This window comes from Pleuronectes platessa, chromosome 3 (genome assembly GCF_947347685.1).
Source record: "Pleuronectes platessa chromosome 3, fPlePla1.1, whole genome shotgun sequence".
NCBI lineage: Eukaryota > Metazoa > Chordata > Actinopteri > Pleuronectiformes > Pleuronectidae > Pleuronectes > Pleuronectes platessa.
In genome coordinates this window covers 22,281,625-22,568,040 of record NC_070628.1, presented here as the reverse complement: position 1 = coordinate 22,568,040, position 286,416 = coordinate 22,281,625, and the positions used below count along the sequence as shown (strand labels likewise).

At 43.3% G+C, this 286,416-nt stretch overlaps 16 protein-coding genes across 21 annotated transcripts; 9 read left to right on the top strand and 7 right to left on the bottom strand.

Annotated features, from left to right (window-relative positions):
* Positions 1–73,682: 73,682 nt before the first annotated feature.
* Positions 73,683–109,491, bottom strand: LOC128437059 (B-cell lymphoma/leukemia 11A). Its single transcript, XM_053419062.1, has 3 exons — positions 109,110–109,491; positions 105,990–106,382; positions 73,683–79,174 (listed from the first exon to the last, which is right to left on the bottom strand). Exons 1-3 carry the CDS (start codon positions 109,162–109,164, stop codon positions 77,199–77,201), a joined length of 2,424 nt encoding a protein of 807 aa, XP_053275037.1. The 5' UTR covers positions 109,165–109,491; the 3' UTR covers positions 73,683–77,198.
* Positions 109,492–112,030: 2,539 nt separating this feature from the next.
* cep170ab (centrosomal protein 170Ab) lies at positions 112,031–129,972 on the top strand. The gene is made up of 20 exons (XM_053418205.1): positions 112,031–112,134; positions 112,377–112,473; positions 114,116–114,258; positions 114,393–114,482; positions 115,615–115,693; positions 115,903–115,961; positions 116,398–116,560; positions 117,563–118,129; positions 118,271–118,626; positions 118,714–118,845; positions 119,052–119,184; positions 120,155–121,594; positions 121,868–122,111; positions 125,270–125,378; positions 125,569–125,718; positions 126,696–126,784; positions 127,188–127,281; positions 129,266–129,317; positions 129,413–129,595; positions 129,953–129,972. The coding sequence occupies exons 3-20, from the start codon at positions 114,154–114,156 to the stop codon at positions 129,970–129,972; spliced, it is 4,065 nt and encodes a 1,354-aa protein (XP_053274180.1). The 5' UTR covers positions 112,031–112,134; positions 112,377–112,473; positions 114,116–114,153.
* A 5,214-nt stretch (positions 129,973–135,186) lies between these two features.
* On the top strand, positions 135,187–149,589 carry pld5 (phospholipase D family, member 5). Its single transcript, XM_053419158.1, has 10 exons — positions 135,187–135,339; positions 141,852–141,988; positions 142,850–143,033; positions 143,265–143,373; positions 143,819–143,946; positions 145,977–146,174; positions 146,939–147,090; positions 147,661–147,826; positions 148,111–148,201; positions 149,135–149,589. Exons 1-10 carry the CDS (start codon positions 135,187–135,189, stop codon positions 149,392–149,394), a joined length of 1,578 nt encoding a protein of 525 aa, XP_053275133.1. The 3' UTR covers positions 149,395–149,589.
* A 3,483-nt stretch (positions 149,590–153,072) lies between these two features.
* On the top strand, positions 153,073–172,530 carry LOC128436921 (girdin). Its single transcript, XM_053418844.1, has 30 exons — positions 153,073–153,268; positions 153,350–153,441; positions 155,617–155,722; positions 157,686–157,755; positions 158,276–158,334; positions 158,489–158,572; positions 158,745–158,885; positions 159,006–159,187; positions 160,586–160,667; positions 161,681–161,839; positions 161,963–162,109; positions 162,267–162,411; positions 163,232–163,906; positions 164,003–164,208; positions 164,311–164,505; positions 164,937–165,064; positions 165,164–165,305; positions 165,382–165,555; positions 166,137–166,298; positions 166,466–166,743; positions 166,831–166,974; positions 167,442–167,628; positions 167,744–167,889; positions 168,118–168,210; positions 168,845–169,056; positions 169,789–169,863; positions 170,696–170,730; positions 170,764–170,923; positions 171,096–171,161; positions 171,455–172,530. Exons 1-30 carry the CDS (start codon positions 153,206–153,208, stop codon positions 172,528–172,530), a joined length of 5,484 nt encoding a protein of 1,827 aa, XP_053274819.1. The 5' UTR covers positions 153,073–153,205.
* Positions 172,531–173,912: 1,382 nt separating this feature from the next.
* Positions 173,913–176,053, top strand: mettl26 (methyltransferase like 26). The gene is made up of 6 exons (XM_053418638.1): positions 173,913–174,195; positions 174,404–174,566; positions 175,324–175,383; positions 175,502–175,569; positions 175,676–175,754; positions 175,865–176,053. Exons 1-6 carry the CDS (start codon positions 174,002–174,004, stop codon positions 175,919–175,921), a joined length of 621 nt encoding a protein of 206 aa, XP_053274613.1. The 5' UTR covers positions 173,913–174,001; the 3' UTR covers positions 175,922–176,053.
* On the bottom strand, positions 175,803–179,391 carry wfikkn1 (WAP, follistatin/kazal, immunoglobulin, kunitz and netrin domain containing 1). Its single transcript, XM_053418637.1, has 2 exons — positions 178,355–179,391; positions 175,803–178,243 (listed from the first exon to the last, which is right to left on the bottom strand). Exons 1-2 carry the CDS (start codon positions 178,646–178,648, stop codon positions 176,726–176,728), a joined length of 1,812 nt encoding a protein of 603 aa, XP_053274612.1. The 5' UTR covers positions 178,649–179,391; the 3' UTR covers positions 175,803–176,725.
* A 546-nt stretch (positions 179,392–179,937) lies between these two features.
* On the bottom strand, positions 179,938–183,835 carry LOC128436506 (ras-related protein Rab-40C). Its single transcript, XM_053418232.1, has 6 exons — positions 183,135–183,835; positions 182,985–183,045; positions 182,836–182,896; positions 182,676–182,753; positions 182,227–182,449; positions 179,938–181,930 (listed from the first exon to the last, which is right to left on the bottom strand). The coding sequence occupies exons 1-6, from the start codon at positions 183,286–183,288 to the stop codon at positions 181,635–181,637; spliced, it is 873 nt and encodes a 290-aa protein (XP_053274207.1). The 5' UTR covers positions 183,289–183,835; the 3' UTR covers positions 179,938–181,634.
* Positions 183,836–185,095: 1,260 nt separating this feature from the next.
* On the top strand, positions 185,096–187,832 carry zp3c (zona pellucida glycoprotein 3c). The gene is made up of 8 exons (XM_053419508.1): positions 185,096–185,706; positions 185,784–185,890; positions 186,024–186,127; positions 186,622–186,805; positions 186,894–187,020; positions 187,091–187,179; positions 187,336–187,409; positions 187,612–187,832. The coding sequence occupies exons 1-8, from the start codon at positions 185,170–185,172 to the stop codon at positions 187,779–187,781; spliced, it is 1,392 nt and encodes a 463-aa protein (XP_053275483.1). The 5' UTR covers positions 185,096–185,169; the 3' UTR covers positions 187,782–187,832.
* Positions 186,403–190,309, bottom strand: LOC128437380 (inositol 1,4,5-trisphosphate receptor-interacting protein). Its single transcript, XM_053419507.1, has 2 exons — positions 190,153–190,309; positions 186,403–189,852 (listed from the first exon to the last, which is right to left on the bottom strand). The coding sequence occupies exon 2, from the start codon at positions 189,845–189,847 to the stop codon at positions 187,910–187,912; it is 1,938 nt and encodes a 645-aa protein (XP_053275482.1). The 5' UTR covers positions 189,848–189,852; positions 190,153–190,309; the 3' UTR covers positions 186,403–187,909.
* Positions 190,310–190,425: 116 nt separating this feature from the next.
* LOC128437382 (calcium homeostasis modulator protein 1) lies at positions 190,426–194,639 on the top strand. 3 transcript variants are annotated; one of them, XM_053419509.1, is made up of 4 exons: positions 190,426–190,844; positions 190,919–191,102; positions 192,176–192,763; positions 193,752–194,639. In XM_053419509.1, the coding sequence occupies exons 3-4, from the start codon at positions 192,218–192,220 to the stop codon at positions 194,262–194,264; spliced, it is 1,059 nt and encodes a 352-aa protein (XP_053275484.1). In that variant the 5' UTR covers positions 190,426–190,844; positions 190,919–191,102; positions 192,176–192,217; the 3' UTR covers positions 194,265–194,639. The 3 variants fall into 3 exon arrangements, with proteins under 3 accessions (XP_053275484.1, XP_053275486.1, XP_053275485.1); XM_053419511.1 differs by lacking the exon at positions 190,919–191,102; XM_053419510.1 differs by lacking the exon at positions 190,426–190,844 and having other exon boundaries at positions 190,880–191,102.
* A 1,807-nt stretch (positions 194,640–196,446) lies between these two features.
* Positions 196,447–205,169, top strand: zgc:175214 (uncharacterized protein LOC557610 homolog). 3 transcript variants are annotated; one of them, XM_053419506.1, is made up of 8 exons: positions 196,447–196,629; positions 196,725–197,156; positions 197,284–197,709; positions 199,169–199,322; positions 201,412–201,454; positions 201,933–201,974; positions 202,694–202,776; positions 204,313–205,169. In XM_053419506.1, exons 3-8 carry the CDS (start codon positions 197,685–197,687, stop codon positions 204,431–204,433), a joined length of 468 nt encoding a protein of 155 aa, XP_053275481.1. In that variant the 5' UTR covers positions 196,447–196,629; positions 196,725–197,156; positions 197,284–197,684; the 3' UTR covers positions 204,434–205,169. The 3 variants fall into 3 exon arrangements, with proteins under 3 accessions (XP_053275481.1, XP_053275480.1, XP_053275479.1); XM_053419505.1 differs by having other exon boundaries at positions 196,456–196,629; positions 196,731–197,156; positions 197,341–197,709; XM_053419504.1 differs by having other exon boundaries at positions 196,456–196,629; positions 197,341–197,709.
* On the bottom strand, positions 205,168–223,899 carry pdcd11 (programmed cell death 11). The gene is made up of 36 exons (XM_053419503.1): positions 223,776–223,899; positions 223,325–223,443; positions 222,966–223,115; positions 222,666–222,830; positions 222,398–222,559; positions 222,199–222,313; positions 221,901–222,076; positions 221,618–221,725; positions 221,205–221,417; positions 220,986–221,110; positions 220,840–220,900; positions 220,046–220,192; positions 219,662–219,913; positions 219,151–219,276; positions 218,823–219,014; positions 218,532–218,702; positions 218,215–218,428; positions 215,962–216,111; positions 215,573–215,685; positions 214,135–214,634; positions 213,921–213,983; positions 213,359–213,455; positions 213,160–213,249; positions 212,919–213,021; positions 212,630–212,804; positions 211,753–211,809; positions 211,516–211,638; positions 208,533–208,655; positions 208,039–208,204; positions 207,630–207,770; positions 207,405–207,551; positions 206,832–207,082; positions 206,434–206,602; positions 206,193–206,346; positions 205,802–205,967; positions 205,168–205,699 (listed from the first exon to the last, which is right to left on the bottom strand). Exons 2-36 carry the CDS (start codon positions 223,424–223,426, stop codon positions 205,528–205,530), a joined length of 5,439 nt encoding a protein of 1,812 aa, XP_053275478.1. The 5' UTR covers positions 223,427–223,443; positions 223,776–223,899; the 3' UTR covers positions 205,168–205,527.
* Positions 223,900–223,968: 69 nt separating this feature from the next.
* On the top strand, positions 223,969–225,228 carry atp5md (ATP synthase membrane subunit k). Its single transcript, XM_053418417.1, has 4 exons — positions 223,969–224,107; positions 224,723–224,824; positions 224,919–225,014; positions 225,101–225,228. The coding sequence occupies exons 2-3, from the start codon at positions 224,741–224,743 to the stop codon at positions 225,003–225,005; spliced, it is 171 nt and encodes a 56-aa protein (XP_053274392.1). The 5' UTR covers positions 223,969–224,107; positions 224,723–224,740; the 3' UTR covers positions 225,006–225,014; positions 225,101–225,228.
* On the bottom strand, positions 225,222–230,010 carry taf5 (TAF5 RNA polymerase II, TATA box binding protein (TBP)-associated factor). The gene is made up of 11 exons (XM_053418415.1): positions 229,599–230,010; positions 228,747–228,978; positions 228,335–228,650; positions 228,073–228,236; positions 227,486–227,621; positions 227,256–227,376; positions 227,022–227,151; positions 226,741–226,905; positions 226,447–226,624; positions 225,973–226,150; positions 225,222–225,823 (listed from the first exon to the last, which is right to left on the bottom strand). The coding sequence occupies exons 1-11, from the start codon at positions 230,008–230,010 to the stop codon at positions 225,609–225,611; spliced, it is 2,247 nt and encodes a 748-aa protein (XP_053274390.1). The 3' UTR covers positions 225,222–225,608.
* A 20,506-nt stretch (positions 230,011–250,516) lies between these two features.
* Positions 250,517–254,958, bottom strand: inab (internexin neuronal intermediate filament protein, alpha b). The gene is made up of 3 exons (XM_053419385.1): positions 253,897–254,958; positions 253,256–253,380; positions 250,517–253,059 (listed from the first exon to the last, which is right to left on the bottom strand). Exons 1-3 carry the CDS (start codon positions 254,941–254,943, stop codon positions 252,783–252,785), a joined length of 1,449 nt encoding a protein of 482 aa, XP_053275360.1. The 5' UTR covers positions 254,944–254,958; the 3' UTR covers positions 250,517–252,782.
* A 4,115-nt stretch (positions 254,959–259,073) lies between these two features.
* Positions 259,074–283,131, top strand: nt5c2b (5'-nucleotidase, cytosolic IIb). Of its 2 annotated transcripts, XM_053419382.1 has the most exons (18): positions 259,074–259,244; positions 261,177–261,296; positions 266,385–266,458; positions 271,036–271,153; positions 271,490–271,585; positions 271,678–271,769; positions 272,512–272,569; positions 273,184–273,277; positions 273,960–274,013; positions 274,147–274,230; positions 274,377–274,418; positions 274,547–274,654; positions 275,924–275,990; positions 276,070–276,240; positions 276,619–276,670; positions 277,064–277,124; positions 277,427–277,603; positions 279,265–283,131. In XM_053419382.1, exons 2-18 carry the CDS (start codon positions 261,196–261,198, stop codon positions 279,523–279,525), a joined length of 1,710 nt encoding a protein of 569 aa, XP_053275357.1. In that variant the 5' UTR covers positions 259,074–259,244; positions 261,177–261,195; the 3' UTR covers positions 279,526–283,131. The 2 variants fall into 2 exon arrangements, with proteins under 2 accessions (XP_053275357.1, XP_053275358.1); XM_053419383.1 differs by lacking the exons at positions 259,074–259,244; positions 261,177–261,296; positions 266,385–266,458; ... (1 more) ...; positions 271,490–271,585; positions 271,678–271,769 and having other exon boundaries at positions 273,022–273,277.
* The last annotated feature ends 3,285 nt before the right edge of the window (positions 283,132–286,416 follow it).

Sequence of the window (286,416 nt, the reverse complement as noted above, 5' to 3'; positions counted from 1 at the left end):
CAGAAGAATCCTAAATTGTATTCAACGTTTCATTTTGGTCGTCTTTTATTTGCATCACATCCACTTTACCCAGGACTTTGTCTCTGTTGTAGCGTCCGGGACAAACAACACATGACTTAGGAAAACACAAAGCCAGTCAGCTGTTCCTTCCTTGGATCACGTAATGATCAGGATTGGTCATTGCCGTTTGCTGTGTAACATGAATCAAATTTAAATATATTACCTAATCCCTTATCGTGATTAATGTCGACTCAGGTATATTTTCATCTGCAATGGTGATGAACACATGATCCCACACTGCTTCATGATTTCATCAAACTGGGTCTTTTGTTATTATTTTTGATTGAGAGACTCCTACACTGTTTTATCATCTTGATCCCTAACTTAATGAGATTTGCTTATTCATGAATCCTCCGAAGGACATGATGAATTATCTCTGGTGTAAATAATGCGTAAATATAATGGATTTTCGTATGCTCTATCATCAGTGTTTGGTGCTAACAAATTACCACTACAACTACTTTCAAATGGCATAAACATGGTATTAATGATGTAATAATAATGCCATGTTCGTATTCTTGAAATATGCAGTCCAAGGAATGAGTTACCATTTCAATACTTTATCACATGAGAGGTTTTAATAAGGACGAAAAGATATTGTATAGTTAATAGGTTAATTTTGCAGTTAATATTTGTCTTTTCACACATGTTCATTAGACTAAAAACGACGTCAACAAAAAATAAAAGGTTAAGTGAACCAGAAGTTTAGAATACAAATCAAATGCAATGTGAAACGCTTTACAGGAGACAGACCGAACATAGGAAGTAAAAAATGAATAGAAATTACTTTAATATATTCAGATATGGAGACTAATGCATGACCAAACAATCAATAATAGTAACAGATAGATATTATACATAATTAACACTGAAAGTGTACTAAAAGAAGATAGGACAAGATAAATAATAATTGTAAAAAATAATATCCACAGTGTTTGGACCTACCTCACTGTCACAGTCATGTCTAGCGTGGCTGTGTTCCACTGACATTGCTTGTGCGGTGAGTCTGGAGAGTCAAATGTTGTTCTCGTAAGGCCCTCAAAACTGAAATATTACATAACAATTACTTTTATTAAAAAATATTATCTTCCCTGTCTAAACTTGATTGAGTTTATGTTCCAATTTCAGTTCTCAATACAGTGCCTGGGAGGTTTTCTTAGTTCTTGAACAGAACCCTCTCCACTTTCACTTGGCGCTCTGTACCCACCCACCACAGAGAGTCCAGACATCAGATCCACTGACACCTCAGTCACCCAGTGTAGAAACCAGCATCCTGTGTCCTCCTCCCTGCACCCCCCCCCCCCCCCCCAGTCCTCCTCTCTCTCTCTCTCTCCCTGAGTATGTTGAGAGGTGTCAACAGTAGAGGCGTGGGTGTGGGAGGCTCTACCATGGTTCACGGCTATCGCATGTGCCTCTGCGGCTATGCAGTGTGGGTACCATCTGTCCACATGTCACACGGAGCGCTACTCTCTCACTTTTTCACTATCTCTCTCTCTCTTTCTCTTTCTGCATATCTTTTGCCTCTCTCCTTTCGCTCTCCCGTCCCTTAATCCTTCATCTGGGTTCCTGTCCTCTCTTCAGTCTCATCTCCGTGTACACGGTCGCTGCACCGCTGCAGTGTGAGGTTATCAGTTCATTAAAGAGAGACAGAGAGGTGTGGGTATCTCTGAAAACACCTGCCAGGGTTTTTTTCTTTTTTTTGTCTTGTATAACTTCAAATGATTTGTGATGAACGGGGACCCTAACCAGGACACTGCCGTCAGCACAAACCTGTAACTACATCTCTTCTCTTTATTGTGTTTTCCCTGTTTGAACTGGATAAATGGGAAGTGCAGGCAGAGCATGAGAAAGGCTGGAGTGAGGAGACACAGCAGCACCTCTCACAGACCAGTGAGTGGCAGTGTGCCACAGTTAGAGCCGACCCTCCTCCACTATTGTGTGGCACATGTGCGTGTGTGGTGAAGGGGGGAGTGAGTAAAAAGCTGCAGCTTCTATCTTTTTTAATGTACTGGTGTGTGGGTGTGTTTCACGCATGTGTGTATTCTGCTTTTATGTGAATGTGTGTGTGTATTTGCACCAAGTCCTCAGATAGACAGGCAGACAGAGTGTGGGCAGTAGCCAACTAACCATAATATTGTCATTAAGGAATTCAGCAGATTAATAGCCTTAAATACCTGGAAACGTCTTAAGATCTAGTGTCTTTAGCTTGTAATTTCCTCTGTGGGTCCTAAGCACTAAACCCGCTGTGTTGTTCTTGGCGATTCTCGGTCGGACCGGAGAACATCGCACAGACACTGATACCTTCCACTGGGATCCATTCTCCTCTGCATTTGATGGAAACCAAAAAAGGGCCTTTGGCCGGGCAGGTCCCATTATGTCTCAATGACAGAGCCCGGGGGTGAAAAATGCTCTGCTCTTTCCTCACCTCACCTTTGGGTCCCAACAAAAAGAAAAAAGAAGAAATGACATATGCCCTGATAAACGGAGGAGGGAGTGGCTTTGGAGCCAAATTGAGGTCAACTTGTTTGTTGCCGGTCTGCATTTTGTTTCAGCTCAAAAGACTTTTTCTTAGTTGTGAATGATCAGAGCTGTTTTCTGACTTCACTCACTCACTACCTTTGTGAGTGGGCAGTCATCACACCCTTCTATTTTTCATCACTTGGACGAGTACGAGTGTTAAGCGAGCATCACACTGGGCACGGGCGCTAATGATTCGCAAGTTCAGAGCCCCTTTTGCTCCCTGTCACATTCCCACCTCATGACCTCATGACTGGATGTATGCATTAAACAGATGTGGCCGGCTACGAGGGGCCTGAAACAGGATAGGACAGCCTATAGCCTCTAGGCTGGTCCTCTCTGGCCTTGAAGCCCGGGGCCTCTGGGTCCAGAGGACAGGATACACAGGAGATATGTATGTGTGTGTGTGTGTGTGTGTGTGTGTGTGTGTGTGTGTGTGTGTGTGTGTGCGTGTGTGTGTGTGTGTGTGTGAAAGTAAAACCCCTTTCCCACATGCGAGCCATAAATGTCGAGGCAGTTTTCCATGTCGGTGTCATGTGACAACAGCGAGTTAAGATGCTGCAGCTTGTTCAGAGAAAGAGAAGCAATGTTTTCAGACAAGAGGTCATCATTTTGTCAAGTGTAACAGTAACTCACTGCAAATAAGTGACAGGACATCCAGGACATTTATTACAAAAACCTGCTGTACTCCTGACACCCCGCACACTACCACACCTGAACATTTCACAAACCTACACCAACGAATTTGTGCATATAAGAATAATGTGTTGAGTTCAAGTCCAGGTTGCCGCTAACTCCATTAATGCATGAAAATCAGCTCAACTTTTAAAAGGCTAATACATATTATATGAGATCATCTGCTCTACTTGTTATATGTTGGGCCGTAATTCAGTGGCAGTGGAGCTGAAGTTGCCACTTCACTGTGCGCTGCTCGGGAACATTTTATTCAAAAGGGGTTTCAAATTACAAAGACAGTCTGGATCTTTGTCATCTGAAAAGCAACAGGAACATAAGTCAGATTCAAGATTTACGCTTTCATCTGCATCACCACGAATACTTTTGAAAAATGTCTCGTTTCTATCCTGAGTGTTTTGCAGACTCAATGCAGATTAATTCCACATTTGAGACCTTCTTACCTGCACAATGAAAGGCAGCTCCTTCGATAGGTTCCGTCTGTGAAAGTGCAAAAACAGTGAGGAGCTATAGATAAGGTGTGATCTAAGAAATGGGGCTGCTCCCCCGGAGAGACGGCCAATGTGGAGAATCACGCACTCACAAGAACTTAGTAGTAACTGAGTACATTTACTCAGGGACTGTACTTTAATGTAATTTTGATGTGATTGTACTTTGCTTTTTCCACTCCACTACCTGTCAGAGGGATATGCTGTCGTTTTTACTTCACTACATTTATAAGCCAGCTTTAAGGCACCTACCTGGTTTGGCCGAGACCTTCTGACTTTTCAGTTTTTTCTGAACATATGAAAGGAACCGGTTAGACCAGGCTTCAGACCAACGAACCAAAATGTTATTCTTTAGGTCTCGATCTAGATCAAACTGATCTATGATTCATTGGGACTTCCTGAGCAATTCCAGGAAGTTTAGAAACATTAAACAATAGAAAAAGAAAAAGAAGCGGAAGTAGGATTGCTTGCAGTCTTCGCCTCTGATGAAGGAACAACGAGGATGTTTGAAAAACATGGATGGTGACACTGGTAAAGAAATTACAATGGAGACAAAAATAACTGGTTTGTTAGTTTTCTCCCTTTACAGTTCACACAGAAAGATGCTACCCGCTAAATTGAAAACAAGCCAAAGTGAGACGCACACCAATTAAACCAATCAATGTCGAGTATAGTCAGACGCAGCCCACGTAGATGATGATGACAGGACGTATGTATATCATACAAAATCCTTAGTATGCTCCCTAAATTACATAGTAAATTAAAAAACTAACGCGATTCAATATATACAATGCCCTTGAATACTAGTTTCTTTAAGACACGTAATTTACATGATAACATATAAAGATTTTAAAATACATCACATTGTTAACGATTAGACGCCTTAAACCTTTTTGTCTTCTTACAACCTACAAAATGCAATGTGTCTATTCAGGGTTATTGGAAGTTTGTCTTAGCTGTACACAGGGAACTGCACTTATTTATATTTCTTTTATTTATCATCTAAAAGGTGTCTTCAGTTGTACCTGACAGATGAGACAGATCCGGATCATGGAGCAGATCCAGCAATTGTTTTTACTTTCTTTGACATTGTGAGATTTCCACATAGTCTTAGACACACTCAAGATCCATGAATTACTCTTGGGAATAATTCATGGATCTTGAGTGTAGACTGATATTTATGAAAGTGTGAAATTTGGTGCATTTCGAGGTTAAATTAAGTGGACTGTTGGGGGCCTTGGCGGGGCTTCCTGCGCTCTACTGAGTGGCCTTCGGTAAATGTTCAAATCATATATTATCTCACATATTTCTCAGAGTTTTAAATGAAAAAGTCAGAAAGTTTTTGAGTTTTCTGTTTATCAGAACTTTTTTCTTCTTTCCGCTCATCAATCATCCCACGATCAGATTCATCTGGTTTCCCTGTTTATTAACCTGAATATAAACCTGTAATTCAAACCAGTTCCACTTCCAGCAGCAACAGCAGTAACATGCTGTTTACCCATCATATAACAATATATCAGTCGGAGGGCTCAAACCAGTACTTTTACTTTAAAGATTTGACTGCATTCTACGGCTAATAGGCTACTTACTTCTGTAAGTAATAGTATTATATTGTCAGGTGGGACATTTGGTAATTTAAATTTTTTACTTAAGTAAAGGATCATAATTTGTCTTCCACCACTGCCCATTTGCAGCCGTACTCCCCTGTGTGTCTTTTAATAGACACATCGCTCCACAGAGTCAAATAAAATAAAAACACAATCAGCATAAAAGATGGATAACGTCGCACAATGAGTGCATGTTGAGCAGCCGCACACTGTGCCCTGCTGCAGCAAGTTTTGTTGCCCGTGCTAGCAAGGGGAGCTGCCATTAGTGAGACTGTCAGCGACCCAGGCGGTGCACTCTAACTAGCCCACAGCCTCAGACCCATCTATTCTCAATATGCCACATTTTTATTCATTTTTCCCCCAAAACCTGACATTGCAATCTGATGATGAACCAGCCCCATTATTTTCTCTACGCCAGCAGGAAGAGATAGATCCCCCGAACGTTGTGCCTTCATAGAACCAACATTATCCCTCTATGTCAGAGGTGGGTAATATCGTGGCAGTCTGGGAGTCCAGAGGTGCATACAGAATGATGTCATTAATCCTCCAGGGCAGTCTCTATCTCTCTCTCTCTCTCTCTCTCTCTTTCTCTCTCTTCAACTGGCAATGCCGAAAACACAGCCCCATTTGCATGCTGCATATGTTGCCAGGTGGCTCTGTGGGCTGCTGGTACAAATTAGATTTCCTGACAACAAGGTGTGAGAGCGGGGGGAATGGTGGGATCTGGCGGTTTAGTTATTTTTCATCTTCCTCCTGTCTCTATTTTTTTTCCAATTTCATTCAACAAACAATCCGGTTGTTATGCATGTCTTTCATTGTCGTGCAGTGCATTCATATATTGCAGATTATGTCCTTTCCAGAAACTGCTTATTTCTGAAAACAGCTAAAAGACATGTTTTTTGTTTTGGTACCAAAAGAGATAATTTGCAGAGATGAGGTCTTGGCAGGTGGATGGGTGTGCAAGATATTAGACATCAAAACAGGAAACAGAAACTTGGATCCCTTCTCCTTTAGAGTCAACAGTGTTTTCCTCTTAGGTATTAGAATCTTGTGAATTACTTAAAGCCCCGACTGGGACGAAACACACAGTTTCACTAAAAGATGAGCTATTGATCAAGAGTGCGATCTAAAACAAGGCCACAAACACATGTAAACACAATCGGCCGTGTTTATGACTTCAGGAAATTGCATTGAATTGCACTGCTTTCTGGTAGACGTTCTCTGACTTAACCATAGTTAAATCTTCCCTAACTCTAACTCTTACCCTGACCTACACCTAACCTAAAAAAATGTCTTCACTGTGAAAGTCAATGATTTACATTACCGGGGACTGGATTTTGGCCCCAATATGGAAGACAAATCCCCTTTAATGAGACAGATTTACGTGCCCGCAACATGACTAATAACTGGCCCACACACACACACACAGAAAGAGAGAGAGAACCAAAGCCTTCCCTTTGACCCTGCATGGTTAAGGACGAGTGTGGAAAAGAAAACCTCTGAATGGGAGCCTAAACTTTTCCGAATGAACTAGAAAGCTGAGAGCCCTGTGCTTGTCTGGACTCTTTCGACCCTAAGGGGTAATGACATTGTCTCTGTCGGTGTCCATCCGTGAAACCGTCCTGGATGCTTCGAAATGGCTTTACCCACATTGTTTAACGGCACCTTCTAAACACAAGACCGGAATCCATGTCTGAGCGAAGGATAACATTAGCATCCCTTATATTTCTTCATGTGGCCAAGGCCTTAATCTCTCTGGAGACAATGAGAAGCGGCATCAAAGCGCCGACTGTGTTCATTTGAGTGTGTCAGCACTCATGCATGTGGTCATTCAGAGGCTCCAGTCTCTTTTCCCCCCAAATTCAACAGTCCACTATCATTGATCCGTCCCTTCAATTAGTGGCCAGGTTTGTCCCCAATCAATTCCTATCTCGCCCTCCCTCCTCTGTTCCTCTATCTGTCCATCTCTCTTTGCATTCCCCTTTCTTCATTTTTCACATTACCCCCTTGTGTCCCCCGTCCCCCCCTCCACGCTCGTACCTCACACCCTAAGGTCTTGGGGGTCACTCCCTCCAAGGTGATTCGTAAACAGCAGCTTGCGGAGAAATCAATACTTTATCAACAAGCCACAAGGGGTTTTTGCACTTATCCTATATGATCTTTGTGCTAAAGGCCTCCGAGCATCCATCTCCTCATCGGGCCCACTCCCTAAGCTCTGTTGCTAAGACAATCAGAAGAAAGGAGAGAGGGATGAAGGGAGGAGGAGGAGGGGGCTGGAAGGAGGGAACGGAGCGAGGCGAAGGGAGAGGGGATTGCGCGGGGTCTCGAGGCTCGCTGTTAGAGGAGGGATTTGCTGCTCCGCTGCTTTTAGCTTGATCTGCATCTGATTAAGGAGAGAGGGCAGAGTGTTGTCCTTCACCCCTGTGCTCCCCTGTCCCACCATTATGTACCCTGGCACTGAGATCCATCATCCACCTACCACCGGCCTGGTTGCCACAGCCAGGGGACTTATTAGACCGGCCCTGCTCTGTTCAACAAAGCCGCACTCTGCATACCATGAAGGGGAAAGGCCTCTGCAGTAGCGTGCTGTATATTTCCCATGAATCCCAATGAAGTGACAAGGACACATACATATAGATAAACACATTTGTCTATATGCTAGGACAGCTGTGTTTGCTAAATGCACTGGGTTATAAATCGTCATGTACTTCTCGGGGCATTGTCTTTGCAAAATCGTTTGCGTCTAAGTGGCCCTTGAGGGACAGGAAAAGTACTAAGAAGTGAATGACCATTACTTTGTGCTGATGACATGCTCCAAAGGTTTCTCTCTACTTATATATCTCTAATTGATTCTAACAGTACTTTTTTTTCTGTACTTTCCCTCCTAAATCTCATATTCAATGATTTATCTCAGAGGTATTGCACAGAGTTCTATCTCTCTAATTGAGCCAAATCATATGAAAGGTCACAATAGCCATTTTCAGACATGAATGCCAGCAAACGTCTGGAAAATTGGGGTTCAAGTATTTTCCAGAGTTTACCTTTCACATATATGAAAAAACAGCAGGATATTATGGAAGTGAGACCAACCAGGGGAACAGAAAACTGTCAGGAACATTCAGGCTATGGATGGCGTCCAGGTAGAGCATGGATTGGGAAGGACATGATGTTTAAAATCTGGGGCAGATATCAGACTCCATTTTTTCACCCTGAGATAGATGTATTCTTTCGGGTTTTTTCAGTTTTGCGTCCAACTCACATGCCGAGACATTTCCGACATTTTCCTGCTGCATTCTCAGCCCCTCTAGAAAATTTCAGGAAAATGTCCAAAGTTGAGTCGATATCTGAAAGCAGCTTATGAAGAACGGCTTTGATTTAAAAAAGACACGTTTACACTAATTCAAACATTTATGTCAAACCATGGAGATCCAGTGAGCTGGGGTTGTCACATATATCCATCCATCATTGGTCAGAGAGTGTCTTCACCTCTCAGCAGAGTCTTTTGATTTTCACCTATGGAGCTACTCTGTGTTCTGAGAGAAACAGTACACAGGTCACATGTCCTTGTATGGTAATCCTGCTCTTTTATTGGTGGTGACCTTTTTACAAAGACTTTGACAGAGCAAAAGTCGTCTTTGAGGGGTTGCATAGCTGACGCTCTTCTTATATACTTGTTCAATAAAGTCTGAGTGGGTCCTCAGACTTTATTGAAAATGCTATTCTATTTTACATGATAGCCTTGAGGTCTGTGACACTTCAAACAATATGGAATTAAAGCCAATGCCAAAATGATACGAGGATTAAAAATCAAATTAGTTTAGAGGAGAGGTCGTCCAAGAGTAAATGTATAAAACATTGCAAGATACAAAAAGTGGAATGATAATTTAATAAGGTTAGGTCTGGTTATGTTGGTCAATTAGTCTTAAGGGTTTAATTATCAATTCACACTTTCCAAAAGCATTGTGTCTCCCGAAAAAATCTCCTTTCTCAAATGTTTTGAGACAAGTACGAATACGTTCTTCACATGCATCAAAACGATGTTAAGTCAGACATTAATTCGGCCGTAAATCACCGAGCTGTGGACGATCGTCTCGAAGCTGTCTCGCTCCCCATGGGTCTCGTCCAATAAGCCTGCATCAAACCCGACAGACTGAGAGTGAAAAGTGGAGATGCTCGGCATGTGCAAACATCAATCCTAAATTTCCAGCCTCAATACCATCATGACCTTGGTTTGGAATGACATCTATTTGCTGGCTGGCTGCACACATCTCTTTGCAAATTGTATGGGCCAGGCTAATTTGTTTTTATGCACGTTTAGTCAAGAATGTGATGCCACGTTAGCTTTTGGGAGCGCCGCCAGTGTGGTGCGAGGTTCAGAGTGACAGACAGAAAAAGGGTGATTGAGGATGATTGCTCTGCCGGTTGTGTTGATATATGAAAAGAAAGACCCAGTGAACGCATCCTGGAATGGGTTCATGGCAGATTGGAGTCCTTCTGGGACCACCTAAAGCTGAATATCATCATCCGGGGCTTGGAAATAAACAATGACCTTTAAAACCCAAATCCGAGAGTGAGAGCAGGTACTGGAAAGTAGCTTACCAACCCCTGAAAGTAGTGTATACTTCATCGTGTCATAAAAAGCTGTGTTAATCATTTCTAAGCGTGAATCATTCAGAGTAAAAGGAAATTTATTGTCAGAAAAAATGTAGAAAAAAAAAAAAAAAAGCCTTGTCAAGTGTCTGCAGAGCGCTCTCTTGACCCGCCAGCGAAACCATCCGTGTGCCCCCACCAAACTGAAATGTAAACACGGTTCATGCAGGAAAATATTTGCCTTCTTCAGAGCTGGATTGACCTCTCAGCTTTACACAGTCAGCCTCAAGCTGCTGTTTTATTATCTCCTCAGCATAAAATTCAGTCTCAGGTTGTGCCGCCCTCTTGCATCATTACTACCGCTGTCAGTTTTTCAAAGTGAGGCCTATAGTGTATGTGATAATCAACACAATGCCTTTTCATTCACAGGGAAACCTAATGAGCCCACACACATGACCTACAGTAAACTGATAAGGTACAGTACACTGTGAGCGCACACACACGATGTTCTTTATCATATGCAGGTACACACAGTGCACCCCCCCCCCCCCCCTCTCCCCTCTCCCTACATGTCCTCCTATGACCGGGGCCCCTTATCTGGCTGACAAGAAGCCATCTTCATATTACATGACAGAAATAGTCCCCATGGCTCTCACATGTAGGGTGCTGGGACACATACATACAAGTGAAGACTGTCCATAACCCGAGATGTGTTCTTTTCCAAATGTCCTGCACGTACACATTGGGCTACGCAGACAGTTCAGGGTGAAGAGGGTCACAGGCAGATATGGACCTTTGCACACACACACACCTAAACATGAATGCACATGCATACTGTACCGACACACACTCCTGCACTGTACTCTGAGGACTGTGCCAGCGTGTCTGCAAATGTTCCATACCACGGACATAGTTCACATACTGTCAGTGTCTTAATGTTACATATGACCGGAATATGTTCACTGCTCAACATGCTTCTCTCTGAAGTTACAGAGCACGCAGAAAAAGACGGAGCAGAGGGGAACATGTTTATTCCTCACTGTCTTTACGTATTTAGATAAAAACGTCATGTTATGGAAAATAAAAGGTAAGTTCAGTCAAAAAACACAAAGTCATATTATATAATTTATCCAAAGTGCCATGCAGCCGCTTTGGGTCATATTCCAATGCAGTGGTACTGAGATATCAGCCTTTGAAACATGGGCCTCCAGCCAATACAATGGCGGTCAAAGGAGTTTTGTTTGTTCTGCGGAAGGCTATTGGAAGTTTCATATAAAAAAAACTGTAAAGTCTCTTTCCATAAACAATGTCCTGCTTACTCAGGTCAGTGCAGCTGTGACAGAGGAAGCACACACTTAGGAGAGTGTGAAATAAATGTGCAAGTAATTCAAGAAGTACAAAAAATACTTTGATCAAGTAATGTTGTGTAGAATGGTCCAGTCGCATCACAGCATGTTAAACTGAAATAATGCAACTGGTAAAGATTTGCCTGAGTTTTCATCTTTAGCTCTCCCCAAAAACGTCAATATTTGCCGACGTGCACAAGTTTTTTTTCTTCACTTTCTCTTTTCCTCTTCTTCATTTCCTCTGACATTGTCCTCTTTGGTTTCTTCTATGGCTCTGTCATGATGTCCACACTGAGAATGGTGAGCTGAGGAGTATAAAGTTACAGGAAATGGAAATCCCCAAGTAAAGGGCATCAAAAATTTGGTAAAGTGCTTGAGAAAATATTAAAGCTTTATTATTTATTCTATTACTAATTGAAATTCCTATTTCTGACATAATTATCATTAGTCAGAAAAATATATCGTAAACAGCAGCCTGCGGAGTTTGTTTCACATTTTGACTCTGTATGATATTAGCACAAACGCCATGCTTACATCTGAGCTCGGTTGAGTTATATTTATGCTCCCCCAAGTGGATGGAGGTGAAAAGTATTAATTCACATTCAGCTTTTACCAATCCAATCATATTCCTGAATGATTAAATAAAATCTCTTTCAAAATGACCCAATCCACATATTAAATTTGACCTAAAATGTCACATTAGAGGAACTACAAGAACAACTTCTCTTCAATCAGCTAAGCATTACTCAAACTGGACTTCCTGAGTTAAATTTCACTGTTTCACCATATACGTAGCTTGTGTTAGTCTGAGTGCTTGCAAACATCGTACTCATTCCTTCTGTACGTGACTGCATCAAACCCCAGTATCATGTGTTTTATCTGCTGCATGTGGAAGTCACTGACACGTTCTCCAACACAATGTGAAAGCGTTGGATTCTTGTTTAGCACCGGTTGAGCATCGTTAAGTCTACGTGAATGAATCCCAACTTGTACCCTTTTGTCCTTGTGTGTGAGAATTCAGCATGATCTCAGGTTTGCAGATAATAGATGTCCTTGCATGCATGGGAGGCACGATAGCCACTCACTGGCCGCCCAAGGCTACTCCTCGGCCACATCAAGTGAGAACGTTCAGCCAACATTTGATTGAAACCGGAATGAAGAGATACATGAGCATGTGATTTGGCTTCGGAAATGTGGTGCAGCTTCGATGCAATCTCCCAGACGGTGAGCGCTATCAGAAATATCAGATGTGCTTGTATGGCCGGAGGTTATTCCATAGGATTACAAAGCTGCATTATCGCTCGGCAGCTTGAATGTGAAAATAGACCGTGCAGGGTTTAAGTGTGTGTCAGTCAGGCTCTGTCTCGTCATCCACCACCGGCTTTCAAAGACATCATTTACTATTCCAGACACCTTATGCAAAGGACACATGAATATTCTGATGAATTCAGATCCATAGGTGGCATGATTCACAAGTTGAAGAGATGATACACGTGTGAGCCAAAGGAAGAATACACATTTTCCCTGGTGAACTGCAGGTGACCTAACTTCTTGAGCTGTAGATTTGATTTACACGCGCCAACAAATAAAAAGCTGTTTCCCCACGGAACATTAGGAACATGAACACCGACAGAGTTACCTGCATTTGAGCACTCTGCTCATATGGAGAAGATTAAACGAGTCTTTATGTTTATCCAAGGACACGGTCTGCTTCTATACCTCACCTGTGGCCCCTGCAGGGGTCATGGGTCACTTCTGCATCCTAAATCTAAATCAACAGATGAATAATCACCTCTTTTCTAATTGCTCTTTCTCTCACGCACCATCCGGTCATATTCACCTTTTTTCTGTCCATTATTCTTGCTTTCTGTCTCTCCGTCCCTATAATTTCACCTTCCATCTTGACAACTTTCAGCCTGCTACTGATTCATGCTCACCTCCTCCCCCGCCCCACAGCCTCTCCGTCCCTCCATCCGTCACTCGGGTGTCCCGAGGCGAGCAGGCAGGAGCCGGTCTGACTGTACAAGAGGTCTTGGAGGGGTGACCACTCCCTGCTGTCTGCTCGGCTCGTGTTTGTTTCGTGACATGACTCTCCATTTAAAAAAGGTAAATTGGTTGTTTGTGCAGTGGGAGGTAATTTATTGTTTATGCAGAAAGGTGACATCAGTGAGCATAAGGAATTTGGTCTGAACATACAGAAATATCACTTATCTTCTCTATTGGGTCATCACTATCTGGTCAGATTATGCAGTAAAAATATTCAACACTTGTATTATGGTTTTTTATCTAAATATAAAAGGTTTGTTGTTTGAAGAGTCCTACAGACATTGTCCACATTTGAAACTAAGCAGCTTAGTGACTGATGTACAGTAGCATTGCAAGCTTACTTATAAATATGTATAACAGGAGCCTGGCTGTAAATGAATGTCTGTGTACATAGAGCCACTGTAAAGCCTCCTTTGTGTCGCAGCCTTTAAAGTGATAATGCACCATCTGAGTGTTGTTTTGTCTTGGTGGTGTTACATTGTTCAGTCGGCTTTTGCACTTCATGTTCATCTTTGTAGACACTAGTGGGGAATCTTGTACCTTTGAATCTAAGGTTTTTAAATAACCACAACAAAAAGTGTGTAGATAAACAACAAACATATGGTTTGCATATTCTCACACAAGGAGAAAGTTAGCATTGGTTGCTTTGCCATTAACCTGCTCCAGCCGCAAAACGGAGATGAGTCTCCAACCACAACACTACAGGTATTTTCACGTGTCTCAAATCTACTGGCTTATGTTAACCTACACAGGATGACAGAGGCAATACTGTCCATTAAGAAGTTTTATATTTCCCTCTTGTTTAAAAAATACAAATAAAACAAAAAAAGCGTTGAAGAAACTGCCTGGCATGGTGGCTGCTGCAGATGAACAGGCTCTTTGAACGTAAGTAACATTATCTTTCTTCATTTTCTTTTTAAGCTTCGCTTGTCATACCTCACCTCAGGGGAAACATTGTATACAGACAAATCCCCATTTGCATTTGCAGATCTTCCCATTGGAGTTACAATTTAGCCTTTTCAGCCACTAAACTACACCAAGTCATTTGTAGTTACAAGTTTGGAGATGTTTTTCTGTCGTGGTCAATTCACCGTTCACTCTCTTTTAGCTCTGTTCTTGGTCTCCACCAACTCCAGATGTTAATATCCGACATTTTAGCTGCATTCACAAGCTAGTTGCTAACCGTGTTTGACTCCGGGCTATTCAATAATATGGAACACCTAGTAGACCTAACGTTAAACAGAATATTGAGCTTATAACACATGTGTCTGTCTACAGGTTAGTAGTCAGCTGGTAGTGTACAGTGGGATTTTGAGGTTTTATAGAGAGCAGTGAGCGTGACCTATAACAGTGCAGCTGCAGAGCTGAATCTTTGGGCTTTAAATCTCCCAAAAGAGACCTGCAGGTCCAAATAATAAATCTATCAGTCTCCGCTACATTGTCAGATAGTCAATAAAATGTTTTGCTGTTTTGCAGATTTGCTCTATGTGAACATTTTGCCATCATAATGATTCCTCTGTCTTTGATAGAAAATGTGTTTATTGCAGCATCTTGTCACTTTGAACTTGTTGTTGATTTTATGTCAAGCCACACAAAATTGTGTTTTCTTTGCGCATTAAAGTAGCTGCATTCTTCTTAGTAGCTGCAGAGTTTTCGCTGTTCTGTCACAACTGGTTGCAGCACAAGAGGTGCAGAGCCCAACACAAGCTCAAAGGCAGGCAGGTACTTTTACAAAGAAACAAACAAGCTGGACACACACAGCAGGATTCTCCAAACGAGAAACACATGGCAAAATAAGAATAAAACGTGGAAACAAAAGCAGGTGACCTAACATCAACCTTGTGAAAGCGACAGGTATAAATAGTGGCCTGGGTGATGAAGGAACTGGGTTTGGTGTGTGAGTGGGCGGGACGAACAGGTGATGGAGGATAGAAAACAGGTGATAGGACGGAAACAGGGACAGAAAGTCTAGGGACATCTAGTGGGCAGAAGGAGAATTGCAGGTCTGAGATGAGAAGGGATAAAAGTGGCCAGGGAGAACTGAGAAGAGACAGGGCGGAGGGACACAGAGGAAATGTTAAACATTTTTGCATGTGATGTTTTCAGAAATACATAAACTGCACAACAACAGCACACAAACCTGTTGTATGGTGAATAGAATGGATATCAGTCGGGACATTTAAAATCCCTACTTCTATTTTTATTTAAAGAAGTGGAAAGTGTTGACATGGTTGAATGGTCTTTAATATTTTACTGTCATGCTGCAGCTGCATGGGCCAAGCAATTTCTGTGGTGGTCATTATTCTGAGCAGATTGGGACAGTTGCAGAATTGAGTGATTTTAACTCTAATGTTTTTATCCTGTGTCGTGCTTCAGCTGAATCTGCTTGATGTCTCTCTTGAATTGTCTGTATTGTACGTCTTGTGCGTAAATTTCAGCACGCAAGCTAACAAGTGTTCGCGTAAATGAATTGTGTGTTTACATTTGAGATGGGTGGTGACACAGAAAGAAGGGGCAATATTTCATTGCTTCTCTGTGTGCGCTGTTTCATGCATATGTTGGCTGTCCGTCTTCTCATTTGCATTTTAGCCACTGCTGGACACAGCCATGCATAGACTTACATAGCTCTATTCTCCATCACCCCTGATCATAGATTCTCTCTCTCTCTCTCTCTCTCTCTCTCTCTCTCTCTCTCTCTCTCTCTCTCTCTCTCTCTCTCTCTCTCTCTCTCTCTCTCTCTCTCTCTCCCAAAGACACATGCACACACACACATATCTAGGTCAAGGCAGCCAGGGGTAATGGGAAAAGCCTGAGGCGTATCTGCCAGGCAAATGATCTTATGAAATGATTAAAGAGTGGTTTCTCTCACTGAAGGCGTGGATAAAGCAGGACTAGTGGTGCATACGCAGCTTGATGTTTACGTGTCCGTGTGCATGTGTTTGTGTGTGTGTGAGCGAGCAGGGCTAATCCAGGCTCAACAGCATCTACACAGAGGTTGCTTGGGAAGCGGAGGCAAAGGGGCAGTTATGGCCTTGGTGCAGCGGCTGGAGAGAGGACCTTTCAATTGAAAAACATGTAGGATAAAACCCACATGCCTGTTCTGTCCTGGAGCGGTACTGTACCTTACACTACCTTCATCACCTAAACACCAGAACATCACACAGATGAGTCTCTGTGTATCACTTCCACCATGTTGCCACACAACCACGAATCACACTGGACTGTGGAAGGTGGTTTTCATGTAGTGACAGCGTATTACATGTTTAATACAAATTTTGATGCACATAATATGGGTCATCCTCAGCCCGGGGGAGACAGCCTCTCTTCTGCATGTGTTTGAACTCCTTGTGAAAAAGGGAAAGCTTGTGAACCAGGCTTTGAATTTAAATTCCACCGACCTTCATTGGATTAGGCGGAGGGAAAAAGAAGAGGAACACAAATCCTGAGTAATTAAAACAAATACTAACTGGATCATGATGAACAGTCGAGGTTAAATATAAATTACACTTTTCATCTACTTGTAAGTTTACGCAATAAATCCTTGATAGCAGTTATCATTTAATTTCATTTGTGGTTGATTTGGCGACACCTGTGGTTATATGTAGAACTGCTACTAATTTACTTATTCGAAAAAGTCTCTGTGAAACACATAGAATTCAAGACACTAGAGAATTGCTCATCTTATCATCTTCACACTTCACACAAATGTACATTCATGTGTACTTTTTAAGAGTGATTCATTTAATTTGAATAAAATAGGAATAAACAGGTTTTGGACTACGAGAGCAGCACATTCACAACAACGGCAACAACAACCCGATTCTCCACAGATTTCTGCTGACTGAGTTGAGCTTCACTGAAGTTTGAATAAACAGGTGAACAGCTCTTTGTGCCGCAGTGGTGGTGCAGCTTCAGGATTCTATGGACTGAGTCCAGCAGCCGGTCATTAATTACTGCAGGTCACTTTTACAGTTTCAGAAAGAAAGCTGCAACCAGCATCACCACAGCCAAGCAGGCAGGTTAAGACTGGCCACTGAAATTTCATGTTTTTCAAACTTACAATTATTGAGCAGCCTCTGTTACAAGTTTTCAAATGGAGACATGCAACTCGTGCAGTTCCTCTTCAAAATGCTTAGTATCAGCAGCATTGGTCTTTAGTCATTAAGTCATTATATGACATGTGCTGCATGATTGTGTTCAGTGACTGCTTGCCTTGTCTTACAAATTTCATTTAGCGCATCCATGCATCGGTTCCATGTGTAGGTCATTTGGAATTCAGTCAGGGAAGGAGTTATTCTGCCACTGATAACGCAAAAAATTACTAAACTGATTAATTGGTTACAAATAATAGCATAGTAAACATCAGATAGAAATGGGCTTAATATGATTTATATATATATATCTTTGCATTGACATATTTTTATTAAAGTCAGTACAAGCACAGTTTGTATTTTAGTGGAGACAATGATTAAAGGTATTTTGGACTTTTGGCAAAATGACAAACAGTAACTTTTTTATGTGCTAAAGAAATCAGCTCTATTGCAAAGTGCTGACAGGCATACAAACAAGCAGAGTAAGTGTTAATGACTGTTAGCATAGTGTGTGAATAGCAAGGTGTTGATTAGTGCTGTTGCAAGCTGCTGTAGCCAAGACAAGCCTGGCCCACCAGGGTGAGTTATAGCTTCCACCCTGAGCCAACAATAACTAACTCCTGTCTGCAGCGACCGCTCTCACAGTCACTGGTGCTCTCCTCCTGACAGAGGCGATGCTGTCTCATTGCAGTGCTAAAGTTTGCCCTCTGGCCACACGGGGAAGGAGGGGGGAGGATAAGTGAGACCTTTTTGGACAGAGCTGAAGTGACCCACATGTTTTTCTCTGGTCATCTTTCCACGTCTCCTCTTGTCCTCTCTCATTTTGTTCTATTTCCCTAGAGGCCATCTCTCCTTCTCTCTCTCCTTCTCTGCCTCGGCACTAATGCCAACACCCTGCACCATTAGTGTGGCCACAGTCACAGCGGACAGATGTTTGGTGCCACTTTTGGAAAGATGGCACGCGGGACAGGAAGTCCGCACATGCAAATTTATATCCTACTGTATCACACTGTGACAGCTGCAACCACGCTGGGTGCGAGTGTTTCTCTCTTATATGCAAAGCATTCCGAGTAAATTCTTCACACAGACACACACACACTCACACACATACATTTCCGGTGCCCACATCAGAAGAGCGAGACTGTGTAGTTGTTCCCGGTGTCACAGGATCAACCTCACCACAGATGACAAACAGATATAATCAGCTCTCCAGAGACTCATCCTGCTGCTGCCACACTCATTACAGCTGGACTAATACATACATCAAACAATCAGGAGCCACTGGCCCCCACAATGCACCGACACACACACATTCATATCCACATATCAACTGCTACATATTTAACACACATGCATGCCACACAGATTTATACACATAATTGCATGCACTGTCAACGGTCATTGTTGTCACATCAACACATATCTCATATCAAAGGAACTGTCCCTTTGACCCTGCTGGGCACAAAGACCAGAATAATCACATAATCTCCAAACCAAGGAGCGATATACATATCTAATTGACTGGCTGGACCGTCCTGTCATTCCATCACTGAGGATTTGCATGTGTGTGATGTGTTTAATACTTTCTCATGGCTGATCCACCGCAGTATAATATCACAGCATGTGAATGAGGCGCAGACAGACCTGGAGCTGATTTATAGTCCTACCCTGGCTGGAGGCACCGTCTGGGCTGTTTGAAGTGATGGGAGTGTGTCTGTGTGTGTGAATGGATGCACATAGATCCAGATATAGGTGTTTATGCATGTGTCTGTGTGGGCGGGTTAATGTGTGTGTGTGTGTGTGTGTGTGTGTGTGTGTGTGTGTGTGTGTTGGGGGGCTCATCCGTCTGATGCATGTTGTCTAGACAACATTTGTGCCCTGCGTCCGAAAGGGGTGACTGTCTCATGCAAATGAGGCCACGCTAGCTGTGACATGTCGTCCAGCATGTGGGTCATGTGATGAGAGAAACCAAAGCGGTGACGGTTGATAGCCTGCTTTTTCTTTTGTAATTTATTAGCATGGCCATTGTTCCCCATCACCTCTAAAGGCAGAGAAGACACGGGGAGGCCAAAAGAAAACAATGTGTGATTTGTCACAAAGTTTATGACCAACCTTCAAAATGTTTCTAAATGACAAGATGGGAATAAGGATGAATCATGTGAAGATCTATGGTTTCTTAACGGAGGTTTCTTCAAAATAAATTTAAAAAAAAACTGTTTCACTTCCCTCCTGCAGCAGCATGTATAAAGTTTTGGTTTCATACTATGCCTGAGTTTGACCTGAAATATGTAACACCACCAATACATGGAAGGTTAGTGGAATTACCTCCACCAAGAGGCATCTGTAATTTTCTGTGTTTGTTTTGTTTGTTAGAAGGAATATCCAAAATCAACTGGACAAGTGATCATGGAACTTGATGAAAGGATTCTGTCTGAGTCCCAGAAGAACCCATTACATTCTGTTCAGGATCTGGATCAAGGGACAAATCCAAGAATACATTTTTTGCGACTTGGTTGAATTCTCAGACATTATTCCTAAATCTTGATAAAAAATATCAGACAAGTTTAGAGGATAGACATTTATGATTTTGTCCATTTTTTCCCCAATTCAAATTCAAATCTGTGTATAGTGAAATTAAATATGAATTTGTAAAGGGTTACAAAGTTTTGTTTTCGGTTTTTATAAAACTTTCAGTTTCACTGTAGTGTACGGTGGCCCTGAGAGCTCAACGAACAGCAACTTAAGAAAACACATGCAAGTTGACAAAACACAAGCAAAGTAAGAAAACATCTTCATCAATTTCACAACACAATACAACACATTACAGAAACGCGCAGCAAATAGACAAACGCCCTGCAAATAGACAAACGTGCTGCAAATAGACAAACGCGCTGCAAATAGAGAAACGCGCAGCAAATAGAGAAACGCGCAGCAAGTAGAGGAGAAAACACAACGGAAGTGTTTCCAGAGGACAGCTAAAAGTGATGGACACTGCTGCCACAAAAACGTCCAATACACCATACAAATTCGGTTCCACACAGGGTTCGGCCACCCGCGGCTCTGGAGCCGAACGCGGCTCTTCAGCCCCTCTGCAGTGGCTTTACAGTTCAGTGTTGTGCATATGTTTCGCCAACGCTGAATTTAACGAATCAGTTTTCATATTATTAACGTGAACGTAACAATGAACGTGAGTGAACGTCACGTTAATTTTAAAATCATCATCGTATCAGGCCATCATGAAATACCAGGAGCGGGCGAGTGTGTGTGTGTGTGTGTGTGTGTGTGTGTGTGTGTGTGTGTGTGTTTGTGTGTTTGTGTAGCGAGCGCTCCGGTCCCGGGCATAGACTGTATATAGGTCCCGGGTCCCGGGGCTCCGACCCCTCCCACTCGCTCTTTTGATAGTAAAGGTTTCCTAACCCTGCACACTATGGACAATATATTGCCTCACAAACAGGGGTTTGCTTGTTAGCGTTGTTTATTCAGTTTAACAGGAGAAGACGGCATGTCTCTAGATCGGACCATCTTTCGTGATCAGATGGGTCTCTCCGAGTGAGTGGGCGGGGTCGGAGTGCCGGGACACACGCACACACACACACACACACACTCGCCCGCTCCTGGTTTTTCATGATGGCCTGATACGGTGATCGCGGGTGGCCAAACCCTGTGTGGAACCGAATTTGTATGGTGTATTGGACGTTTTTGTTGCAGCAGTGTCCATCACTTTAAGCTGTCCTCTGGAAACACTTCCGTTGTGTTTTCTCCTCTACTTGCTGCGCGTTTGTCTATTTGCAGCGCGTTTGTCTATTTGCAGGGCGTTTGTCTATTTGCAGGGCGTTTGTCTATTTGCTGCGCGTTTCTGTAATGTGTTGTGTTGTGTTGTGAAATTGATGAAGATGTTTTCTTACTTTGCTTGTGTTTTGTCAACTTGCATGTGTTTTCTTAAGTTGCAGTTCGTTGAGCTCTCAGGGCCACCGTAGTAGTGGCCTTAAACTGAAAAACCTTTGTCTTGTACATCTCTTCAAAAAAACTGTCCCAATAAAATCTGATAACTGAGTATCTGGCTGATCATCTGGAGAAACTAGAACAATGATTATAGAAAGAAACGTGACTGTGTGATGAATATGAATGTGTTGAATGTCCTTTTAAAATGCTGTCAGTGCCTCAAGAAAATGTTACTAATCATTAGACAGTCATCGCCAGACACATCATCCTGGTTACATGAAAATCTGTTAGCGGTTTAAATGAGGAAGAGTAATATGCAGTTTAGATGTTGTCCGCCTGTCGTTGGAGTCGCCTGAACAGCCTGAAAAATGACAAGCTGAAGTTGCGGACTGTCTCAAAAGGGCAGGCAACACGGGCCTCTCTCTATTGCATGCATAATCACATGTTTAATGGGATTACGCAGTATGAGCGATTGAGACTGGCCCTTCTTATTTTTTACGCTCTACGTTCATCTGGGTCTCCTCACATTACTTTATATATGTAACAGTTTTGCTAATTTGACCTACTTCCACTATTTACATAATGGTTGATAACTATTAACAGCTTCTGCTGTTCCTGTTTTGTGTGAATCTGAATACAAATACAATGTACAAATACAATTTCTATTGTAACATAAAAAAAATGAAGATATATTTACATCCATCTTACATACATGAATAAATTTGAGTTAAATGAGATTTTTTTTTATATATCTGATCTTTAACAAGGACAAGGTTTGTGTGTGTGTGTGTGGTCCAGGTATTACTAATGTTGTGGGGACCGGCATCTGTTGTTACATTATGGGGACTTATCTTCCTTCGGTGAATATGTGGTTTAAAGTTAGGTTAAGTTTAAGGTTGAGGTTAGGATAAAAGTTTCTTTGTTTAAGTTCAAAGTGAGTCTCCAGGAAACCAATGAAGTCAGTGTCCTCTGAAGTCATGTAGACACTTTGTGTGTGTGTGTGTGTGTGTGTGTGTGTGTGTGTGTGTGTGTGTGTGTGTGTGTGTGTGTGTGTGCGGGGGTTGATATTTAATGATCACCCAACCTGTTGTGTCAATGATGAGGCATGAGCAGCATTTCTCATAGATAGTCAGGTAGTCCATTTGTCACTGTGGGAGAAAAACATCCCACCACGTCCTCCGTGCCCTTTTCCACCAAATGTGGCTGCCATTTTCTCGTAGCTCCCAGTCAAAACGTTCCCTTTAATTATAGAAAGCCAGAAAGGGCTGCGGCGGTGAAGGAAAACACAGTGAGGATCGGGATATGGGGGTGTTTCTGGGACAGCAGGGAGCAGTATAGACTTGACACCCCAAGGCATGAATCGGGTAAATGGATTTCAAAACAGATGACCTGCATGCTGATCTCATGATCTGTGCCTCCCAGTCCTCCTTAAACGCAAGCTTTTTACTTCCCATCTCTCCCTCATCATTCGGCCAGTTTTTTTCTTTTTCGCTGATAGAAATCACACCCCCTCCCTTCCTCACATGACACAGCCCAGGGTATTATCTTAGGATATGTCCAGAGGTCCATGCTGACCTTTACCCTCGGTCTCTGGGATAGAAGGGGGCCCCGTTCTCTGCCTGAGCATAAAGATTGGCGGGGCCAGCGGCAGTATTGTTGGAAGGGGGCTGCTGACTGACAGGTCATTTTTCACCCATTGTTTTTTTTTTCAAACAGCAATTTTATCTCTCAAAGTAACGCCTTGGTAACCATGAAAAGTGTAGCTTCAATGTGCTTGTTATTGTTAAGTGATGATCAGAGGCCATTCAGAGCATAAAAGTAGTCAAGGTTTTCACCGGGGTGATTTTCAATAAGGTTCGTTCTGTTTAACAGGGGCATTATTTTCTAATTTATTACTGTCTAGTGATAGCTAGCCATTAACACAGGAGACAAAGTAAGACTGAAGACAATAAACACGGTTATGAAATACTTTTAGACATCTCAGTAATACAGAAAATGCACTAAAGCAGCCGCAGCAGAGGACAGCATATTTTTTTCACGTGTTTGTTTACTCGAGGTGCTTGTGTGTTTACAAGCGCTAACACGCCGCCGCGCGCTCGTCTCAGTGGCTGTGGCTCTCTCCTTCTTCTCCTGGTATCTGGCGCTGTATCAAAGCAGGGGAACGAGACGCGCTCCAAGTTTTAAATTGAATTTCATGCTGGATTAGTGGCACTCCTCTGAAATGCATGTGAGCCTCCCCTAATGACGCGCTCATCTTCGCACTCCAGAGACACCCGTGTGTGTGTGTGTGTGTGTGTGTGTGTGTGTTTGTGTGTTTCTCCATCAATTAGTACAAGCAGAGTAGTGGCACATAGCAGATATGTTTGCTTTATCAGTGGAAGTAATTGCTTTGTTAGGCTCTGCTGGCCGACTTCATCAGACTCTGTACATATTATGACGGCAGATGGTTGTTAATACAAACCCCCTGTTATATTCAACAAACGTATTTTCTGTGGAATATATTAAATGTTTGCTTTTAACCTGCACTGACTCAAAGTTTCTTAAACTTGGATGTTGATCAGTCTACGTCTCGACATTGAAACAAATCAAGTGCGCACTTGACAACAAACATACGTTCGGTCGTCGTGTTTTCTTGCTGCTCTCCCTTCCTCCCCCTCCATACTTGGCCCAGGTCTGACGGGGTCCAAGCAGCCTTGGGTCTTTCTGTCCTTTGCCATGTGTCCTCTTTAGCACTGACCCATGCTGGAGGAGCAGGGACTGGGGGCCCTTGGGCTGCGGTGGTCGAGGAGGGGAAGGAGTCTATTTGTGTGTGTGAGGAGGAGGAGGAGCAGGAGGGGAGGTGGTGGTGGGGTGGCCTCCGCTAGAGGCAATGGGTGAGCAGAGGGCAACAGCGTGGGGGTTGAATGTGAGCCATGCAAGCCTCTCCTTCCCTTCCATCCACCAATCCACCCCTCCCTCGTGATCGCTGCCTGAATGACATGGATGAATAACAGAGATGTGCAGCGGTACAGGCTGCCCTGCCGCTGACCCTGCCGACTCTGGCCAGGCCAGGGAAGATGTGTGTGTTTGAGAGTGTGTGTGTGTGTGTGCATATAGGTGTGTGAGAACATGTTTGATTGTGCATGCTCAAGTGTAGAGAGTTTAATTTTTTTTTATTAGTGTTTACTCAAAGTGTGCGTATACACTGGCCAATGTCCATGTGTGCAGGTCTTTGTGTGTGTTCGTTCTGAATATCCATATTTGTATGGTCGTGCATTAGTGTGTGTGTGTGTACGTTTGTGTGTGTGTGTGTAAGTATGTGCGTATGTGTGGCCAGCAGGGGAAAATAAACAATGTGCTCTCCTTGTCAAAGGCAAGGCCCCAGGGCTGTTGAATATCTCGGACACGGCTCACACAGGGGATGAAATCAAGCAAAGGAAGAGGGAGAAAAAAGTGGCTTCAGTCCATATGGCCCATGGCTGAAGCATGTCACTGTTCTATGCACATGTATGATAGCGTGTGTGTGTGTGTGTGTGTGTGTGTGTGTGTGTGTGTGTGTGACAGAAGCAGGCATTCACTGGGCTTTTGATAATATCAGTGTATTGATAATGATCTGCATGTGTTAACCCAGCTATAAGACATGAACTCATCCTATGAATGTGTCTGTGTGTTGACGGTTGGTCCAAGCAGTGCTGGGCCAGGATTTGTTCCCCAGCACAGAGGGAATGGTTAGAAAGAAAGAAAGAAAGAAAGAAAGAAAGAAAGAAAGAAAGAAAGAAAGAAAGAAAGAAAGAAAGAAAGAAAGAAAGAAAGAAAGAAAAGGCAAATATTGCTTTTTGCCAGATAAACCAAATCTCTGAAACTAACAGATACGAGTGAAAGACGGAGAGAGCTCGACACACTAGTCCTTAGATCACTAGATCATTAGATCACTAATCATTAGATCACGTTTGAAGAAAGAGGAAATGTTTGATTGAATTATGTAAAAGTTGCAACATCACACAATGACCAGCAAATCTAAACACTTTGAATATATGGCTCATTTAAAAAAGGGTATATACTGTTGGGTGGTTCAATCTGTACCTGTGTACTTCAGTAGAGTGTTGTATACATTTATGATATACAACTTGAGACAAAAAATGCGTGGGGTGTGATAGAAACCAGTAATAGCTCATATGAAAAAAAATGATGTACAAATTATATAACATGTCCAATACAGGATATAAATGTTGGTATATAAGAGAACATTTTACTGATATTAGTATAATAGAACAAATGTACTCATTTGAAATATGTTGATGTCAATAATAGTCAACAACTGTATCTCAAAGTACAAGTGCAATAATTAAGTCAATCAATAAGTGTCATTAGTTAAGCAGCCTAATGTGGAAATATTCAAGAACATCCCAATCAAGTTTGATCTGATGTAGCCTGCAGCACCTATAGATGAAGACAAAGCAGAGTAGAGCTGACTGTACACGATAGAGCAGAGCAGGATGATGATGGAGGATATGAATGATTTCTTGAAGTGGTCTTCAATACAGCCTAAAGGTACTAATTTTACTTTTTATTTTTATGGTAAAGTACTATTACAAATATGTTTTCTTATCAAAATTACGGTTTCAATAAGTCATCACAAAGATATCACTATCTACATAATTTGATACAATATTCATATGCCTTATTATGAGATTTTTCATATTTTGTTTAATTGTATTCTATAGTATGCCGTCTGATGTGCTACTGTACTGCACTGTAAACCTTACTGTGTGGCCCGGTGATTAATGGCACAATAAAGATGGACATTTCCGACAACGGCGCTGACACGTGCGGCAGTAACGGCGCTATGCAAATTCACAGCAATCAATCTTGGCACAGAAGTGGTTAAGTTTCCGAGGGAGGTGGAACAAAAAGCCAGCCATATTGGCGGTGCCGTGTGCCAAGTGGTAGCCATGGCCCCGGCCCAGCCCTCCTATTACGAGGCTGGCAATAAGTTGCCCTGCCCGCTGGGGAAAACAGGGAGCTGACACCAGGAACATATGCAGCAACACCTGATTGCTGCGCCATGCGCCACAGACCTGGCTGCCAGAGAGCAAAAACACACCACATGTAGATTCAACACACACACACACACACACACACACACACACACACACACACACACACGACAATGCTGCAGGAGAAAGATGCTCATAAAATCGAGTGGATTAGAGGCAGATATTACAATTTATAAAAAAAAACGTTCTTCATCTATAACTGAACACGTAGCCTATGGATGTTTTTACTAAGCATTACTCATGCTACTCCAGTGTTTCACCCACTGGAGAACACGCATGCACAAACACACACACACACACACACTGACTTACAGAGCAAACCCACTGGGGATTAATTTCCTTATTCAGAGAGTGTGTATATACAAGGCTTGGCTGGTGTGCCAGTCGCCCGCGGTGCACCACACGCTGCCATGCTGTGCCAGCAAACAGCACTGATGCCCTCCATTTGCAGTGTCACATATATCAAATGCATGCTGCTATCACTTAGCCCTCAGTCGTCTGAACCCTGCCCGCCTCGCTGTGTATCTGTGTGTGTTTGTGAAAAGTATCTGGTTTTCAGCCGCTGCTCTGTCCGCAGATGAATTTGACTGACGACAGTCCGGCATAATGCCGTGATTGATTGTGTGAAAATCATAGTGAATGAAAGTGTTTTTGGGATTATCTGTGACCAGGCGCTCACCCCGCTCTGCCTCGACACAAACTGACATTTTGGGGGATTTTGATCTCCTGTCGTTTTATAGAAGTTCAGACCAATTTTCAAACCTGTGACCTTCTCGACAATTTCAGACACAAACAAAAACAGAGACATGCAAAAGCAAAAAAAATAAAATAAATGAACGTACTCATTTCAAATTAAGTACTGATTTCCTTCTTCTGCGGCCCTGTTTACCAGTGCACCATTATGGAGCCATGGAGAGGTGGAGGGAGGAAAGCTTGAGAGACGAGGAGGTGGAGGAGGGCGAGGGAGTTATAAGAGACTGGGCCTGCATTGTCTGCTTCCTCTCAAAAGGTTTCACCGTTGTTCATGGTCACGTTCTGAACTGGATGCAACCTTACAGGTGTCCCTGCTCTCTAAATGTGTTCCGCAGACCCCTGCACCAGCCCCCTTCAAGCCGCCCATCTGTGACCCCTGACCCGGCAGACCCCAGGAAGTATGGGTAATGGTGGGCTTGTCAATAAAGTCCAGGGTCACTAATAGACTAGCTTTGTTATGCGATGTCAGCTACCAAAAAGGAAAAGACGTGGGGAGAAGAAAAAAAAAACTCCCTCTAGCCCTGCACCATCCGTATAGCGTATCTGGGTCTATTCAAATTTAAAAAATGGGTGCTTGTGATTGAAAGCCCACGACCCACCACCTTTCTCTCCCCCTCTCCTGCCCGCCCCCCTCTCCTCATCTTCCTCCATCTCCTTCCCCGTCTCTTCTTGTTTTTACTCCAAAGAGGTGCTTGTGCGCTGGGCTAAAAGGTCTTAATATGTCTGCATTCATGGAGCCAGACCATAGAGGACTGTTTTTAACCCTGTTTATGGCCTTGCATCCATTTGACCAGGAGTCCTTCACCCAGCATCCCTCCCCACTCTCCCTATCTCGCTCCATTTTTCAACCTCCTTCACTCTCTCTCGCCTTCCTTTCTCTCTTCCACCCACATCCCAATCCTTTTGTGATAGGATATGAATGCACTTTCCTAGTTGATAATTACACTCTCCTTCTCTGCCCTCCTCTCTCTTTCTGACAGTGGGATCCACAGGCAGTCCTTATTCAGCCAGTAATTTGCCTGTCTCCTCATTCATTGAGAAGGTACAAATTATCCCTCACACGGGCACTGGCTATTCTCCCTCTCAGCCGGCGCGACGAGGACTGCACTAAGGAGAAAATAGCCAAGAATATGCACTTAGTTTCTGCTTTAAGTGTAATCGAAAAAAGGTGGAGATTTGTGTTTCATTGAGGAAGCGCAGATTTCTAGTTAACATGGCAGACGATATGGAGTAAGAAAGTAATGAGAATTTTAAGCAAGAATAAGTAAATCAGGAGCAATGAGCACACCTAATCGTGTGGCATTATTATAGCACAAATTAAATTATGATGATACAGGCATCTCAAACAGCTTGAGTCCCGTGTTTTGACTGAGTATCTAGTACAATATGTTTGGCCTGAGCACGATAATTACAGTCGGCCATGTTGGGATGATTCACGGAGATGATTGCTGGCAGCGCAGTGTCCAGGCTCGGGCACATTTGGACATTTGCTCCTCATCGCCTTCTCATCAACACCCATAGCTGAGGTCTCACCGCTGACCCGACTCAGTTTAAGCCTCATCCAAAATAGTCCGAGTGGCAAGCAGATAGTTAGCAAATGAAAGGATTCCTTAACAAATTACTCACAGGACTCTGGCTCCTTGCGAGCTTATGTGTCTCCAGCCATTGATGTCGCCTTCACGAGTGTATAGTTTTGTCAGGATTTATGGCTGGATATGAATTGCGTACAGTGTAACACCCTCCCAAGTTGGAGTGTTTTGAGTCCTTAGACGGGGTGGGTTAATTTCGGCATATCTGTGTGAATTTAATTACAAGCGCTTCGCTCGGTTAAGAAGTATGACAGCACCACGGGCCACTTTGGTCATTTATTTATGGGCTGCGTTGGCAGAACAGTGGAACCTCATTGGCTGAGAGGAGAGTTCAAGCAGCCGGCGGCGATTACAGGGCAAACGTGACCACCGGACAGACAACAACTGGTCCGGGGAAGTCAACAGGAAATGCTTTTTTAAAGACCATAATCACGTTTTGTCAAGTAATTACAGAACGAAGAAGAAACTATACGAAAACACATGGTGATAATGGGACAACGCATTGATCATAAACATACAGCGCAGCGCCTGATGGTCATGCAGAGACAATGGAGCACAGACACATCCATTGTTCCTTGACTCAATGAACTATGTAGCTCGTTAGGTGGAGCTTCCCAAGATTAAAGAGATGGATATGAGCGGAGGAGTCAAGGCCCGGGGTTAAGACTGGGGGCGAAAATCGACACACTGCCACAGCAGAGATGATCCAGCTCCCGAGCCCCTGACCCCACAGCGGGCTGCAGCCTTTGATTCCTCTCCTCCTTTTTTTTCATCCCCACATCAAGAACACACATCGTTTCATCTCTTTGCATATTATCAGACTCCACCCCGTTCGCCTCATCTTTAATAAGGAAGATCTGTCTTTTCTGCCTCTTCCCTTCCTTTTCTTGTTCCCTTACAACTGTTGTCGCCTTTCTCCCTGTGAGGGGGCTATAATTGATGGATTTCAATGAAGGGTGTAGGTGTTGTATGTATATCTGCCAAAAGCGCTGTGGCATTGATATTCTCCCCCAGGCAAAGGAGGAGAGAGGGAGCGAGACAGAGTGGGAGAGAGAGGTGACCCTGCTGGCTGAGTGGCAGTGGCCGTCATGCATAGCATCTCTAAAATGGAGGGATGGGGGGGGGGGGGGGGGGGATGTAGGGAGGGTGAATGTCACTTTCAAGTGTCTCCTCGGCACTCTCCCTTAATGAGAGATGGGTTCTGCTCCACAGACAGTCAAGGGGACCAAGGAAGGGCCCTCCCCGCCTCCTCCTCATTCCTCCCCTCCACCTCTCAGATCTCCAATCCTCAGAGGAGCTGACAGCTCGAAGAGCCGCGAGCCTGCATCTCCTCCACCTGCACAACCTCATTTCCTCATCATAACTGCAACAACAAAGGTAGGAGGATATCTGTTTACCGCTACTGTCCCCGTCTTCACAACCTGCGCGTCCTCCGCACATCACTCTTAATCAAGATGACCCCTGCTTACATTTTCCCTGTACGGGCTCGTTTCTTTTGCTTCCTATCTCACTCTTGTCCTAAGTGAGGGACGCACTGTAATGCTATTTAGCTAGCCCGGCTAGTGATTCATCCATTCCAGTTGAAGGGAAAGGTGAGAGGAGAGATCTCCCAGGACTCCTTGCAGCCCCCATCTGTCAGACGCACCCGGCCCACTGATTTACATTTACCGCAAGGATTTATGGGATGCCCGCCACAAAACGAGTCGAAGCAGCAAGAATCATGGGGCGAGAGACAGAGCGGGGAAATTATTCAAAGCAGTGATTATTTTGGGACGGCCATTACGCATGCACACCTGATCAGGGGGTGTCACCCGTGACTCCCCCCATCCACCATGATGGAGAGGGGCCTCATCCGGGCTGCGCTCTTATTTTACCTGGCTTGCATAAAGGAGAATTCTCTTAGGCACCAGGAGAGCCTACTATGGCTAAATTAGGCCCCCGGACAGGCAGAGGAGAAGGGAGAGAAGAGCAGATGAGGCAGTTAGGTATGCACAGGGGATTGAGATGAGGGATACTGGTCAAATTCACGATCAATCTTAAGACCAACATATTGTGGCTATATATTCACAGATGCATATTCGCCACTTTCTCTCTTCTTCCTGTTTGAGGTTACTTTAACATACTAGGCCAGATTCAGACTAGCTTCTAAACATATAACATGTCTAAGTAGAAACTAAGTGCAGCAATTGACTATACATGTGTGAATTTCTACATGTTCAGTGGATGACATTTGCTGGTCCACCTGCTCTCTGTAATTCAAAAGCTCAAAAAAATGGCACAATGACAACCCTCCTATCAATGTGGCTCTTAGAGCTGCGCTCACTCGCCACCCTCAGCGAGGATCATCACTTACACTCATCACTTACAGCACTTTGCAGGAAAAGGTTAGCATAGCCAAGTTTGAGCACAGGCTCCACGTGCTGCAGCGCTACAACCGAGGTCAGCTCGGCTGCAACTCTCGGCCCTCCTCCCCTCGCCTCCTCTCCACTCCCCGACTCCTCGACAAGTTCATTACCAGAGGCCCCCAGGAACGACCTGATTTCCATCTTGATGTTTTTGCTCAATTGCCCTACATGGAGGAATGGGGCCAGTTGATTATCCTCTACCACCTCTATGCTCTTTTTATTTAACGCCCAAAACAGCAGATCATTTAAAAAAATCCAGGCCAACTAATCACAAGATTTTTTTTTTTTTCTTCTTCTTTCATTTGCTGCCTTATGTTTCCATTCTATCACATGTTGTTTCACACACTGATGCAACATGCTGGACATGTTTCATGGCGCTGTTCTCCACAAGTGTCTGAGCCGTGTCGGAGAGCGGCTGAGAAGAAATAGTGATTAGTCGTTAGCAATTAGCCAACCTCGAGATGAGAGGGGCAAGGATACGATGCTAGCTGCAGTGATGAGGTCGAACATATCTGACATCCAGCGTATGTCTTTACCTCAGAGTGACAGAGAGATGACTTCAAATCTGCACTGAATGATTAGCAGCGCTGGGCTAAACTGTAAGTGCCAAGTAAGCATACGTGCCAAGTTAGAGAGCGGTTGTTATTGAGTCTTCCACAGGCATCCTCCTCCATCTTTCATGTTTCAGAGTCGGCAGCACGGTCACATCAAATTCTCTGAGCTTGATGGAAGACTACAATTAAAGATGTTTTTATTATATTCACATTTCCCTAACCCATGTATACCTATCCAAGTTATTTATTGTCAATGTTTTCCTTAAAATAAACTGAATTTAATTTGTTACTCTTGATGTATGTGGCTCACAAGTAAATTTGATTAGGGTTTTAGTTTAAGTTCTTAACTGCCGTATTTTTTTTCAGAGGTCTGTTAATCAATTAAAACAATCTTCTGACCCAAGTTCCCAACTTTTCAAAATAAATGCTCTGTAATTAAACTCGACATTAACTTTTGCAACAGCAAAACAAACAATGTCAATCTGTGTCAGTCCGTCATGGTGAAAAAATAATCACAATATCAAAATCAGACAGATGTTAGTGGAATAAATTAATTTAGTCAAATTATTATCATTGAGTGTGGATTTGCAGTCTTTAAATGCGTCTCCTTATAGTTGACTTCATTGAGGAGGAGTTCACTATTCTGAGGAATCTAACTTGCGTTCTTCCACTCACAATATTCACCAGTTGCTCTTCTGTTGTGTTTCCAAACAGCCTCTCAAGTCGTGTGCTGTGCCCAGAATTCAGGGACCTGTAGTTTGGGATGAATAAATGGGAACATCATTTTTTTAACCATGACCAAACCTGTACTCTAACCTTGATCAAATTATTTTAATACCGTTAACATAAAATCCAAGGTTTCTTTTTATGACAATAACCTTTACCAAAATTGCCTCAGGCGTTCTCTGCCAAAACATAACGCCTTGCTATATCCACAGCATGTGGAGAAAGGACCACAGCCTTTTTGGGTTAGAGGGAAATAGTCTTTTCTGCTCGGAGTCTCTGTGTCAGAGGGACGGGGGTGTTTTATTGTGCCTCTCTGGCCAAGGCTGTGATCCCCTTACCTATGAGACACATTTACAGGCATTACAGAGCTGGACAAAGTTCAACACAGAGGAGCGCAATATTTCTGTTTTACTACACACTCTTTCCCTACTCATCAACTGCCTGACTGCCATATAAGGGTCTTTATAGAGATGAAAAGCAGACTGAGAGTCACTATTTGAGTCCGATTCAAAGCGTCTTACTCGTTCTATGATAGTCTTTTTCCTGGCAGTGAATGATCGGCTCGGTAAAAACGGCCCGCTCTTTGTGCCAGCTGATCCAGAGATGATGAGTCGTTTCAGCGGGTCCAAGGGAAAGTTGATTTGCCCCCAAAACACAGAATCCTTATTTTGTCTGTTTGAAAGTGGAACACGGTTATGAGAATTGACTGTATGGTCCAATCGTGCCGCGCTAAGTCCCACAGAGAAAGAGGTGTGAGCAAAGCCTACTGGAGGGCTTAAAGAGGCAAGAGGGAGAAAAGCAGCTTGGACATGAGAAGCGCAGGACTAGGTGGGCAGATTAGTATCAAGAGGATTCCTCAGAGGGATGAAGCGACGATGGAAAAGTCTGCTCTGAATTATATCCTCAAAAGTTGCTGCTGATTTAGACTGAAAACCATCACGCTGACGGATTAAAGCAACATTAGCCCCGCGTGGAGATGTTAGAATCGTTAAGGACACTTTGCTGGCACCATCCAACGAACCAACAATAACGAACGTAATGGCTATTAATCTTAATTAGCATATTCCCCAGCATCCAGAGCCCTCACACCATTGTCTTTGTCGGGCATTCACACTAACCGGCTGATGTGGTGATGGTGGAGATGTGGCATAACATATGTGGGAAATATTTTGAGGCCTTTGTGGCCTGAGAGAAGAAGCACCTAATCTGTGGCTGTAGCTCTGCCTCAGATAGCAGGTCTGAAAGGCTGTTAAGCGAAATAGGACAAAGGGAGTCTTAATTTCCAATACGGCTTTGTCGGTTGTCAACCCAATTAACATATCAGGAGGGATCAGTCTGTGACAACTGTCAGAGCACAACCTCAAGACAAAACCGCCATTGTGCCTAAAGGAAACCTACATGCCCTGGTGAGATGGAAGGGTGGGGAATAGGTAAGGCCGAACAAGGGATGAGGGGCCAGAGAGTAAAAAGTGAGTATAAGCATATGCGTGCATGTGTCTATCGATTATCATCCTATTTCAGGATTATGTCTGCAGTCATCTAAACATGAATGTGTTCCTGTCTGGGACCATGCACTAAATTTATGTCCACAGAGTTGTATCATTTATCTCCGCAGCAGTATGTGCTCACACAGCAGCGACCGGCTGCGCTGATGGTATTTGCCACAGAATTGAGGCTAAGCGCTGGTGACAAAGAGAGATGCCTGCAGGACTCCTCAAACGACCATCCTCACACGACATGAAGCGGACAAGACCTGCAGCGGCTCCGAGACGGGATGCCACTCCAAGCATATGCTCGGGACAAAGCACGAGGGAGAGACGACGGGAGCGGAGACACAGACGACGAGGCGGAGGGGTTAATGCATGGAGATGATAAGAGAGAGACAAACAGACGGGCCTGCAGACAGACAAACGGAGGAGTGCGGTTGAGAGAAATGAGAAACAGAGAAGGGGAGAGAGGGGAGCGGAGCTTGAAAGGGACAGAGAAGCTGCGCTTGAAAGGAAGGAGGGGACGAAGGGGAGAGTAGGGGTGGGGGGTGAAGGGATGGGATGGGGGGATGAGGGGAGAAGTTTGAAGTAAAACAGTTGGGACGTGTGTGACATTAGGACATCGGGGCCCAGGCGGGAGTTGTGTCATTGGTCTATATGACTTGTGCGGAGCCCGGGTGAAGTAACGCAATGCAACAGTGGTGGAATGGTCACTGTATGTCACTGCCCTTTCCATCAGATGCCCTGTAACGACATGTCAAAACATTTAGAGGGGCGGTGCGCTGAAATGCCGCTGATGACTCAATGTCCCTGGGCTGCCAGAAATCACTGCTCCGGTCAAGTATTTACTTAACAATTTAAATCATATTAAATTTATCTTGAAAAAGTGTCAAATCCAGGCTCGGTGTCCATCTTAGAAGTCTTGTCTCTGCAGGGCCCCTGTGCTGAAGCTCTGTGTGTTCGGTTGCTGTGGGCTGATGAGACTGAACAGATTCCTTCGGCCACGTAAACAGAGCCCCTCAGAAGAGAAAATGCCAGGGTACCCCAGACCCCCCCAACCAAGAAAATCGGACTTGACAAGAAACAGACACAGGTTCAAGCCTTGGCCTCCAGGCCTCGCAGCATTCTTCACCATCTTTCAAAACACAACGTCAGGGCGGGAATGTTACCTTTTTTTTCAGTATTGCTCCCCAAAATAGTCACACAAATAAAATAAAAAAGGTCATCTGGAATTAAAATAGTCCCAATCACAGAGGAGAAAACGGTCTGGGTGTTTGTTTATTCAGCTGTATCGCAGACCAATTACTTTCATATGCAAATATTCTGCATTAGCAGGTCGGTTTTGTTGGAAACATATTACCACGCAGGTCACAACCACTAACACTATTTTATTGGTTTATTATTGTTTGCCCACAATGGTAAATGCAGTCTATTATAAGTGTAATTTTGAGGAGACCTGTCTGGTTATGCCAAAACCACATGATAACACTAGAAACTACAAAATCCACCTGATTGCACTTTAGTGCTGCTACCGAGGCACTTCACAGGTTTTTAAACATGAAGTTCATTCTCTCATTGTGGGGGAAACGACCCTGTGAATAGGGATCGTTTAGTTTCTAATTCGGCGCTTCTCTGAAAACGAACAAATAAATAACCCAAGTGATGCTGTCAAAGTTAAAAACTGAAGATATTATGCACTATGACAATGCACTATGGGAAATGAAGGATCCAGCCTTGTAATAGATGGACTGGTACTGCAGACTTAAAGTCAGGATCTTTCACCCGCTCCGTCTTCAGTTTTCGGTGTTGAATATAATTGCCGTCATACTCCCTTCCTTTCCTATAACCTTAAACTGAACACGTCTAAGTGTTTAACCATGATTTAGTTGCTATTCACACATATTAAATGAATTTCAAATGAGAAATAATGTGTTTTTTATGCAAACAGTAGAGGCATGAGAGGAAATGAGGGAGAGAGGGATAAGAAAGGTCCTCGGCTGGATTCAAAGCAGGATACTCAGTGAATAATTAAAATATGCATGTTCTATATGATATGTTGATTTGTCAGATATTGTTATCAGTTCATCTAAGCATGTTGCATACACATGGATACACTTATCAAAGAGGGACAGAGGAGATGTTCCTCTCAAAAGCCACCTCTTCATTTATATGAAACTATTGCGGGAAAACCCAATCAAATGAACCTTTGCTGTATTTTTACAGTTAAATACCAAAGAATAGACTATAGAAACCACCATCTCAAGAGGACAGGACAAATACTTCTAAACAAAAAAAAAAACACTTTACTATACACACTGACATTTTGAATTAAAATGTATCTTATCATCAAAAGAGCCATGTTACCGAGCAGCCACGGACCCGTAAAGATTGTCAAATAGTCTGTTATTTTTAGGAAAACAGAGCACAGGAAAAAGAGAAGAGAAGTAGGTAACAACAAGGAGGTTGTGACACTTGAGAGCGAAAAATGTTTCACGACGAAAGTGGAAATAAAACCTGGATCCCCCCCCCTGATCCGGATCCAGAGTAACATTTTTATAGGTTCCTCTTTTGGTCATTTTCCACTCAAATTACATGGAAATATTTTGAGTAGATTTTGTGTAATCCTGCTAAATAACAATAAAGGGGTAGACTCCGTGGAGGAGTTTTTAACCTGTTAAATACTGCATTTCAAGATCTAGACTATGTTGCAATTGTAAAGAAAAAAATGATAATTAATAATGTTTATTATTATTATTATTATTATTATTATTATTATTATTATTATTATTATTAAATGACTTTAAAAACAGCAACTATGAAACTTTTGCGCATTATCAAAACCTGAGCATCCTTCATTTTGTTTACGAACCAGTGTCAGGTAAACTCTACTCCACTTATGAATTCCAAACGGGCCTTTTGGTCACACAGTGAGAATTAATCATTCAGGGTGAAATATGAGGTAAGAATTGAAACTGAGAGAAGTGAGGGAATCACAGATAAACAGATTAATAACTTGAGAAAGCACTCACTACGGGGCTGCGCGAGGATTACGTCTTTGTTCTTCAAATACCGGCCCATCAATAACTAACAGACCCAGACATCTTTATTCGCAGACTGCTCAAACGCTGCTCAAAAGGAGGAAGGAGAACAGAGCCCCCTATTCTGTCCACTCTGCATGTTTCAAGGCCCAGTGATATTCCTGTCTCCCCTCCTTAATCTGGCCTGCATTCAACTTGGCCTTCTTTATGTGAAGCATTAGTGTGTGTATGTGTGTGTTTTTATGAACATATGCTGCATCGGGTGAGCAAAGATCACGACACCTAATGGATTAGAGTAATCACAATTGTAATGTGTTTTAAAAGGCACACATGAAAAGAAATATACTTGTGTCAACTGGATATATGCTCTCTATACTCTTTTTATCAGGAATAGGAAGAGCATCATTTAAAAACAACAAGCCGGGGTGAAAGGAGCATTTGAAAATTGCAGATAAAGGATGGGAATAACGATAGAGAAGTGCACTAAACATGTGTTGGCCTCCATAATCCAGGGGCTTCACTCCCACATCCTGGATTCTTACGGCTAATCCAACAGTACACAAACATCAATGTTAGGTACATGTCTAATTATTACAAATATGATGGAATGGGAAAAATTTAAAAAACAGTTTTTCTCTTAAAACGTGTGTCCTCATTCTTCCCTCCCCGATGGTGGGCTCCCACAGTCCTTGTGCCTTTGTGTCTGTCTCCTCTTTATGAATAGAGGCTTAACCATGGCCTGAAGCAATGCGTCTCCTGCTCCCTCATTGATAGCCAATGCATTATTCATTTATTTTCATCATATCATCAGATGTGCATAAGCTTCACCCAGTTATTTTTGGGGGAGCGGCTTACTTTTTTTTTTTTTTTGTGCACATTCTCACTATTCAATCATAGCCTCTCAACTTTATCAAGACCCCAGCTGAGATGAAAGCTCGTCTTTATTATTGATTATCAGAGGGATTAGCTCTCGGGGAAAGTTAAGGTTTGCCCCCCGATGCTGCCAGTCAATGGGAGAGAGCCGGCCCTTTTTGTCACGAGAGTGTCGCTGCACGCTACCCTCTCATGTGTGGGTTAGACGCTTTATATGTGTGCAATGATAGACGGCATCAACAGACTAATTCCACAATCAATCGTCTGTATGTCTGTCTGTCTGTCTTTCTGTCTGTGGAACGTGTGTCTCACGAACCGTTCATCTTCTCGACTTCACACTTGGCATGCGTGTTGTACATTTCCAGTGCCGAATGTGATGCGGTCTGGACAGGGGATGTGTTCAATATAAATACACTTTGAATAAACAGGCCAACAGCACCTAGTTCAATTTATCTTCTTCTACATTCCTGGATAGATTATTCACCGATGGCAGAGAGCTGGGGGGGGGGGGGGGGGGGGGGGGCAGGCACGGGTCAAAACTGGCTCGCTAGCAACAAGACCTGTCCCGTCACGTCATTTTGACAATTTGAGTTTTTATTTGGAAAAGTTGTCAACTTGAGTCCAATGATTATGTCAATAGATAACCAGACCTCTGAAATACCTGACAAACCATGTATGTAATAATAACTGCACTTAATCAAATAAATCAAACCTTTATTAATAACAACAGAAATTAATCAGTTTCATGTTGTGAAAACAAAATCTATAAATTCTTCCCTGCAGATAAACCAGGTAGGATGAACTTCACTCTGCACCTTTTACTTGCAAAGCTCTGCAAACAATGTCCAGCACACAAACACCTGAAAGTGTCAGTATGTTGTACAGCTGTTTGAGGAGGACTCACTAATAACAAGGAATAAATCTAAATTAGCTCTGGAACATTAACACAGAACAAGAGAACAGCCAATTCCAAACAGACAGGTTTTTTTGAATGGCCACGGCAGCATTTATGTTTAAATCATGCATTCTTAATATATTTTGCCTTTATTTCATTCTAACTTTATTCACCTAAGGTAAAATGTAGTTTTTTTTTTCATTTTCAGCAGACAAAACATGAGCCAGACAATCGGTAAGATGAGGAACAAAGAGTTTGAAACTCTATATCCTGTGTCCACAGTCCTGTGTGTAAGTCAGCGCCCTGGACCAATTACCCACAGCTCTTTCCCCTACCTTTCTTTACTCAGAATGAAAGACAAACAAAAACCCCAAAGCACCTGGCTTGCTTGGTGCTTCTTTATGAAAGCGCTACTTCTCTCGACCCTCTCCTCATCCAGTGCCCACAAGTCTCCAGCCTTGACCATACATTATCTTTCAGTCTCAATGCTCCTCTTCCTCCTCTCCTTTTTTTCCTCCTCTCTCCTTTTCTCTACCTCTCCAAGAATAAAGCACTCCTAATGACCGTGGGCTCTCAAGGGCCTGCTGGTGCCCGGGCACTCAAAAGTGCGGTGCAGTGGAAAGGGGCGCACCTCCTCCTTCTCTTCCTCCCCTTTTATCACAGGTGAGAATACAGGGTCAATAGGGGTTAATGTGCTGCTGTTGCATAGAGGTTTAGGCTATCACCATGGCAGCAAGCATGTCGAATACCAAGGTGCGTTTCCTTCCCTCTGTAAGAGAGGTTTGTTTGTGACTTGTTTTCTTGGCCTTTGGGTTCAGCTTCATTTTCAAATTGTAGGTTGAAAAGGTTCAGCTTTGACATTTTCAAGTAAGTTGAGGGTGAAAAGATGACGTTTTAGTAAATGCAAAGCTGCTGTTGAAGTATGAAGGAAACCTTGTGCGAGTCCAACAGCCCAGCAGAGAGCACTAAATTACTCTGAAGATCCGCAAGTTGCTTTTTAAACACCAGCTAATTTGTTCCTCCCGATGCCGTATGAGACCACGCCACACAAACTGCAGGTCACTGGGCCAAGGGCTGGGGTCAGTCGGTGGGTTCCAGGAAAGATAACAACTGGTCAGTTGTAGTGAGGTCCAGTGGTGCATAGGAAAGTATACACACACAAACACACACATACGTAAAAAAGAGAACTTTGCGGCCTTGACACACATGGCACAGAAACTCTTGGCTTTAATTGTGGAAAGTGGAGAAATTGTTTTGCATGGTGCAGACCTGAGAAAATGAATCATTAAAACCCTGCAAGGCTCCAAGTGCTAATTTAAATTCCATTTCTATAATAAATGAGATTACTGCTTTATTCTTTCTCCCTCAAACTTGAAACAAATGCAGGCAAATCTAAAATAATTCATTTCAAAGGGTGTGAATTAAAGAAAAACTCCATTTAACCATTCCGATGCAATTTGCATTTAGATTTCTGCGATTTCTGCACTTTTTTCTTTATTTTGCTCCCTCCCTCATGCACACACACACACACACACACACACAAACGCGCTCTTTCTCTCAAGGTTCTCACTTTAATATCAGTATGGATCAAAAGCCTTTCATTAAGGTTTGCTGCACTCCTTCCAGCATTGTTTGGCTCCTAGGATAACAACAAAGTGCTTTCCCCTACTCCAGGGCCAGGTTAGCAGAGAAGAAAGGAACGGTTATTCCTGGGCTAAGTTCACATCAAACACAAGGGGCTCCAAGTGAGAGAAGATGAAAGCAGCAGGCCTGACCCGGAAGATTAGACCAACACTGCTGCCAGCTCTGCAGCACCCAGGGGCCATTCTCACTCCGGGATGCTACCCCTCCTCTTCATGCCGCACAATGGACTTTAGCACAGAACAAGCCCAGAAGAAGAAGGGAGTGAAAAAATATGAGGAGAGCAGGAGATGACGGAGGAAGAACAGAGAAACAAGATACAAAAGAGCAGAGCGAGTCGGATAAAGACGGAGAGAGGGGGGAAATGGATGAGCGGAAAGGATGAAAAAATGTAATATAATTTCATGAGTGTAAAACTGCAGACTATCCCAACCTACTTTTCTCGCCTCGGCTGCCGCCTCCTCTGACAGATAGCGCTGAGGCTAGAAATAATGCTGATTATCATAATTGCTTAAAGTGTGTGTGAATATTCATGATTTCTGCAGCCTTATTATAGCAACAAATCCACACCACAATGAATGTAAATGCATTGTGATTATTTTACATAGCGCCATGCCCCAATCCTTCTGGCTCTTTGTGTGTGTGTGTGTGTGTGTGTGTGTGTGTGTGTGTGTGTGTGTGTGTGTGTGTGTGTGTGTGTGTTTGTGTGTGTGTGTGTGTGTGTGTGTTTGTACTGCAGCTGTGGGTGACAAGGTTGGGCGCTATCTCTTACTGGCCCTCATCAGCTGGTCGAGCTGTTGCCATGCATCCCGTACAGATTGAGGAGAGGAGAGACAAGTGTGACGTGTAAGACGTAGGATGGAGGGAAGAAAGAAGTGGAGGATGAAAAGGGAATTAAGGGGCGAGAATGACAGTGAGAAGAAGAATGAAGGCGATACAGAAGTTAGGGAAGTCGCACTTTCCCATGAGTGAGAAAGACACACGAAGAAAGATAGAAAGTGAATGAAAGAAAACTTTACTGCAGGATGTTGATGTGCTGAAGTCGGGGGGTTGCAAAGAACTAGGGGCTGGGGCCCATGTGACATACAAGGCACATTATATCATACTATCAAGATGCCCCCCACCATCCTCCACACACACACACACACACACACACACACACGCAGAGGCCCCCTCCTGCTCCTGTGCCCATGTATCCGAGGTGCCAGATGGCACAGGACAAACCCTCCTGAGGGGAAACAGCGCGGTGACCCCTCCCTCTCTCACCCATACTTTCTCACACATTGAAGACACATGGAAACAGAGGGGGGTGGTGGTGGAGTTGAGGTTATCAGTGATGCCCATCAAAGCATGCACACACGCACACACATGCACACAAGCTATGCACTGACTAACTCCTGAGATGCAGCGATATCAAGGCATGCCATGACATATTCCGAGGCAGGCGAGGAATTTAAATAGCCCTTCAAAAGTTTTTTGACTGGTGGGTCTCATGGACAGTGCTCCGTTTCAGACATTAGCTGCCTCCACCCATGCCCTGCTACCTGCAGCTATCTAACCTCCGCCCGCATGGTGGAGGCTGACCCGCTCCCAGACCGCTGCCGCCATGCAGCAACAAGACCGGTGAATCGCGTCCAAAAGCTTTTCATGTGGAGTGGTGGTGGAGGCAGTTATGGGTGAGCTGCTCAGAGACAGAGAAAGACGAGATAGGAAATTTAGGAATGTATGTGGGTAAAATAAGAAGAGCTGAGGGATATTGTAGATCCTGGCAGTGGCCATATTAATCAAAGCACCTCCATGGAACATGTCATATACTGTAACGCTACAGCCACACGATAACTTTGTAGTCGATACTTTGAAGATGCAAACAATCTCCTTCCTGACTAATAGTATAACAGAAATAAACTCCAACCACAAAAACATGACTGAAAAGCACGTTTGACATAGTCCCATGCACTGGGCGCACCGACATTGTTGCAGATTGGTTTGAATAAAGGTTTATGCGTGTAGGCAGTTATGGTATTTTAAAATGCAGAAATCATCTGTGCAACACCTGCTAACAGAGACGACAAGGTCAGTAATGTTTGTACTTCATTACAGGCATTATTCGCAATATTACATTGGCAAGTTGTAGATGCTGCTTGTTCTCTTCCAAAAAGGATAACTGACAGGATCCAAACAGGAAGGAAACGTGTGTCTTTGTCAGTGTTTCTAAATGTCTAGTATTCATCTGTCCAGATTAAAATGCAACCCCAGAATCTTCTACCTAAAACAGGGTCAGCGTTGCCAACGGTTTCTGCAGAGAGGCTCAGAAACGCCAGTGTAATGTGGATGCCAGTTATAAACGTACAGCAAAGGAGACTGAAACATATTTGTGTAATTGTAAAACTAGACTGGCAATATATGCTTTGAGCATAACTGGCTTTATTACCACTAATTTTGATATTTTCTGGCCATGATTTCATTTTGTAGTGATTCAATTCTACTCAATTGCTGACATCCAGCTGCTAAACCAGATTATCGAATCCGTTTTATTTGGAGGTAAAAATCAAATGCACAGAAAACTGTGCACACACACACACACACAGCAGGTCAAAGATGAACCAATAACCTGGTGTGTAAAATGGAGATAGTTACTCCACATTTTGGGTAATCATTTTAAAGTTTGCCTTAAATTTATTTTCCAACGATGTTTGGCCCAGATTTCAGCACCTTGGTGAAAATAATCTCATTAACCATTACAGGGATGATGGACACATTTAGGACAATAATAATGTGTGGCATAAACTGGAATCCCTATTTTCCTACATGATATCGGTCTCAGGAGGAAACCAGCTTAAATGAAACCCATTACTTTTCAGGAAATCAAAGAAATAATTGCACACCAGGAAGTTTAGGGCGTTTTCTCATCTGAAAGTCTGGATCAGGATTTATATTTTTATCAATGTTTGTTACATTGTTTATATTTGACGTCCTGTCATCAACACCTTGGGCTTCATCTATCAATGGTTGACGTTGATTGGTTTGTAGACGAGCGTGTCTGATGTGCACGTGTTGTCAATTTGCAGGTAAAAGACTTAATTCCCTGTGAAGGATGAAAATGAATGAACCTCATTAATTTCAAATGTCCCTGTAATATTATCATGGTATTTCCAGCACTTCAGACGCAGTAATCGACACTTGAAAGTAATTTTCAGTGTTTTTTTTTTATTAGATTATTAACGATTCAATTATTAACGTGTTATTTTATTTTATATGTATTATTTGCACTAGCATGTATTACATTTTACGGTCCTTTTGTTGTACCATTACACCTGTAATGCACTTTGGTCAATAAAGTTGTTATTTAAATGTGCTATATAAATAAAATTGACATTGACATTGACACTAGTTTGAATCTTGAATGCCCACAATGAATGTTCTTGTTCAAACAAGAGGTCAGAGGTTTCTCTTCGGCTTCTTTTTCTTCTTCTATTTTTGAATGCTGTCTGAACTCTGTGCCATTGGTCTTAAATTCAAGTTAAAAAAAGTTTTTCCCTCCTCCAATGAACCGAACAAAGGTTCAGGTTGATCCAGGCTGAGATGACCTCTTTTGGTCGGACAAAGTCTTGGTCCGTTGGTCAGGAGCATGATCCGAGGAACCTTTAACCCGAGGAACCTTTAGGTGTGAAAGGCAGTCAGAAGCGCCTGTTGGATTCATATTTCTACAGCCCACATAATGTGTGACATTAGCTTTGATTTGAGAACACGAATGATAAACTATGCTTAGAACACAATAGCAATGAATTAATTCAAACACAACCCATGTGTCAGGTGACAAGCTAACATTACTGGCAGGTGCAATTTACATCAGCAAACAGACTTTATCATCTAACCGTTTCAACTATTGATATTCATCCTTAATGTTTCCTCACATTACTTCTCTGATGGTTTGGCATCGTGACAATCGCTGACGGAAGCACTGGGTCAGATCAGCCAAATTATATCTACATATACAAATACCTCTCAGAGTATGCAGCGGGACTTTCTTTGTGATTACACTCGAAAAATTTCTGTATAAATGATTACAGCTTAATCCAATATTTGAATCTCTCCCATGTTTTAGCAGCAGTTGGAAACTTGATACAGTGATGATTGCAATGTCCTTGGAGCTCTTCATTATTTGGCCCCAGATATATTCAAAATACCTCCGTCTTTCCATATGGCTAAACAGTGACCTATTTGATTCCGTCTCACTCTTTTCTCTGTGGCTTGGAAGGAGAGACGGCACGGAGAGGACAAGCCGAGCCTTCCCAACGGGCTCCATCACTTATCACCAGCCTTCTGAGATTCCACCAAGATTCGCCCCCTTATGAATAATCTCTGCCACAGGCACAATGGAGCGTCGGAAGGGGGGGGGGGGGGGGGGGGGCAGAAAAACAGCGACAGATTATTTAGAAAGACACAGGGAGGGTGGGGATAGTTTGAGGGGGGGGAGAGGGGAGAGCGAGAGAAGTGTGGGATGGGGGGAATAAAGGGAGAGCTGAGGAGGGTGGGCGGGAGGGGACGGAGCGTCGAGTGAGAGTGAGGGGAGAGGAAGTCTTTTGAAGTGCTTCCCTCTCCGGAGCGAGCATCGGGGTGCATGGTGGATCTGAAGCCGGCCCCGCTGCTTGAAGGGACTGACTGGTTTATTAAACGCTCCCACCGCCCCCATGCCTCCGAGCATGATGGGATTAATGCTGGCATAACCCTTTACTTAATTCATTACAGGGGGACGCCGGCTAATTTGATTTGATATTATTTTAATAAAATTCTGTGATGATTTGGAAGATTGTTTCAGGCTATCAGAAATAATTTTCCAGTTATTACCGCCGTTCAGGCAAGTCCTTTGATAGCAGCAGTCACTCTTGGTGTGCGCAGAATACATTAGCCGTAAGTGCAAGTGCTTTAGCTACAAAGCCACTGAAGAAATACTAATAATGAGACCACTCGGAATCGCTGAGTGTTGTGAAATGATGCTCGGATTTGCTGTGGGCAGGCCCCGTGTTAAGACAAACACGACAGAGGAAGAGAGGGGAGAAAGGGAGAAAACGACAGAGAGAGGGCAGAGATATTTTGTATGCATTGAGCTTACACATGTAACCATTGTTAAATCTCCTAGGGATACATGGTTGCCTTTCAGAGGAGCACCAGTGCTTTGTGTTATTCATGTGGATATTGAAGAGTCTACTGCTAGCGTGGGTGTCTCCGAACACAACGGTGGACCATTTTCTTTATTTTTTATGGCTGAAGATATTTTAGTTTGTCTGTGTGCAAATGATCGGATTTAGAACATGTAAAATAACAGTACAAGTCTAAATATTCAGTTTTAAGGGCTATTTATCCGTATTTTTGACGGGTTCCTTGCTTGGTTGGTACTGTAGTTTTTTGTATAATTAGGTCCGTCCTCACTAATATATTGGCCACTCTGTGTTGGAATAATCCTGTTTTCCACCGAGCCTTTTGTCCACCTCATGTCATGAGCCTTTGCCAGTTGCATATAATCCCACCACTGTCTCTTCACTTATTTACATATTCCTCACGATAATTGGAGACAGTGTAGATGTCTCACACTATTTCCTTAAGCCCAAGTCCAGACCCCAAGTTTTGGGAAGAGAAGGGAAAGAAGTGAAGGGACAAGGGAGCGCGGGGAGGGGTGGGCTGGTCGAACTGTATGGTAGTGACAATGTTTTTGTTTTGCTTTTTCCTTAAACCCCAAATGACACACATTTCCCTCTGAAAAGATAAGCCCTCAGTCAAAGGCCGCAGGAGATGTCTGGGACCCTGTGAAAGAAGTGGGGGAATTACCTACTAGGGGTCTGGCATGAACGAAAGGGGGTTTGGGATGGGGTGGGGGGGGCTGGAGGAATGAGAAAGAAGTGGTGGTGGCGGTGGTGGTGGCGGGGGTAACCCTTATTCATTAGTCCGTCTGGGGTCCAAGGCGGGGTCACACAATGTGACGGTTGTTCTCCAGACCCCCAGACCTCAGCAGACACGTTTAATGGCCACCGTTTCCTCTCCAGACAGAGAGAGGGGGGGGGGGGGGGGGGGGGGGGGGGGGGGGGTCGCAGGTTCTAGTGAAGAAGAGAAAGATGAAGAGAGCGGTAAAGAGCGTTAAAGAGAAACATTACAGAAGGAGAGAAAAGAGAGCCAAGGTGTATTAAAGGGGGATTAAAATGGTGGGATGTTAAGGTGGACCAACACCGAGGGCATAAGATGCATTTTGGGGTCAGTGAGGTTCTCCCTCGGAGCACGTTAGTACCTGCCTGAGAGGCACACAGCATTCCAGCTCTGGACGCCTCCTGCTCTGTTTTTTCACGAGCTCAACGGTTCACAGGTCACAATTTAGAACAATTATTGGGGCCAGGGTTCATGGCTATCATCAGTAAGTGGATTCACACAAATGTGCGATTTCGACGACAACACATTTTTTCTCCCCAAAACACATTGAAAGTTGATGGTTTCCTTTTCACATGGAGCACTTGAAGGAGGCTGCTTTGAAATCCAATTAAAACTTTAATGTCGAAATCTAAATAAACACCTGCATGGGAAAAGGCAAGATGTGGAACTTCAAGTCACCTATGGAAATGGAATGCAAATCTCATGTATATCACGCTGAATTTCTGTTCCATATGTGCGTTTTAACCAAGGCATTTGATAATGTCAAAATGTCAGAGGTTCCGGTAATAGCTAGCTTTCTTTAAGTTCATTATATCCAGTGAGATATGCTGCTCCAGGTTCAGTAGCATGGCTCCAGGCAGAAATCAATGTCCGCAAAAAGGCTTTTCTGATACCACAGCGAGTAATCAAGGTTATAGAAAAGGGCACGCATTAACACGATTTCACTGAAATATGCAGAGTTCATGTGCATATGTTCCGAGATTAAATCAAATACTCAAATGTCAAGTGTAAATCCATGCAGATCCAAGCAAATAGGGCAGATCTGCTAATACCGATACTGTGGCTGGGAGGGTTCAGCGAGGTGTGTGAATTAAGTAGATGATCAGCCACAGAATGCAAATCAAAACATGACTAATGATTCATTTTTAGCCTCTTGCAAGAATCTGTATTAATACTTTATCGCCAATGTGTACATGTTAGAAGCATCCTCTGCTTCTGAGTCCACTGACTCTCTGAGAAAACACATTTATCAGAATGAACACAAAGCCTGGTGGAGAATGGCAGATGATTTTTATCTAATGGACAGTTTTTCTCTACCAATTACAAAAGAGTTTAAGATGGAATTAGAAGATATAACATTAACTACCTAGGTATCCTTTCCTACATCCATCTCTAGAGGTTCACACTTAGTCCCCAGTGTGAACGCTAGTAATTTGTCACTTTATGCCGGCTCCAATTAGATTAATTGCATTAGACAGGCTAGTTTAGTGAACCCCCTCCTCTGGAGCTGAGAGACATGGGGTTTCTGCCTCCTTTTCTCCTCTCCGTCCTTTATACGCTGTTTCTATCCCCCATAGGGTTAAGTCATGATCTTGAAGGATTTTCTGATCCGTGCATATGCCATAAATGAAAGCAGAAAGGAAGTAGGCCCACATTAAAAAATCCTCTTGGACACTACTAAAGATATTTAGGATTTTTCTTCAAATTTTTTATCAAAAGATCAGTAAAACATCCACAAACAGATACCTGACTTACCCACCAACATGCCTCGACTATACTCAGGTCACACAAAGAGGAACTTGTTCCCCCATAAAATCCTCCCTGTCTGCACCTTCCTCTTAAAAGCCTGGCGGCCAAAACACATGTTGGGGCTGCCAAAGCCCTAGTTAGCACCGCTCGCCCCGTTGACTAGAGCAAGAAGATTAGGGGTCATGTCAGCTCTAGATTATTGGAGGATTTTACATTTATAAACCTGTGCTGGCTCTAATTTAACTGCACCTTCAGGGACCTTTAAGCGCGGCTGGAATGAGAGAAACAGATGTGGGTCCCGGTTAATGGGGAAATAGCAGCGCTGGGATAGCCCTACAGTCACTTGAAAAGAGCCCAAAAAAAGCCATGGACCGAAAGGCAGGGCCAGACAGGTTCATTCATGCTCCCATCTTTTTCCTTTTTTCTCCTTTGTCAGATTTTCTTCCTTTCATTTCCACTATTTCCTAACTGTACCTCCCTAAATCTCTTATTTCGCTGTGCCCTTTTCTCAGGTGGAGTTTTGCGAGACCGGACACGGCTTCATGCCATGCACCGTTCAGCGCGTTCCCTGCCAAGCGCTCAGAGTCCAGGGATGCTCGCCTGGCACAGGCACACATGGCCAGGGCCCAGGCCTCTGTAGCTTGTGCTCTGGTCAGCTGGCAGAGCGGTTGAAAGTTAAATACCTTGGACTGTGAAATCAAAGACGTCGCAGCGATTCGACTTGTACAATCTTCGCAGAATATTATGTCATAGAGTCCAAGGGGAGCTGGAATAGGGATGCAAATGGAAAGAGGTTATGGGATGTGAGGTATCATATCCCGCTGCTACCGCTCATGCTGCTATACTTTTCTGAATAAGAGATGTTTTTAGCCACAGATTAGATCACTGTAGGGCAGACCGGAAAGAGAGCCGAATGAAGGCACACTATTTTTTGGTATTGAGGTGTAAGTGGTTCTGTCTAACTCGTTGGCTGACTGTGTAACAGATAGTGCTTTTGTGTGTCAGAGCTTATGTAACACCGAACAACAACATTTCTGTGAACACTGATCTCTCATTTTCTCATCTTCTCAACCTCTGTCCCTCTGCATCACTGTCTGCCTCCTCTAGGTTCTCAAGCCTGAAGTGGGTCAGAGTTTAAAGGGATCTGCTTCCCATTTGAGGGCCCTCAGCCGTCACCAAGCCCTAATGACAGAGGGTACAGGATTCCTCTGTTTTTTTCTCAGCCTGAGAATATCTCGTCCGAAAGGACCGCCCACCACAGAGGGGCCTGTACGACTGCAGATTGTCTGGTTACAGAGATGCATCTATTTAGAATACTCTATGTTGTGATATCTTGATAAGGCCACCCTACAGACTAAGTTCATCAAAGGATCTGAATGAAATTCCTTCCTCATAACACATTTGCAAAGCCAATATGTTTTGAACATTTTGGAACCCGAGTTGTGTACAACCATGTTGTCGCTGCTACCAACTGTGAATATAATGTACCCGAACAACGACACTATACATTAAAAATAAACTAAATATACGTTTAAACAAAGTTAAAATGTATGGTAAATATGAGTATTGTCAGCATTTTATTTTTTGTTGATGAGAGACAGCAGCATATATATTTTAAGAAAAGAATGGGCCCAAGTATTCTGTAGGTTGAGCTAAAGAGCTGATCCAATCCATCAGTCAATATAAGATTATTGTAGATATCAATATTGGTTTACATGTCAGCTTTTAACTAGCTAGACTTTTGCAAAAAGTATACATTTTTCAGAAAAAAAAAATTAAAGAGATGTCCTTTGAAGAGTTTGTACACCAGTAATGATTGACAAGTGTATTTTTAACTATATCCAGCTTAAAACTTCTCAGAACCATATTTTACCGTTAAACAAAATTGGGATACTCGTTATTGGTCAACATATCATTATCAAATGTTTAAATCACATACAAATGTATCAACAAAAAAATGGAATTGCTACTGCTATAAATTTGAAGTTGTTTAGTGAGACACTAAAGCATCTGTTATCGGTGAAGGATGAAGACCAGGATAGAGCAGAGCCAGAGACTTCTCTCCTTTACAACAAACTAATAATGGAATTTTCAGTTGTAAGTAATTGTAGCAATTTTATTATATTGTGTGTCAGTGGGACCATCAGGCCGAGTGAGCATCATATGATGTGTAACTGGCTGTGCAAAGTTGATAATCATAACCTGTCCCTTTAGATCAACTTACTCATCACGCCTTTGGCAAAGCCCCTCATAACCCAATATTGCACAACTGAATCATCGTCATCCACATAACATCACTGCCATAATTTGCCCCCTCACATGGACACATATGGGGGGGCTTACACCCACTCTTGTCATACTGTGATTTGGTGTGAGAGGGGCAACGCAGTGCCTTATCAGTGGCCAATCAGTGCGCCTGTTCCATATGGCACGGGCCGGGAAGCATCACATGCTCGCCGGCTTCCCAGTCCGACTGCCAGACAGGCCTGTTAATTGGGCGACAAGATCAGAGGCGATATTATAAGCCAATTAAAGCGATCGGGACAGATTGCCAAGTGATGAGCTCCACTGCGTAATTGAGAGTGTGAAGCTCTCGTCTCTCTCTCTCTCTCTCTCTCTCTCTCTCTCTCTCTCTCTCTCTCTCTGGGTCCATCTGAATAAGTGATGAGACTATCGAGGACTGAAACTAGTTAGTGCATTAGTGATGTCGGTTGCAGCCCCTTCATCATTACTCTTAGAGCAGGACACAGTGGATTTGGGTTAGAGGATTTGCTGCTCCGCCTCACTTTAGCCCTTGCCGTGGTGAGTGGGCCCATGGCGCTGATGTGCCAGCATCAGAACAGACGGACGACATTATTCAGTGAAACTAAGTCTCTCTCTGGAGCGATCCATTCAAAGTTTAAGAGATTTGTTGTTCCACGAAGTTGTTTGATTTCTGTCATTCTCCTGTGATTCGAACTCGGTTGTGTCATTAGTTTGTTTTCGGTGGGTTGTTTCTTACTGCTTGTGTGTGTGTATGCATGTGTGTGTGTGTAAGAGAGAGAGGGGCGGGGGGTGGGGGGACTGATCCATACGACAGCTACTTTAATTTGTTCTGGGAATATTGTTGTACTGGTGCAGTCCGCTGGGTAGCACCTGCATGCCAAGTTTGCTTAATCATGCAAAAAGAACAGAAAAATGCATTACAGATGTCAGACTGCTTCCCGATAGAGACAGCGATTTGACAAACACCTTGTACCCTGAGAGAACAGCAGTGCAAAATTCATTTCTGTAGCGTTCCGGTAGATCCCCCTGTCACTGCAATATGAGTTTTGTCCCGGATGTTTTGTTCAAAAGCCATGCATAAAGTCATTAATCATAATATCCATCTTCATATGTAAGTTTGTTCTGCATAAGGCCACCTACATATATGAACATACAAAATAATAATGTAATAATAAATGCAGGATATTGTTAAAGGGAAACTCCACCCTCCAGTTTGGACAACTTTGTGTTTCAAATGTGACGCCTCAAGATGAATGTGAGATAACCTTGATGACATCACTGGGACATCAGCAGGCTTACTTCCTCACACTTGACAAAGCTGCTACAGAGTCACACAAAAACCTATTATACAACCTGACAAGTGAAGCGATCTTGATGTGTAAAATCAGTGGAGCGACTTTAACACAGTTTCTTTTTTTTTATGTGGCAAATACCATATTTGAGGAGATGACACCAAAACTATATTAAATGTTGCCGTGTTCCTCAGCTGGTTATTTGGTTCTTTGTGTCCAGTTAGGTATGGCACAGTGGTTTGGTTTGTTTTCAGACATGAATACTGCAGAATTGGAATCCAGATTTTATCTGGAGTTTGTTTTTCACACATGAACAACGCAGCAGGAGGTTGTCCACCAAAATGTGTTCACAACAACACAGAAATCTCTGGAGCATTCAGGTGAGGGGTGGTGCAGCAGGCAGAGATCATGTGTTTTTTGTTTACAGCACATCGACAGCTCTTTTGACGTGTATGGCAAAGCTTTTTCATCTTGAGATGTTTTTATTCTTTTTTTTATTTCTGTTTTGCATCTGTCGTGTGTTAGAAACGTCATAGACACATCCAGGAACTCACAGTTTCCACCTAGGTCTCTCCAGAGAAACTGACTCTTCCTCAGACCCAGCCCTATGGAGATTAACCAGAGGCTAGTGTGTGTCTGAAAGCAGCTTTGGAGACCCCAAATTGGTTGCTTGTCTCCGCATGTTGGCCCTGCGATAAGTTGGCGACCTGTCCAGGGTGAACCCCACCTCTTGCTCAATGTCCTGTGACCCTCACAGAATAAGCAGTTTGGATGATGGATAGATGAATGGTGTCCAGTTAGCAGGGACAAAAGGTTCAGCAGAGGGAACGTTAACATTCTCCAGATCTCACAGGCATCACTGTCCAGGAAGAATGACGGCAGCTCTACAACAACATCCTGTTGAACTAAAAGAGATTTCAGCAAATCCAAAACAAATTACAAAATTTGGCTTTATGTGGCAATTAACAGACAAATATCCCTAACCTGGGTAAAATAACAGGTTCTTTTAATATGAATGTATTTTACAGCTGTCGACCGCCTGAGAATCTGAACAGCTGATGAAACACTGGCTACCGGGATATGTTTTCATAAACCAATGGCAACCAAGATTGTTTAAGCTCCTTGTGATTATGTTATGACATTTATATCAATGGAGACTTATCATTGGCAGGGATACTCCATGTCATGAGTGGTTTCGGAGGTAGCCGGTATTTAGCGTATCACAAAAACCGAAGCCTGTGCCCTTTGCTCTCTGTCTCTCTCTCCTCCTGCGTCTCCATCTCTCTCTACCACTATCTGCACCTCCCTCCGCCTCTCCCACATCCCTCCATAATACCATGGTAGCCCTTTAATATCCAACGGCTGTGATTATCCAGTCAAGTCGAAGATTCCCTCCGATATTTTCAAGCTGATTTTTAAAACTAATGAGGTGTTGGTGCATGTTTGGTGTGTGATACACTTTTTAAAGGATTGCAGGGGCTCCCTCTGAGGGCTCGGAGCCATTTCAAATAGCGTCTAATACTAGACTCAACTGGCTTTGTTTGTTTTTAAGAGGGGAGAGTGACATTTAGTGGCTAACCGAGGGGCGAGCGGGAGAACATGAAAGTGAAAGTTTCATTTTTAAACAGAAAATGCCAGCCTAAGGTTTCTGTTACAGGCAGGTTGCCGTACCACACACACCCTCCCAAACCGCACACACACATGAACGCACACACATGAACACACACACACACACATGCAGTTCCAAACGTAACGGCCATTCTCAGTTTTACCCCATCAATCATACATGTCCTGCAAGGTGCATCCTCGTCACGTTTAAACACACTTCTCCTCAAATGGGCCATAACTTTAAAGAGAGTTGACACCGACTTCCCATTACAAAACAGTTACAACTTTCACAACCTTTTTCATGAGCTCTATTGACAACCCTCCCAACAACACTGAGCAGTTCAATAGTTGAATTGTCCCCCTTCCCGGTTTTCCCTCGTCTTGTACTGCTGATGTTGTTCTAGTGCTACTCTGGGAATAAGAGACCTCACACTATGGGGACTTGTAAAACCTCTGTCATGCTGATGGGGAGACTCAGCAGTGTGTGTGTGTGGGTGTGTGCGTCTTTGGATGTGGATATGAGCACACTGCAGAGACCAGTAAAATTCTGTCTGAATGAAGTCCCAGTGCAGCAGTGGTGAGTAGTGTTTGATGGCCATGTGATTTGTTTGTTCAGCCCCAATGGCCTTTTCTCTGGCTGAGGGAGAGACACAGAGAAAGAGAGCGAGAGATGGAGGGAGAGAAAAGAGAGACCAGGAGAGCGAGGGAGGGCTGACGGCTTCACACCTTCTCCCTTCCTAGCCCCACCAATGAGCCATTTAATCCTCCTTCCTGCAGCTAAATCAACACCTCCGAGCCGATCTGGACCACCACCGCTGACTGAATGTTGCTCTGTCGGTTTTCCTAGAGAGTGTTTACTCAATAGGAAAACATATATTAGGATTTGGGGAGTTTTTGCTATAATGCTCACAAGGTGCAGTCTGTCAGAATGAGCCATCAACAACATCTGATTAATCGTCCTCACAGCATCTCAGGCTGCATCCATGCTGCTAAGTTCGCTTTACGGCTTTTTCAACAGCGTTTTGGCTCCTTGTCAGTTTTAATCCCCTTCCATACTAACAAACCTGAGAACACATCATGTGACCACTCACGTGCACTGGGCATGCACCAATGTACACAGGAATTGCTCTGATAAGAGATTGTTTCCTACACATGTAAACAGTTGTATCATTGTAAACAATTCAATTTAACTGCACAACAGCTGTTGGCCAAGACAAACAGGGTCAGCATCACTTCTAACATGTTATCCGTGTTGTGTTCTACACTGGCAGCTGAGGCTAAGGGTTGTTTTCTTCCGGAAGGGGTCATGTGAGAGCAGCCTGACGAATCAGCAAAGGTCAAGAAAAAGATTCAATTAGCAGGTGGTTGTGAGTGTGTACTTCATCGACTCCAAACATCTCAGTGTCTGCCCGTCCAGACTAAAATGCTGCCCCGGCGTTTTCAAATTAAAACGAATCCAGACGTATTTCCAAACTTCTATGTTTGATTGACTCTAAAACTTCAGAGTAGTGTGAACAGCAGGCCTTTCCAAACTAAGAACATAGGGATGTAGCCCTTAAAAAAGCTGTAAGAGAAAAGTAAGGAAAGGCCTGTGAATGAGATGTGCTAATAATGGAGGGAGAAGCGGCAGAAAGCATCAGAGGAACAGAGGGTTAGAGAGAGTGTGGAAGGCCTTTGATGGGTACTGTAGCTTGTGGGCGGCACATTTAGCCCGGTGTGGTAATTGTGTCTCTGGGGTGAGATCCTTGGACCTGATCCTTGGCTGAGATCAGAGAAGGAGGCAGATCACTACAAAGCAGAAGAAGAAAGAGAAAGAATTAGACAGAAAGATGGAGAGTGAGGAAAAGCTGCTCGTGCTCAGACACTACACCAGTCAAAAGTTTTACAGCACCTTAAGTGTACCAGCTGTTTATAAGATTCAAGGTCTCAGTATTTCTGCTATTTAAGGATACAAATATTAACAACTTCAAGTTCTAAAATGAAGGAATCATTACATACATTACTTACATACATTACTTAGTTTCGTTAAACTCTTCTGGAACCTGAACAAACTTTTGACATACTTTTTCAATGCAAATATTTATAATTCGGTCTGACGCTGATGCAGAAAATGTAATAAAATTTGATCCCTGCAAAAGACTTGTTTTCTGTGACATTTCATTTTGTCATTATATTTTTAACCTTGGTCTAATTAACACTGACTTTTAAACCATTTAGTGTGATTTACTGCCTGGGACTGATTTTAATAAAAACTGGAAAATGCTGGTTCTAAAACTTTTGAGCAGCATATTAAGGATTTTACCACGGTGGCTGTCGATTCACTTGTTTAGAAAAAAGTTTATATCTATGAAGTCGCTGCTCTTCCAAATTGAGTCCATCATTCCTCTGTGGCGTCTCTGTCTTCTTCTTGTGTGGCATTCCACATGTTCTGTTTCCTGCACGTGTTTTAGTATTTTGTTGCATTTCTGGATTTGGAGCATGTTTCCCAGAATGTTTCCCAGAAAAGATTTTCTTCAAATATCTTTAAAAAGTAAGGGGGTAGAAAGGTGGAGATTTTGAAAATAAGGAAATAATCTTTGTCGTAATATTACAAGAATCAGGATATAATATTACGAGACTAAAGTACCTGTAGGTAATTTTAGAGGGAGAATATCAGAATATGAGCCTGTAAACTGCGTTACAATGAGGAATGTGGAGCAACTTGATATTATTATTCTTTATTAAGTTCAATATGTTTCCCATAAAATGTTTGGGAGTAGTTGACTGCGAGGTTATTTCGACTTCCTCCTAGATTACTCCTTATTATTAGTCAATTATTTGTTTATTAATCTTAAATTAGTGTGATGATCAAATAGGCTTTATTCAGGCAAAAGGTGCAGATGCAGTTCCTGGTCAAGGTCTAACAGGTGGTGTTCATCTCTAAAGCTAAACAAAACTAGATTGATCAGATTAGACACCACACATGTATAAAGCAGACGGACTGCAGCACCCCCCAGAATCCACAGATGAATTACCTGTGATCATGATTTGTCAAATAAACAGTATTCCCCTAACTTCCCCTCACTTTGTGCTCCGCTCAGCTCATTCATGAAAGAAGCTGTATTGGCTTTTTTGATGCAAGTCAGTGTAAAGAGAGGCTACTACCACTGCTCCCTGCTGACAGACCAGCAGACTGTCATGTGAAACACCTCCTTATCTCCCTCTCCCAGAATGACCAGGTTTGTTTCCCTGCAGGTCCTCCGGCCCACACACACACACACACACACACACACACACACACACACACACACACTTACACACACACCACCCAGGGAGCCTGCAGGAGTCTTCACAGAACACAAACTGATGCTCCCATAAAACTGTGTCTGCAGTCGGACAAATTTCGGACAAACAAGCGTCCACATGCCCTCCCACCTCCTCACTCTCTCTCTCCTCTCTCTCTATCTGGTGACAGCGAGAGAGCGAGGGGAAACGTGAGCGTTGGCGGTCCAAGTGCCTTGGTGTCGACTGACAGATATAATTACAGGAGCGGTCTCTAAAACCTCCCCCCTCCTCGCTGTTACCCTCATCTCTCCGTCCGTATACTCCAGCTCCCCCCTCCTCTTCTTTTTTTCTTTTGCTATCCCCCCCACACACACACACACATCCACCCACCCCAACGCCACTCTTACCCCCTCAGCTCTAACCATTATTTATTTTAGCAGCTCCAGCCCGCTTCAGAGGGCTCAGCAGCACTCACAGGGCCCCTGCCAAAAAGTGGCTTTCTGACTGAAAGCTTTCCAAACAAGCTCCGCTGGTCCATTTGGCCGAGGTCCAACGCTGTGCGGTCTCCCTACTACCGCTCCCTCTCTCTCCTTAAGAAAAGAGGGAGAGAGGGAGTCTGGTTTGCATTAGGATGAATATGTGTGTGTGTGTGTGTGTGTGTGTGTGTGTGTGTGTGTAGCCACATGTGTGCCCATACTTCTGCAATTTTGAGTGTGAGTATGTGTGCCTGCGTGCGTGCTGGCGATCTGACCCAGACCCAGAGCGATGGTCCCTGGAACCTGAAGCCACACCACCTTGTGTAAACAATGAGCGGTGTATTTACACAGAGCTAAGAGAGCAGGAGACTGTGGCTCCTCCAGTGCATCACAGCAAAGCCACGTCTCTGATACTATGCAGACAACCTGCTTTTATGACCTTGCGTGTGTGTGTGTGCGTGTGAGAGAGAGAGCGAGAGAGACCCTGCCTCAGCCGCCCTCTGGTCTACCTCACTCCCAGGTATCTTATCGCTGTTGGTGAAGATGGGAGTATTGGGAGAAGCTGCTCTAATGGTCCCTCAGATAAGTCTGTGTACAGGAGAGCGAGGTGGGCAGAGAACTCACCATTAGATTAAAAAAGTTGGTCAGACACCAGAATGTAATGTGTCCCATATTTCTGCCAGTCAGCACAAACAGATGGAGAAGTGCCTGGTGAGTAGAGCTGGGTATCGTTTTAAACTTTCAGAAAGAAGTGCACATATGACACATGACTTCAATCAGTAGCGTTCTTTTGGAGATCTAAACATGTTGTCCCTGCATGTTGTCTCTTTTGATTCAACGAGAGAAGCCAAAGTTTGCTGATCTTGACTTTCGAAGCCGCCATATGACTTTAGCCTAGATAAGTGGCAGCAAATTAAATCTGGAGCCATTAAAAACCTATTTGTTTTGATGCAGCAGATGTATTCTGGACCCTAGATAGAGAAGTTGGGTTGATACACGGCCTCACTTACACTGTAAGCATCATGGAAGAGGGACGGTTGGAGAGTGAAAGATAAAAAGTACGTGTGCGAGCTCTTTTTGTGTCTTTTGACTGTGTGTGCGTCTCATGTCATGGTGTTTGTGTGAGATGTTGCAGCTGTCCTCTCTTCCAGGAATCAGGAACCAGACCCAAGACTCACCTGACCTCCTGTGAGCGGCAGAGTGTGACCCAAAACACATGCACACACACACACACATATACACTTCGCATGTTGCACAGCCACAAACACACGTAAACATGTGTGTGTGTGTGTGTGTGTGTGTGTGTGTGTGTGTGTGTGTGTGTGCACAAGCCCCAGAGGAGCAGAGCAACAGGACACAAACTCTTCCCCTAGGCCGGCTCGAGAGGAAGGAAGTAAGGGCTGGTGGTCACACAGCACACCAACGGCAAACCTGCCTCGCTCACACACAACAAGTTGCCATCTCCTTTCACCCATGTAACCTCCAAAATGAATACACGCCGTAATGAAATACGTGCAGTTAGTCATTTTTATTAATTCCCTTTTTGGTCACATTTGAACTGGTTCTATTCATCCACAGGAAACATATTCACAGAGACAATGTTGGTTGATGTTGGTTTGGAAAGTTTTATGAGGAAGCTTTTCAAGCAGCACTCTGAACACTTTGCTTTCCAAAGACAGCTTTTTGCAAAGATAATTAGGGTTCCTGTGTAAATGTCTGAATGTTGATGGCACACACGTTTCAGAGTTTGTGGTTAAAAGGTGACAAAGTTTACATTCAATTTAAAAGTCCTGAAAGGTCCCAATACCATTTCCTTGAACCCTTAAAAATCTGAACTTTACAAGCAAACAACAGGACTCTCATTGAACCTTCAGCACAAACAGCCTGAATGTCATCCCCTCAAATGTTCTCTGCAAGAATGTTTCAAAAATCATCGCATTTTTCTGCTGTTATAATCAATTTCCAATGTCAAATGCAATAGGCGTCATCAGGAGAGGAAAAGTAAATGTCTGTTTTTGTGAATGAGTCAGAAATGTAAAAATCACAAAACACTTAACAGAAGTGCATAAAACTTCCAGAACATAAAAATCACTGGGCTTGGTTTGTTTTTCACTTCCACAGCAACAGCGACATGCTCAAGGACTGAATGTTAATGCAAATACAGTACCAAACAATGAAATACTTCAATGAGCTTTATTTATATAGCCCCTATCAAAACAGTCATTTCAAAGTGTTATACAAAGTGGACAAATACAACAAAGAAGAAAAAACTTCATGGACAACAAGCAAAAAAACAACATCAAAGTCATTCAATTATTTAAGGAAATAAATGTATAAATAATCTAGTAAAACACATTTGTGAAGGTATGATTTGAGAAATTCATGTTTCACGGGTTCCTCAGGTGAATTATTCCAGACAGTTGGTGCTCAGTCCTCAGTCTTGACCAGGAAACATCTAATAGGGCCTTATCATGAGATCACAGGCTACAGGCTGGTTGTCATCGTTGTTGTAAAATATCATAATTTCTGATGAATTTCATACCTTGTGTGAGGGTCAAAATGTTTTAGTCTATTTGAAGCAAGGGGATGAATTTCATTGATATCATTTGGCCCAGAAGAGAGTTCAGCAGCTTGTTTGCAGCACAGTCTTACATGTTAGAAGTCGTGTTACCAGTGCAACAGTATTTTTGGTGTCTTACGCGTCCTTGTGGGTGTCTCATATATGCATTTCACAATAAATAAAACTAATTACGTCACACTATTCTTTGCTATGAGAAATTATGGTTTTAGCCCCGTATATTAGGCATCAGGTTATTTGTCAAGAACAAACAGCCACACTGCCGCGGTCCTCATTTGTCACTTTAACCTGTTTATGCATCCTACAGTTCAACCTACTTAATGCTTTTTAAAATAATTTTGCACGTGACATATCTGGTGTACAACATACAGTGCCGCGTTTGCAGGGTTACACAGTCGTGTTCTTTTATGAGAGCAACAGAAAACATGGACAAGACTGGACCAGTTGTTGTTTTATGCGCGTGTGGACACAATGTCCATGTTTATAACCAGCGTTTACAGGCCGCACTGACTGAGGGACGGCGCAGCACAGAGAAGTGATTGTTCAGCGGGTTAGTTTGCAGGCGCTGTTTATCAGAGGGGTCAAGGCTGCCGGTTATGATTTGAGTGCAGCCACTGGTCCTCCGCTGCACGTACATGACTGTAATGAGCAAAAGGTTGCCCTCGCTGATAACTGTCAGCGAACCAGAGAGTCACCGCTTGCATCAATCATTTCTCTGGCTGCTCAATCCACCTCTTTGTGTCCGTTCTTTCTTCCTCTCTTCCTGCGTTTCCTTTCTTTCCTTTTTTCCCCAATCTTTTTATTACCCTTCAATTACAGCTTATCGGCAGTGGTAAACTTGGCCCCGCCACTTCCTTATCTCTCTGGCTGGGTAGAGCAAGGGTCTCTTGAGTCAGAAGACGGGGAGGACAGAGTGGCGGAGGAAATGAGAGAGAGAGAGAGAGAGAGAGAGAGAGAGAGAGAGAGAGAGAGAGAGAGAGAGAGAGAGAGAGAGAGAGAGAGATAGTTGAAAAGAAGAAGAATATTACTGAGAAGAAGAAGAGACCTACAGCAAATAAATGGGTGGCTGCTAAAAAGGCTGCAGGTTTTACTTGTGACTTCTGATTATATTGTGCCAACACAATACATTTTATATTTTATTTTTACCCTTACACACTGTCGGACTGATAAAGAAAATATCAGGATGAAAGGGATTAATTCAGGTTTACTGAATAATGACAATTTGAGGTCATGGACGTTTTTTTAGTGAAATGATGGAAAAGTATTTTTTTTAATCAACTCATCTACCGAGTGAATACACATTTGCACAGTTGAATTTTAACCCCTATTATATTATCAGTGCTTGTATTCAAGCCTTTTCTTCTTCTCCTGAAACCATCCCCCAGCATTCACGTCTTTCACTCTGCATCACCCCTCCCTAACCCCTCGGTTGTCCCGGCTGGTCAATGTGTGTGTGTGTGTGTGTGTGTGTGTGTGTGTATGTGTGTGGGTGAGAAAGGCCGCTGGGGTCAGGGAGTAGACCTTGGCCTTGTGGTCTGACCCCAGAGAAGAGACTGGTGTCTGGGTCTGAATGCCCCGTCTGACCTCGCTGTCACAGCCTGTATGTGTGTGTGTGTGCATGTGCGTGCGTGCATGTGTGTCCCCGTCTGACAAGATGCTTTGTGTGCACATCTATGTGTGTTCTGTGTATTTGCGCATATGTCTTCCTGTGCGTGTTAGCATGCACACACCCTCATATGCCCGATGTGTGCATCCGTGTAGAGGGGACTCCTATTTATATTTAACAATTTGCATGTGTGCACACACGCATGAGTCTATCTGAGCTTGTCTTTGCGTGTGTGTGTGTGCGCATCATCAAGTCCTCCCACTGTGCACTGGGGGGAGTGGGGGGGCCGGGGGCAGAGCTCCGGCCAGACGAGACAGAAGTGACAGGTATTGATCATCGTTGTTCCAGTCAAGCAAAGACCCTCTCAAGCCTGTGTGCTTTGGGGAGAGTCCTGTCTGCATCCTGGGAGCGGGAGGGAGATAGGGACAACCACAATCAATGTCTCACGGAGCGCAGGGGTCAGTTTGGATTTACCTCTTTCTTTGTCCCTGACTGACAGAAGTAAAATAAGATATGTCAGTAAACGAACGGCCGAATAACAGAAAAACATCAACATGTTGCTTTCGTCATGTCCACAGTGGACTGAAAGATATACAGAAGGGCAAAAGTGGAAAATATGGATTTCAAAATGTAGTAATGATATCAAAGTCGTCTTTATAATATAAAACCAGTTTTGCACAAAGTGGACACTTGTTCCTTTTTGATTATGAAAAAACAAAAACCCATCTGTTTGTCCTAATTGGTTTTATCGAGTCTTCATCATTCCTTCAATAATGCAAAGGATAAGAGACTGTGACATTGTCTTTGGGCGGGGGGGGGGGGGGGGTTGGGGGTTGCATACCTCAGGCTTTTCACCGAGTCGCCCTCAGCTCCGCAGTCCCCCATCCCACCTCCTTGCCCTCACCCTTTTCCACAGACAAATTGATTTGCAAGGGTCCGGAGCTGGCGAGCCTTCAGAGCACCACCTTTTTTGTAAACACAGCGCTGCAGCGGTAGCACAATGAGGTGGTCCAACAAAAGATGAGAGGAGAGAGGGATGAGGGGAGAGAAAGAGAGAGGGGCAGAGAGAAAGGGTAGAGGAGGAGGTTCGCAGGGGTGGTGGTGGTGGGTGTTTTGCGTGTGGGGGTTGGTTGCACCAGGCCAAACTCAGCAGGACAGAGAGGACGGGCTGGTTCAGAGGTCCAGGGTATCAACTAACACATGCACGCATGGATGTAGCCATGGACTCCGTCGCGCACACACACACACACGCACACACACACATAAGCAAATGCACTCTCACACATGCACACACACACACACCCCCTCCACACACACACTCCAGTGCCCTCATGCCCTCAGCCCTCCCTCCTTGTCCCTTTATCCCTGTCTGGTTGGAAAGGTCAGTGCATGTCTGGGAAAGGGGGTCCCAGGATCCCAAACCCCTCTGTTACCCGCACACACACACACACACACACACACACACACACACACACACAGCCACACACACAGCCACACACACAGCCACACTTACAATCACACACACATTATCACAAACGTAACAACCCTGGACATACACTTTTATGTTTATTTTACATAACTTACCAACACTGTACACACTTTTAGGTAGAATACACACACAGACCTGTGAGAGAAATGTATGTGCGCTGGTCAGCATCAGCTGAGCCCCCAACCCCCCCCCCCCCCCCCCTTCAGACAGTGTAACCCCCTGTTACCCCAACCCACTCCTTTCCCCCCCGACCTTGGTGAGAGAAGAGAGTGAACACATTCAAATGGAAAACATAGTCCATTGTGACCAGTGTTTTGTCTCCTCATGATGTAAATAGCTGCACTGGACAGCAAACAGAATCGTTAAATTTGCATTCGGAGCGAAGATGGTGAAAAAAACGCAGCCGCCATCAGTTATGTCACTTTATCGCATAATATGTGACCCATGGCTTTTCTCTTTTACTTTGTAATAGTACTTTGCAAGTTTCAGAAAAGAAACTGTATGTGTTTGCTTTTGTTTTTTTTGCTCTCCTATGCTTTATATAATGGATACAATACAATAAATAGTGGTGAATAAGTGTTATATGCACAGGTCTGAATGAATTTGTTTTTGCATGTTTGGGTGTGTATTGAGATGATCTGCTGTCTGGTTTCCTTCCTTTCCCCCTGATACCCCAAGGACCCTGCCCTGTGCATGCACACACACACACACACACTCACACACTCAGGATCGCAGACACAGTCTACGAAAGAGAGGGAATCTCTATCCTCCATGAACCCCCTGACCTGGAGCCCCACCAGGAACTGGTGGGAAAAAGGAAAAGAAAAGGGGGAAGGAAGGTTGTGAGGACTGGAGAGAAACCTCGGGCCCAGCTGGGGTGGGGGGGGGAAAGAGAGAATAAAAAACCTCCCCTTCTCTCGCTCACCTCAGCCTGTGCTGTCTGACCTGCTGCGAGGAGGAGGACTTACTATGTCTGGACCGGTCCACGGCTGTGGATGAGGCGTCCGGATGTAGTTTACACAGGCAGGAAAAGGGTTTGTGACAGTGCTGATTCTGTTCACTTACCTGCACTGCTGCCACATTCAAGTATCACAATGACACAGCTGTTGGGTCATTTCAAATATTGACGTGGCAACTGCTGAATTTGTCTAGTCATGTTTCATTTTGAGGTGCCACGGACTGATATGCACTTTGTTTGGCCCCCTCCTTGAACTGTTTACTGTCATTGTACCGAGCACCTGTTAAGGGGTTTTCGTGAATGAAAGGGGATTTTAGCTTAGCCTCATTTTTTATTACACTGATTGAAAACTGCAGCCTCTTCTTAAAATACTTATTCTGTGCATATTTGAGAAAACCTTTGCTTTCTCCATCTAAACTAATCTTTCCCTTCCTTTTACTACAAAGTTGCCTTCAAAATAACAGTAACTTACCTGAAGGTCTTTATTTTTAAATCTTGGACAATGAAAGTAAAAGGGAATGACTAAATTTGTATCACATTTGCACTTGTCCAGAACAACCTAAATTCAGTCATGCTTACAGGAGCAGCTTTTCTGTTTAAGTTTTCTCATTTGCATTTGATACATGGATCCTGCCAGAGGGCAATTATAGATATTCTCTTTAAGAATAAATGAGGAAACAAACAAACTTTAGTGAAAACACAACCTCCTTGACAGTTGGTGCAATGGAGGATGTTATGTTCATATGTATCACAGTGTCAGAAATCATCTGGAGGAATTCACTTTTCAGAAAGTTTCATCAAACAATCACTTGTCAGGAAATCGTTGAGCGGGTAACTTTGGTTGTGAGCTGATCCCCCCGACATCACACTAAGATATCCTTTTACTTCTCAGAGTGTGCCCTCAAGCAAGGCAGGCAACCCTCACCTGTTCTTCTTTACAAGTGGCAAACAGCAGAGTAGTGTTTTGTGAAAGCAAAGTCCCGGGACCAAATGTCACGGCTGTTGATGAAAAACAGCACTAGTGCACAGGACGCCTCTCCGTGGTGAATGAAATAATATGGCCGTGCAGGTTTTTTTTTTGTTTTCTGGTAGAAACAAAGCTGCTGGTTGTTGACTGCAGCTTGAGAAGGATCCTCTCCTTCCTTCTGTGTGATCTTCGCACTGAGAGCAGCTGCCTGAGGGGAGAGAGGTGCAGACAAAACAGCAACATGGACCCACGTCGAGGACAAACACACCGATAAGTCACAAAGAGAGAAAACCAGAGCAGGGGAGAAGGTGAAGGCTGTACTGGGTCTGTTATTTGTCCGTGACACTGATGGAGTGCCACTGCTTTGTCTGGGCCTGTTTGCGAGCGTGTGTCTGTGCAAGAATGTGTATGTGTATTTATACATTTATATATTTGTGTTGGTGTGAGTGTGTGTGTAAGGGCTTCTGCTGGTCCTGCCCCTGATCTGGGTCAGGGGAGACCCCCATTCAGGTCCATTCCATCCCCCCAGAACCCCCTGCTGCTTCTGTGCTCCATCCTCGTCCCAGCAGCCTCCCTCTCCTCCATGCCAGGGATTGTTTCCAAAGATTAGACTTTATATGAATATCCATAAACAGAAAGGGACTCCCAGACTGTGAAAGCTATCAAAGACATATTTGCATCTAATCCTCAAAGAGCCCCCCTCCCACCCCTTACAGAGAGCTTGCAACCCCCTTTCGGCCCCCCGAAAAGATCCTACTGAACCTTCCCCCGAAAAAAAAAAACTCAAACCTGCCATCCCCCAGCCCCCCCAAAAACCCTCCCCTCTTGCCCCCCGGACCATCCCATCCATTCCCCAACCGTTGGACCAGACAAGACCAGACCAATTCTGTTGGGGATTATTTGGCTTAGTGATGAATAATGGATGACCATCTCCCCTCTGGCTCTCCACCACAGCAGCACCTCTCAATTGGCCTTGGCATCGAGCCATTCACTGGCCTGTCTGGATGGCTGCTTGGCCGGCTGGCTGGCTACCCAACCCAAGAGATCTACATGGTGATTGCAATATTGGGGAAGTATGGACACATTATTAGTCATGAATATTGGGGGAGGTGCTACTCTCCCTCGTATTGAAGTAGTGTCAGATTTGTAATTTATGGGTTAAGGAGGTAACATCAGGTGTGGACTCAAATATTATCAATTTATCAAGCAGAACTATACATTTTCTTCAAATAATTATTTTTTGATTTTGGTGGTCAATGAGAATTTTGTTGTAATTTTTCACTCCACGCAAGTTTGAATGGGCATCTCTCACCTTGACATATTTGCTCACTGAAAAATTTAATTACCTGATTTCAATAGATTAAAATATAAAGTGATGGTGTTGGACACTCAGCAGGCCACAGGGGCAGACAGAGTGTTGTACAGAGCGTGGGAGAAAGGCCTGAACATTGTCCTTGCCCTGAAAAGCAAGGAAGCCACTCTTCTTTTATTCCTCCTCTCATCCTTGTTTTGCACTTTATCTCTTTTCATTCGCTTCGCTCTCCGTCTTATTTTCAATGGAGCACTTGGGGCCAAAGAGATGTCAGTTCTGTGGATACACACACACACACACACTCACAAGGACACACCTGGGCATAAGAGCGCCATCTGAAAGGAGACAAGTTCATCCAAAGGGCCTGGCTAACAGTAACACAGGAGGGGCCAAGTTCCTTTGTGCCCTCGGTCCGCTCACAAGCTTCTTACCCCTCACTCTTCCTGAAGACGGGCTCCCAAGGTGCAATTGGACAAGATGGTTTTTGTACACTCATTATTTGTGACCCTTTTTTGTCTTTCATTTTCTTGTTTTACGGCTTTGTTTGTTTGTTTCTTTCAGACGTGGGGTAGAGTAGCCCGGGTCCTTTTGACGACAGCTGTGCTGCCGAGCGCCGCATAGAAACAACACAAGTTCAGCACAATGACTGACAAGTGCTTTGTAGGACAGGAGGCCCACAATGAATGTGTCCCAACTAAAGACCACCGGTTGGCCCCATAAAGACCAGAATATTAAAGGCCGCCTGGTCCAAGAGAGTCGACTGCAGTCCTGCAACCCCCTAGATTAGTTTGGACAACTGCAAGCTCCATCCTGCAGGACGGCAACATCCAGACAAATGCTCTAGACTTTAACTGGACAGGCTGAAGACCAAAACAAAACGTAGAGAAAAGACGTGGAGGGTGGAAAAGTTTTGAGGACCAACAGGTGTCATCAGCCCTCACCAGTCAGAAGTTGTGAAATTGGGTCTGGTGATTGTGTTGATTGTTTAAACAGTACTCTGAAGTAGCCAACATAAGACACATGAAAAAATAAGAGCAGTTTAGTGAATCATTCAAGCTTATTTATAAGCCACACCTGGAACAGCAATAAAACTAAATCAGTTTCAATTTTCATTTAAAAAACATTGACTTTATAATCCTAATTGCAGATGAACCAGGTAGGATGAACACAATGTTTACTAATTCCACTCTGCACCATGGACTGTTTAAAAATAACTCTGCACACAACATCCAGCACTTAAACAATAAAAACAGTATAATTTAGAACTGTTTGAGAAAGAACCACTTATGACAAGGAATGATTCCGAAGCAGAACAAGCAAAGGACCCATTCTAAACAGGCAGGTTTAGACCAGGCACTGCACTATTTATCCTAACAACTCATCAGAAGGTGTAGTAACAGTTTATTCCAGCAGTGCCATTGTGTGTCTCTCATCAACAATCATTGGGTCACCTGTTGGAAAAGTTCACAGTCATTTTTAAGTCTTCATTTACTTTAGCCGCTGCAGAAAAGATGTTAGTTAACCAGTTTTTTAAATCCTGACAATGTCCTCATCTCTATACTTCAGTGATTTCTCAGTTTTGGGTTCAACTCTAAAACATTTTGAAGAGAGACTTAGATATGTAAAACCAATGAGAAAAATATGAATGACTGTGAAATCGACGTCTATGGCTCAAACACTCTTTGCATCTGTGTGTACTCAGAGATAAGTTTAAAAAAAATTCAAATGCAGAAACTGTCAATACAGAAGGGAAAGGGAAGTGTGTGCAGGGTGTAATAAGGTCAGTCTGGCAGGCTTAGCATGTGACCGTGGCCCTGCAGCCCTTCTTCCCTTCCCCCCCCTATCCCGCTCTCTTTGACCCCAGGGCCCCAGGAATGAACCAAGAGTGAACCAGGAGTGAACCAGGAGTGGCGCGGCAGTTCTCAGAAGCTTCCAGAAACTTTCAGAGCCCTCTCACCCCTTAACCTTGGCCGGGTCTTAGCCTCTGTCACCCCGGCAGCAGCTGGGGCGGCTCAGAGAGCTCTGCCGGCCCCCGCGGGGAGGGTCAGGATCGCCGTATACACCTTCAACACACACAGAGAGAAAAACATGAGACTGTCTATTAAGTGGATACAGATAGGACAGAACAGAAGGAGAAGAAACATGAAACAAATTTCAGCAGGATACAATGTGGGCTGTAGTCATGATTTTAACCTGATTATTAAAACCGTCGAATATTTTTAAGAGCAATTATTACACACAATGCCAGTGTTTTTAAAGTTGTGGCCTTTTCCACCAAATCTATTAACAGCAGCTATGGTTAGAGTCTGAGACAAATTTTGGCTTCATGATGTTAGAGGTAGGCAGGAAGAATTAAAAAGAGTGAGCAGTGAATTCTGCTTGCTCCTCTGTCATTAGCACCGTTGCAGTGCCCATGAGCAAGGCCCTTCACTCCAGCCACAATAGTGGAGCTGCTCAGAGGGCTGCAGGTGAAATGATCATGAATAAAGAAAGAGATGAAAGTATTGGATGGAAGTAAAAAGGGAATTTGTCCAATGTGGGCATGATCATTTATATTGGGTTGCTGAGATCATCACTACAGTAAAACCCTAAACACACACACCACCAAAGAACTTTAAGGATTAGAGCTAAAAATGTGTAAAATTGTTTCTTTCTTACTTGTTTTTTGTTCGTTAACTTGTGCGCATGTTCTGAGAAGAGGGATTAAGGCTTTAATATGATTGTCCTAATAAAATAATAGTAGTAATAATTACCTCACACAGTCTAAATTTAGAGGAATTCTTTAATATGTTGGGAAATATGCTTATGCAGAGGTCAGCACTGTAACTTCAGAGCCAGAAGGTTTGAATCCATGCTTGACAGGAGTGTCTGTGTGGAATTTGCATGTTCTCCCCATATCTGTGTGGGTTTCCTCCAGGTATCTCAGTCTCCTCCCACGGACCAAGACATGCAGTTTAGGTTTCTTAATTGTAGGTAGGTGTGAATGGGACTTGTTTTTTCCTCTGGACGTCAGCCCTGTGACACACTAGCCACCTGTCCCCCCCCCCCCCCCCCTTAATGGATGGATGGAAGGATATGCTTGCTAATACATCTCTTGTCGGTACATTTATGACAGGCAGCAGACGCAGTGAGGAAAAGGGGAGGAAATAGGAATCAAATATTGTAGCTCTGTCTAAAGATCACGACATCACCTCCTAAGTCAACACCTCATATCGCTCATCTGACCGTTGAGAAAAAAAGGAAAATGAAAAGTTAAGCCATTGGTCATAGTTGTAAGGTGAAGACTGGAAGTAATAAACCGACAGAAAAAGAGACATTTCCTAAGTGTTGCAGTTGAATATCAGCTAAAATCAATCACTGTGAGAATGCCAGCTGTCACGGGCAACATATTTTACAATCTATAAATTATGTATTTGCTGAGTTACTGTCCAGCCCCAGCTGACACTGAAATATGGTGGCATAAAGAGGCCAGGGGATGAACTTTGCCTCTTCATTCACAGGACAGTAAACAGGCGCCCTACTGTCTCCCACTGCACACACATACATACACACACACGCAGGTGCATTGAAAAGCACACACAAAGTCAGAGGGTACTGACAATATGACCCTGTTTTACTGGCCAAATAAATTCTGCCAGCGGCGATGCACCTGGAGAACAAACACGCTCAAAATATGAGCATAAGCGTACGCTTGCCCCGCCATATGCACGCATGTGAGTGCACACCTCAGGTTTATGCACATTTAAAAGAGCATGACACACAAATGTTGTGGTCGCAGCAGTGGAGCAGCGAGGCATTAACAGTTAGTGCCACTCTGAGCTCCACACCCCTGCGGATCAAGGTCAGATCAGTCGGTCTGTGGAATCCGCTGCCCCTGGCCCGCCCCACCTCCCTCACCCACTGACCCTCCTCCCCGCTCCTCCAACACTCATGCTCTGGAATGAGCCAGCCCTGCAGCGTGCCAAAGGAAACCCCTTCCAGCGATAGACCAAGCACATACTGATACCATACAGTGCAGCTTTAAGTGAAATAGTGTTGACCTGTTCAAGGCTGGCCCTTTATGTGTTAGAGCGCACACTGTACACACACACACACACACACACACACAAAGCAGTACAAACACTTGTGGGCCCACAGAGGGAGATTTTAGGAACGTCAGACGTCCAAGAGGTCAGCAATAGAGGCAGTACCTTAAAGGCTCACATCTGATTGTGCACCGCGAAACCAAAAGAGGCCGCTCAATTATGGTCAACGCCGTATTCAAGACATTCTTCTCCCCCCCTCCTCAGCCCCTGTCCTTCGTTCTCACTCCGGGGTCAAAGTTTTCACCTTATCTGGAAGCCATCAGCCGTACCAGTCCCACCTCTGTGACTCATTCAGCTGTGACTGTTGCATGTCGTTAAAATCCTTCTTTCTGCGTCGGAGAAGTAGGAAAGAAAAAAAAATGAATCGCACACAGAGACATTTAAAGCAATACTTCACCGGCGAGGTAATCCAGGTCCCTGCCAAGATTTCCACTGCCAGTTAAGGCACATATTGTCTAGCGGGCAGACTACGACTCAGATGTTTTGAGGGAAGGAGAAAAAGGAGGGGGGGGGGGGTCGCTCTGCTGTGATCAAGTTTACTATTTTGGCCCGGGCTTTCTTCTCGCTGTGTGGTCATGAGGGAGATCGGCGCAGCCAGCAGGCACTGAGGACACTGGCTGGCCGCAGCCCGACGGAGGAGCCACATGGTCGGAGGAAGAAAGAGGAGACAGTTAGAAGAGGGAGAGAAGGGGAGGTATAAGAGGGGAGGCAGAGCTGTAGGGTGAGGAATGCAGGGTGAGGTTATTCTGGTTTTCATTTTGATGCCCTCACATTTTCTCGCTCTCTGCCCCTGTCGCTTCTTCCCCCGTCCTTGTTGCGCTTCTTGAAAACTTCCTGCCCGCTCTTGCACTTCAACTTCAGCCGCCCCTGCCCCGACCAAACTTCAACTTAAGCCTCGTCCCTCCATCCATCCCTCTGTCCCCCTCTTTTCTCCCTCCCTCCCCCCCCCCCCCCCCCCCCTCGCTCTCTCCTCAGACAGACACAGCTACCCTCCTGGACGTTTCCTTTCTGTCGGCCTGCCCCAACAAAGGTGCTCAGTCATGTGAAACCTAATCTCCAGCCCCCCAAAACCTGACCCTTGACCCCTTCAGTCTTCACACAGCCAGAGGGGGAGGGGAGCCGGGGCAGGAAAGGGAGGCTTTTGGGAAAAGGTCACATTCCCGAAGACACTTTTGTATATGCACGTGTGTGTGTGTGGTGTGTACTGTGTGTGTGAGTTAGCGTGCATGAACCCAGTCCATTATGTGGTTTGTGTTCCAGCATCAGCATGTGTGTTTGATTCCATGTCTGCGTACAATTGTGCATGTATACTCCTGTGAGCTTAAGGGCCTTTTAAGTTTTCATGTGCATGCATGTGTGTCTGTTGTACAGTGGGTGTCAGTGGGTGTGTATTTGCATAGGCGCACTGGATGTGTGTATGTGCGTGTTTGTGAGAAAGCACTTTCAGCCCTGGAGCGTCGCTGCCCATAGACAAAACACAGACTTTGTTTTCTAGCTGGGCCAGACCTGTAAGTCTTGTCTGGGCAGAGCTCCTCTGCTTCCACCCTACACTCGCAATCCTCAGATCTGTGTGTGTGTGTGTGTGTGTGTGTGAGGCACTGGGTGTCAGCTGTCCTGGGTGATTAGTGCTTTTATATTGTTCCAAGGAGCCCGGACGAGGCCCCCTCTTCACTGCACCACAGCACAGCTGCAGTCGGCCTCTCCATCTCTGCTCTTCATACTTCCCCTACTTACTGACACTCGTGAGACAGACGCAGACCCAAGAAAAAGTGAGCCCCGAAACAGAGACGAGAGCTGCTGGAAGAGGAATGGACAAAGAGAAGGAGCAGGACAGAATGTGTATAATATAGCAGACGGGAAAAAAAGGAGGGAGAGGATATGGAGGGATAAAGAGAGATGATCCACTGGCAGTTGACGCAAGGAGGAGACAGTAGCGACATAGAGGAGGAAGGCAGAGGAACAGAGGGAGAGCAGCGGACAGGGAGAAGTGGCATATTAGGAGGATTAGAGAGTCAATTCAACGAGCCGACTCTCTCATGGACAGGATTTCCCCAGCTATGCCTGGGAGGCCTCCCTCGCTTTAAACACACAGGCAAGTCAGGACAGAGAGGAAGGTGAAGTATAGGGGAGGAACGGAAAAGAGAAAAAGAGAGGTGCTGTGAGGGGTGGTTGGTGAGTGGAGGGGGGGGGGGTTCTTTATCTCTTCATGAGTATTTGTGAACTCGTTTTCGATTTGCATAATGAACTAATAAATCCTCGCCCTTCAGCTGAGAGTCGGCCTATCCCCTGAAGACTCGGCAGAAATTAGAGTAATGTTTCGTTTTCTCCAACATCTTGTTTCGCAAATTAAAAACAAATTTGCAGAAGAATGGGACTACTGGCTTTTATTCCCCCGCACGGCGAACACAACAAAAACCTCTCCTTTCAATCACGGAGCTATGACTGTTACTTTTACGACTTAAGGACATATGTGTACACAAGGAGGAAGAGGAGGGGGAAGGGGACGGTCGGCAAGGGCCAAAATCTACTATGGGAAAAGTATGTCTGCTATGCATGGGTTGTTTGGTGGCAGGATTTGTGGGCCAGAGCATTGTTGCTCTCTTGACATTGAACTTGGGAGAGACAGGGGGGTGGGAGTAGCCACCCTGCTAAAACATTGGAAGTGCATATATGCACGAGAACACACACACAGGCGAACAATTTCTCACTCCCAACGCCCACCCGCTCCACCCCCACTTCCTCGCAACTCTGCTTTATCTTAACTGTCAACACCTGGCCTAAGCAGGAACCTCTCTCTATCTCTGAACTTTAATCTGGCCCTGCTAGGCAAACAGCGCCAGGCTCGGACAAGGAGAGCGATTAGTCTGTCACGTTGCCCTCCAGTGCTTCAGCGGGGAGAGAAGGAAGCGGGGAAGGGAGAGGTCGGAGAGAGAGAAAGAGAGAAAGACACAAAGAGAGAGAGAGAGAGAGACGCTCGGAGGTGAGAGGATGTATGAAGTTAGATTAAGAAAAGAAAAGAGGAAAAAAAGACACATAAAGGCGAAGAGGAGGAAAAAGAGACGGAGAAAGAGAGGCTGAGAGAGGGGTAAGGAGGAGTTAGAGGCTGGACGGAGAGAGAGCGAGGAGAGGAGGGGGTGAGAGGTTTGTTTGAGATATAACACAGACGCTTAGCTGACCTGACAAGGCCACAGACCAGAGATATGGAGGTGAACCTCCACCCCCATGACGGGTGACTCAAACTGAGACCATGCAAACACACCTGGGCGCCATACATCCAAACAAATATGTGCTTTAGTACAAGTGTAGTATGTATTGAACTGTGACTGCCTGTATGTTCATTCGTGTGTGCGTGTGTGTGTGTGTATGTGTGTATGTGTGTATGTGTGTATGTGTGTATGTGGTCCAGGCATAACTCATGTTGTGAGGAACTAAAGCACTTTAAAAAGTCACATCATGGGGACTTGTCTTCCTTATGGGGACAAAAAGCAGAAAGTAGACAGTTAAATTCTAAGATGAAGACATGTTATAAGGTAGGGTTCAAGTTTTGGTTTGGTTAATATTGGGGTATGGGTTAGGCAAGTAGTAACTATGGTTAGAGTAAGTCTCCAGGAAATGAATGTAACTCAACACAATGGTTGCGTGTCCGGTGTGAGCATGTGTGTGAGTGTGTGTGTCCTGGTGGTTCTATACACTCTATATAGTCTAGTCAGATGACAATAAAAAAGAAAAGCACCAAATTCAGATAATGTATGTAATACTTTTTATTTTTTTCAAGACAAAATGGCTGAGTGAAGAGAATAATGCAGACAACAGCTGAAAATAGAGTGGCATCTCCGCAACTGAAAAACAACAACAAAATCTGTAAGTCGAGCAACAACTCATAAAGGTTGGTCAATGACCTTTGGTCATCAAACAGAGTAATTAAGCCATCACAATTCATCAGGAGGGAGGAAAAATGAACTGATTTGTTTTGCAGTGACTCTGTTCTGAACAGAGCGTGTGTATGCGTGTGTGTGTATAGTCATAATAAATAATGTCGACCAATGCCACAGGTCAACTTCAAGTTCAGTTCAGAACAAATAGCTTGAGAGTAAATACAGAACACAGGATGAAATCAGGCTGAAAACTTAAATGTACCTCAAAACCATCAGCAATGATAACATGTACCAAACGTTATTCTTTCTATGATTTCAGTTATATTTAGAATATGCCTTGCATATGACATGTACCATATTTAAATTATAAAGCACCATGGTTCATTTGGCAATGATGAAACTAAATTCAAAATAACAAAAAAAAAGAACTGTAGCAAAAAAAAAAAATAAAAAAGAACGCTTTTCAGATTGATGTTGGATTGATTGCATATGACAAAAGGTCTTTTTCAAAAATGGCTGGAATGTTATCAGGTGGTACATGTTCAAGGACAGTAAAAAGTTGGCTACCGAGAAAACCCAACAATAGCTTGTATTACTGCATATAAAATGGCAGGAGAGAAAAATATATAAAACAAACTAAAAAGATATGTACAACCACCTGTTTTAACCTCATTGTGGTCACTCCAGCGGGACTGCCTGAAAAGGCCATCATATGACCTCTCACCCTCGGGGGACACCACAACATTTCAATTTTCAAAAACATACTTATTTTCAAGCATACAAATTATTCACACTATATTATCCTGCCAAATTAAGAAAATATACGGTGGCAGCTTGTTGGGATTTTTTTCACTACAGAAAAAAGGGGTACATTGAAACCTTTAAAGAGTACAGGCAAAACAGTTAAAAATACAGGCTCCAACATAAATACTATAAGTGCCTACACTAAGTGAACATTAATTTCAAATACCATTCTAAATACAGGAAAAAAGTAGACCATAAATGTGTTTTGAACATAGGAACTTACATGAGTGTGCATTTTCCTATGTGTTTTAAGTTCTCTCTATATATTTATATATCATAAATCTCTCCCCAATGCAAATTTTTGTTCAACCTGAAGACTTGTGTATAGTAAAGGCAAAAAAGATGAGAAACATGTTCGTCACAATTCATTACATAGTGATCAAGTGCCGGATGTCAGCAAGACAGAAAAAGAGAAACAACGATGAAAAAAATTGAAACAAAATTGAAATAAGATTCTCCCCTAAAGATATTGAAGTGTTACTTAAAAACGATCAACAACACGGTTTGCTTATCTTCTTTAAATCAAATCTGTAGAATTTTTTATCTTTCTGTAATGAGCAGTACATTTCTATAGTTGGTATGAAGCAGGATATTTCTATGGCGGTTCCTGCATTGATACCCCAGAGAGCCAAACTAATTCAGATCTCAGGAGGAGACATGGCTGACGACAGTTTCTAGTTCAACCCTCTTCTTTTTTTTCTTTTTCATCTTTCCTTAATGCAGAGCAATGACACCACACTAATCTGACAGCATAAGAGCAAGTTTTCCCTTGAGCGTCCGACTGTAAACTGGGAAAATTGAACAGTGCATGTATTTAGTCCCAGATCTGAAATCTGGTCCTTGTTTTATACTCAACAACTGTACCTTCGATTAGAGAGACAGATACAGAATCCAAGGCAGAGTGACAAGTGCTATATCAACAATGACAGGGGGATGGAGATTAAGATACGACTACCACGATGAGGTCTAGAGCATGTCAACTCACTAGAACGCAAAATGTGTACATTTTACTCTTAAAAACTTGCGTGGATAGGGGTAATTTGTGGAAAAAAATTATCTTTTTTTTTGCTAAATCCAAATTCTTGACTTTTGATTTGAACGTTTCATTTAAGATGGTTTCCCAACGTGAGTAAATTTTAAAAAAGTTTTTCAGATTACTTAAGGGTTTCTACGATCTAATGCAGTAGAGAGTATAAACACTATGAGGACATAAACATTTGAATTGTAGAGACACCTGGTCAAGCTACCCCCCACCCTCTACTCTGACCCTCCACCCACCCTTCACCCTCATACACCCAAACAAAATCCCCCCTAAACCGACCCCGTCTCGCCATCACCCAAAAATCTGTCTGGCTTAGAGCAACTAAAACCCACTCTGTGGTCTTCATGTGGCTGCTAGCTACACTGCCTGCCTGGCTGACACAGAAGGAAACATAATTCTGTGCTACTCACAAAGAAAACTGCAAACTTTTAATTTTTTCAAAGAAAAAAAAAAACACTGGGAAATTAAGAGCTTTACGTTGGTAAAAACAACTCCCTCTCAGTATGGCACACATGTACCAGAAAATAAAAACACCTAAAACCAAAACTCTACACACCAAACTCCTACTCCTTTTTAGCATGTAACATGCCAGTAAACAGAATCACAATCTGGAGAATAACAATATACATGAGTCAGGCAGATAAATGATTTACCAGAGATACACATCTTTTTTTTGTTTGTTTTTATGTTTTTTGTTTCAGCTGGTTCCTTATGCTCTGCTAAGTCACAAAACGACAGGGTCGTGCAGGTGCTTGATGCAAGTACCTGCTTATTCCATATGTGCACAAAAATGTCCTGTAATCTTCGATAGCTGAAACTCCGAGCTTATAGCAAAAAGGAGGATTAACTAATGCGGGTAAAATATCCAAGGCACTCATTGTTGTCATTTCACACCATATTGTTAATTTCATTGCTGTTTGTAAAAGAAATATTTAATAGCGCTAGTGCCTAGCATTTCATAGGCAGCCCAATTTTTTATATATATATCTCTTTTCTCAATCTTGCATGGAAAGTCTTTCACAAAGATCCGTTTTAAGTGTGACCCTGCTTGTCTTGATGTTTTGATAATATGACACTGTCGACTATGTTCGAACACAAAACTGTACATGATATGTAAAACAGTATGTACTGTGTGCAGCATGGGTTCTCATAACTAATGTTTTTTTTTTATGTTGAAGAAATCAAAAGTATCAACAGCAACACATGTACAACCAAACCCACCAGCCGAGGACAATTTTCTCTCTAAGTAGCCAAAACACACCGAGCATGCTGTCCAGTTACAAAAAAATACAAAACGTGTAAATTATTGCACAATAGAAAGGCTCAAAAAGTTTTGCGTTTGATGCAATAGTATTGCCCCAATGATGGATCATGCATTCAGCTCTTTCCAGTCGGGGATTATAACAGGGCTGTACTGTGTACTGGTATCTAACCCTGTTGTCCTTTCCCCTCACTTATCGGCTAGTTAGCCAGGGTCGCTTTTTAGCCAGAGGAGCTGAGAGAGAGAGAGCTGCCAGCATGCTGCTCTTTGCCTACTCAGTCTTAATATCATTAGAGAGAGGGCGGTCATTGTGCCACTTCTTCATGTGTTTCTCCAGAGTGCTGTATACACTGAAAGGCATGTGGCAGATTTCACATTTGTACACGTCCTTGCCCATCTGTCCGTGGGTCTTCATGTGGCGGGTGAGCTTTGAGCTCTGGGCGCACGCATAGCTGCACAGGTCACACTTGTAGGGCCGCTCTCCGGTGTGACTGCGTCGGTGCACTGTCAAGTTGCTGCAGTTCTTGAACACCTTGCCACAATATTCACAAGTGTCGCTGCGCCGGCCGTCCTTGGAGCTCGGCCTGCCGTTCCCGCTGCCGCCGTGGGGCGTGCTGGCCCCGCTGCCGGTGCCGCTGCGTCCCGAGGGGGCCCGCTCCCCATCTAGCTCGCCGGGTGGAGTGGAGAAGCGCAGGCTGCCGTTCTCTGACGAGTGCTCAGATGAGGAGGCGAAGGGCGATTGTCTGGAGTCCCCACCTGTGAAGTTAATGAAGGGGTCCTTGAGTTGTCGTGAGGCAGCGTAGCCAGCTAGCCACTGGGAGTAGACATTCTCTGTATTAGGGATGGTGGGTGTGGGGGGGTCAAGGTCCTTCTCCACCTTAATGCGCTTGGACAGGGGGCTGAGGGAGCCAGGGCTGACCCTTCCTCCCAGCAGCTTCCGGGACAAGCTGTCAATGGATATTGGTCCCACGCCGTTGATGGTAGTGATGGTTCCATCATCTGCCCGGTCTGACTCCATGGCTGAATCCTCCTCACCAGGCTCCCGGGACAAGCTCCGGCGGCGTGGATGCAGGGCTTCACTGTTCTGGTGGTGGCGGGCCCCTTCTAGCCGCAGGCTGAAACGATAGTCATTCGTTGCCTCATCTTCTTCCACTTCGGGCTTACTTTCAATTTCCTCCTCCTCCTCTTCTTCTTCTTCTTCCTCTTCCTCTTCCTCCTCTTCCTCCTCCTCTTCTTCCTCCTCTTCCTCCTCCTCTTCCCCATTTTCAGGCATCAGACCATTGTTCTCACTCTTGAACTTGGCCACCACTGACTTGAGGGCATCCGTGGCACTGCCCATCAGCTCACTGGTTCCTGGTTCAGGAGAGCTGGCTGTCGAGCCATCATCGGACTTGGAACTAAGCACAGAGGACTTGCTCTGACAGTGTGTCTTCATGTGTCGTTTCAGTTTGCTGGCCTGGGTGCAAGCATGGTTACAGAGGTGACACTTGAATGGCTTTTCCCCTGTGTGGCTACGCCGGTGAACGATTAAGTTGCTCTGGAACTTGAAGGTCTTCCCGCAAAACTCGCAAGACTTTGCCTTGAGAGGTGTGCCCGGCTGCACTGCATTGGATACGGCATTCGGGGTGGAACGTGCACCAGAAGGAGACTGAGCGGTGGAGAGGGGAGGTGTCGCTGAAAACGGAGGCTTTGAACCTGGCTGGAATGGCTGCAGCAGCCGTTGCATAGCGTTGGGCCTGTTAGGAGAGAGAGGTGGGGAGGCCCCAGTGGCATTCCCGGCCAGCTCGCGTAGACGCCTCGAGAAGTCCATGCTGGGAGGGGGCTCTAATGGCACTGAGTTGAGCCTCATCACCCTGTCAAAGGCGCTGGGATGGTGGGTTGCCAGGGCCAAGTCATCAGGACTGAGGCGGTGGCGAGGTGGCGGGCTGAACAGTGGTGGGGTACGGGGGTAGCGACCCTCACGAGGTGTGGATGCTGATTCTCGGCCAGACCCAGAGCCCGGCATCCGCAGGAGGCTGTAAGGACTACCATCAGCTAAGTGGACAGCATGGAGGGGAGGCTGTGAGGAGGCACGGTCACCGCCCATCCCAGGAGCTGTCGCCACGCGGGGGGTGAAGGGGCTGCCTGGCTCGCTCTCCAAATAGATGCGGAAACCGTGGGTGTTCTGGGCGTGCTGGAGCAGGAACCAGGCACTGGTGAAGGGGTGCTTGCACGTGGTACAGATGTAACTGCTGGGCTCATCTTTATCTATAAAAACAAGAGACACACAAAGAGAAAAATAATTTAGTCAACCAGATAAAATGATAAAGGGACATACGCAACAACTCAGTACTAAAACTGATATTACACCATCATTATAGAATCATTTATTGAAATAAATAACATTTCTGAACTATTTGTAAGCATATCATATTATGATCCTGATCACAGCAATAGAAAAAACATCTTTTAAAAAATTAACTCAAATAAATAGCCCGCCCCTTTGCTGCTGTGATTTAGTGTGACTGAATATCAACACTGTGAATTGCATTTTTTCAATTGTTAGAAAATGATCGCAAGCTGGAACATAGCTTAAAGATTAAATTTTACAATTTTATCAAACCCACATTTCTCCCAGTGACTGTGTGCTTAACAAAAGAATATATAAAACAATAATGGGAAATATCTCAGGCAGCAAATACACAATTCACACAGTTGAAGAGACATAGGAATATTTCAAACAATAATTGACTTTCAATAGCACTTGCACGCTGACCTGAGTTTTGCCTGACAATGCACGCCTAATCTCATTAAACACACTCATCTCCCCTCCAATGCCTTGTTTACAGAATTAGCAAGGCTAAAGTGGGACATGTATCTGATGCTGCATATTAACGCTGAATACAAATAAGAGGTCACATGCTAATAAATTGTACCAGCGTTTATCACAAAAAACACACATCCACAGCTGGAAGAACCAAAGGAAAAAAATTATGCATGTTTGTGTGTGGGTGGTAAAGCTTCTATGAAAATGCATTTCATGCATTACTTTTCTATTTCTGATATTTCATGCTTTATGGATTTATTTAAATCCTCTCAGGTGAAGAGAAAAGGAGAAGAAGGGGAAAGCAGAAGTGAGAGATATGCAAAATAAGAAGCATCCGCCACTTGCAAATGTGCTCCCTCTTTCATCTTTCGGCTGTCTTATCCTTTCTTCTCTTTTTTCCTTTTTCACTGGAGGGCATTTTTCTGAAGTCATTTGCAGACACTGAACCCACAACCACGGCCATACTGTGCAGGAGAGGGAGAACGAGGGAGCGGGAGGAAGGAAGACGGGCCGAGGGTATGCGACTGCGACTATGAGCGATTCCTAAGATGGTGGATGGACAGTCTTGCATGTTTTAAGCCTGCTGTGGCTGAGAGACAAAGGGGAGAAGAAGAGGCAGAGAGAGAAGACGGCTGCATGGAGAAAAGCATGATGTTGTGGATGGGAAATAGAGGGAACAGATAAGTGTTTAGTGCTTCCTTCTATCTCGTGTCCATGGCCATCGCGGCCCCCTCTGAACAATCTCACTTAAAGACCAGAACACGGCATAAAATGTGCACCCAATCAGACCTACACGCAAACCTTTTCCTCTTGACTGAAAAGAGTTGGAAGGGGGTATACTGGTAAATTATGGATCATTACAATCTGCTAAAATTACAGTTAATTGCTGCCACCTGCAAGGGGCTCTGACCCACTATGGAATTTTCCATCATAAAAAAGCCATTTGCCCATACACGTTTTTGCTCCCCCTCTCATAAGCACAAATAAAATGTGCCCATTACATTGGTTTGGCTATATGCATGTTTCCTGATTATGTGAGTTTTTATGGCTTTAAATAGAAAGCACCATATCGCTTGTAAAACGGTTGTAATAACCTGGCTTTTCCGGCTCTTTTCTCTTTGATTTGCAGCCCATACACACTTCCCTCCCATGATGTGTGAGTGGACCGTGTATATGCATGAGGAGGAAAAATGAATTTTCTGTTGTTTGTGAAGGACGAGATAGGGAGTTCAGGTTGGGTGGGGGTTGGAGGGTGGGCTCGAATGTCGTCTTCTCCTCCTAAGACGTCCGTCCGAGGAAAGAAAGCAGCGAGAAATGAAGTAAGGAGATATAGGGGGGGAAAGGAAGGGAGTGAAGGAGGGAAAGAAGTGTGGCGTGAAGGGGACATCCCTAATGACAACCCACCCCGTTTCTGAAGGACACGAGAGCCACAACACAGCTTTTTAAAGGCACTAGTCAAAGCACATTCTTATGTATCAAAAATAGCGTGTCTCGTGCTATGCAATCAGCAGCCCATCCATGGGCATCTGACAGTGCACAAGGCAGAAGCAGCGATGATAATTGTTATTCCCGTACTGGCATGTGGACAGATTGATGGGCATCAAAAAGCCATACAACACATGCTCAGATTCACAACATCGACAGATACCTAAATAAGTCCACTATTGTTCTTAATAGCTGTCCTCAACGGGGTGGAAGGACATCTATTCAGACGGAGAAACAACATTCTGACAAGGCGTATCATGGCCTTGAATATTTCTTTGCCCCTATATAAGAGCAGAGAACTGAGCGAAGGGGAGGACGGATGATCTTATAAATAAGTCTGTCCTCTAATGGAATAAAAGAGAACTCCCTCTCGCTCTCTCCGTCTGTTTCTCTCCTTCCAGTAACTGTAAGTCTGTGGCGAGTTAGGGCCGGAGAGCAGGAGAGCTGGAGCTAATGCTGGATCTCCAGGTCCCTTTGAAATAGGATCAGCAGAGAGGAGAAATCACACTGACAACCCCTGAGCTGCCATTTCATGGCAGGGGCTGAAAGAGGGGACTTTGGGGGAAGAGAAGACGGCAAGCATGTATGAGAGAGAGAGAGAGAGTGAGAGAGAGAGAGAGAGAGGGGATCAGGAGCAGAAAAGTAGGAGAACGATAATAAAAAAAAAGCCATAGAGGCAGAGAACAGAGGAACGATGTAGAACAGTCAAAGGAAGAGAGGGGAGGGGGGCCGAGGGGGGGGGGGGGGGCATTGCGGTGTCTAACGGACATAGTGAGCTGCTATCAGGCACAGAATATGATCCAGGGCTCGCGCAAAAATGAACAAGACCAACTGACGCAAGGGCAGAGGGGAAATTATGGCGCCTTCGATGGCAGATACGGTCGCCTGTGAGCTGCCGACACCATCTTCACGCCAGACAACAGTGTTGACCATACAAAGCAACACACACAAACAGATCGGGCAGACTGATGCTCCACAGACATTTCACTCATGCAGATTGCTCTATTGTTAGTGACCCCACCCCCAAAACCCAGTCTCACACGATCTGCCTCAATCTCCACAGACACACACACAGACACACACACACACACACACACATACACGCACACACACAGTGACCATGCCACCCCGTCTCGTCATTATCCTATTAGGCCAAACATAGGCAGAAACACAAACAAACAAAACAAAAGACGCAGAGACAACCACGACCATTATTGACGCATGAAGGGAAAAATCTCTCAGCATCCGTCTTGTTCATCACTTCATCTCTGGATCAAGCCCACCAATTATCAGCCTGCTCCATCAAACTTTCTCTACATTTAAAAGTTACTGGACTTGGCTTGACCTCCAATCTTCTATGATTTTCTTTCTTTTGTCCTTGACCAACCCTGATGGCGGACTCAGGCCATCCTGATGGGACCATGCAGCTCTCACTGATATTGGTCATTTAGCTAATGGAAGAACGAGCTAACAGGATTAGCTTGCAGGGCCTTCCAAACGGAGAAGGAGGAAGAGGAGGAGGAGGAGGAAGCCACAGAGACAGAAGACGGGAGGGGACACAGTGTGTCCCAAAGTTATCAGTCGGCCATGCTCGGGAGCACTCACACACCTGAAAAGTGATTATGCTAATAGTAGGTCTTTGCCAATATTCATAAGTGTTTATAGGTGTTGGAGTGAGTGCCTCGGGAAGACGGATTGTTGTCAATACAGTGCCTCTTAAGAGTGCCTCAGCCATAACTGGCGTTAATGTGATTACCACTCTGTTTATGTCATTAGGGTATTCACAGTCAGGGATTGGACAGGGGTGAAGGGTGAGGCAGAGGGAGAAGGTGGTGGGGGATGGCAGCGGCTCCCATTAGAGCTTTTCTTCACTGGCTTGCTTGGCTTTTTAAATTCACCCTCTTGTATACATGACTTTCATCTGACTTAGCTGGCAAGGCTTTGTGGGAAAAAACTTTGCTGTAATTATTCACGTCCTTTCATATTTTGGGTATTGCGAGGGGGGGTAGTCTCATCCATGTTATCACCAGAAAGATGCTCTCGATCATTGACGTCCTCCACCTCACTTCTCTGTCTCTCTCTGTCTCTCTGTGTTTCTTTGTCGCCGCCGCACACACGCACACACGCACACACACACACGCACACACAAACACAACTGGGTTCATACACTCGCTTCTTTGTCCGGGGTGCACCGAGCCACTGGCCAGAGACAAAAGGCTTGTTTGACCAACACTTGTTCCTGAGACAAAGTAGGATACAGGAAATACGATTTGTCAAGCCAAAAGCCAGCCAGGGAATATAACCAGGGCCTGTGCCACTGGCCGAGAAGCTGACCACTAAACTCATCACACATGGTAGGACAGAAAAAAGAGAAGAGGGTGTAGTATAGGTAGTGAGAAAAAGAGAAAATGGAGAGCTAAAGATAGGAAACGAGAGAAGTAAGTGGGGAGAAGAAAACCTATAGCTGGTATTAGCAAGTAAAGGGTGGAGGGGTCCTCCGGATAAAGATGCATGGTTGTCCTTGAGGGTCTGTGCCCAGTATAAAGTAAACTGCTGGCTGTGGCTCTGTCTCCAGTCAGACTTTCACACTTCTTACCTTTCCTATCCCCCTCTCCTTCTCCTGAAAGTTGATAAGAGCAACAGTGGAATTGAGGCGTCTCTGAGACACTAAGAAACCATTATGGACAGATGGCTGCCACACGGAGGGCAATGAATGCATGCACAGCACAATGGACAAATGCGTGTGTGCGTGTGGGGAAGTCGGTGTGTTTTTTCATACACGTGTTGTAGTGTGATGGTTTCTTCAATGGGCATGAATGTTCATTTGCATGTTTGTGTGAGCGTGTGAGAGTGTGATATATATTTGAATGTAATACACTTGCCACAATAATTTTAAAATTTGCATTGCTCTACGTTGTCCTATTCCCTGCGTAACCTAACTCCCTCTGATCTTTTCTCGGTTGAACTGTATTTGAACTGACCGTCCACCCACCCATCCATCCTTCCGTCCATCTCTCTATTCCTCCACCTATCCATCCGTTCATCCATCCCCACTAAGCCCAGCTGGACAGCTTCGTGCCTGGGTGCGGCTGGGTCCGGCAGACCTCATAATAGGCTGGGCCAGGCTCTCCTGCAGATCATTATTTGCTCTCTGCTTACCAGCGACGATGGGAGGCCGCACTCACTTGTTTCTCATCCTAGCTCTAATGGTACGGTGAAAGGACCTCTGGGCTTCTAAGCTTAACCAGTCTAATTAAATGGACCATCGCTTATGTAAGCATCCGCAGAGATTATTTATTGAGTTGGGATCCGCTTCGCAGGATCAAACCGCCGTCAACAAAAGCCAACGCTCAGTGGAGTAGGTATTAAATAAAGGAGTGGAATCAAAGCTGCAAACTGCCAAGTGTCAGTTTAAGCACACATATCCAGGTACATAAGAAGACTTAATCAAGCAGGAGTATTTTTGGACTCGGGCAATATCCCAGATGGGCAAGGAGTCTCTGAGCACTTCAGAGGGGAAAAGTGAAAACTGTTCTGTCAAAGGAAAGATACGTCTCAATAAACTGCAGCTTAGGGGGGGGGAGGAGAGAGGAGTAAAATAGGCTAATTAGGAATATATCAGAAAATAGTAAAATTCCGTTCAATGGAATAGAATGTGGGTTATTTTGACTTCACTATACGGCATTCAGATGAGAGCATGTGCTGTCTTTCCGTACAAGCATCATCCCTGTTTGAAGTGCACAGACAAGATAGCCTACGTGAGACATGAGGCCAGCAGCCCGAGCTTCGCTATCTCTGCATAGCTCAGCTTATGACAGGCTGGCGTCCCTGCAGAAAGGATGGAGGGGGACCGGGGAGGTCGAATAGCTGCACATTTCTGCATAAATCTCCAGAGAGATAGCATCAGGAGGAGAGGAACAGGGGAGAGGGGCAGGCAAGCAGCGAGGGATGATAAGGCCCCCGGGGCAGGGCATTCGACACTGTCAAAACTGTTTCGTCTCCGGCTATTGGACGAGTGGAGCGCGTTATGAGCCTGCATACCATTTGCCGGGACGCGATTCGGCTTCACCGGAGCATACAGGGCTCTGTATCTGACCTCCACACCCCCCTCCCCTCCTCCCCGGTCTTCATAGACATGCAGGGAGATGGACAGAGCAGCACAAACACTGCATGGGAAAGACTGCAGTGAATTGAAGTGAACACACTGCAGTCACATTACGGCCCAACATGGAAAAACAGCTGATTATCAGGATGCACAACAATCACAAGATGCCGCTGGTTTAAAATGTGTTGCATTGTCTATTTCACTCAGTAATAAGACTGAAACCTAACAAGACAATCGCTAAATGTCTAAAAACAAGGGTTTAAACACAGACTGAAGATAACTGATCAGTTAACAAGACTGATATTTTCCAGGATTCTTATTTTTCTCTCGCTTGTATGCAAGACCACCGTACAAAGATATACGGAGGAGGATAAGGGAGCTGCTTGACAGACGTTTTGATTTGTCTTTGTTGCGGTTTCTTTTGTTTTTTTATCTACACACTACTGAAGAACAAGAATATTTTGCTTTTATATACTTAATTTATTCAAAAAAAATCAATTGTTGCACTCTGCCCTCCCCTCCTTCTATCAAGTACAAATTAACTCTCTTTCTCAAAGACACTCCCTTTCTCTTCTTGTAAACATGACTGAACTTTTTATAGGATGTTCTGGACCATGAAGTGTGACACAAATGTATTCATCCTCTTTTACTTTGATTTTCTAATGCTTTTAAAAACCAAGGACTTTCTCTTCCAGGGAAATGGTTTCATTATCTCCACCAAAAGGGTTATGTTTTCAGCCCTGTCTGTTTTTTGGTTGGATGGTTTGTTTGTTTGCAAGATTACACAAAAATAACAGAACAGATAACCATTAAACCTGGTGTTGTGGAGAAAGAGAGTGAGTGAGAGATAAAAGACAAGACAAGTTGAAGAGTGGGCAGTGAGGTAGACTATAGAGACTTCACCTGATCTACAGGCACAGACCTGCAGTCAGGCTATTTGAGCTGAGAGAAGTCCAGGTACACACACACACACACACACACACACACACACACACACACACACACACACACACATGAAGGGGGAGAGAGAGAGAGATTCTGGACTGAGTAAACACTTCCGTGTGTGGAGGATAGAGTCATTCTCTTGCCCTCCTGCCTGCACACTCCTTTGTCACTCCTCCCTCCATCATGCCATTTCCTTAACACACTCTGATGACAGAATTGAGGGAGGTTGAAGTGGATCTGTTTTTCACAATCACACAACAGAGGCTCCCAGCATCTTTATTTTCCTAAACTCAAGTGGATGTTACCTTTGGCTGTAAATAATAATAAAAAAAACACCTGTGCCATAAACCTCTCATCCTCTCCACCCACTCATTTAGTGACGGGCAGATCTCAAAATCCATCCATCAGACCAGTGTGTGCAAGTCTTGTTTTTTTCTCCTCCTACCTTTTTTTGCCTGTGGTGTTCTGTCACTGTGAATAATGTTTCCAGAGAAACTGAGACGGATAGTATATGGGCGAAGGAAAAATGAGAGACGAGGCGAAACAGGCAAAGATACTCATCGTTGTCTTAATCTCTGTGGTACGGCAGCGCGGACGGAGCGGGTTGAGGGCCTGTGCATCTCGGGGTTCTAGATACACTTGAAAACAACACATCTTCATGCCCTGGTGCTGAAGCGGAGGTGGAGAACTGTTAGGGAACGCTAAGTTACCACGACTGCTGACCTCAGTTGTTTGTTACACTCGCAGTAGGCCCAGAAGCTCTTGAGCATGGGTCATCATTTAGATACCAGTGAACAAGGGCTGTTTTAAACATGCAGTTATTTTTCACCCTGTCCTACCACCTCGAGGTGAGAGGACCAGGGCATGTGAGCTCGGGCCAACCATAGCAGCTCGTTATGCATACGAGCCTCAAGGCATTGTGGGGGGACATGGCACTTTAGAACAAGAGGACCAGTGTGTTGGAGTGTCCCGTGGCCCGGAGCTGTGGAGGCTGAGGGTTTAACACGCGTCCCATCTGGTGTGTGTGACTGTGCACACGGTGGTCGAGTGGTTAAGGAAGCATCAATAGCCGGACTCTTTAGATCGAGGGGTATCTCAGGTCAGCTTGCGAATCCATTTTCCTCATAGAAGTGGCAAACAGCAAGAGTTATGCATGCCCATGTGGTGACCTCAGATCTGAAGTATGGACTTTGGTTCAGTGTCTTTTTTTTGTGAACCAAGTTTATATCCAAAGATTTCAAGTTCACTGATCCCGTAATAAGGACATGGCCCCAAACAGTGGGACATCAATGCTTGAACTATCCACTCATCCAGCCCTCCATTTCCTGTTCCATTATTAATTCATCAAGGAGAAAATAGTGCTGGGCCACTTCTCAACCCAGGCACTTTCCAAATCCTGATTAAAATTGCAAAATGGCCTCCTGTTCAGCCTTATTTCAGCCTCTTGAAGACACAGAGCTGAACAGCGTGGTTCCAGAAGTAAAAATCCCCAGCACATTTATGACTCGTGTTTTGGACAAATACCCCATTCGAGCGGTTGTCAAACAAAATGAGTCACGATTGAATTGTACATTGCAGGGCACAGTATTCCTTCCAAGTGGAACAGGCCTGTGCTGTACACGCAGGAGAAAAGACTATAGGGCTAGAACGGGGTGAAGGCAGCCGGTTAATACCAACATGTAATGTTTACCATCAATAGCAGCCCATAAGATGGATTGGCCATATGCTTGGCAATGTCAGGCCACGCTCCACACAATTCTTCATCTCCGAGCCTCGCCGTACCAGATTCCTGCTCGCTAATTGAAGACATGTGGTCTGATCAGCCACCATAGCGACGCATGAGAGGCAGATAAAATGGTGGACATTAGGACCTTGTGCAGAGTCACCCAGGCTACTAGGAGACGGAATCTGCCTATGTATCAGGTACGTTTAACTCGGTGGCACTATAAGTCCTTGTACGTATCATTAGAAATTATATTTAACACAGTGACCTATGTCGTTTCAGTTTCATGTGGTGCGCGCACACACACACACACACACTGTCACTGGCCTGTTAAAAATACAGCATGTGGACCCTTCCGCTTATTCTCCCTGGAGGTGTGTCAGGAACATGCATAGGTCCAAGCAGTAGTGAGCGTGATATTAATTAAGGTAGCCAACCTGTAGGTTCCTTTGTGCCCAGCTGTAGAGCATAAATCAGGCTTTTAACGAGGCTAGGGCCCTAAGATCTCAAACCGTGCTGGAATGCTACCTGCGCTGCCGTGCCAAAAATCTGTCTGGGTCTAGGGCTCCTATAGATCACTATGTTTAAAGGGGGGCTATAGCGACCTACCCTGGGGAGGGAGGGAAGGAGGGAGGGCAGAGCAGAGGAGCAGAAAAGGAGGGTGGCAAAAGGGGGGCATGAGCTATTTCTATTGGGTCATCAGGTTTAAGTAAACATGTGTGGCGTCTGTGTGTAAGCGTGCATATGTGCTACAGCACAACAAAATCCTCCTGTTTCTTATTAGGATGCAGTGTTAAAAGCAAGGGCAAATAACAAGAAACAGAGCTAATAGGAGACAGCTTGATAACTTAAGACAGAGCAGGAGGGTTAACAGGTACAAACTTCTCCAGTGGATCAGCAAAGGTCAAGGAATCATCGGCAAAAGGGCAATAATAATAAATTCGTCAAAGATATTGCTGGTAAATGTCTGAGGGAAAGTTAAACGAGTTTGCAGACTTGAGAAAGAGTTGACTAGCAGGATGTGTGGAGAAAGCCAGTTTTGCTTATAAGTGACAGAAGGATTTATGCTACAGACAGCTGCAGGACATGCAGGACAAACCAATGTACAGACTGACTGACTGACTGGCGGAATGGTTCAGCTCCAAGCCACCGTTTCTGCACAGAGAGGGTCCATGAACTCCGACATTCCACAACAGGCAGTGGCAAGACTTACTGACACACACGTACACAGATACACTGAAGATGATGGATAAACGCACATGCTTGACACTCACTAGAACGTAATGTGCAACTGCTTGAATGGGCCAGAACGGTGCTAAAAGAATTTGTATTATACAGTAGTTTATTTTCATGTGCATTAAACAGTACAGCAGCACAGCCATGCAATGCGATGCAATGCCTGCACTCCTGGAGAGCTTATACCAGCTAACCAACCGTACCCTAATAAGTCAGTGTGAAAGTGCGGAAATTTGGATTAATGGCTGATCAGGGGATGGGTAGAGCTGGTTTCTCAGACTGCACTCGGCCACACCACCTGAGATTTATGGGCCAGATGTTTGTGCTATTGCTTCTCTAACGGACTATAAAACTTAATTTACAGGAGGCAGCGACAGCGTCTCTACGTGAAGCAACATGCCGAAATCTTGCCGCGCTGATGCAAACGTCAAAATCAAAATAAATAAAAGAATGTAATTAACAAACAGCTACCACTACTGGGAATTTCTCATGCGCTCCGCTGCGGTTTCTCTGTCCCTTTTGACTTTCTCTTTGTCGTGTCACTTAGACAATGACAGCCCCGACAGGAATGTCGCTCCACTCCCTGCCAACGTGAAGTCAGGTTCTCAAGATCCACCCTGTCATTTTGAGAGGGGCTGACAACCTCTGACTGACGCGGGGGGTTGCGGGGGCATTGACCCCGGTGAACTGCTTGTGTTGCTTTCCCAGAAATGAACTTTGTGAATTTGCGCAAGGTCAAACTGTACAGCTCCTATATGCTTTTTCCATACATGTCCAGCTGATATGGTACACGCCTACAGAAAACAACAAGAGGAGGGGAGAGTGCCTGAGAACAACCCAATCTGATTAGTATCTCATGTACCTTTGACACCGCCGTATACATACATATGGACATAAAAAGACTTGCATGCTCTTAACACATATGGCACTCTATTGCTCTCGTCCAGTCTCATCACATGTTGCAGTTCATGAAAGAAATGATGAAAAGAGGAATTAAGTGCAGTGACAGAAAAAGGATATTGGCTGAAGAGGAAGGGTTGGAGTTGAAGGGTGTCGGGAATGGGGCTAAAAAGCTGTGCAGCGGAGAAGATGGGGAAAAACAAAAGAGTGGTGGACAGCCTTACACTGCAGCACCCATTCTAGATTACATTAGTGGCAGCTGCTTCCTTTGTGTGGTTTTATGGCCTGGCCCCAAGAAAAAGCTGCTAAAATTTCATTTAATCTGCAGCAGAAACTCAAGTGTCTGTCAGCCACTCAAACACGGGGGCCTAAAAGCACCGTGCTCTCAGATAACTGAGGCAAAATAACGCTAATAATATCTCTCTGCGTGGCCGTAAGGGGCAGACATTTTGTGTAACCAAAGAGGGCCCGCCTGTGCTGCCGGTGCATGGGAAACTGGCCCGCTCTCGCAGTACAGGGGCAGGACTTTAATGGCCAGTGCGGGAGCCAGACAACGTCCCCCTTCTTTCCCTCCCTCTCTCCCCCCTTTATCTGCACCTCCTGTTCATCCTTCCAAGTCATTAGCTTATGTTAATCGCTAAAACTACCAAGAGTGACCCCCAATTTCATTTAGTATGCCACTACACTTAACAGCAGATGACAACGCAGCTGTTACAGCCGATTTATTAAGGTAAAATAACCGTAAGACTGAGCCTGTATTTTGTGCTAATTTGAATTAGTTGCCAACAGCGCAAGCTATCAGATAAAATCACATATTTGTTCAATTTATCTCTGTTAAAGAAAAAAGATTTCAAAGATCCTTAATTAAAAAAATTGGTGTCTTCATATTCAACACTCTTCCATCCATTTTCTCCTTTTCTTGCAGTCAATAACTTTTTAAAGAAAAATATCAAAACCCTGAAAACTCTGTACAAAGCCTTGGCAAATTATTTTGCCAAAGCTTTAGATAAAATCCCCACAGTCTAATAGAATCTGATACAATTAAACAAGTCAAGAGCAAAATTCCAGAAGTGGAAATGGTCAAACTGATTCAATTTCAGTTGCCGACCTAATATCCTGATCCTAGATACTGAAAAGTATGAAAACACCAAAAAGCCCAACAACAATTTGCACGCGTCACGGTGCTGGGATGGAGTTTTGACAGCAGTGGCAACTGACAGAAAGCAGCAGTACACACAGCGGTTAGAGGCGGTTTCCTTCCTGGGCTTTGGGTTCACAAAGCGACATGTCCACATACGTCCATACTCATTTTGTTCAGATACACCGAGAGGAAGGAGGGGTGATGCAAAAGGCCCCTTTCCTTCGACCTCCCGGATAAAAAAGATGACAGGAGTGAGGAGAGCTAGGGGCATGGGGGGAGGGGGGGAGAAAAGGTGAACTGAGCTGATAGAGGAAGAGGCCCTTTAAGCAGAGATGTAGACAGAGGGAGTTGAAAACTGTCCATTCAGAAAAGATCTGCTCCCCCTGTTTGAATGGGGCAGATCACAGATAGGGGGATTGTGACTTCACTGTTTCACCTGCTCATCCCCTCAGGTTTGGCTGAGGATTAAGGGACCGGCCCAACTGTGGGAGGATGATGACGATGAAGCACGGTCACCAGTTACATGGACAGAGTCATGAGATTTTCTCTCACGCTCTAAAATTATGGAAATGCCAAATCTGGTTGTGGCACTTGTTGAGTATCCTTACTTAATGACACTTTGAAAAAAGGCAAAAAAAGTTATGAGAGGTGGTGGGAGCTTTGAGTTTTAGAACATATTATTGATGCTACCACTTCTGGTTAGAATGGAGGTACTTGTATTTGAACATTGGCAACACATGCCATCAGGGTTAGGGTTAGGAATTAAAAGCTTTGTCATGCTTAGTGAATGTGGTTATTGACATTTTTTGGCAATGAACTCGATGTCAGTAAACCTTTGAAGGGTGTTAGTGAACTTTAAAGACTATTCAATTACCAAGAGAAGATAACTAGCACAATGTCTGTTGGTTATATGAAGTTGCAACCAGCAGGAAATTTGCTTAGCTTAGCACAGAAACTTGCACAGTTCAAAAGTGAAATAGTGAAATAAAATTATACATGCCAGTGGACATTCACCCTTTTTTTTTGGTAATACAGTGTTTAGGCACGAAAGGGAATTAAAAGAAGAAGGGAGGAAGAAAGAAAATAACGATAGAGGAAAAGCAACACAGAAGCACAAATGAGTGCTAATGAAGACGTAGAAAGCTGTAGAGGAGGGAAGGCGGAAGAGATGGGCGAGGGCAAATTAACCTTTTTAATTGGAGAGTGGTAGCCCTCTTTGGACCCTGCAGTTGGATGCAGAGTGCTGACAGATGATGAGAGGGAAATGGCAGGCCTATTACAGGCAATCTGGCCCCACAACTTGGCAGACCACAGCAATACTAGAGCCTTGGGAGAACAGGGCATGTCCAGCATGGAAAGCACTCCTCTGCCAGCGAGCGGTCTGGCAGAGGAGCGCTTGCCTCAATAAACTTGGCACTTTGAACTATGGGGTAGAGGGTTGTCATAAGGAAGTCTGGTTTCTTGTCTGATAACAAAATACTACCTGGTCAAAAAAGAACGGAGACGGGGAGGGAGAGCGAGGGAACCAGTCTGACAGGTATATGAGAGAAGGGCCAGGGAGGGAGGGAGGGAGGCGTGAGGGTGAGGAAATGCACACTGAAACTCACACACACACCTTTCAGGTTCATATGATATGTGCCCATGCACACACACCCTGTGTCCTGTTTTATATCCAAAGCATCTGCCCTGGTGTTCACCAAGGAGCCTAGAAGAAAAAGACATCAGAGATGACTTCCTGTCTGTCTGTGTGTCTGTGTGTCTGTGTGTCGGTGCGCGAGAGCTGTGTTTATGTCTCGGGATACAAGAAAAACAAACATCAAGGTCAGAGGAGCTGGAGTCTGTCCAAGCGATAGATACGCCCTCTCGGAACAGGGCAGCCTGTTTTAACATACGGCCTCAGAGGGACACCAGGACGTAGACAGGACCCAGGATTCTCTTATTGAATATCGGTGCCCTCACACTCTTAGGTCGGAGATAAATTTGCTCTAAACTATGCGTACTTATCATGGCTGCCTCACGTATCCTGGGTCTGTTTGGTGCCTTGTTAATTACCGAAAAATTTACAAGACGCAATACCCTCATAAAGCTCGGGACAGCAGCGAGTTCTTGACAGGGTCAGTGGGCAACCTCATCAGCGACAGAACCGGCGGATCCCATTTGGCAGCACGATAGGTCTTGTCGCTTTTTCTGTCTTGATCTTAACATTAGCCAAATATTGAGCTTCTTGAAGGTCGCCATCTTGGTTTAGGTTTTTTAACGCAGCCAAATCTGGAAGTGGATCGAGTCCTGTGGTGTGCCCTCCATTGGAGTCCTCCAGTAACACGCACACTGCTTAAGCAAGTGCTTGAACAATAAAGTGCAAGATTCAGCCTGTTGCCAAAATGTACACATACCCAAAGACCTGGCACCTGACATCTAAAAGACACTTGTAAGTCCTTCACAATGCAAAAAGATCTTAATATCAAATATGTCTTCCTTTGCACGTACATATCCTGGAGCAAAGTCTCTGTCACAGCCACCTAATTACCAGTCCCACTGTCCAGAAGACAGTTGAGATAACCATAATCCTGACGCCTGTCTTTAATACTGACCCCAATAGCCAGACGTCTATGGACATCTCTACAGTAGGTCAACAGCGCACAGACAAAGAATCACCAAGCCCTACCTCTGAGACCCCCTCATTCCATTTCCATCACTCCTTTTAGTCTATCTATCTCTCCTTTTGTCTGTCTGCCTTGCATTATGTCTTCTAATGCATCTAGAACAAGGCACAGACAACACACTGTGCTGCTTTGAATTACACTATGAAAACCCATTGAGGAGATGATATATTCAATTGTGTGAATCTCACTTTCTTTACATATATGTCCAAGAGTAAGTGCAAACACACACACACGCACACACACACACAATGTTCCTCCATCAGCATCCTCTCACAGCATCTCATGCACACACACTCTCGCTTGCAAATTTCTCCCTCACTCTCTCCGTCATTGTATCCATAAACACACACACATACACACACACACACACACCAGACACATGGCCGAAGAGAGCAGACTACCATCTGGGAGCAGTGGCCGGCTTTGTCTGGGGGGGGGGGGGGGTGAAAATCCCACCACGACCCCCCCCCTTCAACACACACACACACACACACACACACACACAGACACAAATAAACTATACACAACCCTTGCAATGGCCCCCATCGCCCTCCCTATCCAACTGCTCTAAGTGTGAGAGCTCTTCTCATACAATCTGCGCATATACATATGCAAATTTGCAGGGGGGCATTATAAAAACAGCCATCATCACACACACACACACACACACACACACACACACACACACAAGCGGGATATTTAGTTGGCTTAGGCACCGATGTAGCCGAGTATGAGTTCTGGAAAAGAAAACACATTTCTGAGAAATAGAGCAAGAGCGAGAATCGCTAGAAGAAAGAAGGAAGATGAAACGAAGAACCTTCTTTATAAATAACAAATTAATGTGAGCATGTGTGAAATACATGCAAATGGGATTGCATGCATTTACATGGAGACCCACATAAACACATGCGCACACAGACACGCACACATACATTAACCATGTTTGCCCTGCAGCATGCATGGGCTGAATTCATACATAAGAACCCAGTCTGTCAATTGACACAAGATCTAACACAACTGCCGTTCCACATCACATAAGACTGAGCATGCAACGTCGAGTTTGGGTACTTGACAACTCAAAATGTCAGTGTACATAGGAGGACATTATATAAATACGCAATTATCAACATACCAACATTTAAAGAATGAATCTCATGGTATAAAGATATGAGAGATGAGTAAAGTTCTGTGGCTGCACTTGAAGTCTTTTGTCTAGTGTGTATTAATCACAATCAAATACCACAAGGACAATCAAAGGCAGGGTGAGGTGGGAGAAAGATATTTATACCTCTTTTACACCTAAATTAGCAGGTTTTCAAATGTATTTAAACCCGCTAAAAAGAACATTGACTCCTTTCTCATTGCCAGTTTGCCTTTCTGTGTTTTCCCCCCCTGGTGATTCTTGCTCGACGTCAGAAACGTGTCAGAAACAGAGAAGCTGTCTCACCTCCACGTCATGCCAGTGGTGTATTTTGTAGAAAACTACGTTAAAAAACCGCAGTTGTAAGTTGTACCTAAAGATTTCTAAACAATAAGTAACGGAAAAACATTATTATTTCTGTGCCAACGCCAGAAGTTGAATGTGCGTCATAACGTCACGCAGAAAAAGGACAGTGTCAGCGTCTGGACTGCCAAAATAAAGCAGAGGAAATTCCCGCGTTCACCCAGGTGTCGTGTTTCCATCACTTCCCCTCCCATGTCTATGCCAGTTGTATCAAGTCCTATTGCAGACAAAAGCCAGATGTTAGTGGGTGATGGTTGTTTTTTTGACCAGTGGAAAAGGGGGTTATGAAGAGACAGAGAGAGCCACACACCTGCAAGGCTTGCTGGGAAGGTGACACCTAACCACATCCTCCTGCTCCCACTCACTCACTTCACTCCTTCACACTCAAATTTCCCAATTTTTTAACAAATCTCTTATCTGTAAATCAGCGCGTCATGTTCACATCGGCTTTAACAGCGGTCACATTTTTACCCTGGAGTCTGGGATTTGTTTTTCTCGACTTTGTGACCATGTGCGTACCCCAAACTGTAAAACATGAAATCATCAATCACAGAAACACTTTGATCACGATGACGGACAAACGATAGCAGTAGCCTTAAGACGGACTCAAATTAATAGATTCTTCGCACCGACAGTGATAAACTCTTGGATTCCTCAGATGTTTGTGATGTGACAGCGCTTTCTGATCTGCCATCTTGAGGCAGGGTTTGTGTGCGAGCTGAAAGCATTTGAAGTGGAACGGCGAACAGCCTGCTCTCAAAACTCAAGGGACACATCCGAGTCGTAATTAGGAGAGGGAGCTGCGTCCATATTTTATGGCGTTCACAGACACAAACACATTTGCAGACATGATTTCCATTACTGCCACATATATACGTGTACACATATGAAATATGGATCCGTGCATACATACTTGCATGCCAAGTTGACACAGATAGAAGATTGCTTGCCCACAGAGCACAACAGTCCATTATGTACACGTTCCATATCAAGTTCTCTCCCCCAGTTTTCACCACTCTCATGTTTGCTGTAATGTTTTCAGTACACAATAGCCGCCGCGGTGTTAAGCTCATGTTGCCCCATCAAGAGGAGAGCACCAACAACAACCAAACACTTTTCCCTCCTCTTCCCACCCTGTTTACGACCGGATCCGTTCGTCTCTCACGTTGTTCCCACGCTCCCTCGCTTCTTTCTTCTCTCCTCTGCATTGTCCTGTGCCCCCAGGTTAGAGGTTCTCTCTGTTTCCTCCTCTAAAGCCAGGAAAACAGAAGAGGAGGACGAGAGGAGGCCATAGAAGTGGGAAAGAGAGGGAGAGGGAGAGAGAGAGAGAGGTGGGCCAGGCAACTAAGGCCTGTCCGTTAGCCTCTTTCGGCCTGGCTGGCTAACCGGTCTGAACTGGTTCTGACATAGGTGAACCAGAGACGTGTCCCCTTTCGCCACCGGACAAAGAAGGGTGGTGGCATTCCATCCACAGGCAGCAGGTACCAGGGACGTATGCATCCATGCATGTGAGTGTATGTACATGTATGTGTGTGTATGTGTGTGTGTGTCCCGAGACCTTTGAGGCCTGGACCATTGCCAAGTTCATCTGTTAATGGACAGCTACTAGGAGAGCTGCCCCATCCCCCCTCTCTCCCTCCGCTCTGTGTCTCCAGCAGCCGTGCCTGCTCACGACCCGCCCTTAACCTCCCCAACCCCCAGCCAGGCCTGCCCAGATACAGGCCCTCGCTCTCCCTGTCTCGCCTCCTCCTCCTCCACTCCCTTTCTTTCCCTTCCCCTGAAAGCTATATCATTCCCTTTCTTCTTCTCCTCCTCCTCCCCCTCCACCTCCTCCTCCTCCTCCTCCTCCTCTGCCTCCTCCTCCTTCTCCTGCACGCTGCCCCCCAACACTCTGTGCTTCTCCTATTCAAGATAAACAGAGTGCTTCAAGTTCAGGGGACACCCTGGGACCCTTTAACAAAGCCATCTATCATGCTGTCTGCCTGAGACTCCTTTGGCCATAGCAGGCTCTGTTGCTGCTGCTGCTACATCTCTCTCTCTCTCTCTCTCTCAATCTGTATGTGTGTGAGCGTGAACACACACAGACTGGACACAGACCAACCGGCCAGGCTGCGAAACCCAGACCAGCAACTTTCTCGAGCTGATCCCAAGCTGGACAATTTCCCCATTGTGTTCATTGCCCCTCCTGGCCCCTTCAAGACCAAGAGCAAAGTCAAAAATCCCTCCCCCCCCTCCTCCTCTTCCTCCTCTTCCTCCTCCTCCTCCTCCTCCGCCAACGCACCCCCTTCTCCTGTTAAAACGAGACAAACTCGCGGCACGAAGGCACGCCACCGAGTGAGGAACAGCACGCACACGTACAGGCCGCTTTCTCTCCACACCTCGGAGACGGACTCCGCTGACCCCGCTCCCGATTCCCCCTGAAGTCAAACTGTGGGACGATTAACCAAACTGTCAACAGCTTAATAGGGTGGGAATAAGAGACAGACAGTGAGGGCTACAAGCTGCGTAGAGGCTATGGAGAATCTCAACGTTACATGGGAGACAGAGAAAGAGTGAGAGAGAAGGTGAACAAACAGACAGAAGCCCCATTCACACAAAGGATCCTGCAGCATTTATGGATTTAATTATACAAGCAGCAGTTTTCCCATTCATGATTTCCTAGGTTCGATGTAGGGAAGTAATACAATATGGAGGCGAGTAGGAAAATAAGGACGCCTGACTAAATGATTTACTACTGATGAGCAGAATGATTCATTTCAAAACGGAAACTAATTGAGAATAAAGAATCAGAGTCAACTTTATGGTCAATCTGCTGCTGAGTTCTAACATGTTATCCTGAGAGGTGTTTCTAATATTTATTCCAGACCATTTACATATCTGAAGGTATGTTAAATGAACAGTTCATTTTGCATTATTACCGTTTGCGTCATATTCTTAAAGGTTAGGGGAGGTACCTTTTTTTATCTTGGGTGGACAGTGTGTTCTTTTGTGCAATGCACGCATGTGGCTTCATTACGCAAAGAAACAACCAAACTAAAATTAAATGGTGTAACCAGCCTTCAATTAAATATAATGTGATTTTTCTTGTGGTTATTGCTTTTGATACGAAGAGACCTGTGCTGGAGGATTTCCAGAAATCATACCAGGTGCTGAGCGGGTAAATTGCCCGAGTGTCTTCGGTGATGGAACAGCTCCAGGTCCTGTTCCAACAGAACACTGACCAGGAGGAGTTAGAAGTTAAGGTGCACGGGGACAGAGAGAGAGACAGTGACAGTTTTCTGGCTAATCGGCTCATCAACTCCCGAAACCACCGTCTTACTCCTGGTAAGGGAGCGGGACCATGGAGGACTCGTGTCATCGTCACACACGCACACACACACATTTTCCATCCCTCTTCCTGCCTCTTTCACTCCCTCTCTTCCTCCCGCTTTCATGCCACTCTCTCCGACAAACAGCCAGAGCGGCGGCCCCAAAAGCCCAGCAGCTGCTGTCCTCTCCTGCCTGCTCCATAGAGTGGGACCAGTCTGCCGGTTTTAGTGTGCTAAATTATCCATTAGATGTTATCAAGTTGTAGCAGGGTGATGCCATTCTGCTAGGAGCCATTAATCTTTCATAAGTCCCAGGCACGGCGTGGATTGGGAGGCACTGCCAGAGCCTCCCTCCACCACTCCCCAGCACACCACCCACCCCTCCCTGCGCTCCACGAGCTGCACGCAAACTTGGACATGTACACACAGCGAGGCGGACATCCACGCACACAGTCAACACACAGGCTGACGTAGATGCAGCCAGGTACATGCTCTTGCACTCAGGCTCCAGCAGAAACAACCCTGGGCAGAGCTTGTTTATCTGGAACATCCAAACCTTCATCCCCCTTTTTTTTTACTTCCTAACATTTCTAGCCAGGCCTCGAAATCTGCGCTACCTAAACTATGTTCCCGTGCCCGCACACTAGCACACCTCACACTTTTTTTTCTTTTCTCTCCTCCTCCTCATCTCTCCCTCTCTCACTCCCTCCGCTTCTTGCTGTGGCCTGGCAGGCAGGCAGGGCAGACATGTTCAGAATGCGCTCCGGTAATGGGCTAATCAAAAATGCAAAACAATTGGCAATTACCGCGCGGGGCCCTAATGGTCATTAGAATTTACAACAAGGTAATGAACTGAGAGTCAGCTCAGTTCATGCATATTCATAAAGCAATCAGGCCTTTGAAGATTAAAGAAGCGCTTCAAATTTAAATGAGGGCGCCAGCATGTTATCAGTGAGATTCAGCCTGCAAAAGTAAAGGCTGCCAGGGACAGGAGTGTGCATTTATGAATGTGTGTGTATGTGGGATGTGGCTGTGCGATGAGGGTTGGGGGTCAGTTTGGTGTGGGGGGATGGAGCGGAGGTGCGAGTATTTGTGTGCACGCATCCGTGATGAAGGTGTGTGTCGGTCTCACTGGTGTGCCAAATTTGCGCCTGCATGCATTTTGCATGCAAAGCTGCAGAGAAGCGAAAGCACCATAGAGCCTAGAGTGCTTCTAATAACCAAATTAACACTCTCTTAAAAAATGAATGAAGGCCCCATCTTCTGATCATCGTTTAAAAGACATGGGATTTGAATCTAAGATCAAATGTACAGTTAACTTGAGCTATTAGGAGGCAATGAGCTTTTGAATACAACCCCCCCCCCCCCCCCCCCCGAGGAATACAGCAACCTATTAGTATACATTTATGAAAACGTGCTGCAGCAGACATGGTTTGCATGCTCATGTAAAAAACACTCCTAAGACTCCCTCAAACACACACACACACAAACAAAGGGGCAGTGGGTTTTCAAAAGTGTAACGTCAGGCGCAGGGGCCCTCTCTGTGCCGTATCTCTCTGGCGGAGATAAGACTGGCCAGACACAGCTGTAGACGACCACCCACCCACAAACAAAAGGTACAAATGGACTTGCACACACCCACAGACACGACCACTCTGACGGGCCAAGCCCAGCACTGGGAGCTGCAGCGGGACAGATAGTGGGGGGGAGAAACACTATGAGAGACAGATAGTGACCAGACTCACTGGGTTCAAACTAACATGAGGCCCTCGTCCATGAGGCTCTCCCATGGCCTCAGCATTATCACCACGGGTGTGAGAAAGACAAAGCAACAGGCCGGCAGCTCCACATCTACAAACAACACAGTCATGATAGAAACCCGAGAGGTTGAGGTGACACACTGAGCAGTGATACAGGTTGTGATAATGCAATATACAGACCAAAGTACCAAATAATAAAATCCAGATCCGTTTTAATCAGCCATCTAAATCAGGCTTTAAAGGAAAAACAGGTCACTTTTGTGAAAATAAAAATGACCTTGTTAAATCTCTGTTCCTGTTAAACCAACCTGTGTTCTAACAAACCACTTCTGTCCTTTTTGCTCTCATTCACCAGTTCCTGGGCTTCAGCTGTATCAAAGACACTTTTTCTTTTCGGTTTCTGTTCTTTCTAAAAATAAAGTCATTAACCTGCAGGTGGTGAAGCCGGCGGCTGGCGTGACAGGCCCTGACGCTGTCAGGTGACCCCTGACCCTGTGATGTGACTGCCTGCCACGCTATTGACAGGACAGCGGCAGGACATGCTTATTTCTGAGGATACTTTTTCATCCCGCGTGACGCCGCTGTGGACAAACAAGGCTGTTTCTGTCATATAGCTTTGCTTGACAGTAGGTGGAGGGGATAGAAAGAGGCCTGGTGTGTATGTGTGTTTGTGTGTGTGTGTGTCTTCTGGCTTGCTCTGCAGCCAAATTTGTAAGAGTGAGAATGAGGTCTAGAGTGGATGTTGGAAGCCTTTAAGAGGTGCAGACACGCTAATGTAGCCAAAACTTAGAGTTTCCAGTCCCTCGAGACAAACTACTGGAGCAAATCATGGAGAGAGAGAGCGTAAGTGAGAGAACGAGATAGAGAGACGACGAGAAGGGGGAAGGAGAGAAAGAGAGCAACAGAGAGAACGGGAGAGGGGGGGATATGGAGGGGAGGGGGCTAAAATAAGGATCATATGTTTCTGACACATCTCATCAACTCACAGCACATCATGGGGCCTCTGCCAAAACACATTTATTACAGACAAAACAGTTACACAGGAGGGGGTTTACACTGTGTGTGTGTGTGTGTGTGTGACAATGTCTGTAAAGGGGGGGGTTAAATTGTTGTGTTCATAACAGGTGTGTGTACATTTGTGGGTGGGTGCGTGCATTTGTCAAAGCCTCTTTTTGTGTGCAGGTGTGTGTGTATGTGTGAGTGCAAGTGATGTGTGTGTGTGTGTGTGTGTGTGTGTGTGTGTGTGTGTGTGTGTGTGCATACTTCAACTAGCCTCCACCTGAATGGCCTGAGGCTGTCGTACAGGGGTTGTTAGAAGACAAACAGAGACACAGGAAGCCCAAGCTAGGAGCCCTGAGGACAGCGCACACACACACACACACACACACAGACACACAGACACACAGACACACAGTCTACTGCATACCTACCCTTAAGTACACATACACTCCCGCTGTCAGTCACACACCGAGCCGCCACCTCACCATAAGTCCTGCTTCCTATAAACCCACTAAACATTGCTTTAACACACAGATATACCTCCTCTACCTCACTCTTAACACACACACACACACACACATACACACACACATACGCAGATATTTAGGCCCAGCCCGTCCCTCAGGCCCAGCGCTCTGTGCCAAGTCTGGCCTGGCATGGTCCACAGAGGGGTGTCCTCAGGCGAGGCTTGCCAAGTCAAAGACCCTTTCATGTTCAGCCTGCACACCCAGGGTAGTAAAGCTTTAACAAACAGCCCGACACACACACACACACACACACACACACACACCTACACCCACTCTTTCTCTCTCTCTCACACACGCACACCGAGGGCTATAAACAGTTTAAGTGGTCAAAAACCACACTCATATACACACACACACACACACACACACACGTATGCACATACATTAGCTGAACACTGCATCCACACTCAAGATGTAAACATCCAGGAGACCTCAGCACTTGAATGCAGCCAAAGCCACTAACACTCAACCCGACAACAAAGGCTGACGAATCTCCGCCGACAACATTTCTGGGTGTTTGGAGCTTGGCTTCGGAATACAAAAATGTCCTCTATGAAAAATTCATCCTAAAAACCTCACTCCCGCTCACCTCCATTAAGACTTAGCGGAGCCCACAGCCAAAAATAGGACTGATTTTATCAGAGCCCACAGCAGCTGTAGGATCAAATTAAAGTCAGTTTGAACAGACAATGGAGTTTATATTGAAAATATTAGCCGGCATCCAATAATTACAATAGCATGCGCCTGTGCCTTTTCACTATCAATTAAAGTGATCACCGAAACAAAGGCGCACGCCACATGTGAACTTGCACATCAACCCATGCGCACACACAGACACAGTGGACACAGGGAGGAAGACATCACGACCAGGGAGCCTCTCACCACACACACACACACACACACACACAAGCATACACACACACACACAGCCCAGCCCCCAGTTCTGCCTAACAGATATCCAGTGTGTATATGTGTGCTTATGAGAGCGAGGGGGGGGGCTGGTGGTTTGGTTTGGAGAAAGGTGGCACGATGCCAATAGGGAGCCTGCTAAATACCTTTGTCTCCACAGCGCACAGGGAGAAACAGGACAGGCAAGCTGCTGCAAGAAGACACACATGCAGCCACGGAGAGGTGTTACAGGAATCACCGCTCCGCGAATGTTTTTCTTTCTCATAGAGCCAACTGGGGGGGGGGGAGGAGGAAAGGTGGCTGGCATAATTAACTCAGTATCGATTCACAGTCCAGGTTACAATGGAGGCGGCGCTCTGGAAGGAGGCAGAAGTGTGAGATGGTGGTCGATTCGAGCGGCTTCAATGGCCTCATTACCACAAGCGGCCATACACGGGGCGAGAATGCGAGAGGTGCTAACGCTGGGACGGATAAATACCAGTCACGCCACCGCAGCGATATGAGCGCGAGAATGTGGCACCGGGTTCATAAAATGTAGTGAAGAGAAACAATTTGTAAAAATAGTAATTATAGTATGTGGGACATGATGAAGCCCATCCTAAATCATAACGATGAAAAGCATCTTGCTCCACTTGCTCAATGTTGGAAGAGCAAACAATCATTTATCCCACTGATAACATTCAGCCCGCACAATAATGAATGGGAATGCAAATAAAAACTATGAATCTGCTCCACCCCCTTGCCCCCTTTAATAGTAATTATATGCCGTGGAATAAATCCAGTTTTACACCAACTCCGCAAATCACTTAGTTTGTGTGAGAAACTGTCATCTGCTCGTTTTTCTGGGCCATCCATAATCTGGAGACAAGCTCCGGTGTCCCTATGCATATCTTAAATTGTTTATCATGCAAATGACGGCACGCAGGCTGCTCTGCCCCTCTCCTAACGGCCCCAGACCCCAGACCCCAGCCCCAGCTGCAGCCATGAGACTCCCAGACGGCCTCAGCTGTCCCGTGTAGACGGAGACTGAGGGGCAAAAGCTTCACCTCCAGCTCTGGGTGTATTACAGACAACTACCCCCCCAATCTCCCCCACCTCATGGTTCAGCCATCGCGGGTGTCAGCTCCCTTTTTTTTTTAACCCCAGCAGCTTCTTTCCTCATGCACCTACCCCCCCCCCCCCCCCCCCCCCCCCCACCTAAGCCCGTGCCTGTTTAAGCTGCTGTTCCGTAGAGAAATCCATCTGCGTCGATTGACATTTCGGCAGGAAGGTGGGGAGGGCAGCGGCGGCAGAGGGGGCCGCATACAGCGAGCGTCTTTAAGGGTGTAACATATAACACACACACTGGAATGAAGTGAGGCCTGGTGCATGGCAGAGATGCAGCTTGCGTATTGAGATGCCTCAGCACAGTGTCAGCCTCTAACTGAGCGGTGTGAGAGAACATGGCAGCTAGCATATGGAGTATGGGGTGGCGTGCTGGCACTGCCAGTCCGGACCAATCAATCTTGGACACAGAGGTGGAGATGGGGGGGGGACTTTTATGCATGTGTGACTAATGTGTGGTTGCTCCTGCACAGTGGCCGCAGCTCCTGTTTGACCCAAAAACCTCTCGCTGCTTTCTCCCAATCTGCCACGTTTGACCTCACACTTGTGTTTTCTCATTTCCCCTAATCGTCAGACGGAGAGCCTTTAAACACATTGTAAACACTGTAACAAGGTTATAACACAATCGGATGAGATGCCACAACAACCGCACTCCGCACACTACCACACAAGTTAATTTACCCATTATTAACCCAAATAAATCCCGTTACACAAGGCTCCGAGACATGGCTCCTATAAATAAAACCCTGCTCACAATGCTAGTGACCTTATGATATCATGTGAACTCCACTGCACGATAAACTAAATGAGCAAAGAAAAACATGTTCAAACAGCTGACAGGGCCAAGAGGCATGTTGGACGTGCATGTGTGTAGTTATGAGTGTGTGTGTGTGTGTGTGCGCAGATGTTGAACAAACTGCTCAACTAATGAACAGTGGTCATTCTGTACGACAGAGGGCTAACTGGCCAACCACAGATAACAGTAGTCCCTTTACGATGCCCCGGCTAACACATGTACAGTGCTGCAGATTGTTGAGCGCCGCTGTTTAGCCTGAATTGGATTCAAATTAAATCACAACGGCCCGGACCATCAGCTCAGTCTGGCACAAGATATCGGATCTATTAAAGGAAATGAATAAACATTCAAAGAGGCTGGTCGAAAATCAAACCCCACTCTGTAAAACCGGTCATAAGGGACTCATGCTTGTTTGCACAGCAACTCATGTTTTCACTCCAGCCTCATTTAGCCCCAGCGGACGACCGACAAACCAAACAGCCGCCTTAAGAAGTCCTTAATTACTCAAATCAAGAAGAAGAAGAAAAAAACGGACAATTAGTGGTTGTTGGGTCCCTCAAATAAACGCTTCTTCCTTGACAGATCAGCATAATTACATTCTTTCCTGTCTCTTTTTTTTTTTTAATTTTAGCATCATAACACGGCACATGTTTAAGGGAGAGGGAGATATGACAGTGTAATAAGGCAAGGGAGGGATGGAGATGCATTTTTCAGCACCACATGAGAGCGCAATGTGGAGGCCACAGGATCGGAGCACATCTGTGATGCAGCAACAAACCAAAGGAAATCCATTTCTCTCCCTCTCTTATAATCTGTGTCTTTGTACTCTGTGCGTCTCTTTTCTTTCTTTTTTTTTACTGTTTCCCTTTCTCACAATCATTTTCCTGTCTCCGTGCGGGTTCATGGCTCAGCTGAGTGAGATTCACAGCTCCTAAATGCTGCAGCAGATATTTCACACCCTGGTTGTGCAGATTGGATACATCTTCACCACCAGAGGCAAAACCCCACATGAAATCAGAGAGGGTGATTGTTCTCGTTCTGAAGTAAACTCTCTGTGAACCCTGGGAAGTGTGACCCACTCCACACACCTTAAGACCTTCCCCGAACTTTACTCTTGCATGGCAGCCATTTTAATCTCCAACTGTGTTTACCTGTGATGTTCTCCACTTTGGGGATTATTCCTTGCAAGGGAGCCGATAAACAATCCTCATCCTGCGATGACACCTGAACAGCCACCTCCACGGGGTGGCACGCCCTCCGCGAGTGCTGGTGGTGGCTCCGCGAGTGCGATGAGGACGTGGAGAGGGGCGAGGCGAGCGGGGAGGACGGCGGCCTGTCCAGGGGCTTGTCCGTGCAGTGGGTCCCGTGGCACTGCCTCCGTTTGTGTTCAATGAATAGCAGGATGTCAGCCAGGGGGAAGCGGGAGTGGCACTGGCCGCAGGTCAGCAGGTCCTGGTACCCTTTGAGGAGATCGCCCGGGGCCACTCCGAGCCTGGGGGAGTCGTGGGAGTCTTCTTCTGGTAAAACACCTGACAGCGGCTCAGCTGGATGGACGGGAGAGAAAAAGGAATGTGAGATACTGTACAGAGAGAGGTAGAGCTTGTAAACAAGGCAGGCTACCGAGAAGAACACTGAGTATCTGATCTTATAATCCTGAATATTGGAGACAGCAACAGGGAAATGGTCAGGTGGGCTTTTTATAGTCAATACTTTGAAGAAAATAAGAAAGAAAGAAAGAAAGAAAGAAAGAAAGAAAGAAAGAAAGAAAGAAAGAAAGAACGAGAGGGGACTTCGATAAGGACTGACACATTCAGCTTGCAGGCAGCAGCCAAATGATTAAGTCGCTTGACCCTCTTTATTGTGCTGCCAATCTCGCTTTTTTAATGAACCTAACACCTCTGAGAATCAAAAAATAGATTCTAATTTGAGTTCAAGATGATTGGACCCCATTTCGTTAAAAGTGCTGGGATCTCGTGAACCAAGGTTAGACATTGAGGGGTTGGATGTGGAGTAGGTCCCTGAAGTACCGACAGCGAGAGAGAGAGAGAGGGAGGGAGAGGGGAGGGAGAGGAAAGAGAGAGGGAGAGAAGAGAGGAGAGAGGAGAGAGAGCATTTTAAAAAGAAGTAATCTAGCCACACGGTAAACGACACCGGGCGCCCCGACTGGGATGTTGAGATAAGATGTGATGAATTCTTGCCGCCAGTTCAACCTTTAATTCTGTGTCGGGTCAGATGAGAAGGTGCTGAGGGACTATGCAAGATAGGCCCCCGTTACTTGTATGTTCGACTGCATTAAAGATGAGGGAATTCGCCCCTATTTCTACCGGAGCTTATCTCAACCAGCTTATGCCGCGGACACAGGCGAGGTGTGTGAGGCTGGGTTAGGTGGGGAGATTTCCTTCAAACCAAATAATCTCATTTTGATGCCAAGCAAGAGTGATGTGAATAACTTTTTGAATAACTAAAATATAACCCTTTTTTCAGACATCAGACTGCGCTAGAATTTAAAGTAGTTTCAGGCCAACGTTTCCCACTGGGATACAGGAGTGGGTGTGTTCCTCTATCAGGAAAATCATTAGACCTCTTCCTTTGCCATTTTAGACTATTATGACTTTCCATGGATCAATAATTTCATCAATTGCACTTGCAGAATAATGGCAAAATCAGAATATTTGCTATTCTTTACATTGATCAAAATCAACAAGAAAATAAATGCCTCATATATAAATACAGTGCAATAATTTCTTCATATAAATGTGCAATTAATTTTCGCTTTGCACCAGGAAAGATCACCACAGGATCCAGAGTTCTAAATGAAACTGGACTCAACGCCACAAATGCAGGGTGAATGACTCCTTTAAAAAGATGTATTGATATATCTTTGATTTTGTGAATTGTTCCATGGAAACACAGGTTCGACTTTGAACACTTTCCTTCTGCATTTTTTTTAAAAATATTTTGGATTAATCAATTCTTACATTAATATAGGCCTATGAGCAATGCAAGGGACATGAACTATTGCCACAATCCCTCATTCCTTTCTATAAAACGACCCTCTGCATGCGCTTTTCCAAGCAGCACAGGGATTAAGTGGATCAAGTTCAAGTTCAGAAGTGGCCCACAGGACTATAATCACGTTGCGCCCCCCACTGGCAGACCTTTCCACAATTGCCCTGAAAGCATAGGCTGCAGTACATGTTGCGAGAGCATAATTGGTTTCAACCGTATAGGAAGCAGCATGCAGAGATAACATTTAGGATGAAAAAATAATTAAAGCAGCGTATACACAAGCTCCCGATCTGCAGCTAGAGGGTAGATTAAAACAATCTGGGGATTTGGAGACGTCTCCGCGTTCTGTGGCGCGCGTAAAGAAGCAGTTCCTTATGGTATGAACACTCGTGGTGGGGAATAATCCCACCTGCAAACATAAATGTATCACGACAACGTGGAAAAACAAGCATACACGCGCACACACATCGCACAATGTCAGCCAGAGCTCCGCAATTTAATCAGACACGCGCGTAAAAACGACTTCACTGCGTTCCCTCTCCCCGGGTCCCCTAACAGCGACTGCTGCGGAGAGATTCCTGTGGATAACACAACGCATATCTGTTTATGATACAAGACAACGCTCCGCACGTTAAACACACGCTGACGTTAAACAGAGAGCTGCGAGGAATGTGCGGCACAGGCACAATATTTTGTCCGTAACGCACACACGAGGTCTCTGCGCTGCGCTGTGGCCAAGTGGGTATGTAAACACCACTTCCCTGTGTCCGAGCCCCGCACCAAACTCTGTAAATACATTCTTACGAGCCACAGTGCAGGTAGGCTGGAGTGGCGGAGCAGGTTTAACGCAGCAGGAGACAGCTGGAAACTTCTCGGCAGCGGCGGCAGCAGCGGGGCTGGCTTCTTATAGTCAAAGGTCTCCGGCCATAAAGCCCATGCATGCCCTTTAATGGCGAAGGAAACTTGGAAGGCTGCGTTATTCAACACCTTCCCCGGCGCAAGTTCAGTCTCCCTGTCGGCTTGTTGCAAAACTTTCACCGGACTATCATTTCTGAAATAACCTGTGGTCTTGGCTACGCGTGCCTTTGGTAAATTCACTCAGGACAGCGGCGGCTCCGTGCGCGCAGCCGTCTCGTACATATCAACACTCCCCGAGGAAGTTGCCCTACACACGGGGAGGGAAGGGAAGAAGAGGTGGCTCTCTGAGAGGGAGAGGTGGTTAAAAGGAAAACACAGGGGAAAGCGTGTCTATGTCCACTTACGCGAAAACTCCCGTTTGCTCAAGTGCTGGGGTTTGCCTTGCTTTCGGCGAGACATGTTGGTTCAGTGGCGGCCGTTCGGCTGAGTTCACATTGGGAAATCCGTTCCTACGAGATAGACTCCAAATGAAATATCTTCATTGATGCGTCTGACATCCAGAGAGAACAGGAAAGGCAGGAAAGAAAAAGAAAAAAGAAGGAGAACGCGCTGTGGATCATTCAGAGGCTGCGGCTGAGAGCGCGGCGCGCTGTGCGGAGCTCCTCATGACTTTTCTCGCAAAGACGGAGTGAAGTGATGGGGGGGTAAAAGAAGCGAAGCCCCCCCCGAGCTGCAAGTTCAAGTGCGGACGTGACGTCCCTGCGAACTTGAACGTCAGGAGATGGACGCGCTGCGAGACACAGTGAACATGGGCAGGGCCATGAGCCGGCAAGTGGGAGGGGGGGACAGGCCATAATAAAGACCAATGGACACTGATTATGGACTATACCTATGGAAGGAGGGGGGGGGAGGAGGAGGAGGGGGGTGAGACACCGAAGACACCAATGGACAGAGGGGATCAAGGGGGCTGGGCTAAGGGAGAGGGAGAGAGAGAGAGAGAGAGAGAGAGAGAGAGAGAGAGAGAGAGAGAGAGAGAGAGAGAGAGAGAGAGAGAGAGAGAGAGAGATCCATGGAAGTGGAGCAGCCGTAAAATCATAGTGTAACGCAGCAGGGGTGTGCTGGATGAAGTGGCATTCACGTCCATCAGAGCTGATTTGAATATGCAGTGATTATGTAAATGATACTCTGGACGTTTGTACTTTGACGTGATAATCAGAGTTGGTGCTTTTATTTCAATTGAATGAATCCACTCTTTAATAAGGGTTTTTACACTGCCATGATGGCACGTGTTTATTTGATTTGTTTTGTGGGGATGTTATCTTCCTGAACAGTGACTGTTTCCTTCATTTCTATTTTGTTGGCTGCAGATATTATTTTCTAACTTTGGCTTCTCTCCACCTTGAGTCTTGACCTAACTCTCCACCTTGAGTCTTGACCTAAATGCAAGAAAGGGGAGAGAAGCGGTTCAGAGCGTTGGATTTAACCTATTGATAGAGAAAAAGGATGAAAAAAATAATAATGTATAAATAGATTTCAGCCTGTATCGTAATCATACATCCTCTGATTTAGGGTGTGATATAACAGTGTGTTAAAGATAATGAATCTGTGTGAACAATTCACCTGAGTCTGTATTTAACTGCTATCTTGTTTTTCATCTTCAACAGGTATCCTGTGTGATAGATAAGAGCAGTTGATAGGCACATTGAAAATACACTGTGGAAAAGTTACCGTACTGTTTTATTCTGCTGATTGTGAGGTTTTATAGCTGCATTGTGAAGTGCTTAACCTTTACTCGGCCTACAGGAGCCCCCGACACTGATTTCCTGCAGACTTACAATCAGTGAAATAGTGTGATATTTCAATGTGGGAGTAAAAACAACAGACATGTACCTAATTAAGACAAAAGTCATTGGAACATTTTTTAAAGATTGCTGCATTTCTCCCTCACTGTCTCACTGACTTTGTGGCAGCAGCTACAAAGCATTATGTTTATTTTACATTAAAGCCAAAGGACAAAAAACATTTTTTCCATGGTTCACGAGCACCACTGAGGATTAATGCACCAATGAAGTGTGTCTGCACTTTAAATGATAGGCTGTGTAATGGAACGTCCATGCAGCTTCAGTCGGAGTCAGCTGTAGCCTGGAGGTAGCACAGGTTTCTATTGTGCATCGCCTGCACAAGCTCCCATTGTTGTAATTATAGATTTACATAATGTGGAAAAATAATCTAAACCAATGTTCTTTTTTTTACATCTGTTTGGTTTCATATGGTGAAAACTATACCACACTGAGGCTGAATCAGATTAGTCACATGGTCCACTGTAGGCTTCAGCCTATAAAAGCTTAATTTAACACAGATGAGGGCCCGTAAATAACAATCAGCTGTTACTGGCATAGGAGATTATTCATATATAACCTATAAACCAATAAATATATAACTACTGTATTATGTAGTATGCTTTGGCCTTATTGATACTTTATTTAGACTGAAGTGTTAATAATAGTGTTGGTGCCATGTAAGTGATCAGAATCAGCAACTGAAACTATATCTCGCACTGCCCAGTGCTCTGGCGCCATCTAATGTCTCAATTTGAGATTGACTCTAAATATGAATCACAATGCAAGCACAGCATGTAGTCAGTTATCATTATTATTATGATTACAATCATTAAAATGATTATTAACAATAATATTATAATTCAACACGTGCTAGATCTTTTCAGTATTTATAAGAAAAGAAAACATACATATAATTGAAATTGAAAATATCAAGTGTATATGCTGAACCAGTGCCTGATATAAATATCAATATAAAATAAAGTTATGTTGTAAATAATAAAAGTAGTAATGTGAAATATTGCACACGATACATATAAAAAACAAAGTAATATAAGCGTTAATATTAAGTAATAAAATGTATAAAACAATAATATATTAGGTCAAAAAACTTTAAGTGAAAATAAAATAAAAGCATATTGTGTATTATATGGGAAGTAAACAAAATGTATAGAAAGTGTTTAGGATAATGCAGGACTAGAGCCTCGAAATAACAGTAGAAATGATAATAAACTAGGTTACATGAGACAATAGATTCATTCAAAAATGGCAATAAGTATAAATGACAATTGGAATACGCAATGTATAATATTGCAATGTATAATATTGCACATGATATTGATTTTAGTATATTTACCAAAATCTACAAGCACTCATCTAATTAAGGACCCTCGTTCACCTTCTAATGTTTTGCTGTCGATACATTATTACATAACATCATGCACCCCTCCCTAAGCGAGCACACAGCGCCACCGTGAGGCCAAGACGCATCAGTGCTGGAGGAGCTGGGCTGGGCATCAGCAGGAGCTCTGTCCACAATACTCCCACAGATCGGATGCTGATTGACCGTGGATCTCCCGTTGAGTGACATGTAAGCTCCTGTGTTTATTTACCTTTCTCTTTATTTGTGTGTTTATTCTAACGAGCCGGTGCTGGTGGAATCTGCTGCCTCCTCGGTTCTGACGGCGGAGACGGTGAAATGAGCATCGCGACAAGCCCAGGCTGTGTGTCGACCATAAAGAGGACAGGCGAAGCACAGACATCCGCCTCTTAACCTGGTTCCACAACGATACATGATGGTGATCGTTGTAAATGTGTGTTTTTGTCTCACAGAGACGTGCGTGAATGTCCTGCGCCGTGTGGATCAATACGCGTCGGATGGCAAATCGCTAATCAGCATCCACAGCAGACAGGCTCCACTGTAGCGAAGGTAGCGACTCTCAAAACCATATGCATTGTTTATTTGTATCCTCCATATCATTACATCACAGCAGTAGATCTTTATTAAACAAATGGACTCAGACGTGGCCTAACACGGGCTAATTTCCAGCCTCTCTCATTGGCCGACTCCAACCCATCATTAGCCTCCGCAGCCTCGCACGCACAGTGGATGTGTTGTCATTTGCAGAGGGAGGATTCATATCTGAGAGTGATGCTGCTGGGCCGTGTGCGGCCAAGAGGAAATCTGGGCCACAGCAGAAGCCCATGCCACAGAAAGGGTTAAGCACACAGTTATAGCCATGCATGCACACAGGCAGACACACAGAGAGAGAGAGAGAGAGAGAGAGAGAGAGAGAGAGAGAGAGAGAGAGAGAGAGGAGCTGCTGTCAGGTCCCATTGGAACTGAGCTGATGCACAAACAGGAGATATGACAAAGTGTGCATAATTAAATCCTGCTAATTCACCTATATGGCTGCTTCTCGAGCATGAGTCAGCAAGGCCCTGTGTGCAGATGGTGCTCCAGCAGAGGGATGACTGGCCCTGTGTCCCAGTGTAAAGAGCTGTTGTGCTAGTTTTTCGTGCACGGAGGAACCTCACAACTGCATCGAAATCATATAATGGAAAAAAGGGAAATACGTTGTTCTTGGAATCCTCTCTGTCCGACTGCCTCTTTCTGTTCCAAGTGCGACGGCATGTTTCTGAAAAGCCTCCGATCAATTTAGCTTCAATTCATTATTATCAATTCCACATAGCAAAATAGTTTTGGCATAGATCTGGGCCATACTGCCACACCGTCATCCGGCCCACATACAGCGTCAAATGATGTCACTTGGGCGGTCTGCTCCTGTTTGCCAGATCTGGGCCACAAGTAAGCCATAGCAATACCGCACGTCAACCAAAATCACCAAAGCTGGCCCAAATTTATTTTGTGCTATAATGTTATTGGGACACGTTAGGCTCACATCAACACCACACCTTGCTGAGAGCACCACGTGTTTGCCGGAAAAGGCCCACATTTATTTTAGGCCACATTTGCTACTTTACAACGACCCACATCTGGGTATATTGATCAGAACACAGAAATGCTATCTGTGTTCTGATCTCTCTCTTCTTAGTCATTCTCACTCCATCCTTCCTTCTTGTGAAATATCGAGCTCCTCCTCCTCTTTTCTGTTTGTGTTTTTTTACTCTTGGAGTTGGTGACCAGGGCTACTCCGCTGAGTTAATTTGATTTGCGAGTTAAGGAGGATGATGTGTGGAATTCTGTGAGCTGTGGGTTTTTACTCATGGTTCCCATTTCATGTTGTCATAACACAGGCCGAGATAAGCGCGTCAGTGTCCTCGGGTCATACCTGAAATAGCTGCAGTGCATATGACACATTCACACACACACACACACACACACAAACACACACACAAACATGCCCACACATACATTCACATACACACACACACATGCACCGATTAAACAGATGTTAAAGTAATGTGCGTGCTCTAATTGTATGAAGCTAAAGGCCTCATTCACAAGTTGTATTTGCATATCTTTTTTAACGATGGATGGATGATGGATGATGGCTGGATGATGGATGGATGGATCTAGGCAGTCTTAACGCTCTTCCTGTTTCCAGCAGGATGCATTAATGGTCAAAGGTGAGCTCACGAGGCAGAAATGAGTCTGACTTCCTGGTTCCTGGTGAGCGGCGGGGGGACGCGCCATCGTCTACCCAGGGAGATGATCTTTGTGGGGAGGGACGACTGCGAGCTCATGCTGCAGGTACGTGACTGTAGCCTGTAACAGCACTGGACGCAAGGCTTGGGAGCTGTCATCCATCATCCGCCTGGATGATGTTCTGAAGCAGTGCAGATTAGCATGGATTACATTGATTGACTGGATTTTGTGTGGTTTAGTCCCGCAGTGTGGACAAACAGCACGCCGTCGTCAACTATGAGCCAAACACCGACGAACACAAAGTCAAGGACCTGGGCAGCTTGAATGGGGTGAGTGTGTTGTTCATCTACCACTGTGCGTCTTTACTGCTTCATCTACTTACTGCTCAGAAAGCATGACACCATAACGTACATTAAACTGAATCTTAATATACAAACATATCCATAGGTACATTGAAATGGATTTTGGCCGCTGACATAATTCCCCCTGTCTGTACTGGCCCCTTCTCGAAGTGGAGGGTTGGGGAACAGAATCCACAGGCCTCGTTCTGCTGGAAAATAGATTCTGAAAGTCAGCTGAAGTTGTGTTTCCCCCGACAGTGTTTCCATGCTGATCTGTGGTGAAGGGAAAGCAGCACAAAGAGGCAAATGGAACCGTAACTCTGAAAGATACCTCCATGTTATGTTGACTTAGACTTTCCAAAACCTCAGGGTAGCTTCTCCTGAACCTTTCAATGTAATTGTGCACACAAGGTGAGGAGTGTTGATTTTGTTTTCCAGCACTTACAGACAAATCAAATTAGGGAGAGATCCTTTTAGGTCAGAACGGTGAAGAGGGACAAAGAACGTCTCAGTGTCTGTATGTGCATGTGAGACTACAACTGGGTGGTTAAACCCCCCCGTTGTTCCAAGACTCGATAGATCTATATTTAAATAATAACATGTTGGAGTTCACAGCATCACTATGGATCATGTTCTCAGAGTAATCATAAGCAAGAGCTGTGTTATCCTTTTAAAATAACTAAATAAGTGTGTTTTATGACTTTTGTCTAATATGTGTTACTTCTACGATCAGTCAAAATAAAGTGTACATTATTTTTTAAACATCCTTTTTTACAATGTTAAAGAAAGTTAAAAAAATCCATAGATCCGCCCCCTGGTCCAGAACCACACATATTTGTAATGGCTTCTCCCCTGACTCATACCAAATCTTTCCACCAAGTTCCATGGAAATCCATTCTGTTGCTTTCGTGTAATATTGCTAACTAACAAAGAAACAAACCGACAAGTGAAATCCTAACCTCCATGATGGAGTTCATTATAATTCGAATCATGAAATATCTGTTTAAAGTAAATAAGTTAAGGACTTTGTGTTAGCCTCCATTAAATCATTAAGTAACAAACACTAGTGAGATACATCAGCAGACCCTGAGCTTAAACTACAGTCATCTTTTACTTGCAGACATTCGTCAATGACGTGAGAATTCAGGAGCAGATCTACGTCACGCTGAAAACCGATGACAAACTGAGGTTTGGATACGATATCCTTTGAACGTGCTCTTGTCAGAACCCAGTGGGTGTCACTGCATAAGGTCAGTGAACACTGACAACACTGTAACCGTATATGTTCTTGAATGGCTGTGAATGCTAACTGCACTGTGAGCTGCTATATAATAGATGAGGCGATCAGTGCATGTTTCTCAACCCTGCGTAGAGCTCGCTGTCTTTTACTTTTCTTAACCTGCCTCACATACCAACCTGTTCACTGTGGTACGAGGAGAGATGCATATTCCCGAAGAAGCCCTGAAGGTCAGACGCTCCACTCCACAGTGCATGCAGTGACAAAACCTGTATCTGAAGTTTAGATCTTGACTGACAGTGTAAATACAGTGTGTCCGCTCACAGCAGGACAGCTGGATATCTTCTGTCCTTGTGGAAATAACAGAGAGACGGATTTTTGTCAAAGAGAACAAAGAGCTCTGCTGAACTGGAGAAGTTAATATCATGATTTATGATTCTGCCGTGTCATCACAGCGAACTGCCCAGGAAGCTGCAGCCAACACAGAATTTCAAGTAGCTCAACATAGTAATCAGTTTTAATATTCAGCGCTTCTCTTCAGTTATATTCTATTACAAAAACAAAAGAATGTTCTGTATATCCCTTGGTTGTAGCCCTGCCATTCTACATTATGCAGCATTTGCCTCCATCAGTTTAAACTCGCCTTGCCCTTGTCTCATCCGTCAGCACGAGAAATTCAGCAGCCAGCTTCAGCTGAACCAGAAGAGGCCTCCAAAAGGTGTAGCTTCTAAACCTGAGGTGAAACCTCCTGAAGCAGCGGCAGCACCAGTGTGCGAGGCGACCACCGATAAGCCCCCCGAGGCCAGCAGGACGGAGGACAAGACCACAGGTGAGCATCCAAGGACACGTTGCACAGTCCCTGGTTACAATAGTGCATCAGCTTATGAATGGCATAGTGTTGACCTTTCCTTTACAGGCCACAGCTACGTCAATGCACATCCCAATCTTGAGCTGCCGGAATCTTTACATATGCGTACACATGGCGTCTAGGCTGCAACTTAACCACTCCCCCCTATATGATTACATAGATATGATGGGAGTGATAAGCAAATACTTGTAAGCCCCCGTCGGAGCCTACAGGTGGATGCTGGGGTGGTGGAGGGGCTGAAGCAACTGGCAGCAATTCTGACGCAGCAGTGGGGCAAGCAATGGGAGTGATGGGGGGTTTTCTCTGCTTAAATAAACCGCCTTATAAGGTGGGTGTGTATTATAGATGATTGTGGAGAGTGAGGTATGTCACATGATGTATGTCACATGATTGGAGCAGCGCAGCTCGAGTTAGCTGCCTGAATAGGCGTCGCTCCATTTAGCACCTTTAAGAACAGGGATTTCAAAGTGTTTCGTCAGGCAAAGCAGGGGTAATGCTTAAAATGCAAGAAGACGACATCACATAAAAGCAAATATATACAAATAAAAAAGCATAACATATATAAAACATAACATAAAGAAAGAACGTCATCACATAAAGGCAAGTCTGTAAAATGGGTTTTCTGAAGTGATTTGAAAGAAGTCACAGAATCTGTGAGGCTTATCTCCTCATGCAGGTCAAAGCAGGGTCACCTTTACACTAAAGCCTCGACTTTTTTATCGGTGTTAGCTGTCAGAAGATTAACTGAGAAAAACTTTGTAAATTTCTGTGAATTTCTTGATTTTATGCTGTTAGTCAGACAGGCCAACCCATTTCAATTCCTGAATTTGAGCTCCAGAAAGTTTTTATTGTTATTTTTCAGTTTTCGAACAATTCAAAAATGAAATAATTAATCCATACATTAAAAATGTATGCAGTCATGTCATTCTCTTGTAAAACCAACCGACTTGTTGTATTTGCCAGGGGATGTATCAGCTTTGCAAAGGGGCACCCCCCTCTATGGCCAGCCTGCCTGGTGGGGAGATGGAGACCCTAATGGCCAACAACCAGGGAGGCCTGAGGACAAGGGCTCTGAGCAGAAGAGAGAAAAACCAGATTTTTCAAACTGCGCCTCGCAAACGACCTCCAGTCAGGAGCCGAGCTACTTTGAAATCCCAACCAAGGACACTCCCTCAGCCGGTAAGCTGAGCGGCGGGTCCCCCTCACGAGAACCAGAGGCTGACTCCTCTGCTGCTGTGGAGCCTGTTCATGGCCACGCCTCCTTCACCATCGAGTTCGACCCTGGGGCGTTGGCTAAAGTCCCCGTGAAAGATCGAGTTGCGAAGGTAGGGCCAGAGTCCAGGCCGCGTCCTAAACGACCTGTCGGGGAGGAGCTGAGTCCGCTGCAGACGGCCATGGTTGCGGCGGAGGTCAAAGTCGCTGACTGGCTGGCCCAGAACGAGCTGCCGCTGGCTCTCAAGGAGACGGTCGCAGAGGACGACGGGGAAAGTGTGAAGAGTGATGTTCCTGTCCAGCTAAAGAGTCTTAAAGGTGGGTGGGTGTGTTTGTGTGTGTGTGTGTGCAGCAGCTCTCACCATCGCGACCGAACATCACTTGCCTGGATGATATTTATTCCTGCTTATGAGGTTTAGGCTCTTTCTTACCCATGAACCTCTCTTTCTCCCGTACCAGGTAGTAAACATGAGGACGGCACACAGAGCGACTCAGAGAACGCACTCGGAGAGCAGCGGAGGGATCGTCCGTGGGGCCTCTGGGGCGGCGCAGGGATGAAGATCAGAGAGGGTCGAGCTAACGTGCCAGAGGGGCTCTTTGCGGAGGAGGACAGTCCTGCGCGCCGTCGCAAGTCTTCAACCTCCAAAGCTACAGGTGGATTCCTGGAGAGGCGATGCGGTTCGGCACCACAGCAGCAGAGCGCGCGTGACGAGTGCCAGCAGCATGGAGACGATTATAGCGACAGAGGGACCTATACCATCGACTTGGAGAATGGAGATCAGGAAGAGGAGGAGGCCAGGAAAATGATCGATAAGGTGCGGAAGAGGAAAGTTGCAATATGCTGAAGTGTTGAGTTTGCCTCTTTTATGTCAGAGAATAATTTGTGCGTGTGTGTATCGCAGGTGTTTGGTGTGGATCAGCAGGAGGCTGTGTGTGTGTCGAGGCCGGGGTCCGCTGACCAAAGAGAGAGAGTCACCTCCCAGAGGTCTGGGGGGATGGGAGACAGAGGGAAGCCTGGACGCATGGAGGCAGAGGTGCACATAGTCCCAGTCATTTTAAAGCCCGGTCAAAATGCTATGTGTATTTATGTCTCGTGTTATTGACAGAGGTTATTTTCTAATGTATACCTGCAATCTGTGTGGGACAAGATAAATCATTGAAAGAATAACAAACAGCCTCTGCTTCTGTGTTTAAATGCTGTCATTTTCCCTCTGGTATCTTTCGTGCTGTCTCTGTCCAGGTGCTATCTGAGGAACTGGTGGTGGGTGGGCCTCGCTGGGTCTCACAGTGGGCTACTTTGGCTGCCAGTCACATCAGGACAGATCCTGAGGGATCGGGAGGGGAGAGTCACGTCATGATTACAGAGGACAGAGGTGTGTAGGACCGTAAGCTCATCCGAGCAGGGAAGACTTATGGTTTTTGGTCGGTCGGCTCATTTGTAATATTACAGGGTTTCCATTGGGTCCTGAAAAGCTGAGAAATGAATAATCAGATTTTAGACTTGACTTAAGTACTTAAGTATGTTTAACTATTACGTACCAACACTTTTAGGTTGGTCTTCATTATGTTAAAGTTTAGATAATGCCTCTTCGGCTGTGCTTTAAAAGGATGTCTTACATAGTTTGTTTCTCAGAGATACAGGTATAAGCACAATGTAATAAAACTACAAACGTGACCGATATTAAACTGATAACTGGTCATCTACAAACACCCTGCTCTTACTGACCGTTCCACAGTAGGTTATGGGAAAGACTATACATCTTCTGTCTCTGCATCTAGTGTCTGACATAAAATGAGGTGTTGAGGTAATTCAGCTATAACTGCTATGGGGCAGTGTGAGGAATTCTGGGACCCTGATATTCCTTCATTTCCATCTCACTTGACATAGGTCTTCATTTTTATTCGTTGTGGTCTGAAAAAGTCTTGAATTTAACTTGTTGAAACCTGCGGAAATCCTGTATCAGCTAAAAGTTTCCAATTCTGTTGAATTTAGTCATTTTTCCTTTTCCTGACAGTTTGACATTTGCAGGAGAAATAACACAGTCTTCCTTGTACAAATGGAAAGTTTAACTCATGGACACTGCAGCTAAAAACTCATCATTCAAATGACCAGTGGATTATTGTGGCTAATGTTAGCAAGATTTGGATAAATTGCTATGTAACTAGGTTTACATTATGGTAATGTAACAAAGTGCTATTACTGGACTACCTTAGGTAATGTTACGCTGCTCTGAGGTTAGTGAACGAAAGAACACATTCCCATTGAGGCTTATGTTTATGACCCTTACCCATATTTGTCAGTTTCAGGATAGTCCACTAATAATCGATTTTCTCTCCATTCAGCTGAAATAAGTGAGTCCAGCCACTCAGCTTCCTTTGCCTCCTCAGGCTACACGGAGCGTAAGAGGAGGACCCTACCCCAGCCGCCCGGTGAGGAGCTCACCCTGGGAAGAAGGACTCCGGGGTCAGGCCTGCGTACAGACATGGGGGAGAAACAGGACACAGAGCTACAGGAGAAGGAAAACCAAGACGAGAAGATGGTCAGGGGGAAAAGTCACCCCTGTGGAGGCGTGGGTAGTCACGGCGGGAGCCCGAGTCGCTCCTCACCAGCCAAGTCATTGGACAGTGGTGGTGGGAGATCGGCCCAGCCAGGCGTGTTGACTAAGCTTCCCCCTCGTCCATTAACCAGTGGCGAGAGGAGAATGGAGGAGGCGAGGAAGAGGAAAAAGGAGGAGGAGAAGGCGAGGGAGAGTGTCGGGAAACCGTTGTTTAGGCAGGAGAGTTTTACTGTGGAGAAACCAAGCACCAACGTGCCCAACGAGCTCATTCCACGTATTGATGGACTGACAGGCAGCAGAACTCAGAGTAGGGAGACTGGCATCGATGGCGGCACAGTGCAGAAGGACTCCGAGGCCGTGGCAGCCTTTTTAGAGACCACTATTTCAGACCAGGGTGATCCACCAAGTCAGTCCATCGAAGGCTCCATGTCACCAGAGTCGGACGTGGACACAACCAGCACAGTGAGCCAGGCTGATGGGGCGAGGAGAGTTGTCCAAAGACGCAGGATCCTTGGTGGACAGCAGAAGGAAAAAACAATAGTGTGCTCATCCAGCAAGAGACCTACAGGAGGCAAAGAGAGTCAGGACAGGAGGGTCAAGACTAGAACATCTGGCCCTCCGCCACGCAGTCGCCCCTGGACTTCCCTGGACCTCACTGACGATGACGTCAACTCCAACTCCCTCCCTTCAGACTCCCAGCCCACCAGGAACTCACATCCCAGAGCACAGACAGTGGGGGCAAGCACCAAGTCCAGTCGGGCTAAGGTCTCCCAAACCCCTGCCTCTTCTGCAACGAGTAAAACCATCAGTGCCCCCAAGCCAAGGCCCACCAGGTCGTCCCTACTGAGACGAGCCCGGATGGGGGATTCATCAGACACCGAGCCGGCTGATATCGACCGGATGTCAATAGCCTCTGAGGCCTCCACCGCTAGTTCCACATCCAGGACTGGGATGGCAAGAAGGGGAATGTCCAGGATAGAGGCTTTGGCACAGCCGAGGAGGCCGAGGGTGGGCTCCCCGTCAGCCCAGAGCGACTCAGAGGCCACTGTGACAAGGAGTAGAGGTCTGGGGGCCCGCAGCGTGGCAGGAGATTATAATATCAGACAAGGACTAAGAGGACCCAATGCGGCGTCAGTGCCTGGACCAAGAGCCAGGGCGAACAGCGCCTCCAAGCTTCCTGACAAGAGTAGAGCTGGCTCTACGTATGGACATGTCACGCCTGCATGTAAGTGTTTATAAGAAAATCTCCTCAGTCGATATTTCAATGAAAGCTTCCACTTTCTAAAATTGCTATCTTTTTTAAATATGCAATTTTTGGGATAGAAAAGATTGCAAGCACCATACCAGTGCAATAACTTCTACCTAACACCAATCATTTATCTATATGTAATATCCATGTTTGTTTTTTATGTTTGTTCTGCTGAAACTGATCAAGTTATACTCTTGCTATAAAGGGAATAAATCTATCTATCTATTGAAAATGCTATTCTTTCCTCAGCTGGCACACGATGGCGCCGCGTGCCCGTTGAGTACGCCTCAACCTCGGAGGACGATTACGGCTCGAACCGCCACGTTTCCAAGCAGGGCAGCACACAGACGTTTCTGTCAACTCGAGTGGCCCAGCTTGGGGGTTCGGCTCCAGCTACCCCCAATCCTGCCGGCCTGACTGGCCCGAAGCAGCACTCCAGAGAGCAGGACGAGTACATGAGAGACTGGACAGCACACAGCGAGGAAATAGCCAGGTAGGGGAGAGCGGGGTAATGTGAGACATTTTTTACATTTTCTCCCCTCTAGGCGAGCTAAAATGATATATCAGTAAAATTTACACATTTCCCATTAATTCAGGATGTTTTCTATCAATGGAAATGATCAGAATGTCTTCAGGACAAAGGGCAGTGAAAATATGATTGTTTTTTTAAAAAGTGGTCTGGTTTCTCACTTTACCCCAGCTACGGGGTAAAGTGAGACAGACCAGAGAAATCACGGGGGTAAAGTGATCCACTTACTTTTTCTACTTTAAAACTACCATAACAACACATGTTGTAGTAGTTAAAATCCCGACAGCTAGATTGACAACCACACATTCCAAAACTAATATCGGACTAGTAACAGAATCATGGAGATTGGTCAATTAAGCACATTTATGATTATTATGATTCATGTGATCTCTTGCACACCCTAGCTTACCGGCACATTGTTTCTCTGTCCAATTGGCAGGGACAGGGATATTGTTTTTCTCTGCGTACTCAAATGCCAGTTCACAGCACTTAACTGGAGCAAGGCCATTGAACTGGTCAGCTAGTTGTTTTAAGTGTTTGGCAAGCTCCTCCTCCATCTCATCTGTGAATATTCTCTTTACCTCAGCTACTGCACCCCAGGCTAATGATTTTACTTTCTCTTTCTCTTTTTTCTTTATGAATCTTTTGAGGGTTGTCTTATCAATATTTCTATCCCTTCCAGCTTTTCTTAAGGACTTCTTTCCTTGCATGACCTCAGAGGCTGCACTCTCCATCTCTGTGAGGGGTGTTTGGCTCCAGGTTGTCTTCCTGGTGTATAGTTTCTTGGCTTTTCTTATGTTTATGACATTAAATAAAAAATATATAATGTAACATAACACTAAAATATGTTTAAGACTAAACTTAACATGTGCTTCATGTCTCACTTTACCCCACAGCATTTGTCTCACTTTACCCCACAGCCACCATTTTAGAAAAAACAACATCTCTTAGCAATTCAGGCTAATCTTCAGCTAGCATCGATCACATGGTTCATCAACATGTATGATATAAGTTTTTCTACCTGAATCTATTTGTTTTGACACAACAGTTGATTAAGTTCAAACAAGAAAATTTACTTTTACATGCAAAAAACACATTTTTGTGAAAAAACACTTTCCACAGCACCAACACCAACTTCTCCTTCATGGCAAGGGGGGCAATGGGAGGGGCTTGAAAACATAATGGTCATATGACCACAAATGTGTTGCGTTGCCTAGATACAGGGGGTGTCTCACATTACCCGATGTCCCAGATTACCCCGCTCTCCCCTACACAAATGAGAGAAACTCAAATGTACAGTGCCTTGCATAAGTATTCACCCCCCTTGGACTTTTTCCCATTATGTACTGTTACTAACTGGAATTAAAATAGACTTAAATAAACTTTTTCCCGTTTGATCAACAAAACATGCATAGTACTTTGGAGGTGCAAAATACATTTTATTGTGAGAGAAACAATAATGAGAACAAAAAAGTTGACATCTGTTCGGTGCATAAGTATTCACCCCCCTGTGTCAATACTTGGTAGAACCCCCTTTCGCTGCAATTACAGCTGCAAGTCTTTTGGGGTATGTCTCTACCAGCTTTGCACATCTAGAGATGGAAAGGTTTGTCCATTCTTCTTGGCAAAAAAGATGAAGCTCAGTCAGATTGGATGGAGACCGTCTGTGAACCGCAATCTTCAAGTCTTGCCATAGATTCTCTATTGGATTGAGGTCTGGGCTTTGACTGGGCCATTTTAAGACATTAACATTCTTTAATCCAAACCATTCCTTTGTAGCTCTGGCTGTATGTTTAGGGTCATTGCCCTGCTGGAAGATGAACCTCTGCCCCAGTCTCAAGTCTTTTGCAGACTGCATCAGATTTTCTTCAAGGATTTCCCTGTATTTGGCTCCATCCATCTTTCCCTCTATTCTGACCAGTTTCCCTGTACCTGCTGAAGAGAAGCATCCCCCCAGCATGATGCTACCACCACCATGTTTCACTGTTGGGATGGTGTGCTCAGGGTGATGGGCAGTGTTGGGTTGTCGCCACACATAGCGTTTTGCATTGAGGCCAAAAAGTTCAATTTTGGTCTCATCTGACCAGAGCACCTTCTTCCACATGTTTGCTGTGTCTCCCACATGGCTTCTGGCAAACTCCAAACGGGATTTTTTATGGATCCCTTTCAACAATGGCTTTCTTCTTGCCACTCTTCCATAAAGGCCAGATTTGTGGAGTAGACGACTAATAGTTGTCCTGTGGACAGATTCTCCCACCTCAGCTGTGGATCTCTGCAACTCCTCCAGAGTAACCATGGGCCTCCTGGTTGCTTCTCTGATTAATTTTCTCCTTGTCCGACTCTTCAGTTTGGGTGGACGGCCTCCTCTAGGTAGGTTTGCGGTTGTGCCATATTCTTTCCATTTTCTTATGATGGATTTTATGGTGCTCAGAGAGATGTTCAAAGCTCTGGATATTTTTTTATAACCTAACCCTGCTTCATATTTCTCCACAACTGTATCCCTGACCTGTTTGGTGAGCTCCTTGGTCTTCATGATGCTGTTTGTTCAGTAATGATCTCCAACAAACTCTGAGTCCGTCACAGAACAGGTGTATTTATACTGAGATTAAATTGCAGACAGGTGGACCCTATTTACTAATTATGTGACTTGCAAATGTGACTTGTGAATGCAATTGGTCGCACCAGATCTTTGTTAGGGGTTTCACAGTAAAGGGGGTGAATACATATGCACTCAACACTTTTCAGATTTTTATTTGTAAATAATTGTGAAATCCATGTAATATTTCCCCCCACTTCCAAATGATGCACTATTTTGTGTTGGTCCATTACATAAACTCACGATGAAATAAATTTTAATCTGTGGTTATACCATGACAAAATGTAGAAAAGTCCAAAGGGGGTGAATACTTATGCAAGGCACTGTAGCTGGAGAGCAGCGATGAGTCACGATAGCTGTACTAGAATATACTGCTTCTGCTGTTGTTAAAATTTCAGTTAAGATTTTCTGTATCCTGTTGTGCTTTCTATTTGAAAATCTCTGAGAAACCTTGGAGAAACTATTACAGAAAGCCAGGAAGAAAGATATCCTACATGGATATCAATGATTTGTATTTGTTCATCAGGATCAGCCAGGACCTTGCCAAAGACCTTGCCATGCTCGCCAGAGAAATCCACGATGTGGCAGGAGAGATCGACTCAGTCAGCCCTGCAGCCACTGATCCAGGACCTTTGGTAAAGTCAACACATTCTACAAAACCAAAGATCAGCAGAGGTTTCTTTATCTGCTGCACTTGATCATTATAGAATGTATTTGTTTTTCTTTACCATGTGCCACCCATATTAAATGTAATGATACAAACATTCCTCATACCAGAGGTTATGTCAAAATATAATTCTTTGATGTGTCGTGATTCTGATTTAGATGGAGGAGGGGGTTTTCGATGACAGCTCGGACCTCGTTGGTCCCTCGGCAGATCTTGGACCCAACGGGCGCTCCGTAGAGCTGCGGCCCCGAGCTTCTCGTGGACAGAGCTCCCGCTCCATCCGCAGACAGACATGGAACAGAGAGGATGTGAGTCTGGGCTTCAGTATTCAGCACTGCTCTATCTTTAAAAGTGTGAGACCAATCCCCTCCCAGGTAGACACAGACAAGCTAATACATGTACATGCCTTTATCTCCAGCAGGCTGGACTGCTGTAACACTGTTCTGTCTGGTGTGTCTACTGAATGCCTTTGCTTCATCTTACCGTGTGGACATGCTTGAAAAAAACATATGCCTGCTCGGTCCCTGAGATCCTCTGACTGAAACCTTTTTGTTGTCTCTGATGTCAGAACTAAAAAGCACAGAGAACCAGACTTTATTAATTACACCACTAAACTATGGAGCACTTTCTCCGCACATCTTAGACTCTAAATGTGATGACAGATTCAAAAGACACCTTAAGACACGTCTTTTTCACAATAGCCTTCTACTGACGTGCTGTTTTTTTTTTGTTGCTTTATCTCATACTCCTAAAAAAACGTTTTACCTAATGGCTGTTTTATCCTGGCCAATGTTAGCTTACCCTGCTATTTATATTTAATTTGATCCTTATTTTGTTTTATTAAAGTGTTGTCATTGCTTTCACATTTAGTACTAAGTCTTGTATTTTAGGCCTGAACTGTTCCGTATAAATACAGTCTATTATTTGTATTTATTATAAAGTGGAAACAGTTGAGCCTAGCCCGGCATTCAATTCACCTCCATTATTTGGTTTATGAAGACAGTGGTGCACAGTTAGAAGATATCAACTAAACTCTTGCTGCAAAAGACTGCCACTAGAGGGAGCTTCCTACATGCCAACTTCACTCCCTCCTCAGCAGACAAAACTCTTCAGCTTCTGATTGGACAAAAATCAAAGCCTGAGATGATATAAAATACTTTTTATAATATGGCTCTTATTTGGCTTATTCAGCTTCTGTGGTTTCATACTAAGGTTACACCATATACGTTACGTAGTCATTACACTCTGTTAAATAAGAGTTGTGTTTCTTTATATCAACCATCAGGCGGTGCTAGACGGTTTATTCCTAGCGTCTGTGACTCAACTGTCGACCAGGATACGTCAGTCTGTTGACAGAACAGGCTGCAAAATCAGGTGAGCATCCATCAGACAGGACAAGGCATTATTGTATCGTAAACCATGTGAATTTAATACACACCACACTCAGAAAACTGCAAATGCAAGGTAGATTTGCCAAACGTGAACATACTGTATATTGTTTGAAGTTTCCTGTCTGTTTTATGTTGGAACTGGGTTAACAAGCAGAGTTTGAGTGGCACATCACAAAGGTTTACTCTGACAACCACTCACTTATCTTATTATAACTCACAGGATGACAACTCAAAGGCCTTTTTTTCATTCTACAATCTGCAGACACTGCCTGAATTAAATCACTTTAGCAGTCCACTAACAAGAGCAGTCAACAATCAAGAGCTATATTAAACATTTCTTTCACATCTTTTACTTTCATCTATTTTGGTACCTGCCTGCCCTCCAGGATCCTCTTCAAGGATAGAGAGCGGAAATGGGAAGAGATTGAGAGCAAGCTGCAGGTGGAGCACGACTCCTTGCTCCAGAAGACCTCCAACAAGGTGACAGCAAGTGAACTCCTTACACCGTCTCTTTTATCTAGTAATGGACTCTGAAGTAGACATTACAGCAATATTTACATCCACACTAGCAGCAAAGGTTTTTGAGTAGTCTGGGGTTTGTTCAGTTCAGGATGAGTTCTTATGTGCTCTCCTGGGGTTTTCTTGAGTGTTCCCATGATATTGACATTTGGGGTTTTAAATTAACCCCAAATTCAGTGTCGAATCTGTTTAGTTCAGGGTAAACCGACTTAGCAAATCCCGAGTTAGAGTATTAGTTGTGATTGACGTTGCCATGAACACGCTGTTGATGTAATCAACTGTCACATTGATGAGTCTCAGCCGCTGCTGCCGCTGAAGGGTACTGGTCACCTATTTATTCAAACGTTGCTAATATTTAATTTATTGTTGATCCAAACTCGACACTGCACTTTCTGTGGCCCTCAGCGATACTCCTGCCAAGTGTGAAGCCAATAGGATAAGCAGTCTGCGAGATGTACGAGTCTCAGACAGACAGAGACAAAGATTTCTGGAATTAGTAGATAGATGTCTCAACAACTGTGGGATATAATCACTTAACTTAGACCACCATCAGGTCTAAATCTCACTTTTTCCACTTTTTGTCCGCACAATATTATTAACATTCCCATAAGCCTTGACTATACTTCATGTTTAGTGCTAATTAGTTAGCTTTTTTTTCTGTCTTGTTTCAGAAAATGTGTGGTAATGATTTCCCTGCAGGCTCAAAATCTGCTTTGTTTCTCTGTAATAACAAGATAGATCAATATCGTTGCCCTTTTCCACCCGAACAATCTCAAAGTCCTGCGGTGCCTGCGCAAAAGAAACAAACTAATAACAATGCCAATGTAAAGTAATAAAGTGTTTGTGTGCTTGTGTGAGTGTGTGCATGTGCGTGCATGCATACAAAATAACTCAACAAAGCATTAATAGATTGTCACGAAACTTTGTGTGAATATTACTTTCCCTTTAGAGTTGATCAGTGTGGATATGGGTGTGGAGGACACCCCTGCAGTAGAGAACTGTGTGCTTGTTGTGGCACACAGCAAAAGTATCTACCAAGTTTATGCTGCTTGTCGGTCGAAGGCCGTAACATCTTAATGGATGAATTTTTGGTCATTTTGGTTTATCCCTCTACAAATTGCCTACTGGCTCGTAGACATATAACATCGATATCATTGTATTACTTTGTCAGCATTAGGTGTTTGGGATTGTTCAGATGGGAAGTAGAAGGATTTTCAGCCATCTTTCCCCCCCCCTCAAATGAAAGCAATATGCTTCTGTATATTTGACTATAATGTGCTGATGTTTTTGGAAGAAAAAGGACAGCAAAAGGTATCGACTGCTCTTCGACTGCACTATTTTGAAACTCAATCCAATGCATTTTTATTCGGTCATCAGAATAAAGGAATATCAGGAAAGTCTAAACAGCCTAATCGTTGCATTTTCCTATTATGCTGGCAGAAATGCATTTTGTGCACATTTTGCCTTAGAGTTTATCTATACCAGTAATTCATTAGCTTTTCAAAGGAATTGAATAATACCGTACAGTTTCAAATCCTTCACAAACCAGACAATATGTGATTAATTACTGGAGCAATCACAGAGAGTGCTGACGGTGTCAAAGCCGTCTGAGGGGATCAAACCCAAGATACTTTTTTTGGAGAGCAAAAGGAAAAAGAAAAAGACTTATGAGCTGTTGTTAAGGGTATAAAAAGTTAGAGTCCACAAAATGTCTGCCTCTCCCGGAGCAGGCTCATAAATCGTGCCTTTAACCCAGCGTGGCCTCGTTTGAACCCCTGAAAAGATATGTCTACCCACGGCACAAGTCACAGGGCTCATAAAGCATGGCTGAGGGCAAACGGCTCCAAACTTATTCCTGCAGCAACGAGGAGCTGAATCCAGGCAATTTATTCGCTCAATCACATCCTAGACCGACCTTAATTTTTCATTTCTGTTCTCCTAACAGGAGATTTCACACATTCTTCAGGACCTGAAGAGAGTGGAACGACAGCTGCTAGGTATCGGATGCTTTTCTTTAGTGTTCACAGGTTCCCAACATAGAAAGGCTAAAGTGATATTCAAACACAACCATTTTTTAATTTTTATTTAACAGTCATCGACATGATGGTTGACCCGGACGGCACCCTGGACGCCCTGACCTCCCTGGGCATCACCAGTCCTCTTGCTGACCAGAAGCTCAGCCCTGGGTCTCAGCAGGAGCCGTCGCACCCTGGAGCTGAAGCTTTGTCCGGCTCGCACTTATCCTCCAGGCCTGAAGGAGTGACCTCTGAAGCCTGTATATCCTCAGACCACGCTGAGGTAACAGGGCGAGACCCAGGCCCCCAGCAGAGCCCCCGATCCTACAACTGACTCACTATGGACATAATTCAGAGAATGCACCCCTTATTTTAGGCAGTACACTGAGCTTAGCTTGGTGTGAGGTTATTGTCTCGGTTTCAGTCCGGAAACAGGAGGGTGATGTTTATCATGTGGTAAAGACTGAGTGTCATCTGTCTGCCAAACTGAATCATGTTACTGTTAAAGTCCTAAATAGCAGCTCTTAGGATGTGAGATACACAGTATGAAAACACGTCAGCATTAATGGGGGCTACGATATAACATGCATTAACCCATCTGTGTTTTTGTGTTGCAGCTAATCCTTATTACCCTTGAACTCATTTGAAAAAAAGGACAGATGTAGAAAACGTTGAAGATGACAGGACGTGATGTTAAAAGTTGACTTTGAAAATTCCTGCTTAGATCCAGTTTCCGCGTTTTCTTCATATATCAAAGCATCTCTGACTTTTGCCAAAGGTGAAACACAGTCATGCCAATTAATTACCTTCAAATCTTCGCATAGGATTCATATCAAAATCAAAGTTTGTCAGTCAGGAGTCCTTGGGCCAATGCATGGAACGATGCAATGGATTCAGCAGAGCTTTGTGTGACAAACGTTCTTTAATCCTGCCATAGAATTATTTATTGAAAATATATATTGTTGGCCTGTTGCAAATGCGACCCCCAAGCTTATCCCAGTAATGATTTTCCATTTTTAAAAAGCCATAGTGCTTATTTGTTGGAAAAGAACTGGGTGTGTACAGTATGTACCTGTGTAAATGTTTCTTATAGTTAAATTTAAAACTCTTATCCATGCCTTTTTAAATTTTGGTGATGTCATTTAAATCAAGTGAAGACAAAGAGACCCTGTGTGTAGATACCAAATCAAATGTAGCTCCCAGAAAAACATGCTTTTCCTCTTCCAAATGTATTTTGTCACAAGTGCCCTGGAAAAAACAATCAGAATAGAGAGAAGAGACGCTACAGGAGATGTATATATATAGAGAGAAAGAGAGAGAGAGAGAGAGAGAGCGGAACTTGTTTCTTTGCACATTTCAAAGCTGATATTTAGTACATTATCTCCTCTCTGAGGGAATAGGACATGACGTGCCCCCATGACGCTCCTTTATCATGTCGGTGTCCTCGACCAAAAACAAAGCAGGGTTTAAAACCAGCCGTCTGTCCACGAGCGTTTTGTCCAGTTTCTGTCTGATCACAAACAAACTGTGGTGTTTGAACCAGCATTGACAGGAGCTGAGCCTCCAACTCCTGCAGCTGCATTTTATCACCAACCGATGCAATGGAAGGACGGGCGACTGTGACGACTGTAGGTTTTTCCAATGTCTTGCCTCATACCGATGTTTACACATGAATGTAACCTGATCAGAACTGTTGAAAACATTTTAGCCAAAACAACTTTAATAGTAAAGATTAATGACTGCATTTTGTGCTCTGCGCTCTGTACTTTGTCTTAAATTCTGTTAGAGCCTTTTGGAGAATATTTGTTTGGATGTTTTGTATGAATTTTATTTCCTTTTTATTTAATTAACCTTTTTCTTTGTAACAATGTTGACCTTGCAATACCTGTGTCTCATTTCCAATAAAATGCATGATAATCTTAGACTATTTGTTCTTGGCTTTTTTTTATATACAATCGAATGTTCTGTTCTCTTTGTCTGTGTTAATGCTCTGGAGCAACTTCATGATTATTCCTGGTTATTAGTGAGTCCTCCTCAACCAGTTCTATAATATAAGGACACATTTTATTGTTTGTGTGCTGGACGTTGTATGCTGATCTTTTTAAAAACAGTCTGTGGTGTAGTGTGAAGTTTTAAAACTTTACGTTCATCCTGCCTGGTTTATGTGCACCGAAGACGGTTTTCCTGAATGAAACATAATTTGCTTCGTCACTGTTCACATGTGGGGTCTATTAAGTAATCAATAGCATCTTCAGACTTCAGTTCTAATCATTTTAAAATAAAAGTTCACTATTTCAGGTTGATATAAACCATTGCAGCAACACAACGCGTATTGTGATAGTACTTACAAAGAAAAGGTGATTCTATGTTGTTGCCATGACAGAGATCAGCACCTTGACAACTATAAATGTCTGTGTTAGTCCAATTGGATGAAATATAAATAACCATATTATCAAAATGATCTGGCCGCGATCTTGACCCGTGGTTCGACCCAGTTGCTGACTGCAGATGTAGTTTGTCTGAGGACGTAGAAGAAGATTCAACTGGGTCCACCGACTGAGTGTCACGGTACCCCTCTCCCACCACCAGACCAGAACACCTTTTTATTCCATTTCAATTCATATGAATGTATCACATGTTCAAATTGAAAGAAACTCTGAACTTCACTTCCCAGGACCACCAAGAATAATACATCTATTAAATATGAGGTATCATTAAAAATGCCATGTGGGGTTTTGTTCCTGTTTACATTCAATTACTCCGAAAAATGCATTGTGTGTGCCCTTGATGTCTAACAAATGAATGTGTTCTTTTTCATTTGACAGCTACATTGTTTACTTTCAGGTTTCCATCCTCGCAGGCTTCTTGTTAACGTGATACACAGTTTTTACAGCAGCACAAAATTGCTTGTAAACAGAGGTGGCATTAATCAAGCTTCTGTGTTATGAAGTCACTGAACTAATGAATGTGATCATGTCAAAAGGGTTAGAGGTTGATCAGTGGATAGTGTGAGATCATTACCAGGCATTTGTATAACAACAACTCTGTGTGAAAGTGTACACATTTTGTCTTCTTGCTTCTGCCTGACAGCAAACAAAACGTGGAGCCACACATGATAAAATCATTAATACAGACAAACAAAAACCACAGGGGAACACAAGATGAATATTCTACCCACTTTAACTCTACCTGCTCGATCAGCACCAAAATTGAGCCTTAAAAAACAGACAAGACATTGCTTGTTGGTGAACATAGTAACTATTAGCTCAAGCAAAATGATTCCCTTGGGAGCTGGTAGAAATAAATAAAAGAGGAGTGAATAATGGACTTAAATCAGCAGGGTGAACAGAAACATGGTGTCACGTTTTGTTTGGACCCCAAAGCAGCGATTGACAGGTAGGTTTATTGCTCAACAAAAAGCTAAAGGAGCAGGCAGTGCAGGCAGAGAGCAGGCTTGCTATAGATTCAAGGGGCGGCCCGAGGGATGAGCACATGGAAAACCCAGCTGAAAACAGGTTAATACAAAAAACACAAGCTAAACGATAAGGCACTTAAAAAATACTGAAGAATCACTGAGAGGAGGAACACAGAGCAGTACAGATCGATACTGAATCATCTGGCACAGCGGAGGAGAGCAGACCAGGCTTTTATAGTCAGGTTGATGAGCTGAGTGGAAGCAGGCGTGGCTTGTCTGCTGCAGGAGAAGCCAGCCACACCCCCAGCCACACACATTCCCTGCATGATAAAGAACAGAAAGGGAGGGGGGGAAGAGAAAGAGAACAACAAATCAAAAAACAAAACCTAAACAGAATCATCACACGTGAACCTATATTAATGGAAATGTTACTGCTCTTTGGAATTGGAAACTACGTTACCTGTTCAGGTTGAATAGATGAAAGTTGTGTTTCCAGTCCCCCTGTTTCCCCAAGAAAAAGAACAGACTGCAAGAAATCATTTGTTGCCATTAGTGGATATAATAAAGTACATTTACTTTGTTCTTCTTGTTTTTCAAGTATTTGTACTTCGCTTAAGTATATATTTCACTTTCAACCCATTACAAAAATCTGCAAACAGCTGTGCTTGCAAAAAAAATGTTAACATAACATTAGTAAGTGAGTTTTGACAAACCTGATTCGTCAATCTCTGGTATGCTCATCACTCCATTGACGCCTCCACTTCTTCATCTTCATCACCTCGGAATCTCCACCCGCTCCCCCTCCCTGTTTGGCCCCTCCCTCACTTTTTGAGCCGCAGCACTAATAATTGTAGGTCTCCAGATATTCTGCTCCACTTCCCTAATCCTGGAAGCTGTGTCAGGGGTTTTCCTCCCTTGCGAGCAACATATAGCGCAGAGACCTGCTGGCAAACATCAGCACTGATGCCGATGTTCACCTTAGTGGGAACACTTTATCTGAATTGCTCCCGCTTATTTCCATTAGGTCCAGGTTCCCTGTTGGCCTTGTTACCTCACTCACACTGCTTGAATTTGTTGCATATGAATAAAATGTTCCTATCACTGCAGCTTTCTTACCTCTGGGATGTGAGTCTGAATGTTCTCGAAATAAAAATGATGTCTGTACTCACATATGTAGACCTAATAAAAATTCATGACTGTAGAATATTTGCCAGGTGATGCACAGCATGTACCTTACGTGCTGTTGTGTGTAATTTGAGATGCCATTTTTTTTTTATACAGGGCCTGTGCGGTCTCAGAGTGAATAAGATATACGATGTAATCTGTGTGTGTCGGGGGGGGGGGGGGGGGGGGGGCTACAGAGGGGATTTTACCTATTCTGCACCTCCTCATTGGTCTGACTCCCTGAATGTAGACTGTACGTATGTCTCCAGCTCTGTGGAGGTTGGTCTGACTAGGTCCTCTCTGATGGACCATTAATGCTTCTGGGAATTAGGAAAAACAGGAAAAGGGCAAAAATCCTCTGGGTATTCACATCCACTGTAGGATGCTACACAGCCAGACGTTTTAGAATGCTTTATTGACTGAATCGGTGAATCTAAGAAAACAACTTACATTCGCTGATATTTGCTGACACAGTGGCCAGAGTGGATCTGTGTTTTTATTTAGATCACTGTAAACTCTTTGTTTTTATTACACAGCACCTGTATTATGTATCCCAAATAAAAAAGGGAGGAGGCCATAACAATCTCAAGTCACCTTGTTTTTGTGTGTGCATGCGTGTATGTGTGCGTGTGTGACATATGGCTGCTTTCTCGACCTTTCCAAAGGTTTCTTAAGGTGAAGCTACTATAGCTCAGGACATCCAGCTCCTGCAAATCAGTATTCTGGATGTGAGTTGCAGATGGAAGAAATTAGATTTCATAGTGTGTGTGTGTGTGTGTGTGTGTGTGTGTGTGTGTGTGTGTGTGTGCGTGTGCGTGTTTGTATGTGTGTGTTCGTGCCTTCATGTCTGAAACCCTCCTCACACTTTTCTCAATCTGATTACCATCTTCTTCCTCAGGTCTTGTCCGGTCTGCTCATATTTAATATCCACTTAATCCAGACGCCTACAGAAACACCCCGCCTGCCCCTCCCATCCCGCCTGAGACTGTACTACACACAAACACACACATAGCACACACACACACACACACACACACACCCTCCCCAACAAGTGTGTTGGAGTGTCCTCACACACTGGCCATAAACAGTCAGAGTGCACTTTGTCGCTCAGACAGCACAGAGACCAACAGCTGCGGACTGATGGAGAGAGACGCAAAGAGGGGAGACGTGAGTGACAATCTTTAAGTGTGTATGAGTGTGTGTACGTGTGTGTAAGTGTGTGTGTGTGAGCATCAGTCTGTGGCCCGGCAGACAGGGGCACGCAGGTCATCAATGGAACTGTCAGATGACCCAAGGTCGAGGGGGCAAGACGAGGCTCCCCCGGCACTCTCCCCCTGCGCGTCCCAGATGACAAGCAGCAGTGCTGTCCAGCAGCAGGGCTACTCAGCATCCATCTTCCTCCAACGCAGAGACAAGCTGGAACAGGTGAGTCTACCGGCAGCTGTCTCTCTCACATCAGCACTGACTTATATAACTGTATAGCTGCCTTCTGGAAAGGGACAAGGTGAAGTATAACTGGGAGGGAGGTGATCCACTCACTTGAACCATCTGCATTAAATATGCAAAGTATTTTTCAAGTGTATCTATTAAGTATATTAAACTATGTACCGTTGACCAGCCAGTTTACCCAGTGCGGTGTGTTGCAGGCTGTGAGCCCAGGAGAGGCATTAGCTTCATCCCCTGGAAGCCCATTCATTCTGCATGTCTGCTGTGCATCAGCCTCGGAGCTCGAGAGCTGCTGCTGGATAAGTGTGCTACTGAGCTCTGTATCTTCAATGAGAATTGATTACCACTTTCTTCACAGCTGCCCCACCCACAGCACAGACACACACCCACAGCACAGACACACAAACACACTAACACAAAAAAATACACACAGACCAAGGATATTGCACTCCTTACAAGCAGAAATTATTTTAAAATGAATTTAGAATTGGTAAACCTTCATTCTTACTTTAAGCGTTTTCTTCAGTAGCCTAAAGATTTACAAAGTAGAACATCACGTATTTATGAATATGATATTGGTTGTCGTTGTCTATTGATAAGTCTTTTTTGCCTGAACTCTTATCTCCTCAAAAATGCTTAGGCAGGGCAAAGTTTGAAATCAACCATTTAGTAGATTAGTCGATCAACAGAATATTGATCTCTCCTCAGTTTTGATTTTTAAGATGTTTTTCGTCGTTTGGAATGATGTCATGCCTGTTTGAGTTTGTTGTTTGTATTATTGTTTTTTTGTCAAACACGGTGAATATACAGGATCCTCTTGAGCTCTGGTAAATTCTGAACCCTGGAAACACACACACACACACACACACACATCTGCCCGGTGTTGCAGTGGTTGGAGCTGCTGCCACACAGCGAGAAGGTTCCAGGTTGGGCTGGGATATCTCTGTGTGGAGATGGCATGTTCATATTTGCATGTTTGTCTATTTGAGGCCTGTCCTGTGTAGGAATTTAATTTAACCCACTGGGCAATTGCAATAATATCGGTATGACACATTAGTTATTACTATTCTAATGTTCCCCCTGTTGCCTTTGGGTGTGCCAATAGGAACCTCCCCTAGCCCCCCCCCCAGAAACCAAAGAAAACCTAGAATGGCACTTAGTAGAGCACATACCTCCACCACGTCCCCTTACATTCAATCATGCTGCACCAAATTTTGAGATTTCAGTCCTCGAAATGTGTCTGATTTTGTCATCAAGACACATCCCTTATTGTCTAGGAAATCTATTAAACAGTGTATCTTTTAACCATCTGACCTGTCAGAGGCTGAACTAACTGATCTGCTCACTGACGGAGCCTTCTACAACTGGATACTCTATCTGCCCCCCCCCCCCCCCCCCCCCCCCTGTCCACACTGCTTCTGGCACGTGGCCCAGCTGTCTCGTAACGCCCAGTCAGCCTTCACTCAGCACATATCACCCTGACCAGGATGTTATTGCAGCACACACACAAAAAATAAGCATGTTGTGTTTGTGAATGGATAGCATGCTGCTGAGCTTCTTGTGTGAAGGTGAAACACCTACATCGTGGCGTCCTTCATAGAGGTGTGTCTGGATGGGAGGAACGGACGGCATCATTCACGCTATACTAAATTTAATAATAATAAATTCTAAAGATAGTTTATGGGTTCAAAAACAGGATAAGCAGGATAGAAGTGGGATGAAGTGGACTAAGAGATGCCTGGATGGTTTAAACAGCATTTCATCAAATCAAAATAGGCCCCACGCACAAACTGAACATCTAGCCTTTACCTCATGATAACCCTTTGTTCCACTGTGATTTGTGTCGTTTGTGTGTACAGTATAATTGTGTCTTACCACTTAATGATGAAGACCGTGTATAATTGGTCCCCTGTGTTGGAGACCTGTTCTGCACATTTTGAGATAATGATGTCCTGCACAGAGAGTCAGAGGCTGGGACTTCTGAACGCCTGCCGACAGCACGATGTAAAAAATGAACATATCAAAGAGCAGCTTAGCCTGAGGGAAAAGAAAAATGGACTTGTAAGCACCTCATGCATTAATATTCATCGTTGCATCGTTGCTGTGACTGCGCAGTCGTCAAATTGTTTGTGTCAACGTTTTTCTTGCATGTGCCGTCATGTTGTTGCTCAGCTAAAAGGTGACCTGTGTTTCTGCCAAAGCTGAAGGTCTCATGCCTGTGATGGTCAGGTGGACCTGTTTCTCCCCCTGTGTGTGTCTGTGTGTGTGTGTGTGTGTGTGTGTGTGTGTGTGTGTGTGTGTGTGTGTGTGTGTGTGTGTGTGTGTGTGTGTGTGTGTGTGTGTGTGTGTGTGTGTGTGTGTGTGTGTGTGATTGTGTGTACAGAGACATTGACGTGCACCTGCACCGGACAGTCACAGCAGGTTTCCCTGCTCTGACTTTGTTTCACTGAGACGAGTATCTCACACAAGTGCACCGAAGGTTTAAAAAATTTGCCTCAGCTGTAATCTGCATAATCTTTTGGTATTACCATATCCAATGATCGGCCTTTTCATGGCAGAATCAGCGTATTTTTATGAGGATACACATGAGATACCCTAAGACACTCAGTTTGGGATCTAAAATACTGAATATAAGAGGATTCAGTTTACAGCCATGCTAGTAGCTCTGCAAGGCTGTAGTTTAAGTACACAATGGCTGTATATAAAAATGTACAATGTGTTTCCAACTCCTCCTAATGTACACAAATTGAGTGCAAACATTGTCAGTGTAAACATGCTGATATCTCTTAATATTTTAGCATGCTAACATTTTCCCAATGACAATGTTTATGTATATGCTGTTGTTTAGCAAGCACAATAGTAGAGCAGTCATTGTTAAGCACAAAACAAAATGTAGGCTTCATCTTAGACTGATAGGAATTTCTTTTTTATTAGTTCATTTCCTGAACAAATTTTGGCAATACATCCTAAAAAGTAAGTTCACTTAAACACTTATATTGATATGACTAGTGTGTAAAACGTTTGTCTGTAACTTTCTTAAATGTTTTCCCTTTAACAGTCAACAACTGTCAGACGCTCTGAGTTAACTCTCTCCATCCCCCATTAGCCGTTATGCTAAACAACGCTTGACTCAGAGACAGAGCAGCAGCTTGCCTGTAGTCAGCAGCATAAGTTGTCTTCCGCTATTAGGCAACACTATATTCATAGAAAAGGGTTGGGGTGAATAAAAGAGTGGAAGTATTGTAAGGATGAAAGTATTTGCATATTTTAATTTCCCCCCAACGAGGCCCTTTAATGTAGTTCTGTGCAATCGGAGGAGCCAGGGCTTTAGATTGGAAGCTGTGCATGATAGAAGTGAAACATAAATGACAGCTCAGGAATCTGGTGCTTTACTGAAAAGCACATTTATTATAACGATTTAAACAGTGGGAATTAAAGCTGACAGTAGTGCTGACTTACAGCTATTGGACTATTTTAAATTCTTTTGTCTTCGCTGGGCAGTATTGTGTGTGTGTGTGTGTGTGTGTGTGTGTGTGTGTGTGTGTGTGTGTGTGTGTGTGTGTGTGTGTGTGTGTGTGTGTGTGTGTGTGAGTGTATGTGTGCGCGCGCATGTGTGTGTGTGTGTTTGTGTGTGTGCATGTGTAAGTGTGTGTATGTGTGCCTATAGAGAGCAGACATGTCCGACCCTAATGACTTTAAAACAGTTTCAGAGTTTTGCTGCAGCTGTCACACACAGTGGATCACCAGTGGCATGCTTCAGCAGCCCTCCACTCCAAGCCAAGACCAACTGCTTTCTGCCAAATGAGTTTTGTTCACAAAGCAGATAAAAGAGGAAGATAAAGGAGGAAGAGGAAGAGGAGGGAGGAAGCAAGGAGGAGGGGGTGAGTTGCCGGGGCTCTGAGCTACAGCTCTGTATTGGCCATTTGAACGAGAGGGGTTGGTCTTCTCTCCATCTCCCCTACTGCCTCCACTCAGAGCCTGCACACACACACACAGCTGCACACACAGGCAGGCGAGGACCACGTCGGGACTCGGGATGGACCAGGAGCCGAGGTGCACACACACACCTGACAGGACAGGGAGGAGGCAGCAGGAAGAGGACAGCGGCAGAGAGTGAAGACTTCAGACAGGCTCGACACCGAGAGACAGACAGGTTAGAAAGATGAGCTGCTGTTTCCCATGTGTCAGAGAAGTTTGAAGGAGTGCTGCTCTCATGGCGGGACCGACCCCACAGGAGCCCGTGAAGGTACAACTGCACCTGCTTCTCTCTGCATCTATTCAGGATGATGATATTCTCACTTTTACTGTTTGTGGAGTCTTGATGCTTTTCTCACTGGTTTCTATAAGTTCAACTGATCACATTGCATGAATCCTTAAAATCATGTGTTCTTCAGTGAGACAGTGAAACGCTGATGTGTATATGTTTAACCAAAAAGTATTTTTACTATCAATAATTGTCCGAGGAGTGTAAAAAACACAACAAAAAACGTGTTATATAATTTTATTGAAACCTTTAAAAAATATATATATTTTAATCTTATTATCCTTTTATAGTTTTCGTGGTAAAATGTCAATGGAAAAAAGGAATGTTCCTAGATTTTGATGAGATATTTAAAATGCTTATTTTTACTTACCAGATACAAAGCCAGAAATATTTGGTATAAAAAAAGAAAATTCTCATGTTTAGGAAGCAGAAACATTTGACATTTTTGCTGGATAAATAAGACATTTTTATTCATGATTAAATAGTTGCAATTCATTTTCGATTCATCTTTTCTCTATAGAATGTAAAAAAAAAAGGGTTAAAACATTTCTCGATTTCCCGGAGTGCAGGGGGATGTCTTCAGATGGCAAACTGCTTGTTTTGTCCAAATAACAGTACAAAGAATGAAATATTCAATTTCCATTGATACAAAACAGAGCGATGGTGAAAAAAAAGATTACACACTTGAGACGGTCAAACCAGCCAGTGTTGTGTCATCTCTGCTTGACAAATGACATTGACAATTACAGTGATTATCGAAAAGTAATTTTCAAATAATCTTTCAATCTGTGAAATAGTGGAAAAAAGGACTGTGCCAGTTTCCCTGAGTCCAATGGGACACCTCCATAAATCTTCTTTTGTTTAATTATCAGTTCAACACCAAAGGCCAGGACAAAATATGCACCAACATAAATCAAGAAAGTTTAGCTTTTACGCAGTTTATCAAATTAATTGTCTGTCCATCTAACCAAATAATTGCTTCTCCTACAATTTCAGTGCTGTAACTGTGTCTGGTTGTTTCCCTGTGTCCCTAAATGTGTTATTGTGCTTATGAAGTGGTGGAAACCAGTCGCTCTAGTGCCGTGGTTTAGCTGTCCCGTCTCACTCTGTCAGTCTGGTTGAGGCTTTATTTCCTCCAGGCCACGAACACAAGTCAAGCTTCTTGACTCTGCTAAACGTTATGAGGAGCTCCCCGGTCCCAGTGGACCACAGAGGGGTGTCAGGTGCATCCAGCTGGCACCAGTCTCTCAGCCTCATTGCCTGAGACGGACAGTGTCGAGACGAGCAGGGGGACGCTCGTCCTCCAACGCCCAATTTTCTGTTGAGTCCAAAGCTCAATGCGCATTTCATTAAGGTTTTTTGCTGGAATTCATCTCTCTGAATGTAACTTCTACTTAACGTATCGGAGGGAGGCCATTTCTATGATTGATTGGAGAAAACAAAAGAGAATAAGTAATGGGATGTTGACGGCTCACGAGAGCGACTAAGCCAAACAGGGCAGGGAATGAGATGGTGGAAATCTGCAGTGGTAAGCAAAACAATAGTGCCTATAACTGCACTTTTGAAACAGTGAGAATCCAGACTCCTCAGGCTGGAGCAGGGCGGCTGCTGCCTCGTCACCTCTGACCACGCCGGCTGTCACTCAACCTTTATGACAACAACACGCATACATGCACACAAATATAACCTTTTTAATATTGCTTGTCATATATATATGCACCGCCGGGGGTATCCCTCCTTGCACAGAGGTCATAAAATCCCTTTCAGCTGGGATTCGCTTCGACAACAAAGCTGCTGCTGGACAGAATAAGCACAAACCAGAGCTTTCCATTATTCCTTGTAGTTGGGCCTTAGTGTCTATCAGTCTGCCTTCAGCTGGAGAGCGTTCCACTTCGCTCGTCCTCAGCTCGTGGCTCAAAAGTGGGGTTTGTGAATGTGGGGGGGTTTTCGCTCCGGCGAACTCGATCCCTCTGCGGCCTGGATGTCAACTCAAATGTTCCCAATGTAAAGACGACATTCTGCTGTTGTTGTATCGATCATGAATCCGAAACCTCTATTCAATCATATTGACTGAGGACATTAGCAGTTATGGACAGATAATTTCCTGTTGTGCACCCCCCAGGACTAACTGACTGACCTACAGGAGGAGGGTTGAGGTCGACGATGCAGGGGACTAATGTGTGTGTGTCGGTTTGTGTGTGTCTTTGTATGTGCGCCCATCTCCTAGACCCAGCAGAAGTGCATTGCCGTCTTCGCCCTCCTCTGCTGCTTTTCTGTGCTGGTGGCCCTGGTCTGCTCGTCAGCGGACCTCTGGGGAGACGCTGAGGATGGGATCACAGAGGAGAACTGCAGCAGAGACTGTCGGTAAGAGGCTCAATGACAGCATAACAAGCCGAGAGGAAAATCAGGTGTTCCCTTTGTGTATTGTGCAACCAAAAACCAAAAAATCCAGATTCATTTATGAAACATATCTGCATTTATTCTTGAATAACTTTATTGTCGTCAGGTCAGAATTATTGAGGCAGACCCAGGGCAGGGCAAAAGGGCCCAAGCTGGAATCTGATTGGCTGGAGAGGTGCCCCGTCCAATCCGAAGTCTGGTTTTTTTTTCAGTTCTAGACCACCAAGTCTTATTTTCCAAGCTTTTTTGAGGGAACAATTTTCAAAGTACTTTCAATGATTTATGACTTTAAAAATCAGGAATTGAGAAATTTTGGACACTGTGTAATGTACTTTATGGACCCTGATTTAGAAAAAAATAAATTCTACAACTCTCAATTTATCTGAATAATAATAGATGATGACAACCTGTCCAGGCTGTATCCCACCTCTTCCCCATTGCCGGCTGGTGGCTCCACCTGCAATCCCTTAAAGGATAAGGGGTGTAGATAATGGACGCAAATATATTTTTTAATGATCAACATCAATAAAGGCAAACCAAAGATCTTGCCTTTTTTATTTCACACGCTCCTCTTCCTTGTCAAAACCTGCCACCTACACACAAAATGCAACTTGTTATGCTAGCCGTGGCTAATATAGCCTCAAGTCCTTCGATTCAAGCAGAGATGGGGGGGGGGCTCACTTCTTTGTAACACCACACTCTAGATGCTGACTCAACTCTGATCACTTGAGGCGGTTTATTCAATTTTGCACACCTCTTATCTGCCACAGAACATGTTTCAAATATGTAGTCGTAATTCCATGTCCAATCATGTGTTACTTCCAGCATTGTGCTCGTGGAGAACATTCCAGACGACCTCTCTCTCCCCATGGACGGCGGGTCCCACCTCCCTCTCTCTGTTGGCTTCCACACTCTGCTGGAGCAGGCAAAGCACTCAGTTGAGCTGGTGTCACCTATCTGGAACCTGAACTCCGTGGATCTGGACACAATGCCGACCACTGCCACACAGGTACAAAGTCCTGGTCAGATTGTATCCCCCGTCATTCCTGCGGAGCATGGACCGGCTGCATTTCCCAGGTGTCCTGTTAGAGAGAAAGCAATTATTTTCAAGTAAACCTGTGTGCAGTCTTGTTAATGAGGCTGGTCTTGCTGAGGCAGAAGATGCCCTTCTTATAAGACGTCTGGAAACACAGCTCACCAGCCCGACGACAGTCTCACACAACATCCCTCTCCTCCTCAGGGTCAGCTTTTGTTCCAGCAACTGCTCAGCCTGAAATCTCGTGGGGTCAAACTGAAGATCGCCAGCGGTCTCACGAACTCGGCTGATCTGAAGACCTTGGCAGAGCACAGTGAGTGGCTGTCTTTTTTGAATATACAGTATACATATTCTAAAAGGAGTTTGTTATGTAACTGTAGCAAACCAGACGGAGGATTTATATCTCCTCACTTACACTATCCATCTGATTTCTTTTGCATGAACATTAACTTTAGCAGCACAATAATATTACACATTGCAAACAGCAAGGAAACAGCATGCAGCCTCGTCCAGCAGCTCCACAGCACACATCATAAAACCCTCCTGTCTGCCAAAGTACACAATCAAGGTCAAAACATTATGAATGTGCGAATGTACCTGGCTGGTGTTCTGTCGAAGGATTCGCCTCGCAGGCTGCTCGCCCTCTTTCCCATTTATTTCCGTCAGACAGTCGAAGGCCGATTGGCAAATTTCCACCATTTTCTCCGTCTCTAACTTTCCATGCTCCCCCCGCTCTCTCTGTTTCTCACGCTATCTAGATGCAGAGGTTCATTTCGTAAATATGACTGCTCTCACCCGAGGAGGACTCCATTCCTCGTTTGTGATCGTGGATCGGAAGCACGTTTACATCGGGAGCGCTGACATGGACTGGAGGTCACTCTCCAAGGTAAGAGTAGGCATCAACAAACATGAGTGTGCAGAGTGAAATCAGACCGAGGATGAGCCTCTGCAGTCACATCTGCAAGAAACCTCCAACCGCAAAATGGCTACAGTATATTTGGACATACACAAAATTAATTAAATGATAACCTCTGCACCGCACGGGGATTAAAACAAACCAGTCTAGATTAGCACTGTTTTATATTTAGTAAATCCAGCAGCTCTTATCAAGCATCAGCGATGATTTACGACTGTTGTCTGAGACTCGTCAGAGAGACAAGTGACATTTCACTTTGCATTGAGTGTGTAACTCAAGTGGAGGACGGACCAGAGAACAGCAGCATACTGTTACTTGAAATGATTACCTGGCACTTTTCATGCTGGAGTGCAAGCTGGAGGTAGAACTACTGTTGAGTATAATTAACCAAAGAGCCACAGGGAAGGAAGGAATAGACATGTATATCAATGTGTGTGTGTGTGTGTGTGTGTGTGTGTGTGAGTGTGTGTGTGTGTGTGTGTGTGTGTGTGTGTGTGTGTGTGTGTGTGTGTGCGCGTGCACATACACACTTATACACATGTAGAACAAATGACAGGCAGGCGGTAAAGGGGAGAGACGAATGCCCCATTTATGCCTGCCACTACAATGTGTTTTTGAGGATTGGATGCAATCTGATCTCAATGTGAACACTGGAGACATAAATAATACATTACATACATTACATTTACTGGTGCATATCCATCCATCCATCTCCTATGCTGATTATCCTTTTGGCAGTTTAGGCTCGAACCAATCCTTGCTGACAATGGGCAAGAAGGGCCAACATGAAGATACAAGCAACCACTCACATTACGACCTATACAGACAATTTACATCCTACCTAATCCCATTCTGCATGTCTTTGGACTGTGGGAGGAAGCCAGAGTACCCAGAGGAAATGACAGGCAGACACGGGGAGAACATGCAAACTCCACACACAAGTGTCGTCCTAAAAGTGTAGTTTAAAATACTCATCATCATCATCATCATCATCATCATCATCATCAACATCATCCAGGTAAAAGACTCATTTGAATGCTACGTGTAAATGGAGTCAAAAATGAAGAAATGCAGACTGAAATGTCTCAACAACTACTCGATGTGTTGGCCATGAAGATTTGTAAATGCATCCATCCACGGGATGCCATGGGGTTGGTTGAACGGCAATGCATTACAGTGGGTAGCCTGGAAGTCACACACATTGCATTATGGGTATTGTAGTCCCTACTGGTCACTACTCAACTATCAGAACCACAAGTCGAAACTGTGCATCCTTGTGTACTAATCGTTCATCAGCGGTTTAGTGTGTTGCAGTATTACAGCCGATACGCAGCAGGGGGTGCTGTGGTTGAAAGTAGTTGACATGTCATAGACCTACTAATCCTGTGCAAGGCCGGAGATATACTTGCTTTTAAGTATGTGCACGTGTAGACATCATGGCTGCCTGTCCAGCATCCACTTGGTGCATACATTGTGCACATCCTCAGAAATCTGCGACCCATCTTCGAGATGCAGTACACACAGGAACAGTCTGGGGCAATGTAGGGGCAGCACAAGACCACACCAGGTCGCCTAGTTTTTACCTAAATACGAATTAGGTAGTTCGATACAATTTGACTCATGTGTGTGCCCCCTAGTGGAAAACTCATAGTAGTAGATATGCAGTCCCTACCGCTACACCTTGCCTTTAAGTTCAGCAACACACAAAGCCACTTTTTTTTACTGAACTCTGAATATGCTGCCAGAATCACAACTCTATAGTTGCCTCAATTCCCCTCAGAGAAAAAGAAACTGATCCTTGTCTAATGGTAAAATTACTATTAGATCATCAAATTCTCTCACTATGTTACAATTCTCACACTGAAGTCAGCATAATTGTGGACTTCCATGAAACTCTATATTCTCTCTATCATGTGTAATGTGTTTCTGTTCCGTGAATAACTTTTCTGCTGCATCACCTCTCCCTGTGTGTGTGCTCCTTTCTTGTCCCCCCCACACAGAGGAAAGAACTGGGCGTGTTGGTGTTTAACTGCAGCTGTCTGGCTCTGGACCTCCACCGGGTCTTTTCCTTTTACTGGCAGCTCCACGAGAGGGACTACATCCCCTCCATCTGGTCAAAGAGAGTTACAGCCCTCTACGGGAGGCACAGCGCCCTGGAGCTGCAACTCAACAACACCAATGCCACTGCTTATGTGTCTGTGAGGATCAACTTTGACTCATTACAGTTTTTACTGCACCCTGACACATAAGTTAACTCTATACAAGATGCTAAAAATAAACACAAAGACAAGGGAGGTTATATTTCATTAGTAACTTTTTACGACTGGGTTATTCTACAGCAATTCCCTGGCTTTGGACTACAGAGGAAGAACATCTTTATAAAAATCTTCCTCACCAACTAATATCAGAATCACCCAGTGGGTGATTAATCATGTTAATATCACGCTGAGGAGCATCTTGGGTCTGAATATGTTAGTACCTCAGCCTAATTTGACAGTAATGAATCTTGTAACCCTCAAAGCGACATGGTGCCTACCAGTCGCATTTCAGGCATTTATCATCCTATAGGAGCTAATGGAGCCATGCTGTCGCTGGCTGCTGGCAGCTCCACCATGCTCCTGTGCATCAATTCCTCTTGTAATGACAAATGGCTGCAGGGTCATGTTCTTCTTGCTCACTGTCAAAATGTTACACTGAAAGTTTGCACTGGGGAGTAAATTAAGCAAACTAAGCAAAATAAAATCCATCTAAACATTTTTTTTCCTGTCCACTGTCTAAATCTATCAGTTTTTGATCAAAGCAAGAGGGTTACAAGTTCGAAACCCAGTCGGGATTGGCTCCAGCCTTTCCCACGACCCTCCAAAGAGATATTAGAGATATTAGAGATATAGATGATGAATGGATGGATGGACATTATTTTTGGTGCAAACTTTGACTGTGTGATTTATCCATGTATCCGCAGACCTCCCCTGATCTCCTCTGCTCGAAAGATCGCACCAGAGACATAGATGCCATTCATCAAGTCATCCAGAGCGCAGAGAAGTTTATCTTCATATCTGTGACCGACTACCTTCCTCTGGTGAACAGGAGATTCAGAGGAACCTCAGTCACAAGGTACAAAGTCTTGCATTTTCTTTTATCAAGCAAATCAATAAAGAAAGTGTTCAATCAATTTCATTTTGCAGAGAAACATTGAGATATTGAGAGACACATAGTAGCAGAGCTTACATCCAACCATTTCCATTTTATATGATATTTCATTTTTCTGTGTAGCCTGTCTGAGGCAGAGGTATAAAACCTGACTGAGAAAATATTTGGCAGTAACTGAAAGAATCATGGATGGATGTCATGGTGTTAATAGTGGTTCAGATGTGTCTAAAAAACAATCTCTGATTTCTATAAAGCCCATGATAGTCGAATGAAAAGATACAAATCATGTATGTAGCACTGCATGATATAAGTTGTAATTATAGAGTCTATTTCTCAGCACCCTCAACTCTAAGTAACTTCCAGCATCCCTGACTTCAAGTGCCTGTGCCAGAGGGAAACAAAATCTAATATAAAATACATATTTGTTGATTTATACAAAAACAACTTTTCATATCGATGTAACTTTAATTCAAGGACCACATTGTATGTATATATCAGTGCCTTTCTATCTGCTAACGATGGTTATATGTAAAGATATTGGTCGCCTATCGATGAAGTGATCAGAGAGGCCGTGGTACTGAGAGGAGTCAGAGTTCGTCTGCTGATAAGCTTCTGGAAGAAGACTCACCCCCTCACCTTTAACTTTGTCACCTCCCTCAAGTCGCTCTGCATGCACCTGCACAACTGTTCCCTCGAGGTGGTGAGTGAATTTCATCACAAGCTTGGGTTTGGTACGATGGCTGAGAGAGCTCAACACAATGCAGATTAAGAAAACAACTCCATCAAGTTGAAGACACATGCGTTGTCAAGTTGAAGGAGTTGTTTTCCTAACTTCCACGTGTCTTTTTATTTGCATTTGATTTCTTAATCTGCAGTGTGTTGACTCTCTCGGCCACCGTAGTTTAGTGGATTTATGCAAATAGTGAGTGGCTGTGGTATCTTCACACACTGATTCTGTCCACACACTCATTCATGTTTTTGCAGAGGTTCTTCAGTCACAGAGAGCAGAAGGAGGACTTTCAATATGGACTCAACCACAACAAGTACATGGTGACTGACAATGCTGTTTACATAGGTAGGTCATGGATTAACTGTTTCCAAACTAACTAGGTTTCTACATCAGATTATTTAATTTGTGGTATTTTACTTGCATTACACATTTTCAAAATGTTTCATCAGGTTTTCTGTAAGTGCTGTTTTTATAGCATCAGACAATGTTTTTCTTAAATGAATAGTTGGATTGATACCATGTTAACATCTGTCCATTAAATATGGACACTGTTGGCAGCACACAGTTAGCTTAGCTCAGCACCATGCAAAGACTGTAGGCTATACAGAGATGGCCGACATAACTCAACCCAAAAAGATCAAACCGTGGTGGCTGGCTGCAGCACAAGCTATGAAATCATTCTCCTCCATTGTAGCAGATGGGATATGGACCAATCTAAAAAGTCAAAGTTCACACCAAATTTTTCTCAAAAAATACTTTCTGTCATTTAATGTTGTTCTTATCACCCTGATGTTTAGTGTTCATTTTTACTGCCCATCTTTGGTTTTAATCAGTTATTTGAATCTTCATGATTGACAACCAAGAGTGACTCATGATTGGTTGTTCACGTGTGTCATCAGCACTTGACACTGCGGCTCCATCCCTTGATCATTACTGCACGGTCTCTGGCTCTAAATGCATTCGGCTCAAGATGTTAACGTTGGTATTGGGGATATTTTGGCTTCATTTCTGGATAGTGGGAGGAAGTGGAGATGTGTCTTCCATCCTTCTATACAGTTTATGATTGTAAATAGCTGGAATCAGCTCTGCTGTGTCTATAACAAAGAGATATACTTAACGTGAACCTCTTTTTGCCATTTGTATTGGAATAGTCCAAAGCTATATCAAGAAGAAGCATGTCGAAAAGAAAACACAGCATTGAAATTCAAAGTCATTTTTTTTTTTTTTTAAATAATACCTGTGAGATATAATATCAAAGGTCTTGCTTTTCTTCCACAGGGAACCATAACTGGGTCGGTAGTGACTTTGCCGTTAATGCAGGAATTGGGCTGGTGGTCCAGATGAAAAATGACCCTAAAGACAGGGGAGTAACAATCCTGGAGCAGTTCAAAGCTGTTTTTGAAAGAGACTGGAGGTCACGGTACGCTAAGAGCCTACAAGGAAGCAAAGATCCACAGAGTAAATACAGAAGCCTGCGACAAGAAGAAACTAAAGAGACGAAGGAGGAGAACGAATGGAACAGCCCTTTAACTTTATAAGCACAGAATGTTTACAAATCCTAAAGCGTCTTGAGCCCGAATATTAAAACATTTACAACATGTACACAATATAAGAATGTAGACCTAGACTATTAAAGGTTCAGTGTGTAGATCTTAGTGACATCTAGTGGTGAAGTTGCATGTTGCAGCTGAATACCACACACCTCACTCTCCCATTCCAAACATTGGAGAGAACCCGTGGTAGCCTTCAGTTGTCATAAAAACTCAAAAGGGTTTTGGTATGTCCTATTCATACCACTGTAAAAAACATGGCGGCCTCTTTACAGAGTTGTATAATTTAGATGAAACACACTAGGATTATTTTATATTCAATTTCTGCCAACAGATCCTTTCACCTATATTTCACACACTGGACCTTTAAACTTGACCTTGAATTTTGTGACATTTATTTAATAGATTATATAATCAAAGAAGTTCTACAACACTAATGAAATACTTTGACTCTGAAACGCACGCTATGAACGACTAAGGGCAAACAGAGAGACAGAACAGGAGAGGAGGATCAAATACATTCATTTATCATCATGAATCTTTCTCTGATGATAATTTAGTTGAATTTTAGTATAACAAGTTTTCTGAACATTGATTTGTATACACCCAATTTGCACATCATTTAATTATTTAAATATTTCCTAATTTGCATACATTTCCAGAGCGGAAAAGTCAACATCAAAGTTCTTGGTTCTTTTTATTGACATGTTGAAGTCAAAGGATTTTACAGAGTGGATTTTATATCAATCTTTTTCGTTTGCTTTAATTCAGAATATAGTGTCAGCCATCTAAAATTACATTTTAGCAATGAAACAAACCACTTTCTAAAAAAAACATTCATCTTGATATAGGAAACTAGAATGTTTGCTGCTAAACTTGACATTTCTGGTGTATTACAAAAACTGAAGAAATCTGAAAGATATGTGTTAAACAAGCAAAAATCCCATTCATTTTTATTAGAAAACATTTTTTATGATATTGTGTAAGATACAGAAGGAATGTTTGAATCCAATAATATTATGCATGAGAGAGAGCTTTATATTGACACCTGTGATGACCAGAGACCTGCAGTTTGGGCCGGTGCATGAGAAAAACGTTCTTACCTGTAGTGTTTTGCCTTAATGAATTTCCGACTGTTATATGAGCATGTGCTGTTGCATGAATATTGAAAGCAATATTCAAATTCAAGCTATATACTAGGACAAGCAATTGGATGAATGATAGATAATATGTGTGAAATCCACAGAAATATCCCATCAAATGCATAAACAATCACATTCATGGTAAAAGCTCTGTATTTATATGGTGCTTTTCTAGTGTGGACATTCATCCATTCACACATACAATGCATCTGTAAAGCACTTTCTCTATGTACAGGGGCAATTTGGGGTTCAGTATCTTGCCCAAGGACACTTCGGCGCGCGGTCTAGGGAAGACTGAGATCGAACTACCGACCTTCTGGTTAGAAGACGACCACTCTGAACCCTGAACCAGAGCCGCCCTTTCCATTCAGTATCTAATGATGATGCACTGTTTCCATTTGTATTTGTATTCACTTTTTAATGAAGTTGGATTTGCATTGCATCCAGGGCCCTATGATGTCACAGTATGGCCTGCACTTAATGATTGAATTTAATGAATGAAACACAGGGTTACGCAGTAGCTTTACAGACATCACAACTGTCAATCATCTCATTGAAAGTTTTCATCTGTCTTTATAAAATGGACCTTTTTGCCTAATTGTTATTGTGTTTATTTTATATAATCGCCGCATTCACATGCCGATTCCAATCTAACAAAGTCAGGTGCTCCATGGTAATAAGACTTTCATGGTTGTGTTTTCCCTTCTCCATAGTTCCTGATCAACATTATTAAATCAGCATTGAATAATACCATTGTTCATGTTTACCTTTCATTCAAACCACTAAACTGTAAGTTCGTCACTCACTGTGTCTCTTTGTGGGATGAATTGGATGGAGGTGGAAATGTACAGAGTGAGTTTAGATTGGAATCATTAGGAGGCGTGTGGAATCATATGTTCTGCTCCATTTATAGGTTTTAAATAAAGGCTTTCGCAGTTTTGATGTCATTAAGAATAAAATATATAACTATATGTACTGGCAGGTACATCTAATGAGGTCAATGTGTCTAAACCCACATTTACACAGCATTTTGAGAACAGTTTGAGCTAATTTAACTCCTTTGCGTTGCTGTAACTATGGTTTGATAGACAATTTATCATTTAATATAAATAGATTATATGTTTTATTAGTTAAATTGTTGCTTAATGTGTGCACAATCTTTTCCTATTTCTATCCACCACAGTGAAGTGTGGGACTTTATTCCATATATATATATATATAATCGTACAGTTTAGCAGATTATAGTCCCTCACATATTATAAATTGTTCAAATATTTTGTTTGAAATATTGTTGCTAAGTTCAATTTCAGAGAGTCAATGGAGAAACATTAAGTAAATGCAATATAAAATTACCTTAACGTTATACTATAGGATTTCACTTTCTCATTTGATAAAAATGGACTATAAAGTCAACTGTATATTTGGCTGTTTACATTTATTCATGAACGTTATTGTAATTTATAATCAACTCATAATTTTACCTTTATCTAGTCCTTTGAACTTTTACTTTATAAAAGAAGAAAAACAAGTGTAGCCATTTAAAATAGCATGTCTTACACATTAGATTTAAATGCATGTAAATTTAAAATGTATTTGTCGTAACTAGTGTGGTTATGTATTTTATTAAACTACTGTAAAGCGTTTTTTTTAACAATAATCTCTGGGTGATGTGGTTCCAGTATTTAACACACGGTGGTGCTGTTGCACTGTCGCAGTCTCCCAGTGGCTCCAGGTTGAATAAGAGCGTGAAGCTGCAGCTGTTATATACAGAGGATCAATGATATATGTGGAGAATAAGAACATCTTTTACAATACAAATTATCATAAAGAACTTTTTAAACGGGACAAAATCTCTCTTTGTAAACTCATAAGGAAACAGTCACCATAATGTTTAGGAAATTAGACTAAGCTCAGTGAATGTCTGTGGTTGTAACTTCAAACAAGTTAACTAGAATAAAATAGAGCAAAACGAAATAAAAAAATAAAAAGATTTAAATAAAGATCTTAAAAAGTTGCAGGTTGGGGTGATGGCATCGTCGTCATGGTAACAGATAACGGCTCTGTTCGTACTTTTGCTGCAACAACGGGATGGACTCGGATTGTATCAAGGATGCAGGACTGTATGCCACATATATATTAATATATATATGTGTGTGTGTGGCTGAATCCTCACTTTTTTGTTGTTTTTTGTCTTTGTAAAAACTCACATCAGTGCGGAGTGTTTCTGTGACGAGCAGAGGCGTCGAGAGGAGGGAGGGGGAGGAAGGGGAGGAGGGGGGAGAGGGGAGGGTGGAGGAGGAGGAGGAGCGGATGCCTTTGCAGCAGAGGACCAAGGAGGATGAATGTGTGAGTGTGTGTGTGGAGGCTGTGCGTTGATTTGCGGGACAAAATGCGGGTGAGATTTTGCGTGAGCATCGACACGTCGCCGGCTCCACTGACACGTCTCCCGGGGGAAGCCGCAGGCGGAATCTGTGAGTGGGAATAAAACACAGACAAGCTGAATCCGCAGTGGAACTATACTCAACTCTAGTTTAACAGAGATGGACGGGACGAGTTGAATTGGTGCAACACTGACTCACTGTGGAGGAACATGTAGCGCCCAGCCGGCTCTCCGTGGAGGATCTGTTGAGATTCATCAGCCACACACCTCAGCCAGGATGGAGACTGGAGTGTTTCTGCCCTGTCTGGACCAGTTCATGCTCAGCCCACTTGTCACTTGGGTAAGTCCAATCAGAAAAAAAACTCTCATCTCCTGCTCAACTGTGATGTCTCCCTGTCATCAGTATTTTCTGTCGCCACAGGTGAAGACCTTTGTGCCAAATGATGGGGGCATGTATCTGGACTTCTCTGAATTACTGGACGGGGTCTTTCTGAACGACATAATGACCCAAATGTAAGTTTCAGTGAGTCCCCTCGTGTCAGTTTATGTTCTCACAGCTTATTCTACACATCTACCAGCCTCGGTTGTGATGAACAGAGTCCAGATGGAGATTTCAGATTAGTAGCTGGTGTTTTGAAGCTGCTGGCTGTTGCAGATTCGGCATAACATCTGTCATGAAATTATGATTAACAGTGAGGTTTGGATGGACAAGTCAAAGTGTGCATGGTTCAAATCAACACCATCAAACTAAGTTGTTTTCATTTTGATGATGATGATGATTGGTGTCTTCTTCATCTTCGTCTGTGGCAGCTTTGATGCAGAATCAAGCGTCTGCAAACATTCTTATCCAGACGCCAACAGTACCGGCTTTGTCACTTCTATGGTGATGAAGAGGGTCTTTGTCGTCTGCTGCCGTCTTTGAACGTAGCTTCCTCATGACTTACAGGTTAAACCTTTTCAAAAAAGATGTCAGAAATAGCATAAAAGTTGAAGAAAGACAGTCTGCGATGAGGAATGTGGACACGGGGGACATCATACTGTCAAGATGCTACTTAAGAGATTATGATTTGCCTTATGTTCTGTTCAACACAAAAAAGCTCCAGCATCATCTTCATCTGGCAGTTTGCAGTTGCGTCTAAGACGTGAGCAGCTGAATGGAGACCCCCTGCATTCAGCCCTAAAGTTGTGGTGGATTGACACCTCAGATGTCGGTGGTCCAATCCTAACTGAAACCGAGCAGTGGCGAAAAAAAGGGTTAAAAGAAACTGATGACCCAAAGCACTTGTGGATAACGCCGTCTAGCCACCCCAAGTCTGTGGTATCCATTCATCCCACTTATCCCCCCTAGGGTCACAGTAACCAGCTCGAACCGCAAAACAATGCTGCGCCGATCGGAGGGGAGGGGGGGAGAGGCGGGATAATCTCCTGGATTGGGAGTCCCTTTGGGATTAAGGGCCTCTGTGCTGCTGGTCTCTGGGACACAGATGGGCAGGGCAAAACGGACAAACAGCTCCAAAGACCGGCCGACTGAAAAGATAGATGAACAGGGCAGCTACAGCTTCTCTCTGTGTACAGGCTTTCACCTAGATCTTTAGTCAAATTGTTTTAGCCCATATTTTGCCCACATTGAATTGTCATCCGGCCTAAGTACCGTGTGGAATGATGGCACTTGAAGCGGGCATGCTCCTGTTTGCCAGATCCGGGCCAAAAGTAGCCTAAACGACAGCAATACCACATGTCATCCAAAGGTTTTGTTTTATTTTGAGCCATAATCACCATTCACCACAGGGGCCACTTTAGGTTCACGGTCAGATCTCACATGCCGTAGAGCACCACATGTTTTGGGAAATTTTAGCCACATTTACTATTTAACAAGTTGGCCACTATAGGCGCACGTCCAGTTTGTCTGGGCCACAAGGAGACCAGCAGTGCCAGCTTGTTGCCTGTTTTTATTCGGTACAGTTTAAAAAAATATATACAGAAAAATTTCAAATAATTATATACAATACAGGAGGTGGCAAAAAACTTGGTGGTGTTATTTTAACCTTCCTATAAAACTTCTCAAAATGAGAAAATACAAAACTGATGTGAAATACTAAATTATTACCTATGTGTGACTCAGAATTAATGATAACGTGTGTATCCCAGTAAACATAAAAAAAATGGAATAATAGCTAAATCAAAAGATGTGTATCAATAGTAAAAAATAAACCATAAAACAAAAAAGAAGAAAAGTAATAGAGCAGCAGTTAAATGGTCTTTTTATACCATTTGTAAATCCTTCACATGCTGCAGCTCTCCTTTCCTTGGCCACAAGCTGGAGTCTGACCCATATATTTACAGCGAGGCCCATGAATGCTGATGTTTCAGCTTCAGGATGTGACAGCTCTAAGTCAGTCTACAGTGGGCTCAATAGCCAACTAACCCAAAAATCCATCTGAGGCATTTCTGTGGAGTGAAAAGTCCCATTCGACTGGACAACGCTCCCGTTTGGGGTCTTAAAGGAATGACGTCACTCAGGCTAAAGTTAGGAATGAACAGAGAACTCATACATGTTTTCATGGTGACGTCTGGGCCAAGCCTTGTGCCAGCTTCCGTTCACCCCATTCCACTGACAACCATGTATCTGTGTTTGTCTTTTAGCAGAAATGCCTAGTAAAATGTCTTGGTATTGTGTCCCATCTTCAGAAACCCCTCAGCTACTCCCCAGGGTGCAAACAACCTGAGCAGGGATCCCAGTCTGAGGATCCACAACCTGAACTTTCTCGTCCAGCAGATCAAGACATATTATCTGGTGAGTTTCGGACCTTCTCCCCATCTGGTTTTTGTCAGCCATATATAAAGTGTTATACAACGCACCCGAGCTACAGGGCATCTAAGCTTTCCATGCCGGATTATGATATCGTAACATTTGATTCAGATGTTTCGACCTCAACTTTGCCACACGCACACATCGGATCACGCCTGCGCACGCCGGGGAAGTCGGGGGCACTCGTGTCCCAGCAGATCAACTAGTTCTTCTTAAGATGCATGGCCTAAATATCAGCCGTGTAAACATCTGTGTAATCTGCACAGCAGCGAGGGTAGAGGACAGCGGAGAGACAAGCACAGACAGAGAGACAGGACAGAGAGACACACAGACAGAGGGACAGGACAGAGAGACACACAGACAGGGAGACAGGACAGAGAGACACACAGACAGGGAGACAGGACAGAGAGACACACAGACAGGGAGACAGGACAGAGAGACACACAGACAGGGAGACAGGACAGAGAGACACACAGACAGGGAGACAGGACAGAGAGAGACACACAGACAGGGAGACAGGACAGAGAGACACACAGACAGGGAGACAGGACAGAGAGACACACAGACAGGGAGACAGGACAGAGAGACACACAGACAGGGAGACAGGACAGAGAGACACACAGACAGGGAGACGGGACAGAGAGAGACACACAGACAGATACAGACAGGCAGTAAAAACAGGCAGAAAAGACAGATAGACAGAAGGATTGAAAGATGGACGGACATACAGGCAGGCAGACAAAATGATGGACGACAGTAAGACGGACAAACAGGCAGAAAGATGGACGACAGACAGAGAGACAGACCGACAGACAGACAGAAAATTTGTGAATCATTTTTATGCGAAGTTTTTTATTTGAAGAACAAAATGAATAATTTTCACAATATATTCAATGATGTGTGGCTTTGCTTAAAGCTCACGAGCTAACAGTAAACAAGGAAGGACGTAAATGTGCACCTGACTGAATCCAGGTTTGTGACTGGATGTGGGACATTTATTTAAGATTTCCTTTATTGTCGTCCCTCATCAATCATGACAAAATAACAATAATAAATAATAAAATTAACATCCCAACCAAGTCAATTGATAGGAAGAATGCTATAGATGAAGGCCGGTGATTAAAATAACCACATCCATCCGTTCCAATCTAGTTTTGGCTAACACATCTATCCAGAGGGTAGGGGGAGTAATAATGTGGTTAAATATGTTCATTATCTTAAGTTAGCATTTTATCATGCAAGTATTTGCAAAAACAAAAAACAGATGTGGCAGATTAGATGTTATTCTGTTGTAAATATTATTGGACAAATTCACATTTTCTTTCTAGATGAGAAGTGAATCACCCAAACTTTTAAATCCGAAATCTACTGCAAGTGTGTGCATCCCTGATAGATTTAGAGGTGCATACTGGTTTTATCTTAAGACGCCGTTTCCTATAATCTCTATTCTCTAATACCTCTAAAGACCAGGGACTTGCTCTCAGCTCCACACTCTTTAATCGCACATAAGCTTGGAAAAGATGAGGATGTTTGAAGCTCCCTGACCAGACAGTGACACTTCTCCTGTTTGGGTGTTGGACCCCGTTAGACATGACTGCTGGTTGAGGATATCTGCAGTGCATCACAGGCTAAATGATGACACCACACACACATGCATTTACACAAAGAGCTTAAAACAGTTTTGGTGGATTCTACCGCTGCACCAGGGAAACTGGCTCCGTCAGCCAGCCATTCAGAGCACCCGTTCATTTGTTGGCTGTGCCTCTATACATGTTTGGAGCAGCTGCTATGTGCTGTACATACATACACTCCTGTCCTTTCAGGCACTTTGGCCGGAGTCCAAGAAAAGAGAAATGTTGTACTTCGCTCAGTTTGGCCAAAATCTGCTTATCTTCCTTTTTCTCAACCCATCTCCCTCGTCTCTTTCTGTTTCTCTCCTTTTTTGCAGGATAATCTGAGACAGTTAATCATGATACCTCTGCCAAACGTGCTGCTGCTTGGCAGGACTCCGTACTGTGGTATGCTCCTTTAAAGTGTTTCTTATCTCTCCTGTTTATGCGGACTGCCAACTCAGTGTATGATTTGTCTATACTCATTACAACATCCATTGATTTCACATGATTTATTTAAAATCAAGAGATACATTTAACATGATATGTTCATATGTCCATTGGAAATATGAAAACAACCTTTTCAGTGAGACAAACAGCAAAAGAGTAGTGTTAATGTAATTAGCTAGGAAACAAAAGGATGAATATCTTTTTTGTTTCTACAAGGTGATTAAAATCACCTGGAAAATAGTTTCAGTATTTCCTCACACGCAGACAGCTTCAGCTCTTTCTGATACACGTTGAGTTCTGTCGTACGCAATCAGCCTGATCCCCACGGTGGCTTGTGATGGTCAGGCTTTGGCAAGTGGTGACCCACATTCACCAGCCAGTGCTCTGATCAATTACAATCCATGCCTGCAGCTCACATGACTTCGATCTGATTCAATTTATGTCACATAATTAACTTTTTTTTTTTTACTCTCCACAGAACAAAGTCTGGAGGAAATGAAGAGGCTCTTGTTGTTATTGTTGGGATGTGCAGTCCAGGTAAACAAGACTTTCTGACATTTAACATCAGTCTGGAATCACGTTTCGTCCTTTTTGTTTTTATATCGACCTATTTTTTACACCTTGAAGCCAGAACAAGAGTTAATTTACTTACAATATAAGTGTTCTAATGAATTTCCACGTTTATTTTCAGTGTGAGAGGAAAGACGAATACATCGAGAGGATCCAGACGCTTGACTTTGTCACAAGAGCGGCAATAGCTGCACATATTCAGGAGGTATTTACCGTAAATCAGTTTGTGTTTTGTTGGGGCGGTAGTGTGGGACAATAAAGAACACTGTGGAATGGTTTCACAGCAGTGAAGGTCAAATAACGTCCCAGCTGATGGAAAATAAACTGTGTGTTCATATCAAATCATTTCGTCCCCCTTCCCCTCCTCTGTTGATTAGTTGACCCACAGTCAGGAGAACGTGCTGGATCTGCAGTGGTTGGAGTCGAGTGACATTAACCCAGATGAGATGGAGGCCGCAGCAAGGAACATGGCCACGCACCTCAGACACCTGCTGGACCAGAGGGACGCCCAACTGGAGGTATTCCTATTGGATGTTTTGGGGGGTTTTGCACATTCATTTGTCATGCTCAGATGCATATCAGAAACTGGTTGTTGATATATGCCATCTTGCGTAACCTCTTCCGCTTCCTCTCTGCAGACTATAGCAGAGCTGATGCAGGAGAAGGAAGGCATGGTTAGCTTGCTCGGTAGCCCCTCCAGCCCACAGTCCGGCAGCTACTCTCCCAGCATTCAGCAGCAGCAGCAGGCCGGGTCCCAGCAACACCTGGCGGTGGAGCTGGCTGACTCCAAGGCCAAGATCAGACGACTCCGACAAGAACTGTGAGTAACAAGGAGAAGATAAAGAAAAACAATGAAAAAATAGATTACAAATAAAGGAGATAGTGTTCAGGGGGATTCAGCATAACATTCTCTTTGGGGTTATGAGGTTAATATATAGTCTACACAGGAGAAGAGAAAAAAAAATTCCTCCTTTACTGCAAACATACCAGAGCATAGGAAACAATACTAAGATCTAAATACAATGCAAATCATGTGAGGAAAGTATACTTTTTCAGCATAAGAATTACATGTTAAAAATCATTTTTAAAGCCGTAGACTGATGTGTGGATGATTTACAACCTGCAACCAGGAGAATCATATTAGCGATATATTAAATCAATAAACATGTGAACCATCAAGCAATATAAGCGAGTGGCTACGTTAGCGGGGATGAACAGATCAGCCTTTTCTAAAAGGTGCCTTGGGACATATCTGTGCCAAATGGTGATATTTGGGATTATCTCAAGTTAATTCACAGAAAAAATGATTAAAAACCGACCAAGATAGAGAATAAGGCATTAATGTTATGCTACATTTCAGTTTAAACCTCAATGACCAGGCTTTCTTCCATGAATTGGTGTGTCCTGCAATTCACTGGCAATCCTTTCTTTACTGTCCAGAATTGTTTATCGCTGCAGTGAAATGTTGACTGCTAGTGATGGTTTGAGTTTCTCTTGTGGTTGGTTATTAATTGCTAAAGAGGTGGCCGGTCCTCTGGGGACGTGCCAGCACAGAGTGAATGAGCGGCAGAGAGCGAGAGTGAGAGATACTACAGGATAAGAGAAGCCCCGGGGAGCTTGGCCCACATTACTGCCGGCTTGGCAGGTTCCATGGCTGTGCACTAACACTGACCCACATTGCCTCTGCGTTACTGCACATACCGCACACACACATACACACACACTCACATGCACACACGCTCTCTATCCCATGATCCGATCCAGATCTCCGGTCCATCGTTGCCCTCCATCCCCATCTTCTCTGCTATATTGTCCTCTCTTGTCGTGATGCTCAGAGTCACACACTGTTGCCTCTGAGCAAACACAATATCAGTTAAAGCATCAAGTATGGCTGGACTTTGTCCCTTTGAATGGCCCTGTCCTTACACAACCAATTACTATACATATACTGTATACATCTGAGTATGCCATAGCTTTCTGATAGCATTGGTTTTGGTAAAGTTAGTGGTTTAAAATTAAATTAAATGGGGTTTACAGAGAAGGATCATGTTGTAGCACTTGTATTGTATATTTTGTTGTCTTCCAGGAGTAATTGAAATTGAAAATGCATGTGTGCTTTCTCCATGCACTTAAATATCAATAAAACTATTGCAGGAAGTAGTGCACACTAACCTGCTCACTTGCGTGTCCCTCTCCCTTGCATGCCTGACCCCACCAGAGAGGAAAAGAGTGAGCAGATGCTGGACTGCCGACATGAGCTGGAGAACATGGAGTCGGAGCTGAAGAGGATCCAGCAAGAGGTTTGAAGTCAGACAAGAAATAGAATAGATTGCGGCTCCTTGTGACGGTGACACACACTAACCTCCTGACCCCCACAGCAGCTTAAATACAGATGAATGCACACCAAACTTTGCTGCAGAGCTGAGCTTAATGGCTGCAAATTTAAGCCACTGAACTCTTAGCAAAGCTCATATGGATTTGTCTGCACAGGAAATCTCAAAATTGAATTCACAGTTTAAGTCAGGTGGCTGAGGTTTTGCTGCACTATAGTCACCGTGGTTAATATGTGAAGTATTTAATGGAAATTAAAGCAGCAGTAATCATTTGGCCACTTGGGGAGCAGCTGAATTAGCTCAAAATCTAGCAAACTGAAAATTTGTCCCATACAAATGCCTATATATACATCAACCAGACTCAATGTCATTTATTGTAAATATTATATTTCCGGCCACCTGGTGAATTCCATGCCATCGCTGTGGCTAAGGGGGTTCGACAGGGTCATCCAACCACAAGGTTGGTTGTTTGATCCCTGGCTACTCCACTGCATTTCAAAGTGGCAATATGTACGAGTGTGTGCGTGAATGAGAGGATGCAACTTGTACCTTTAAGGGCATTGAGTGTTCGGTAAGTGCTATATGAATAGAGTTAGAGCTCAGTTTATGGTCCTCGCCAACCTCTGAGAAAAATATTTGGCTGGTTCGCAGATTAATGTGACATTAAGTGTCAATGAACTGAACTGAAACAGCAAATCTGTAAATCTTAAAACCAAAACAACAGGCTGACTAAAATGTTCCAGGTTATAATTCTCCGTGTTCTGGCAATTCCCCATATTTATATAGATTTAGTCACTTGATACAGTGTTTGTATAAAAATATTGATAAGTGCCACTTTAAATAGAGAGAGAGACACTTGATTAATCCCATCCATGTCAGAAAGGTTTCCCACAGTAAAGACTACTCAACACTGCAGAGCTACTTTTACTTTGAGCTGAGGTTCTTGCTATAAATCCGTCTTCTGACTGAATCTCTACCAGAACACCCTGCTGCTTGTGGAGGCGCGAGCAGCCCGCGCCTACCGAGATGAGCTGGACGCCCTGAGAGAGAGAGCCATCAAGGCGGACAAGCTGGAGAGCGAGGTGGGACGTTACAGAGAGCAACTGCACAAGATGGAGTTCTACAAGGCCAAAGTGGAGGTACACTCGGACTGATTTATTGTGTACCAGGTCATGTTAATAAATGTATCTGGATCTTTTATGCTCAGAACCCAGCTATCACTAAATATGAGCGCTGCTTGTTTTCGTATGTGTGTATTTCAGGAGCTAAAGGAGGATAACAGGATGCTACAGGAGACCAAAGAGGTGTTGGAGGATCAGCTGGCCGGCTGGAGAGCACGCTCCGATAAAATCCACCAGCTGGAGAAGCACAGTCTGATGCTGAAGGCCCAGGTTCATGATATGGAACAGGTCAGACATCAACACTCGAGGAGATGTCTCCTTTGGAACCTTTGTGTTGCCTTGTATATCAACCATTCAGAACTCAACACTCGACCCTCACATCCTGTTTGAATGATCCTGTGATCCTGATACATCCTGTGCTGATAAGTCAATACTTTCACTCCAGGAGAGGGAGGCTGATCGGAGGCGCATCGAGGAGCTGCAGGAGGAGAACCTGACCATGTGTTTGGCTCAGAGGAGAAGCATGGAGGAGTCTCAGCACCTGGGCTGGGAGTTAGAGCAGCTCTCCATGACCACTGACAACTCCCAAGGTAATAACTAGTGTTAGTGTTACTAATGGCACATTAACTATAAGGTCACTCAGAAAGGTAAATGCACACACTCAGCAATATCTTACACTTTCATCAAGATCCATTAATTATTCTTTGAGAAATAAATGAAAATGTAAAAAAAAAAACTCTCCACTCTGTTAATGAAAGTGAGAAAAAAATCCTGGATCTACCCCTTGATCTGTATTCACACCAGAATTTAATGGGTTCTTCTTTGGGTCATTCCTTGGGTCTCTCAGGGATGAAAGGACGCATTTGTGTCCCTGTCCCTTCATATTTCCCTGTCCTTTCACATGTCCCTTTCCATTTCCCTGTCCCTTCATATTTTCCTGTCCCTTCAAAATACACAGACAGTCTAGTCACACAATCGGTCTTCAAATGAAGCCCCTGGAGGTAGGTAGGGAGATGGGTGTGTAAATTGTGTAATTGTGTGCATGCTCCCAATTATTTGATATTTTTATATACATAAAAAACCTGGGTCAAACCAAGAAGTTTATCTCACACAGATCTGAACTTTATACCAACTTATTCATTTGTTTATTTTTCTGATAGAAGCCTTTGGATTACTTTTACAGCAAACATAATATAATTTCCGTCTTTATATGCACAAAGAATCATAATCTGTGGTTTAGAAATAAAAAAATAACAAAAAGTGCAACACAGTATTTTCCCACAATTAATATTCCCCCAAAAACCAAACTACATCTTTCAATGTTTACTACTTGCCTTTCATTCTGTTTATCTCCAGTTGTCTCCTGCCTTAGACAATAAGTCTAATTCCCACAATGTGTTTTGTCCACAGGCCAACAGACGCTGAGTGTGGAGGTGAGTGAGAGGACCCGCAGTCAGATGCTGAAGCTGGAGAAGGAGAACCAAAGTCTCCTGAGGACCATAGAGGAACTGAGAGCCGCCTCTACCAGCAACAGCCTGCGGCCCAAACAAAGACAGTGCCGTGACTGCGACCGGGTTGACCGGGTGGTCTGCGACACCAACAACTGGATCCCATCAACAAACGAGCCTTCAGGGCCTCAAACCTCCTGCTCAAACACAGAAAACCACACTAATATATTCCCGCTGAGCACGGCACCACAGCAGATTCTGAATGGAGATTCAAACTCCCATCGGCGAGCAGACACAGCAGAGCTGGAGGGAGTCCAGAGTGAGATCCTCCTCACAGACGATCCAGAGCATCACACTCAGGAGAAGGGACAGCTAGAGGAGCGAGGTAGAGGAGATTTCAAAGACCTGATGTCCGATCTGGAGGTTTTAGAAAACATTCACAATAGGCTCCATTGTTTTGTGGGATCACGTGATCACTCCCCTGGCTCAAAGAGCAGCAGTCCCTGCCACGACAGCATCTTCACAGGGCTGCCAGCACGGCCGTCCTACGCCAGCAAGCAGACACAGAGGCTGGAGGCCAAGTGCAAGGTCCTGGACTCAGTTAATCAGCAGCTGCAGGCTTCTCTGGACAACACTGGTACGAATTGATCAATCAAATAAGAATTATACATTAATAGTTCCATTTAACAATTACTAATTTATTTATTTCTTCTACCACAATACATCTCCTTAGACCGTAAAGTGCAGCGTCTGGAGGCAGAGGTTCAGGAGCTGGAGGCGGAGAACCAGACTCTGCAGGCCACCTTGGAGGAGCTGCGGATCTCCGCGAGACGCCTCGAACAACTGGAAACCGAGAAGCAGAGTCTGGAGCAAGAAACCACAGCTCTGGAGAAAGACAAGAGGCAGCTGGAGAAGGAGAATCGACGCCTCCGCCAGCAGGTTGTTCTCTAGGAGCAAGAAAGTGTCAGTTTCTCATGTAAAGTAGGATTATGCATGCTCTTGCTTTGCCTCTGAGTGAACAAACTGCTTCCTCTGTGTCAGGCTGAGATCCAGGAAGCCAACTTGGACAGCAGTAACGTCTGCATGGCCAGCCTGGAGAGGGAGATGCGTTTTCTGGTGAAGGAGGTGGAGGGGTTGAGGGAGACTGCTGAGAGGGTCAAAGGCCTGGAGAGAGACAACAGGGAACTGACCAAGCAGGCAGCTATCGACCACAGGACGCTGGCCACACTCAGAGAGGTGAGGGCGGGACGTCCACGCTGTCTAGCTGACACTGACGGAATGACATTTCACTGATAATGCACCGTTTCTCCTTTTAATAGCTGCAGGTTGCATAATTTACACATGCCACCCAACATGTAGCTGATCACAAGCTTACTCCAAACACTAGGATGGCACCCAGCAGAGCACATACTAAACAGTCCCCTCAAAGTCTGAATCAAATAAGTCATATTTTTTTTGTTGTAGTTCTAAAGCTATTAAAGATACATGTGAATTAGAAGTTACACAGTTTTTTGCTCCATCTAATCATTAACATTAACTTGGTCATATATCTTTATGTCCTAATATAAACATGGTAAAAAAAAAAAAGCCTTCTTCAAAGAAATCACAAATAACATCCCATAACTGGTAAACACCAGTTCACAGCAATGTATGCTGTCTAACTTTAGGAGCTGGTGAGTGAGAAGCTGAAGACCCAGCAGAGGGACAATGAACTGGAGCGGCTGAGCCATGAGCTGGAGATGAAGGTCCTGAAGCAGGAGGAGAGTCTACATCAGGCTGAATCACCAGACACCAGGTGCTCACACACTGAACTCCTGCAACCTTTAAAGGGAATGTGATCAGAAAAGAGTGTGTTGTAATGCCCCCTTCTCTCTCTCTCTCTCTCTCTCTTCAGCAGGTTCAAGATGCTGGAGTCGGAGCTGGAGTCGTCTTTGAAAAAGTCACTGCAGATCAAAGAGGACAAGATGGCCACTCTGGAGGCTCGTCTGCAGGAATCCTCCCACCTGAACCAGAATCTGCGCCATGAGCTCAGGACTGTAAGTCACCAGGCCTCCTGAAAAAATATCTGTGATACTACGGATCCAAGTGTTGTGACTCCTCTCCATCACACAGGCGAGGCTGAGCTGTGAGGCTCTGCAGCAGAGGCAGCAGGAGGAGTGGACGCCGTCGAGCTCCACCCCCCCGACGGAGACAAGCAAAGCGATGAGTGAATGGCTGCGTGAAAACCAGGAGGCCACCAAGGAGCTGCTGAAGCTCAAAGACCGTCTCATCGAAGTGGAGAGGAATGTAAGTCGCAGGCCTAAATTAAATATATAATATATAAAACGTTATATAACATAACATACGTTATATACTGTATGATGTGAAATTGTGCACTTACATTTCATTTTTGTGACATTCATTTTAGTCGCCTTTTAATTGCATCATATTTGCATTACCCGTGGTTTGGTCCGTCTATGCTATAACCTCTGGGGCAGGCTTTCCTAAATGGAATAGCACACACTGCTACACCAGCCAGCTGTTTGTATTCGTCACTCGTATTGGATCACGATTATTCATTGTCATTTGCATTATTTCATTCATGAACTTAATTTTCTAGGTAGATTTTCATCAGCAATGGTGGTGGGGTCAACATCTCCCATGATCCCAACATCATAAAACTAGTTCTTTTGTTACTGTTTTGATTGAGTGACCCCTAGAGGCTGAAGTTACATATTGTATGTTTAATATAGATATATCCCAGAGAAGGGCCTCTGTAGAATAAAAGATTCATAAAGTTGTACTCTCGGTTTTAAAACTCTCCTCCTCTGCCCTCTCCTCTCCCCTCTCCTCCCCTCCCCTTTCTTCTCCACTCCTCTCCTCTCCAGAATGCGACACTGGAGGCAGAGCGCCAGGCGATGCAGGCCCAACTAAAGCAGCTGGAGAGTCAGTGTGTCAGCCAGCAGGCTCAGATCCTGGCCCTGCAGAGGCAGGCTGCCTCGCTGCAGGAGAACAACACAGCTCTGCAGACACACAACGCTAACCTGCAGGTACCATTACAATACAGTGTTCTGTGTTTTGCAGCTATACTAAACAGCTTCCTGAAATCACTAATCTTCTGCAGTTGTTCTAGTTTTTCTGTCTGCAGACGAAAAGCACATACAAAGTTATTTATTCAACATTAAGTACTGATAGACTTCACCTCCTTCTGCTCCAGGTGGAGAAATCTACGCTGAGCTCACAGAGTGCCTCCCTCATGGCGCAGAATGCTCAGCTGCAGCAGCAGCAGTCAGGGACAGAGAGCGAGCGGGACAGCGCCGTAAGGGAGCGCGAGGAGCTGCGTGGGGTTCACGAGCAGCTATTACGAGATCACGAGCGGCTGGCTGCTCTGCATGAGCGACAGGCCATGGAGTACGAGGCGCTGATGGGCAAACATGGCTGCCTGAAAAACGCTCACCGCACACTGGAGCTGGAGCACCGCACCCTGCAGGACAGGTGGGGAGAGGCACTGTCTGTGAACTGTCAACCCTGTGGGGTAGGAGAGCCTTGTGATTCATGTGTTCACTGGTTGTGTATTATTAGATACAATAGCCTGCTGCAACAAAGAGCCAAGCTGGAAGACCTGGAGAAAGCCCTGAGGGAGGAGCAGATGAGGATAGCTCTGGAGAAAGAGCAGCACAAGACAACAGCAGCTGAATGTTGCAGGCTCCGTGATGAGAAGGACTGGTGAGGAGGAACACATCACAAACTCATGAGCTGGGTCTCTATTCAGGGGCTGTACTTAAAGACCTGTTGCGTCAAGGTGGCTTGACTAGACTCTCCCATCTTAAACAACATAGGCTCCAGCAGGTGGACCCCTGCCGGCCCCAACCTATCCCAGGATTCATTGCACTTCAGTGATGAACCGTTTTTCAAAGAGATAATCGTGCCAGGTTCAGGCTTCAACTCAAGTGAACAGCTAATGGTACACATAGGTAGGAATGAGGGTGGGGCAAGTTAGGGACATAAATCCAGAAGCCCCCTCTAGACAGGTACTAATATAGATCTAATTTCGGCTCAGCCGGGTGGCCCTTGAATTGTGACACAGCTCAATTATCCTCACCTTATTGTCATGGCAAGACACTGCACAGTTGTTGACACCTAAACAAAAGCACAAGCATAGTTTCTCATCACCATTCTTCCTTGTTTTCAAGGCTGAACCAGACGTACCGGCAGCTTCTCAGTGACAACGAGCTGCTGACAACCGATCACAAGCAGCTGAAGAGCCAGCTGAACGAGGCCAAGCTGGAGCACACATGGCTGGAGGCCGACTTCTCCAAGCTCAAGAAGGAGTTTCAGCAGCTGGACATCACCTACACAAAACTCAACAACCAGTGTGAGGTACAGACACGCAGCCTATCACGCTGGTGTGTGGCGAACTGCCCCTAATCCCATAATCCTGTGTGTTTTGTATGCCTGCTCCATTTGTACATGTTGTGTCTGTGTGACGTTTCAGCTGCTGAGCCAGTTAAAGGGAAACCTGGAGGAGGAGAATCGTCACCTGCTCGGCCAGATCGAGACGGTGATGCTGCAGAATCGAACGCTGCTGGAGCAGACAATGGAGAGCAAGGATCTGTTTCATGTTGAAGAGCGACAGTATATGTAAGAAAAGCATTACCAACACAGAGACAAGATAATGTAGCATCAAATACGACCTGGTCTGCGGTAGACACTTACAGCAGATCATGTTATTTTGTTAGAAAAATCACTGTTTCATACGAGCAGGCAGAATAGCGCACAACATTTACGACACCAAAAATACCACAACAGCAGGCCCAAAGTTATGATTGATGATCTATCTATTCTCTCTCCCCGCATGTTTCTGCTCAGTGACAAGCTTAATGATTTGAGGAGGCAGAAGGAGAAGCTGGAGGAAAAGATAATGGACCAGTACAAGTTCTATGAGCCTTCGCCTCCACGCAGGTAAGTCTCCTATAGCACTGTTGACCACATATTTTATTTACCCTTAATACTAATGACTAACTACTTACTGACTGATTGTGAATGACTGTGGCGGGTCACCAGCTAGTTGCTGGCTTTCTCTGGTGGCTGTTTTGTGCTGAGCAGGTTAGGGTTAGGGTTAGGGATAGGGTTGTGAATCCATAACACTGAACAGCAAGATGATAAAACAAATGTAGATCTTAGAGGAATTGCAGAGGTGTATAATAATGCTGTGTGGGTAGGTTAGTAGCAATAGAAGGACACTAGTGGAGCCCATACCAACAGTCCACTCAAATCCAAGCTGCACCAAATTTCACGAATTTTATTTTATGGGATAATTGTGAAAATGCAGAAAGAAACCATATCTTACGATGTTAATAAAAGTCATAAAAAGATTGCTAGATCCGTCCCCTCTCCAGATCTGCCCCAATGCCACGTCCTTCCACTCCCTGATCGAGGTCAATGACATTCATTTCAGTTTGTCTAATTCACCTCTGTAAAGTGCTTGTGCATCTGATGCCAGAAGTTTCTCTCTTCGGACCAGCCTGGCTCCTGCTGTGCATGTCCTCTGTGTCTCACTCTTCATTATTCCTCTTGTATCTCTGCTCCTCCGCAGGCGTGGAAACTGGATCACCCTCAAACTGAAGAAGTTGATGAAGTCCAATAGCCGGGAGCATGGACTAGAGCAGCCCCCCATGGCCACACACTCAGCTGAGCCACACCTGTCCTGTCACGACAGCAGCTCCTTCCTCAGCTCTGATGGCTCCGGCGGCTCGGCCTGCACCTCAGCGGGCGATGTCATCTCACCCAAACGTAACAACAGTAAGTGTGACCTTGTTTTACCAAATCATCTCTCAATGCAAAGTCCCCCCTTCACTGCATCAGACACAGACCGCAAAGTAAGATCATCTAAGCCTGGGAGCAAAGATTCAGGATGAACTCCCCCCTACATTTTTAGGGAGATGCAAACATTTTTAAATTAATCTATAATTAAATGAATTTGTTTTTGCACTGATGTAATTTAATTAAAACAGCAAGTATTTTATGTCAACAAAAGATTAAGAAATTAACAGCAAAAATGTAATAATCACTTTAAATTGTGTTTTCCATCGATAAACTCAAATGAGATCCTAGTGAAGATCTGGTCAGCGTGCAAATCGTTCAGAGAAATCATGTCAGTGTTGCATTGTGTTCATTGTGTTGAAAAGCCAACAAATGTTGTCATGTCCAAACTGCCATTCCTGATGCATGTGTGTGAACTTTCCTCAGCAGTAACGTCTTCCCTGTGTCTTTCACTTGTCTTTGTGTATTTCTTCCCCTCCATACCCCTGATTCCTCCCATCCCTTGTCTTTTCCTTCCCAAAATTATACTTTCCCCTCTATCTCTCTCCCTCTCTCTCTCTCTCTCACCCTCTCTCTCTCTCTCTCTCTCTCTCTCTCTCTCTCTCTCTCTCACCCTCTCCCTCTTTATGTCTCTCGGCTCACATCCATCCCCTCCCTCCCATCTTCTCTGCCCGCTGCTCATGTGGCCCGTTTGTTGTCGTGAAACTAAAGGCACAGTGAAAATGTTTCCCCGTATGAGGAGCAGGCTGAAGGACAGAGACAAAGTCAAGTCCATCTTCCGTCGATCCATGTGTAAGAAAGACTATGGTCGAGTGTCTGTAGCCTTTTGTTTAGCCCCTAACTTCACTATACTGCAGTGTTTATGCTTTATTGCTATTTTTTATCATCCATCACATAGCATACTGCTGCTAACATAACACTGACTTATGTAGGATTATCAGCAAGGTTTGAAATCAGAGGTCATATGTTTAATGTGTCCATCCATACCAACCTCATTTCACCACACTAACTGAAAATATTTGTTATGATCTTATAGAATTGAGTATCACAGTTGTAAGCCCAGCTCTGGCTCTCTTTACAAAAGATTTGGTTATTTCATTGGAGCAATGGAGGTCAAAGAAACTCTGCATTGCAGGAGGACACTGGAACTGCAAGAGCTACAATAGAACAATACGAAACTACATAGCACTTAGTAGAAAACCTCCACCAAGGCCCAACAGTCTCCTTATAAAACCATATTTAGATTCACCACATCAAGATTGGATCAGGATCTCCATCATATTGTGCACACTCATGAATATCAGTCCCTAAACATGCCTGGTTTTATTTCCACCAAGATTCATGAATTTATCTCTGAGAAATCAAAGAAAATGTTGCAATGATTTTCTATTTACAATGTTTAGGCCCATTAACCATTTGGGCCTAAGTTGTTTTCGTGTTATCCTGCAAACTGAAAAAAGCGAGCACAGAAAACATAACATCCTAGGCAGAGGTAACCAGAATTTTAGATTACTGTAGCAGGACATCCATGTACTACCTCATAGCTTCCATGACCTGTTCACCTAACGACCACCTCCCTCATCCCCCTCACCGCCTTCTTCCCCTCCTCACTCCAACAACGCAGCCCTGAGCAGCCTGGCCTCTCCCGCTGTCTCGTGGGTCGACGGCTCACAGCAGCTGGAAGGGTCAGAGGCTGATGTGGAGTGGGACAGGAAGGACACACTGACCTCATCCCTCACCACCTCCATGTTGTCCATTCACCACCATCACCATCCCACCACTCCACCATCGTCGGGCCCTCCCAGCACCACCACAGACACTGTTCGGGATGTTCCCGAGCTGTGGGAGACAGGTAGAGGCATCCATGAACCACTGTTTTGTTTGGTGTCATCTCCATTAGTTTAATGCTAGAGCATATTGCAGAGGGGAGGAGCACACGCAGCTCTTTTCATGTCCTTTTTTTTATTTAAAATGTAGAGACTACACTTAGATGCTTGCAGTGATCACATTTGTTTGCCCCACAGACAAGGATTCAAACGATAGCGCTGTGCCACTTGGATTTGAGGACAACGATGAGCTGCAGAATCACGGTAAAGCCCTGTGGACTCTCATTGAGAGGATTCAGCCGGCATGCAGATGTATACCAGATCAGGAATTAGAGTAAATCCATCAAATCGCAATCATGACCTTGTTTTATATTAATCTCTTTGCTCGGCACAGAGGCCGACAACTGGTAGTGCCAGTTGGTAGGCTTGACTCTGCTGCCCCTCATTGGTCATTAATAATACTGTGTGTGTGATGCAGATGTTGGCATGAAGTGAAAATGTGGTATTGGTATATACTTTACTGTGGCTCTTACAAAAGCATCATCCTCTACTTCCAGCTCTGAATGGCGCCCAGAGTCGCGCCCTCAGCGAGAGCAGCGGTGAGTTCAGCCTGAGTCTTGAGAACGAGCCGTGGTCCAACGGCAGCAGCCCTATCCAGCACCCCCCATCACGCCGTTCGTCCCCCTCCTACCAGCCGCCCAGCGATACCTCCACCCCCCAACACAAGGACAAAGCTTCTACCATGCCCGTCACCATCAACCAGAGCTCAGATCTCCAGGCTGCACCGAGACAGAGAGATGTGGGGCTCTCACAGGACTTCTGGCTCACCAGGGGCACAAAGTGCATCCGGAAGGGGTCCAGAGGCAAAGTGATTCGTCGCTCATCGGATTCAGCGGGAGCAGTGAAAACGAACACAGGGCTCAGTGGGACGATTTCTAAATCAAGCTCAAGCAAAGTGGACACCACCCGAGTCATAGCTTGTTCACCAATCACGGTGTTGTATGTTCAGGGGAAGGCGTCCTCGATGTCTGGGTGCCTCAACTGCTTCTCCACGCCTCTGGGGAAAGAGGGGCGGCTGAAAGGGCCAGGGTCACCTAAGAGTCTCCCTCGGGCCAGCAGTGTGATATCCACAGCAGAGGGCTCCTCCCGACGCTCCAGTGTCAACAGCGAATGCAGGGTGACCATCAAGACTAACAGGCTCCAAGCCCAGGCTTTAGAGGAGAGAAATAATCAAGAGGAAACATCGAGTAGTAATCAACAACCACACCCAGACTCTAAAAACAGTGAACCAGTTCCTCCTGTTAAACCTCCCAGAGACCCAGCGGTTGTCGTTGACTGTCCCAAATCCCCCGTGCAGGAGTCACTTCTTGGCTCCTCGTTCACGTTCAACTCCGTCTTCTCCAACACCATCTTCAGCGATTCCGTGGTCACGACTACAACAGGTCTGGATGCGCCTGACAACCAGACCTTCCCCTCTCTCAGTCCATCTCTGGTGCAGAACTGTCCAGACGAGAGCCAGGAGACATCTCACAGCAAACCACGGACAGAGCTCGGGGTCGATAATGAGCAGAGTCCCTATGCAGGACAGGCTGCTGGGATGGAAGAGAAGGACAAACCGCTCACAGTCGCATGAAGGCAGCTATCACACCATAGAATGTTGTGTCATTGACGTAGAGCAGGTGGCTGCAAGGGCTCATTTTATTTCATTGACCGAAGCACACAATATAAGTAATTGTAGAGGAATGGTATTCCACTCACTGTCTGAGTTTAGTTATCTTAATTGTTGTGTTGAATAAAAATGTGTTTAGATGTCTTTGTTTCAGATTTCTATCACACTACTTTAGTAATACCACCAGGTTTTACTTTATATAGGTCATACAGTACACCTGAGTGACATACTCCTCAGCAGTTCACAGTATTGAGTTTCTATTTGCACAGGTTCTCCATTATAAATCTATATATTCTGTTTTGCCCTTGATTATTACTCTGGTGAGACTCTTTACTGTCTTATGTAGTTGTGTTTGCCAAAAGTTTTTCATATTCATGTTTGCTGTCTTTATTTATGTCCCTACGAACCTTTAACTTATTATCATTTGCTTTGTTTCCATTAGATCTGAATTGAAAGCCTGAGGGAAACTGTATAAATCTTGTATTTAAACAAAAAGAAAACAAAGGATGTTTTCCCTGAATGCTATTTTCCCTTAAATAAACCCTCTGTGTAAAATATTCATTTGCATTGTCAGTCTTTTACCCATCTGCCATATTTTATTTATCTATTTAGAATACACATTTATATAATCCTTGTTATTATTATTATTATTATTATTATATATATAAATATAATTTTAATGCATCCACACTGTTTTGGGATGTCTGTCTGTCCATCTGTCTGTCTGTCTCTCCATCCGTTCAGCTTGAGGGGATGTCATCAAAGATGAGCTGATTAGATTTTGTTGCCTGAAGGTCAAAGGTCATGATCACAGTGGCCTCATGCTACTGTGAATGTGACATATTAGGACTGCACGTAGAGAACTTGATTATATCTGGTACAATTCACTGATAAACTGATTAGATTTCAGTGGTCATAGGTGGAGGTCAGGGTGGCTTCTTGAACGGGATATCTCAAGACTGCTTGAGGGAATTTCTTCAACGTTTGACCCATGGTCACTTTGGCTCAAAGATAAAGTGATTATGTTTCAGTCAAAGGTAAAGGTTACAGTGACCTTTATATGAATCTGCAAAAAATGTATATACCCTATGGTATATACACAGAAACTGCAGTGCGGTAATTCTTCTTTATAATATATGTATATATATATATATGTATATATAGGTCCTCTTTTGTGTAGATCTGGGTTTTTTATCAATTCTTATTTGTATTCCCTTCCGGGTTAATACATTTGTATTTATTCTATTTTATAACGAAACTGCTATTGCGCCCGCCCACTCTTCCTATTGGATGCGAGGGATGTCACGTGATTCGATCCCGAAGTGCATTGTTTTGTGTTGCCACGGTCTGGACTGAACGCATCCGCTGTGTCTGCTCCGGTGCTTCTCGCAAACTGTACCGAGGCACTCGACAGCTGTTCTCCGGGGTCGGCACGATGCTGAGCGCCGCCGCCGCGGAGAGGAACAAGGAGCCCATCGTGTCGGTGCTCCGGGAGAGCGCGGGCACCGGCCGAGCCCTGCAGGCCCTGGAGGTGTCCTCCGGCACCGGGCAGCATGTCACCCACTTCGCCCAGGCCCTGCGGAACATCACATGGCAGCCCTCAGAGTTCGACCCCCAGTCTATCGACAGGTACAGTTTTTCCGTGTCACTGTATAAAACGCTGTGGTTCTGAAGTGCCCAGTCTCTTGTAGTTACGGTATGAATCTCTGCGTAATAAACGTCCTCTGAGCCATCTCGCAGGAGGATAACTCCATGTTGAATGTGACTGATAACGCCGCTGCTGTTGGACTGTACTGGCAAGTGCTTTAACAATCAATGTCTTTGTTTCCATTCTCAGTATAGACGCGTACAGAGCTCACTACCAGCTGAGCAATGTGAAGCCTGCCATCCACCTGGATGCGTCGCTGCCCCATCAGAGCTGGGGAGGGATCCAGCCTGAGAGCCTCGACCTGGTGGTCAACATCAACATGATCCACATTTCCCCTATGTCGTGCACAGAGGTAAGATATGTTATTAAGAGATTGTGTTTGTGCACATACATGCTGTGACGGGTCTTGCCTGATTGCACAGTTGTTTCAGGCTGGGCAACAAAACAATATCAATTATTATCCGGATGTAATTTTTATTCATAGCAATATTTTTTAAAAAAGGCCAGTATCATTATATTGCTTGTAAGCACAGCGAGTAGATACAACACATATTTGAATCAAAGAATTTAAACCCAAAACAGTACTCAGGAGCAAAAAGCAGTCTTTAAACTAAACTGACATAATAATGTGCCATTTATCCTGATAATTATTGACATCTACTGATGTAAACATTTCTGTCTTACAGCATTTCTGGCCATATTGCCCAGCCCTACTTTGCAACACTGAAATGTAAATCAATTCGATGTGTTAAAGGTCTTGTCAACACCTGCATTATTATCTAATCTCAAGTCTTGAGATAAACTTTGGTGAATACTTATTTTAGTGTATATTGTACAAACATGGTTGACATCTCTTAACAAACCAATGTATGGGAAACTAATTATAAAGTGGAAACAGTTAATGGACCCTTGTCTGCACTTACACCATAACCATGTTGTCTCGTAACTCCTCAGATAATAACTATGAGCATTGCCGATTCATAACATCTGCCTCGGGTCTTTCACTCTATGAAAGAGACCAAGAAAACAAAAGCTCCAGTAGTTCGGCCCCATCATCTATTCATCCACACTGATGCTATAGAGCCTGAAGACATTACTATCTTTTCTAGGGTTTATTCAAAGGGGTCGGAGAAGTGTTGAAGCCACAAGGTCTTCTATTGACATATGGGGTGAGTGAAAAACCTTTTCAAACATGCACTCTCCTCATTACGGCTATCAAAAGTAAAGATGAAAGTGTAAGAATATACTGTGTGCTACTTTACATGTTTGCTGTTACTGTATCTTCAGCCCTACGCAGTGAATGGACAGATCACCCCACAGAGCAACGTGGACTTTGACTGCAGCCTACGACAGAGGTAAAGTAACTCTACAGTGCCTAGGACCATGTGTCATCTGCATGATAACTAATGCAAACCTGAGTGTGGGATAATTCAAACTCTTCTCATAATCTTTATTTTGTAGGAATCCAAAGTGGGGGCTTAGAGATATCTCCCTGCTGAGCTCTTTAGCACAACAAAGTGGTTTGTTCCTGGAGAAAATAGTGAGTATTTGAGCTCAGTTAAGCATCCGGCTCAAAAAAAGAGGGAACATAAACAATGCAGGCGGGATCAGTGGTTTACTAATGTGAGATGTGTGTTTGTTCTCTCCAAGGTGGACATGCCAGCAAACAACAAGTGTCTTCTGTTCAGGAAGGAGAGTCTGGTGTGAAGTGTCCCGTCGTTCATCCCCTGGACTCAGACCAGTTTTGGAGCAGGATGATCAAAGCGCCTTAACTTACACTTGAAGCTCAGATACGTTGCCAACTTTTCCAGAAATGTAAATTAAACGTGTTTCCCTACATTCTAATGCACATTGACATTATTTGATCTGCACCGGGACCCTCTAACCAATGGCACGATATATTGCACACTCGAATAAAATGAATCAGGCTCACAGACATGCTGGTTGTGTACTACATTTAACGTTAGACAGCCACCTACTCCTTTTTAATACCTTAGTTCAGTTGGTATAACTACGTTAGCAGAAGTGCTTTGCAGAGAGATGTAATCAGATCTTGACTTTGTACACAACAACACGAGAATCTATATAAAAAACACAAATGTGAATGACTAAATAAAAAGGCCCATTACAAAATAAACATAATACAATAATAGAAAAACTTAATATAGAGGTAATATGTTGTAGTTGAGTCTATTTTTAGCATCACAAGCAAGTCATTTTTGTAAAACACAAACATAGAGAAAACATGAAAACAGAACATCTGTATTAAAACTAATTTTAAAAGGACCATTTGTATAAATGGACGCACACAACACAGCGAACACATTTGGAATGTTGTACAACCTGTGTTGTACTGTGTTGATCTCTCACAACTACATTAACATACAGTATTAAACATATTTTTGCCTTTGTAATTAAATATTAGTTTCTTCGTGTTGAAAATATTTATCTTCAGTGCTAAAAGTGAGCCACAGACCCTCTGTGGAGAAACAAGGCCGCGCCCGGGGAGCTCTACGATGCCCCGCAGGTCTTTTTGCCCAAAACCTCACGCAGCCTCTTGAGTCGGCGTTCAGTCACGGCTCTGACATAGCTGTCTGATTGGATGATGGCAATGCCGTCCTGCACCACCCCCATCACCAGCAGTGGGTTTTCCTCCATGGTGATGTTGGGGCAGGGACAGCTCCAGTCTATCTTAGCGATCGTTACCTCAAGGTGTTTGGTGTTGAAGAAACTCAATCCCATCTTTTCGTCTCTCAGGACCTCGTCCAGGCTGAAGCGTGCTAACCCAGAGTCCAGATCCTCCACCAGCTCTGTCAGCCGCCCTACAATGGCAAAGTCACTGCGGCATAAGCTGGGCACCATTTTCCCCTTCACCCGACAGGTCTTACAAGGTTTCCTTTTTGGCTGTGGGCAGTTTGCTTCACACTCCTTTTTGTCGCGGAAGCTGTTGGCATTCCCATGGCAGCCGCCGTAGCCGAAGCCTTGGCACTGTTTCATGACCGAATTCCAGGCCCAACGTGCCTCCCAGGATTTGCAGGGGCCCTGAACAGCAGGTAGGGAGCAGATGCCCGTCCTCTCCCTCTGACAGGAGACCTTGCACTCCTCGTAAGTCTCGAAGCGGTTGCGGCTGTCGTCGCATCCACCGTTGCTGAAGGCTATGCAGGAGCCCTGCTTGCTATCATAATACCAGTCCACGTGGCGCTCACCACTGCACACCCTCAGATCTGCTTCAGCCAGACAGTCTGCCGGTGAGAACGGTCTCCCCATGGGCATCTCAGGATCGTCAAAGAAATCATCAGCCGCCCGGCGGACGACCGAGAGAGGGAAGTCTGCACGAAGGACCCCTGCAGAATTCCGTCCGATGCAGGTGTAGATACCCGTGTCCCACACCTGGGCGTTGTAAATGACTAGCTGTCCGATGTTGGTGATCACCACGTTGCCGTACATCTGGTCAGGCCTCATGACCAGACGTTCTCGCCGCTCACTCTGTTTCTCCCATGTTACATCCGGCTTGGGGAGTCCAGTGACGTCGCAGTGGAAGCTGACGGTGCCTCCGACATAAGTGGATTGATGGTGAGGGTTGGAGTACAGTGCGGGGGGCAGAGGGTCCTCCTGGGAGGACGTAGGGGTGGGATTGGCGGTGGTGTCCTGAGGCAGAGGACTGGTGTGGGGCCCGGTGAGGTAGAACCGGCAGGTGACCACAGTCAGAGTCACCCCCCGGGCGCAGGCCTCTGCATCCATGTAGCAGTGATTGAAGTAGGTGAGTCCATCTGAGGCACAGGTGAAGTTGGGCTCTTTCTCACACCGGTCCTGGCACTTGCAGATGGGCTGCCCATCCCAGATGTCACAAGTGGCTCCTTGCTGGCTGCAGATAAAGCCCTCACAGGTTGCGTTGGTGTTTTGGTTATCATCTCCATCTCCTCCATCCAGTCCATCTGGCTGAGCAGAAGAGCCATCGGAGAAACGTGCAGACACACAGCTGTTGAGGCCACATACATTGGTGCAGCATTTCTCAAAGTCAGCACAGTCCTGCACACACAATAGACAAAAACACATCAGTTATGAGTTCATTATAATAGACAAATACACAAAATCTTTCGAATAATACACAAGTTAGATTATTCTTGAAAACATTGTCACCTCATCGACAGTGCATTCCCTCTCGCAGGTGCTTTGCGCATCAACCCAGAGATTGGAGTTCAGGTTGTTGGGACAAAGTCCCTCATGTTTAACTTTGGCTTCCGCCACACTTGCGCACAAAGAGAGGTCGGGTAGTTCGCAGAGCAGGAGCGTCAGCAAATACGCACACATCCATCGTAATCCTAGGTTGCTTGAGTTGGGTGCGTTATGACAATGCGTTTCCTTTGGACGTCTATCCTCCAGGAGCTGCAGAGCGAGTTTAAACATCTTTGCCCTTTTGCACGAGTCTTGCATCGAGGAATTCCATACCTCCTTTAGGGTCTTCAAAAAAGGAACTGACGGTTTTCAAAGATGGTCATTCGTGTTTTGCGTAAAAATTAAGCAGGAGAGATGAAAGTTGATCCATTCCTTACGATCACAAAGAGTTCCCACGCGCTGGACATTTAGAGAACAAAATATAAATCCTGGGTTAAGTATTAAAAAGGTAACTGGGCTGCGTCGATCCGCCTTCGCAATCTAAACAAAACTCTGCAAACAATGCACAGAATCTCATTCAGATCGATTCCCCTCCAAAACCAGCGAGAAGAGGCGAGCGGAGCAGCACAATGTGAGGGAGAGACGCAACATCAGCCTTTCAGGGTGTGAATGGAGGTGGAAAGGGCAGCCCCCTCTGACCGCCCCCGCGGCCGTCCGGTGTCTGAAACTTTTATGAAGCAGCACCGTGCGCTAAGCAACTGGACAAACATTGTAAAAACATCAAAGGAGGAGTGGGGCCGCGGTGGCAAGCTGTCCCAACAACCGTGCGCACGGAGCCCAAACATCCCGGTGAGAAATCCAACGTTAAACGCGTCCAGACAGAATTTATGGAGGTGCCATTCATAAATAAGGCAATGAGCTGTGTTCCCCCTGTGAGCTGCTGTCGCTGCTGGTTATGTCTCCATCCTCGGTCACAGCTCAGGATGCGTCCTGGAGGTTTTACGCAGCGCAAACCCTGGATACCATTCGCGCACATTAAAGCTCAAATAGTGGAGGAAAGCTCTCTCTTCTCTCTTCTTTCTTTTTTTTTTTACAGCGCGCAGCGGAGGGCGTGAAAACCAAACACGAGGCGTGTCGCAGCGCGTCTAGCATAACAAGTTGTTTACGTCCTGCTCGTCTAGACGTGGCTCAGTTTACCGCCGTCCCGCGTTCACACGGAGCTCAGACATGCCGCGGTCAGGTGGGAAGACGTAAAGCGACACATTTTCAATAGCGTGCGACTCATCTTTGTCCCTGCGCGCCCCCGAGCCGCTCACCCCCTCCCCGCGTCTTTTCATTGGATGTGACCCCCCGCAACCTCTGCGTGACTTTTGACCGCACCGCGGCGATGAACCGGTTGTCCCCCCCAGAACTGGCCAATACCGAGAGAGCAGCTATAATCAATTCAGCAGCAGCACCCCCCACATGATCGACGGGGTCCATGGCACCGGCGACCCCTAGCTGGACAATGGGAACAAAAATGTTTTCCCACAACCGAAATCGCATGATGCCCTTTATGTGTATCTAAATGAAAAATCATTTCAATACAGCATCACGAACAGATCATGTGGTTTCGACCTTTTATTTTTAATGAGTGACTGGTTTTCAAAGTTGTTATTAATCCCGAGTCCAGACTTTAAGACACAGCTCTGGCAGCAACAATCATCATCACATAATACATCATATAGTGCTTTAAATGCCACCCCCCCCTCCCCACTGCTCTGGCACCATATACCCCCCATAAAAACAGGCGCCAGCAGGAAAACATGCACCGGTGTTTTATGCACTCGTTGACCCTATTACATTCATACAGTCATGACACTGGGAATGTTGAAGTGAAAATACAGCACGTGTTAATGTAGGTGGAAAGAAAACCGCAAATTTACATTTGAATATAAATATATTTGTGTAGATACTTCAATTATTAAAAACAGAAAAAATAAAGTTAGGGTTAGGGTTAAAAAAATTGTTTGAGCCCCTTCTGACATCTTTAGGTTCAGAAATCATGATGGGATTGTTTTTTATTTTTAAGAAGTTTGGAGTAATAACTCGAGTTAAAGTACAAATATTCAGTTTAAGTAGAACGGTTCATTTGAAAATATCAAAGGATCAGATGAACCCGGTGACTTTCCATCTCTGATTCTTACAGCCCCAACAGTTCAACCACATGGCCAAAGAAAGGTAGAAGATGAAGATTGTTTTACATTCATAAATACGTCGCATATGCATAAAATACTCAGAAATAAATCAATTAAAAATGTTCCTCACACCAACCTCCTGCGAGTTTATACTCTTTTGTTCAGAGGCGAGACACAGTCGAAGGAGACTGAAGGCAAAGTGGACAGGTTCAGACTGATTTCAATGTGAATGGGTTAAATAATTTAAGGCAAATGATAAAACTAAGACTATTAGATTATGGGGCAGAAATTGCCCGAGAGAGTTGACAGAAGTCCGAACCAATGACGGATGGAGATGGAGAGGGAATTCATTTGGGATGAAATTGAGCGAGCACCGCAGGAGCTTTTGTAAACAAGACGACTTGGCTCTTCTTTTCTGGACAGATTCACAAAAGGAAAAAGAGCCCGACTAAGAACGTTTCCAGGAATTTCTCTTAGGTCTTGTACTTGTGAACTTGTGAAACTAGCCCTGCATGCTCATGACATTCACTTTAGGCCAGTTTTATGTAAACACTTCCTTTAGGTTGTAAATGGAGTTTTCTGTGGCAGGTGGAGGGAATACGACACAAATAAGGTGAACATCAAAGCATCGAAGCTCGAGAAACATTCAAGACAAAACAAGCACGAGAAGCTCGTCCCCAAGAACAACCACCAAACACGGAGCAAAAGAACAGCACATACAGAATATTTGCAACTTCAAGTCAACTTTAAATACCAATAATCAACCCTGTTCCACATAAAAAGCTAGCTAAAGTCCCTCCACTCATTTGTAGTGTTGACAGTTGAGTGATAATCCTTGAATTCACATCCGCTGGTCCCAGGGAAATCTTGTTCTGCTTAATCACAGTGAGCCTGTGCAGTTAAGACTACACGTAAATGGACATCCACAAGATGGCTGTGTGTAGAGAACAGAAAACAACCCAGCTAGCCAAGTCACTTCCCAAAGGTCAATGTAAGTTCAAGCTGACATCCGTCTCCGGTGAAGACAGCTCGCAGCTCTCCGTGCTCTTCTCTGGCCTTGTGACCTCTCGGAGCAACAACACCTTTAACACTGGTCCTGTGGCGGCAACAGTGGGTCGGATTCTTCACTATGAAATCTTACAGTTCCCCTTCGAGGAGGACGACTGGTTCTTTGGAGGACTCTGCGGAGGCCTGAGAGACTTTGAGCGTTTGAGACTGTTGGCTTTGCTGCCACTGCCACCTGAGGCTGCACTGGCGGCCACCGAGTAGGAGCGTCCGTGCATCATGACTGCATTCATGCCGTTGGCCATGGAGAAAGACTTGAGGTGGGACTTGATGGCCACAGGGAGGGGCAGCTTGTCGATGAGGTGCACCGGTGTGCAGGAGACGATCGAGCGGCAGCACAGATCCTGGAGGCTGAAGACTGCAGGACAAGATAAAGAGAAACATGAATATGGATGTTAGGGATGCAAAATATACTTTTGTTAAGTGTTGGTCTGACAGCAAGATATCCAGAAGAATTCTGAATAGATCCACAGCTTTTAAAATAACTACGTTCTGGCAAATATGTCACAGCCCCATTTTGTGCAAAGTAGGCGTGTTTTGAATATAATTTGAATATATATATATATATATATATATATAAAAAAAAAAAAATACTATTCAAATGTGTATTTCTATTTATTTGATCAAATACGTAAGAAGGATTATCCAGCTCACCTCTGTTGGGTCTCCAAAACTTCTCCATCCCGTGCCTCATCAGCACGATGCGTGATAGCTCTGTGAAGGATTCGATGACGTTGAAGTTGCAGAGCGGACTGACCTCGAAGAAAGTCATGCTGTTCTTCTCTGCGTAAGCTCGGGCCTGCTCTGTTGGCACCTGTCGCTTGAAAGCCAGGTGAAGTCGGTTTCCCACCAGAATCCTTGGCACACCTGGCGCATGCTGTTGGAAATAAAAAATACTGTTAATGTAATAAATGGTTATCAGATTTAAATGCATTTCTTTAAAATACGAAGCTTGACTGAATGTCAAACTGTTAGGTGTAGGCACTGTGGCAGAAACACACAATGGCCTTTCCCAGGCCTGGAAAAACACACAGGATATGTCCCCATCTACATGTGTTTCCTATGTTTTCTTTGTCAACCAGTAACAGGTCGAAGGGGATTACCTCATCAATTTCCCGAATCCAACGGTCAATGCCGTCAAACGACCATTCGTTGGTGATGTCATACACGAGCAGGATGCCCTGTGGAATGAACAAACAAATATGTTGACACGTTTACACAATAACACACTGAGGGACAAACCCCAGGATTGTTTGACCTCACCTGTGCTCCACGAGAGTAAGACCTGAAGATGGTGCAGAATCTACCCTGCCCTGAGGTGTCCCTGCACATACACACACAGCAAATATGTAGATCAACATGTTTTTTTACATCACTCCAGCCACTACTGACTTGATATATTAAACACTTACCATAACTCTAGTTTCACTCTCCTTCCATCCAGCAGGATTGTGGTGGTCTTGTAATCGATCCCTGAGATTACACACAGGGTTCAGTAATGTTGGTCATTCCGTTTTCTTTTGTTTCCACAAAACTGAGTTAACGCAGACACATGAACTCACCACTGCTGTAGGCATAAGGAGACTCGACGGATCCGTCTTGCAGGCTTTCCAAGATTTCTCCCTTGCCGACATCACTGTCTCCCACCAGCAGAAATTTCAGGAGATAATCGTAACTCTTGACAGGACTGGTCTGGGTGCCCATCACGCCACGCATTGGGTCCGAATCACAGGGAGCCCCTGAAGCTCACTAGACTACCACTGTTCGGGGTAAAGGACCAACCGGGGGGTCTCCAGCTTAGATAGAGAAAGCTGGCGACTGTTGTTTGACGTTAGCTTCGCAGCTAGCTGGTGCAACGCTGAGGATGTACATGAACTGTATCTTTTACCTCGTGGCTCCTGAGAGACGAACTATGTCCCCATTCCACTGGTTTAGGTGGAAAACGATGTTCAGTGGGTGTGTTGGCTCTGACCACCTGAGCACAGACGGCGTCGATGAAACCTTAACGGTCACGTCAATAATCAAAACAACCTTAGCTGTTAGCTGGCTCGTTAGCCGGAGAGCTAGCACAAACGATGTTAGCGCAAATAGCTCCAGCAAGAACAGAGAATACCAGGTGAACACGAGTCTGTTTGCTCCGACATCGAAGAGATAGTACACAAAACAAAGAGTGTTTATCTTAGTCTATTAAGAAAAACGCCAGCGAGGGATGTTCAGCTTCTGAGCGAGCCGAGTGGTCTGTGTTGGTATTTCCTGGTACTGACGTCAGGATCTGCGTAACATCCGGCTAAGAGAAAAGTTGTTAACAATCGATTATTAATGATAATAACAATAATAATAATAATATCTAAAATATGATTTTATAAGATATTTTAAAAGCGTAAATAACTAAACACAAGCTATATTGCAAACTCTCGCTTTATTTCCTGTGTAGTATTTATACTAGGCTCTTTATTTATATTTACATAAACAATCAATACAGAGTTATTGTAAACAAAGGGAGGACAATAAAATAATTAAAAGTAAACTCTACCTATTGAGTAAATACAAAATATAGATTTCATTTAAACAGTATTGAACGGGAATGGACAAGGAAATTTCACATTATGATATACTCGAATGTAAAAATTTATTAGGAACAACAGGCTTAAACTTATACAGCCGAACACGACAGTTCTATGATCACGCCTGCCATTCATGTTGGTTGGGTGATACCAGTGGCGTTGTTGTGCTGCACAGCTTTATGTGGACTGGGGTTCCGATTGTTTTGTACACGGCATCCAAAGCCAGGATGAGGGGTAGGCCACACACACACACACACACACACACACACACACACACACACACACACACACACGCACACGCACACGCACACACACACACACACACACAAACACACAAACACACACACACACGTATTCGCTTACATGGTTTGCAGTTTTCGCTTCTATTGAATTGTATATATCAGTGTTTTATATCATGACAAAGGTAATATTGCATAACCACTAAATTTATTTTGGATATTTGTAATATTATATGATCACTATTTGTATGTATATTAACTTTTGATATCTATAATGTAACATATTTATAATGTAACGTATGATTTAAATGTTTGATATCTGTATGTATGTCTTAAATGTGGACCCCACTAAAAGTAGCTCTGTCTTAGGGTAGAGCTAATGGGGATCCTTCTAAATAAACAAATAAACACACACACACACACACACACCTCCAAAATCGACACCTCTTTGTAACACTTTCAATAAAAACGGAGCATTTTAACCCTCATTGGAGGATTTGTTGCAGAGACGCTGCATTAGAACTCATCAGGTTATGTTCTCTGATAACAATGACAGCTGCGCGTTGCTTTAAAAGGCCTCAGAGGTGAGGGACAGATTGAGAGAAAGGTGTCGCTTGTTAAGGTGGCTAATTATTGGCCTCCTCTCATTGGTTGTTCACCGACTGGCATTGGCTGCAGGTGTGGCTCCTCTCTTGATTGCAGCGCACAAAAGCCACGTGAAGCGCCATCACCGTGCACGACCTACTCAGGTGAAGGTTCAGTGTCAGTGGAGGAAGCAGCTGCTTGAGAGAGAGATGGAGATGACGCGCGCTGGGCTTCTGTTGCTGCTCGTTTGCGCTGCCTACAGTTACCAGTTTAGAAGTGGAGCCGGTCGCGGTCTTGCTGTACGAAACCCTGACGCTGAATGGGACAGACTGACGACAGTGATGTCCGAAGAGAGGAATGTGGCTTCTTCCCCAAGAGCCTGGAAGGCTACCCAGTTAAAAGCCAACAAAGACACCTTCCCTCGGTACAAGCTCATCTCCAAGTTCAAGTTTCAGAAAGAAGCTTTCAAGCCAGAAAGGGGTGTCCGACCCCTTCCTGCGTTTGCCACGGAAGTCTTGGTGGTTCCCTCTAATACCGGAACAACAACCGTAGCAGCAGCCAGAGCTCCTCAGGTCGAAATCCTTTGTCACCTTGACAGAATTTATGTGAGAGTTCTGCGTGTGGGGTTTAGGAGTCTGGATGCTTACAAATATATGAAGCTAGGTTCCTGTCCTGTTAACCAAGGCACCAAAGAGCACTACTACTTCCTGTACCTTCTGACAACTGACTGTAACTTCAAAAAAGAGGTTGGTTTTCTTTGTGTTCATTTTAATACATTTCTGCTTCATTGTGACAAACTACAACTAACTCAAATGTGTTTCAGAGTCTGCCAGATTATCTGTCCTATAGCGCTGTGCTCCAATACAACCCAACTGGTCCAGTTATAAGGGAATTGCCGTTTGTTGTCCCTGTGCAGTGTAAATATCATAGGTATGTCTTTGACTTTACATTATAACTGTTTTTTGATCACCTACATGCATTTCATGTGTAATTTAGATTTTAGGGAGACTCCAATTTCTGTACTTTTATAACTTTAATGCATACGTTCACTTGACTGTTGCAGGCTTTTTCACTCCTACAAAGTTGGTTTTAATCCCATACTACAAGGAGGCACAGTATTCAAAGAACTCACACCAAAACAAAATGCTGTCCTTCAGGCACAAGATGGTATGTTGTCTTTTTATTTTAATGTGAATTGATTCCTTAATTTGTCTGCATTACTATGTACAATTTTAAAACTACCTTTCCCCGCCCTCACTACTTGAGCAAGCTTTCTAGACACAGGATAATATCATAAAAATCAAAATGTGGACAATTGGGAGGGCTAAACCTTTTCTCATTTAGTTTCTTAAACTAACCTCTGTATGAGGTGAAACTTTTTTTATTGGGGCTCTAGCTTAATGTGAGCTGAACACACAGTGAGTGATTAGAAGCTGGAGAACTTTTGGTTCATGCATTTTATTTCCTCTTTCAAGCCAATACAGAGGGGATCTGTTAAGCATTTAAAGCTGACAACATAAAAGCATTCAACAATATACTAGGCTTTTAGTAAAGTATTTTAACTCTTGTTTTTTTTTTTTTTGCTAAATTACCCCTTGCCATTTACCGAATGCCTTTTTTAAAAATTTGTAAGTGTCCTTATAACGGGGACTTTGTTTCAGCCTTAGGAAATGCACTCTCTGGCAGCAAAACTTACATCTTGGGTCAGCTAATGTTCTTTGAAGCAAAGACGGCCGAGGCTACTACAAAATCTGGTGATCAGCGGATGTACATCAACGAGTGCTTCATGACTGCAGACCAATCCCCCAACTCTCAACCCAAATATACAGTCATCGCAAACCGAGGGTTAGACTTAAAATGGTTTCAAAAACAACACTAAAGAAACTTTCACTTTGTTCAAGGTTAATATGGATATTCTCTCTCTCAATTGCAGCTGTATGATTGACAGCAAGCTGATATCGCAGTCAAAGTTCCTCAGCGGCTCCTCAAAGATGTCCCAGAGATTCCAAGTGTCAGCCTTCATTTTCAAGGACATGGTTTCCACTTCCTCCGTGTCGCAGGTATGTCGGTGAAGTCGAGCTGTGCACTCTCAAATTGTCCATCTTTTAAAACTCATCTAATGTCTTTCAGCAACTCTACATGCACTGTGAGGTCACTTTGGGGGTATCGCCGCCGTCTCCAAGTTCTAAGGCTTGCAATTATGATTCAGCAACCAAGAAGTAAGTTGTTGGGCACCCACAGGCGCAGATGGTTTAGACCGTTTCATGTGAGCTTGACTGTCTTAACAACTTGATGGTATTTTGAGTGTTTCCATCTGTGGTTGTGTATCTTCCCAGGTGATGTTTGAAGACTTACTAAAAATCTGAATTGTTTAGGTGGAAGGAGCTTTATGGTCATGACTCTGTGTGCACCTGCTGTGAGACGACTTGCCCCTCAGCACAGGCCACCGGTAAGTTTCCACATCTTTGTTATACATCACAGGAAGTTGTTTTAAAACCCTTGTATGAATGGCAGACGCTTTACACATCATCCTAATTTGCCACAGGGCTTATCTCGAGTGGTAAATGCAAGCTTTTTGTTGCCTTACCACAATTGACTACAAAGCTGATCTTCCACTAACAAAGAATTGATTGCAAATTCTATTTCCACAGCTTCCAAGAAGACTATCTCAAGCGCCTCTTGGAAGGTCAACTTGAGTGACAAGGATGGCCATGTGAACGTTGAACCTCGGATGAGATCGCTTGATACTGACCAATTCAATTTGGAGGACTCTGACATGGCAGTGCACGCAGACTTCATCAACTACTGGGAGGATGATTAAAATGTGTGTGGATATGTTAACATTTTAAAAAATAAATTTCTTTCTCTTGTACTTGACATTTCTCTTGCTTGATGTGCACATTCATTGTTCTGCGGGTGAAGAAACTAACCCTAATTTCAACTGTACACTTAAGTCTTTAGAACAGAGTTTCTCTCAAACTGCCCTGTCAACACACCAACATGATCATTAATCAACATCTGTGTGTTTCTAAGCATTTCCTGGAAATGCATCACAGTATTTCTGTAGATGCAGTTTTGTACCACAAGGGGATAGAAGAGATTCACTGGCTTTGCTTGGGTAAACTCTGCAGGAAGCAGCATGATCTTCTGAGTTGCGGGGTTTCCGATGAAGACATTGTGCAGAAGCTTTTTCTCCAGGCTTCTCTCCATGAAGTCAAACAGGTCTCGTAGCCTGCAAGCCACAAGACTAGGTTTCCATTGTGATGGGTCTTTGGTCAGAAGCATATGAAATAGAACCGTTTTGAAATGGGAGAACTTGAGCAGACAACCTGCAGACATTGCAGTCTGTCTCTGGTGAAGAAACCATGCAATTTCAAGAGTTTGCATGTGGCATGGGTTTTCAGGCAGGTGTTTGGAGAGGCATTGCATGAGAAGGTCTTCATAGATGGTCAGGGAGAGCGTCCAGTAAGTGTCCAACTTGCTCGGGGAGAAGGGTGTAATGTAAAAATGAGCATCGGAGTTGAATTTAACGACAGGATTCATACTGAAGCAGAGCTTCTTCCCTGATCTGAATCTAACAACCAGAGCACCTGGAGCATCAATGTAGCAAATACTGAGCTCAAAATCATACTTATGTGAAACCTGAGCCCATGCTTGTTTGATCGTGCTCTGAAACCATCTAGTAACCAGAGATTTTGACAGGAAGGGGGTGTTCTTCAAGCAGAGAGGGTGCTCACAAACATCAGTTGTTTTTGTCTTTACTTTCTCATTGTCGCAATGCAGCAGGCAAACCATGTCATCGACACCAGAAGAGTGGCAGGGGCAGGCATTTTGGATTTTCTTATCCTCTACCAGTTTTATTTGACCACAGACTTGCATCTCTGGCAGCAGTTCACTCCCCTGGTGATTCGAGAGCAGGCACTGAAAACCATGCGGCTCAGGTGGAGTGAAGGGAACTATTATATCACATGAATCCAACAACTGACAGTCCTCAATCAACATGCCTCCATCCCCCTTACAGACCACCCTCATGGCCTCCACCATATCATTTGCAAACCCCTCTAAAAACTCTCCCTCCCTCCACTTCTTATTGGATGAGGCTTTAACATATTTAGAGTGGAAGTTCTGCAGCGTGTTGCTGTCGGGCAGTGGCACTTCACCAGTGATGCAAGTCCCAGAGAGGGTATTGGATTCATTTTGTGTCATTGAGTTTTTTCTCAGGTATTTCCTGAAGAAGCGGATGATGGAAATAATGGAGAAGGTATTCCATATGTACCAGAGGTAATCCTCCTGCCAGTCAGGCATCGTCTTCTCTGAGGTTTCATTTTCGGACATCTGGGTGTGGACCTCTGAAGGAGACTCGTCAGGCATGTGTTGTTGACCTTGTGGTCCGACTGGGTCGCTGAAAAAGCCACCAGTCAGGATGTCTTCCTCCCGTTTACTCCTCACCTCCAGCAGTAGGTTTCCCTGTTGCTCACGTTCAGAAATCTGCGATTCACTTCTGAAATGAATTGGCTGACTTGTGTCAGACTGTGATGTAAAATGTTTTCCAGCATTATCCTCCTCTGAGTCGGGCTTGGAGACGGTCACATCTTTTACGCCTGATGTATGTTCGTCAGAAACATGAGGATCAGACTGATATGGTTCCTTTAAAACACTTTTCATCTTATTCGGAGGCCCTTTGTCGTCAGTCTGTTTCACTATCTCTCTGACAGGTGCCATTTCCTCCCCCAGTTTCTCTTCTCCCCTTAACAGCGTCTCTTCATGCTTTTCCAGACCCACTGTGACGATGTCATCCCATTCCTCCTGCACCCCCGGGTCATCCCTCGGACACAGAAGGAGACCCAGAGCCACGACCACCACTCGCAGCAGAGCGTCTTGCATCATCAACACTGTCGATGAACAAGTCAAACAGAATAAAGAATTGTTACCAAGCATTCCAGAGAGCTTAAAGCTGCTTTCGTGATTAAAAAACACACTTAATAAAAAGTTTGAATTATATTGCAAAATACTTTGAAAGATTTTTCTGGCAGTGAATTTAAATCGTGATGCAAATCTAGATGAGCTACTTCCTTGATGGCAAGAAAGCATCTACTTTACTTATTTCTATGATCACATTTCTTATTACACTACAGCACATAGCATTAAACAAGAAGAAGAAGAAATACACACCAGAAGAAATAATTGATTACCTTAATGTTGCGACGTTCCAGTAATGTGTGAGTAGGTGTAAAGGAGGAAGAGAGAAACCTTGCACAGCCTCAGGCTCGCTGATCTCTTCCTATTTTGGCTGTAGGTTGTGTTTCGTGACTTATTTCCTGCACAACCTCCACACCCTGCCCATGTGCTCTGCTGCGACATCTTCCTGTGCAATACAGTGAAGAAAACAGATAACACCAACTTCCTCTTTTCAACTGACCCTATATGACGGCCCAAGCATTAGGCTGCACACTTTTCAAATATAAACTAAGGGTAGAGAATGCTCTGGGTCTATGAATGGTAGAATTTATTGTCTTGTAGTTTTGTATCTGGTTTGTCGGACTGAATTAAACTGGCTGTGTGAGGTAAACTAAAACAATCCCAGAGATAAGGATTGATTTACATGTGATAGCCACTGTGACCTGATTTATTTGGTTCTGATGAATCGAGTGGAAACAGATTAACCTTCCACCTCGCAGACAACAACCAAATGTTCCAGCCAAAGCCACAGATATTTGAATGGTTTTTGCATGTGTGGATTGTTATGGTGACGCCTGAGCAGCCCTGCATCCTCGGTGTTCATACAACTTGTGCAACTTCTGTTAACATGACTACATATCTCTGCATTCATCTGAGGAAGCCAGAACGATTATTTAGGTCAACTGCGAAAGAACGGGGAACCTACGTAAGTGATTGTCTGAGCTCTGTGGTGTTTAGGTTTGAGAAAGTGCAGGTTGACTCTTTTGTTACATCACACAGGTGCATGTGAAGGGAGGGGCAGGACGAGAGGTGATGCGTCGGCTTTTGACATCCCCACAGAGTTCACGAGACTCCTCTCAGTCACGGCTGTGATGCTTAATAACAACTGCAAGTCTTTTAATAGGGATATTTACATTTTGTGAAAACGTCCTATCCTTTTGTTCATCCACTCTAAAGAAAATAGGTAAGTGTGTGTGAAGTTACTTTTTGATCTGATGAATACCTGTCAATTCCTGACTTTTTTCACTGTCCGCATGTGAGACTACTACTTCAGGTGACTTTTCAGAGAGTCCTTACAGGATAAATAATAACTTTTCATTGGTTAATTAGTAGTTTGCAAATTATTTATGGGACAGTTAAATGTCGTTGCTAAGAGCCAGCAGATTATTTCAAACTAGATTATTCTATTTCACAATTTATTATCATTTATAATTGGAGTATCAAATGATTGTAACCACCTTTTATTAATGACATATTTACATTTATAGGCCTACCTATTACAGACGGCTTTATAATATGTGTTGAAAAGCCTCATTAGAATTTTCTTTTATAAGCTAACCCATAATGACTCATTGAGAAATTATCACGTAGTATTGGACACAATTAAAACAATATTATTTGAACATTATTAACATAAACGTTAAGAAAGTTTTTAAGTTAAAATCAAAATGAAAGGGTCGTAAAGGAAATGCACTTTTTGTGTCCATTATATCACAACCACAGACACAAACCTTTTTATAAGTTCCTAAACACGTGAATGCTAAAGTTATGTTTCATATGTTTAATGTCTAAGGAGAAGGGTTGTGCTTTATGTTGGTGGTCGTGACAGTATGAAGATGTATCAGTTCTTTATTTGTGATTCTGCTTACGCACTCATTTAGGTTATGCTTGTAGCGTCTTGTAAGCGTATAGAAGTCAGGGCACATTTTGGTCCATGACTCTACTACTACTGTGTTAATTAGTCTTTATTGATGATGTTAATTGTTAATGAGCATGTATTACTGTTGACCTGAGGGATAACTACTCCCTGCTAATAACAGTTAATAGCTTGGCTTTATCATCACTCCATTCTGTTTTTTATGAGAAAGTGACAATTCAATACCTTCTAGATATAAATATAAAACAAAAGAAAGAAAGGTTTGATAACACAAAGGGATTTTGTTCTGCACAATAATGAAACAGTCTGCATGCTTTGGCACCTTTTCTGCAACTTTTTAACGATTGGTTTAAAAGTTTCTACTGCCCTTCTGTCCACAGTTTTTATTCCATTAGAAGCAAATATCCACCACATCTCCCAAGATGGATAAGTTTCGTATGATGTTCCAGTTCCTGCAGTCCAACCAGGAATCTTTCATGAATGGGATCTGTGGAATCATGGCACTGGCTAGTGCACAGATGTACTCTGCCTTTGAATTCAGCTGCCCCTGTATGCCAGAATACAACTACACATATGGGATCGGACTGCTTATCGTTCCATCTATATGGTTCTTCTTGTTGGGTTTCGTTTTAAACAATAATGTGTCCGTGCTCGCTGAGGAATGGAAAAGACCCGCAGGACAACGAAGTAAGGATCCTTCGATCCTCCGCTACATGTTTGTTTCTATCACACAGAGGTCCCTGATAGCACCTGCAGTGTGGGTGTCTGTCACGCTCATGGACGGGAAGAGTTTCCTTTGCGCTTTCAGCATCAACCTGGATATTGACAGGTTTGGGAATTATAGTTTCATAACCGCGATGTCAGAGACGGAGAGGATCAAACTGCTGGCACGAATTCCCTGCAAAGACCTGTTCGAGCACCATGAAATAAGAATAGCAACGTCACGATACATCAAGTGCATTTCACAGGTAGACTGTATTTTCCTTCTTCTTAGTTTTCCAACAATAAATGGTTTGTCTCAGACAGCTGAGACAAACTCAATTAAACATTTGCTTCCAATGGCGAAGGAAATCCCAGAGGGCTTTGCGTCAACCAGGCGTTTTTCATAGTAGGAAAAGTACACAGTAAACAAAAATAACAATAGTAATAAAATAAATTATGTCTGGATTCAAATTGCCTGCTTCAGACTCTTGGTATTGTGCCCTCTGCTTTCTGATTTGAGAAATGTCAGTTGAGGACACTGATGTCAAGTCTTGGGTGTATCTTCTTGGAATGCAGAAGTTTTCACAGCCAGGGAGGAGTTGGCTGAATCTGGTATTTTCCGACTACAGAGACTGAATGAATGAAAAAACTGTCTAGAACAACTAAAGCTAAATATATTAAATATGAGTTTACATTTTCTGAGGAGGTAGAGTGAGGGACCTTAAATCCTTGCTATGGCCCTGCTTGTCTCACAGAAACACACACATATACACCTGTTTTTAATAAGAGTATAGCAGAAAATGTGCTCATTCAGCAGTTTTTCAACTTCATCACCAGAAGTTATGACTCAGCTAAATTAAATTGATATTGAAAACTGTATTTAAATCCCCACCAGACTCTAATTCTTTTTGCTTTTTGGGCTCGATGAATCGTTCCTGTTCGCTTATTAGAGGGATAGATAAGCTTTTTATAGTCTTATTATTCAAAGAAGTGGGAGCTATTTCAATTTGTCCTAAAAATAAATAAAAAAACACACCGCGCAGTTTTTTCAGGACTTTGATCAGCTGAAGGGCAATTATCAAGGCCTAAAAGTAACATGTCTATAAATTTACATTGATATACAGATTCTTTAACATCACATGCTTGACTATTTGACTTTAACTAAGTATCTACAAGAATAACAAAGTCCAGTTTAGGCAGGTTCCAAAGTAATGTTTAGCTTCCTATACTAATCTACCTGTCTGCATCTCACAGGCATGTGGATGGATGTTTCTGCTCTTGATGACCTTCACGGCCTTCATGATCAGGGCCATTCGACCGTGCTTTACCCAGGCCGCCTTCCTCAAGACCAAGTACTGGTCTCACTACATTGACATTGAGCGCAAGATGTTCGACGACACCTGTAAGGAGCACGCCAAGAGCTTTGCCAAGGTCTGCATCCATCAGTACTTTGAGAGCATCAGCGGTGAGATGCGCAGCCTCCACAAGCATCGCTCATACAAGAACGACAGCGATGATGACGACGAGGACAACAGGAGAAGTGATGAAGACAAGCTTCTGGGTATCAGGGTCCAGGATGATATGAATAAAGTTCTGAGGAACTGGCACAACTGTAAGCCAGCTCTGGCTCTGAGAAAGGAGAATATAGATGGTGAAAAAAATGGCAAACTAAATGGAGACGCTAATGGTGGGATGAATGGGCATGTGAAGGGACACCCCCCTGATGTGGAGAAAAAGGAATGGGCGGTGTATTACAGTAAAGTCTGAAGGGAGAAGTCAGTCCAGTTTTCAGAGTTTCAGAGTTTATCTTTTTAGTTTAGAAAACTAAAACATTTGATCCAATTCAGTCAGAATGTCTCACTTTAAGCAGTGTTTAAGAGCGTTTTAGAAACGATATAAATAGGAAATCAATGTATAATTTGAATAATGAAACATGATAAGCTAAAAATTAAATAAAATGTCATACCACTGGTTCATAAACAGTTAGCATTTTCTCAGACGATGTCTAGTTCTGGGTGTAGGGCAGAAGTTGTTGTAGTGTTGCCACGACTGCTGTGTGTTTTATCTGTAAGTCATGATTTACTAATGAAAAAACTCTGACACTTCTCTCATGAGCTTGCCAATAAAACTAACTGTAAATTCCAGGCTACAGAAGTGGAGCACTTGAATCAGGCTTATAGTAAAGCATTTGACAGCACACTGGAGAATTCTTATTTATAACCACACTAATGAATGATTGTGATGCTCACAAGTGTAGAGTCATCGTAAATATTCCCGGGGCACAGATGGACATGGGTCAAGTCAGCAAAAAACAACAACAGCTGCATATATACTAACCCTAACCATAAATAAGCAGAACTTAGTCTAATATTAGCCAACTTAAACTAGCTGTTTGCAGTGTCCTCTTTGGAAGATGCAACCTATGTGGCCTACAGGAAGGGAATGTCCTTTCTGGAAGGTGGAACCTAAGTGAGACTATAGGGGTCTCTGTTGAGTCAAACAGTACCACAGGTTTATTGTAATTCTTAATAAATATCATCTTGGCCATTCAAACATGAAAACCTCTTCTATTATTGCAGTTGTATAATCTTGGTTTGTTATGATTTGCAACCATATCTCCTACAATATGCTCGTTGTATTTCTCATCAGGCAAACCTATGTTTTATGCAAAAAACAAGAGGTTGTGACGACCCAAACAATTTACATGTCACTAAGAAAACGAGGTCAACATTTGCATCACTCCTCTCAATCGCTCAGTTTCTCACCGAGGTTTGTCAATCACTTCCCTTTTTTTTTTACTGAAAAAGTCGAGGTACTTTCTTTTCTATCGTTGAAAGAATCTTTAACCTGTGTTCATTTGGATTTTTAATGCACATCTTCAGACAGCTCTTGACAAAGATGTGTGTTCACCATATCTCACAAGAGGGCATGCTTTCACCAAAGCTGCCACCCTTTACAAGGCCAAAAACACAACCCTGGAGAGGCAACCATCCCTCATCCTGAAACCTGTAAACACCCTACATTGCACTCAGTGTATTAAAGCCTGTATTTATGCTCGTGCATCTGTGCAGTCAATCCAGCTGTTCCTGAGCACTCAGCAGTAACATCATTATTAGAGCAGGGGGGAGTATAGGAGGAGGGAAGGATGAATGAATATGGCATGGATCCCATTGAAGCCTCCTCCCCCCACAGGGATTAGTGGAGCAGCACTCCCCTTGACCGTCTCTCAGCTTGCCCAGTAGCCCAGCAGCTGTTCGCTCTCTCAGCGAATTGGCAGCCATGCAGGGTCGCTGGTGTGGGGGTGGACGTCCATGCAGTGTCTTTGTCCAGGCTGGGATTCTTCTGTGTCACTCTTTTTCCTTCTTTATATTAATTTACTTCTTATCTTGCATATTATATTACATGATACGCAGCAGTACCCCTCCTCTGTCTTTTTGTTCCTTTGTTCGGAGAGAGTGACATGATGTTTGGTTGTGTGTGTGTGCATGTGCGTATAGATCAAACAAAGCCAACATAACAAATAAACTGCTGTGGCTCGACAACACCACTGAGTGTACGTGTGAAGGAAGGAAATGGTGAGTCACCTCAGCTTCTCACTGACCTCCATTTCACACAAATGGCTTTGTTTTGGTTGTGAGGACATCAGCCATGCGCATGCTACTGACCGGGGCCTCCCTTGACTTTGCTGCAAGTGTCTCTTGTCTCCCTCTCACATATACATGCACAGACGTGTGCACACACACAGACACACACACACACACACACACACACACACACACACACACACACACACACACACACACACACACACACACACACACACACATCAGCATGCTTGCAGGCGCCCTATTCGTCAGTGTCTGGCTCATTCTGCCTTCCTTCTGCCTACAGATTGGAGGACAGAGGCAGTGAGGGAGGGCTGAGGCAGGGGAGAGTTGCGAGGCAAAACGGCTGGTCACATGAGCAGAGATCTGTTTACAAACCCAAGGCAGAGCAGAGCCAGAGCAAGGGGAGGAAGGGGAAGGCAGACAGCACACTCTCTCCCTCTCTCTCTGTCTCTCTCTCTCTTTTAGCAACCATTGTGGATTGAAAGTGGAAGAGGGGAAGCCTGCCATGACAAAGCCAGCTGGAGGTGGGAGAGACTGAACACGACACACGCAGACACACTTACACACACACACACACACACACAGCCTTTGTCTCTGATTTTTTTTTTCTCAATTGAAGGAGCAGATGGTTAGAGGGAGAGTAGGATCCCCCCCCCTACCCCCCTGCACAGACACACACACAAACACCCACTCACCAGCAAACACTAAACCCCAGCTAGAGGACTGTTGTTGACTGTATGGAGCTGTCCTCACTTTGTTTGGGTTTTGAGGGAAGTACATCTCTGCCTCCTGCACTGAGGTGGACTGCCCACTGCAAGATCAGAGGACTGGAGGAGGAGACAACAGACGAGAGGAGAGGGGGATGAGACTTGTGAAAATCCTCTGTTAAAAAAGCAGCTTTGGGAGGAAGACAAAGCGCAGACTTAATGCCCGATAATTACCTTCATTGGACAAGGACTGTCATTTGGATCGGTGGATGTCACTGGATCTGGTAAAGGGGAGACACTGCAGACGCAGAGTGAGGACAGAGGTTTCGTTTTCTGCTGGAGATGTAAGTATTTCCTGTTACCAAGCAGCCTGTGTTGTTTTTGACAGTGTGGATGAGTGAGATTCAGCTTTTCACAATAACAACTCCTGGTATGAGGCTTCTGACGAACAGAAATGTTCATGTCAACAAGATTTCTTTGTCCCCTTCTTGGCTCTCCTGTGATGACATCATCCTCGCTGGGATCCAGGAGCACATGAGGTCTCCAGTCCTGGTCCAAACCCCGGTCCCAAATCTCCCAATCTTTACACGGAGTGCTTAATCCAGATTTGGGAATGCTGGGCAGTTCAGACTTCTGAGCCAACATAACCACACCTCCCGAGGATTTGTGTGAATCTGGGCAAATCTGAAAATCTTGATGGTGGTTTTGTCGCTGGAGTTCACACAGCCCGACAAAAGAGGGATCCAGCTCAGGGTGAATTCGGGCTCCAAGCAGATTCAGTGTCCGGAGCTCCAGCCCACAGTCTTGGCTCCATTCCAGCCTTCTCCTGACAGGGCCTGAATTTACTGCTGCTGCCCTGGGAGTCAAATTTCATGCAACCATTCCAATGGTGTAACGGTAAGTGAGTAGATTTTTCTGTCATCTGCCAAATACACAAGAGGTGCTAGCACATGCACTTACTTGTATTTCGTAAACTCTTAGTCGCCGACAGATAGCTAATGGGATCCAGCTAAATGGACGTGCATGTGAAATCGCAAATTAGTGAGAGGGTGGAGGCCTCAGTTTGTTATTTTTCAGGAGGGTTAGGGCACATTTTATTCAAGGTCATGTTTTTTTGACAGTTATGTCAACTCGAACTGATGCGATCTTATCCTCTCTGACCTTATGGCATTTTATTGCTTGTTTCTGTTGAGTGCATCCTTGCCAGGTTCATAATTGCATCCCTCATTATGCAGCGCTAGGACTTCCCTAGTCCACCCCTACCCATGTAAACCCCCCTCCGACCCAAGCCACGTCAAATTATCCACCCGATGCCCCCCACAGTGCGCAAGCTGTACCCATTCATTCACTCTAAAGAGGGACACATGGACACTTATGGCCTGGCAAAGAGCGTCCTCGCGGCAAATGAATAGGAACACATGTAGCCTGTGGAAGTGGGGCTTCCTCTGCCATTGTTTTACCAAATGGTCCTTGAGTCCCCAGAGTTCAATCTGTTTAATGTAGCCCACCCCCTGCCACCTGCAGCCCCCCCCCCCCCACACAGACACACAGACACACACACAGACACACACACCAGTCACCTCTATACAGTAAGAGTCTGTGGAACAGATGGTGGTGTGGTGGAAGTGGTGTCTGTCCTCCATGTTTGTCTAGTTCACAGCCAATTAATGCGCAGCCCACCGAGCCCTTCACTCACCAGCACGGCACCGCTCACAGCTCCCTGGATACGTCTGTATCCAGACAAAAACAAACTACCAAACTTTTTTTTAATGTAAATAAATCTCCTGATTTGGTCGGGAGTCCAGAGAGCCACATACAGTTTGCTTACTGTCAAGCAAATGTACGTAAAGTACTCAAGGCCCAGTAGCACGAGCAGCCTGTGATGGCACTGTAGCTCTATGCTCTAGTAAATGATCAACAAATGAATATCTCAAGAGCTTGTAGCTGCTCTCTAAACTTATAACAGACCAATTTGCCATTTCAGGTCACACTGTCTAATGTTTATGCCACAGATTTAGACCTGAGCAGCCTCTACTGACTGTTGTTTACTGTGGGTCTGCAGGGATGGTTTTGAGGAAAAAGTAAACAATGAGTTTGCAAGACAAGCTTTTTGTGCAGCTCTCTATGAATAGAAAACACAAGAAAACCTATTCAGAAAAAGTTTCCTGACAGGCATCGAAACAAAGAATGGAAGTTACTCTTTTAAAACAAGTCCATAAGAAATGAGGAGGATTAAAGACTTTAAGGGTCAAGGGTTAAGCTAACGTGTAGCTTGGGGCTCTTAACCCGAACAGTTGAAGCTAACAGTTACATGCGTGTTGGGTATTTAATCTGCACTTCGATCTCTTCCTGTCAGGATGCCTGTGTGGTTTGGGTTCTCAGCGCTCTGAACACTACTGCAGCATGACGTCTGAGATCTATCACCTCCCGCTCAATGTCTATGTCATTGTGCTGGGCATCGGCCTCTTCGTCTTCATGCTCAGCCTCATCTTCTGTTGCTACCTTTTCAGGTTGGTTGATCGAGGACTGTGGAAGTCTGGGTAATTAGGAAGAAATGTGTAAAAGAGCTATTTTTGGTATTTTGAACTAGCACTGCAACAAAATGTAACCCCACAGGTTAAATAAATTTAGATCTCCCTTGGTAATAAGATCATAATGAGATGAAAGAAGAAATCTTGATGCCAATTTAAGAAGTGTTGCCATGCAGAGCAACCAAAGTTACCACACATGTTTTATAATCGTTGGACTTGAAACTCCATAAATCTATACTAGTGTTTATGTATTGTATACATGCATGTTACAACATGCAGCAGACATATGTGTTACAACAGTAAAACCCAAGTTATGAATCAATATGAACCAGTAAGGAAGAGACCGATTGTTGACTAATTGTATGTAAGAATCAATGTTGACAGAAATATACAAGAATATGTTTGATGAACTTTATTCCTCCAAAGATCACTGATTTATTTATCAAAATGTCCTCCTTCTTAAACATTTCCAGACCTTATCACTATATGTTACATAGACAATGGACTATAGGCAACATGAAGAAGGTAAAGAATATTAATAACATGAACAATTTGTAAGAACTATAGTCTATGTGGCCCTCATCTGTATTATTTCAAATTATTGCCGACAGCTCTTTTCCTTGGTAGGAACAAAGCCACTGTACATTACATGCCTAGCATCAAAAACTGCAGAGAGACCCTGTTGCTGACAAGATATGACTAAAATTGTGTAAATTCTAAAAGCTAAAGAGCCAAATATCACAGTTGGTAGTAAGTGGAGACCAAAACAAAGTTAAAGCTAAATATCAAAATATTAGGTTTAAATTCATCCGGTGTACACAAACTCTTAATGAAGGCCAATGGTGTTCCATGTCTGCTTCATTTATAAATTGACAAGCTATTGGTATTACATTCACCATAAAAATACTTTTTAGGCGTTAACATGTCAGTCTTTAGTTCGCAGTTCCTTCTACTGCCTCTAAGTGGCAAAAAATGAAGTTTTTATGAAGGTTTATAACAACAGTTTGACATTTTGCACATCTACTGATTCATTCATTGGGAATTAGAGGAGAAGATAAAAAGCCCTCTCATGTATGTCTACTAACTGTGGTTCTACACATTAGTTTCGCTTAGTATAATGGCATGAAACAAGAGGATGAGAAATAGCCTGGCTCAGTATCCCCTGTAAAACCAAGAATTGCAATTTTTCCAATTTAAAGGTTTAGTGTGTAGAATTTAGTGACATCTAGTGGTAAAGTTGCATGATGCAGCTGAATACCCCTCACCTCAAACTCCCCTTTCAAACATTAGAGAGAACCTGTGGAAACCGTCAGTTATCATAAAAACTCAAAAGGCGTTTAGTTTGACCAGTCTGGGCTACTGTAAAAAACATGGCGGCCTCCGTAGAGCGGACCCGTTCCTGATGTAAATATAAAGTATTTAAATATAAAGGGCCCATTCTATGGTAAAGAAAACAACAATTTGTACAATTTAGATGAAACACACTACTGAAAACATCACTAGGGTTTTTTTTATTCAATTTCTGCCAATAGATCCATTATTAACAAGACACAATGTGTTAATAAGTAAGCTGTAGGGCTGTAACCTTTGTACAGAGTAACTGTTTCCCCCTGCTTTTAGTCATTATGCTACATCCAGATAACTGGCTGCTGGCTGTCATTACTGTGATGACTATCTTAAACTGGTCATTTCAATCAGCAAGTGTTTACTAACATGGTCACCATATAAACTTCATACGGTTAAAAAATATACAAGTTCATTATCAGTATAAAATATAGATATTATTATCCGCTGCTTTAAAAATCTAGCGTCAGCCCGGTTATACACAATAATTGTTAAATTGTATATGTTCTCATCTGTGCTTTTTAATCCATAAAGTTTCTCAATATATCTTATAGAAAAACTCCCTCCATCATTACTGTGATATAAATAACCTATGCCAGGATGGTGCACTGCAGATGTAGGACATAGGAGTATTGATTAAAAGCATTTGGCTGACTTGAGTTCCAGATGTTTCTCCTGTCTCTTCCACTGTACAGATGTTGCCCTCTCTCTGTGTCTCTTTCAGGCTGAAACAACAGGGAACGAGGGAGCAGTTCAGCTACAATGAGGTACGTCGCCGCAATATCTGTCGCCCTGGTTGAACATGTAACACCCGCGTCTGAGGCGGGTTATAAATACCACTATAGCATTCTCGCACTGTTATCGTCAACTCAGTGACGCCTAACACCACTCTCACTGGACGACCTTGACTCCATCCGTGTGTCACCGCCCGCACTCCCAATTTTAAAGTGTTAATCCAGCTGCAGCTTGGAGAGGCCGGACATGGTGAGCAGGTAGTGGCGACAGTGAGGTGCGGTGGCAGTTGATGTGGTTTGGTTTCAGCTTGTGAGAAGGTTTTGATGATGATGTAAACAACTTTTTTTAAAAAGAACACGCACTACTCATGAGGATATTGTAAGCCGGTCAGATCGGGAGAGCGAACCAGTGTGAAGTGTTTGTTTCACACACTTCTGCCAAAATAATAGTGTTGACACATGATTCACATGACCCAATGCTCCTCTCTTTCCTCCCATTTCCCCTCTGTAGGTGGTGCTGAAGGGTGCAAGCAAGAAACTGAGCCTTCTGGGAGTGAGTCACCTTCTCTACATGCATGCACAGTACACATCCTTTTTTTTTTTTTTTTTAAACATCTATGTTGCATACATTTCGTTTTTCCCAGCACTATTTCCCCAACAGCTCTGGCGATCCATCATGAGCTGGGATGGTTTTGTTTAGTTAACTCAATCAACTTCTCCTCGCAGATGTGATTAACATGCTGCATAAGCTCGCACACAGTGGAGAAGTCCTGAAAATAGCTTGCATCCCAAAACACAGCCATTAAAAAAACAAGAGAGTGCCTGCTTGAGTCTCTACTCGTAGCAGAATTTAGGACTCCAGGAATAACTGCACTCATTCAATATGTATCAGAAAAAAAGGTCTTCCTGTCCCTTGTGATTTCTAAAACCTCTGCCTCTCTATGTTCTTTCTTTTTTCCCCCGAGGCCGTGGTGGTGGTTAGGAGTCATTTTTGTTTTTCAATCCCATGTCGAATCTCTGTTTTTGTATAAGGGGACGCTGAGATGGTCGTGTTACTTTGAAACATGCTCAAGATAAATGCACCATTTTAAAATGCAGGCTCATGTTATTCACTGAATCTGGGTCAAATTAAATGACTTCCTATCAAATGTATTTCATGCGGCTAAAAATAGTGATTTTTTTGGCTGTGGTGAGATATAAGGTGATTACTGACTAATGATGAATGTGGAGAAAAAGACTGACAGTGCTGTTATCCGTTTTTTGATCTTGCAGCAAACCTGTGCAGTGTGTCTTGAAGAATTCAGGACCAGAGATGAACTGGGAGTTTGTCCATGCTCCCATGCATTTCACAAGAAGTGAGTGTTGTTAAACTGGTCATTATGAAGTGCAGAGAAGGATTAGTGTGGCTTTTAATGAAATTACAAATTAATTACTTTCCTGCAAAGTTATATGAAAGCATTACTACTTCTCTCATACATGTGCATTTAATATGTAGGTGGCTATACAGACACTACATGTTTGCATAGCTTAGCATGAAGATAAAGGCAAGGCTAGCTTTTCTCACCTGGTTGCCTGGTGAAGTCTCAAGGTGATAACATGGCACTTGAGATGACGCCATCAGGGCAACAAAAATCTTTGCAGTCACATCGGAAGCTTCCACTTCCAGAGTTGTGAAGCTGCTGTTTTAACTTTGGTTAAATTTGCTTGATGTTTACACCATGGTGCTATGAGCAAAATGTGATGTATTTTTTTTTCTTCTTGTTTAAACACCTTGACAACTCTTTCCAAGAGCTGCATAATTATGAAGAGTTAATTAGTCGGATGAGATGTGACAGGCATATATATAAATCAAAACATTGTGACCTTTGATAATTTCATATTTATAGCTCCCCTTTTTACAGCTGATTGCAAAATTATCTCAATTGGTTTAAGTGATGACATCAGCAGCTCATGTTTCAGGTCATTGCTAAATACCAAGTTGTTCATGCTAATTTTCTAAGTCACAACTCTATATTTTTTATCATGCCAACAGCAGCTGAATGCCTTAAAAGCCATAAAGCTACTTTTAACCAAAAAAGCACTCAATAATATAAACTTGTATTATTGTGTTTTAGAGTTCTAGGGGACTGATGCTAACCCGTCCCTCATGTTTAATATCTTTGTGCAATGCTAGGCTAGGCTAGTTGGCTACTAACCTAGTGAACAGTTTCTGAATAACTAGTACACCGGTGTGGGCCACTTCAGGCACCTCTGTCCTTCATGTGGCCCATACCAAATGGATGGGAGAAAAAAAGTTTCCCACTTTTAAAATAGCAAATGTGGCCCAAATATTCCATAACAAATGTGGGCATTTTTAGGCAAACATGCGGTTTCTTTAAGTTAGGCTTAATCTGGATGTGAACCTAAAGTGGCCCATGTAGTGAATGGTGAATATGGCCCAAATAGCACAAAACAAATCCGGGCCAACTTTGGTTGACATGCAGTGTTGCTATGGCTTAGCTGTGGCCCAGACCTGGCAAACATGAGCAGACTGCCCAAGTGGCATCATTCCAGATGGTATGTGGGCTGGATGCGTGTTGTGTGGGATGTAAGCCAAATCTGGGCCAAATTGCCCAAAGTGCTGAGTCGTGACATTGCATAAAAATTATGTAATGTGGTGCAAAGAATCATCAAATCATATGCAAAAGACACCAGAACCTTTTCAACAAGATCTTTCTTTGTCCTGGGCTAATCCGAGCTAAGATTGTCTTGGTAAAAAACATTTGTATGTACTTACTGAAAGTTAAGTAAACATAAAAGCTTTGCATTTACAACGTGATAGCACAACATATAGATTTGTCAATGAGGTGACGTAGTGTTATTCAATAAGCTGTCTGTGCGTGTTCCGTCAGGTGCCTGCTTAAGTGGCTGGAGATCCGCAGCGTGTGCCCCATGTGCAACAAACCCATCCTCCGGCTCCACACAGAGGCTCCCCAGGGCGCTGAAAGTCCAATGGACCCAGAGGAGGTGTGAGTGAATCAGGGGAAGAGACCAGACTCCCCCTTACACAAAACACACATATTAAATCCACTAGGGACGATGGGCAGTGGTCATCTTTTAAGACATCTCACAGGAAATGTTGATAATGATCCCAGGCCTTGCTGCTGACTATTGAGCAATATGCCTTGGTGGAAATTGGATATTGACAGCACCAAGAGGGTTTGGTCAGATCAGTCAGGGAGAGGGTGGAGGAATAGGATCTTTTCATAAAAAATGCTCCTAGTTCTACTTCCATATTGCACTGCTCACCCAAAACATGACTGGAAAAAGGAGCCACTTTAGAGCGCACGACATCATCGCCAACTGTCACTGGACGACGAGTGCGGCACTGCCAGAGACAAACAACACTACAGGCATTCAGCAGGACATCATAGTACAGGATTAGTATGGATACCTCTAATATCTCAGGGGTGTAACCAATATAGCCAGCACAAACCATATCAGTCACCCTATAACCCTGTGCCACACATGCATCTTCTTCAGTACTGCCAACGTAGGTGAAACACTCCGGATGAAACCAAGACCAGCAGGACAACAACCACGACGATTTAGGTAGAAGACATTGTTACCGATTGTGACCCAGGCCCTTTCCCTAAAAGAGAGACTAATAGAAAACTAGTCTTGCCTGTATGTATTGTATGTAAACGTGTCCCTATATATATTGTTATTTTGTATTTGTTGCTTTTAAAATAAAATGTCACGTAATGTATTGTGATGGTGCTGGATTTATTGAAACATCAACCAGAAAACAATGAAACATGAAAAGAAGGATAAAGGACTTTTTAAAAAATCTGTTCAAAAACATTGTCAAGTAATCATCATGACATTTCTATTCTCGCCCTCATTTACATACAATGGATCAAAGTGTGAGTTGATGAAATGCTGAATACCAGTTTGTTTTTAACAGGAGTTAATGATTTACATAGGTTTGATGTGTTCTGCAACATTAGAGCATCCTGCCCTGACTCAGGTTTAACTGTTCCCGGTCTGCAGCATAAAAAAAAAAAAAAAAAAAAAAAAGGTAAACTACAAGTTACAAAGCGGATTATAAGATTGAAAAAAACATTTCAGTTTGCAGCCTCTGTGCCTTTAGCTTCCACAAACTCCATCGCCTTCTCTTTGACTGCCTGGATGCTCTGTGGGGTGCCATGCTTCTTTTCGTACTCCAGGTAGCGCTTGAAGAAAAACTTGATCTTTTTCACTGAAACGCTCAGGTGGATCACACGATCAAAGAGCACCCTGCAGGGGACAGGAAGTAGGACGTTTTATGTGTGATCATAACACTCATAGACATCTGTGTAACGTATACCAGGGGGGCTCGACAACTGATCATTTGCTCACCTGACTTCCTTCTGGGATCCATGTTTGATCATCAGGTCGATGAAGACAGACCAGAGATCTGTACGTTTCGGATAACTGGTCAGGACTTTGTCAAGCATGGTGCGACCTTTCTCCACATCACCAAAACGGAACTCCAGCTGAGCAAACTTGGCGATCACATCCACACCTGAGTGGAGGGAGGACAATAAATGAAAGGTTAAAACCTGTGGAGAGGCCCAGCTGCAACAGATAACAGAATACGACCGGTTATGTACACTACACGCTGACCTTCACTGCACAGTCCAAGGGGTGACAGGTTGCCGGTTACATTCAATTTATTGCAAAAGACAAGCTGACTTAAAACTCCTCTGTGGTCCATGTCTCAACTAGTCAAATCGGCCATCTTACTTACTTTCTTTGGAAGGGAGGCTTTTTAGCGCCCTCTGCAGGAGAGCAGCGGCAGCATCACTCTGACCCTGCTGGAGCAGGAAGGACCCGAAGCTCAGCCACACCACCCTATTCTGACGGAAACGCTTCACCATCGTCTTGTACAAGCCCTCTGCCTCCTGGGTAGAGCCACAAAGACAATGACAGCTACAGTACACAGTCTTTCAAATGGGTAAGAGGTGGAAAAGCTCAGAAATAAACGGTACCTTGGTCTTGTCAGACTTGGCGTAGATGTCAGCCAGCTGCTGGTAGACGGGCATGGGCTCACAGAACTGCAGAGCCCGCTCAAACACTTTCTTCAGGGTCTCCTGTGTGCCGTACATGTTCTCCAGGTTCAGCAGTGCCACCCACACATTTAGCTTCTCCTGCTCCTCCCTGCACCAACACAGGATCAGATTGTACTTTAACATTGGCAGTAAGGTCTTGCACATGCACAAAAAGAAGCAGTAAATGGATGCAACATGGTAACTCATCATACCAACGTCCACTTTTCTTCATAAGGAATAAGATATTAAATACAAAAGTATTTATTCAGTTTTTTACTGTGGGAAATAACAATTATAATCATTATGGAGTAATTCAAATTCAGTATTCTGTTAATAACCTGAAGGAAATAGTTTTGAGAGCCCTCTCAGCCACAGCACGGGCCTGCTCGATTTCTGTAGCCTGCAGATGGTGAGCCATGTACTGGAGCCACAGCAGAGAGCTGCTGGGCGAGGCCAGGAGCAGACGCTCAAAGGCAGTTGCGTCTTCAGGGCGCAGGTTGGGATTCATGAGCTCGACTTCCCGCTGTACCAGCGCCTTCTCTGTCGCCTTTTTCTCCTGCTCCAGGTCATGGCGAGACTTCTTCTGTGGCTGAGATTCAAGACAACAGATGAAGACGATATAAAGTGGTGAAGAAGAGCAGAAAGAGAAAGAAATCCTACATTAAGACTTGTAACGCCTCGGCCACACTGGGTGTGTGTGCACTGATCTGCTGCGTCACGTGCAAAGAGCTGCTATGGGTGATTTTGGGTTACTACAATACTTGCTTGAATAAAAGTAGGTCTATGCACTAAACCAAATGCCAGCACTCTATGGTATGAAGCCGTGCAAATACAGTGTGGCCCGGTAAATACAAAGTTATATTTCATTAATAATGTTGAAATGATAGATGCTCCTCCTATGTTTGCCTCACCTTGCTGCTTCCATCTTGGTCCTCTCCGTCACTGGAGTCCCCATCCTGAGCCGCTGAAGCAGGCTTCAGGGAGTTCAGGCCCACGTCCCACGAGAAACCTGCTGCCACCTGTAGCCTGGATGGAGCTGCTGAGCTGGACGTCACCGGCTGGAGAGAAGCGAGGGAACATTTTTAGATACAAATATCACTGCACCTACCATACTGAGCTGCATTATATCGACTTACTTTTGCAGCAGGTTTGGGTTCTTGTTCACCTTCCTGATCCTCCTCCTCCCGGAAGTACACCTCCACTCCGCTGTCATTATCGTCGCCCTTCGCTTTTTTTGTTTTCTGCTTTTTCTTTGGGACCTGGGACTCTGCTTGTGTCTGGCAAATGAAAACAAATTTAAGATGATCAACAAGGATTACATAAAACACAACACACACATAATTGGCTGAGTGGCCATCTGGTTGTTATTAAAGTTGCAGAGTATGCAGATGAGATCAATGGAGAGGCATTGACCAATGGAGAAGTTGTTCTCCATATTGGCTACCAACTCGGCTACTTAAAGTGCCTGACTCTCGATTTAATGGAAAGTGGGGATAGAGTCTGATGTGAAAGAGACAAGAAACTGGGGGGGGGGGTCTTTGTTACCTGTTCGCTCTCGGAAAGAGTGCGTTTCTTCTTAGCAGCGTCATATTTCTTCTTCTCCTCTCCAATCAGCCGCAGTGGCAGACGGAGAGATTCTGGTAGGATGTCCGGCTTCCCGGTGTCCACAGGAAGCAGAGAGAGGTTGACAAACCCGTCCTCTCTGTCGATACTAAGGATGAGAAGAGAAAGAGCTGCAGGCTAAAAATGACACAATGTGAGCAATGACTCTAAAAAAGACTGTAACTTTAAGTTGCAATGGGCAAGAGCTTATGAGCAGACACGGTCAGTATTGCACTGCTAGATTCTGCCCATTTGTCCAAGTCAATTTCTGATGTCTGGTAAAATTGGCTTCTGATGTCTCGTTCTCCTTTCAGCCTTTTGGCCCTAAATCTGGTATTTATGCAGGAGCCGTACCAACCATAGCGACCATAAAGTCTTAGGTACTATGAAATGAGCTCATCGGTCAAAACACAGATGAAATGCGTTTTTTTTTTTACCTGAAGATCTTTGTGGTGAGCAGCGTGTTGGGACGCAGGTGCTCAGAGAGGACCTTGTGGTTGCTAACAAAGTACTTGGTGGACTGCTGAAGTTGGGCTCTTCCAGTTATATTATGAGATAACCTGGAAGACAAACATGTGGGGAAAAGGGGTGAGCATATGTTCTCAAGCTGAAAAAAAGTGTCACCTTTAACAAGATCACATAGCAGGAAGAAGAAATAAAAGCTTTAACGTACCCTCTCAATTTTACACAATCTAAAACACAGGTACCAGTACGGATTTCTGCTCGTCTGACTGACATCTCTCAGATGATGTCCTCACACCAACTGAGAATCAACCTTGACAAGGCCGAGCTACAACTTCAGGAGGATATGTCCCCTTCTCACTCAGAAGGCAGCACAGGTCCTGGTCCCGGCTCTTGTCATCTCATGCCTAGACTACTGCAGCTCCCTCCTGGCTGGTCTGCCTGCTAGTGCCACCTGACCTCTGCAGCTCATCCAGAATGAAGCAGCTCGACTGGTCTTACATGAAACTAAGTTCACTCAGACTACTAAAAACATATTTAAGGACGGTAGCCAAACCTGGTATTTAACTAGCCTCTGGGTAGAGACACTCAGAGTTGAATGTATTCCTTCACTCAAGATGTCCTCACTTTCTAAAAAATGTCCTCGCTTTGTAAGGTCTATGCTTAAAACAGTACTCACAATGAATCAAGTACACATGTAGAAACACAGACACACACAGAGCCCTGATCTCAGCACAATGGCGTCAGTTGGGTCACATGAAGAAGAGACAGAAACACTAAATCCTCAGAAGAAACTGCGACAGGTTCTTAAAGCGGTTTGGAAAGAGCTACCTGCCAAGTATTATTCAAAAAGTGTACAGAGGAGAACTGGTGGTCAAACTATATATTTAAATTCCATTAAATTAACTGACAAATACAAACTATTCATAGCATTATTTCCGTATGCTCTGTGCAACACTATAAATATAAATAACATAATATAATATAAATAAAAATTATCCAATAAAATACATAATATAAACTCAAAGCGAAAAAGACTTAAAAGATGTCCATCTGTCTCTACTGGATACCTTCAGGTACTGTACAGACTGTAGGTCATCTGCAATTTATTTCACTGGCATCCCTCAGAGCACATTCATGAGAGTTGAGGTGTATTATATGGATGTGTTTACTCCATCAGAGTAAAAACTGCAGCTGAGTCGCATCCTGTGTGGAGTCACTGAACAAGAAGCTGATCTCAGCTGAATAAAAGACATTAAGCCTTTTAGAAGTTTCAAATTCAAATTTCTTCCAATCCAACAAATGTTTATGGATCTTTTACTGATCCGTGTATCAAAGAGGATTTCTGATTGAACACATGGCGAACTAGTTTGAACTTAAACGTATTTAATATTTAATCCAGGATTTAAATCAAGAGTTGAAGGTTTGGAAGAGAAAGGTTCATTTTGTAGATTTCAATCATTACAATTGTATTTGTATAGACCATATTCACATATCACAATTTGCTGCAAATGGCTTTAACAAGGTGTTAGATACACATATTCAATTGACCATTAATATAAAAACAGTGTCTGCCTTTTAATCAGTTAGGGATCAGATGGTTTTTAATTAAAATTAGTTTTAATTTGAACCATTTTCAATATTGACAGTGGAGCATCGCTTATGTTTGAATTGGAATCACAGTTTGGGATTTTGTAAACAATGCATTGAAAAAAAACAATAGAAGAATGGAATGTTCTAAGATCAAAGGCATGTTGTGGCTATGATGTGTCAACACATGTTCCAGCATATATAAAAGAATGCAGCTCTCGACTTTGATCATTCTGAAGCGAGATCGTGACCTGACGAAACCTTAGAAAGAAAGAGCAATTCTACCACCATGTCCCGATACCAATGGACCAATGAACATAGGAGAGACGGACTTCAGCACAGGAGGGAGGTCCAGACCCTTCAAAAAGAGATTGCACAACTAAAAGACCAGTTAAACAGAGAGAAATTAAACGCTCTATATGAACGAGAGTGGAGAATCCAGGCCTGCAATGACCTGCTGGAGACCCAACAACAACTGGAAGAAGTGAAATCGCTGAATGACCAGCTCATTGTGAGCAAAAAACGAGCTGGAGAAGCCCTGAATCCGAAGAGAATGATGCACAAGGTCTCTAGAACCACCAGCTCCATGGAGGTGGTCACTGAGCAACAGGCTGAGAAGGAGAAAAACAAGGATCCCCAAAAACGACGGAAGAGGCAGACACCTTTAAACAATATCAAATGGCAAGAGGATCACGTCCCCACAGTGAACCAGCAGAAGGAGGAAGAGTCAAGTTTTGATGCTGCGCAGGGAGCAGAGAAGCTCTCAGTCATGACCAACCCAACAGAAGACTGGGCTTCCATACGTAATGCCACCAAGCCACCGTGGTCTCCAGTTCACACTGAAAAAAAACGTCGGCACTCGTTCTCTAATGGGGATTTTGAGGAATCCTGCCGAGACCAAAGGTTCATCTGGAAGAATGCCAGGATGTACCTGCACTGAGGAAACCAGAGAGGGACAGACACCCAGCCAAAGAGACTCTACTCCCAACAAGAGACACTGTGTCAATATTTGCACCTGAAATTATATATAATAATAAATCCTGAAAATGAATTTATTAATAGTTAAGAGTTATTTAATCACAAATGTTGATATGAAGCAGCTCATGCTGCGTCACGTTTTGCACAGGGTCAGCAGGCTCTGGGTTATCCTGAACAGGTAGAGTGATTCTTCCACTGCAGAGTTTCAACAGATTTTGACAGAGACCAGCATGAGGATCAGTCAGACTCACGTAAATTGGGAACCAGGCGGTGGTTCCCCGGCAGAAAGATCATGTAGTGTGTAGTGACTGCAAGCTCCCGATCACAAGACAGTAACTTGTATACGTTTATGAACTCTACCTAAAGCCAAATTTGCGTGCTGGTGGTTACCTGATGAAGACCCCCTGCTCTCCCACAGACTTGACGTAGCCTCTGATGACCTGGCCTTCCTTCAGTTGGTCCATAGACAAAACCTCTGGGTCTTTCACTAGCTTGGCCTGCTGTGGATTCAGCCTAAAGCAGAAGAGTTACAATCAGCAATACATCGTCCTGAGATCTACCAGTCTTAAAGCTTTGAGTTGATACAGAAGCAACTGTATCGTTTTTTTGCAGTGACATTTGTAATACCTTGATGGACGTAGAGACAACTGCCACTTGTCATTTTCACACGCAATGAGGAAACACCTGGAGCAAAAGAGGAGACAGAATATTAAACTCTTTAAATAAACCTTAGTGCAATTGAAACTGTGAATAGTACGTTTTTTTTTTCATTTAGCTGCTGTTTGTTGACAATGTTTTACCATAAATGTATTGTGAGCAGGAGAAATTCAACATCCACAACAATAGTAACGGTTAATTCTGTTTGGCTTAAATCACAGTTAAACGTTCACCTTAGGTTTCATTTAGGTACATTATCCACTTCAGTTTGTAACCGAACTAGAACTTTAGATGGCAAACATTAGCCTGACGTATCGAGCAGGATTTATACACCTTCCAATCTGCTGGAGTGAATGTCAGATAGCTCTCGAAAACATCTCCTGCATCTTTCTGACAGCAGATTGAGGCCAATCACAACTGGCAAATCACAACTTCAAATTGTGACTGGCCAGTTTTGTTGAGGTGAGGGAAGGAGATTCGCACCATCTACGGCCCTGTTCAGACCTGCGCTGTGTCTGAAATCCCTCATTAATAGTCTACATAGTCATCATAGTGACTATGTAGTTTGTTGTCCATCGTCAGAATGTTAAGTGAAATTTAAGTTAAGTGAAAACCATCATTAGAGACGAGAATGCAGCAGGAACGGCCAAACCTGTCTTACAAGTGTAAATAAGAGCGGAGCAGCGCATCTCTAAATTTAAAGATGGTCATTCACAGCATTTTGTTACTTGAACGTATTAATACCAAATGTAAGAAAACAAACACGTTGTTGAAATTGACCCACAGAAAATGTGTCGTACTTTTACTGAAAGACCTTCATAGAAAGATTGCTTCTGCATCTACTGACCTGAGGAGCTGATCCGTGCTGTATACATCCAGTGGGTTGGGCCTGTAGGCATCAGCCAGCTCAGTGACAGCAACATACCCCTTGCCACCAAAGGGAAGCTTGACCACGAGGCCTTGTGGCTGAATGAGAGTCACCATCCCCAAAGAAATGCTGCCTTCCTCCAGCTTATGGACTCCTAGAAAACACAGGGAACTAAGGATTCAAACTCTATGTTTGCATTAGATGCAAGTGATGCAAAATCAAAACGTAAAACATCCTTAATTAAAAGCACAGTCCAAGCTGCTCTAACCTGTGAGTGAGAGCACGAAGCGATGAGGTTTGGAGCTCGTTTCCACCACTTTAGCACGAATTGCTTGCCCCAGCTTGTACAGCTTCTCTGGGTGACTGGCATCCTGAAAACAAGCACAAATTACTGAGATTTTAAATCACTGTTCATCAAGTCGCAAACTCTCTCCAACTGCGAAAGCCAATCAGATCGGTGCTTTTCCAATACAGGAAATGGCATCCGGCAGATACTGCTTCAAACTTACTTTAGGATCAGTGATCATGGCCAGAAGTTCGACTGTGCCAGTAATACGTGGATCAGTGGTGACCTCCAACAACTTCTTTTTTGGATTAAACTGGAGCAGAAACACAAGCACAGTTCAATTTGTCATCTTATGATCGAAGAGATCATTTTGGAGATTTATGTCAAGGTTGAAATAAAGCAATGCAATCTTTAAAACTTACCTTTGATACAAAGCATGTAATATCTTCTCCGACTGTGTAGGTGTTAAGTATTTCTTTTGCTCCAACTTGTTTGAAATCAGAACTTTTTTCTAGTTTACTGCAACGAGAAAAAGAAACTGTTTACAGACCAACAACATGTGAAACCCATACACATCTTTAGTTTTATATCGTTGTGTTACTGTGCAATACTCATTTCTGTGGATCAATGGCTAATGTGCCATTTGTTAAACTGTATAGATTCAGCTGACAGTTATTTTTATTCTAGTTACATTTTGATATTCTTGTTTATTTACATATTACTTTTACAGATGTCTATTATTTGACTGTCAATGACCCAATGTGGCACTAATTAAGTTTAATTTATCTTATTACTGTAATCACAATATATAATCTGTGTACTAGATTTTATTAAAACAAAATGCTACGAGCATCGGTGTCTGTCTGTTTTTGTGTAATCCTTGTAAAATGGAAAATTACTCAAACAAGACATTCAGTTTTATGTGCAGTGTGTTTTGTAATGTCGACCATGAGAATTGGACAATGCACTGAATGATACACTTACCTGGGTATTAGAGTGAGCTCAGGAATGGTGTATGTAAATTTGGGATGAGAAAATGGCAAGAATCTGAAAAAAGAAGAGTTGAAATTCATATGAAGTTTAAAACAATTTAGCTTGTAAGAAACCCTTTTTCAGGGGTTTAAAGTTTGAGAATGGGATAAAAACTCAAATCTATTCCAACATGTAGACATGAGGCCCTGAGTGCTTTAGTGTTTACCTGTTACTGACGGCTTCTCGTCCCCCGATGACCCGGGCGGTGACCGTGCTGCCCACCTTCACAGAGGACGTCGGGAAAGATCCCGGACACACTTTGGCAACCTCCATCACCTCCGACACGTGCACGCTGCCGGTGCTTCCATCCTCCAGTGTGACCTGAATGCTGACAGGCTTCACCGTCCGCACTTTCCCCTCCAAGGTTTCGCCGAAGCAGTGACCCTTGGAGTCCTGCTGGTTGTCGGAGGTCGTGCGCTGTCGTTTAGGGGCAGAGCGTTGCCACGACACTAGGGGGAGCCCTTGTAGTTCCTGACAGCTTGGTTCTGTCACCTCAACGGCCAAACTCATTCCTGGCTTCAGCTTCTCTGACTCAGAGAGGAGGACCTCATTCAGCTGGCTCCTGGTTTGGATCACAGTCAGCTTTCCTGTGTTGTCCAATGAGACCACGGCAAAGTCTTTGTCTAGGTACTGCACCGTCGCTCTGTGTTTTGATCCTTCAATCAACTGTAGAAATACAAACAGAAACACAAATATACAGAAAATTAAGGAGGATTGTAGTCAAATTAAGAAGGAGCGGGATCAGACGAGTAGGTGGGGGCTGTAATTTGTCTTCTGGGTAAAGGGGGGCAAGTCTAACTTATTTGGGTGAGCAGGGTTCTATTTTAATTACCAGGTATTTTCATTTAATTTCTGCATTCCCTTGCTAAAAATATTTATAAAGACATGAGCATCATTATTCATAAATGTGTGGTTTACTATCCTGCGTCCAATTGGGGTTTTATTTTTCTGATGGCCAATTAGGATACTATGAACACACATGATCTGTGCTTGAACCTGTTTACCTAAACACACTGAGTTATACATTTTTCTTTTTAGACTTTCATTTTAACTCTGACTTTCAGCATTAATGGCTGTTGTAAAAATGATTCCACTGCTATTGTAAGGTTCATTATCTGAAGATGCTTTTTATCACCTACACCGATGAGGTCATGTTTCCCCCGTCTGTTTGTAAGCAAGATTACACTAAATCTGCAGGACGGATTTCAACAAAACTTTGTGTCAGTATGAGGTCTTTAACATTGTGACATATGATACTTGTGTATGATGTAAGCACAGTGAAGAGGTAGGACACAACATTGTCAGATTTGTAAAATGCTATGAGATTTGCTATTTATCATGTTTTGGTCAGTGTCTGCTCATAAGAGTATGAAACCATAACCTTCATTCGGGGGCAAAAATTAGTCTGTAAACTTAATAGAAATTAATCTTGATGATTATCTTTTGCCAATCCCACCTTTGTATTTGTATACAGTCACATAAAACCATTATTATATTGTCTCAGTGTGACTGTTTAGAAAACGACCGTCCACAGCATATTACTACAATTGTGGTCAGCTGAGCTTTCCTTTTATAAAACAATGGTACGAAGAAGCAACACTCACAGTTTTCTTCTTTTCCACCAGCTTGGGAAGGATGGACACATGGACAAAGGAAGACAGGATGTCGACATGAAGGATGACGGCAGTAACTTTCTGTCCTACGGTCAAGCTAACACCTGAAAAGGACGCGGCCAACAGGAAACGAATAGTTTATAAAACTAAACTGTGACGTGTAAAGAGACGTGAGAGGTGAATATACTCAGTGCATTGTACTGAAATCAATACATAGTAAATCTGGATTATTAATGTTAGTACAACATACAAGAACTATATCGATGATGCTTTAATACATTATTTTGGTTGATACGGTCATAAAATGAAAACCTAATTTCAAACCAAGACTGAAACGTGAATAATGACAACTTTTCATATGTTCCAGGCTTTGTACATACCCATGACATGGTACTTGTTGGCCAGTACGGTGGCACTGACCAAGTCATGAGACTTAAATGTTGCTCCGTCGTCGTTCACAGTGTCCACAGTCAACTTCAGCATCTGACCAACACACAGAGCAGTCAGCTGCTGGCGAAGATCACAGTTATCTGAGAGTAATGGAGGACATAACGAGAGGTTAGACAATGTAACTGATGAATCAAAGTATCGATAATATCAGATTTTCATTGAAAAAACACTGCAAGTGGAAGCTGCTCAAACTGGTTCCTGTCAGCTCCCAAGTGAAAACTCTGGAAAATATCCAAGTGAGCCCATGTGAGAACAGAGCAGGAGATTATCTGGAGGATTCCCTGCCAGCGAGTGAGCGCGTTGATGACGTTTCCTCAGTAAGAGGAGCCATGCACATAGAAGACACTGATACATATTTCAACTTGAAAAGACAACAAGCCTTTGGTAAACAGGGCTGACGTCTGTGTCGATGTCCGGAACACAAAATGATGTGATCTCTGCAGCCGAATGTATCCTTCTACATGTTGCACCACCCGTTGACAGATTTTTCAGTTGTTGTGAATGCGTCTGGGTAGAGACTTCCCCCCCCATGCATTCTTAATATGCGAGAGGAAACTCTGCACAAAGCCCTGATCACACTGTCCGGACATTTTCTGAGTTTCATGTCTGAAAACAGCTTAAGGCTAAACTACCTACACACAGAGAGTGACATCACACACATACAGTGCCTTGCATTGTATTCACCCCCTTTGGACTTTTCTACATTTTGTCATGGTATAACCACAGATTAAAATTTATTTCATCGTGAGTTTATGTAATGGACCAACACAAAATAGTGCATCATTTGGAAGTGGGGGGAAATATTACATGGATTTCACAATTATTTACAAATAAAAATCTGAAAAGTGTTGAGTGCATATGTATTCACCCCCTTTACTGTGAAACCCCTAACAAAGATCTGGTGCGACCAATTGCATTCACAAGTCACATTTGCAAGTCACATAATTAGTAAATAGGGTCCACCTGTCTGCAATTTAATCTCAGTATAAATACACCTGTTCTGTGACGGACTCAGAGTTTGTTGGAGATCATTACTGAACAAACAGCATCATGAAGACCAAGGAGCTCACCAAACAGGTCAGGGATAAAGTTGTGGAGAAATATGAAGCAGGGTTAGGTTATAAAAAAATATCCAGAGCTTTGAACATCTCTCTGAGCACCATAAAATCCATCATAAGAAAATGGAAAGAATATGGCACAACCGCAAACCTACCAAGAGGAGGCCGTCCACCCAAACTGAAGAGTCGGACAAGGAGAAAATGAATCAGAGAAGCAACCAGGAGGCCCATGGTTACTCTGGAGGAGTTGCAGAGATCCACAGCTGAGGTGGGAGAATCTGTCCACAGGACAACTATTAGTCGTCTACTCCACAAATCTGGCCTTTATGGAAGAGTGGCAAGAAGAAAGCCATTGTTGAAAGGGATCCATACAAAATCCCGTTTGGAGTTTGCCAGAAGCCATGTGGGAGACACAGCAAACATGTGGAAGAAGGTGCTCTGGTCAGATGAGACCAAAATTGAACTTTTTGGCCTCAATGCAAAACGCTATGTGTGGCGAAAACCCAACACTGCCCATCACCCTGAGCACACCATCCCAACAGTGAAACATGGTGGTGGTAGCATCATGCTGTGGGGATGCTTCTCTTCAGCAGGTACAGGGAAACTGGTCAGAATTGAGGGAAAGATGGATGGAGCCAAATACAGGGAAATCCTTGAAGAAAATCTGATGCAGTCTGCAAAAGACTTGAGACTGGGGCGGAGGTTCATCTTCCAGCAGGACAATGACCCTAAACATACAGCCAGAGCTACAAAGGAATGGTTTGGATTAAAGAATGTTAATGTCTTAAAATGGCCCAGTCAAAGCCCAGACCTCAATCCAATAGAGAATCTATGGCAAGACTTGAAGATTGCGGTTCACAGACGGTCTCCATCCAATCTGACTAAGCTTCATCTTTTTTGCCAAGAAGAATGGACAAACCTTTCCATCTCTAGATGTGCAAAGCTGGTAGAGACATACCCCAAAAGACTTGCAGCTGTAATTGCAGCGAAAGGGGGTTCTACCAAGTATTGACACAGGGGGGGTGAATACTTATTGTTTATTTAAGTCTATTTGAATTCCAGTTAGTAACAGTACATAATGGGAAAAAGTCCAAGGGGGGTGAATACTTATGCAAGGCACTGTACCTTTAGTAGCTAACACTTCATTCAAAGCTCTTCTCTCCTGCAGGCCGTTAATAAGTCTGGTCTGGGCGTCCCCGTCTCGAGGAATGACCTCAGAAATCTTCAGCGTGACCAGGAAACGCCGCTTTTCCTCATCCAGGTTGGTCACCTTGGCGATGACGGTCTGGCCCAGCTGGAAGGCGGCTGCTGTGTCGCTGACGAACTTGTCAGTCATGGCCTGGGAAGCAGAGCAGTGTGGGTGGGGGGGGGGGGGGGGGAAGGTTAGTAGGAAAAAATCAATTAGCAACATGCACATATGGGACACGGAGCTCTTTACTCACCGACTTGGGGGCCAGACCCACGAGGCCGTATGGGAACTCCACAAAGACGCCATAGGACATGATGTTCTTGACCCAGCCAATCAGCTGCATTCCAACTGTGATCTCAGAGAAATCCTTAGCAACCAGTCCCTCCTCCAATGCCCAGCACACAGTCGGTTTCTTAGTGAGCGACTTTGAACAAGGATTCAGTTAAGGTAAACATTATTACTTAACCACCAAAAACAAAATAGGTTCACTTTTCAGCTGTGATCACATTCACACAACATCAACAGACACTTTCAAACAGGATACAATTTGCTTGCTATTGCTGAAGCAGACGAGGTTTGAGACGTCGTCTCCCTCCTGCAGGCTCTCCCACAGCAGGGGGCAGTTGGACATGTGATCAGAGAGGTGCATGGTGGGTAGTATGGCTCGTATGTCATCAGGCAGGATGGAAACCTCCAGACCGTTGACTAACTTCTTCAGCACTTTGGCCTCCACCTGCTACATTAAACAGAGAGATGATGTAGATGTGAGATCCGTAAAAATTGTAGAAGTCGCAGGTTGGATAATTATTATAAAAGGAAAAAAAGAGGTTTAAAAAAAAAATTCTAATAAAAGCCTGAGGTCTTTAACTCACCTTCCCCACCTCACAGTCATCCTGGAGTTTGGCAGCTTTCTCAGTGTCTCCCTCTACTGCACCTTTAAAGGACAGCACCATCTTTTCCTTCTCAGGGTCGCATTTGAGAACCTTAGCCTTTAACACCTGGGACATCAACCACAGCAAACAACTTGTAAGATGCCAAATACTTCATAGTCCAATACTGGGAGCATGTGCAACCAAACAACTTTATATCCGTTATCAATGACCAACCATTGACAATTGTCTGATTGGTCAGTAGTCGGGCTGTTAATAGGTTTCGTTCTGTTATCTCGAATTTTAAGAGGTACAGTGCGAGTTACCATGGCGATTTAACACCACAAGAAGTTAACTAGCGTCACAAAAAATGAACCAGTTAAAAATGAACGTGATCATTACAAATCTTGAATTGTATTAAAGGCCCCTGCAGCATTACAAGGCAAACAAACCATCAAATCATTGAGAGAAACCTGACGTTATTCTCAGCGTCCATGTCATGTGATCTCCTCACCTGCCCAATATAGAAGACCTCCTCAGGACTGATGATGGGCTCAGAGCTCAGCTCACTGATCGGCACCAGACCCTTGACGTTGTTGTAAAAGCGAATGATGCAACCGAAGCTTTTGATGCAGACGATGTAGCCCTGGGAAATGCAGCCGGGACGAGCATCGTTGAAGGTGAGGAACAACGGCAGGGCGGTTTCCACCAGGGCCTTCTTTCTGGTCAGGTACAGCTTCTTAGTCACTGGATCCACTGACAGCACCTGAAGAAAGAAATTCACCAACACACACACAGTTGAGTAAGAAAGAATTTCTATTTAAAACCTGCATGTTACAGATTGTATTCTTGTGGTTTTCCCAGTGGCTTTAAAGAAAAATTCAGGAACTGCACTGACCCGACATTTGACCTTCATGCCCTCGACATACTTCTTCTCCGGGTTCTTCAGGAGGATGTCAGACAGGTGGGTTCGAGGCACCAGACCTTTGATATGGTCGGACAGATGCACCACCATCCCATGAGTCAGCAGGACTGACACTTTCCCCTTAAGAGGAAGACACAGGGAAGAAAGAGGACGTGAGAGACAACAGAGCCAGGACACATCTCAAAATCAATTAAGAGGAATCAAAAGAGTAATATATGTGAAGACAGTGGGTGAGCAAAATAAAATATATTAATAAAACTATTTATTACTCCATTTTCATCCTTCTTGACAGATGTTAACCAGATTGACAAAGGGCTTTATAAAGGTGTCTCAGTGTGGTTAAAAAGCTTAACCATCATTAGGTTTGATATTTTGAGGTTGATTATCATTATTATATTGATTATTGGGTGGTGGTCATAGTTATTCATTGTCTTATGTCAATATCTCCTCCATTTGAATTCTGAAAGATGTTAAACCCCCACAGAAATATTTTCTTTATATGAAATCAGCTGCATGTTTTTTTGGCAAACATAATACTGGACACGGACAAGATGTTTCCCACTTCGCTGCAACATTTATTTTACATGCATGTGACCTGGAGCCATCAAGTTTCCATATTATACTTGTGTAAAGTTGTGTACTATACCAGTCCTTCTTTCCAAACTGATCAAAATCAGCTGACATTTGTTGCTTTAACCGATGTTTAGGTGAATTCAAGTCAATTATATACTAAAGCTCTTTAGGAAGTGATGACAATTAATTCTTACCTCCACAATTTGACCAGCCTGAAGATCATTATATCTATAAAAAGGCCTCTCAATCACACTCCTGTAAATTAAACAAAATGAACATTTTCAGAATTTCAAAGTCAAAGAGTCATGTGGTAAGATGCAAAAAATATTGTTATGCTTACCGGCGCAGACTGGCAAAATGAATTTGGTCGATGGGGCTGAAGTCCAGGATCCTGCAAGTGTGCACAGGCTTTGCCAGAACTCTGTTCTCATTGGTTGGCGTATTCATCTCCTTCATGTGGTTCCTCTGTCCAGAAAAATTATAACATGATGATGATGTTAACTCAAGTCTAGGTTGACTGAATATCTACAGACAGTATTTATTATTCTTTACGACTCACGTGCACAAATGCCAACATTTCGTCAGGCAGTTCCAGCATGGCTCCAGACATGTGGTGTACAGTGGTCATCTTACAGTTCTTCACCACCTGACCAATGCGGTCGCCACAGGAAGGAGCGGGGTCCACTCTCTGCTCGGGCTGAACGAGGTAGCTGCGCAGACTCAAACCCACGAGGCGCGTGGACTGCTCTACGTAGAGCACACATGCATACAGCTGGAAGGGGGAACGCAGAACAGGATTAAGATGTCAGCTTCAGTATCTTGTATAAATAAACACATGACACGAACATTAAGTGTTGACAGTTTTCATCCAGGATCATTTCAATAAGGTGCATTTCAATTGAAAACACGTCAATAAAGACTCATCAGAAAGTTGAAAACAATGACAGATACAAAGCATCAAGTCAGTTTTACCTCAGTTCCTTCTGCGTAGTTTGATTTCTGTTCTGGATCCATGTGCAGAAAGTCCACCTGGCCACTGAAGGAGGTCAGGAAGTCCAGGATCAGACCATGTTTGGTCATCTGATAATCAGAAATTGCAATATTATCAAAATGAAATAATTGGAGTAATTACACAGATACTTACAGAGTCATAGCAGATCGTTCACTGGACACAAAACAACTGGTTTTTAATCAAGGGTGTTTGTGTATCAAAGTAATAAAACAGAATCTATGTTATTGTGAAAGTTGAGTCTACCTTTTTGATTGTGGCTTTGACCAGCAGACCGGGCAGCAGGTTGGTGAGGTTCCAGCCCTGCTCGGCCTTCGCACAGGCCTGGGCGACCGTCAAGGGGTTGATAGAGAGCCGCACCATACGTCCTTCGTTCTTTACTTCTTCCACTTTACAAGTCAAAAACTGACCTACTTTCAGATCTATGGACATGAACAGATAGGACAAGACATAAATGTTCTGGGATAGTTTGATCAGTGAGATACATTTTCCCTGACGGAATTTCCTCAGCGACTATAAAACAATCTAAAATACTTTCTCATACCGTCCAGAGTGTTTTGTTTGTCTGCTGTCTTGGACAGGAAGGCTTTGGACCCACTGATGCCGATGTCAATTATGCAGCCATGATCCTCCACACTCTCCACACATCCACTCAAGATCTAATTCAAAACAAAGAAACAATATTTCAATACATGCTCGGATCAAAATGTAAAATTCACTTGTTTGACTGATGAATGACTCACCATGCCAGCTTTCACTGAGCTGGAGGTGAGAGCCTTGTTCACCAGCTTTGGATTGACTGACAGCTGGATGCTCAGGGAGCCTCCCTTCGCTACGTCCAGCTTTGCAATCACACATCTTATCACCATGCCGGGGGAGAAGAGGTGAGGCAGAGAGAAGATGTCCTGTAAGCATAAGAGCCAGACATTATGAATATGTTAAAAAAAATTAAAAATAAAACATCCGGGAGTGTGTGTGATATCATCAAATCACATGAGCCAAAAGGCCTACCTCTGTGTCAGCTGAATCCAGCTGCTCACTGAGCAGCTTGGTGTACGAGTCACTGATGTTCCTGATGTTGAGGAAACCTTGCAGACCACACGGCAGACTGACCGTCACCTCAAAGTCGGCAACATCCTTCACACAGCCCAGCATCAGCATGCCCTCCTTCAGATGCTGTTCATAAAAAATAATACAATATCAAGTCAACTCTGCTTAAACAAACTTTAGATTAGTGTCACACTGGAAATCAATTCGCTAAACACATTTAACGGACTCAAAATATGCATTAGGTCTTTACTGGGAGATTACCTTCAAATGCAGGATTTCCACACACTTGGCTGCTGCGTTGAGCGCAAGACCATCACTCTTCTCTTTGCCCGTCTTCTGCTTCTTGAGTTTCTTGGCCTCATCTTTGAGCGCTACCTTTCTTTTCTTTTTCGCTTCGGCCAGCTCGTTTGACTGTAAGAGAACCAGTTGTTAACTGTGGAAAAACTGATGTGTGCTTTCGATAGATATACATTTCTGAAGCTACTTGTATATTCTGTAAATAATCGCATAAGCTATACCCAGCACAGTGGAGCCTTGTCACAATGCTCAAAGGATCGACTACAGTATTTCTGTGGTGCACATCTAGATACAGACAGAGGAGAAGATGAGCAGTTGTCTACCTGGAAGAGATTGTCCACTTCACCCCGATGAACCACTGGTTTACCATCAGTGCTCTTCTTCGCTGTCCCTCCTCGAGGGAAGTCCTCCTCTGCTGATGCCATGATTGATGTTGTGTCGTCTGGAAACACACAAAATCAATGTGGATAAAAAATCTACTTCCAAAGCCCTTTAAAACAAAAAAATCAGTAAATATATACCACAGAGAGTGGATGGAAAGAAAATCTCGAAAACTAATTGTTGTACATTCATACGCCTACATACGTGTTTCTATTCATTTCACATTTTTTTAAAGTTGCGGTCCAAACGTGCATGAGATAATCGTTAGCTAAAGTCAACACGTTTTAGCCTTCGAGCTAAATGTGTAGCAATTTCTCCCAGAAAACCACAAATCTTCAAACAACAACTCGTTTTGTAATCGAACACAAATCAGAACTAACTTCCGTGGCTTACAGTTAAATATCTCCTTGTGTTAGATGTTCGGCTTCAGTGTAGATCCAGATACACATGTTGATCAGCAGCACGCCATGTTCGCGACCCGGAAGAAAAACTCAGACAGGCGTGTCCTCATTTGTCCAATCACAGAGTAGAACCGACGATTGGCACCCTCTCCAGCCAATTGAGGATCTTTGTGGACCCTCGGCATGCAGCGACTTTATTACCGTCCAATAGCAACACACCTTTGCATCACAGATAGCAGGCGGGACTTCCGTGCTGTACTAGCATCGCGGCCTCTGCTGAAGGACACTGTCACACTCTATCTGCTCAGGGGTCGCGTATTACAGGTAAGACAGAACACGTTTAAAACACGTTAGCCACTTCCTGTTGGCTTCAACTGTGTTTACTGGTTCCCTCTTTGCTTTGAAACACTTATGTGACGATGTGCTGTTTAACTATCGGTCTGTGAATTCAATTAGCTAGCAGGCTAACCTAGAAAGCTACGTAGAGTGTGCTAGCTAACGAGCCGCACTGCCCGGTGAAAGTCAGTCTGAATGAGAAGTCAAACTCAACGTAAATGCATTCAAGTTGGTAAACCCGTCAGAAATTAATATTGTGATGGAGTTTCGCACAAAATGCTTGTTGGTATGACATCAGATTTAAAGGTTGCGTGTCAAGACTAGCAGCATTAAAGCAGGAGACGATCTTATATAGTTATACTTATTACTACAGGAGTTAGTGGTTTCTGCACTGTTTGTCCTTCAGCAGCTCACAGCCCGTGAATATGTCTCCATTTAAAAAAATGACTAAGCTTCATTGATCGTAACATTAACGTTATTTCAATAGATGTATCACTTTTCTTCCAGATTGTTTGGTCACACAAACTGATTCCAAGCTCAAGCATTAACTCGCTCATTTACTGTGCATTAAACCCTCATTCACCTGTTGTCCCCCCCCCGTAGGACCACTAATCATCCATAATGGGAGGACATGATGCCGGAGGCCCGCAGTTCACTGGAATTGCCAAGTACTTCAATTCATACACGATTACAGGAAGGAGGAATGTGAGTTGTGTGCAAAAAGGCTTCTCACACGTGACCGTTGTCAAAACTCTCTCACTGCTCTAGATTTCTAATCTGGCTTGTGTTTTTCTTTTAGTGTGTTTTGGCCACATATGCTAGCATAGCAGCCATTGTCCTTTTCTTCAAATTGAAGCCCAAGAAACAGGCGGCCATCACAGAATAGTGATCATGTAAGTACATTTAAGACTGTACATCTTTTTAGATAACAAATCCACTTACGCAAATTGATATATTGAATTCCCTAATTTCTCCTGACAGGTCTATTCTGGCCAGCAGCTCAAGCAGCTGGGAGTGGAGGGAGCAGCTGGACATGCTTGTAATAAAATATTCCTGTTTGGTTTCTCTGTGTTGACAATAAAAAACATTTATGCCCACAACATAAAAAACACTTTGATTTATTTACAGTGTACAACAGTATAAAAGACTATGATACAGAAATGTGAGCCATGTGATGAGCAAAGTTGTTCTGGTGGCAGTGATGATATTTTTTTAATACATGGTCCTCAATAAGGAATGGCACTTCTGAGGTAAATGAATATCTGAATGAAATAACATGCTTCATTGGAAGCCTGAATCTTCCAGACTGAGGGTCAGGGCAGGAGGCTGCTCTCCTTATTTCACAGCTAGATGTCCACAGGTGCATTGGAAATACAGTTTTATGGAACAATTCTAACTGTCCTGCAATCCACCTCAATTATTAGCAGAGCTGTGGTACCAAACATTTGCACCATTGATTTTTTTTTTTTCCTAAGAACTCAGCCATGCCTCATGGATTGTAGGCTCCAGCAGCCAAAAGCAGGTTCCTGCGGGTGAAGTGGAGGTGTATGACAGGTGTGGATTTAGTCATGTAGGTGCCCAGCAGGAGCTCTTGTGAGTTTTCTTGTATGTGAACGTGTCCTGTGGCTGCTGTGAAGTCATCCGTCTCTAAATCATCAAATGCTTTCGTTGCGTCCCACAGACGAACCGTGTTGTCCATAGAGCCTAGAGAAAGTAGGATACAGTTAGTATAGGTTTGCTAAATGGAAACATGGTAATTTAAAGTTGCAGACACTCAGACGTAGGTGTTAATTACATAGCTCTGGATTCATAGAGTTTATATCAAGTATTAAGAGACATTGCAAAACACCCACCAGAGGCCAGGATCTCTCCATCCCGACTGAACTTGAGGGAATAGATGGTGTCTGTGTGGCCTTTGAGCTCGGCAAACATCAGTCCATGACCGATGTCCCAGAGGAGAACTCTTCCATCAGTGGCTCCAGAAGCTAAGAACTTCCCGTTGGGAGAGAAAGCCAGTGCATGGATAGGACCCTGGGAGACAAAGTTAAAAGACTTGTTCAGAAGTAGCTTCCACAGCTTTCAGTTACCTGTGCTGTTACCTCTACAACTGTAAATCTGGAGCATCTTTTAACTGGGGGTATAAATAAGATTCCCTAAATAATAAAGGTAATTTGTTTCTATCCATAAGCATCACAGTATCGAACCCTGATGAACACATATTTTTAAACTGCCATGCCCGATCTACTAAACACAAGTTCAATAGTTATTTGGCAAATAGTACGAGTTCTTATACTTGGTAAAAAATTGCAAATGGTGACTCATCTGACCTTATGACCAGTTAATATACGGACGCAGTTTCCGTTCAGGACATCCCAGAGGCGGATGGTGCGGTCCGACGACCCTGTAGCTACATAATTGGAGTTGGGATGAAAGCGGGTGCAGGTGATGTCAGCTAGATGACCAGAGAACATCCGTAGAGGCTGGTGGTGGTCCGTCGCCCACAGACTGTTGGAGATAACACAGACCAAAGACAGACATCTGTAAAGAGTGCGGCCCCCAGTGGATTTGTTTTCTATGTGTTATATAAAAATATGGACTGAAAAGGCGATGCTGTTTCTTACCGGGCAACTCTGTCATGTCCTCCGGAGATAAAATAGTGTCCATGGGGAGAAAACTGAGTGTCCCACACTGGGTAATTGTGGCCCTTGTAGCCCACTAGACAAGTGAATGTTAGGAGACTCCACAGCCTGATCGTAGAGTCTTCTGAGCTCGACAACAAGTAGTTTCTAAAAGGCAAAATTGACAATAATTACCTAGTGTTTAAAAGTAATAATGAAAAAATACATTCAGTTTCTGCAGGGGCCGTTACTTGTGTCACACACATGTGCATCAGAGCTGTTACCTGTCTGGGCTGAAGCTGATGCCATACACTGGGCCGCTGTGTCCGTGGAGGATCTTGGACTCACTGGCCGTCTTCTCGTCCATGATCCTCTCCAGCACATCGTCCGACTCTTTGTCAATCAGATTCAAGTCTGAAGAGAAAATGAGACGGACAAGATGAGAACAATGAAATGTTTTCGACTCACTTATTTTCTAACAGTAGTCGGAGGGGAAGATACTTTCACCGAGTCTGTACCTGCTGCAGACTTGACCTTGCGGAGCTTTTTCGGTGTGACACTCCAAACCCGTACTGTTGAGTCAGCAAAGCCTCCTGCAATCAGGCTGGAGTCATCTGTGAAGTCCACCGCAGTCAAACCCTGCATGGGAAAAGTGATAATAATAAGAAATGCCTTATACTGTAGGTTGAATTTGTAGTTAACTGCCCAGTTTCTGAAATGTGTAAACACCCGGTGAATGAGGTTTTACCTGATATGCATTTAGAAAAGAGTAGAAGCAGATGGACGGGAGGTTATCTGGTGCCACGCGGATCCTCTTGGTGGACTCTTTCATGTACATGATCTTATCCAGTTTGTCTGAGTCCTTAAGTTCTGGCAAAGGTATCCTGAGCAAAAGCAAACAAAAACATTGTCCTCAGTACCAGGCTTGTAAGTTCGGAAGTATTATGAGGTATTTCCCCAAAAAGCTCACAAATAAAACATCTCAAATATCTCTTTTATCATTTTTACATATACAGACTATAAGTTGTGGAATAGAAGAATGCTGGAGAATGGGGATAAGCAATTTCCCCTTAAATTATAAGTTTTATTTTCATAACGAATATGAGTGATGTCACTCGTTTGCATGTGTGCATACAATACAAGGCATAACAAGGCACAAATCAGGAAAAAAAATTTGCTGTGATAAAATGTATTGAATTTTCAACTGAATCGTAATCCAGTGTTGAAGGATGCGTTACACTATCGTCTTATTCTTCCAAGGTCAGTCGATGGAACAATACCAGTGAAGCTGCCGAATAACACAATATACGGCAGTGTTAAAAAAAAAGTCCCTACCTAGTTTGAACAGGTGCATTCGGATCCTGCTTCTTGCTCTTAGAGCCCATACTGTCCTTTTTCGGTTTCTTCTTCTTGGGTTTACCCTCCTCATTCTCTGCCTCCTCGTCCTCATCATCAAGTGGAAGCTCTATCTCCGGTTCCTTCAGCAATCCATAGTAAACCTACACGTGACAATGAAACAAGGACATCAATTAAGCAAGGGGACAAAGAAAACACAACATTAATTTCCTGTAGCGGTACGTGGCTGTATAAAGCAAACCTTCGCCTTGTTGGCCTCTCGCTTAGCCTCTCCCGCCAAGCTGCCGGACATGGCATCGATCTGGCTCTTGCCGCGGGGAATGCCATCAAAGATGTCGATGTAGAGGTGCTCTTGGATAATAGTCCAGATCTGGTTGTTCTGACGCTCCTGCAGGTGTCTCTTCAGCAGCTGGTAAGAGTCGCGGGAGATGCGCAGGACGAACTTGCTGGTGCGGAAGTCAAGGAGCGTCTCGTTGCCTCTCATGTGCTCCTTCTTCGTTAGGCTGGACAGAATGCGCAGGTCGTCTGCATAATAACACTCCTGGTCTCCACTAAACCTGAGATGGAAGAGAGAAGAAAAAAATGTGTCAGAGGGAATAATACCTATATAGAAGTGCTTTAATCTTGGGAAAACTGCAGACTTGGACACTCACTTGTCAAAGAAAGCCTTGGCCTCACTTTCATGATTGTTGTACACCAGCTCCAGATACATGTGCACAAACAGCGGGTAGAAGACCTGGGACAGTTCTGCTCTGTGACAGTCCAGCACCGTCTCGATGAACCTCTTCAGGCCGCTGTAGTAAACCTGGTACAGAGGCGGGTCTCCCTGCTGGCTGTACGCTGACAGCACCACGTTGACGTCTGGCTGATCCTCCCCTGCTGAGGCTGGAGAACCGAGTCAGAGTGAGACGTGCAGACTCAGGACAACACTGTTCTACTGGTGTGGCATCAATCGGAAGCTTTTTTAAAAATTATTTACTTATACTTTCAGTCAAGCTACAGAATAAGAGCCACGTGGACTATTGTACTTAAACATTCCACTTCACTGGCGGACGTTGTGTGACGTCACTACATGACAATGTGATGAAAGCTTGAGTAAAAGCTCTGGAAACACCTCGTAACTGGACCTTTAATCAGGACTGTGTCATCTCGCGCTGTAGAAACTGATTAAATAGGCATGTCTGAATGAAGGAATTTTGAGTAAGCGTGAAATGACACGCTTACTCATCCAAATCAATTGAAAAATATCAATTATTTTTTTAAGAAATACATTGTCAGTAATACGTTAAGCAAAAAAAGAATTGTAAGCACATTAAAAACTATGAAACACGGATTAAAATCGCAACGGAATCCATTCATCACTTCTATTTACACTACTTATGCAGTATTAAAGCATTGTGATGAACTTTTATTCCCTCCCTGAGAGATCGCTTGTAATCACTGTTTGTTATCAGTTGTATTTACAGTGAACGTGTGTGTTAACCGCTCATCAGTGTGTTCCGGACCTTTTGTTGGCGCCTGGACTGCGGCGGAGGATGACACGGTCACCCGGCTCAGCAGAGAGCTCGCATCCGCGCCTTCTGCGTCCCCACCACCGGCAGCACCTCCCGAGCCTGCCCCGGAGGAGTCGGCCTCCTTCAGTGAATCCTCCGGTAGTCCCGCTTCGCGACGCAGAATATCGACCGACTCGGAGAGTTTGTTCTTCTTGAGGAACTGCAGCACCGCCAGCAGCGTCTGCTGGTCCTCCGGGGCTCCCACCGCTGGTTTAGTGCCCACGGCCGGTGCGCTGGAGCCCGGCGACGCAGGGAGCACCTTCCCGTCGCTCGCATTGTTGTTTGCCCAGCCATCGCTCGATGGTTCCGATTTAATGTCCTTTTCTTCAGCCGCGTCGACCACACCACCTTGTATGGCCGCCATTTTTTAAATGAAGTGCGCATGTGCGAAGTTGAAAAAAAAGCAAACACGCACTGTTCAAGATCCGGTAGCCTGATTGGTGCTTACTGCTGACGTAGCACCATCCGGGGCAGAGTAGAAGTCCCGCCCACTTCTCCGTCAGAAGACGGTGGCCTGTTGGTGTTTTATACAGTCTATTACAGTCTATGCCTATTATAAAGATTCTATGGATTTTCATGCAGTCTATATACAGTCTATGGTTTTATATACAGTCTATATATAGTCTATGGTTTTTATATACTGTCTATTATAAGAGTCTATGGTTTTATATACATTCTATTTACAGCATGGTTTTATATAAAGTCTATATGTAGTCTATGTTTTTTATATACAGTCAATTACTGTATATACAGTCCATGGTTTTCTATACACTGTAGGGTTTTTATGTACAGTCTTTAATATACAGTCATTACACATGTATCATTAATAAGTTGTATTCTTCACTATTAGTCCTCAGTCAACACATTCCATTTGATTTATTTCATCTGAGAAGTTATGATGAAATTCGGTAAAACCACATTTTAATTCACTAGATTGGGATTCTTATACGGATCTTCTAATTCCACACACCCATAAATATCAGTCACCGAAGCAGGTCAGATTTTTGTCATCAAGATACATGGATTATTTATTTATAAATCGACAAAAAATGTTGAAACATGTCCTATCTCACAATGATTCAAAACACAACTGCTGGATCCGCCCTCTGATCCGGTTCCACACCAGACTTGAATTCCCTGATCCGTATCCACATCATTCCGCCAAGTTCTGGGGTAATCCAGCCCTTAGGTTTCCATAAAACAAACAAAATGAAACAAACAGAGGGAAATATAACCTGCGTGGCAGAGGTAACATTGACTATCATACAGTATTTCAACAGAACCTCAGAAGACATCTTTGTCTGTTCAAAGCCAAAGACTGCTGACTAACTATCATGTGTAACCTAGAAGATCCTCACGTTCGAAAATCTAGAAACAACCTGTGTTGCCATTATGCTTAGAAATATTATTGAAATTATCAGTTAAAAAAAATCTTGCCTCTTTATTTGCTACGAATCAACACATTTAATAATCAATGATTCATCTTAGTTTTAAGGCTTCAGCATAATTAGAATGTGTACCGTTTTGTACCAGGTGGTGGCACCTTGCTCCCACATAACCCCTGCTCCCTCTCAGTGTCCAACCCTGATGATCCCCCACGGACAATGCATTTCCACTGTGACACATACATTGCAGAAAAAACAAATAGAGCTGAAGCTAATATTCTCTGTACTGATTACCAATCAATAAATGTTCCCTCATCAATTGATGATTTGTTTGACTACAGATATAGGAAAATTGCCAGAGGCCACAGTAACACGTTCAGGTATCCAAACCTGTGATTAAAAACCTAGACAGTTTGCTGTCATAGAGGATTGAGAACACACTTTGAAGAAAATCAAATAAAAAAGATTATATTGACAGACTAATTTAATGATCTATAATTTTTAGATAAATGCCTTTAAGAGATTTTTTTGAAGCATCTTAATCCTGTATTGGTAGTTTTTAGAGATTAATAAAATTATTAATTGTCAATTGTCAATGACAGATCACCTTCCCCCCTTTTACATAACTGAGGCTCTATGCATTGCCACAGTCGAACAGGAATATTAATTTGATTAAAAACAAAACACTTCCTCTTGACTTGATATATAAATGCTTTTATGTGACACAGTTTGATGCAATAAGGTAAAAAAAAGACAACATAATCCTTTATTAGTCCCACAATTGGGAAAATTGCAGGTGAGGAAGATAAGTTTTTCTTAACTTTATTCTCCTAGTAATTACCCAATGGACTGGTAAAATGTAGTTTAGTTTTAATGCAACTTGTAGCAATGAGAATAAACACCCAAGCGGCAGAGGCTATGGACAAGAATCAGCAGTGTGCACTTTACATTCTGCTGAGGCTGGATTTCTGCCTATAGAGAAGAGCACACGTTCTTCCCTCACTGAACCACCTGACAACCCTGACAGAGATATTCATATACCGCTGAGTGTGCATCTTTTGGGTCAGAACGGCATCTGTTGTCATTTGTTGGAGTGTCGGTAGAAAAACGGATCTTAATAGCATTTCATTTATTCTCCTTTTACGAACACTGCAGAGGACGTGTTCGCTCCGGCAGTATCTCCAGCTGCTCAAGCTACGTCTCTTACTTTACCATGACCACATGTTTAGATGTTAATGTCAATCAATCAATCCATCATCAATCATATTTTGTTTGTATAGCCCATATTCACAAAGCACCATTTGTCTCATAGGGCATAACAAGGTGCGGCCTCCTCTGTTTTTAACCCTCAGCAAGAGTAAGGGGGGGGGGGGGGGGGTTAACAGGGAAACCTCAGAGATGAATATTCAACAATATCCGATGATGAATTAAGATGTAATAACAGACTCTTTATACCTCCAAATCAGAGTATTCTTGCAAGATACCTCCAGGGTGAGAGAACCTCATATGCAAATCTTTTTTCGTTTTTATTTAACCTTGTATAACCTTGTTCCCTGTCACGTGTACATGCACTTTAACACTTCTTCGTCCCCTGAGCTGCCTCGTCAGCAGCAGGTTAAACGTGCAGCTTGAGATCCACAGAAAGAGTCGGAACAAAAGAAAGGGTTCACAGCAGAGGCAGCAGGGCGTTGTATAACATTGCGGCTGCGAGGCTCCGTGTGGAGGGGAGAAGGGGGCTGGGTTAGGCTGGCTCGTCTCGTCAACATCAGCAGCTCAGGGCGTGGTCATCTGTGTAGGTGCAGTGTAGAGCTGTTAATTAGGGGAGCAAGGACACACGCCTCCCATCTGGGTTGTCCATTGAAGGACAACCCTGGTGTATGTTGCTGTGGAGAATGCTGACATCAGCAGTATAACTGTACATGGTCGACACAGCTCTCACTGTGTTCACCTTCTCTGTGACCCTGTCAATATGCAGGTGATCAGACCTGAAACACACGTGTCAGGCAAAACGCTTATTGATTTAAGTGTTCCTCTTTATACAGCAGTTTAAATGACTGCAGTGGCCCCGGCACCTGCACATGCACGGGGGCAGCTGCCTTCACGATTTATTATTGTGTTGAAGTGCTTCTATTTAGAAAAATACAGGGCACAATAACGACAGATAAAGTGAGCGTCCACTAAGTGGTTCTAGCATCCCTTGGCAGTTGCTCTGTGTTGACCCTGATTTGAAAAGAAACTGAGTGATCACATGCAGCAGTCACTGAAAGGAGACTGGAAGGATTAATTCATATTATCCTCAAGTAACATTTACACTTCATTAACAATACCGCATGGCACTTTACACATCACATCAGGATTTAACTCCATTCATTTGACAGGGAACTTGTCCCTCATCTACATTTATCTGCATGGCTGTAGCAGCTTCTTTCTTTGGCAGGTATAAAATTAAAAGGCAATCAAGACCACGCAGATCACACATTATATAAAGCACCATTATTTTACACTCTTCTTGCTGTCACGCTTCGTTGAGTATCTCTGCATCGCTGTATTGCTGATCTCAGTAAATGTTTTTTGTGTGTATTTCACTATATCTCAAACTATTAGGAAAGAAGAGGCGCTCTAAGATTAGATGGTGGATTAAAGTAATTACAGCCAGTTCAGGGTTATTTTTCTTCACCTTCATTTCCAATGTTCCCCTTTTCTGCCCATCCTTATTCATACTGATAGTTTATACGCATATGTATATTTTCCCCTTTGACATGAACTGAGCTCCGTTTACTCTCCGCAACCCTCAGTGTGATCTTTGCAATAATTAAGAAACGGTTGAGTGAGGTAGAGACACGTGTTCAATTGTATCCTCCTAGCACACTTCAGTGGTGACTTTGCTCTCTCTCTCTCTCTCTCTCTCTCTCTCTCCCTCTCCCTCTCTCTCTCTCCCTCTCTCTCTCTCTCTCTCTCTCTCTCTCTCTCTGTGCATGTGTATGTGTGTTTTTGTTAGGAGACAGCAGGGTGTGGCTTCCCCCAGCAGACACAGCTCTGTAGGGGCACACACACTTCAAAGCAAAATAATCAGTTTTACACTCTAGTGCCTGTAATTCTTAATAATGTAGAGCCCTAACCCACTGTCTGAATGAAGTAAAGTTGTATATAATGCAGTTAAAACAATTGTATACATTTTTTTTGCATTATACAATGGTTATGATAATGTCTCATTTTCTGCTGTACTTGCTATAAGAGTATATCTTCATACAGCACCAGCCAGTACTGAGCAATTATACCACAAACTGGTTTAAATGACTAGGCTTTTGCAATGTGTTTACAGGGATGATGCGTATCAGAGAAAAATATGTGCTGCTCTGGATGTCCCCTCAAGCTGTAAAGCTGTCCTCTGTTGAGATTGCAGGGGAGGTTTATAGCATATGTTCTATTTGCATAGGTGGCACCCGCCCAAGTCATTTCCTCGACACTGTGAAGTGTTCATTCAGGTTGAAGGTTTCTGGAAGGTTGGTTTGATGTCAGTCTTTTATAACATTTAAACCTTTGTGTCAGGACTTTAAATCCCACACAAGACTTATTAAGTCAGAGTGCAAAACAACAGTGCAGCATGTAATACAACATCGTTTTAAAAGTGCTGTATGCACACCTGACTTAAATGTCATGTCATGATTGACATCTGCCACTTATTCCACAAACGCCGACAACTGGAGGCCTTTTGGTTTTTATTTCACAAAATTGGACCAAGATAGCCAATAGGCAATCTATGATAAAAAGAACAGAACTTCAGTGAATCTTTTAAAATTATACAAATACCAAACTAATGAACAGTTATGCAGAAAATTCCTTTCATGAATAAAACCGATTATAAAAAAGGTGCAACAACAGAATCCAGTTGATCATAGCAGTTTCAGATGGAAAAATTCAATCAACTTTATCGCAGGCCAAGCAAAGAGCCACGTTTAGACACGGCACTAGAAATAAATAAGTACTTGGAAGATTAAAAACTATGGTACATGTAAATAATAATAATTATAAATCATTGTAAGAGGAGTCACATAAATGCGGTTTGCACTGGTCTAACGTCACAGTGCAGCAGGTTTCTTCATTTGAGAGGCCTAATATTATAAAGAATATATCTTTGAGATTGCACATGCTGTGAATTACTTTTCAACTTCACCTTGGATGTCCTTAATTTCTACATTTCCTTTATATTTAACACTTAAACGATGCCTCCCTGTCTTGCCATGTGTGTATTTCCTCAGTTTGTCACTATGGTGTTATAATGTGTTTAATGCAGGAATGCTAGCTGTCATCCAGAGAGTGACTGTGTGATGAGCAGATCTTTTTTTCTTTACCTTCACCCTTAAAGGAGATGCAAATTTGTACCTTTCAGAAATCATTGCCCGTCTCGTTGTAAACTGTAAGGAAACGCAGCGAATTCCCCCCCCCCCTTAAACGCACATGTAAATAATTCATGAGGTGTGACTCTTAGAATAGGAAGAAAATGCCCTAAAGAGTAGAAAAAGAGAGCAGGAGAGAGTGAGGAGAAGATGAAGGTGGAGGACAAAAGAAGAGGAGGGTGGAGGAAGGGAAGGCAGATCGTGGGGTGGAATAGGGAGTGGGTCGGGGAGCATGAGGGGTGGGGCAGCACATGGCGATGGTGTAACAAGAAAGAAAGGATGGTACCTAAAACTCTGAGGATGTGTGGATGATCGAGAGGAGGGAGGAAAGGAGAAACTTAAATGAGACTGTGAGCGGTGACATGTACCGGCGAGAAGCAGGTGCAAAGGAAGGCGTCAAATGTGTGAATGATTACACGATACAGCAAGTGAAGAGAGATGTAACAGTAAAGGAGATTTCTCACAGTGATGCAAGAGGTGAGAGAGAGAGAAAGGAGGGATGGGGATTTCTTCTCCAGCAGTCGTTAGCAACCGAGGAGAATCACATCTTCACGCTGAGATGAGGCAGTAAGGAAAGAGCTGACTTAATGAAAGGCTAATAACTGCCTTCTGAATAACGCTGCAGCATTTGACACACAAACACACACTTTTCACCCTCACGATTTGGCTTTAATTTGCACCAATGCCACAAGCCACTACCATTACCCTCCTCTCATTTGGAGAAGTAAATATGCTCATTGCCACCCGTTGTCCTAAAAATGTTTGTTACCGTCAGTGCTCCAAGATCAGGTTATTTCTGTTTCTGTCTCGCGAAGGCTGCTCTTGCTCTCTAGCGAAGTGTAGTGAGAGGGTGTGTGCGTCTGTGTGTGCGTGCCTGAATGCATCTCAGAGTCTTTCCTCCATCCAAGTGGAATAATGGGTGTGACGGCACCAGAGACCTCCATTTTCGGGGGGAAGCAGTGTGGGGAGCCTGCATTATTCAGTACTGAGCTCACTGGAGAGCTGCAGTCTGCATGCAGTTGTCTGTTCTGCCAGCCTCATGCTGGAGGCTCGCTGGCAGCTGCACAGAGGCAAGTTTGGACAGCGCCTCAGAGTGCAGAGTAAATGATGAAATGAAACACAGTCTTTAGTTTCTCATATTGCCCTTAAACAAGCTATTTAATACAAACACCTGCTCAAAGGCTGCTGCAGTGCCCATCAATATAGGTATATTGTCTTGCTTTGAGTAGTTACACAGAAAAGTAGTTAAAATTTGTTATAATGAATCCATTATATTAGAGTTAGGGGTTAAATGCGGGGTTAAAAAATATTTCCACTCACTGTATAGTAGGATATAGTGTGTGTGTGTGTGTGTGTGTGTGTGTGTGTGTGTGTGTGTGTGTGTGTGTGTTTGAGACCCACGCACCAAGCATTTTACGGTTTTCTAGAAAATGTTCATCTGTTACCAAACGAGTGGCGTGATGCACATGAGCTTTTTTATGTTACTTTAAATCTGTCATTTTGTATTAACAAGTTGTTTCCACTTTCAGCTCCACGTCTCTCCTCCCTCCCTGCTCAATGTCTCTCCCCCTGTTCCCTCCCACGTCTTTTCTGTCAGCGGAGATCTAACCAGGCACTTAAGCAGCCCTCCCGACTGCTGGTCCTGCACCACACCGTGCTTTCCTGATCACTGTAAATAATGCAAGCCCCCATCTAAAACTAATAAGGCAGCATGGCACGGTGACGCGACAAACTCAAAGCAAGAACCACGCAGAGTCTATTGAAGCATTTTGATTCAAAACCAGTATCTCCTCCACACAACGCTGTGTGTCCATATCACACAATGCATCATAACTGTTGCCTTTATTATAATTGTGTTATTACAGATTGAAGCTTAATGTGAGAGACGATTCACCGCATGAATGTCCTTTGTTCCCTGCGATCCAAACCTCTTCAGATAGCTCCTTACCAAATTAGCCCTTCCTGCGGTCCAGTGAGCACACACACACACACACACACACACACACACACACACACACACACACACACACACACACACACACACATATACTTTGACGGTAGGATAAAGGGGTGGCCTCCAATTTGCTAAAGGTCAGAGCTCTGGTACTTAAAGCCTGTAATCAATAATTATAATTTGTAACTGATGGCAACATAAACTCCTTAGATGCAAATCATTTGCAGTATTATATAGTTTATATTTAGGTTTTGCATTTGTCATAATTTGATGATATGTTTAATGTCTGCTGTTTTACAATCAAGGCGTAGTAGCAGCTCTGATTCTTTTTGGTGTGTGCGGTGTGCATAAGAGAATACTCATACATATAATCAGCTCTTTCAATTCATTGTAAATTTTCTAAAGGAGACATACAAGGTCCCTTCAAATAATTAATCGAAGTATATCACAGCTCTCACTCCTCCTGTGTGTCATATTGGCAGGAAATCTTCCCTGAGGACATTCAGGACAATTGACAGGCTGATAAGGATCTCCTCCCTGCACACAGAGAGCTTTAGTAAATACCTGAGATCTGTCAATGGGAGCTGAGCTAAATCCCAATCTACCCTCTGAGCCACAGTGTTCAGGTGAACCTTTTTTAGTGCAGGTTATCAGTTTATTTGTTGGAAAAGATTCATCGATTTTCACTCAGTTGCCTGTCATCGTGAAAGAGGAGGACTGGGGGCACACAGGCCAAGATGTAACCGTTCTGTCTAACATGGAAACACAGAGATGATAAACTAGCAAGTGCAAAAACAAACCTGTTCAGGGTAAAGTAATAGTTGTTGTTCTCCTGTAGGTGTGTGAGTGTGTGTGTGCACTTGTACTGCTATCTTTGTGAGGACCAGCTTGCGCCTACAACCTACTTCTATCCTCACTAAGATAGAAGTAAAAACGTTTGTGTGTGTCTGTGTGTTTGTGTCCAAGACCCAAAATAGAGGATGGGGGTGGACAGAGGTTTTTCTTTGTTGCCACCGTTTGATGTCACCAGGAGGGGAGGATGGCTGGGATGATGGGAATGTCCTTGGGGACGACGGACCATGTGCAAAGACATCAACCGACGGACATGATCAAATACCCAAAAGGAAAGGCACCTTCAGATATCATACACCAATAAACATATAGAATCGTATTTGTGTCTATAGTAATACTCATGAACCAAAACCTGGCTAAATACACAAACAACACACTATGAAATAAGCCATAAATACATGTATTTAGATACATAGATACATATTGCATTTGCTCTCTACCTCACTGTGTAAAGTGCCTTGAGATAATGTATGTTGTTTGTTGTGATTTGGCGCTATACAAATAAAGCTGATTGAATTGAATATAAACTCTGTGCTTCTTTCTACTTTCTTTTGCAACTTTGGTTCAATAATACAAAGAATTGATTTTAACATACTGACATTTTCAGAGTTCACTTTATTTTTCCGTTTTTCTTTGTTTTACTATATTTATTGTTTTCGCCATTAAGCCAAACAAGATATCAACTTTTGAAATGATACTATTTTGTAGGGATGCTTACTATAAGGAAATTATATTTTTGTATGTATTTGATGCCAATAACCCTTAAATTCCTTGGGGAATTAAACAACAGTCAGAAGAATAAAGAAACCAGTGGAACCTGTCTCATGAAATCTCAATCTACTCACTCTAATGTCCATTTCTGTGGTAAATTAGGAGGGTTCAGATTTAGCCAGCTAATTATTCGGGGTAATTAATGTGACATTTTCTTCCTCCTGAGCAATAACGGGTAGTTGTCTCCCTCAGAGAAGCTTTAATTATGTTATTTAATGAAAAAAGACAAGATCAGTGAACACCATTGTCAGAGTGATTTAGTCTTGTATGTACATATCTTGAGGTTCGGATCTTCCCTAAGTGACCTTGACCACACATATCGTTCTGTGCTCCTAGGAACAAAGCTAAAATAAGATGTGAGAGTTGGTTAAGTCTTGGATTTAAAGATGAAGATGTGACAGGCTGACTTGTGAAGAGGCCTGAAGGAACACATATATAGACGAGTGATATATGGCCTCTCACTCTGCTCAGAAACTGACCGCACATGTCTCTAAACGGCTTTTTAATTAATTGCTGATCCTGCTCCATCGATCTGCCCTCTAATTATGGGGCGTTGACATGCTATGGATCAGCTGCCCTTGCGATATGCACACACACGTCCACAGAGGCATCTGCATGCACACGCAAGCACATCATGCATATCCTCCTAACCACTCAGCTAAAGATGTTTCACTGCACCCACTTCATTGTGGGAGGTGAATAATTGAACAGTTTGCCATTCATTCTCCACTGGCCTAGGTGAGTCTGCAGCCTGAGGTTTTGCAGTCTCAGAATGAGTTGATGTTTAATCTTCAGGCTAATGGAATGCTTTCGGTGTTTTCTGCCCGATCAATAGCTGTTTATGTGTGTACAGTGACACAGTATATCAGCCTCTGGGAAGGCTGCCAGCAGGTGGGGAAAGACTCCAGTCAGCACTTTGGAAGATGGGAGATTAGGGAGGGAGTGAGTGGCCAAAACACACATACACACACACACACACACACACACACACACACACACACACACACACACACACACACACACACACACACACACACACACACACGTGCATAGTGTAGACCTGAAGATGGGATGTGCAGGGATTGTGTGTACATGCTGTGTGGATGTCATGCGGCAAAGAGGGTGGGGCAATGGGTGCATAGGGTCTGGGTTAGCATGCATCAAGAATTTTAAGTATGTCAAAGTGTTAAAGGACCGATCGTATGCCCATTTTACCACAGTTTAAATGGTTCCTTGGGTTCTTAATCAAATGTCTGTAACATATTTTGGTCAAAATACCACAAGGATCATTTAAAACAGCCCCTTTTTACCCTGTCTAAAACAGCCCTCCTCAGATCGACTGTCGTAATCCCATTGGACGCACTCTAGCGTATCGTTTTGGACATAGGGGAGCCACAACAAATCGCAGGAGTTGTTTTTTTCCAGAGTTTTTGGCACAGTAGACATGCCAAATACACAAAATAACATGTAGAAGCACTACAAAAGTGGAATTTTCATACGATGGGTCCTTTAAATGAAATTATTTTGTGTGTTTTTCTTTTTCATGCAGCGTCTATAAGGCTCAACAGTGTGGTCCCCGAAGAAAAAATCCCATTCATTTTCTGAATTGAAATTTTTAACTACAGTATCTGTTGTAGACTTACCACAATATTTTGAAATGCTGTTATGTGCTCCTATAGAAGCCACAAGTTTGTATGATACCAACTCTAAGAGAAAAACAGGTTTTATTCACAATTTCAAGGAGAAGCACAATGCTACCCACAATCCTTAGGTGTAAGAGCAACTTTTCTCATTGGCGGAGCGCACCATTACCATGAAAATGTTTCCCACAACTGCGAAAATGATGTCAACTACTATCAGCGGTACTCTATGTTTACCACAGAGCAACCACGATCTCCCTTTCCAACATGCTGTGTTTTTTTTGTAGAGAAGCGGAAAACCACATCAAGGTTAAATTGAAGACGGAGCGCTGGAGGTCATTGGAACGGGATCATGTGCAATGGTTTATGGGATGCGTAGTTCCTTCACTTTAAAATGATTATGTACAGTTTTTGTTACCTTTGCTTCCATCGCACATTGTGCAGATAGCATGTCAATCTTGCGTCATCCAGTCAATTGAAACGGTCCTTCATTTTGAGGTCTGTAACAACACATCTGTGCAGCCACACCAAATCAAAATGAATCAGCGAGCTAGCATCTGTCTGAAGGTTTCTCTCACTCAGCTGCCATCACCAGTTCAATGCATATGATCCATGGTGACACTTGATGAATGAAAACAGGCATTAGTGCAATGTGCTCCCATAACTGTCTCCAATTCTATTTAGAGAACAATCGCTCAGCCAGCTTCAGCCGGCCGTTTCCTCCCCATCTCAGAAAACCATAACACCTTTTAGGCTTTTGTTGCTGCCTTAACGTTTTGAACGATGTGTTGTAATTACCCTGCACTCACCCATGACCAGCAGTTAGATGGAATGACTCACTTCCAGGGAGGTGAGTCATTCACTCACCGGCAGTCCGTCACTTATCTTCGTGCAATTTCCTCAAGCTTCAGCATTAAAATTGATGTTGCCACTCAAATTTGCAGAGGAGGCTGAGGTGGTGATGACACTGTGGGACACTTTAGCAGCACCCACCTAGACACACACTACACATCACGCGGAGACATGGTCAACCCCAGTGGGTGAAGGCTGGAAGAGAGTGTGCAGCAGTACATTGTCATGGTGGAGTTGGCAGGCAAACTTTGTTAGAATCGGACAAGCTGTTTTCCCTATCTGTATGCTAAGCTAAGCTAACAATTTGCTGGCTTTAGCTAAATTTACTGAGTTGTAGTAATCACTTCATCATCTCTCCAAGACGGACTAGGAAAGGCTGCTCCGCAGCTTTAGTTGTCATCAAAGTTAATTAGTGCTTGATAAAAAGAGAAATAAGACAGGTCAAGCACCTGCATTGCAATGCTAAGGTTTGTGTTATTTTTATTCAAAGAATTAATAAATCATTTAAAACTTAGGAATCTCCAAATTTGGTTGTCTTCTGTGTTTTTTTAATTTTCCATGAGAAAATCTATATGCACAGGGATTTCCTCCTCTCTAAGGGTCCTTCGATGATAAGATTCAATACGATATGATGAGAAGCGATACGATATTATATGATACCTTATGGTACGATACAAAAGTATACTGCACATTGTGAAACACTACGTTATCATGTGATACTATTCAATGCAATTAGATAAGATATCTGGATAAATATGTTTAATTTCTGTAAACTCAACTCGGTCTGAAAGGCACATGTGGGCCGATTATATTTCATTTCTTTGACTTCTATCAAAGTAATTTTCCAATTTTTCAATTTTCTTTATGAGGAGGAAATGTTTCTATTTTTGACAGACTGCAAAGTGTGATGAGAGTTGTTCTAATTCCCAACAGTCGACCTGATACAGGGTTTTTTCATTACAGCGCTTGTCACAGCATTCCATCAACTGAGGTGTGAGTAGAAGAAGAGTCGTGAGAGGTGTTAGGACGATGAAAAAAAGAGTCATGTTACAAAGAAATCGTCTCCATTAACCTTCAAATCTGTATATGTCTGAGTGCTTTAATGAAATAGTGATTGGTCACTGCTGAGAGGTGATCAGTTGTAGGCTGGTGAAGGATGACTATGGACAGCACCCTGCCCCCATTCCAGTAGCCACCAATCTCTCCCTCCCAGCTGCCCCCTGCATGTCTGGGGGTTTGAAGACTCTATAGCACATAGAGCACGGGGGATATGTCAATAAGTTGGCCTCTGGAGGCAATCTTTATTCATCTCGCTTGACAGGCTGCAACGCTTTGTGGTGTGAAGGGGGTGTGTCCCTCGGTGTCCTTTTCCAGTTTTTACATCCTCTGCTGCACAGTGGTGAGAAACTGCTGAGGCAGTGGAAGGATTAATTGATAGTACATGTACAATCACCTCACACTCAGTGGGATGATTTAAAGATGATTTTTTAAATTATGATGTTTAATGCGGAATATCTCCATGTTACGTGATAAGGTAATGAAAATAAAATGGATTTTTATTTTTACTGGAGTTAAAAAAAGATTAGAGACGGGAAGCAAAAATCGAATTAATCCAGTCAGGGCTAAATTATGTCTTTTGGTACATGATAAATTGAACATTTACAAACCAACAGTTCTGTGAGAAAATATTAATGAGATACTGAAGATTAACACTTAAAATAAACACAATATAATGAAGGACTTTCAAAGGGCATAGATAAAAAAATGAAACAAGCCAACAAGAGTTGAGGACTATCTGGAAGATATCTTCAAAGCTGCTGTAATCAATATCTTTATATTAACGATGGTAATTCGCTGGTAGCTGCAAACCCACAGAGAATTATCACCTGCCCCTGTCGGTCTCCTCAGCTCTGCTTTATAGGATCTTTGAGCTTGCTGTTGTAAAGTCAGGTATTTTTTTTAGGAGTCAGTGAAAACCAGAAGAGAACAAAGAGACAAATAAACTAATATTCACACGTAAGCCAGAAACATGGCTTCAAGTGAGCAACTAGTTACATTCTATATGTTGAATGTGTGAATAAGCAACTTTTTGCAAACAATGTCACCGTAATAACAATAATATTATTGAGGTGTTATTATGGCCCTGTCTTATTTGTTCTGCCTCCTTGAGGCAAACAAAAAAATAGATCACTTCAGGTTCCCTTTTCCATTTAATTTAAAATGCTTATTTTCACTTTTTGTGCAAAAGAAGAAACTGTCATCCATGAGACCATTATTTATGAAGTACAACAGTGCATGGTCTGCTTAGCTTGACCCAAAGAATGAAAATGAGAATGAGAATTTGTCAATAAACTTGTAAAATAGTGAAATTTCATTTTGTACTGTTTTATTTATTGTTAGATTTAGTCTTCTGATAAAAGGAGGTTAGCTCAAATTTTCCGTATGCTAAACTTCTCTTCTCTAACTGGCTTTTGGCAGATAATTCATGCTGTAGCTAATGACTGGCTGGCAAATGTCTTTCCTCTGATTTCTTCTGTGACCAGATCAGCTGCAAATGAACCAATGAAACGACTCAAACAAGTTCATTCAGTCGAATGACATAGACTCAGAGACTCATATAAAGATGGACGACGAGTCTCTACTTCCTCCCACTTAGCAGAAATGAAGTCGGAATATCTCTTCTTTGATCGCTGTCATCTTGCGATTTGGAGTAAGAGTCTGTGCAAATGTGTTTGAGGGATGACTAGTTGTGAGTCAGTCTGAGCTGTCAATCATTCATCCTCTTTATGACATCAAATAACTAATTAAAATCAAACTTATCCAAAACACGAGTCAGTAAAAACATACATGATAATAACTACCTAAAATGACAGAAACAATCTTTGAGAAAAAACATTTGACAAACACTTAGTTTGATCCATGTGCCATCCACTAGCATGGAGTTATGACTTTTACTGAAACCAGCCACTAGGTGGTGATCAAGATTCTGTCGCTTAACTATTGTGGCGCTATTGCGTCATCCATCTTTAGAAACAGAACATGCAAGGGGTGGTGCATCTTTAATCCTGGCACATTAAGATCATGTCTGCTGCATGCAGAGCATTTGACCTGTTGTGTGTTGTGCAGACCAGCCTGACTCTTCATGGCTTTGAAAACTGGTCATCACGACCAAACTGAGTTTCATCTTCCGTTGGCTAACTGAGTTTTCTCCTGTGTCCATCTTTCCAGCACTTATGTCTTAACCAAAAGAAGAACCAGGAGACAACGTCATACCGTACTGTTATTAATAACCATGATAATACAGCCATTACTTAATATTTTAAAGGCACGTTGCCTACAGTCATATCCTCAGGGCCTGAAGATTAATGATCCTTGAAATCATTCTGTCTGACCTCTCTCAGGCTCACACCTGCACAACTGCAGAGGATATTAACGCTCACTGACGTGACCTAATTATGTTGAACTAAGGCTATTAATAAAATAATGAATGCGCGACTTGATATCATCTTAAGAATTAGGTGGATATGTTTTTGGAGCATAAGGTAGGTACTTAATGCATCTTCACAACATTTCTGCAACAGCAGGTATTTAACAGCAATACAGTCATAAAGTATTTTGAATATTTTATTACAGAGGAAGAAGAACAAAAGAAAATAAGTCCTGGATAAAACCTGGCTTTCATTTAATCGTTCAGCTGATCAGAAAGTATCTGTCAGCAGAGTTTTAACATCAGCAGAAGGGGGAATTCTCAGCATTGATCGTTAAAACAGAATCTTCTAATGCTGATCAGAGACATGGCCACTCTAAGCTTTGAGCTACTGATCATTAACTATACCATTTGACACTCTCACTGCTCTTACTGTCTTTATAGCAGCTTAACTTCGGGGGTTTTAATCCCTTAATGGTACCTCGAGAAAATAACCTCTTCAACATCAGGCTGAGTTTCCTTTTGTTCTCCCTTTCAGAACGCTGTGTCATAGTGCGCAGGCAGGATGGTGAAGAGAAAGCGCTAGATGGGCTCAGCTGCTCTATTATAAATTAGGCGGTGGCAGCAGACACATCTCGCTCCCCAAACAGCTGAGGGAACATTTGACATTTTCCGGTGTGATCTTTAATATCTCGTGTTTGTCTAGAAATGATCTGCTTTTATATCAAGAGCACCTCTGACATGACAGGGGATGATAAATATGTGGTTACTACAGTTTAATGTGTCGCTCTAAATCTGCCCTTTTCTTGTTGAAGAATGTAGATGTCACAGTCCAGCCTTAGGTTGCTATATAAAGTGTATTACTGGAATTGGCTAATGTTTTATGAGGATAATTTCTTGCTATATAGGCTTATAAAACAGAATGAATCTTTCATTGCGAGATTGATTCCATATTGCATCTGTTAATACTGTTAGTGGTTGCTTACTGCCGCACAGTATTACTGTAATGACACATCCCTGTAGGTTGAACTTGTTTTGCTGCACTCCTGTGCTCTCCCTGGCTTCCTCCAAAAATAATGAGTCCCATCTGAATAGGGCCCAAACAGCACTTCTTCCAGTCACTGCCAGTAAAGGTTTGACAGTAATATTAGTTCATGTGTATCTGATGAGTACCAGTATTATGAACTAATGCCCAAAAAAAAGCATGCACAGATTTACAACTTCAAATTAGAATCATCACATCTTGGAAGGAAACGATTCAAGAAGGCTTTAATGGTTTGAAATTTCCAAAAGGCGTGATTTCTTTTCTTATTATTTTTTACCATAATGCAGCTCCTCGTGTAGACACAATAAAACACCTAACATTTCATGAGGCGTTTAATCGCTGGAGGAAGTGAGGATTGTCACTTTTCTAAATCTACAAAAGGAATAAGATTTCACCTCACAAGGAAAAAAGAGTGCTGGTGTGATGTGTTTTAAATATAGTATGTGTATAACATCTCTGGCAGCCTGCTAATTGTAATGTAAAACACCGCTCTAACTAAACCTATTCATGTTCTTCTTATAAGCTCACACATCATACATTAGGTTATTTGTGTTGTGAAGTATAGTTGCACAAGGCTTGTGTATCTATAGTGAATTTACTAAATTAACTCTTTAGAGTGGGTGTCTTATTCTTCTGTTTAGTTTAGCACAAGAACATACTTCAGCTTGGCTAGATTTGCTATGAATAAACATCTTTAAGCACAGATAGAGACATCAGAGCGATAAGCTCCTGACTGAAAGACAAACAACTCAAGTTTGTCAATATCTGGAAACCCTTTTCTGGACTACATTGTGCCTTTGGTTGGGTCTGAGATATCGAGATAGATTCACTGTTAGACGACCGTTACTTCAACAATGTCTCTGAGGACCCCTGATGCACTGTCTTTATATTCCTTACGTACACTTTATTTTCGTTTTTCATTCTCTGTTTTGTCTTCTTCTCTCTATGTGCATGTCTCTCTGTGTGTACTCTAATGTTGGCTGAGGATGTGTTCTTATCTTCATAAACTCTGAAATCGATAAGCATACTTATTAAAAAGATGTAGACATCAGTAACTTGCCTATAGATGGTCTGTGTATGTAGTACTTGTTTATACAAATATTTGAAATGCACTCAACAAACAAATATGGGTGTTTGTAAGGAAAAAGGAAAGATTTTTATAAATTGTATTCTCTTTTTCCAATCTTCATTCAGGTGTCCTCTTCAGAATGCAATTCTGCAAACCAGAGTTCTCACCTCATGTCTGTCAAACAGCAAAGAATGAGAAAAACGTGCAGCACACCTAGACTAGATTAAGTTGAATAACCTTTACTCTTTAAATCCAATCTTTATACCGAAATCAAATCCTCCTCAATATTTGAAACATTGAAGAACATAGACCTCTCCATTTGCTGATTAGTGAGATGGACTCTCCAGATAACATGATTTTATTTCTCTGGTTGAAAACCCTCAATACCACTTCATTCATCCTCAGACAAGCTTAGGCAGAGGTCAGCCTGGAGGATGTGACCTTCCTCTTTGTTCAAGGAATAACATCTTCCCTCAGTCTGTCTCTCTGTCTCTGCTGCCTCTGACTCTGCTATTATTAGCAGACAGAGAGAGAGAAAAAAAAAACATGGCTTGGTTATTAGAGAGAACGCCACGTCACACCCCACAATGATTCAGCAGCTTCTGCCAGGCAAGGCACTGGTTGTCATGGTGAACACCCTATTAATGTCTCACCACATTGCTATTACTCTCACCAAAATATTTTTGTTGTTGCAACCCCAATTAAGCTCATCCAATTTTCTCTGATACATTAAGTATCCATAGCTGTGTATTCATCTCTGTATTAATCTCTGTAGCAATGTTAATGTCTCATGAATGTCTCTCTTCAGACCTCTCTGTCTGTCTGTCTGTGTGGACGAGAGGGAACCCGTCTCTCTGAGAGAGGTCATCCCCCAAGGCTGCAGCTCAGCAGGATGCTAGCAACAGATGCCAGGCAACGGCAGCATTTAACTCATAAATTACCAAAATGTTTTTAATACGACGGAGCCACAGTGTACCAGTCATTTAGTCAGAGGGTAGGATGATTCCAAATCCCCAATAGAAAAATGATTTTCACTTTTAAAGACATTCATATTTGACATTCTGGAAAACTGGCTTGTTTGATGTAAGGTTCATCAAGGTTGCTTGAACGCCTGCGGCACGAAGACCACTGCTTGCCAAAGTACTAACACATATTTAAAATAAAGATGTATTTCCACTTTTCACCTTTGATGTGTGGGGAAGAAAACAAGAAGGTGGTTTAATGAGCAGTTAGCTGATGCATCAAAGGGTCTGAGAAACTGCTAGCTTTGTGTGTTTTTATATCATTTAAACAAACCTCAGTTGTTTGTTGGATGTCTTCTTTCCAATTTCCAAAACTTCACCCAATTTGTAGGCCTTTTCAGGTTCTGGTTAATGTAACATTATTACTAGAGAAGAACCCGATACGCCTCCCACACATACTCCTCGTCTTGCAGCCAAATCTATCGACTTAACATGGAATCTTGCTTCGTGTAAAATTCACTTTGTATTTTGTCTGAACACATCTGAAAACTCAAAGAGGCTTTGAAGAAGGTGAAAGCAGAATTGGATTATCGCTTGTTCAGAGAATGACATTTCACACCCTTTTTTCTGGTTGTATAATACATGAGTGCATGTGTGTGCGTGTGTGTGCGTGTGTGTGCATGTGTGGGTGTTCCAGTGAGTACGACGAATGGCTTTGATCCACAGATGCTGACAAACAGGTAAAATTTATGGCCTGATTCTCATTTCACCACCATCACCGCCCCACATAGACACTTATCCCCAGACAGGGCATAAAACATGCTTCTCCCCGTCGCCTTTATCACTGGAAAGACATGAAATGGAAGTGTTGCCTCCTTGAGTATGATGCACTAATGTACAGATATTTATTAACCTCTCAAATGGCCAGATATTACAAACTAATGCCGTGCATCGTTTTTAGATAATAGGAGAGTTTCCCATATTCCTCAAAATGCCAAGTTGTATTTTCGGGTAAAGTGTTTAAAACGAATTTAAAGGCAGTTTGTTCTTTAATCTTTCTTTTAAACCATAAACCATTTTACATAACACAATACTGAGTATGATAAGACAAGAACTTGTGCAATAATTGCAGCACAATGCACTTGAGTATAGTCAGCCAACTGTGCATACGCTGATTGCACTGGGACTGAAGGCTACACAAACTCTAATAGCTTTCAGTAGATATGAATTTGAAATTAATCCCAGATTGGACATGATTTCTTATAGGAGGCAATATGTCATCGAGTGCTACTCATATCTTTTTATAGTCTCATAACACTGCAGTGTATTTTCTATGGGCATGGCAGCTATGGTGAGACTCAAAATAGAAAATTGAAGTACTCTTCAATGGAGGGAGGGCTGTTTCATAACCGGGCTGTGGTGGCATTTCCGTGGACGGCTCTACCACACCTTCAACTCAGCAGCATTGCAGGGGTATAAATCTTTGAAGAACTGCAACCCGCGTCACACATGCACACGCAGCGACGAGGCTGTCCCACCCAGTTGGTGGGCGAGAACAGAGATGGGCTAATAGGAGACGATTCGCGAGGCCCAAGGTGTCAAGGCCCAGGACTCTGTAAGTGTGTTTAAAGTGTATGGAGCGGCGGTGAGAGTATAAAGGTCAACGTACAGTACAGAAGCAGGTAATCCATCACATCTGTAATGTATATCTGCACTGTGGCCCTGAGGCGCAACAGAAAAAAAAGAGATATTTTCAAGGAACAGCTCAAGGTGACATTGCTGTTCGTCCTATGTTGGTCCAGAACACTCTTTGCTTTTGCAGATAACGCTGCAAAAGGCATTTTCCCAATCTCATGTCTGAAAACATGAGATATTGGCTCTGAGCATTGAACCTCACAGCTCAACTGATAAATTGCCTTTTCATATGCTGCAGATTACTTACTCGATTACTTTATCCCATCACAGTCCACATTTTGACATATATGTGTTTATTATAGCAGGTAGTTCAATTTAAATATTACAGCTTTATTCATCCTATAACAAATTCTTTTACAAATATCAGTTGTGGAATATAGGATGTCATAGCTGTAAGTGTTGAAATACACTCATAAAAGTCATAAAAATCTATATGTTACTTAATGTTAAGTAAAAAGCATTCACTATGCTCAATACGTATTATAATTTTGGATTATAATGATCATTTATATACTTTGGCAACTTTGGAATGGAATCAATGAAGCATTATCTATTATTAACATATAATATCAAATGTAGGTTATTATTATATATTTATTCATCTAAATCTGTAAAGTAGCATAAAATAAATGTAGAGTCCAATATCTGCACAAGGAATGTGGTCGAGTTTAAGTAGGAAGTAGGAAAATCTAAAATACAGAAAAAATTTGAAATTGAACACACGTACAATTTCTGTGTGGGACTGTTTGATAGTAAATATACAGGCCTGCTTTCTTTAAAGTTGCGTGATAAATTGATAAAGAAATCACAGTGACATCATGTGCACCTCAGTAACGTCAAGTCTTTATTCATATGGTGTCATACAGGAATACATAAGTAGCAATAACAGTAAAGAGAATAGCATGTCATCTACATTCAATACCTATGCGTTTGAAGCAATAAAAGCTTTAATGGACTCTAATTAAGAGATAATAATGATTAAGCACCCACTGAGCAGAATCACACACACGGCCAGAGGAAAAGCTGCTGGTGTTTTAAGGCATTTTTACATCCTACAGATTTGTTCTATGGCTAAGTCTTGCTTCTTGGTTTCAGATTGGTGATATTCTGACATTTTCCAGAAAATGCTTGGTTCTGCATGAAGTGGTGTTGCATGTGCATTTTGCAAAGTTTGGCAGTGTTGTAGGAGTAGTGACATTTTCTTCAGACATCCATGAAAACTATTTTGGTTTTGTCATAGAAAGATAAAGGCTTAGACATTTGCAACCCCGAACCATTCATCCATTCTTATAGCTGTTAACTATAAAATGCTGCATTTGTCTTTTAGTTCTTGTCCTTCTGAGATTTTTGTTCTACTTGACGGAAAATGCCCAAACTTCCGGGTATGATAGGCCACTTTGTAGAGATTCAAACACACTTACTACAGTACAAAGATACTCATCACAAGCCTCAAAATAGAGCAGCAGTCAACCCGATCCATAACGGTCTCCACAAAATCAGCTGTTTGTGTTTGTTTTCATTCTTCGTGTGTGTGTATGTGTGTGTGTGCCATAACCAGCAGCACGAGAATAAGATAGGTGTGTGTTAAAGTTGGCAGTGGACAAGCAGAAAAACAAGCTACAAGTCTTTCATACTGGAGGATGTCTACCGGTGAGATCAGACTACAACAGGCATTTTAAAGCAGTCATGGCCACAGTTACAAAGAGAGAGGTCAAGTTGTTTCAAACACATCGTAGTCTGGCAGGTTCTCACTTCACTCACTCAGTTTACACTGGGATGTATTTGGAGTTTGGTTGCCTTGGTTTTCTTCAGGGCAAATGATGCAGTATGGATTCTGGAGCTCTAATATGTTTCAAGCATAATGAGTAGCATATGTGAAATGGTGATAAATATGCAAACTGTCCATCACAACTACATGGATCATACAGAATGCCCATGCGTTTGCACTGAAGCATAATTTCCAATTCAGTGTCTAATTGACTTGACTGCACAGAGAAAACAATTTTTTTTTCATATTAGCTACATTTAGCATCTTTTTAAGTATTTTTGCACAACTTTTCTTTTCTCTTAATCCTTCATAGCATCCATCACTAATGAATAAGGAAGGCAAAGACTGAACAATGAACTTTGAACGATGGGCCGGAGGTTTCCATGCTAGAATGAGGTCTACACACACCATGCAAGTTATGCTCCAACTTCGAACCTTCATCTCAATTAAAAAGCTATAATAATCAAATTTATTTAATGAAACTTCATTGGGAAGTTTAAAAGGGTCAGTGCTCGCATGAGGCAATTATCATCTTTTATACTGTTGTCATGCAGAGCTGATAGAAACACAGTCAAAGGGCTGACGCACTGACTGTGGTTAGAAATATTGTGCAAGAAGAGAAACAGACAAAAGGAGACCAACAATAATGGCTCAGTAAAAGCTATCATATATTATTGTCTTTTATTTTGGCAGGTTTCCTATAATAGTCGACTGTGTGCTTTCTCACTCCACTATGATCATTATTTCGGGAGAGATTTTCATTTCTACTGTATGAAAGGACTTTTTGCAGAGTGACCGATACTAGCTGATGTGTTATGAATCTTTTGTGCTCACAGTTACACTCACACACACATGCTACTATTGGAATGTGTTGAGAGCAACTCACAGCTTGTGGTTGTAGTGCATGACCAGAGGTTTTTATCTATTGTGCGTTGGTGGTACATGTTGTCGCTGCTACCTAAGTGCTTGTTATTGTTTAATGTTGAGTTTGTGGATGAAGACACAGGAGAAACTGCTGTACTGTGGTAATGTATAGAGTGAAGGTTATAGTAGAGTTACGATGGATTTCCTTCTAGGAGAACACATGTGGGGACACAGGGGAACAAGAGGGGATCAACCAACATGAAACAAACCAATAAACTCAGCACTATATGTTAGAAACCATGGCAATCTTCCTATGCTTATAATAAGAAGGCAAAGCAGGGTTTATCATCTCCCCACAAGTGCATCAGATGTTTTTGGTCAAGGTTTGTTTCAAGATGGGAGAGAGGAGAGAATTTTCAGGATACAGGGTCGTGAACAGGCTTACAGTATGACTCTTAGTTTTTCTGAATGGTGGGAGCATCGTTGGACTCTTGCTGCTTCTCCATCTTCTTCGGGCTGGCCATCATCTCCTCATAAACTTCACGCTGGATCACCTTGCCTCCAGATTTGCTCAGCTGCTCCTCCTCCTTGACCTCCTTCTTGGAGCTTATGCCAGAGCTGGTGTAGATGCGGGACTGGTAGTTGTAGCCTTGCCCCATGCCAGCACCTATGGAGGGGCTGCTAAAGTTGATGCCAGTCCCGATGCGGGTCTCCTCCCCTTCCAGGAGTTTCCTGAAAAGAGGGTGATACAGGGAAGTTTTTATAGAAAGAACCAACTCTGAGATTTATAGGGGAGGGTCTGAGAAAACGGATATTATCATTTTACAAGGGAGAGTGAATTTTTCCCTCTCTTTCCTAAGGATTTTTGCATTTTATACATTATTGAAACAAAATATATACGTGACGGATTTCTGAAAGGTGACCTTACCTGTAGGCTGCAATTTCAATATCCAGTGCCATCTTGACGTTGAGCAGATCCTGGTACTCCCTCAGGTGACGAGCCATCTCGCCCTTAGTGGTCCTCAGTTCATTCTCCAGCTCCATCATGCCATCCTACAGACAATAAGACAAAGTTCAACATTTCCTAACATATATTTTCTACTCACTTATAGAATAAAAAGCATAAGGACCTCTGCTATTCATTGCTGCTTGCAGGGGGAAATGCAGCAAAACATTTAATTGCTAAATTATGCATCGTGCGTTTGGGGTTAAGGGTCGTTTCTGAGTAAAAGTTTCTCATATGAAGAATTTTCATATTTTTAAACCTGCATCACACACAGCACTTGTATAAAATGACTCGAGCAGCTCCACTCGGTGGGCGTTGTCTGCTGCAGCTGCTGAGCGGGGCTGTCCCAGGGGAGGGAGTTTCAGCACCACGGACAGAGCCCGAGCCTCAACAGCTGCTCCTCCTTGTTATTATCGCTCTGAAATGTAAAGTCTATCGCTCTCCATAAAAACAGAATGCTTTTAATGCTCTAATAAACTTTCATGATACTGAAAATAAATGGCAGATTTTTCAAATTACAGTCCTTTGGATATGGCGTTAATAGGTTATTGAAATGTGATTACCTGGTAGGTTCCAATCTCCGCATTGTGCCTATCCTCCATCTCCCGCAGCTGCCTATCCAGCGACTCGTTGGTTCCCCTCAGACTCTCTATCTCGATGGTCTTGGACTGCAGCTGCCTCCTGAACTCGTTCATCTCCTCCCTGCTGTTGCGGATGGTCTCGTTGCTCCGGTTGGCCTGATCGGACAGGTCCGCGAACTTGGTCTTGTACCACTCCTCGGCGGACTGCAGGTTCTTGGACGCCATGGACTCGTACTGGCCGCGGATCTCCTTGAGGGCGGAGGTGAGGTCCGGTTTGGACACCTCCATCTCCACAGACACCTGGGCAGCCTGGATCATGTCCGACAGCTCGACCACCTCCTCCTCGTGCACCTTCCTGAGGAAGTTGATCTCATCCAGGAGAGATTCCACCTTCTTCTCCAGGTCCAGGCGCACCATGGTGGCATCATCGACATCTTTCTTAAAAGCTTTGAGCAGGGCCTCCGCCTCCTCCCGGCCACGGAACTCCTCCTCGTATTTCCCCCTGAATTTCTGCAGTTCGTCGTCAATGTTGTCCCTCTCGATCATCAGCTGGGACTTCTCTCCGTTCAGTTCTTCGAGCTGGGAGCGCAGTTCGCGTATTTCCTGCTGGTAGAGCTCGGCCAGGCGGGACGGCTCCGCCTGCTTCTGGCGCAAAACGACCAGCTCCGTCTCCAGCACTTTGTTCTGTTGCTCCAAGTTGCGCACTTTATCGATGAACATTGCGAAGCGGTCATTGAGGCCTTGCATCTGCTCCTTTTCGTTGGTGCGGACGATTTTGAACTCATTGTTGAGGACGCTGCTTTGTGTCATGTCGAAGGTGTCCAGCGGCATGGAGGAGAAGGAGCGGCCGGACTTTCTGCTGTACGTGCCCTGGGATGAAGCGTTGGTCCGGGACAGAGAGGAGGACCGGTAACCTCCTCCCCGGGAGGATGCAGTCGCGGTGGTCCGCGATGGAGATGCATAACGGGGAGAATCCCCGAAAATCCTTCGGTAGGAGGAGGAGGAGAAGGCTTCAGATCCGTAGCTCATCTTGGCTTGTAATGAGTGAGAGCAGAGCAGTGGGCGTGTGCCCTTTTTATAGGAGGACCACCCCAATAACTAATTAATGCCCACTGCTCACATCCGGACCGATCCGATCCAGATGAGTAAGGTAGTCCACTGTTTGTGTGAATATATGATTAATGCTGAGATGAAAATGATAACAATTAGTCCAGACTGCATTAATCCTTACATATGGTCCAGGTGGCACTGCTCTTTGTGGGGAGCAGATGGAACTGTCCCATTTTGCGCAGTGGTGATGCGTCGGTGTCTGATCGCTTATTGCACATAAAACAATAAACGGCTGATAGGCTATAAACTCACACTTACTTCCAATGTTTTCACAGCAAAACAGAGATGCGACATTTCTAAAAGTTCCCTGTTTCAACTTAGATCCACATTCGATGGCACATGCACTTTACCTCAAAGCTTATTATTTTGTCAAGGCTTACATATTTGCAAAACACTGCAGTGACACGATCCACAAAACCACTTTTATGGCGATATATACATTTTAACTGTCTGTTTCTATAAAAAAGTGTGACAAATTTAATCATATTCAATGCACCCTTACTGCACCCTATAGTTGCTTTGTAGGTTGCATAGTAAGTTTGGGTAAAGAGCTTATTGGGAGACCGCCTCCAACTGACTGGTCTTTGCTGCCCTCTGTTGTCTGATCACGATATACACCAGGTAATCACCAATATCTCAAATGAAAGGTTACTGGGGCTAAACTGAACTGTGTGAACTTCATAGTCATTTGAAGACTTCAGAATATTTTGATAAATGTTTGATTGAGACAATCCAGACACATTGATTTGCAGATGTATGGGACTATTTCTGATCAAAGAAATGTTTGAGGTAACAGACAAATCTTAGTCGTCTCAAAATCTGTGCTGATATCAAAATTATGTCATTTAGGACAACGATAGGTGGCAGAAGAGGTAAACAGGTCAGTAGAAAACACTGGATGCCCAAATCTTTCAGATGAAACTCATTTTTGAATTGTGTGCTGTGGAATATTTGGATTATTAACTGAGGGTTTGTCATTCTAAGGTACTCTGTCCTTATTTCAAAGGTTGTGATTCTTCTCAGATGCTTGTCACAATGGGATATGGAGTTGTTTTTAATCCTTGACAAAAACGATTTTGGAATGTTTGTGCACTAACCTAAAGTATGTCGTTGATGGGAGTAAAATACATTTGATCTCTTTGTTTGTTTGTTTGTTTCTTACAGTGCTGTCCATTTGGGCAGGTTCAAACATGAACTTTCAGGCCTAAGGATGATTGATTTCCAAGTCATACACAGACTTATAAACTATTTTATAAAGTCTCCTTAATTTTCCAATAGTATGGAAGCACAGTGACACTGTAAACTCTTCACTACATTAACCTAAAAAACTATAAGGGGATAGTACAACGATGCCGATGGAGGGGTGGGTGAAGTGCTTCAGTCCACAAAACACTTTAGGAGTCTTTGGGGTTAAACAGTGCAGAGCAGAATCCAATACAATTTAAGTAACTGGTGACCAAAACTTCAGACGTAATAAAAGAACAGAAAACAAACAGCTAGTGTTGTGTCATCCAAGTTTCCGCCAGCCCCGACATTAAGATTCGACTCAAAACGGCGTCATTTATACCAAGTTTCAAGCCAGAAGTCAGCTGATATCTTCCAACCTATATACAGTCTAGGCTTCCAACGTGCACGGTGCATTCAGGGGGCGTCGGACGTGCTAACGTTCGCTAGCTTAGCCACTTCTTGTGGACTTTTTGCACAGAATGTTTGGGCAAAGAGTCTATTGGGAGACAGCCTCCCACTGACTGGTCTTTGCTGCCCTCTGTTGTCGGATCACGATACACGTCAGGTGTATACACGCATCAACTGTGTGAACCTCAAAGTCAATTGAGGGTTTCAGAATATCTGTGAATGAGACTCTGTACATACATTCATTTGAGGACGTATGGGACTATTTCTAATCAAATAAATGTTTGAGGTAACATAGAAACATAATGCCTAGCAGTACATTCTGCAAGACATTAAATGAAGCCTGACATGACAGGTGACAAACCTCAACTGACACTTCTCATTCTTCTCATATCTTCTTTCATGAGTATCATAGTTGAGGAGTTAAAACAAAAAGCCTCACAATATCAGTGATGTTCAAAATGAGCCACAGAGGCCTCACAATGCCCATGAGACATTATCTCAAAATATGTGCTGATATCAAAATGACTTTCTTCAGGTCAAAGTTGTGACAGAAGAGGTAAACAGGTAGTCACATATGTCAGTATAAAAAATAACTTGGTGTTTATGACGCTACTTTTAGTCGAATACTAATGTCGGGGCTTGTGGACACTTGGATGACACCACACGAGCAGTGTGGAGGCATATTGTGTTTTTTCTGTGGTTTTATTACGTCTGAAGTTTTTCTGTTATCAGTTACTTCAATTTTATTGGATTTGGCTGCATGACTGTTTAACCCTGAAACTCCAGAAGTGTTTTGTGGACTAAAACACTTCACCCACCCCCGGCATAGTGGTGAGTAGATAATGAGTGAACTTTCATTTCTGGGTAAACTATCGTTTTAGGTTTGATCCAGGCCTGCCACGAAGTGAACGTGTCTCTCCAAAGACCTGAGGGCAACAGTATAATATCGGGATGGGTGTAAGTTATTGAGTGGGTTAGGGTTAAAACTCAAAGAGTTTCAAAAATATATATAGTCATCATATTTGAAAAATCAGAAGAGTCTACGTATTTCATCCACCACTGATAATATCCATGATATAGATTCTACAATTGGGGACGGATGTCTCTCTTTTTCTATTTTGGATGGTTGCATGTGTGGTTCCTTTAGGGGTCTATTTGGGAATATAGTTTTTTCCCACAGAACAGAAAACAACAGAAAATATTTCTCAAATGATCTTTATTAATTAACAAATTATCTCAATAGCATAAAGCACACATAAACATAGCAAACACATATAAATATGCCAGGGGCTATACATAAAGTTTCACTTAAGCAAATACAAACCTTGAGTGATAAAGAAATAATATGGATAATAATATTTATATGTTATGATTATGTTGACAAAGATTTGATGCTGTAGAAGTAAGATAGACAATAACCTTATATAGAACTCTACTTCAATTCAAGAAAAAGTAAAATATTAGGTTTTTAGCACTTTCATTTATGGATGAGGAACTGGTAACAGTAATTCTTGATAGTAATTTGTCAAACCGAATAGAGAAAATGAATTGTTGTGCGTAAAATTTTATACAATATTATACATTTTTTATATGCTGCAAAATAGTGATACCAAAGTACGGACAACAAATAGACATCAAGCCAGACAATCTGGTTAAAGAGGGCCTATTACTCGGGTTTAAACTTCTCTTCATTGGCTCTCATGTAAGAATTGACTCTCAGATTTTAGGGCTTGCTCTGGAATTGCTCCAAAGTAGATTTCAGATCTTTCAACAGCATACCTGCCCATGCAGTTGTAGCCTGAGGTCCTGGGCGGAGACTCTACTTGCTATTGAACAGGCCCCGGTGAGGTCCAGGGTGTTTTCTGAGATCTACCTGGTTAAACTCTTTAATCCTCTTGTAGATCTCTCTTAAAGACACGTGTTATAGGTGGGCTATGTCCTGATCCTACAGAATATTTAAAACATTTTATGGCATCTTGTTTTTGCTCTTTTCTCATCTGTGACATTTTTTATTATTTCAATATTTGTGCTCTGGTGTTCTGTGATCTTTGTGCCTTTCAAATTGCTATTTTCAACGTGTTAAGCAACTTGTAACTGTGTTTTGAAAGGTGCAATATAAAGTTTATTATTATTATAATTATTATTATAGGTGTGATGACGTACTGAGTCACATGGTCGTGGACGACAATCAGCAGTCTCCGCCTCCTCGTGACAGACGTGAGTGTAAACCCCGCCCCCTGAATGTCTCACAACAACAGCTGGCAGCAGAAAGACAGAGAGCTCCAGAGAGAGAAAGAGAAATAGAGAGAGACAGAGACACAGAGAAAGAGAGTGAGATACAGCGAGCCAGGAAGACAGGAAGAGACAGCAAGACACAGAGAGAGAGAGAGACACACACAGAGACACACAGAGACACACTCCTCCGCTGTCTGCCTTTCACACTGTAAACATCAGTCGCTTTCCCCCGCAGCTTCCGCTTCACAATAATCCTCCTCGGGTCTTTATTCTCTCCTGCCTCCTCTTCCTCTCCTGGCTGCGGGCGCATGCTCACACTCAGAGACGGTGCAGTTTTCCGGAGCTCAGAGGTGAGTACAGTAATGTCACTCACGGGACTGTTTGTCTTTTTTGTTAGCTTTCAAACTAAGCTAGCTAACGTTAGCCGGTGCTCGGTGTGCGAGGCAGCGGACTGTCTTTTAGCTTTTCCACACTGACGCGACGGTCGGTGGGTTTAACCCCTCGTCGGGAACAAGGCGTTTCGCTGTTAGCTCGTTGGGACACTTTAACACGTAGCTCAAGCTAGTTCCGGGGTGCTGCTCACCCCCGGGCTCTTCCTACAGACACGGAGAATACACTGCGACGCAAACGAGCTCCTGTACAAACGAGAGTTAGCCACGTTGCATGACCCGTCGACCCTGTGTCTCCAGAGGCTGACCCCAGGCAACAAAGGTCATGTTTGGTTCTTTCTCTCAGTGGCAGGGCAGCTCCTCTCACTGTTCAACTCTGAATCTTCCAGCCCGATCTCTACCTAAACTTACACAATGCGTGTAAAAGCTGCGGGTACAGAGTTATTTCTGGTTTAAACACTGTTCAGTTATTATGTAGAACACGTATTGTCATGGGATAAACCCCTTGAGATGTAGAGCTCCCACTTTTTGAAATGTCGAGATGTATTGGATGTCAGGCCCCGGATATATAATATAACATAACCTATTTTCATTTCTGTCAATATCGATAATTATCAAGGTAAATGTCACATTATTGCTTCTTTTAAGTTTTGAGACATGTTCTTGCTCATCAGGGAAGGTTGTGGTTATGAACTCTTCTTAACTTTTCTTAAATCTGAGGTAGATCCCTGATGTTGTTGTTAATGTGACATATCTCCTCACTCTGCTCACACAACGCACAAGTATTTGATCCATATATATATATATTGAAAATTAGAAATTTATATTGAGATATTGTTTATATTTCCGAGCCCTATTGGTTGTAGTGTTTAGCTATACAGTTAGCCTTGATGAATTGCATTGATCTGACAACATGTTTTATCCATAGATAATTATAAAATAATACTCTCTTTATTTGTGTGTCACTTCTCAAAGTTAAAGTGTTCACAAATAGAGAAAACAGTCGTACAAGAATAAAAACACTTGGCGTGTGATACAAATGAAAGAAGGACCACCTTTTACAATGATTGAAAGTGGAATTAGCTTAAATCAGGGAATGTGGTAGGATAAAATTAGGCTTTAAAATAAAATAAAACAAAAGTAAAATCACAAAAATGCAGTCATAGCAGAATAGAAAACATGTGAAAGAAATTTAAGCATGACCATCCACTACAATAATATTGGTATCTTTAGGTCATTTTAAATCGCTGGCTAGGGACAACAGATGGAAATTAGCCTAAACAGCTTAATCACTGAAAATTGTCCTGATATGATCATGATAACAATAATAATTAAATAAAGAATGTTCTCACGTGACTAGGCCAGAAGGTGAAGAAGACAATGACCTTTTATTGTTTACACTGAAGACAATGTTTGCTTCTCTGATGCATTGTGGCCCCTGTTGACAGCTCCTCCTCCCCACCTCTGCCAGTCTCATTTGCATTTGTGCTGGCACTGAAAGAACAAGAAAGCTGACCTCTGCCTTTCCTTCCTGCGGCGCAGCCTCTCCAGTGACAGGCAGAGTGGTTCAGTGTCAGCATGGGAAGAGAGAAAAACATTCAACACTGTCCATTAAAAAAAAAAAAAAAGACAAGGCAAACATTAGGCTTGAGGGAGAAATTCAAGTGATTCACAGATTCTCAGTACTGTTGGGCTTGTTCACATGTGACATGATGCTTTAGCTTTAACCTAATGTCCTTTGTGTGCTGCTGGAGGAGGCCACAGGCAGATCCAGTATTGACTGATGATGATCAAACAGTTAATAAAATGTTCCTCCTGTAAGTAAAGATAACTTGGCTGCTTTCGACTCTTGTATAATTGTTGTTGCAAACCTGTTCTCTCCCTTCTCCTCAGACACTGACTGTTTTTAAAGATGACCACCTCGTGGAGTGACAGACTGCAGAATTATGCAGACTTGCCCGCCAACATGGACAGGCTGTCGATGAAGAAGTACAGGAGAGAGCCCTACCACAGGTAAGACACACATGTGAAGGTGGTAGAGAGGGACCAACACATTTGTGCTGAATGTAGCCACTGGATACATTAAGATCGAGTTTAACCGACGACAGGACATGGATGCGGAACTCAATAGGACACATCATATAAATAATTTGCATACTTGTCATATATACCATGAAGGAAAACACTGTGAACAATAACTGCCATCATCAAAGTCTTAGTTGAATCAGGTTTGGCAGCTCCTGTGCTTTTCTTTGTGGTAATAGTCCAGCTTTTTATAATTATGAACACGGCAAAATCTCAAATCCTTAGAGAGGTATTATCATATCCACATATTTGCACATATCATTACTCATACCTTTTCTCAACTGTGTAAATTCTCATAATTTGATATAAATAAGCTAGAACAACAGCCATTATCTCTTCCAATCTTCATGATTGTTTGACTTATAATGTGCCGCTAGCAAGAACCTTGCAATGTCTGATTCTGGGGTTTGTTCAGATTCTCATCCATCACATCCCATTGTCTAAAAATATTGTTGTTGAGTATACAATATTTGATAGATCATGATATGAAACAATCAATGTTTTTCTATCATCCTAACATATAAATTGTCATATCCCGAGGCCTTACTAACAATGTAAAGGTTGATGCACAATGAAAAATTGTGCCTGTAAAATAAATACACCATCATTGGTTACCTATAAGTCTCACTTCGACTTAACAAGTCGGCCATTGGTACAAAAACTCAAAGGAAAATATAGGCCCGGCCCAAAAGAAGTGCGTTTGTCATTTTGCAGCCAAAACAGGAAGATGATTGTGTTTTGTTCTTCATGGTAGTTATACATAGCTTTCACCAGGCAGCATACTTTACTGATGGACGACCAACCAAAGTAACTGTGGAAACTCTACCTGGCAAAAGAAACAGAGCTCTGTTATTGGAGAATGCAAAGAAGGTAACAAGGGCAAGTGATAGACACTGAGGTAAAACCCTCAGTGTCAGAGTCAACCTCTGAGAATAGAAAGGGTTGAAAATAAACATTTGTCGGATATTTTCACTGGAGTTTGTTTGTCTGTTGGCAGGATTATGTGACAGCGGCGTAGACATTAACACCACTAGGATGTTACCCTAAGACTAGTCAGGATAAGTTTGAAAGTTCCACAATGTAAATGGTGAAATGTCACAGCTAACTTTAGTGTATGTAATTTTTACTTCTCTGGCAAGTACTGGTTTATAATGAGACGTTATTTGAGGTTATTTTTTATGCAATTTGTGTTTATTCATTATTATTAGCTGCAGGTTTTCAGCTCATAATCCTCTCATTGTTCGTCACAATCACTCAGTAGGCCATTTCTATTGGGTCTGTGAAATTTAATTTGGATGGTAAAGCAGATCATACACATGCAGTCAGTGGGTGTGTGGTTGTCTGGCTGTTTCGCAGAACTCCTCAATCTCATGGTAAAATGTCACCAGACTGGTGAAGTCAAGGGATGGAGTCCGTGAAGCCTGCAGCGCTAAAGGCCAAATGATGCCGACTGCACTGTTTTGACTAGCAAGTTGTTTTGTTAGCTCATACAATGGGAGAGCCTTAGCACAAATAGATCCCCATGTGTGTGTATCTGTCGACTGGAAACACCCTGGAGCAACAGAGGCTGATGTTAGGAGGAATTTATTCCTTGTCACATTCGTAACACGTGTGATGTTGTTTAATGTTTAACCCGCCCTCATTCATTTGTGTCCACTGGGTACTGCTGTTCTTCCACACTGTTACATAATACGCTTTCTATATAAGTGTCACTCATGTGTTAGCTCTATGCTGACATAAGACAGACCTAATCGTACATGTGAAGATAACAAAGATACCAGAAGGACCTTCTGCCTGCTTGGCCAATGTAGTCGTGCCTTCACTGAAGCTACTTGATCAGTTTAATTGATTTATTTTTTACATAAGAGCATGTTAGGGGTGACCTTTGGTTCATCTCACACACAGATTAAGGGCATTCCTTCAAAGAAAGAGCCCAGCTGGAGCAATGCAGCCTGATAATGAGAGCTGTGTATCACATAGCAGTGGGCTGACGACTCTGCCCGGCACAGATAAACTGTCTATCACAGGGAGCCGAGTCATGTCTGCATGAGATTAGAACACAGTGGAAAAAATCTGTCAGACTGCAGCACCAGCTGTGCTCTGATGGACTGAAAGTCATAAGGGATTCTGTTGAAGGTGTGCCGGGGCTCATGCTGGCTATTTGAGGCAATAGAGTTATCAGAGGGACCAAAGTCAAGACTGACTACAAGTCATCCCCTACTGGCAATACTGGTGAGCTTAGGAGTGGCTCAAACATACTTATCATTTATGGCTGTCCTTTACCACTGCTCCCACAGGCATCAGGCCTAAGGTTTAATGTGACATGACAACAGCTCAACAAAATAGAGGAGATATAGATTTAAGTCCCTCACTGGAAAAGGCATGTGCCCGCTCAGCGCTGATGAATGTTGACAGTAAAGAAGAACATTTGTTTTTGGTTATATAGGAGGACGTCAGCTTTGAAAAACTCATCGCTCTGTGGAAACAAAATAAGGGCAGAATAATGGGATTATCTTTTAAGCAGCTGATACCTACATCAATTGTCTGAATATATGATGTTGGAATTTTCATGTTGGAATACCATTGAAATGACAGCATGGAAATATTAAAACATTCTTGTTTTGTTAGACTAGAATATTATAAACTAGACTTTATTTGAAGTACATACATTTTGATTTATTCAAGTATACTGGGTTTAAAGGGGTTCATTTGAACTTTCTTGGATCATTTTTTCATTTATTTTATGATTGACAAGTGTCACCTTGTTTAAGGCTCAGGATAGCCTGCTCATATGGGGAGTTTGGAGTTTTCATCATGGACTTAAGATAAGGAAAACTTTATTGGTCTAAATGTGATAGACAAGAGAACTTGTCAAAATATAAGAGAGAATAAAATAAAATTCCTCAGAATGTGTATGCAATATTCACCTTCCAATAAAATGGAATATTATGGGTAGCGAAACTTGAGTAAAGTTTTTCACTGCACACTTTTGATGTCTGAATTTAGTAACTTGATCCTAATTTTGAAAATGCTAATTTGAATACCGGGCACTTGAATTTATGCACCAAAAAAATGGATAGGTTATGTGCTATTAAAATATATTTTATAGAAATTTAAATTTCTTTTTTTTCTTACATAAAAAAGATAATTATATAATAAGAAAATAGAAAGAAAGAAGCTGCTGGCCTAATGAGATTCATCTTAAAAAAAGACAATCCTCAAGCAATCATCTGTTCGATGAGGAAATTAACCGATGGTTGCTGCCCCTTCCCGCTCATCACCAGTGTGTGGTGATGTGAGCAGCTGTCACTCAGGGCGGGGGCTCACTTGATTCTACGTGACTTGTGATTGTTCTGGATGTCTTTGAGGGCCCACACATACCACGCCGCACCACAACAATAACAACAACAACAACAGCAGCCCTGAGGGTCAGCACGCAACAACAGAGAATGACGCAGAATGGCCACAATCATTTTTGCAACAAGTCAGAAAATGTCTGAATGGCAAGAAAGCAGAGGGCGAGAGAGAGAGAGAGAGAGAGAGAGGGACGGCTGGGTGTCATTGTTTGTGGGCCAGAGCTGCTCTGTGTTACTGGAGCAGGTCGGACCAGCGGAGAGTCAAACCGAGGTTTAATTTCGCACAGAATGCATCGGCAGTTGTCAGCTGGACTAAGATCTAAATGGGAGCTCGTTCACTATGGATCTGCTGCCAGGTATTTCACCGCACACTTTAGCTTTAGGACGAGAAGGTCATTGTCACAGGGTAACGAGGAGATGCCTTGCTGTCAGTGTAGGACATTTGAGCTGTGAACTTGTGTATCATATTTTTGGGCTAGTTGCGAGTGTGTGTGTATTTTTTTTTTTTTTTGTCATTGTGACATCCTTTTCTAAATTTTACTTCAGCTGATTTGCATCTTATTTCTGGCATGACAAAATATTGACTTGTGTGGAAATATTCAGGAACACAGCTCCACATTCATCTCACTCACAGATGTTGAAGATAATTTGCGTGCGTGTGTGTGCGTGTGTGTGAGTTTGCGTGTCTTTACTGTGGAAGTTGTATTGGCCAGAGAACGTAAACACTATTACTGTGTCCTGACTGATTTATGAGTGATGACAGTAGAGCAGTTTCCTGGAAGATTGTCACACTCTTGAGGTTGTTGGGTTTATACCGTCCCCTGGTTAAGAGTTGTGTTCACTTCCTGTTGTTTTTACCCAGCTCCACGCTGAAGGCCTGTGGTTTTAAATGACTCAACTTCTTTAAGTTTCATTGTAGGGCTGCAACATTCTCTAATCACATGGTGTCCTATCTTTTCAAAATGGTACCCACTCCTGCATGACACATTGTTGATTTATTTAGAAATTTGAAAATATACTGTCTTAAAATGGAATAAGAGAAAAGCATGTTGTTGCATATACAGCTTCATGTTTCCCTCAAGTTCTACTTGTAGCTGCCTCTCACTACCTAACTCTTAAACAGAAAGAAGTAGAGTGAACTGGGTATCTATTTAGAGTGGTTGGTTTTTATTTCAGATTGATTAAAAACAAAATAGAGAGACATTTTGTGACGTAATTGTTTTTGTCATATAAAACCAATGAATTTGTGATGGAAGCAGTATCAATGGTTGTTTTCAAAGTTGTGAATGCAGGTGACGCAACTGAGGGCTACTTAATGTGTCATGGTAAATTCTATCTTCGTCTTCACTCACATTTGACGATAACTATCAAAATCATTAAATGGTTCATAACCAAGTCAAAATCACAAAATAACAGAAGAGGGAAAAAGGTTTGTTCTTTAAGAAAATCTAAACAAAGTTTCCAATATTTTTGTGTGTTTAATTCACCTGCAGCAACAATTTGGTTCATTTAAACATCATCTGTTTCTTGAAGAGTCGCACTGTAGCAGTGAACCCCCCCCAGCCCCCCCAGACGATACTTTCTCTTGTGCTAAATACATTTTAACCTAAATTTTGAAGATTGTATTTCTACTAAATTGTTCTTCACTTGTTTTGTTCAGGGTGTTTGTCAACAGAAGTTTGGCCATGGAGAAGATTAAGTGCTTTGGCTTTGACATGGATTACACTTTAGCAGGTAAGTTGATCCACCTCATCTAACAAGTCCCGACTGGTACTAAAAACAAAACAGTTTTTTTCATCACTGACCATCTCTAAGGCTACACATCCCTTTAACAGTAACTTTTTTTTTTTTGATTGGCTGGTAGTGAATATCAGGGTCATATTGAAGGACTTTGTTTTATCTGATTTGTCACCATTGTAATCGTAATAATCAAAAGAAATCCTTTGTTGGTAAATTTGACAGATTTTTTAACATCTGTTGCAGCTTTTTATTATGCCACCCACACAAAGCTGCAGCTCATTTTCAATATTATGTTTTTTTGGTCCATGTTGGCGACATATTGAATTCATAAAACACTCAGAAAAGGCCTAGAGTTAAGTAAACTTTATTATCTGATTTGCCACTACTGCAATTGGAATAATCTATACAAATCTTTGGCTGTTCAATTTCTGCTGACCTGAGTGAAATGTAGATATTAAAGTCGACCGTATCTCATCTTCTGCAGCTCTTTACCAGGCTACCTCGCAAGAACTGCAGCTTGTTGTCCACAAAATGTTATTTAGGTCAGTGGTGATGACATATTGAATACACTATAACTCTCAGATAACAGAATGTGAAGCATAGCTCTCTGGTAAACACAGTGAGTTGCACAGATATCTGTTTCTTACTGACCAGTCACCAGTCCAGAAATATCCAGATTTCTTTTTTTTTGGTTCTGTGACTCAGCTGCAGCTTTTGGTCTCTCCGTCTCTATAAATAAATCTAGCCTCACTTTGAGAAGGAGGTCACGTTTGTTTGTTGAGTTCACCGGTGATGGCTCCCTTGATAACGGGGATCACTCATAGTCCCTCTCTGGCTCTGTACTTGTACTCTCACTCAGAGTGCAGGGGATTTTACGGACGCTCAGCTGTTGACATGGTTATCTTTATGGGGGCTCATAACCAAGTGTTAATGTTCGCTAGAAGCGTGGCTATCGTGTATCATTGGAGGGCGTTCAGCGTTTGACTGCACAAATGCTTCATCAAGACGAGGGAGCTGGAAGATTCACGGAGAAGGGCTGCTGCTTAACCACAGGGCACCAGTATTTGTTTTAGAGGGTGTTAAAGACGGTTCAAATGTGCAAAGTGCATAATTATCAGCGTCCACCCTTTCAAAAATGTTTTCCTAATGCATGCTTTCTTGACAAATCTTGGTATGGAAAAAATGTCTGTGCCCTCAAACATCCCTGTCAACAGTTGTCACTTAATACTTATAGCATACACTATTTCAGTGGTCAAATTCAGTTTACAGAAACCGTCTCTGATATCTAGACCAGAGATATTCACCATAGTATTTAACAGTTAAAGAAAGTTAAATAAATGATCCTCACTCACTTTTTTACTGACATTTTACTTATCATTAGTAGTTCTGTCTGTAAAGTAGTCAGGATAAAAATATGAACAGTTTATACAAAGAGTTTATCGGTTGATCATTTTCTACACGACAGAATGTAAACAAACACCTGCATGAACCTGTTGTTTTGTGATGCATGTCCTAGAAAATTATTGATCTAAAACCATCAGTCCAAAAAATGTAGGTTACTTCTGTAACTCGTCTCCTAAAACACTTTCAACCGTTGCGTCCACAAATGTCGAAAATCTGTAGGACTTTCTAATCTAAATCAACATTGTGTGGGCAACATTTCCCCATGTGTTATTTGTCAACCTGCAGGGAACAAACAGTCAGACGAGACTGTAGCTCAAACACACACACTCAGGCCCAGATTGCAGTTTTGTCCTAGTTTTCCAGCAGACTTTGGCTGGAATGTACGTCCCCAGGGCTGGAGGGAGGCTTTCTCATTCTCCACAATTTGCTCCATCGTGTCATGAATCTGTGACAAAGCCCCACATTTAACAGTTGAGGTGTTACTTTTTTAATGTAGGTTGACGTTTGACATGGTTCAGATAAATACTTCCCCTTCGACTATTTCTATGATTTGGATTTAGCGCTCTACTAGTAGAAGGTTGGGGTTGTTTACCTTGCGTGTGTGAGGGGTGTGTGTTACATGTAAACCCAAGGTTATCCTAGACTGGCCTAGAAACTGAGGACACACCACACACTCAAGCAGTAGGTGTATAATTATCTGATAATGATCTCATCAGGGATACCAGGAGTAACAGATCCTTGGAGCTGAGGCTGTTTCTCGCCTCAGCTCCAAGAAGATGGTCGCGTGTCTGCATCTATGTACGTGTAACATATGAGAAAGCTGTTACATCAAGAGTCAACGACACAGCAAGAAAAGATAACACAAATTGTAGTGCTCACACAATTGTTCTAAACATCTGTTGATGAGACTTGCTTTGTTGTCTTGTTTACAAACGCATAGCACCTCCATGACTTGTGCATCTGGTGTACCTTTCATGGAAAAATACATCCACAAATCAGTCAACGGATTAGAGCTCAAGCAGACCAACCTTCTGAAATAGTGAGGGGTGTCTAGAATTACGTGTGAAAAGGATCCACTGTAAGCCCTGGTCTCATGTGTCTGTGTGGAGGCTTCAAGGGGAGGGGGCAGCTTGTTTGTGCTTTTACAGTCTTTAAAGTCTCCTCTCTGAAATAAACAGTAAGTAAGTCATTTAAAAAATAGATTTTTAGTTACGCTCAATGTGTGAGTAAAAAGAGACTTGTGTTTTTAGAGCTCATTTAGAAATACAGCGTCGTCAATCAAATCTGATCAAACACCCACATAGATGTAATGAGGCTTTTTGCCAAAATATTTGATAAATAATCCATTGTTTTTTTTAAGGCTTTATCTATTTCTTTTTACATATTCATTGTTAGGGTTATGGATATTCAATGGATATTCAATACATATTTGATATTATAGAAAAACAAGTAAGGATTTAAAGGCATGTTTATATAATCATTATTTTTTTTACTGTAAATTTAAACTTTTATTGTTGCCTATTTAGACGTAAAAATGTAAGGTTATAGAAAAACAATGAGACCAAGTGTTGAGGAGCTTAACAGTGGTTCCATTCAGTTGAGTAGTTGTATCATAAAAGTTACTATCTTAACCTTGGCTGATAAAGCCTTAGATCTATCTTGTTAATTATTATGAAACAAAACAACTTCCTGATCCTAAACGAGCAACCTGACTGACTTTTATATAACTTCGACTGAGATGGGATCATACATCTCCTACTTTGGGTGGCAGAACTTTACAAGTGTCCCAAGGTCAGGAAGTGAAAAAAGCCATCCAGCGAGCTAAAGAGAGAGTGATGATAGCAAAGGTGACGGACAGGGGAAACAGCTCTTAAAATAGGTTTCTTTGTAGCGCCTCAGAGCTTACAGAAGAATATGACAAGTGAGCGAGGAGACGGATGAAATTTAGTTGGTGTGTGCTACTGCTCTGGGCAGAGGGCCCAAATCCTCTGTTTGCTGGGAGACAACGGCTGCGCGGGGGGGTGGGGGGGCATATGAGGGTGAGGGTTGGGGTAAGGGGGGGGGTTAAATCACAAGAGGTTACGTGACTCTAATACAGAAACTGGCTCAGCCTCACAGAGTGGGGTTGACAACAAAAGGACAAAGATTTACTGATGCCAAGATTCTCCTGTAACTCGCCTCTCTGGTTAATCCAGCATTCAAACATCCCAGCAAGTGCATGCTCACACATTTTGCAGATCAGGTTTTTCCTGCGGTACCCTTCCCCTGCAAACAGTCCTCTACCCAAACATCATCCTCCCCTCCAGAGGCCTCCTGGCACCCCACTGGGAGTGTAGACAAACCGGCAACAACACCAGTGCATTCTCTTTCGCGTATTTTTAACGTCTGACATGTTCTTTTCCCAGTGTCAAATAGCATTTTAATTCTCTGCCAGCCTTTTCCTAGTTTAGCATCAGTCTGGGGTTTTACTTTCAGAGCCCGTCCTTGGAGAGGAGGGCGGGGGGGGGGGGGGGGGGGGGGGGTTGGTTGCTACTGGAGAGTGAGAACAAATTATCTGAATAGTGAGACAACCCCCCACAGTCTGAAGTAGATGAGATTCTCTGTGAAAAGTCACATGTACATGTTGTGTAACATGAGCATGGTTCACTGACAGTATGTCTGCTGTGTAATCCCCCACAGCTCATGTTCCTTTACTGTATACATGCCACATAGTTCATTTAAACTTAACATGCATTCCACATGTTCTATCACTATGTTTTGATTTGTTAAATTAGAAAATATTTTAAAACTGTTGATAAGGAATATCTAAAAATAGATTAAAAAGAGATATTCAAGCTTCACCTAACTCTAATTTTCATTACCAATTGATACAGTTCATTATTTTGTCTATGAAATGGTAGAGCATGTTCATGTTCCCAGAACTGAAGAGGAGGACATAAAATCATCCTGAAAAAGCAGAACTCTCTCACATTCGAAAGTTGAAATCAGACTATTGGTTATTTTGATGAAGGCCAAAGTAGTTCTTTATTATGAAAACTGCTGTTGATAATATCTACATGGTCTGACAATTGTCTAATGAATTTATGTCAATGCCAGAGAAAGAACAAGCTTATTTCAGCAGAACCAAAACATTTGCTCAACCTCTGTAAATGTGTTTTTATTTTTAGTGTACAAGTCACCTGAGTACGAGTCCCTCGGCTTTGAGCTCACAGTGGAGCGCATGGTCTCCATCGGCTACCCCCAGGAGCTGCTCAGTTTTGTGTATGACCCATCCTTTCCCACCAGGTCAGACCAATCACACCACAGAACACAGACATCAAGATGGCCACAAGGTCAATGGCAAACCACTGTTTCTGTTGCCTCATCTCTAATATTTGTAGTCCCTCTTACTTTCTAACCTCAGAGGACATGCTGTCATACAACAGGAACAAAAACCCATCACCTGTTTATAGTTCAGTCCTACTCTGAGTCTCTTTAGAAGCTAAAACCTCTATGTCCTGATTATAACTATTGAATGTCACAAATTACAGCAGGTAATATGCCAGATCTTCTGATTTATTGAGAGTCACTTTTATTCTGGTTTGTAGACTGAAACAATCATGTCTCTATTCCGACTTCCAGGGGCCTTGTGTTTGATACCATGTATGGAAACCTGTTGAAGGTAGATGCCTATGGTAATATCCTGGTCTGTGTCCACGGATTCAACTTCCTCCGAGGGTGAGCCATAGTAAAGAGTAGTTTGGAGTAAAACCTATTTGTTTTTGACATTGGCTACATTAAGTTGTTGTCCGTGCCATTTGTTTTCACAGGCCAGATATACGTGAACGGTACCCAAACAAGTTCATCCAGAGAGATGATACAGAGCGCTTTTATATCCTTAACACACTCTTCAACCTGCCAGGTAAGGTCTCTGAACACTGACAACACCACAGGACTGATAAAGAACATTTTAAGAAGTAAGAAAGGTCTTTATATGTTTGATTAAGCCGCAACATCACCTCCAACTATGATTTAAAGAGGGAGGGACACTTAACAAGGGCCTGCTGATTACAGTATATATAAAACAATAAAGTCACACAAATATGACTGTATACATCAGCAGATTATCCAAACTAGAATGGCACTCAGTAGAGTGCATACTTTCACTAAGTAAAACCAAATTTAAATTCACTAGATCTAGATTTTAATTTGGATTCACACCAATGGACAGAATTGGGGAGAATTGGTGAAAATGTCAAACGAATGCCCCTGTGATTCAGATCTGCACCAAAATAAAAAAAGCTTCTTTCTTTGCCCATGTCCCATAATGAAAACATGCATTCTGCACACTGTTGTGTGTCAATCAGAATGGATTATCTTATCTAATTTAACAAGCTTCTGCAGATTGTTCCACAAGTGCCTTTCATAGTGTTTAAGAACCAGTTTCCCAGCCGCAGCAATCACATGATGATTCTCAAGGACCAATTAGATTTGGGAGCCAGTGCACTATGAAACTGATCTAATGTTAAAAATATGTGTAAGATACCCAGGAAGTTTAGCAGGAAGTTGCTTTGTATATAAATAGGAATTTAGCACTGCTGTCTTCTCACTGCCACCTAACTTTATCTTACAGTAAACCATGATGTTATTATTTTTCTTCACAGAGACCTACCTCTTTGCTTGCCTTGTGGACTTTTTCTCCAACTGTGACAGATACACAAGGTAAAAAACCTCTTGGTTACATTATCAGTGTCGCAACACGTTTCTGGGCATCGCATGGTGACACAAAGACAGTTGCAAGCCAAACTGGGTCGAGAGCAAGCCCTACAGCATGGGAGGGTGCAGGGGTCTCAGCTGCTAATCTCAGCTAATTGTTTAAAAATGGAAATCAAATGTCAGACATGTCAGACAACCTGTCTAATTTTCATTTTCCTTAACAATAATTAATTCATCTCTGCCACTACTTAATGTAGGAAAGCATGGACTCTTATCAGAATGAGACAGGACTAAAAAAAAAAATGGTTTCACTAACTATTATTTTATCCTGATATCACTAAGAGATTATCTTTTAAATGGTACTATAGATATAATAATGGCCTGTAAATTTGTTGAGAATGTAATCTGGAATGGTTGCATGTCCTTTGTCCTCTGAAACCTGGTTGTTGGTCTTTTAGGGGGAGAATGCTTTCCTGTTTGGCTGGGGACCCCTCCAACAAGGGAAGGCTATCCCATTTAAAAGCAAACAAAAAACAAATGTCATGCTTTTGAAAACCTTCAGTAAAGATGTGGCCTGTGCGACGGCTGTGTACGTGTGTGTCTCTGCTCCTCTTCCTCAGCTGTGAAACCGGCTTCAAAGATGGAGACCTCTTCATGTCCTACAAGAGCATGTTCCAGGACGTCCGCGACTCAGTTGACTGGATCCACTTCAAGGTAGGACTCGAACAACGAGTACCAGCTGTTTACCCCTGAAACTCCTAAGCTCCAAAACTCCAAAACTATCATGAAAACTCGTTGTGTTACACTGATGGGGGGAAGGGGGGTAGGGGCGTTACCGGATGTTGCCATCAGACTTAAAAGGATAGCTCACCCAAAAATGAAAATGCACTCATTATCTAATAGCTACTATGCAGATGGTGGTTTTTTTTTGGGGTGAACTATCCCTTTAATGTCAGAGAGTCACCGAAAATCGTAAATAGTCAAAGCCTGGGCCTCTTAATATCCATGATACTGGAAAAAAGCCATCTTGAACATCTGTAGTGCTGTCAGCCTCATATAGAATCAAAGAGCAGGGGTCAGGGGTCGTCCTGCTGGTCCTGTGGTTGTGATGCAATATTTGTGCTGTGTACAATATGTTCTCAGATTGATTCTGTACAGGTACCTTTGTTGCAATGCATGTTTTTGTAGTTTTGTCAGGTGGGGGGTGTTCATCTGGAAAGCATGTAGCTTTGATATCACTGATGCTCTCTCATTCTACACATCCTCTGTAAAGCAAAGCTAAAACTGTTACTGTCTGTTTTACTACTTCTTACTTAAGAAGTTCATATTTTGAATGAAAACACTATGTTATACATAATTGCAGTGTTTAGTCTGACACCTCTGTCTCTATTTGAAGGGTACACTGAAGGAGAAGACAGTTGAGAACCTGGAGAAGTATGTAGTGAGGGATGTGAGTATGTTTCATTCTTCAAGGACTCACATGTATGAGAACACACTCTCAGTGTATGACACATTGTTGTTGAGCTCTGTGAAGGGTCTGGTGTTGTAAAGATGCCATCTTTTCTTCTTTCCGTTTCCACCAGGGGAAGCTGCCTCTCCTCCTCAGCAGAATGAATGAGGTAGCCAAGGTTTTCTTGGCTACCAACAGTGACTTCAAATACACTGATGTGAGTATGTGTGTGCAGCTGTGTCACAAGCTTCAATATTAGGGGGGAAAAAGACAGATAATGATTAATAAATCCTGATTCATTTGGAAAGAAACAGTTGTTTACAAACGACTGACTGACGCTGTCTGTGTGTTGTGTTCTCACAGAAAATCATGACCTACCTGTTTGACTTTCCTCATGGCCCCAAGGTAAAATAACATTTTATTCTCCCTCTGCTTTGATCACACTTTGAAATGTGTTGATGCTAAATTGCAGGTGAAAGATATATTTCATATATATAGATTTTTCTGTGTGTGTGTGTTTGTATCCACCACAGCCTGGTTCCACCCACCGACCGTGGAAGTCCTACTTTGATCTGATCCTGGTGGACGCCAGGAAGCCGCTGTTCTTTGGCGAGGGGACGGTGCTCAGACAAGTCGACACGGTGAGCAGACACACAACATCCAGCTGAGACGAAGGAGTTTCTCACAGCTAACGCATGTTAGCACTGAGTGACGTGTCCGGACATGTTGCGACTCAGTTCCACCTGATCACAGTCTCGTTATATACGACTTTGTATGTATGTGTACAGAAGAATCAATTCAGTATAAGGTAAAAAAATTGGCAGTGTCTAATCAGGACTGGTCATGTCCTACTTTATGTCTGTTTATCAAGGCTTCACACCCATGACAACTTCCTAAGTAGCCTGGATCTAAGAGTGCAAACGCTATCACATTGTTTAACTTTTACAGCGATTCAGTGGAAAAGACACAACTGAAGAAATTGACTCAGAAACATGTGCTACTTATTATGAGTTGTGTTTATTCTTCAGTACAGCAGGTACAGCCTTGTAACATAATTTTGTTATGTTTTTAATGCTTAAAAGTATTAATTGAATAATAAATTATTTAATAATTGAAAAACTTTTAACCATTTAGCTGGTAAAATGTTTCTAACGTCATATATTCTCTTTATGTTGAATAGAAGTATTTAAGTGGAGCAGCTACAGAGATACATTTACTATTTAAAAAAAAAATTAAATAGGAAACTTAACATAATAGATGCTCTCTTCAAAGTGAGGGGCCTGCTGGATCACTCTGTAGCACAGGCCCCCCCCGCGTACGGTGGCTTGAGTCTTCCTGCTGTAACCACAGGTTCTGTTCTGACTCGGCCCTTTGCTGCATGTCTCTCTCCCCAAAAAAAGACTATGTTGCAAAGATAGCTTTTATTCATATTTGTCTTAGCCAGAAAAGTCCCTTTGAGAGAAATCATCTCGTTTTAAATTGAAATATAAGCAGGGACAAATAGCACTGCCACTCTAAAAAAACTTATTTAAATAAAGTAAAAAGATTAAAAAACTGAGATCATTCAAAGAACCTTATGGGAATCGTTGGCGAAAATACATTATTGAAATTAAACAACCATATTTCAAAACATTGTTCTATGTAGTCTGTAGAATTTAATTAAAGTTATTATGAGGCCACAGACGTCTGTGTTCAAAATATCAAGTTGATATTCACAGTAAAAAATGTTTTGTTACTGTCCCTCCACTGCAGCTCAGCAATGAAAGACTGTCCAGGGAAACACAAAAGATGTTTATGGCTTTAAAAAGCCACTTTCCATGTAAATATGTGTTCAAGCATAATGTTGCTTCCGTGAAACTGACCCTGTTACTGTCAAGATTCCTAACAGCTGTTTGTTTTCCTCATTTCAGACAACAGGGCGTCTGAAGATAGGAACCTACACAGGACCTCTGCAGCATGGGATAGTCTACTCTGGAGGTGAGATTACATTTCCTTTCAGTCGTTCACTCTGGGACATAGCGATCAGTTGTCTGCAATGGCTTTAAATGTCGTTTAGGTTCGTCAGACATCGTGTGCGACCTCCTTGGAGCCAAGGGGAAGGACATCGTGTACATCGGGGACCACATCTTCGGAGACATCCTGAAGTCCAAGAAGCGTCAAGGCTGGAGGACGTTCCTGGTCATACCTGAGCTGGCCCAGGAACTGCACGTGTGGACCGACAAGAGCTGTGAGTTTTTTAGACTGACTCATAAACACACACGCGCACTCACAGTGACATGTGGAAATCAGAATTTGGCTGAACGTACAGATGGGTTCACATTTGTTTGCAGTTGCATCAGACTATTTCCAAGTATCGCAGTGCAACAGAAAAAGGACTCAGCAGGGACTTGACCTAGAACAGAAGCTGCAACATCAGACCTTGTGTAAAAATCTCTTTAAAGTTATACAGTTTCATTTGACAACAAGTTCAACTCTGATTCTGTAACATCACGCACCACATATTCACAGAATCAAGCTCATTCACACATGAGCGGACTGAAGCTGAACAGCATGTGCACTGTACATCTGATGTGGCAGAGATTCACCCTCTTCTCCTGTTTTCCAGCGTTATTTGAAGAACTACAAGGCCTGGAAATTTTCTTGGCTGAACTCTACAAGTAAGAAATGTGACCTCTACCCTCCTTTACCCCCTCCCCTCTCGTTCCCTTTCCCGCTCCATTCACTGTATCCCACCCTCTCACTCAACCTCTGGCTCTTGAACCAGTTCTGCTGCTACCTGCTCTCTGCAGCAGCCGTGTTCGTTTGCATGCACGCAAACACGTGTCTGCGAGAGAGGACAGGATGAATAGGGTAAAGTCTAAGGGTCGGCTCTCGCACTCCGCCCGATAACTGAGTTCGCTGACGTTATTTATAGCCCTGGCACACCCTGCTGTTAGATCACTTCTATGACAAATTACCTTTCAGCAGTCTGTTATCAACTCCATTCTCCCCACCCCCTCCCGAACCTCCGTCCTGACCGGATCTTCTTTCTCTCCCCTGTCCTTCCTCAGACATCTGGACAGCAGCAGCAACGAGAGGCCAGACATCAGCACTCTTCAGGGAAGAGTCAAGGTACAGCCCTAATCACCTCCGTTTCTATGACGACCGGAGACATGTCCACATGTGTTTAACACAAACAGGCCTCGTTATCAGTGCCCACATTTGCATTGTGTCTACAATTCATTAATCATTAACCATTCTTTCAACTTATATTGTTTTCAGTTAATATTGTCTGTGTGATGAAATAAATCCAATCACATAACGGCACCAACACCCTTGATAAACACACTGCACAGTTAAAAGTGGGTAAACATCCACGTTATCTTGATAACAAGGCTCACCAGTGTCTTCTCTTCTCCCTCTCGCCCTTTTAGAAAGTGACACACGACATGGACATGTGCTACGGCATGATGGGTAGCCTTTTCCGCAGTGGCTCCAGACAGACCCTGTTTGCCTCCCAAGTGATGCGCTACGCCGACCTGTACGCCGCCTCCTTCATCAATCTGCTGTACTACCCCTTCAGCTACCTCTTCCGGGCCGCACATGTACTGGTGAGGCTCTGACTGACGAGAGCGAGTGTAATGAAACCATAAACCATCAAAGATACCACGAGCACACTGTTATACAGATAGAGAAGTCCTGTCTCTAAATCTTACGAAGACATTTGCTCCTGTAGATATTCTCCTCGAATCATTTGTCTCAAACATTTTCTTTCTCATGAAAGATCTAACATTAGTCTCAGTATTTATCCCTTACTGCATAAATTTACGATCACACAACCAATCATGTTGAGCTCAGTAGGATCAAACTCAGAGATTCACTCGTGGTGAAAGTTTCCCTCCTTCACTGATCTCATCCATCTGTGTAGTCCTTCCTCATCAGACTATCAGACTTCCATTAAAGCAGTGGTCTTCAACAGGGGGTCCGCGACCCCTAGGGGGTCCGCGGGGGTACTGCAGGGGGGTCGTGAAATTTTTGGTTAAGACATTTTTTTTTTTTTTTTAAATTCTTTTCCCCACAAAATTTACTTCTTCAGAACCAGAATTTAATATATTGTCTTTAGATAAACATTGACATGAATCGAATATATCGTAGCGGACGGATAAATTGAGGCAGAAGACGTTATCTTTCAGTCAGCAATGCACACATTCAGCTACACACAAGAGCTCTCTCAAGCTGGGCACCGGTTCACAGCCCCTTTCATGCAAATACGACATCAGAGGCACTAGCCAATCAGATCGCGTTTATGCTCACGTCTAAAGAGTGCGAAGCTCAAAAATAAAAGATAGCAAAACAAACTATGTAGATGGTCGTATTTGTACCTAAAAGTTGTTTGTTTGACTTTTTTTGCTTTGATTTTTTAAAAATGTACAGAGAAATAGACACTGTACAATTTAAAAAAAAAAAAAAAAAAAAACATTACTGTAACTGAAAAATAAGTCTGAGAGGATTTGCGAGGTGTCTGAGCCACCTATCTAATGTTAGCATGCTAATTCCCACAAGGGTAGTATTGAGTGCACAATAACAGGGTAGCTATGTTTATACATGGCACTAGGCCCAGAATAATATAAACACTATTTTATGCAATTTATATAGTAGGGGGTCCCTGCTCCATCTCGCCATCAGTTTGGGGGACCTTGGCCTGAAAAACGTTGGAGACCCCTGCATTAAAGTGATCACAGGACTTGTGGGATACTACTGCAAATGTGAAGGAGCATGTGTAAAGTCTTCGTTTGGCTCCAGAAGGAACTGTGTTCAATCTGATCAAATCGATGAGATTAAGACTACAAATTATGTGGACTGGAAGTTAGAAAGAATTAATCTTATGTCTTTATTTGGTTTCTCATCTTTGTTAAAAAATAACAGCTGGAGACAAGAAGCCTAGAACCACTGGTATAACGCACCTTAAGATGCGTTGCATTGTGGGTACTGTAGGCAACAGTTTTTACCAAGAAACAATAATGCGTTCAAAAAAGATGCAGCATCAAGTTGAATTAGAGTGCAGCGCTAAATCAGTAGATTACTCCTTTAAATGGTTATAAAAAGCGATTTGGATGTTTTCAATCTAGGACTGATGTTGATTGTGTGATGATGTTTTTTATGCAACACATATTTATATTTTGGAGGTGCAACATTTGTTAGAAGCAACAAATGTCTCGACTGACAACTTTGACAACTGACATTGATCCGGTCACTTTTTCTCCTCCCCAAGATGCCCCATGAGTCGACGGTGGAACACACCCACGTGGACATGGACATGGAGTCGCCGCTGGCCACGCGCAACCGCACCCACTGCAACGACTGCAAGGACATGGAGTGCAAACGCAACCAGCTGACCCGCTCCTTCAGCGAGATCAAACCTCCCAACCTCTTCCCCCAGACCCCCCAAGAGATCACTCACTGCCACGATGAAGATGACGACGAAGAGGAGGAAGAGGAGGAAGAGGAGGAAGAGGAGGAAGAGGAAGAGTAATAAGGTGGACATGGAGAGGAGAGCCATAATCCTGCTCCTGCCTTCCAATGTTTCCCAGTAGAGTCAGTTGATCTCTCAGAGTGAGGCAGAGAGGAAACATTTCCAGTATGTATGTGTGTGTCTACTGTATCAGTACTGTATGCTCACACACAGACACAAACACACACACAGACAAACGCACACACACATACTCTGAGATTTGTGAGGAAAGTATAAAGGACCAGTAGCGAGACAGATTGTATGAAGAACTGTATTCATTCTAGGTCCTCATAATGCAACTTCATTATAAGAAAAGTATATTTGTTTTTGATTTAATCTCTGTATCCTTTCCCCTACACACACACACACACACACACACACACACACGTAAATATCACATATTGTTTATCATTCTGTTTTATAAGTTGACTTTTAAGACCTGCTGGTGGAGTAAACAGACGTTCACTTAAATCCACCAGACACGGTCAATAAACTGTAGTTTTCATTGCAGCACACTAGCCTTGCAGAATGCACATTGTAATCAAACAGAAAAATATTTTTTATGCAACTTGGGAACAACATTCAGTTTGTTATGTTTTGCTTCATTTTGTCGATTTTCTTCATGATAGAGGAGTGATTTCTTCTAACTTGTGTGTGTGTGTGTCTGTGTGTGTGTGTGTGTGTGTGTGTATCTGCCAAAGTAGACTCACTCAGAATGTAGCACCCTGAGTGACTGAGTGTATCCACCTGAAGCACAGGCCAGCGTGAAGACACGTGTGGTACGCAAGTGGCTGTCCAACTGATATTCTGTCACCTAGCAACCATGAGAACAGAGTACTGTAACTGTATCTAATGCCGACAGTCTCTATGACAACTTTGAGCTACAGCGGTGTGTCTGTAAATAGCATCGGGCGGGAGGGGAGGGGGGGGGGGGGGGGTCTTTCCTTCAGCTCAGTTATTTAGGAGGCTGAAACTCGATTGTTATATTTGAATATTTGAGAAGGTTTTATTTTAGTAGCCGGATGTAAAATATGAGAAGAGTTTGACGAGTTGAAGCAACTTGACAGACGTGTGAGGTGAAGCTGTGATGACAGGAGCGTGAACGTGGCCTGTGAGAGACAGAGAGGAGGGTTATTCTGGGATGTACAGTGCAGAGCTCCGTTCAGTACGTGCAACTCACTTCTCACTGTGATCAGATTTCTCTATGTCCTGAGGCTCCGTTGAGCTTTTGATCTAACTTGCATTTTCTTTTTAACTTTACAACAGTTGACAAGCTTAGAACTTTAAGCCCTTGAAAACTTTTAACTCTTTAAAACGAATTTTTGTGAATTACCAAGGGGCCATATTGAATTCGAAAAAATACGATTTTCAAGAATAAAGTTGTAATATGAGAAAAAACAATGAGAAGAAAAAAGTCATATGAGAATATAGCTGTAATTTATTGAGAAAAAGTCATAGTAATATATTAGTAGGGTATAAATAATTATAACCATGCTGGCCCTGGGTCTGCTACTTCTGGATCCAAAATCTAGATCAACAATTATTTATGTACGATTCACGACACCCCTTCAAAAACCTTGCTGATGAAACGATAATTGTCCAGTCGACCATTACCAGCGATGTTCTCCACTAAAGAGACAATTTCCTCCAAGTCTATTGTGATTCTTTCTTCAGGATAGATTGAGATCTTGTCAAACTCCTGATACTTGTGATAAAATGGTGCAGATGAGTCAAAGTATTTTGTTATTTGATGCTTCATTTAACAAGGTATTCCACGGTCCTCATTTGAACACAGGCGAGAGGCTGATCTTCTTACATTCCCCCTCTAACATGACACAATCTGACATTCGATTTTTTCTCATATTATTACTCTTTTCTAAATTCTTCAAAAGCCCCAAATACTATGTTGTAAGGAATGAATAAGCAATATCAAAATGTATGAAAAGGGTTAGGTAGTCGTTATTAATAGTTTATCTGTCAACAACAGTTTACCTGCTTCATCACGACCGTGTGGTTTGATTTGAGTGACAGTGTTTTTATGTACATTTTCAGTCTGCATAAAAAGGAAAGCCTCCAGTGGAAGAACTGTTTTCTCCACTGACCTGAGGAGGCAGAGGTGATGACTCACAGCTGATGGAGTGGGATGCAAATAGACGTAGGGATTAAAGTAGAATGAACAAGCAAGGGACTCTGAGGAAGATGTAAAAAAACAAACAGTGGATAAAATCATCTGTGTGGAGCATTAGGAGACTTTAACGTTTATCAGATTTATACCTGACAAAAGCACAAATTTTACTTTTCAATCACATTTTCCACTAAGTTTTGATTTGTGTCATGTTTGACCTCGGCTCTTCTAAATGCTGCTGGAGAGGTTTAACCTTGTCACGACGCCCTGGAGACTATTCTCTAGCTCAGAAAGGAGTGAACAGTGGTGGATGCAAGCCTACAAGAATTCACATAGTTGAAATTTGACCTAAATTGCGATGGAAACTTGGCAAGTGACCAAACAGCTGTCACCACATTTGGATTGAAATCGTTGCCGAGTCCTGATTGGTGCCAGGAAGTATGTGTAATCTCCTCTAACCCAACCCCTGCCTACTTCAACCTGGTGGGAAAAACGTCTCATGTCCTAGTATTCAAATGCATCAGTGTTGGTTTTCAAAACGCTAAACGAGAACTACGTGAATATCAAACCTGGTGACTTGTTTGTTTTCTTTCCGTCTCTTTTTTAACATGCAGTGTTCCCTGAATGTTAATGTTCCTCATCTTTTTATATTCAGTGCTGACGTGCATCAGTCCTGTAAATGTCAGCTCGTTGATTTAGGCCACCAAAGGGAAGAAATGTGTCGCTACGGTAACACAAACACCCCTTTTTCCTCTTTTGTCCCTTCTTTTTTCTACACAACTGAAATACTGTGTTTGTATTCTCGGGCGTGAATTCTGTTTCTTGAATGACTGGATGTGCTACACGAGGCAGCTGCATTGCTTATGAGAATGACTTTTTTCTTTGTATAATTTGCATATGCATGTGAAAATAATAAGCGTATCTGTTCTGCCACGGTAGCATTTTTGTTTTCTTTCTCATGGACGGCATCATTTTAAGGACAAGCTTCTTTTTTGGACATTGTAGTTTACACAGGGTGAAGAAACATCATCTAAATCTGTAGAAACAAAACTTGCAATGAAGGGAAATGTGAATAGCATGTTAAGTACCGTAACTTGTAATCAACACCATGGGCTTATTTTTATTTTATTTTTCTAAGCTAGTGTTTTTTTTAATGGTCTTGGTTTACACATCTGTAATTGGATCGTTCCATTTCCTTTTCCTCTTTGTTTTTCAAACTGTTTTCTGTTTTTATATACTGTACCACAGTGGTCGACCTAAAGCCTGGTGAACAGCTCCACTGTTGTAGAAGACTTTTAACCTTTGTTGTGATGCATCCACACTAACATCCGGTGCCAAAACAGTCACCTGTCTCTCTGTAAACCACGGGGATCTTCGGTTTTTATGCATATCAATATGTTCTCCTGAACAGTGTTTCGTTTGTTTGTTTCCAGAAACTAGCCTACAAACTGTACATTGAGAAAAATACATAAAAAATGTAGAATAAAAATAGTTTTTCATAATTGTCTTGGTGTTCTTTTGTTCACGTTTTGCGCCTGCATATCAGGGAAGACTCGTGGTGTGCCGAGAAGTTACAGTAGCTCGACCGCACAGAAAGACGAAGGAGGAAAGGCACTAGATGTTCATGTTTTCATTGTCAATGATTAAAGAGATTCTTTCAGGTTTTATTTATTAAAAGTGGCAAAAAAAACAACAGCATAAAAAGTTTCTAGCTGCGAATCCTGAACTTATTTAAAAACTAACAGAGCTGCTTAAATCAATCAAATTTGTTTTGTATAGCCCGTATTCACAAATCACAATTTGTCCCATAGGGCTTTAACAAGGTGTGACATCCTCTGCCCTTAACCCCCTTTAGCAAGGAAAAACTACAAAAAAAAATTAACAGGGTAAAAAGAAGATAGAGACCTCAGAGAGAGCCATAGTTTCCATCCTTTCATAATATGTGGTAAAAACTAAAATATTGTTGATATATATAATACCACAAAAATATCTTAAAAAAGGTCCAGGTCTGTGAGGAGCCTCTAATTTGACACGATTCACTTGATGCTTGTCTGTAGGTTTAACGTGAGTCCCATTTACCTGAACAGCAGACAGAAGGGACACTGTGTGAACAGCTGAGAAGTACAGAGTTAAATACTCAGAAAACTCACTCAGTAACTTATGTAAGTACTTCAGTATTTGGTTCATAGCATCTGTTATTAACTACTGGCCATACCAAGATTTATTAATAAAATAAATGGGATATAATGGGGTGGGAAACCTAAACATGTATTAAAAATGGAATATATATATATGAATATCATAATATGTTTGTATGATTTTGAATGGTAATGTTGTAATGAGGCGTAGCTACTTATCATATAGTATAGTAACCTCTGTGTTGATGTTAATGAAGAGTATAGCTACATGATGGGTTATGTCTGATGTACTTGTGTATATGCATAGATACAAATTCAGGAATTAGAATAAGTTAATATGCTGGAAAGTTTGTATATGCATACATTTACTATTTATGTATAAATGATGTATCATACTGATATGATTATATATATGATATGTTCCCAGAATTTTTTTATTTTTGAATATTTGTAAAATAAAAATATATTTGAATGTTATCATTTGGTTGTCTCTTTAAGTGTCTTCACTGATTTGTATTTGATTTATAGTTTGTGTGGACGTCAGAAAGAGCAGCATCAGCGAATCAGGATCTGAATCAAATCCATACATTCAGAATGACCGATTGAGGCTTGAGCAACAAAAGCTCTGAGTGTGTATGAACTGAGTGAGACAGTTTTCTGTTGTGGGGACATTGTGTTATTTCTGCCCTCAAAAGTTACATTTAGAGTTACTTATCTCCAGCACGTGTGTATCTTTGTGGTTAAATCCTCATTACACAACATTGAGGACACTGAGCCACCGGCTGTGTTGTCTGTTAATCATCCACTTTTTTTTATTAAACCAGCTGCTGGAGGAGCCACAGGGAGAGTCTTCTTCAGGAGGAAGGAGCTTTTATGGACACGGCACAAGGGTAAAGCATCATCATCATCATCATCCTCATCATCATCATCAGCAGCAGCAGCAGCAGCAGCAGCATCATCATCATCATCATCATCACCATCATCATCATCAGCAGCAGCATCATCATCATCATCATCAGCAGCAGCAGCAGCAGCAGCATCATCATCATCATCATCTTCATCATCATCATCAGCAGCAGCAGCAGCAGCATCATCATCATCATCATCTTCATCATCATCATCATCATCATCATCAGCAGCAGCAGTAGCAGCAGCAGCCGTATGGGGAAGGGGCCAGCTAGTATTGCAATGACTCCAGTCACACCTGATGCTTGTGCCCTCAGTGTTTTCATGTTGTGCGTTTGGACTTGTGACTTGTCGCCCTGCTTCCTGCTCTCCTGTCAGCCACTGTGATCCATGATGTCACTTCTTACAGTCCCTGGTGTGGTCGTCACCGTCCACTGCTTCATCTCTGGACTGATTGTGCCTGCGGAGCAGAGCGGGCCTCTGCCGCTAAGAAGCACATTCAGGTAAACAGTAAACAACAGCGACAACAAACAGCTGCAGACAACAGGATGGACGCACTGTGACATCTGGTTCGACAACAGAGGGACGTGGCTGAGCAGATGGAGGGGCTGTGTGTGTGTGTGTGAGAGAGAGAGAGAGAGTGTGCTTGTGTGTGTGTGTGTGTGTGTGTGTGTGTGTGTGTGTGTGTGTGAGAGAGAGAGAGAGAGTGTGCTTGTGTGTGTGTGTGTGTGTGTGCTGCTTTTACATTCTGTCAAAACACCGTGTCACACACTGACAGGGAGTTACATGAGGAAACAGCGAACACCAGTGGTTACAAACTGCAACTGGACGTTAGAGGAAATATTCAGCTGAAGTACATTTGGTGTTGTAACATCAGCGTAAAGTATATTTCTGTCAGACAACTCACGTTTGATCATGTAATATATTTATTACAACAGATTTAGTGTTTGGCGTCTAGGCTCCAACTTAATCACTCCCCCATATGATTACATAGGAATGATGGGAGTGATGAGCAAATATTTGTAACCCCCCGTTGGAGCCTACAGGTGGATGCTGGGCCTACAGGTGGATGCTGGGGTGGTGGAGGGACTGAAGCAACAGGTAGCCATACTGCAGCAGCAGTGCGAGCAAGAGGGGTTGATGGGAAATGTCTCTCTGGTTAAATAGACCACCTGATAAGGTGGGTGTGTATTATAGATGGTTGTGGAGATTGAGGTATATCACATGATGTATGTCACATGATGTATGTCACGTGATTGGCGCAGCGCAGCTCGAGTTGCCTGCCAGAACTAGCTCGCAGGCGTCGCCATATTTAATGTTAATGAACAGGAAGTGGAGTGAAAATCAACTCTTTCACGGTTAAGATCGACACAGCAGCAGATCTGAAGTAAAGATAAATATCGACTGTGACTCATGGAACTTCAGGAACAAGCAAACTTAAAACACATTTTAGTCTTTACGAGGTAAAACAATAAGGCCAAGAGAGAACTGAAAAAAAAGGAAATGATGAATTATTTATTATTATTATTATTTTGTATTTCCATATTTATCTTGCAATCACCATTCTCATTGAGAATCGGATGGGAGGAGTCAGGGATAAAAAATATCAAAGAGGGATTTATTTGTTTTCTTTGTGCATTTTCTCTCTCTCTCTCTCTCTATATATATATATATATATACTGTATATATGTATATTTTCTAATATATATATATTTTCATAATATCCCCCTCTGTCTTTCCCTT

Bases quoted from the DNA above. Each gene is read 5' to 3' on its own strand.
- LOC128437059 (XM_053419062.1), bottom strand. From the start codon at position 109,164: ATGTCTCGCCGAAAGCAAGGCAAACCCCAGCACTTGAGCAAACGGGAG. The intron at 106,383-109,109 runs GTAAGTGGACAT...CCGTCCATCCAG, and splicing joins GAGCAAACGGGAGTTTTCGC to CTGAGCCGCTGTCAGGTGTT. The intron at 79,175-105,989 runs GTAAACACAGTT...TTGTTTTTATAG, and splicing joins CAAAGTGGAGAACATCACAG to ATAAAGATGAGCCCAGCAGT.
- cep170ab (XM_053418205.1), top strand. From the start codon at position 114,154: ATGAGTCTGACTTCCTGGTTCCTGGTGAGCGGCGGGGGGACGCGCCAT. The intron at 115,962-116,397 runs GTCAGACGCTCC...CTCATCCGTCAG, and splicing joins TTCCCGAAGAAGCCCTGAAG to CACGAGAAATTCAGCAGCCA. The intron at 125,719-126,695 runs GTGAGTCTGGGC...ATCAACCATCAG, and splicing joins AGACATGGAACAGAGAGGAT to GCGGTGCTAGACGGTTTATT.
- pld5 (XM_053419158.1), top strand. From the start codon at position 135,187: ATGGAACTGTCAGATGACCCAAGGTCGAGGGGGCAAGACGAGGCTCCC. The intron at 135,340-141,851 runs GTGAGTCTACCG...CCCATCTCCTAG, and splicing joins GCAGAGACAAGCTGGAACAG to ACCCAGCAGAAGTGCATTGC. The intron at 147,827-148,110 runs GTGAGTGAATTT...ATGTTTTTGCAG, and splicing joins ACAACTGTTCCCTCGAGGTG to AGGTTCTTCAGTCACAGAGA.
- LOC128436921 (XM_053418844.1), top strand. From the start codon at position 153,206: ATGGAGACTGGAGTGTTTCTGCCCTGTCTGGACCAGTTCATGCTCAGC. The intron at 155,723-157,685 runs GTGAGTTTCGGA...CCTTTTTTGCAG, and splicing joins AGATCAAGACATATTATCTG to GATAATCTGAGACAGTTAAT. The intron at 166,299-166,465 runs GTACCATTACAA...CTTCTGCTCCAG, and splicing joins CACACAACGCTAACCTGCAG to GTGGAGAAATCTACGCTGAG.
- mettl26 (XM_053418638.1), top strand. From the start codon at position 174,002: ATGCTGAGCGCCGCCGCCGCGGAGAGGAACAAGGAGCCCATCGTGTCG. The intron at 175,384-175,501 runs GTGAGTGAAAAA...CTGTATCTTCAG, and splicing joins GTCTTCTATTGACATATGGG to CCCTACGCAGTGAATGGACA. The intron at 175,570-175,675 runs GTAAAGTAACTC...TTTATTTTGTAG, and splicing joins GACTGCAGCCTACGACAGAG to GAATCCAAAGTGGGGGCTTA.
- wfikkn1 (XM_053418637.1), bottom strand. From the start codon at position 178,648: ATGCAAGACTCGTGCAAAAGGGCAAAGATGTTTAAACTCGCTCTGCAG. The intron at 178,244-178,354 runs GTGACAATGTTT...TTGTGTGTGCAG, and splicing joins GGGAATGCACTGTCGATGAG to GACTGTGCTGACTTTGAGAA.
- LOC128436506 (XM_053418232.1), bottom strand. From the start codon at position 183,288: ATGCGTGGCGTGATGGGCACCCAGACCAGTCCTGTCAAGAGTTACGAT. The intron at 183,046-183,134 runs GTGAGTTCATGT...GTGTAATCTCAG, and splicing joins TCCTTATGCCTACAGCAGTG to GGATCGATTACAAGACCACC. The intron at 181,931-182,226 runs GTGAGCTGGATA...CTTGTCCTGCAG, and splicing joins GTTTTGGAGACCCAACAGAG to TCTTCAGCCTCCAGGATCTG.
- zp3c (XM_053419508.1), top strand. From the start codon at position 185,170: ATGGAGATGACGCGCGCTGGGCTTCTGTTGCTGCTCGTTTGCGCTGCC. The intron at 185,707-185,783 runs GTTGGTTTTCTT...AATGTGTTTCAG, and splicing joins ACTGTAACTTCAAAAAAGAG to AGTCTGCCAGATTATCTGTC. The intron at 187,021-187,090 runs GTATGTCGGTGA...AATGTCTTTCAG, and splicing joins CCACTTCCTCCGTGTCGCAG to CAACTCTACATGCACTGTGA.
- LOC128437380 (XM_053419507.1), bottom strand. From the start codon at position 189,847: ATGATGCAAGACGCTCTGCTGCGAGTGGTGGTCGTGGCTCTGGGTCTC.
- LOC128437382 (XM_053419511.1), top strand. From the start codon at position 192,218: ATGGATAAGTTTCGTATGATGTTCCAGTTCCTGCAGTCCAACCAGGAA. The intron at 192,764-193,751 runs GTAGACTGTATT...TGCATCTCACAG, and splicing joins ACATCAAGTGCATTTCACAG to GCATGTGGATGGATGTTTCT.
- zgc:175214 (XM_053419506.1), top strand. From the start codon at position 197,685: ATGCAACCATTCCAATGGTGTAACG. The intron at 197,710-199,168 runs GTAAGTGAGTAG...TCTTCCTGTCAG, and splicing joins ACCATTCCAATGGTGTAACG to GATGCCTGTGTGGTTTGGGT. The intron at 199,323-201,411 runs GTTGGTTGATCG...TGTCTCTTTCAG, and splicing joins TTCTGTTGCTACCTTTTCAG to GCTGAAACAACAGGGAACGA.
- pdcd11 (XM_053419503.1), bottom strand. From the start codon at position 223,426: ATGGCATCAGCAGAGGAGGACTTCCCTCGAGGAGGGACAGCGAAGAAG. The intron at 215,686-215,961 runs GTATGTACAAAG...CGTCCTTTTCAG, and splicing joins CAACAAGTACCATGTCATGG to GTGTTAGCTTGACCGTAGGA. The intron at 206,347-206,433 runs GTACCGTTTATT...GGCTCTACCCAG, and splicing joins CCAAGTCTGACAAGACCAAG to GAGGCAGAGGGCTTGTACAA.
- atp5md (XM_053418417.1), top strand. From the start codon at position 224,741: ATGGGAGGACATGATGCCGGAGGCCCGCAGTTCACTGGAATTGCCAAG. The intron at 224,825-224,918 runs GTGAGTTGTGTG...TTTTTCTTTTAG, and splicing joins CGATTACAGGAAGGAGGAAT to TGTGTTTTGGCCACATATGC.
- taf5 (XM_053418415.1), bottom strand. From the start codon at position 230,010: ATGGCGGCCATACAAGGTGGTGTGGTCGACGCGGCTGAAGAAAAGGAC. The intron at 228,651-228,746 runs GTGAGTGTCCAA...CTTCCATCTCAG, and splicing joins GCCAAGGCTTTCTTTGACAA to GTTTAGTGGAGACCAGGAGT. The intron at 226,625-226,740 runs GTAAGAAACAGC...TATCTCCAACAG, and splicing joins GGACATGACAGAGTTGCCCG to TCTGTGGGCGACGGACCACC.
- inab (XM_053419385.1), bottom strand. From the start codon at position 254,943: ATGAGCTACGGATCTGAAGCCTTCTCCTCCTCCTCCTACCGAAGGATT. The intron at 253,381-253,896 runs GTAATCACATTT...TATTGTCTGTAG, and splicing joins CGGAGATTGGAACCTACCAG to GATGGCATGATGGAGCTGGA. The intron at 253,060-253,255 runs GTAAGGTCACCT...CCCTCTTTTCAG, and splicing joins ATTGAAATTGCAGCCTACAG to GAAACTCCTGGAAGGGGAGG.
- nt5c2b (XM_053419382.1), top strand. From the start codon at position 261,196: ATGACCACCTCGTGGAGTGACAGACTGCAGAATTATGCAGACTTGCCC. The intron at 271,770-272,511 runs GTAAGGTCTCTG...TTTTCTTCACAG, and splicing joins CACACTCTTCAACCTGCCAG to AGACCTACCTCTTTGCTTGC. The intron at 275,991-276,069 runs GTGAGATTACAT...AATGTCGTTTAG, and splicing joins TGGGATAGTCTACTCTGGAG to GTTCGTCAGACATCGTGTGC.